This window comes from Somniosus microcephalus, chromosome 3 (assembly GCF_052327205.1).
Source record: "Somniosus microcephalus isolate GS21.2 chromosome 3, FLI_Smic_1.0, whole genome shotgun sequence".
NCBI classification, from domain to species: Eukaryota; Metazoa; Chordata; class Chondrichthyes; order Squaliformes; family Somniosidae; genus Somniosus; species Somniosus microcephalus.
Genome location: NC_140989.1, coordinates 112,001,073 through 112,289,430, shown reverse-complemented (window position 1 = coordinate 112,289,430; position 288,358 = coordinate 112,001,073). Strand labels below are relative to the sequence as shown.

The 288,358-nt window shown below is 44.5% G+C and overlaps 1 protein-coding gene across 4 annotated transcripts; it reads right to left on the bottom strand.

Moving 5' to 3' along the window:
* Nucleotides 1-68,834: 68,834 nt before the first annotated feature.
* scaf8 (SR-related CTD-associated factor 8) lies at nucleotides 68,835-233,279 on the bottom strand. 4 transcript variants are annotated; one of them, XM_085981481.1, is made up of 20 exons: nucleotides 233,012-233,279; nucleotides 183,437-183,520; nucleotides 157,048-157,092; nucleotides 137,020-137,181; nucleotides 130,600-130,756; nucleotides 107,086-107,222; nucleotides 102,870-103,043; nucleotides 95,781-95,860; nucleotides 92,326-92,443; nucleotides 91,002-91,133; nucleotides 89,310-89,428; nucleotides 88,979-89,172; nucleotides 83,145-83,245; nucleotides 81,320-81,433; nucleotides 79,030-79,186; nucleotides 77,155-77,279; nucleotides 75,136-75,286; nucleotides 72,820-72,888; nucleotides 71,973-72,218; nucleotides 68,835-70,582 (listed from the first exon to the last, which is right to left on the bottom strand). In XM_085981481.1, the coding sequence occupies exons 1-20, from the start codon at nucleotides 233,039-233,041 to the stop codon at nucleotides 69,564-69,566; spliced, it is 3,414 nt and encodes a 1,137-aa protein (XP_085837607.1). In that variant the 5' UTR covers nucleotides 233,042-233,279; the 3' UTR covers nucleotides 68,835-69,563. The 4 variants fall into 4 exon arrangements, with proteins under 4 accessions (XP_085837607.1, XP_085837609.1, XP_085837608.1 ...); XM_085981483.1 differs by lacking the exon at nucleotides 137,020-137,181; XM_085981482.1 differs by lacking the exons at nucleotides 183,437-183,520; nucleotides 233,012-233,279 and adding an exon at nucleotides 183,127-183,168.
* Nucleotides 233,280-288,358: the final 55,079 nt, after the last annotated feature.

Genomic DNA, 288,358 nt, shown 5'->3' with positions numbered 1-288,358 from the left:
ACTTGTCTGTCCCTGGCTAACTATCGCACCTGTCTATCCCCGTCTCACTATCGCACCTGTCTGGCCCCGTATCACTATCGCACCTGTCTGTTCCTGTCTCACTATCACACCTGTCTGGCCCCGTATCACTATCGCACCTGTCTGTTCCTGTCTCACTATCGCACCTGTCTGTCCCTGTCTCACTATCACACCTGTCTGTTCCTGTCTCACTATCACACCTGTCTGTCCATCTCTCACTTTCGCACCTGTCTGTCCTTGTCTCACTATCGCACTTGTCTGTCCCTGGCTAACTATCGCACCTGTCTGGCCCCGTATCACTATCGCACGTCAATTTGGCTGTGTACTCAGCAGGCGGCCCAAGGTTGCGTCGCTCGAGTGATGCTGCCTTTCCTTAAAGCTGGGCTGTTAGTTTTCAAGGCAGCCTCTTAAAGGTGAACTGCCGTCTGAAAAAAATACTAAAAATAATTCAAAACTAGGCAGTTTCTAGCCCTTAAGGCTGAATTGTCTTCTGCAAAAAAAAAGTAATTCAAAACTAGGCAGTCTGCAGCTCTTATAGCTGAACTGCCTTCTGTATATAAAAAACGGTAAAAGTGCTTCAGCACAAAGACAAATGGCTCAACAGGCCAGGAAAATGGCACCTAGGGTCTTGGATGCAACACTCAAGCTTTGTGCAGGGGTCAACACTGGAAGAGAGGCCCTCTACCCACAGGGGGCCAGGAGGCCCTCCAGAAGGAAGGTTGTGGGTCCAGATCGCTGAGGCGGTCACTGCCAGCAGTGTCGCCACCACCATCCAGCTCTAGTGCCCAAAGAAGTTTCACGACCACAAATGAGTGGTCAAAGTCAATGAATGCATCTTCAAAAGCCATCTCCTACCAACTGCAGAACTAGCCTCACACACTGCTCAATGCACGAACCCCCCCATCATTCACCTACCAACAATCGCTACCAAACTTTAAGTTTCTTTCAGGCTTAAGCAGAGACAAACAAGCAAGCTCTCCTACTGGAGAGCAGCTATAGTTAGTTAATTAGTTAATTAGCTAGCTAGATTTACAAACAGTATAAAAACAGGTGCCTGTGCGTATAGCTGGCACTGAGTGAGACACTTTGGAGTTTGGTAAGTGTGGGAATTTTGTGAAGTGGGGGAAGGAGGTACTGCTTTGCCTTGCTTTTCCAAACTTCTCCTGCAGATTGGCGGTGGACCTGAGAGGGAGCAGACCGAGGCCCGAGAGCAGGGATAAAAGCAGCAGCAGACCTGCAACAACAAGAGAAAACTACAGTGTGACGTCACAGGTAAGTGATTGGTAGTGAATGTGGGCTAAGTTTTAAGTTAACATATAGCATGTAACTAAATTTTAAAAACTAAACTTCATTTAATAAACTAAATGAGGTACATAATTTGATTAACACTAAACTAATTAATATAAATAAAATAATGGGAGAATAAGAGATGTGTTGCTGCTGCAATATGTGGGAGCTTGTGGACATTTTTGTCCAGGGTGCCTACATCTGTGGTAAGTGTCTGCGGCTTGAGGAACTTTGGCTCCGAGTTGAGGAGCTAGAGTCTGAGCTGCAGACATTGAGACATCAGGGAGGGAGAAAGTTACCTGGACCTTTTTGCTCCGGAGGCAGCCACACCCCTTACATTAAATACTTTAGAATTGACACGTGGTCAGGGACAGGAGGGTGTGACTGTGAGTGAGGCTGGTATGGGGATCCAGGAGGTAGAATTGCAGGAGCCTCAGTCCCTGCACTTGTCCAATAGATTTGAGGTTCTTGCAACCCTTGTGGACAAGTGTGGGGACTGCAGGGAGGATGAGCAAACTGACCATGGGTACAGGAAGCCGTTCAAGTGGGGGGGAGTAAAAAGGAAGGTGGTTGTAGTAGGCAACAGTATAGTTAGGGGGATAGGCACTGTTCTCTGCAGCCAGGAGCATGAGTCCCGAAGGCTATGTTGCCTTCCTGGTGCCAGGGTAAAGGACATCTCCTCCGGGCTGGAGAAGAACTTGGAGGGAGAGGATTCAGTTGTCGTGGTCCACATAGTCCTACCTATGTCGTTGGTACCTAAGAAAAAGGTTCTGCTGAGAGTTTGAGCAGCTAGGGACTAAATTAAAGAGCAAAACCACAAGGGTGATAATCTCTGGATTATTACCTGAGCCAAGAGCAAATTGGCATAGGGTCACTAGGATCAGGGAGATGAATGCGTGGCTCAAAGATTGGTGTGGGAGAAGTGGGTTTTGATTTATGGGGTACTGGGGAAAGAGCTGTTCCATTGGGACAGACTACACCTGAACCATGCTGGGACCAGAGTTCTAGCGAATTGAATAACTAGGGAGGTAGATGGGGCTTTAAACTAAATAAGTTGGGGGGGGAGGATCCCGGTGGAGAGAAATCTAGAATGCTTAAGAGAAAAGACAAGGAAGCAATGCAGGAAAGTGATTGGGGTAAGAATAACCAGATTGCGTCAGGAAGGGACAGAGCGTACAAACAAAAGAGTGCAGTAACAAATAGGGTCCGGGTAAGAAAAATGGTAATAAGGCAAATAGGGCCATTGTACAAAAAAATGTTAAGATGTCTAAAAGTGTTAAAGACAAATCTGAAGGTACTGTATCTGAATGCACAAAGCATTTGTAATAAGGTAGATGAATTAACAGTGCAAATAAATGTAAATGGATACAATATAATTGCAATTATGGAGACCTGGGGCATGATCTTGCCAGCCCTGGGGAGGCAGGTATGGAGGTGGGAATACTGGGGAAATGGCAGAATTTGGGGGTGGGTGCCCAACCTGCCCCCAACCCACCTTGCCAGTAGGTGGGTAGCTGACCCGCGCCGGGTCCTGTCTCCTTGGAGGCGGGAAGGGGATTACAGCCACCTAACTTTAGTTAACAGGTTAACAGGCAGATAAGAGGATTATCCCCATTTTACCCACAAGTGCGGGCTTCCCGAAGGCTCCGAAACCTGCCAGGGTCACCGAGGCGAGTAGTGGGTCTGCGGGGGTCGGAGGGGTGCAAAAGTGTGCTGTGATGGGTGCAAGTGTGGAAAGGTGAGTATGTGAGGTAAGTGGAAAGTGTTAGAAAAAGTTTACTTACCTTTGTTTCTTCCTGTAGGCTTCAAGAGTTGGGGATGCGGAGAGTCTCTCACCTCCACGGCAGAGATGACAGATGGCTGTTGCATTCTCCAATGTAGCAACCATCTAATTTCTGCTAAAGAAAGAGGTTTGATGAGTCTTGAATTCAAGAACTCCTCAAACTACATAGAATGTCAGTGTTTGACAGCTTCACAGAGCTGTCAAACGATGACAATATATCTTTGACAGATGAAATGTGATACGTTGACATTCTCTGTAACCGGCTTTACCTTAATTGGCCTGCTAAGTCCACTAGGCGGGCTTAACAAGGTCAATCAAGGAAAAATAGTGTGAGTTGGCCAGAAGTTGATGGAGGCGGGACTGAAACCTGACAAATGGGAGTCCCACCTCCAAAAGCTCCCTATTGGCAAAATCCAACTCATGGCTACAGGATGACCAAGGCTGGGAGCTGAATATCCAAGGATATTCGATATTTAGGCAGTACAAGCAAAAAGGAAAAGGAGTTGGGGTGACGACGTTAGTAAAGGATGAAATCGGAGCAATAGTGAGAAAGGATATTGGCTCAGAAAATCAAGATGTAGAATCAGTCTGGGTGGAGCTAAGACACCAAGGGGTAAAAAACATTGGTGGAAGTTGTCTATAGGCCTCCAAACAGTAGTGGTAATGTAGGGGATGGCATCAAACAGGAAATTAGAGATGCATGTAACAAGGGTACTACAGTAATCATGGGTGACTTTAATCTACATATAGACTGGCCAAACCAAATTAACAATAATACTGTGGTGGATGAATTCCTGGAGTGTGTACGAGATGGTTTTTTAGACCAGTACGTTGAGGAGCCAACTAGGGAACAGGCTATCTTAGATTGGGTATTGTGTAATGAGAAGGGGTTAATTAATAATCTTGTTGTGTGGGGTCCTTTAGGGAAGAGTGACCATAACATGATAGAATTCCTCATTAAGGTGGAAAGTGAAGTAGTCCAATCTGAAACTAGGGTCCTAAATCTAAACAAAGGAAACTACGAAGGTATGAGGAGTGAGTTGGCTATGATAGATTGGGGAGCTTCATTAAAAGGCATGACGATGGATAGGCAATGGCTAACATTTAAGGAACGAATGCCATGAATTGCAACAGTTATACATTCCTTTTTGGTGCAAAAACACAAAAGGAAAAGCGGCCCAACCTTGGCTAACAAGAAATTATGGATAGTATTAGATCCAAAGAGGAGTCATATAAATTTGCCAGAAAAAGTAGCAAGCCTGAGGATTTGGAACTGTTTAGAATTCAGCAAAAAAGGACCAAGAGATTGATTTAAGAGGGGGAAAAATAGAATGAGAGTAAACTTGCAAGGAACATAAAAGCAGACTGTAAAAGCTTCTACAAGTACGTAAAAAGAAAAAGATTAGTGAAGACAAATGTAGGTCCCTTACAGTAAGAAACGGGAGAATTTATAATGGGAACAAGGAAATGGCAGAACAATTAAACAAATACTTTGGTTCTGTCTTCACGGAAGAGGACACAAATAACTTCCCAGAAATGCTAGCGAACCAAGGGTCCAGTGAGAAGGAGGAATTAAAGGAAATTAGTATTAGTAAAAAAAAATAGTGCTGGAGAAATTAATGGGACTGAAAGCCAATAAATCCCCAGGGCCTGGTAATCTGCATCCCAGAGTACTAAGAGGTAGCCATGGAAATAGTAGATGCATTGCTTGTCATCTTCCAAAATTCTATAGATCATGGAACAGTTCCTGCAGATTGGAGGGTGGCAAATGTAACCCCACTATTTAAAAAAGGAGGGAGAATGAAAACGGGGAACTATAGACCGGTTAGCCTAACATCAATAGTAGGGAAAATGCCAGAGTCTATTATAAGGATGTGATAACAGGACACTTGGAAAATATCAACAGGATTAGACAAAGTCAATATGGATTTATGAAGGGGAAATTGTGTTTGACAAACCTACTGGAGTTTTTTGAGGATGTAACTGGTAAAATAGATAAGGGAGAACCAGTGGATGTGGTGTATTTGGATTTTCAGAAGGCCTTTGATAAAGTCCCACATAATTAGTGTGCAAAATTAAAGCACATGGGATTGGGGGTAATATACTGGCATGGATTGAAAATTGGTTAACAGACATGAAACAGTGAGTAGGAATAAATGGGTCTTTTTCGGGGTGTCAGGAGGTGACTAATGGGATACTGCAGGGATCAGTGCTTGGGCCCCAGCTATTCACTATATATCAATGATTTGGATGAGGGAACTAAATGTAATATTTCCAAGTTTGCTGACGACACGAAACTAGGTGGGATTGTGAGTTGCGAGGAGGATGCAAAGAGGCTTCAAGGCGATTTAGACAAGTTGAGTGAGTGGGCAAATACATGGCAGATGCAGTATAAAGTGGATAAATGGGAAGTTATCCACTTCGGTAGGAAAAACAAAGCTAGAGTATTATTTAAATGGGAAATGTTGATGTACAAAGGGACCTGGGTGTCCTTGTACACGAATCACTGAAAGCAAACATGCAGGTGCAGCAAGCAGTTAGGAAGGCAAATGGTATGTTGGCCTTCTCTGTAATATTGCTGCATGCGTTCTTCCATGTGTGGTTTGGAGAGAGCGGTATCCAGAGCAGCAATGTCCAAAATTGCAGTCGTGCGTCAATTCAGGCGTTGCACACCGATTGACGTCACGATCTGCATATTTACAGGTGGGAGGCAAGCGCAGGCAACGGCAATGACCTCCTTAAAATGGCAGCTGCTCTGTTCCACACTGGAAGCGGGCGAAAGCGAGGCGGTCACCATTTTGTCAGCAAAATAGGCCTTAATGACCGGTGCTACACCTCCGAATTTCGCAGCCCTTAGCTCAAAAAAATGTGTGCAAGTAGTCATGCAGAAATTAAATCTTCATGTAAGATGTTCCTTTGAGGAATATGAAAACCTTTTTAAAAGCTAGATTTTAGCAGCCTACTTGTTATATAGAACTTTATGCATGACTAACACTAGGAGTAGGTAACATCTGATTGCTTCTAACAGCCTTCTGTCCCATCATCCAACCAACTGGTTTAGTTGGTACTGACATCCTCCAAAACCAGTACAAAATCTTATTGTTTTGTAAAATGTTGACCAGCTGGAACATGGGTTAAAACGCTGTGTAGTCTTAAAGGCGAGAGTATATATTTGGGCTCTTTCAATTAAAGACACTCAAGCAACAACAACAACAAAATCTTGTATTCATACAGCGCCTTTAAGTAGTAAAACATTCCGAGGCACTTCACAGTAGCATTATCATTTGACACCGAGCCTCGTGGGAGATATTAGGGCAGGTGGCCAAAAGCTTGATCAGAGGTAGATTTTAAGGAGCGCCTTAAAGGAGGAGAAGTGGGAGGGAATTCCAGAGCTTGGGGCCCAGGCAGTTGAAGGCACGGCCGCCAATGGTGGAGCAAAGAGAAAAGGGATGCGCAAGAGGCCAGAATTGGAGGAGCGCAGAGATATTTGTAGGGCTGGAGGAGGTTTCAGAGATGGGGAGGGGCGAGGCCACGGAGCGATTTGAAAACAAGGATTTGATTGAAAATAAGAAATTCCGCCTGCTCGCCTTCCATTATGATGTCACAGACGGAGGTGGGAATGGCGGGATGCCAGACTGTCGAGTGTAGTACTAAGCTTCCCCAGACTGTCGCGTGTAGTACTAAACTTCCCCAGACTGTCGAGTGTAGTACTAAACTTCCCCAGACTGTCGAGTGTAGTACTAAACTTCCCCAGACTGTCGACTGTAGTACTAAACTTCCCCAGACTGTCGACTGTAGTACTAACTTGCCAGGAACCATCCAAGTACTTTCAGTGAACAGCAGCCAATCTAATGACAATGAGTAAACAATAAAAGCTGCCAGAAAATCCTGTTGCCCACACTGCGTCTATTATTTCCCAGTACACAAAGCTCGACACAATCACTATTTGATGTGGTTCAGAGGTGTAGGCAGCAGCCCTTTTAAGTGCAATCAGTCCCTCAACAGTCTAAATGTTATACAAATCCTTCAGGGAAAGGTGATAAAAATCATTGTTCTGAACCTTATACCAGCGCCTCTTGCTTTATTATGTAAGAGATAAATTTCACACATTTTGTATATTTTAATTTTTTATACGAAATGGCCTTCTGACATATCAGGATATCTGTGTCCATTGTCCTCTTCCCATCCTCACTTTTGGAGCACTAAAGAATTTTAAAAGATGCAGGAAGATTTAGGAGTGCTGGATACTAAGTTCACACTTCCCTGACTTCAGAGCTAAGCTGAACACTGACCTTAAATAACATTTTATTAGAACAATATGTCCTACCATGCTGGCTGTTCATGAGCTGAGAAATACAAGAGCTGTCCCATGGGAAGACACTACATTGGAATTCAAGACAGAGGTCGATAAACTTTTGGGAACGAAGGGAAGTAAGGGATATGGGGATGGTGCGGGCAGGTGGAGTTGAGGTCGAAGATCAGCCATGATCTTGTTGAATGGCAGAGCGACTGCGAGGGACCAAATGGCCGACTCCTGCTCCTATTTCTTATGTTTTTATGTATAATCATTTATTCATTTCAGGTCAGTGTTCAGCTCTGCATTGAACGTATCCAGCACTCCCACATAATTCCAAATCACTTAAAGTGACTGTTCTGAAGTAAATGTGGGAAGACTATATAATCTTATATAATTTGTCGAAGAATTGAAATTTTTTGTCAGCTTTCTCTGGAAAGCTCGTTTAACACCTCCGCATAAAACACTACCTTAAGCTCTTCTCCTGAAGAACTAGGCTCTACGTATAATAAAGTTTCAGACAACTTATTAGATGGTTGCATATTGTCGATATGCATTGTATTATTCTGACAGTTAACCCTAGCATAAAACCTAATGTCATTGACATGAAAGTAAGCCAGGTTTAAAAGTAAATTAAATACATAGCCAAAAGAATGTTTAAAATATCATTCTCGGGATGTGGATGTCGTTGACAAGGCCGACATTTATTGCCCATCCCTAGTTGCCCTGAGAAGGTGGTGGTGAGCGATGTTCCCTTTAATTTTTTTATGGCTGCACGGCCCATTCAAAATACCGCGCTTACGTGTTTTTTCCTATTTAAAAGCCGGTGAGCCGGCTGCCCGGGAGCTGCAGAGCGGAAACATTGGTGGTGGGCCTTCTAGTAGTTTGATACAAGTGAGTCACTTATTAGGCCACTTCAGAGCAGTTGAATCAACCACAATGGTGTGTGACTGGAGTCACATACAGGCCTACCAAGTAAGGATGACAGGTTTCCTTCCCTAAAGGACATTAATGAAACAGTTTGGTTTTTATGATAATCTGGGAGCTTCGTGTTCACTTTTACTGATACCAGCTTTTTAGTTCCAGATTTTTTTAAACTGAGTTCAAATTCTCAAACTGCGGTGGTGGGATTAAAACTTGGATTCTCTGGATTATTAGTTCAGGCCTCTGGAATATTAGTCCAATAACAGAAGGTTGGGAGGAGATTTGATAGAGGTGTTAAAAATCATGAGGCGTCTGGACAGAGTAGATAGATGGAAACTGTTCCCATTGGCGGAAGGGTTGAGAGCCAGAGGACACAGATTTAAGGTGATTGGCAAAAGAACCAAAGGCGACGTAAAAACTTTTTTATGCAGCGAGTGGTTAAGATCTGGAATGCACTGCCTGAAAGGGTGGTGGAGGCAGACTCAATCTTATCTTTCAAAAGGGAGTTGGATAAGTATCTGAAGGAAAAAAATTTGCAGGGCTACAGGGAAAAGGCGGGGGAGTGGGACTAGCTGAGTCGGCACGGGGTTGACGGGCCGAATGGCTTCTTCCTGCTGTAACCATTCTATGATTCTATAACATAACCACTACACAACCATACCATTGATATCAACCTAGAAAGCTAGCAAGGCTGACCAAAACCTGACACCGCCCTGAAAAAACTGGTCACTGAAAAGCAGCGTTGAATCTAGGCCTATAACATATAGGGGGAGAAATTCGGTATCTCCTCGTTTGGGGCGCAATTATCGGCCGGGCGCAAAGTTTAGCACCTGGCACTAATTATCGCCTCCGACTGCAAACTTGGCTTCTATCGCCCCTGGAGGTGATTGGAGCGCTAAATCAGGCACTACACACCTCTCAAGGTGCTAACGCCGAGGAGCAAGGCGCTACCTCGGAGCGCTGTCGAAGCTCATGTGATATCAGTTAGCAATGGAACACGGGCACACTGGCGCCGGCCAGTTCTTAAAGGGGAGGGTTGATCTTGCTCTCCAGCCACACCCTGCTCATTGCAGCCTTGAATCTCGGCCTGGAGAGACCTGAACATCATTTCTGCTGGAAAGAACAATGGAGAGGTCCAGGGAAAGAGCTCAGAGTGCAGCCCCCATAGTCTCGTCAAAATTGATGCAAGGAAGGTCAAATCAAAATGAACCTAAAAAGTGCTGCTCAGTACCCAAAACTCCTTCACACAGCATTGAATCTCTCTCTCTCTCTCTCTCTCTCTCCTCAATGCGTGATGCAAAAATGTCGCCGACAAAAAAAGTCAGGAAGCGGCTGCCTTTAAATAGCGCTCCCCCAGTCCCTTCCTGACTGCAAAACGTTCCCCTCAACCTGTCGCCACTCAATATCCAGTCCAGGGCGCTACTGGGGGATTGCACGCTCGACTGACGTCACGATCTGCGGGCACAGGAGATCGTGGCGGTAGTGTTTAGTGCCGCCGCAAAATGTCTGGTCAATTTCTTAGGGCGCTAATGGGAGGTGCAAAGCAACCGAATTTTTCCCTCATAGTTGTTGCACTTATAGTGTAGTGGGGCACAGTCCTGTAGTAACTCAAGTTGCAGGTCGACCCAACATTCAGCTGCTTGTCCAGGAGGGAGAAAACTGAAGTACATAAAAATGCATTGTGTAGCAATGGTTAAAATGGAAATTCCTGATAGGGGAGAAAGTACTGATGAGTCTGAGCGAGCGGACCTGCGGGAGGAACGGAGTTGGAGACCGGGGATAAAGGCAGCGCGGAGCAGACTACCTGCGAGGGGGACAGTTGACAAGTGACACAACGAAGAAGTGACGTCAGAATTCAAAGGTGTCGCTGGCACAAGGGAGCTGAGAGGTGAGAATAGGGTGAGTATTTGTGGTAAGTTTTTTTGTTTCGGTTTCGGTATATTTCTGCTAGTAGTTCATAGCCTATCTAATAGAGGGAGGTGCTGATTGGTGGGTAGCTGTTGAGTGTTTCTTAAGTTTATTTCTGCTAAATTACCTCCATAGTCTGGTAAACAGGCATGGCAGGGCAGCTCAGTCCCATGATTTGCACATCCTGTGCCATGTGGGATATCCTGGATGCTTCTTGTGGCCTGGACGGCCACGTGTGCAGGAAGTGTCGCCAACTGCAGCAACTCGAGCTCCGGGTTTTGAAGCTTGAGCAGCAGCTGAAGTCACTACACCTGTGAGGCTGAGAAATACTTGGAAAGCTGGCTTCTAGAAGTGGTCACCCCACAGCCTCAATGTGCAGGCAGAGAGGGAATGGGTGACCACCAGACAGAGAAGGAGGACCAGGCAGGTAGGGTAGGAATCCCCAGAGTACAACTCACTCGCTAACCAGTTCACAGTTCTAGAAACTGGTGGGGGTGATGGCTCCTCTGGGGAGAGCAGCCAGAGCCAAGGCCACGGCACCATGGGTGGCTCAGCTGCAAAGGGTGGGGGGGGGAGAAAGAAGAGTGGAAGAGCAATAGTGGTAGGAGATTCATTGGTTAAGGGAACAGATAGGCATTTCTGTGGATGCAGACGTGACTCCAGGATGGTATGTTGCCTCCCTGGTGCCAGGGTCAAGGATGTCACTGAGCGGCTGCAGGACTCTCTGAGGGGGGAGGGTGAACAGCCAGAGGTCATTGTCCCTCTCGGTACCAATGACATAGGCAGAAAGAGGGATGAGGTCCTGCAGGCAGACTATAGGGAGAGCTCGGAAAGAGATGAAAAAGGAGGACATCAAAAGTAGTAATCTCCAGATTACTCCCGGTGCCACGTGCTAGTGAGTACAGGAATAGGAGGATAGAACAGATGATTGTGTGGCTGGAGAGATGGTGCAGGAGGGAGGGCTTTAGATTCATTGGGACCATTTCTGGGGAAGGTGGGACCTGTACAAGCCGGGACCAATATTCTTGCGGGGAGGTTTGCTAGTGCTGGTGGGGGGGGGGGGGGCCAGGTCGCCCAAGTGTCTGTGGAAGAACACTTTGGTACGAGTGATCATCGTATAAGATTTAGATTAGCAATGGAGGGGAGCAAGGAACAATCTGGAGTGGAACTTCTAAACTGGATTAGAGCTAACTTCAGTGGGATGCGAACGGATCTAGCCAGGGTAAAATGGAACCAAAGACTGACAGGAAAAACTGTAATGGAACAATGGGTGATCTTTAAGGAGGAGATATTCCGTACAGGCTAGGTACATTCCAACAAGATGGAAGGGTAAGGGAACCAAAGCAAGGGCTCCTTGGATGACGAGGGAGATTGAGAAGATGATGAAACAAAAAAAAGAGGGTGTATGATGAATGTCAGGTGAATTCTTAATGGAAGAACCAGACCAAATAAAATAAGTTGAGAGGGGAAGTGAAGATGAAAATGAGGTTAGCAAAGAGAGAATATGAGAGTAGAATGGCGGTTAACATAAAAGGGAACCCAAAAATCTTCTACCGGCATGTAAACAGTAAGAGGTGGGGTGGGGCCTATTTGAGACAAAGAAGGTGATATATGCTTGGAGGCATAGGGCAAGACTAGAATACTCAATGTACTTTGTATCAGTGTTTACTAAGGAGGTGGATGCTGACTAAATATCGGTAGAAGGGGTGAAAACTGATAGATGGGATGTACTAGAAAGACTGGGTATGCTTAGTGTATAAGTCGCCTGGTCCAGATGGCTTACATTCTAGGTTGCTAAGGGAATTGGGGGAGGAGATAGTGCAAGGGCTTGCCATAATTTTCCAATCTTCCCTAGATGCGGGGGAGGTGCCTGAAGATTGGAAAGTGGCAAATGTGACACCATTGTTCAAGAAAGGGTGTAAGGATAATCCTAGTAACTACAGGCCGGTCAGTTTAACATTAGTGGTGGGTAAAGTTTTAGAAACAATAATAAAGGAAAACATTAATGGGCACTTGGAGAGGTTTAAGTTAATAATTAAGGAGAGCCAACATGGATTTGTAAAAGGCAGATCGTGTTAGAATAATCTAATTGAATTTTTTGCTGAAGTAACAGGGTTGATGAAGGGAATGCAATGGATGTTGTCTACATGGATTTTAGGAAGGCATTTGACAAAGTACTACATAGAAGGATGGTTAACAAAATTGAGGCTCATGGAATAGATGGGTCAGTGGCAGCTTGGATAAGGAATTGGCTTAGGACAGAAAACAGCGAGTTGTGGTGAATGGCTGTTTTTCAGACTGGAGGATGGCAGACAGTGGTGTTCCCCAAGGGTCAGTGCTGGGGCCACTGCTTTTTTTGATGTATATAAATGACCTGGATATTGGAATAGAGTAGAATTTCAAAATTTGCCAATGACCCCAAACTTGGGGGTGTGGCAAACAGTGAGGATGATACCAATCGACTGCAACAGGACATAGAAAAGCTAGCAGAATAGGCAGACAAGTGGCAGATAGAATTTAATAGAGAAGTGTGAGGTGATGCATTTTGGCAGAAGGAACAGGGAGAGGCAATATACACTTAATGGTACAGTTTTAAAGAGTGTGCAGGGACAGAGGGACCTGGGAGTTAAAGTGCATAGGTCCCTGAAGGTAGCGGGATATATTGAGAGTAGTTAGCAAAGCATATGGGATCTTGGGCTTCATAAATAGAGGTATTGAGTACAAAAGTAGAGGTGTTATGCTGAACCTTTAAAAGCACTGGTTAGGCCACAACTGGAGTATTGCGTCCAGTTCTGGTCACCATACTTTAGGAAGGATGTGAAGGCACTTGAGAGGGTGCAGAGGAGATTTACCAGAATGGTTCCGGGGATGGGGGATCTTGGCTACAAGGACAGGTTGGAGAAACTGGATTTGTTTTCATTAGAGCAAAGGAGGTTGAGGGGTGATTTGACAGAGTTGTACAAGATTATGACTGGTTTGGATAGGCTAGACTGGGTAAGGCTGTTCCCACTAGTTGATGGCACAAGGACTAGGGGACACAGATTTAAGGTTTTGGGCAAGAGATACAGGGGGGATGTGAGGAGTGGTGAGGACCTGGAACTCTTTGCTGACGGAAGTGGTGGAAGCGGAGACACTCAATGTTTTCAAGGGGAGACTGGATAGGCACTTGAGGGAAATAAACTTGCAGGGTCTCGGATAGAGCGGGGGAATGGGACTGACTGGATTGCTCTACAGAGGGCCGGCACGGACTCAATGGGCTGAATGGCCTCCTTTGTACTAGGAGGTCAGACAATTTTGATTTGTGACTTTATTTAGCGCATTTACTGGTATTTTGGCACATAATGTATTCTAATACTGTAATTTAAATACTGTAATTTAAAATGAAGATGCTAAAGACTTGTATTTAATATCCAGAAAGTGCACCACTGCAACACACCCACACACCCATTGAGCTCTGTTTTGAGTGGTGACTCCACCTCTGCAGCCTCCCTCCTTCCTTCCCTCTCTCTCTCTCGAGAGGCAAACTCTCCCTTTGTTGTTAATATTATTGTTTCATTTACCTATTTTTGAGCAGAGGAGAGAAGGGCACCTCTCCCATCCTGACATTACAGGGGGAGGTGGGTTTTATTTTCCTTTTTTTCTAAAATCCATATTGATCTCAGACCTAAAACTTGGGGTGAGTGTAGCCCTGGATTAACAGCAAAGACGACTTCATCTACCCCAATGAAGGGGCAAGCAAGGACATATGTGGGCATGGCAGCTCCAGCCGTTCCTGCTGCCCTGTCACCTTTTATACTTATCACCAAAAAACATGGGGTAAAGAGCTACACTCTCCCCAACATGACCATCGAGGTGTGCGTCAAAGCCATGGCTGGGTTGTCGGCCCGTCAACCATTGTTGCCACCTCAAATGTATGGGAAGGCTGTGTTCTTCCTGAGGTCTCCGCAGCAGGTGCTCCTGGCCCTTAATAACGGTGGGCGGGACCTTCCTGCCGGTGGATCCTCTCGGTCACCATGCACTGAATAGTTTTATCAAATGTCCTGCCTTTATCCCTGGTGGGCTCCTCCTCTTACCACCCCCCCCCCCCCCCCACGCCAACTGGGGAGGTCAGGGCTGGGATAGCGTCGACCCCGCTTGGCTTCAGGGAGGCCAGTCTCCATCATGTCTTCACCTTCCGGCGCCAGCTTTACGTTCAGCGAAGGTTCAGCTAGTGAGGGAGGAGGACACGAAGGGTGGATTCGTGGTTAACCATCGGGGGACTCCCTACTGCAACTTCTGGATGTCGGACGATGTGCGGTGGCATGCATGTAAGGAGGTGGGGCATGTAAGTAACAACTGCCCTGCTTCCAAGGCCGCCAAAACAACTAAGGCGGCCAAGGTTGGCGCCCCCACACCAGTAACTCCAAATGCGCGGTTGACATCTGAGGCCAATGTCATCGCAGCCTCCGGAGGGGGAGAGCATCTGCATGGAAGGAAGGCGCAAGGAAGACTAAACACCTTGGGCTGAGTCCCCCAGAGAGTGCATACGGTCCCATACCCTCGCTCATTTAGGATTCTGATCCCGAGCCCACGATCGTGCCTGCTTCTGCAGAAAACTTGCATCCCGCGGTGAGGCTCGGGATCGGGAGGCAGAAACTGAAGGAGGAGCTGGAGGCCTCTGCCGACATGGAGATCTCCTTCCCTCTGCACCTCTGGGAGGAAGAGTCGAAGGTGCCGTTCCTTGGAAGCGGAGGAAGGCTCATGTACATCCATGGAAGAGGAGATGATGTCTGTCGTGGGTCCTGCGGCCCTCCCCCCCCCCCCCCCCCCCCCCCCCCGCCCCCAACCACCTCGCACAGTCGGTGCGAGTCGCCCATCCCTCAGGAGGGTGAGACAGATCTGTCTGTGCAGCCTGTGCCTCCCAGGGATGGGAAGAAAGCCCTGCCCATGCGGGGGGGGGGGGGGGGGGCAAGGGGGGCCGCGGATCCGTCACTCGTCGCTGGGGTGGATGAGGCTAAGGACATAAGAACCTAAGAAATAGGAGCAGGAGTAGGCCATTTGGCCCTTTGAGCCTGCTCCGCCATTCAATAAGATCATGGCTGATCTTCTACCTCATCTCCACTTTCCCGCCCGATCCCCATATCCCTTGATGCCCTTAATAATCAACTAAGCTCACCCAGCCACACCCTGACATCTCCTAGGAGTTGTTCGACCTGGTTGATTTTAATGGAAACCCCCTGTCCATTGGGTTGGTGGCGGCAGGGAAGGGGAAGTCTCCTCTCTCCATCTCTCTCTTGTGCCAGATGTGTTGAGGGAACTTGGGATGGTTCTTTCCTGGGTCCGCCTGCAGCCTGGTGCCTGAAGAGGAGGAGGGGCCCAGACTGCTGCCACCCTCCGACCCAAGCCTCCCAGAGTCAATCCTGGGGAAGGGTTTGTGACAGAGGTGGGACTAGCTGTTGTGGCCGTGCCGTTCGCTGCACCCTGTGCGGTGCGTGGGTCAGCCACTGGCGGTGACCTCCTGGAGGAGGACGGCAACTCGGTGGAGGGCAGTGAGGACAATTTGGAGTCCATCACCAGTGAGGTGGTGGATGTCCTCATGCCTCCTGCCGAGTCTCCCCTCATCCCCTTTCAGGAGCTCCAGGAATTTCTGGTTGGTTGCCTGGGTCGTCACAATAAAGTCCAGCTGGCCGTCGACAGATGGTCGGAGTTGGTGCTGCTTATCGGTTTCATCCACTCCGCTGCTAAGACCCTGAGCGTGGGCAAGGGCAGAGCCACTGAGCTGTGCCAGCTCAAGACGTTCCTCACTGGGCTGCTGAGGCAGTGGAGGGTAACGAGAGACTCCGCGTCCTCCCCACAGTAGGGTTAAGTAGAGGTTGCACAATATTCCTGTCATGAAGATAACCATAGCCAACCTGAACATCAACGGCAGCAGAGAGGCACGCCGCAGATTTATTAACTTATCGTTCCTTAAGGAAGGGAAGTATGCGGTGCTTCCTGCAGGAATCCCACACTGTTCTGGAAGATGAGGCTACGTGACTCCTGGAATGGCGAGGAAGGGTCTGCATGAGCCACCTCACACCACTTCTTGCGAAGTGGCTATCTTGCTGGCCCCACATTTTCGGCCAGAGATCTTGTGTATCAAGGAGTCTGCGCCAGGCCGCTTGTTCCATCTCACTGTTTGCCTGGGGGATGCGCCGCTCCACCTAGTTAACGAGTACGCTCCCCAGACCAGTGTGCAGCGAGAGTGTTTCTCTGAAGAAGTGTCCGCTCTTTTAGGCTCCATCGACGCCAGTGAATGCATTATCCGCGCGGGGGGGGGTGGTGGAGTGGAGGGGGTGGGATTTCAACAGCACCCTCAAGGCGAGGGACCGCTCTGGTGCCCCATGCAGCATGGTGGCCATGAAGAAGCTGAGGGATCTGGTCAGTTCCTTCGACCTGTTGGACGTCTAGTGAAATCTCCATCTTGACTCCAGCGCCTTCACTCAGATAAAGTCTGGAGGAGGAAGGTTCAGAAACGAGCGCCTTTACATATTCCGGGTGTACGTCTCTTGTGATCCGGCAGTTTCCATGCGGCCAGTTCCATGCACAGACCACCACCTGGTGTGGGTGGAGCTCGCTCCACTCCGCGCACGGGTGGGGTCCGTGTACTGGCATTTTAAAAACCTGCTGCTGGAGGACGAGTGGTTCCAGGATTTGTTCTGTCGATTCTGGGCCAACTAGAGAAGCAAGCAGGGGGGCTTCCCCTTCTTGAGGCTAGGGTTTGACGTGGGCAAGGCTCACGCCCATCTCTTCTGTCAAGAGTATGCAAGGGGGTTGACCAAGAGATGGAAGGCCCGGGTCAGACGGTTGGAGAAGGAAGTACTCGACCTGGAGTCCCGCCTCAGTCAAGTCGTCGAAGACCCAGCCCTGCGGAAGGTGTACGAAGAAAGAAGGGCGTGCTGAGAGACCTGCAGCTCGCGGGTCCTGAGGCACGTACGTGAGGTTGCGGATCCAGTTCCTCCAGGACCTGGACTGTGGCTCCCCTTTTACTCGCTTGGAAAAAAGGCAGGTGGTCTGTAAGCAAGTCTTGTGCCTGTTGGACGACAACAGATTCCTGGTCTTGGATCCGGAGGGCATCAGTGCTGAGGCCTGTGCCTATTATGGGGCTCTGTTCTCTCCAGATCCATTCAGCGAGGATGCTCGCAGAGTTTTGTGGGAGGACCTGCCGAAGGTCAGCCTGGAGGGCGGCGAACAGCTTGATGCTCTGCTAAGCCTGGCAGAGCTGACCAGCATCCTCGGCCAGCTCTCGAGGGGAAAGTCCCCAGGGCTGGATGGGCTGACTGTGTTCCACAGGGCGTTCTGGGATGTCCAGGGGGGCAACTACATGCGGGTCTTGGGGGGGAAAGTCTGGCGACCGGGGAGATGCCCCTCTCTTGGCGTAATGTAGTCATCGTCCTGCTGCCCAAGAGGGGCGATCTCCACCACCTTAAGAACTGGCGCCTGGCCTCCCTCCTCGGCACGGACTACAAGATCTTTGCCAGGGCAATGTCTGCTCGCCTTGGCGCCATGTTGGCCCACATGATCCACCAGTCCTACACGGTCCCGGGCTGGACCATCCGCGATAACATCTATCTTGTCCGGCATCTGGACTACCATTCCCAGAGGGCTGGTCTGTCGGTTGCCTTTCTTTCCCTGGATCAGGAGAAGGCGTTCGACAGGGTGGATCACGAGTATGTCTTCGGGACTCTCCGCGCATTCGGGTTTGGAATGCATTTTGTCGCCCAGATCAGACTTCTGTACGCCGCTGCGGAGTGTCTGATTAAGGTTAACGGGTCTTTGATGGTGCCCTTTTTGCTTCGGGAGAGGGGTGCGTCAGGGATGCCTCATGTTTGGCCAGTTATATGCCATCTGTGTGGAGCCTTTCCTGCGGAAGAGGTTGATGGGACTGGCTCTGCAAGGACTGGGCGTGGAGGTCATCCTCTCGGCTTGCGCCAATGACGTGCTCCTCATGGTCATGGATTCTGTTGACTTGCAGAGGATGCTCGAGTGCCAGCAGGTCTACTCCGCCGCGTCCTCTGCGAGGATCAACGGGGAGAAATATTCCGGACTCCTGGTGGGTCAGGCGCGGGTGGACTCCCTGCCGGAGGAGCTCAGGCCTTTTGCCTGGAGTACCACGCATCTCCTCTACCTGGGAGTCTACCTTAGCCCTGCCGAGGAATCCGGGCCAGCGAACTGGCAAGAGCTGGGTGCCAAAGTCACCGCTCACCTAGATCGCTGGACAGGACTGCTGAGTGCTGTCCTACAGGTGTTGAGCGCTGCTCATCGACTGGTGGCCTCTCTGCTGTGGTACTGGTTGGTCGCTTTGATCCCTCCTCCTCAGTTTGTCGCCAAGATACAGAAGAAACTTGTTGATTTTCTTCTGGCACAAAAGGAAGCATTGGGTCTCTGCCATGGTTCTGAGTCTCTCGCATAGGGAGGGCAGTCAGGCACTGGTGTATGTGTGTACCCAGGCTGCGACTTTCCGACTTCAGACCTTGCAGAGATCCCTGTATGTTGAGGATCCTCCCAGATGGGGTGCGCTGGCGGCGTATTTCTTCTGCCAGCTGCATGGCCTCAATTACAGCACGCAGCTCCTGTTTATAGAACTGAGGGGTAGCCATGCCTCCTTGCAGGAGCTGCCTGTCTTTTACCAGGAACTGATCAGGATCTGGAACACTGTCGCCTCCAGCCAGAGTTCTCCTCCATCAGAAGTGGCGGCTATCCTCCACGAGCCACTGCTCAGGAATCTGCACCTCCACGACCGCGGTTTCGGGTAGCTGACGGTGGGGAGGGCCCTGGCTGGCAATGTGACCAGAGTTGGGGACATACTGGATGGCAGAGGAGCGGGCTGGATGTCACCAGAGGAGCTGGCAAAGCGCATATCCTGGCAAGGCATCCAGTCCACGACCAAAGCCATCGAGACGCTAAAAGAGGCACTCGGCCCTGACTCCACTAGGTGTTGAGGAAGCTCAAGCATGTGGAGCAATCCCGTCTGAGCTGACCCCCGTTTGGACGGAATTGCTTATTGGTGCCAGGCCCCAAAACCTTCCCCGGGAGCCGGCGTCTCACAGCTTGAGCCATCTCTCGGAGTTGCCTTTCCACTCTGCACGGAGGGGTTTCCAGTATGGTCTGCTCTTGCACACTCTCTCCATTTTGTCTTCCTCGTCTCTTCCATTTGGGCACGCCGAACATGCCATCCAGAGGAGGCGGGAGCCCCCAGTGGAGGGCTGTCTACGTGGGAATTCTCCCCTTTTCTATTGAGGACTTGGCGTGGAGGGGTGTTGCATGGAGCAGTCCCGTGCAACAAATTTTTAAGTAGGTTCACGGATTCCCAGGCTGCCTGTAATTTCTGCGGCCTGGAGGAGTCTGTGTTCCATGTATACACAGTGTGAGAGGTTGCAGCCCCTCTTCCAATTTTTGAAGGGGCTGCTCCTCAATTTTTGGTTGCACTTCAGTCCCACGTTCCTGATCCTTGGGCATCCAGTGCGGAGGGGAGCTGGCAGATCTGAGGACCTCCTTGTTGAACTGGGCCTGGCCAAGGTGGCCATTAACAGGTCCAGGCAGTGTATGGTCCAGGGGGTCGTTCGGCCTGACTGCCTGCCTCTCTTCCGCGTCTATGTTTGCGCTCGGGTGTCCTTTGAGATGGAGCAAGCGGTGTCCACCGGCACACTTGAGGCCTTCTGCGACTGGTGGGCATCAGAGGGGCTCCATCACCCCCGAAACAAAATTCTGATTTGATTTAAGTTCCATTTAACTTTGGTTTAATTTACGGTTTATTGGTTGTGGCCCTTTAAAAGGGGGCACTTGCTGCTTTTATTGGTGATGGCACCAGCCATCAATCACTGAAATCAACATAAAAGGAGTAAGCGACTAAAAAGTAGGCTCTAGTATTCTATCGTTCACCACCTGGCTATCTGACTTTTACACTATTTACCTTATCATAACCATACACAATCTTGAAGACTTCTATCAGGTCAGCCCCTGACCTTCTCAACTCTGGCAAATAAATCTGTATCTTCTCAAATCTTTCTTCATAACTGTAACCCACTCATCCCTGGTAATATCCCAGTGAATACACACTGCACCACAATATCATCAACTACAGTACAGCCTAATTAAGATCTGTGACACAATCTTGCTTAAGACGTCTCACAGACAGATAGGCGTCACTGAGTTATGTTTCCAACCTGATTGGCGGAGATGGTGAACATGCTCAGGGCACAGCCTCAAGCTGACTGGGTAAACTGAGCAGGAACAGGAGAGAAAGGTTGGAGATCAAATGGCACGAAGAGGAGAAAGACAACAGCATAGCGAGACCCAACATGGAGGGCATGGAAGGAGATCAAGTGGCATGGGGGGGGGGGGGGGAGGGGGAGAAAAGAGAGATGTGAAGAGTGAGAGCCTGCCTCAGACAGAGCAACTCCCATAATGACCTTCAACAATTTTTACTGCAACAAATCACTTGCATGAGCTGTATGCCACACACAAACTATTAGAAAAATTCAATGATTGCTTTTAGCCGGGCTGAGATACTGTTGTCTTCACGCTGACAGATATTATACCAGTTTACACAACATTTCATCACTCACGAAGGAAGAGGCCAGATGCTATTTTTCTGGATAAATTATTTATTTTACCGTTAAAGTAATGGGCAGCTAACAACAACTAAAGACCTGAGCGAATCAGTTAAAGGGACAGCAAGAAAAAAAATGCAGTGTGGAGAAATGAACCAACAGAGTGATCATAGCATGGTAGAATTTCAAATTCAGTTTGAGGGTGAGAAAGCTAGGTCTCAAACTAGTGTCCTGAACTCAAATACAGGTAATTACAAGGGTATGAAGGCAGACTTGGTTAAAGTGGACTGGGAAAATCTATTACAGGGTAAGACTGTCAAAGCAGTGGCAAACATTTAAGGAGATATTTCATAACTCTCAGCAAAGATAGATTCCAGTGAGAAAGAAAGACTAAGAAGGATGAACCATCTGTGGCTAACTAAGGAAGTAAAGGATGGTATCAAATTGAAAACAAAGGCATACAATGTTGCGAAGAAATTTTTAAAAACCAGCAAAGGACGACTAAACAATGATAGAGAGAGAAGATAGCTTATGAGAATAAGCTAGCAAGAAATATAAAAACAGACAGTAAGAGCTTCTACAGGTATATAAAAAGGAAGAGAGTAGCTAAAGTAAACGTTGGTCCCCTAGAGGATGAGTCTGGGGAATTAATAATAGGAAACAGGGAAATGGCAGAGACTTTGAACAAATATTTTGTATCGGTCTTCACGGTAGAAGACACTAAAAGGGCTATTGGGGTGGGGATGGGGACTTAAAACAATCACTATCACTAGAGAAAAAGTACTAGGCAAACTAATGGGACTAAAGGTGGACAAGTCCCCTGGACCCAATGGCCTGCATCCTAGGGTCTTAAAAGAAGTGGCTGCAGAGATAGTGGATGCATTGGTTGTAATCTACCAAAATTCCCTGGATTCTGGAGAGGTGCCAGCGGACTGGAAAACCGCAAATGTAATGCCCCTATTCAAGAAAGGAGGGAGACAGAAAGCAGGCAACTATAGACCAGTTAGCCTAACCTCTGTCATTGGGAAAATGCTGGAGTCCATCATTAAGGAAGTGGTTGCAGGACATTTAGAAAATCGTAATATAGTCCAGCAGAGTCAGCATGGTTTTATGAAAGGGAAATCATGTTTGACAAATTTGCTGGAGTTCTTTGAGGATGTAACGAGCAGGGTGGATAAAGGGGAACTAGTAGATGGCGTGTATTTGGATTTCCAGAAGGCATTTGATAAGGTGCCACATAAAAGGTTACTGCACAAGGTAAGAGCTCATGGGGTTGGGGGTAATATATTAGTTAGCCAATCCTCTATCCATGCTAACAGAAAACAGAGTCAGGATAAATAGGTCATTTTCAGGTTGGCAAACTGTAACTAGTGGGGTGCCACAGGGATCAGTGCTGGGGCCTCAACTATTTACAATCTATATTAATGACTTGGATGAAGGGACCGAGTGTAATATAGCCAAATTTGCTGATGATACAAAGATAGGTGGGAAAGCAAATTGTGTGGAGGACGCAAAGAATCTCAAGTGATACAGATAGCCTAAGTGAGTGGGCAAAAATCTGGCAGATGGAGTATAATGTGGAAAATGCGAGGTTATCCACTTTGGTAGGAAAAATAAAAAAGCAAATTATTATTTAAATGGGGAGAGATTATAAAATGCTGCAGTACAGAGGGATCTGGGGGCCCTTGTACATGAATCACAAAGTTAGCATGCAGGTACAGCAAGTAATTAGGAAAGCAAATGGAATGTTGGCCTTTATTGCAAAGGTAATGGAGTATAAAAGCAGGAAAGTCCTGTTACAACTGTACAGGGCGTTGATGAGACCACACCTGGAGTACTGCATACAATTTTGGTCTCCTTATTTAAGGAAGGATATACTTGCATTGGAGGCAGTTCAGAGAAGGTTCACGAGGTTGATTCCAGAGATGAAGGACTAGTCTTATGAAGAAAGGTTGGGCCTATACTCATTGGAGTTTAGAAGAATGAGAGGGGATCTTATTGAAACATAAGATTCTGAAGGGGCTTGACAGGGTAGATGCAGAGAGGATGTTTCCCCTAGTGGGGGAATCTAGAACTAGGGGGCATCATTTCAGAATAAGGGGGCACCCATTTAAAATGGAAATGAGGAGGATGGTTGTAAATCTTTGAAATTCTCTTTCCCAGAGAGCTGTGGAGGCTGGGTCATTGAATATATTTAAGGTGGAGATAGACAGATTTTTGAATGATAAGGGAGTCAAGGGTTATGGGGAGTGAGCAGGGAAGTGGAGTTGAGGCCAAGATCAGATCAGCCATGATCTTATTGAATGGTGGAGCTGGCTCGAGGAGCCAAATGGCCTACTCCTGCTCCTATGTCTTATGTTCTTATGTTGTGTAGAATCATCCCGGAAGATCACGCTAAATCTCGTGTATAAAAACAAAACAATGTTATATTACTAAAATTTATGTTTAATTTGCATTTGGTGGATCGCTCACACATTTGCAAAATAGGGCCGTAAAAATTCGTTAACCCCCGAAAATGGGCGCTGGGATTGTGATGCGCTCGCAACCCATGCCCATTCGGAGGACTGCAGGCAGCACACAAACTTCATGCTGCCTGCTCCGCAGGAGGCCCACGTTCGTGCGAGGCAAGCTCCAATTAAAGCTGGCCTGCACTACTTGAAGGTAGTCTGCACCTCTTAAAAGGGGGTGCATTCTGCCTGCAGATCATCATTGAAGTGGCTGGGGAAGAGAGTGGGAAATATCTGTTAATGATGGCACAACAGGGGAGAGAGCGTGCACCTAGGTTCTCCGATGCAGCACTGGAGTTCTTGGTGCAGAAGGTTAATTTGAGCAGAAAGGTCCTCTTTCCACAGGGGGCCTGGAGGTCCTCCAGTCAACAGACAAAAATTCAATGGGAGCAGATAGCCAATATGGTGAATGCCTGCAGTGTTGCCCTGAGGACCTGGACTCAGTGCAGGAACAAGTTGAATGACCTCACACGCGTGGTCAAGGTCAGTGAATTCATCTTCAAATGCCATATCCCACCACCTGCACCACTAGCCTCACACACTTCTCAATGCACCACACTCTCATCACTCACCTACCAACAATCTCTATCGAACAGGACTCATACATATTCATAGCTTCACCTCACCCTCACACACTGACCACTGCTGCAAGACTCAAGTCCACATCTATTCAATCCATGACCGACACATCACACAAGCACATTGCACCACACTCATTGACACACTTCCACCTTTTGCTGCAAGAGAAAGAGCTTACAACCGGCGCCAGCAGAATCTAACCAGTGGGGGACAGGCTCGCCTGCATCACCTAACCCTCTTGGAGGAGATGGTGCTGTCCATTCCTGACAGAAGCATGGCTGAGCCCGTGACCAGCGGTGGGAGTACAAGATGCTGGTATCCTCAGATGTTATACTCCTCCTCACATCCCACGTACCCCCTCATCCCACAATCTCTTCTGATTTACAATCTGCACCTCTTGCTTTCCCCCTCCCCTCACCACAACCCTACCCTTCTGCCTTTCTCATTTCAGATACCCCAAAAATTCAACCTGCCCAGACAGTGGTTGTACAAGAGGGAGAGGAGAGTGATGATGAAGAAGAAACACCATCACTCGGTCTGACATTCGCAGCCACCAGCTCAGATACTGGCACTGCGTGGAGTTTAGAGGGTAGCTTAGAGGCGAGATCTGCATGTGGTGAGTCACCGGGCATGAGTGGGCTGCAGCCAGGGCTGGGGGAAAGGGTAGTGCAGGTGCCAGCTCCCCAGAGGGCAAGGTCGCACACGAGTTCTGCTGCAGAGGTTTCAGATGAGGACTTCGATGGGGCAGCCTACAGAAGAATGCTGATGGGTATGCACAACGAAAAGCTTGGTACATTGGCAGGCCTGTCAGAAAGCCTGAGTGCAAAGTCAAGGAGCATGGAGTCCGGCACCAACCTCGCACAGTGCTTTTGGCAGAGCTTGAAGACCATCCTTTCCAGAGATCCATTAATGCACTTCTGGACCCAACTATCAAGCAGCGTCTAATGGCTGATGCCGCTGTTTCCATGATAGCACAAGCACAAGCCACCCCACATCCGAGTGCTGCAATGGAAGCTCAGACAGACTTCAGGCAAGCTCAGACTGCTGGCATTGTGGCTGGGTTTACCAGTGTGGAAAGGGGCGTGCAGGGTGTCACAGTAGTCCAGCAATCTGTCCTCCAACAGATTACTAGGATTGCAGAGGCGCCGCCCCGGGGGAGTGGCATTGGCTCAGTGGAGCATGAACCAGCTGTCCTCTCAGGATGGCAGCATTTGTCCTCCCACCACTGCCACTCCGCCAGTGCCCTTGCTGTTGTCAGTCAGCCAGCCCAGACTGCTGCCACCCATGCCGAGGTGGTGCAGTCCACAGCCGGGCCTTCTAGGCCCAGAGCTGCTCGAGGTCGTCCTGCAAGGCCATCTGCAATCTCCCCCACAGTCAGCAGCATTCCACCAACCATGCTGCAGCTACTGGGATGGCACTGTGTAGGAGCACTGGGACAGGCAAAGGCACACTGAAGACGGGCACTAAGGCAATGCACAAGGGTGATTAGTTGACTTTGTTAGGTTATATTGGAAGGATTTATGGAAAAAGTTGGATTGGAATGTTTCTTTTGTGTTAGCTATTATTTCAGCATTGTGGCCAGAGGACACTGATAGTCCATAACAGAGGAAAGGGAAGGTGTGGGATGATTGTTGAATGAGGAATTGTGGTTGCATTCACATGTACCGCAGTTGGATGAGTTGGTCACAGACACTTCAGCAGAAAGGGGCTGTCTTGGATGCCTCCTCCTCTTCTGCTTCCTCCTCTTCCTCTTCAGCTGGTCACTGTCTCGTGGCAAGGGCTGGGCCCTCATGATGACAAGGTTGTGGAGCATGTAGCAGGCCACGACAAATCTTGAGATGCGTTCTGGTGAGTACTGCAGGACCCCTCCAGAGTGGTCCAAGTAGCGGGAGCATTGTTTAAGAATGCTAATAGTCTGTTCTATCTGATTCCGTGTAGCAATACAGCTCTCATTGTACGCATGCTGTCCACTTGTGGTTGGGTTGTGGAGTGGAGTCATGAGCCTGGTGGTCAGCGGCTAGCCCTTGTCACCCAGTAGCCAGCCTCTGGTTTGACTTGGCGGCTCAAAGACTGAGGGAACAATGGACTGGCTCAGAATGAAAGCATCATGACTGCTGCCAGGATACCGGGCATTCACCATCATGGTGTGCTGAGTCTGATCACACACCAACTGCACATTCAACGAGTGGTAACCTTTGTGGTTGCGGTACATCTCAGCATTTAGATACGGTGCCCGTAAAGCCACATGAGTGCAGTCAATGGCAACCTGCACCATGGGGAGGTTTGCTAGTGTTGTTGGGGAGGGTTTAAACTAGCTTGGTAGGGGGATGGGCACCAACATATAGGAACAGAAAAGAGGAATAAGGTGCATAAAAGCATGTGTGTTGGATAGTACTAGAGAGGAAAGTAGTACGAGAGGCAGAAGTAGTACCATGTTAGATAGGAGCAGACTAAGAAAAATTCAAAAATGGGTTTAGAATGCATGTATGTAAACGCACAAAGTGCGGTGAATAAGGTTGGTGAAACATAGAAACATAGAAGATAGGAGCAGGAGTAGGCCATTCGGCCCCTCAAGCCTGCACCGCCATTCAATGAGATCATGGCTGATCATCCAAATTCAGTACCCTGTCCCTGCCTTCTCTCCATATCCCTTGATCCCTTTAGTCTTAAGAAATATATTTAACTCCTCCTTGAATATATTTAATGAATTGGCCTCTACTGTGGTAGAGAATTCCACAGGTTCACCACTCTCTGGGTGAAGAAATTCCTCATCTCTGTCCTAAATGGCTTACCCCTTAGACTGTGACCCCTGGTTCTGGACTCCCTGGCCATCGGGAACATCCTTCCTGCATCTAGTCTGTCTAGTCCTGTTAGAATTTTATAAGTTTCAATGAGATCCCTTCTCATTCTTCTAAACTCCAGCGAATATAAGCCCAATCGACCCATACGTCATTCCTGCCATCCCAGGTATCAGCCTGGTGACTCTTTGCTGCACTCCCTCCATGGCAAGAACATCCTTCCTCAGATAAGGTGACCAAAACTGCACACAATACTCAAGGTGTGGTCTCACCAAGGCCCTGTATAACTGCAGCAAGACATCCTTGTTCCTGTACTCGAACCCTCTCGCTACGAAGGCCAACATACCATTTGCCTTCTTAACCGCCTGCTGCACCTGCATGTTTACCTTCAGCGGCTGGTGCACAAGGATACCCAGGTCTCGTTGCACTTCCCCTTCTCCCAATCTATTGCCATTCAGATAATAATCTGCCTTCCCGTTTTTGACACCAAAGTGGATAACCTCACATTTATCCACGTTATATTGCATCTACCATGCTTCTGCCCAATCACCCAACCTGTCCAGATCATCCTGGAGTTTCTCGGCATCCTCCTCACAGCACACACGCCCACCCAGCTTTGTGTCGTCTGCAAACTTGGAGATATTACATCTAGATCCCTCATCTAGATCATTAATATATATTGTGAATAGCTGGGGTCCTAGGACCGATCCCTGCGGTACCCTACTAGTCACTGCCTGCCACTCAGAAAAAGACCTGTTTATTCCAACTCTTTGCTTTCTATCTGCCAACTAGTTCTCTATCCAAGTCAATACCCTGCCCCCGATCCCATGTGCCTTAACTTTACACGCTAATCTCTTATGCGGGACCTTATCGAAAGCCTTTTGAAAGTCCAAATACACCACATCCACTGGTTCTCCCTTATCCATTTTACCAGTTACAGCCTCAAAAAATTCCAGTAGATTAGTCACGCACGATTTACCTTTTGTAAATCCATGTTGACTTTGTCCGATCCTGTCACTGTTTTCCAAGTGCTCTGCTATTACATCTTTTATAATGGACTCTAGCATTTTCCCCACTACTGATGTCAGGCTTACCGGTCTATAATTCCCCATTTTCTTTCTACCACCTTTTTTGAATAGTGGGGTAACATTAGCTACCCTCCAATCCATGGGAACTGTTCCAGAGTCTATCGAATTTTGGAAGATGACCAGCAATGCATCTACTATTTCTAGGGCCACTTCCTTAAGTACCCTAGGATGTAGATTATCAGGCCCTGGGGATTTATCAGCCTGATAATCTACATCCTAGGGCCTGGTGAGCTACAAGCACAATTAGCCGTGTGGCAATATGATGTTGTGGCAATAACGGAAATGTGGCTTAAAAGCGGTGAGACTGGGCACTTAATATTCAAGGGTACAAAGTGTTCAGAAAAGCTAGGGAAGGAAAAAAGGGAGGTAGGGTGGCAGTGCTGATTAAGGAAGACATTGTAGTGTTGGAAAGGGAGGATGTTCTTGGGGGGACAAGGACAGAATCCATTTGGTTAGAGTTGAGGAGCAAAAAGGGTATGATCACGCTATTGGGGGTATTCTACAGGCCTCCAAATAGTGAGCGGGGGGTAGAGGAGCAAATCTGCAGGGAAATTGCAGAGACATGCAAGAGCTATAGAGTGGTGATATTGGGGGACTTTAATTACCCAAATTACGATTGGGATAATGTTCGGGTAAAGGGAAAGGAGGGGGAGGAATTTCTGAAATGTGTTCAGGAGAATTTCCTTGACCAGTATGTTCTTGGCCCAATTAGGAAGGAGGCATTGCTGGATCTGGTGCTGGGGAATGAGGTGGGCCAAGTCGACCAAGTGTCTGTGGGAGAACACTTGGGTATGAGTGATCATCGTATCATGAGATTTAGATTAGCAATGGAGGGTAGCAAGGAACAATCTAGAGTGGAACTTCTAAACTGGAATAGGGCTAACTTCAATGGGATGCAAAAATCTCTAGCCAGAGTAAAATGGAACCAAAGACTAACAGGAAAAACTGTAATGGAACAATGGGAACTCTTTAAGGAGGATCTGTTCCAAGTACAGGCAGGTACATTTCAACAAGAGGGAAGGGTAAAGGAACCAAAGCAAGGGCTCCTTGGATGACGAGGGAGATAGAGAAGATGATGAAACAAAAAAAGAGGGTGTATGATGAATGTCAGGTGATTTCTTCAAGGGAGAACCAGACCAAATACAATAAGTTGAGGGGGGAAGTGAAGATGAAAATAAGATTGGCAAAGAGAGAATGAGAGAGTAGAATGGCAGTTAACATAAAAGGGAACCCAAAAATCCTCTACTGGCAGGTAAACAGTAAGCGGGTAGTGGTAGGGCTTATTAGGGACAAAGATGGTGATATATGCTTAGAGGCGCAAGTTAAGGCTAGAATACTCTGAGTACTTTGTATCGGTGTTTACTAAGGAGGTGGATGCTGACAAAATATCAGTAGAAGTGGAAAAGGTAGAAGTAATGGAAGGTGTGAAAATTGATCGACAGGATGTACTAGAAAGGTTGGGTATGCTTAGTTAAGTCGCCTGGTCCAGATGGCCTGCATCCCAGGTTGCTAAGGGAATTGGGGGGAGAAGATAGTGGAAGGGCTTGCCATAATTTTCCAATCTTCCCTAGATGCGGGGGAGGTGCCTGAGGATTGGAAAGTGGCAAATATGACACCATTGTTCAAGAGGTGTAAGGATAATCCTAGTAACTACAGGCCGGTCAGTTTAACATTAGTGGTAGGTAAAGTTTTAGAAACAATAATAAAGGAAAAAATTAACAGGCACTTGGGAGAGGTTTAAGCTAATTAAGGAGAGCCAACACGGATTTGTAAAAGGCGGATCGTGTTTGACTAATCTAATTGAATTTTTTGATGAAATAACAGGGAGGATTGATGAAGGGAATGCAATGGATGTTGTCTATAGGGTACATGGATTTTCAGAAGGCGTTTGACAAAGTACTACATAGAAGGATGGTTAACAAAATTAAGGCTCATGGAATAGATGGGTCAGTGGCAGCTTGGATAAGGAATTGGCTTAAGGACAGAAAACAGCAAGTTGTGGTAAATGGCTATTTTTCAGACTGGAGGATGGTAATCAGTGGTGTTTCCCAAGGGTCAGTGATGGGGCCACTGCTTTTTTTGATATGTATAAATGACCTGGATATTGGAATACAGAGTAGAATTTCTAAATTTGCCGATGACACCAAACTTGGGGTGTGGCAAACAGTGATGATGATACCAATTGACTGCAACAGGACATAGAAAGGCTAGCAGAATGGGCAGACAAGTGGCAGATGGAATTTAATACAGAGAAGTGTGAGGTGATGCATTTTGGCAGAAGGAACAGGGAGAGGCAATATACACTTAATGGTACAGTTTAAAAGAGTGTGCAGGGACAGAGGGACCTGGGAGTTAATGTGCATAGGTCCCTGAAGGTGGTGGGACATATTGAGAGAATGGTTAGCAAAGCACATGGGATCTTGTTCCTTCATAAATAGAGGTATTAAGTGCAAAATTGAGAAGTTATGCTTAACCTTTATAAAGCGCTGGTTAGGCCACAACTGGAGTATTGCGTCCAGTTCTGGTCACCACACTTTAGAAAGGATGTGAAGGCCCTTGAGAGGGTGCAGAGGAGATTTACCAGAATGGTTCCGGGTATGGGGATCTTAGCTACAAGGACAGGTTGGAGAAACTGGATTTGTTTTCATTAGAGCAAAGGAGGTTGAGGGGTGATTTGACAGAGGTGTACAAGATTATGATGGGTTTGGATAGGCTAGACGGGGAAGGCGATTCCCACTAGTTGATGGCACAAGGACTAGGGGACACAGATTTAAGATTTTGGGCAAGAGATACAGGGGGGATGTGAGGGAGAACTTTTTTACGCAGCGAGTGGTGAGCACCTGGAACTCGCTGCTAACGGAAGTGGTGGAAGCGGAGAGACTCAATGTTTTCAAGGGGAGACTCGATAGGCACGTGAGAGAAATAAACATGCAGGGCTACAAGGATAGAGCGGGGGAATGGGACTGACTTGATTGCTCTACAGAGAGCTGGCACGGACTCGATGGGCCGACTGGCCTTTTTCTGTGCCGTTATGTTATGACTCTATGGGGAAGTCCACTATCCCGGGAAAGCCACGTGCACGCTCCGCCTGCTTCCCTCTGGTCAGAGAGAAGACAATGAAGTCCCCTCTCCTGGCATAAAGAGTATCTGTCACCTCTCTTATGCAGCAGTGGACGGCGAACTGGGAGATGTCACAGATGTCACCCGCTCCAGCCTGGAAGGATCCCGATGCAAAGAATTTCAGGGCCACGGTCACCTTCACAGTCACTGGCAACACTGTCCTTGCCCTGGAGTGAGGCTGCAGGTCTGGTTGCAAGAGGTGGCAGAGTTCTGTGAGCACCTCCTTTGTAAAGTGCAGATGCCTCTCACACTGCTCCTGGCTCAGGCTGAGGTAAGAGAATTGCTCTTGGAAGGCTCTAGGTGGGTAAGGCCTCCTGCTGAGAGCCCGTCTCCTCCTCCCTCCGTGAGCAGCTTGTCCTCTTCTTTGCTGCCTCTGCTCCATCTCCCTGTCATGCTGCAGGCCAAGGGAGATGACAACTAGAGCACCCATGACTGGGAAGTCAGAAGCCAGGCCTTCTTCACTTGCAACACCACTACCCGTCACCTCACCAACTTTAAACGTCTCTGGAAAGCTCCAAACAGTTCCACAAACTTACACAGAACCATTAGAAATGAATCAGCAACTAAGCTGAGATTGGTTGCTGGTCCCTTTAAATAGAACTGGTGGGGGTCCTTGCTGCGGCTCAACGCATGTTCAGCTGTGCAAGGTTAGGAGAAGGCGTTAGCGCCAGCGTTGAGGATATAAATGGCACTGCTGGGGTCACGGTCTGCCCACACAACATACTTCTGGTGCATGCTCCTACCGCCCTCACCAAGATGGCAACTGGCGCGGCCTGCACCAGTAGTGTGCACACTCGGATGCCATTTTCATTACAAATTGGTACTGGTAGTGCTGCAAAATCGGGTGATGTGGAGCCGAATTTCTAGCCCTCTGAATCTTTTCACAGCTCCAATATCATTTTGATAAATGATGCCCAAAACCCTAAGGGGGAAAAATTGGGTTGCTTTCTGCCTCCCATTAGCTCCCCCAGGGGGCGCTAATGGGGCACAAAACCCCTAGCGCCCAGGTGTGCCGCCGCTAACGCCTCCCGTGAAATTCATCACCGTGCGCAGCGCCCCGCTTGCACCCCGGCCGCAAACTTCCCTTGCGCCCCCTGACTTATTGCTGGACGAGGCTGAAGCATTTGCAACGGAGGCGTTTTGGCAGCAGCGATGGTGCAAATTATAGGGCAGGTGCCGGGCGGCCATTTTTCTTTTGGCCAACTGTCAGCACCTGCTCCTTCTTACTTCTGTATGCGGGGTGCCTGCCGCGACCGCTCAGCCTGGCACTCCTCTTGAGTGCCGGGCTGTTTTCCTGGCACCCTGCTCCCCAGTGGTCCAGCAGGGCCCCGGTGTGCGCAGTGCGTGACCCCTCCCTTTTAATCGGGGGATGGGGCATGCAATGACGCGGTGCTACGTGCCAGCACATGTGGCGTGGTTACACGTAGCACCACAAAATTCACTGGTAGTGCCCCAAGAAGGAGGGGGAGCGCTTTCCAGTAGAGCTCCGCCTCCTGCTTGGGGTGCTACTACTGAATTTACAGCACAGGGGCGCTAACTTTTTCGGGGCACTAAAAGTAGCGATGCTAGCTGAATTTTTCCCCCTTAAGTCTTCCGCTCTTAAACCTCAAGCCATCTTTAGATGTGCCTCTTCATAATGTCAATAGCATGTGGTCTATATATGTGGATGGTAATTGACCTATATTTTCTGTCAGAATCCAAGCTTTTTGTCTTTGCGACCAGCTTAGATGTAGTTCATGGAGCCATGTAAAAGCTTAAATTTGCATTCCCATTAATTGGCACATATCTCAAGTTACTGACACTAACAGATTTTGGTGTTTTGATTTAAGATGTATTCGCTAATGGGGCAACAACAACAATTTTTAAAATTCATTCACGGGATGTGGGCGTCGCCGGCAAGGCCAGCATTTATTGCCTATCCCCAATTGCCCTCAAGAAGGTGGTGGTGAGCCGCCGCCTTGAACCGCTGCAGTCTGTGTGGTGAAGGTACTCCCACAGTGCTGTTAGGGAGGGAGTTCCAGGATTTGACCCAGCGAGAGGAAGGATCGGCGATATACTTCTAAGTCAGGATGGTGTGTGACTTGGAGGGGAACTTGGAGATAGTGGTGTTCCCATGCGCCTGCTGCCCTTGTCCTTCGAGGTGATATAGGTTGTGGGTTTGGGAGGTGCTGCCGAAGAGGCCTTGGCAAGTTGCTGCAGTGCATCTTATAGATGGTACATACTGCAGCCAAGGTACGCCGGTGGTGGAGGGAGTGAATGTTTAAGGTGGTGAATGGGGTGCCAATCAAGCGGGCTGCTTTGTCCTGGATGGTGTCGAGTTTCTTGAGTGTTGTTGGGGCTGCACTCATCCAGGCAAGTGGAGAGTATTCCATCATACTCCTTACATGTGCCTTGTAGATGGTCGAAAGGCTTTGGGGGGTCAGGAGGTGAGACACTCGCAGCAGAATACCCAGCCTCTGACCTGCTCTTGTAGCCACAGTATTTACATGGCTGATTCAATTGAGTTTCTGGTCAATGGTGGCCCCCAGGATGTTGATGGTGGGGGATTTTATAATGCCATTGAATGTCAAGGGCCGGTGGTTAGACTCTCTTGTTGGAGATAGTCATTGCCTGGCACTTGTGCGCCACAAATGTTACCTGCCACTTATCAGCCTAAGTCTGAACATTGTCCAGGTGTTGCTGCATGTGGGCATGGACTGCTTCATTACCCGAGGAGTTGTGAACGGAACTGAACACTGCAATCATCAGCGAGCATCCCCATTTCTGACCTTATGATGGAGGGAAGGTCATTGAAGCAGCTGAAGATCGTTGGACCTAGGACACTGTCATGAGGAACACCTGCAGTGATGTCCTGGAGCTGAGATGCTTGGCCTCCAACAACCACAACCATCATTCTTTGTGCTAGGTATGACTCCAGCCAGTGGAGAGTTTTCCCCTGATTCTCATTGACTTCAATGTTACCAGGGCTCCTTGATGCCACACTCAGTCAAATGCTGCCTTGATGTCAAGGGCAGTCACTCTCACCTCACCTCTGAATTCAGCACTTTTGTCCATGTTTGGACCAAGGCTGTAATGAGATCTGGAGCAGAGTGGTCCTGAACTAGCCGCGCCTCTAGCCGAGTGGTTCTGGTGGAACCCAAACTGAGCATCGGTGAGCAGGTTATTGATGAGTAAGTGCTGCTTGGTAGCAGTGTCGATGACACCTTCCATCACTTTACTGATGATTGAGAGGAGGGTGACAGGGCAGTAATTAGCCAATTTTTTGTCCTGCTTTTTTGTGGACAGGATATACCTGGGCAAATTTCTACTTTGTCGGGTAGATGCCAGTGTTTTAGCTGTACTGGAACAGCTTGGCTAGAAGCGCAGCTAGTTCTGGAGCGCAAATCTTCAGCACTGCAGCTGGGATGTTGTCGGCCCATAGCCTTTGCTGTATCCAGTGCGGTGGATATCACGTGGAGTGAATCAAATTGCTGGCTTCTGTGATGGTGGGGACCTCCGGAGAAGGCCGAGATGGATCATCCACTTGGCACTTCTGGCTGATGGTTGCAAATGCTTCAGCCTTGTCTTTTGCACTCTCGTGCAGTGCTCCACCACCATTGAGGATGGGGATGTTCATGGAGCCTCCTCCTTTCATTAGTTATAGTCCACCACCATTCATGATTGGATGTGGCAGGACTGCAGCACTTTGGTCTGATCCGTTGATTGTGGGATCGCTTAGCTCTGTCTACAGCATGCTACTTTCACTGTTTAGCATTTATGTAGTCCTGTGTTGCAGCTTCACCAGGTTGGCACCTCATTTTTAGGTATGCCTTGTGCTGCTTCTGGCATGCTCTCCTACACTCCTCATTGAACCAGGGTTGGTCCCCTGGCTTGATGGTAATGGTAGTGAGGGATATGCCAGGCCATGAGGTTACAGATTGTGGTGGAATACAATTCTGCTGCTGCTGATGGCCCACAGCGCCTCATGGATGCCCAATTTTGAACTGCTAAATCTGTTCTGAATCTATCCCATTTAGCATGGTGGTAGTGCCACACAACACAATAGAGGCTGTCCTCAGTGTGAAGACGGGACTTCATCTCCACAAGGACTGTGTGGTTGTCACTCCTACCAATACTGTCATGGATAGATGCACTTGCAACAGGTAGTGGTGAGAACGAGGTTAAGTAGGCTTTTCCCTCGTGTTGGTTCTCTCCCCACCTGCCACAGGCCCAGGCTGGCAGCTATGTCCTTTAGGGCTCAGTCAGTAGTGATGCTACCGTGCCACTCCTGGTGATGGACACTGAAGTCCCCCACCCAGAGTACATTCTGTGTTCTTGCTGTCCTCAGTGCTTCTTCCAAGTGGTGTTCCAAATGGAGGAGTACTGATTCATCAGCTGAGGGAGGGTGGTAGGTGGTAATTAGCAGGAGGTTTCCTTGCCCATGTTTGATCTGATGCCATGAGACTTCATGGTGTCCAGAGTCAATGTTGAGGACTCCCAAGGCCACTCTCTCCTGACTGTATACACTGTGCCGTCACCTCTGGTGGGTCTGTACTGCTGTTGGGACAGGATGTACCCAGGGATAGTGATGGAGGAGTCTGGGACATTGGTTGAAAGGTAAGATTCTGTGTATGACTGTCAGGCTGTTTCTTGACTAGTCTGGGGGACCCGTCTCTCCCAATTTTGGCACAAGTCCCCAGATGTTAGTGTGGAGGACTTTGCAGGGTCGCCTGGGCTGGGTGTGCTTTTGTCATGGTGGAGAGGTTGAGGGAGGGAATTCCAGAGCTTGGGGCCTAGGCAACTGAAAGCACGGCCGCCAATGGTGGAGCGATTAAAATAGGGGATGTGTAAGAGGCCAGAATTGGAGGAGCGCAGAGATCTCTGAGGGTTGTAGAAGATTACAGAGATAAGGAGGGGCGAGGCCATGGAGGGATTTGAAAACAAGGTTGAGAATTTTAAAATCGAGGCGATTGCAGACCAGGAGCCAATGTAGATCAGCAAGCTCTGGGGTGATTAGTGAACAGTACTTGGTGCTTCCCAAACCGCCAAATATTCAAACAATGAAACCAGCCAATGAGAAATGTTAGCATGGGAAGAACTGGGTTTCGTGTGTTGGCCTGGCAGTGGTTGGAACTGCATGTACCCCATGGACCATGGTTTGGACACCCTTGCTCTAGATCTCTTAAACTGGGTATTTCTTAGATTTTACATCAAATATGGGAAATGATTTGCTGTTCGCTTCCACTCCAACAGATACAGAGAATGAGAGAACGACAGAACACTTTTTCATCACACATACTGACTGTATAAAACCTAAATCATGCTTGTTTTTAACATTTCAGTTTCTCCATTGCAGATTTTGTATTCAATTTACCATCTTTCACTACCAGTGCTAGTTTTCCCTGTTGAAATGATGCCCAAACTTTGTATTAAGTGACAAGTATGCATTGTTTTTAAGTTGTTAGATCAGGATTAGAAAAGTGTCTGCAAACAATAATTAAGAAGAAAGAAGCAGTCTTTTATTAACATACTCCAATACTGTAATACACTTTACTTTACAGATATAACACTCCTGTAGATATTGTGAACATAAATCAGCAATAACAATATAATTTCTAATTGATGATAAATCAAATACATATTCTTATATAGTAATATGGCACTGCTGTGGATTTCAGTGAACGATCATGATGGACATGTGGCTTTGCCATATTATGTCCACTTGTATGGTGAAAAATATCTAGCAGTACAATTATCAATTGTAACGTACTAAACTTGGATTGTGTCTTGGAGAGAGCATTTTGAACTATACAATGCTAGTGTCAAGTACTGCTGGTCACACACCTGTGACTGGTGGTGACAGAAATAACAAGGTGGGCAATTCAGAGTAACATACTGTAGTGTAACATAAAATATCATTAACATAGGTGAGATATTTTAACTGTACTAATATCAATACATTAAGTAAACTCAGTGAAAACTCTGTTAATGATATTACTCAAATTTACATATTAATTGAATTCTAATTTTCTAATTCCAATTGTCATCTGGCCACGTTCAATTTTCAGAAGCCTAATACTGGATCCTGAGAATCAAAATGTTGAAAAATATTTGTAGAGTAAGGATACCCTTCTTCTTTCTGCCTGCCCTGAAACTAGTGAAACTAATTGTGCTGCAACAACTCTTTTTTTTGTTTATCATTTCAACTGCTTTAGGCCATTGCCTCACACCTCTCCATGGCAACCTAGCAGAGTTCTGGAAATTCATTTTTTCAGCTCTCTTCCACCCACTTCCCCCCACCCCAAATTTAGTGCACTGTGGCTGCAATTCTACATCCTACCCGTCCATCACCAAGTACTTGTATTTTAAACACATTGGGCTAGATTTTCAGTATAGACAGTTTTGGGGCGCTAACCTTAGCGCCCGCCCGAAGTTAGCGCCCGCCCCAAAGTAGCGCCCCGTTGCCGGAAATTCAGTGGCTTCGCCCTAAGAGGTTGGTGGAGCGCTAAAAGAGGCGTTCCACTACTATCTTTAGGCGCTAAGCCGGCGGTGCAGAGCGCAGCGCCCGAGCTCGGCGCACGGCAGACACTCTGGTGCCAGTGAGCTCTTAAAGGGGAAGGGTGCATGTGTTTTTGTAGTAGTAGTAGTAGTAGTAGGATGAGGATGAGGAGGAGATAAATACACCGTTCAGAACAACACACTGGATCCTTCCACACAACACATGCAGACTGCCGTTTATAGTGCAGGAGGAGTGCCCTTTAATTTGCGCTCCCCAGGGTGTGTTGCGTTCCATTTTACAAACGCTCTGGACGCCAGCCGCAGAATGGGGCGGTCCGACTGAAGTTTGGATTCGGGGCGGCCAAAGGGCGTTGCACGAGGATGTGACGTCATTTTCTGCGTGCGCATCCGGGCGGCCGCTAAACTTTGCGCCGGCGCTAACGGGCAACTTAATTTGGGGCGGGGCGTAAACTGCGCTGCGCCCGGGCGCTACACGAATAGCGCCCGAAAATCACTTCTCAAGGCGCTAACTGCTGGCGCAAGCAACTGAAAATCTAGCCCATTAACTCCTTTGTTAAAACAGTGGGCAGAGCAATATCATGTAGATGTTAGTGTGGCTCATTTACTAATCTCGCAGTGTGATTTCACTCTGTTAGATCCTTTCTATAGTGCCTAGTTAGAATGATAATCATCCAACAGTGGGTAGTTGGATATGAGTGGAACTGATACTGACCTTCGCTTAGTGTTATTATTGGTGAAATTATTATTTTGAGAAATTAGTTTTGGCAAACTTTCATGCAAACCTCTGCCCAATTTTACCTCCCTGTGAGGAAATGCCAAACCACAACTGCACAGCTGGGATCAGGAATTCAGCAGAACATCCACTCCTCTGTGGTATTGCTTGCTGATTCTCCACTACTCCCGCACCACCATGTCATTTTGGTATTGTTACAATTTGGCTTCTCACCAGACACGCTTTCTCATGGGCAGCACACAGGACTGCTTGCAGGGGCAAATCCTCACTCTCTGTGGACTGGTGCGCAACCTTGCGTGCAAAGTATCTGATAATGTAGTACACTCGGGGTGAACAATAAACCCATGTGCTGGTGATAAATTCACTGGAAACAGTATGACACCTTGTACTCTTCCTGACTGACTTACAAATAAAACTCCAACAGATGTTATCTCTCTGGCTATAAACTAAAAATTAGATTTATTAAAAAGTAAAACTAAACAGAAACAAGATTAAACACAGCAAGTGACATTCGCACCACACAAGTGTCAGGTAATGACCATCTCCAATAAGAGAGAGTCTAGCCACCTCTCGACATTCAACGGGATTACCATCGCTGAATCCCCCAAGATCAACATCCTGGGCTGACCACCATCTTCTCAAGGGCAATTAGGGATGGCCAATAAATGATTGCCTTGCCAGCGGTGCCCACATCCCATGAAAGAAAAGTTGATTACTTGATAGTACTTTAAGATCATTTCCAAAATAGTATATGTCTGGAAATGTTGATAGTTCTCAAAATTCGGAGCACGTGACTGTGAGGAATAGCTTATTATTTGAAATTCAGTATTCATAAAGTGCCTCCGCTAGCTCCAGCTCAGTTAGCTGCCTGATGATGCAGCAATTCACTTAGGCACCCTTTAATCTTCCTTTGTCCCAGTTCAATGTTCCTATCACAATTAAATACAGCTGTTGATTATAGTCGGGTTCAAACGCAACAGGTTGCCTGACAGGATTTCCTGATATTATGGCCCAGACCTCAAAATAACGGTGAGGCTAATGGTACTTGCTATTATTTATGCGCAAATGGTACAGTAACTTCAGGCGAGGAGCAGATGTGTGTTTAAATGCCAATATCCAAAAGTTCATGTCCGAAATGCACTGTTCGCTTCGCGAAAATGGCATTTTGCTGTCTGCCCCAACGTGGAAAGGCATTGAATGGTGTGAAGTTGCTGTATTTGTGTGGTAGATAGGAACTAAGCGTGCTACAAAAAGTTAAGTCTTGTCATAACAAGTGTAAGTACCCTGTTAATAACGTGGTAAGTGTTAATTAATGGTGCTGCACATGCCATGCTCTTCTACACTTCTCATTGATCCAGGGTTGATCATATGGTTTGATGGTGATGGAGGAGTGAGGAATATACCAGGCCATGAAGTTACAGATTGTGGTGGAATACAATTCTGCTGCTGCTGATGGCCCACAGCACCTCATAGATGCCCAGTTTTGAATTGCTGGATCTGTTAATCTATTCCATTTTGCACAGTGGTAGTGCCACATGACACGATGAAGAATGTCCTCAGTGTGAAGACGGGACTTGGTTTCCACAAGGACTGTCGCTCCCACCAATACTGTCATGGACAGGTACATCTGCAACAGATAGATTGGTGAGGACGAGGTCAAGTAGGTAATTCCCATGTGTTGGTTCTCTTGCAGTATATCCCTCAGTCTATTCTGTCCTCTTGGTGCACTCAGGGATTCCTCCAAGTGGTGTTCAACTTGGAGGAGTACTGAATCATCAGCTGAGGGAGGGTGGAAGGTGGTAATCAGCAGGATGTTTCCTTTCCCATGTTTGACCTGAAGCCATGAGACCTCATGGGATCTGGAGTCAATGTTGAGGACTCCAAGGGCCACTCCTTCCCGACTGTATACCACTGTGCCACCACCCCTGGTGGGTCTGTCCTGCTGGTGGGACAGGACATACCCAGGGATGGTGATGGAGGAGTCTGGGATGTTGGCTGATAGGTATGATTCTGTGAGTATGCCAGACTGTTGCTTTAGTAGTCTGTGGGACAGCTCTCTCAACTTTGGCATCAGTCCCCAGATGTTAGTGAGGATTTTGTAAGGTCGACTGGGCTGGGTGTGCTTTCATCGTGTCATGTTGCCTAGGACGCAGCAGTGTGGTCGTTTGATTTTATTCTTAATCTGTTTTGTAGTGGTTTAATACAACTGAGCGGTTTGCTAGGCCATTTCAGAGGGCAGTTAAGAGTCAACCCCGTTGCTTTGGGACTGGAGTCACATAATGGCCAGACTGGGTCAGGACGGCAGGTTTCCTTCCCTAAAGGACATTTCTGAACCAGCTGGGTTTTTACAACAATCCAACAGCTTCATTGTCGTTTTTACTGATAGCAATGTTTTATCTCCAGAGTTTAATTTTTTTTTTAAATGCAGTGATTTGAAATCACATCTCTGGATTACCAGTCCAGTAACATAACTACTTAACTCAAATGTGGAATCTTTTCCTACTCTTGTATGTTCTGGCATTGTGTAAAGAAGCACATATGGATACATGGATTATGACGCTATGAACATGGATGCAATTTATAACCTCTGGGACTTTCAGAAATTCTGCCACTCTGTAAAATTGCACAGCTTTCTCATGCTTCCGTCAGTTGTCCATGGGGAAGGAGATGAAATTGCTTGCTCCTGCAACCAAGGCATCATGCACTTGCTTCATATATCTATGGACAGCTAATTGGCTTAGGCTGATGATTCTCCCCAGTGCTAGCCTGGAATATCACCTGAAGCATAAAACTAAAGCAAGCATGACTTTGACAGAGAAAGCAGTGCACAGCTATGCAAATTAGAGATCAAGACAGACTCAAAAGAATGCAACAACAACAACATCTTGTATTTATATAGCACCTTTAACGTAGTAAAATGTCCCAAGGCGCTTCACAGGAGTGTAAAAAACAAAATTGGACACCGTGCCACATAAGGAGAAATTAGGGCAGATGACCAAAAGCTTGGTCAAAGAGTTAGGTTTTAAGGAGCATCTTAAAGGAGGAAAGAGAGGTAGCGAGGCAGAGTGGTTTAGGCAGGGAATTCCAGAGCTTAGGGCCCAGGCAACAGAAGGCCACCAATGGTTGAGCGATTAAAATCAGGGATGCTCAAGAAGGCAGAATTAGAGAAGCGCAGATATCTTTGGGGGGTTGTGGAGCTGGAGGAGATTAGAGATAGGGAGGGAGGGAGGGGCGAGGCCACGGAGGGATTTGAAAACAAGGATGAGAATTTTTAAATCGAGGCGTTGCTTAACCGGGAGCCAATGTAGGTCAGCGAGCACAGGGGTGATGGGTGAACGGGACTTGGTGCGAGTTAGGACATGGGCAGCCGAGTTTTGGATGACCTCAAGTTTACGTAGGGCAGAACGTGGGAGGCCAGCCAGGAGTGCATTGCAATAGTCAAGCCTAGTCAAGGCATGGATGAGGGTTTCATCAGCAGATGGGCTGAGGCAGGGGCGGAGATGGGTGATGAGACGGAGGTGGAAATAGGCGGACATAATTATGGTGCGGCTATGTGGTTGGAAGCTCATTTCAGGGTCAATTATGACACCAAGGTTGCGAACAGTCTCGTTCAGCCTCAGACAGATGCTAGGGAGAGGGATGGAGTTGGTGGCTAGGGAATGGAGTTTGTGGCAGGGACCGAAGACAATGGCTTCGGTCTTCCCAATACTTAATTGGAGGAAATTTCTGCTTATCCAGTACTGGATGTCGGACAATCAGTCTGACAATTCAGAGACTGCGGAGGGGTCGAGAGAAGTGGTGGTGAGGTGGCTGGGTGTCGTCAGCATACATGTGGAAACTGATGCTGTGTTTTCGGATGATGTCACCAAGGGGCAACATGTAGATGAGAAATAGGAGAGGGCCAAGGATAGATCCTTGGGGGACACTAGAGGTAACGATGCGGGAGTGGGAAGAGAAGCTATTGCAGGTGATTCTCTGGCTACAATTAGATAGATAAGAATGGAACCAGGTGAGTGCAGTCCCACCCAGCTGGACGACGGTGGAGAAGCATTTGAGGAGGATGGAGTGGTCAACCGTGTTAAAGGCTGCAGACAGGTCGAGAAGGACAAGGAAGGATAGTTTACCACCGTCACAGTCACAGAGGATGTCATTTATGACTTTGATAAGAGCTGTTTCGATACTGTAGCAGGAGCAGAAACCTATTTGGACGGATTCAAACATGGCGTTCCAGGAAAGATGGCATAGATTTGGGAGGCGACCACACATTCAAGGACATTGGAGAGGAAAGGGAGGTTGGAGATGGGGCAGCAGTTTGCAAGGACGGAGGAGTCAAGGGTTGGTTTTTTGAGAGGGGTGATGACGACAGATTTGAAGGAGAGGGGGACAGTACCTGAGGAGAGAGAACCGTTAACAATGTCAGCTAACATGGGAGCCAGAAAAGGAAGTTGGGTGGTCAGCAGTTTAGTGGGAATAGGGTTGAGGGAACAGGAAGTGGGTCTCATGGACAAGATGCGTGCAGAGAGGTCATGAGGGGAGATCGGAGAGAAACTGGAGAAAGAAGCGAGTTCAAGGCTAGGGCAGGGGGGGGACCTTAAGTTTGGGCTGGTGGGCTAGAGGAAGGGAGGGAAGTGGCAGAGGTAGCTGATCGGATGGTCTCAATCTTAGAGACAAAGAAGTCCATGAGCTCCTTGTTATTGTTGGAGCTGAGGGTTGATGCAGTCAAAGGTGTCCCTGATTAACTGATTCAGAGGTTGTGAAATATGCAGAGTATATGTGCAAAAGGGACATTTTACACAGTTTCTCCATTATTCAGAGACTCAAACTAAAACATATGTTGCAGAATCTTAACGCACTATTACAGTGCTCCCTGGACATGTCTGGCCTAGGTCTGCCTCCACACTGTGTTACTGGGTGTGGTGGGATAAGAGGAGGCAATGGTCTGCATTCTCAAAAGGTAATGATGGAAGATTAGAGTCCACCCCCAATGTTTGTACCTACTACTCGGTCCAGTTATAAAGTATCTTGGGCAGAAGTCTAAACCGGTTGCTTGGTCACCTTAAGCAAGGAATGATGCAGGAAGACTAAAGGAGTTAAAAATGTTGTTTTATCCAAATACTGTACTGAGCATCCAGCTCCCTTGATGGATAAATGTAACATATGGGGGGAAAAATTTGGTTGCTTTGCACCTCCCGTTAGCGTCCTAAGAGGGCGCTAATGGGGCGCAAAGCAACTAGCGCCTGGTCGCGGTGATGTTTGCACTGCTCGCGAAATTGACCAGACATTTTGCGGCGGCGCTAAACACTACCGCCACGATCTCCTGTGCCCACAGATCATGACGTCAGTCGAGCGTGCAACGCCCTGGACGAATATTGAGTGGCACCCCCTGCCTTTCCACCTGCTGCTAGCAACAACAGGTAGAGGGGAGCGTTTTGCAGTTGAAGGGACTGGCGGAGCGGCCGCTTCCTGCCCTGTTTTGTCAGTGACATTTTTGCACCATACATTCTGAGAGAGAGACACTTCTGGAGAGATTCAATGCTGTGTGAAGGAGTTTTGGGTACTGAGCAGCACTTTGCAGGTTCATTTTGATTTGAGCTTCCTTGCATCGATTTAGAAGAGACTGTGGGGTCTGCACTCTGAGTTCTTTCCCTAGGCCTCTCCATTGTTCTTTCCAGCAGATTTGATGTACAGGTCTCTGCAGGCCGAGATTCAAGGCTGCAATGAGCAGGATGTGGATGGAGAGCAAGATCGACCCTCCCCTTTAAGAACTGGCCGGAGCCAGTGTGTCTGTGTTCCATTGCTAACTGACATCACATGAGCTTCGCCAGCACTGAGGTAGTGCCTTGCTCCTCGGCGTTGGTGCCTTAAGAGAGGTGTGCAGCGCTTGATTTAGCGCTCCAATCACCTCCGGGACGATAGATGCCAAGTTTGCAGTCGGAGCCGATAATTAGCGCCAGGCACTAAACTTTGTGCCCCAAACAGGGCAATACTGAATTTCTCCCCCATGGTGTGGTACCAAGCCTAACAAGATCCTAAATTCACAGGTTTGATTTCTAGTTTGTAAGATTCTGGTCTAAGATGGGGCAGACTGCGAGTGCTTTAAACTGGATTCAGGAACCCTTGGCTTGCCCAGGAGAGGGGGAGAGGTAAACAAACAAAAAAAATCAGCCAGGGTTCTTGTTCCGGTGGCTATCCAGTCACCTGTACGGAAGTGTACAAGTGGATGCTGGATGAGGATTGGGCTTGCCCATGATACCCTCGAGGATCAAATAGTCTACCGACTCTCCTTGGCAAGGCTCACATGAAGAATAGTTACTTGGCTGAGGTTTGGAGAGCTGCTGGTTTCTGTGGAACCAATATAAAGCAGACAAGCGAAAGTGCTACACACAACTGGGAAAATTAGGGTGACAAATATTCCATGAAATAGCTAAGAATGAGGTTGAAAGGAACCTAGGAGTCTTAGTAGTCACCAAAGTTTCCTTTAAGCTGTGAGGCCGTGCAGCGCTCCAGGGGTCCCGGCACAGCCAGCTTTTAAATAGAAAAACCGTGCAAACGCAGTTGGGCCACAAAACCAGTTAAAGGGGCCATGCAGCCGGCCAAAAAATTACAGGTAACATTGGTACTCACGATCCTAAACATGTCCAACCAATGCAGAGTGGCAGCAACAGTACAAACAGAATGCTGAATGTTATATCCAGAAGAGCAGAATAAAAGTCAGAACAGAGGAGGTAGTGGTCAAACTGCACCTTGAGCACTGTGTCCAGTTCTGGTCAGACCGCACCTTGAGCACTGTGTCCAGTTCTGGTCAGACCGCACCTTGAGCACTGTGTCCAGTTCTGGTCAGACTGCACCTTGAGCACTGTGTCCAGTTCTGGTCAGACCGCACCTTGAGCACTGTGTCCAGTTCTGGTCAGACTGCACCTTGAGCACTGTGTCCAGTTCTGGTCAGACCGCACCTTGAGCACTGTGTCCAGTTCTGGTCAGACCGCACCTTGAGCACTGTGTCCAGTTCTGGTCAGACCGCACCTTGAGCACTGTGTCCAGTTCTGGTCAGACTGCACCTTGAGCACTGTGTCCAGTTCTGGTCAGACCGCACCTTGAGCACTGTGTCCAGTTCTGGTCAGACCGCACCTTGAGCACTGTGTCCAGTTCTGGTCAGACCGCACCTTGAGCACTGTGTCCAGTTCTGGTCAGACCGCACCTTGAGCACTGTGTCCAGTTCTGGTCAGACCGCACCTTGAGCACTGTGTCCAGTTCTGGTCAGACCGCACCTTGAGCACTGTGTCCAGTTCTGGTCAGACTGCACCTTGAGCACTGTGTCCAGTTCTGGTCAGACCGCACCTTGAGCACTGTGTCCAGTTCTGGTCAGACTGCACCTTGAGCACTGTGTCCAGTTCTGGTCAGACTGCACCTTGAGCACTGTGTCCAGTTCTGGTCAGACCGCACCTTGAGCACTGTGTCCAGTTCTGGTCAGACTGCACCTTGAGCACTGTGTCCAGTTCTGGTCAGACCGCACCTTGAGCACTGTGTCCAGTTCTGGTCAGACTGCACCTTGAGCACTGTGTCCAGTTCTGGTCAGACCGCACCTTGAGCACTGTGTCCAGTTCTGGTCAGACTGCACCTTGAGCACTGTGTCCAGTTCTGGTCAGACTGCACCTTGAGCACTGTGTCCAGTTCTGGTCAGACTGCACCTTGAGCACTGTGTCCAGTTCTGGTCACTAGGAAACAAGAGAGACACTCTAGTGCTACAGGCAGTGCAGACAAGAGCCATCAAGCTGATCCATAGGTGGTGAATTTCTGCAGAGATTCTCCTGCTCATCCACCATAACGTCAGCGCTATAGCGGACAGGCGGGAGAACCTCCACTTGTCAGGGGTTTGATTTTGAGGAAAGGCTGAAGAGACTCTTGGAAAGGGGGCATCTAAAAGGTGATCTTTTACAGGTGTACAAGATAGTGAAGGGAACGGAAAAGGTAAATTCAGAATATTACTTTAAATTATATTGTGAGTGTAGGAGAAACAGGCACAGGCTCAAACTAGTTAAAGGCAAATTTAGAAATTGATATCAGGAAGTTCTTCACACAAAGAGTGGTCAACACATGGATAGTGTGGTAGGAGCGAGAACTCTGGAATCATTCATAGGAACAGGAACAGGCCATTCAGCCCTTCAAGCCATGCAATTAGATCATGGCTGATCTGTCTCTTAACTCCATTTACCTGCCTTGGTTCTACATACCTTAATACTCTTGCCTAACAAAAATTGGTCAGTCTCAGTTTTGAAATTTTCAATTAGTCGAGCCTCAACAGCTTTTTGGGGGAAGAGTTCCAGATTTCCAGTACCCTTTGTGTGAAGAAGTGTTTCCTGACATCAACCCTGAATGGCCCAGCTCTAATTTTAAGTTTATGCCTCCTTGTTCTGGATTCCCCCACCAGAGGAAATAGTTTTTATCTTAATCACCTCAATTATATCACCCCTTAATATTCTACACTGAAAGGAATACAAGTACAGTCTATGCAATCTGCTCATAATTTAATTATTTTAGTCCCAGTATCAATCTAGTAAATCTGCACTACATCCCCTCCAAGGCCAATACTGTACATCCTTCCTGGGAACTGAATGCAGTACCCCTGATGGGGTCTGACAAAGGCTCTATACAACTGTAGCATAACTTCCACCCCTTTGTATTCCAGCCCCCTTCAGATAAAGGCTAATATTTCATAAACTTTTTGTGGTTTATTTTTGAACCTGTCCACTAGTTTTTAGTGATTTATGTACATGGATATTCAAGAAACAATTAGATGGAACAATGTGCAGGGGTAGAGTTTTCCTGAATTAATGAATTAAAATGGACTGCATCATCTGTAATTATATTCTTATTTTATAATCTAGTACCATACGCCGACTAACTCTACCTTGAGGGGGACAGAGTAGAAAGGTGTGTACCTATTTCAGGTGATAATTGCAGCTGAAGCACAGGAATTAATGCTTCTGGGCCAGACATAGAAACATAGAAGATAGGAGCAGGAGTAGGCCATTCGGCCCTTTGAGCCTGCTCCGCCATTCAATGAGATCATGGCTGATCATCCAAACCCTAGCACCCAGTCCCTACACCGACAGCCATCCCACCCAAGCTCTATCCCCGTAACCCCGTGTATTTAATCCCCCCTAACACTAAGGGCCAATTTTTTTTATCATGGCCAATCAACCTAACCTGCACATCTTTGGACTGTGGGAGGAAACCAGAGCACCATCACTTTTTACATAGTATTGCATAGTATTTACAGCACAGAAACAGGCCATTTGGCCCAACTGGTCCATGCTGGTGTTTATGCTCCACATGAACCTCCTCCCACCCCTCATCTAACCGTATCAATAGATCCTTCAATTCCTTTCACCGTCATGTGGTTATCTAGCTTCCCCTTAAATGCATTTAAGCTATTCGCCTCAACTACTCCTTGTGGTAGTGAGTTCCACATTCTAATCACTCGCTGGGTAAAGAAGTTTCTCCTGAATTCCCTATTGGATTTATTACATCAAATAATTTATCGGGGTTCAGTGTATATATCCCACTTATAATCCTGAAAACTTCACAAGATTTCCCCTGAGCTGCCTTTTCTCACATGCTTGCATTCCTGGCTTCCTTAATCTCTACTCATACCCCAATAGTACAGTGAGCAGAATTATACCAAGTACTCCAGATGGGGCTGGACCAATGCTTTATACAAACTCACTAAGGCTTACGTTCTCTCCCTCTGGCTGTGCACCCTAACAACAGTGAGGTAAGTGACCAGATCATGTTTCACTGGTTTTGGTTGAGGGACAAATATTGACCAGGACATCAGGAGCACTCTCTTACTGTTCAGAATATGCCATGGGATCTTTTACATCCATCTGAGGGAGCAGATTGGGGCCTCGGTTTAACGTCTCATCCGAAGGACGGCACCTCCGACAGGTAGCGCTCTCAGTGTTGCACTGAAGTATCAGCCTGGATTGTGTGCTCAACTCTCTGGAATAGGACTTAAACCCACAACCTTCTCACTCAGAGGCGACAGTGCTACCACTCAGCCACAGCTGACACCTCTATCAGATTGTCAAAAATGACTTGCCACCCTTGTTTGCCCACCTTCGGAAGTCAGAGGGATTTCCCAGAGTTCTTTTTCCTAAATTGGCCAAGGATCTTTTTCGCCTTTTGTTTTGCCTCTCCCAGAAGATTGCATGGCTGGTGGGTTGAAAGAGGATGGGGTTGGATATGAGGGCCATAAGTTATTCCATGACAGGTTCAACAGCTGTTCTTTCTCTGTCCTTCATTTCCACATGTTTGTGTAAAACTATGTTAACTCCCTTATTGGTCCATCTTTCAGGATGCTCTTTAATGTTTTACAATCTACAGATTGGAGGCTGACTGACCTGTAATTCCCAGGGTTTTCTCTGTGTCCCTTTTTAGAAACATGTTACATTTTATTTATGTGTTGCTGGCAAGGCAGGCATTTAGTGCCCATCCCTGTTTGCACCTAAGGTGGTGATGGTGGGCCTTCTTCTTGAACCGCTGCCATCTGGTATTGTAGTGGTTTGATATAACTCAATGGCTTGCGAGGTCACTTCAGCGGGCAGTTAAGAGTCAAGCACCTTGGTGTGGAACTGGAAACCGCGTAAGGGCAGCAGGTTTCCTAAACGACATTAGTGAACCAGTTGGGTTTTTACGACAATCTGACAGCTTCATGGACACTTTTACTGATCCCAGCTTTTTATTTCCAGCTTTTTTAAAACTGAATTCAAATTCTCAAATGCTGGGATTTGAACGTTGTCTGTATCATTAGTCCAGGCCTCTGGATTAGCAGTCTAGTAAATTAACCACTACACTACAGTACCCCCAGGGCAGCATGAGTCAGCGCCTTCAGGAGGAGAAAATTGGAAATATGGCCGCAAAATTCAGCTCCATAGTGCCGGTAGTTTTTAAGAAAAATGGTGTCCGCCTTGCTTCTGCCCACTTCTGGTGCAGCCAGTGTTGAACGTCAGCTTGGTAAGGCAGATAGTGTGGATGGTACGTGCGTGTGCCGGCAGTATGCAGAGTAGACAGATTGTGACGTGAGTCAGCGTGAAACGCGGATTTGATGCACGACCTGCCATTTTCAACCTTGCCGCTCTATTCAATGCTGTCTCCATTCATCTCCTAAACATGCACGAGGGATCGCCCCACCAGTGCTACTTAAAGGGATACATCGAACTTGCAGGTTAGTTGCTTATTGCTATGTACTGGCTCTTGCAGAGTTTGTAGGAGTACTGGGTTGCTGGAAGAAATGTGAAAAGTTGGTAAAGTGTGCAGGGAGTGCTGTTGGACATTGGGAAGGCATTGGCTGTTACAGGAAGGCCATTGAGTACATCACTTGCTCCCAGTCATGGGGGCTTGAGTTGCAGTCCCCCTTGGGCTGCAGCATGACGGAGATGGAGTAGACTAGCTATTCAAAGGAGGAGGTGGGGGAGGAGTAGGCTCTCAGCAGGTTATACCCACTAAAGGTCTTCAGGGAGCACTTCTCCTACCTGCACCTAAGCCAAAATCAGTGTGCTCGGCAGCTCCGCTTCACCAAGGAGGTGGTCACCGAACTCCGCCACCTCTTGGAACCAGACCTGCAGTTCCGAGCAGGGCGATGACGGTACTGCCAGTGGCCTTCAAGGTGACCGTGGCCCAGAATTTTTCACCAGAGAATCCTTCCAGGCTGGAGCAGGTGACATAGCAAGCATCTTACAGTTCACCATCCATCGCTGCATCCGGGAGGTCACAGAAGCTCTGTAGGCTAGTAGAGGGGACTTCATTGTCTTCTCTCTAAACAGAGAGAAACAGGAGGAGCGTGCGCACATGGCTTTGTCAGGATAGCAGGCTTTCCCATGGTGCAGAGTGCCATCGACTGCACACGTGACTTTGCGGGCGCCGCATCGCAATGGTGAGATGTACCATAACCGCAAAGCGTACCACTCACTTAATGTGCAGTTGGTGTGTGACCACAACCAGCACATCATGCTGGTGAATGCCCGCTATCCTGGCAAAACTGATGTGTTCAATATTACAGGAGCAGTGAAATGTAACTATATATTTAAAAATTCCATATTTTAACAATTTTATATAAACAATTTAGATTTCTATAGCTCTCCTCACGTGGAAAGAGTCATCTCAGAGTGGACCTCAAGCAGGATGGGGAAAAGCAAATAGAGGGGAGGCAGAGCAAAAACGTGGTTGAAGGGAGGGTTTTTGGGAGACTTTTAAAGCCAGAGGGAGAGATGACAAGGCGAAGGTGTTAAGGATGGGAGTTCTGAAATCTACAAAAGATATTTAGCACTCAAATGATTGACAGTGCTAATTTAAATGAGTGACTGTATTTAAATACAAAATTTGTCCATGGAGTGGAAATATAAAACTTTTTCACCCAGAGGGTGGTTGGAATCTGGAACTCACTGCCTGAAAGGGTGGTAGAGGCAGGAACCCTCGCAACATTCAAGAAGCATTTAGATGAGCACTTGAAACGCCATAGCATATAAGGCTACGGACCAAGTGCTGGAAAATGGGATTAGATTAGATAGGGCTTGATGGCCAGCGCGGACACGATGGGCCGAAGGGCCTCCTTCTGTGCTGTATAACTATGACTCTAACAGTTCACCACTCTCATTTCAGGGTTAACCAAAATTTAAGTAGAATGTACTCCTTATGTACTCTTGTAAAAATAGTGCAAAAGTTCTGGCATAACATCAGTAGCAACATAAACTCTAGAGTAGTTGAACTGCAGTCTTATTTGATTGCTTGCCCTCTAGTGAGACCCATCCAAGAAGGTACTGAGACTGGAGTAGGCACAGTGCTAGCTCTAATACAACTGCTAGAGCCAGGCAGTCCCCTACAGAATAATGTGTTATCTTGATATGACCGTGTATTGAAATTGTCGTATTACTTACTAGCACAAGTTTGACTGGTCCTCGTGTCAGTAAGTAATCCACTGGTAAGGAGATTTGAGCACGTGTAACTACGCAAAAGAAGAAACTAGTAGGCCCTCGTGCCTCCCAATTAATAATTAAAATTATTAATTGAGCTAGCATCCACTGCTTTTTGTGGGAGAGAGTTTGACACTTCTCCCAGTCTCTGCGCGGTGTTTCCTAACTTCTCTCCTGAATGGCCAGGCTCTGATTCAAGTCTAGCTTATGTAATCTCTCCTCATACTCTAACCCTTGGGGCCCTGGTAATATTCCGGTGAGTCCAAGGCCAATATATCCTTTCTAAGGTGCAGTGCCAGAACTGTACAGTCCTTTAGATGCGGTCTAACGAGGGCTTTGTATAGCCGTAGCAAAACTTCCTCCCCTTTTTATATTTTAGCCTTCTAGTTATAAAGGCTAACATTCCATTAGCTTTTTGGATTATTTTTGTACCTGATGACTACATTATGAGTTACGAGTCCACTGGTGAATTATTCGGGCTGTGCAGCCACACGTCCAAATCTGCAGCAATGTGAGGCCGTGCTGAATGGGGCTGGTTTACATCAATGTTTATTCAGAACTTGTAATTCAGAGATAAGCATTCAAAGCAAGAGGTTAGATTTTGAGATAAATCCAACTTCTGCTCACCAATATATAGTTCATGTACTAATAGCTTCTTGAAGCCCTTATGTTCAATCTTGTGGCCTACATTCATGGTTTAAAGAAAATATTCAAAATAAAATGCATTATTTCTAAACAGACACACTTTTATTCGTTCACAGGATGTGGGCGTTACTGGCAAGGTCGGCATTTATTGCCCATCCCTTATTGCCCTTGAGAAGGTGGTGATGGTGAAGGTTCTCCCACAGTGCTGTTAGGGAGGGAGTTCCAGGATTTTGACCCAGCAATGATGAAGGAACGGTGATATATTTCCAAGTCAGGATGGTGTGAGACTTGAGGGGAAAACTTTCAGGTGGTGGTGTTCCCATGAGCCTGCTGCCCTTGTCCATCTAGGTGGTAGAGGTCGAAGAAGCCTTGGCGAGATGCTGCAGTGCATCTTGTAGATGGTACACACTGCAGCCACGGTGCGCCGGTGATGGGAGGGAGTGAATGTTTAAGGTGGTGGATGGGGTGCCAATCAAGCAGGCTGCTTTGTCCTGGATGGTGTCTAGCTTCTTGAGTGTTGTTGGACCTACACTCATCCAGGCAAGTGGAGAGTATTCCATCACACTCCTGACTTGTGCCTTGTAGATGGTGGAAAGGCTTTGGGAGTCGGGAGGTGAGACACTCGCCGTAGAATACCCAGCCTCTGACCTGTTCTTGTTGCCACAGTATTTATGTGGCTGGTCCAGTTAAGTTTCTGGTAAATAGTGACCGCCCCAGGATGTTGATGTTGGGAGATTCGGCGATGGTAATCCCATTAAATGTCATGGAGGTGGTTAGAATCTCTCTTGTTGATGGTCATTGCCTGGCATTTGTGTGGCACAAATGTTACTTACCACTTATCAGCCCAAGCCTGAATGTCATCCAGGTCTTGGTGCATGCGGGCACGGATTGCTTCATTATCTGAAGTTGCAAATGGAACTGAACACTGTGCAATCATCAGCGAACATCCCCACTTCTGACCCTACGATGGAAGGAAGGTCATTGATGAAGCAGCTGAAGATGGTTGGGCCTAGGACACTGCCCTAAGGAACTCCTGCAGCAATGTCCAGGGGCTGAGGTGTTTGGCCTTCAACAACCACAAACATCTTCCTTTGTGCGAGGTATGACTCCAGCCAGTGGAGAGTACAAGATCTGAATGATCTCAGAGTTCTTGGACAAGACACCAATTGGCAGCAGCCAGTATGTTTGAGCAATAGATCAAGATTTATTAAGCTTATAGTGTAATATACTTAACAGGCGCTAGTTTAACGAGTAGCTCACAGCCCTTGGTCTCTGGAACCCCTCAGACACAGGTGACCGTCTTCAGTCTGTTCCTTTGGTCTGATCTATCTGTGTGAAGTTGTTCTTTGAGTATCGATGTTTTAACCCATTTCTTATCAAAAGTTCGTTTGGCCAGTGTCCATATATGGTCTTTAGAATCAATTTAAAAAGGTGATTTTGTTAATGGTCAAAATACATTTGTCACTCAAATTAAGGGTAGCATCTTGACTCCTGATGGCTCAGTAATTTTCCAACAACTCTACCCCGATTCATCGTTATCTTGTTTATATGTTCTTCACCTCACTGGAATTAAGCTTATCTCTGTCATTTCTAGCTTTCCTGGTACAAGCACTACAAGGCCTTTCTATACCAAGGGCCCAGCCCATGTCAGCGCTGTTTCACTAGTCTTGACAGTGTCCAGACTATCTCACTTTAATCTACCAGATGGATACCTTAACTCTTGTGATCTCTTTCATTTTATGTTCCGTTCCTTATAATTATCTTTTAAATATCTTTACAATTAGTTTTGTTAAGCAAATTCTAATTCCTACTTAGCATTATATGTTATTTAACAATTTGCCCTTCACTCGCAGCCGGTGGCTATTTGTTATCAGAGCTTAGTCAAAACTGCTTTTGACTGTCTTCGCGGCTATATTCGAACAGTCTTTAACATTTCCATACCCACAGGGAATCATGGGTAAAATGAGTTGGTCAATGGCTACACTTGAATTTATACATATGATTCCCATCTACTATATGATCTCTAAATACCAGTCTTTCGTACAAGAGTTTTCCTCCCCCGATTTCTATTGACTTCAATTTTACTAGGGCTCCTTGATGCTATACTCGGTCAAATGCTGCTTTGATGTCAAGGGCAGTCACTCGCACCTCACCTCTGGAATTCAGCTCTTTTGTCCATGTTTGGACCAAGGTTGCAATGAGGTCTGGAGCCAAGTGGTCCTGGCGGAACCCAAACTAAGCATCGGTGAGCAGGTTATTGGTACGTGCCGCTTGATGGCACTGTCGACAACACCTTCCATCACTTTGCTGATGATTGAGAGTAGACTGATGGGGCAGTAATTGGTCGGATTGGATTTGTCCTGCTTTTTGTGGACAGACATACCTGGGCAATTTTCCACTTTGTCTGGTAGATGCCAGTGTTGTAGCTGTACTGGAACAACTTAGCTAAAGGTGCAGCTAGTTCTGGAGCATAATTCTTCAGCATGACAGCCGGGATGTGGTTGGGGCCCATAGCCTTTGCTGTATCCAGTGCGTTCAGCCATTTCTTGATATCACGTGGAGTGAATCGAATTGGCTGAAGACTAGCTTCTGTGATAGTGGGGATCTCAGGAGGAGGCCGAGATGGATCATCTACTCGGCACTTCTGGCTGAAGATGGTTGCGACCGCTTCAGCCTTGTCTTTTGCACTCACATGCTGGGCTCCGCCATCATTGGGGATGTTCACGGACCCTCCTCCTCCAGTTAGTTGTTTAATTGTCCACCACTATTCACGTCTGGATGTGGCAGGACTGCAGAGCTTTGATGTGATCCGTTGGTTGTGGGATCGCTTAGTTCTGTCTACAGCATGCGGTTTCCACTGTTTAGCATGTATGTAGTCCTGTGTTGTGGCTTCATCAGGTTGGCACCTCAATTTTAGGTACTCCTGGTGCTGCTGGGTCATGAGGTTACAGGTTGTGGTGGAATACAATTCTGCTGCTGCTGATGGTCAGAGTGCCTTATGGTTGCCCAGTTTTGAGCTGCTAGATTGGTTCTGAAACAATCCCATTTAGCATGGTGGTAGTGCCACACAACATGATGGAGAGTGCCCTCAGTGTGAAGATAGGACTTCGTCTCCACAAGGACTGAGAGGCGGTCACTCCTACCAATACCGTCATGGACAGATGCATCTGCGACAGCTGGATTGGTGAGAACGAGCTCAAGTAGGTTATTTTCCTCGTGTTGGTATTCTTAGCACCTGCCACAGGACCAAGCTGTCTCCTTCAGGAGTTGGCCAGCTCAGTCAGTAGTGGTGCTACCAAGCCACTCTTGGTGATGGATATTGAAGTTCTCTACCCAGAGTATGTTCTGTGACCTTGTTACCCTCAGTGCCTCTTCCAAGTGGTGTTCAACATAGGGGAGTTGTAGTTGATCAACTGCAGGAGGGCGGTAGGTGGTAATCAGCAGGAGGTTTCCTCGCTCATTTTGACCTGATGCCATGAGACTTTATGGGGTCTGGAGTCAATGTTGAAGATTCCCAGGGCCACTCCCTCCCGAGTGTACCGTGGGACAGGACAAACCCAGGGATGGTGACAGAGGTGTCTGGGACGTTGGCTGCAAGGTATGATTCTGATTTGCAACAATTCTGTACATCCCATTAGAAGGACTAGAACATATTGGTGCTCTAGTAAACTAAAGTTAGAACTTGATTTTCTTCTAACTAGTCCTTTGTTACAAACAAGAGAATTCGGCAGCACGTTAACCTTGACCGTTTGAAGTGGACCGGTACTAATTTGTAAAATGATTAGACTAAGTCTTTAACAGCTAATGCACAGTTTCTGATGCGATCCAGTGCTATTATTTGGGTTCAGTATTCAAACCCGCCCAAAGAAAACGAGTGGAGCTGTCTTTGCTTAGTGACAGGTACCTCTACAGATTGTATAAATTACATTATTATGCATGTACATACGTATCTGTTTGTTTTAATGGGCGTGGGCAGAGTAGAAATAGCAGATGGTAGAAGGGGCAATGGGAGAGAAATATGCTCAGTATGGGGGGGTGGGGGTAAGAATTGGTAGACAATCTACTGCCAGTTCATATTTATTATAGAGCCAGTTTTAAGAGTGACATTTTCCAAGGCTGTGGGTTACTCATCTGATGCATAATTCTTTTAAATAGTAAAAATAAATGGTGGTCCTGGGATAGCAGACATTGAATAACAGATGTTAACTGTGCACCTAAATGGATAATTGCAAGTGTGCATGGAATGCTGAGTGTACACTTTCATTTCCTTTGTGGTTGACAGCAACAGAACAGGCTTCCCAAAGATATAAATGATGATGGTTATTTCGATTTATATTGGCCCAGAATTTGGAAACCCACAAGTTTTTTTTTTGGAAGGGGGCATGGAGTAGGGAAAGTGGGCAGAATATATATATTTGAAAGAACAGATTCAATCTAAAGCATGGCTTTATCAGCCACATTTTGTGAATTCTATAACCTTTAGTCAGCTTAGTAGAGGAAAGCAAAATGGCTGCAGTCGTTCTTGCTTTTGTGGCCTTGCATTCCTACTAATTGAATTTAGTGCAGCAAGGTGGTCATAAAAAGCTGATCTGCAAACCGTTATCTCAATCCTAATGCTCAAAACCTAGTCAAATGTATGGTGAATCCTCCCTGGAAACATCAGGTTTTTTTTTTAACTGCGTTATCCGCGGTTTATTTAATCAGTTGCAGTACAAATCTTGCGCCACCTGGGGGAGATGATGCACTATCTAAACTGCAGAAAGCTCGTTGGCACCATGCAGTGGCAGGAAATCAGTACTGCAAGTACTTCAGGTCCTTCAGTACTTTTCATACTGCCATTTAAGACTGTATAGCATGTTGGTGTAAGCCCAGTGAATTAAAAAAAACAGAAGTTTCAGCTGACACTAGATTGCCTGAGGTGTGGTATAACACATTTCCCCCCCACACCCCATTTCTGATGTATATTGACATTTTGCTGCAGGGAAGATTAAGTGTACAGCAGCAGTTTCCAATTTTTCTCTGTGCACTGGTGGGGGAAGGGAAGTGCCGATAAATATTGACACACTCTTGGAGACCGGACCCCCCCCCCTCAACAAATACAGAAATCTGATGGCCTTCCTTCCCCATGATCCTCTGATGGAATGCAATTTAAAAAATATACCTACAGACAATGCAGCAATGAGTGGTCGGGGCGGTACAGCTAACATTGGAGTACATGGGGAAATGACACTGAAGGAAAATAAACTGCACAAGTAACTTGTAAGAATATTATTTTCAAAATATACAAGGGGATAAAAAGTACCATCTACATAGTGCAACCAAATAAAGCAAGTACTGAGGTGAAAAGTTAAGTGTTTACAGAAGTCAACTGCAGGTGTGGTCTTGAGCGGGGAGTTTTTAAAATGACACTGTTAGGCAGCACAGCAAGTTGTGTGGATGGGAGTAGGAAGTTACAAAAGGACATAGACAAAGTATGTGGGCAAAACTATGGCATATGGAGTTCAATGTGGAAAAGTTACAACTGACAGCCTATGTGACTGTAACCATGGTGCACTATGCCTCCTCATTCTTCTCAACCTATCTGCAGCCTTTGACACAGTTGACTGCTCCATCCTCCAACGCCTTTCCTCTGTTGTGCAGTTGTCCTTGCCTGGTTACACACTCATCTATCAAGTCATAGCCAAAGAATCTCTTGCAATAGCTTCTCTTCCCGCCCCACATCTCGAGTCCCCCCCAACAATCAGGCTGAACTAGACTGCTCGCAACTTCCAACCCCACATCCTCTCCATCACAAAGACTGCCTACTTCCACCTCTAACATTGCCCGTCTCTGCCCCTGCCTCAGATCATCTGCCGCTGAAAGCCTCATTCATGCTTTTGTTATCTCCAGACGACAATTCCAATGCTCTCCCGGACAGCCTCCTAACTCTGCTGCCCGTATCCTAAATCACACCAAGTCCTGTTTTTCCATCACCCGTGCTTGCTGACCTTCATCGGGTCCCCAAACACCTCCATTTCAAAATTTTCATCCTCATGTTCAAATCCATCCATGGCCTTGCCTCTGTCTATCTTCGTAACCTCCAGCAACCTACAATCCTCCCAGAACTCTGCCTCTCGTACCTTCAGCTGTCTAGGCCCCAAGCTCAGATTCCCTCCCTAAACCTCTTCGCCTCCACCTCGTTCTCCTCCTTAAACCTGCCTTTTTGACCAAGCTTTAGGTCACCTGTCCTAATGTCTCCTTTGTATTGGTGCCAATTTTTGTCTGATCTCCTGTGAAGTGCCTTGGGATGTTTTACTATGTTAAAGGCACTATATGAACGCAAGTTGTTGTTGTTGAAATGTGAGGGCATCCACTTTGGATGGGAGAAAGACAAATCAGAATATTCTCTTAATGCCCAGAGACTAGGAACTATGGAAGAGCAATGTTGTTTGGGTGTCCAGGTACACAAATCATTAAAAGTTAGTAAACAGGTACAAAAAGTAATCAAAAAGGCTAATGAAATGTAGGCCTTTATCTCATGGGAGTTGAAATACAAGTGAGGACTTGTGCTTCAATTGTACAGAGCCTTGGTCAGACCCTATCTGGAGTACTGCATTCAGTTTTGGGCAACGAACCTCAGCAGAGATATTTTGGCCTTGGAGGGTGTACAGCACAGGTTCACCAAAATGATACCAGGGTTTAAAGGTTAAATTATGACGACAAGTTGCATAAACTTAGTTTGTAATTCCTCGAGTTTAGAAGGTCGAGAGGTGATCTAATTGAGGTTTTTAAAATACAAAGGGATGCGATAGGGTAACAGAAACTATTTCCTCTGATGGGGGAGTTCAGAACATTGGGGGCATAAGTTTAAAATTGGTGCTAGACCATTTAGGAATGAAGTCAGGAAGCACTTTTTCCACAGAAAGGGTAGTGTAAATCTGGAGATCTCTGCCTCAAAAGGCTGTGGATGCTGGGGCAATTGAAATTGTTTAGAATTAGATCGCTAGAAATTTTTGTTCAGTAAGGGTATCAAGGGCTATGGAACAAAGGCGGGTAAATGGAGTCGAGGTTCAGATCAGCCATGATCTAATTGAATGGCAGAACCAGTTCAAGGGGATGAATGGCCTACTCCTGTCCCGATGTTCTAACGCACAGATGATGTCGAGGACAGGGCAACACTTAAGTTTACTGGAAATCCAATTATACCCTGTGCTGAAAGATACATGGTGTCATATTAGACAGTTCCTGCTGAGGATTTTAAATCTTATGAAGGAAGTCATTCAACAAATTGGGTGAGAGTTCAGTGGGCATTCAGTAGTTCTAGGTCTGAGTAATCACCAGCAGCTCACTTTTAAAATCAACAGTCTGACTGAAGGAATGTTAAGCATCAATTTACTAAGAAAATCCAATGAAAGTACTTTTATATTGCGTTAGCGCTCCTGCAGGGAATATTTATGGCTACCCAGCAAGATGCATGGATAAACCACTGTTTATTTTCAAAAGCACCCATTGGCTGGAGAGGACATCACTGAGAAAAGTCCAATGCAAGCATCAATTGGTGTGTGTAGAGTCGTTCCAACAATCTCTTTTGATAAAAAGGAAACCCAAGGTAGTGAAGCAAGGTCATGTCAAGTCTAGTGAAAATATACCAGCACAATTTTATTACTGGGGGTGAGAAGTAGGTCTTTGCAGACAGCAAAAAGGTTGTAACACAAGCCCCCCAGTTGAAGCAATGAACATACAATAGCATTTATACAATACAAAAACTCAAGCTACCAGTTTAGAGATAACTGTGGAGGCAGTGGGAACTGAAATAGTGGTCAGAACAGATCAGAGTCATAGGCACAATTTTGAATTTGGTAGTTTTTGCTTTGACTGCACAAAGCAGAAACCTTCATGCACCACTGCTGTTAGTCGTCTTGTTTGATTTGGAGGGGAATTAAACTATTATGTATGCAAGTATGAATTGATACCCTCTTGATAAGGTTGCAACTCATTCATTCTGAGATTATTTGAATCCATGTGATGGTGATGACACCAATGGGATCCAGTGGAATGGATTGAAAAGACCAACACCGAAAGCTCAATTGCTACTGTGACCCCACAACAGGCAGTTCGGGGAGCTGCCGCTGTGTTTTCTTGCCTCTCACTCACCCTGGCAACTTTTCAGCCTCCAAAGAATAGCACTACACAGGGGTAGTTAACTTATCTGGCCTTGAGAATGTAGTTGTAAGCAAGCCATTCCTTCTAGGTAAGCTAGGCCAATAGGACAGGTGAACAAGGATGTGAAAGTAAATTTAAATCAGATACATGTCTAGTGCTTCACATGTAGAGTGATGTCTCAGCATTTTACAATGTGAAAGGTAAAAAACAGTAGACATAAAAAGAAAATGGAAGCAAGAGTGAAGAAACAGTAGATGGGGGAGGGAACAAAGACAGCCACACAGAAGAAGCAAGGAACGAGGTAGTAAGAGAGGGATCTAGGGAGGGGTATAGTGACAGCAAGAGTGTCGGTCCTTGGACCCCAGCTATTCACAATATATATTAATGATCTAGACAAGGGAACTAGATGTAATATCTCCAAATTTGCAGACGACACAAAGCTGGGTGGGCGTGTGTGCTGTGAGGAGGATGTCAAGAAACTCCAGGATGATTTGGACATGTTGGGTGTATGGGCAGAAACATGGCAGATGCAATATAACGTTGATAAATGTGAGGTTGTCCACTTTGGTGGCAAAAACAGGAAGGCAGATTATCTAAATGGCAATAGATTGGGAGAAGGGGAAGTGCAACGAGTCCTGGGTGTCCTTGTGCACCAGTTGTTGAAGGTAAGCATGCAGGTGCAGCAGGCGGGTAAGGCGGCAAATGGTATGTTGGCCTTCGTAGCGAGTGGATTCAAGTACAGGAGCAAGGATGTCTTGCTGCAGTTGTACAGGGTCTTGGTGAGACCACATCTTGAGTATTGTGTGCAGTTCTGGTCACCTTATCTGAGGAAGGATGTTCTTGCCATGGAGAGAGTGCAGCGAAGATTCACCAGACTGATACCTGGGATGGCAGGAATGATGTATGAGGAGAGATTGGGTCGATTGGGCTTGTACTCGCTGGAGTTTAGAAGAATGAGAGGGGATCTCATTGAAACTTATAAAATTCTGGCAGGACTGGACAGACTAGATGCAGGGAGGATGTTCCCGATGGTCGGGGAGTCCAGAACCAGGGGTCACAGTCTAAGGATAAGGGGTAGGCCATTTAGGACAGAAATGAGGAATTTCTTCACCCAGAGAGTGGTGAACCTGTGGAATTCTCTACCACAGAAGGCAGTAGAGGCCAATTCATTAAATATATTCAGGAAGGAGTTGGATATATTTCTTAAGGCTAAAGGGATCAAGGGGTATGGGGAGAAAGCAGGGACCGGGTACGGAATTTGGATGATCAGCCATGATCGCATTGAATGGCGGAGCAGGCTCGAGGGGCTGAATGGCCTACTCCTGCTCCTATCTTCTATGTTTCATTTTAACTGTCTGTTTTAGTGATCGGACATCATTTTTATTCGAACATTTCTGTTCTTTGAACCAGATTTTCTTCCTTCCCTCATCTAGGCTTGTATTATCACACCAGTTTTCCCATTAACAACTTTAGTGTGTTCACTACTTGCTCTCAAAACATCATTCCTCACTCTCAGCCCCTTCCATTCAGTACTGTACTTCATGGAGTTCATTGTACAGTAAACCCGGGTTGAATCTCAGTTTCTCCAGCCAGCCCCTTTATCCCTCGTGTCAAAAATTGATCGGTCCTATCAAATTTGCAGCAGCTGTAATTGTAGAAATCCTCACCATTAGCCTGTGGAAGTGTTAAAAGCTGCTTCCTTTGACTGTATTTGCATTGGTCTGTTACTCCTGCACCTACAAATATGTATGCAAGGAAAATAATCCCGGTCCCTTCCAAAATGTCCGGATCAATCCTACAGTTGGTTGGCAGCATAATACTAATTTATTATGCCGCCTGTGTAATTGGTCAAAGTACATAAAAGGGAGTGAAGCACTTTTTTTAAACTTTACATTTTTCAATACCAGTAACCACTACACTTTCGACATTATATTGGATGAATCATCTTCCCCTTCTTATCTGGACAGAGGGTCAACTCAAACATTGAATGTACCACATAAGCTTCATAGATTCTGCCCCTCCCTGTTGGATGAATGCTGGGGAAGACATGGCCAGAGTAGCACGCTTACACAAACCTTCTGGTTTCTGCCCCCGAATCCAACCATTTTGGAACTTGATCTGTAGTGGAACTTGATCAGCAGTGACATTCCAGCAGACCCGGTTCCCTGTCTCTTAAGCCCATCTCGAGTAATATGAGGTCTGTCTGAAATGCACAGTCCAGCACAACTCTCACTGCTAGCGACGAGATGCATCCCCCTCAACTATGGTGGAAACCCTACTGCTCACACTACAAAAATGGATTAAGCACTTGTGAAATATATACAAGTCAGAGCATGTGATGTATGGCTTCTGCCTGGAACTGCGAAAGTATCAAATATTCTGAATGCCATCCTGGAGTCCCCTCTTACGAACTTCACAACACACCCCTGCAGATGGAGGTAGGGATTGATATGTAACCACGCCACCATTTGGTCCACAGCTGTATAGCAAGAGACTGGCCCACACAGAAACCCCCCAGAAAAGCTCTTATCTGCCCTGGACCTAAAGCTGTGAAATTATTATGCAGACATGAACAACTATGTTGCCAATGCTGTGTTGAGAACATACTATATCTATGTAAAAACAAACCATTATGATTTCTCTAATTTTGTAAAAAGAAAATTATATATTGACTGTTAATTACAAAATGCTGGCCACTTTTCCAGTTCTAGCTTGTAATCTGCTTGTTATAATTAGTTTCCTGAAATAAAATTTTGTATTAAAAATCATAGCTGTTGAAAAGCCTTCTCATTCCATTTCTAGGATAGGAGTAATTGCATCTAATTTACACGGACTTTCATCAATAAATCAGGAAATAAATAAGATCTTGAAGTTGGGAATTTAAAAAAATTGTTGCAAATTCAGTGCTGTAAATAAAGCCTTTTGAGGCTTTGTGTGACAACTCATACAAATCAAACCTGCACTGTCCTACATTTCCACTGGTCAGGGTTAAAAACCGAACATATAATGGACGAGTGAGTTGAGCAGATACTGGCCTTTCACCACTGTGACTGGGTTCAAATTCAACCTAGACTGATCAAATGTAAGTATGCTCTGCCTTCTGATATATAAATGGGTTTGAGCAGTTAGCAAGAAGCACAATCTCACGTAGACTACTAGACTGAGTGTGAAACAGAAGTGTCACACTTATGCAATGAGGAGCACCTAATGCTCCTGAAGTTAATTTAAGAATGCTTGAAGCCAATACTGGGGGCTCAAAGGAAATATTCCATTCCCCAGTAATAACAGGTCTCAAAAAAAGTTTAAAAAAATTGAAGACCATTATTGCAAGCAGGTTTAGTTCTACATAAAATGCCAATTTTACTAAACGTATTTAATATACTATTAACACAGCACTGTTAAACACAAAACAACCCGTTTAAATACTAGCAGTACTTTTTGGAAAAGAGTAGGTCCCACAGTCCCACACCCCTCACTTCTCTATGGAGTGAGGAAAGACAGTTAATTATCAAAAGGGTTTACAAATATCACAGACTTCGTACAGTCAGAGACTAACTGCACGTGTATTTTCACTTGTTTAAATGCCTCCAGCAGAACAGTACCAATTTTAAAGCAGAAAAATATTCTCCAAAATCGATCCACAGGTATCATTTATGTGGCTCCTTCCCATCCCATCTATTATTCCCAGGGAGGAAGGTAAAACAGCCCGATAGCAGTAGCTCACATCCTTATCTAGAAATACGACTGGAATTCTGAGAGTTCACTGCTGTTCTCAAGCAATGCAATTTTGAATTAATTTGAGAGAACTAAAAAATTGATTAGTTGATTAACTTGGTTCCTGAGGAAATCTAGCTCAACGTTATTTTAATTTAGTGTTTTTCTCTATATCATCAGTCTGTTCTTGTTTAATGAGTATAAAGACCATATCATTTTAGACAAAATTATGGATAATATTGCTGACTGTACAAACTTACACTTGAGATTCAACTACAAAAGAACAGGAACTTCTAAACGTAGCTGTGCACAGATACAATAGGGCTAGGATCAGTTGTGGGATGGAGAAAACAGATGGATGGTACGTCCCATATCAACTATTTATCTTGGATGGTGATTCATGTGCTTATGAGAAACTAGTGTGTGATAGGACTTGCATCACACCTCTATTATAAATTAGTATGCCCAGCAAAGTACAGGTAGTAGGGATTGTCAGAGATTAATCCTATGAAGGTCTTGGCTCCTCTAGTGTTGGGACCCTGGAAAATATCGGTCATAAAAAGAGGTTTGTATTAAGATTCTCCCAAAAAGTCTAAAACCCGAATTACAAATAGCACTGAATATTCAAAGCTACATTATAAGTGTGGCATATTTACAATACACAAAGGCAAGCAATGATTTACAAAACTGATATCTTGCTCATGGCACACCTTGCAAGAAGTCACAAGGGGTGGCAGCACTGTGGGGTACATAGTCTGACTTCACACCGTGGGCATTTCTGGTAAATCTTGTGACTTACGAGTGTGCATGCTCAATACTGTGTGGTCCATTTTCTGGTACCAAGAACATAAGAAATAGGAGCAGGAGTAGGCCGTACGGCCCCTCGAGCCTGCTCCGCCATTCAATAAAATCATGGCTGATCTTCTACCTCATCTCCACTTTCCTGCACTCTCCCCATACCCGATTCCCATAATATCCAAAAATCTATTGATCTGTCTTGAATATACCCAATGACTGAGCCTCCACAGCCCTCTAGGGTAGAGAATTCCAAAGAACCACGACCTTCTGAGTGAAGAAATTTCTCATCTCAGTCCTAAATGGCCGACCCCTTATTCTGAGACTGTGACCCCTGGTTCTAGACTCCCCAGTCAGGAGAAACATCCTCCCAGCATCTACCCTGTCAAGCCCTGTAAGAACTTTGTCTGTTTCAATGAGATCACTCTCATTCTTCTAAACTCCAGAGAATATAGACCTAGTCTACTCAATCTCTCCTCATAGGACAATCCCCCCATCCCAGGAACCAGTCTGGTGAACCTTCGTTGCACTCCCTCTATGGCAAGTACAGGAAACTTTGTGTTATCCGGAGGCTAAATGTCCGGCAAGCTCGAGCCACCGGCAAAAATCAGGAGCCGTTTCGTTAGTTTTTTTTCTTTTCGTTGCTTTTTTCTCAACAGTCAAGCTCTGCAAGGTCTTGCTGAAGCTGTTGCTAAGCTACAGAGACGCTTGCAAGGTACGGCCGACTGTTTAGAAGCTGTTGCTAAGCAACAGGGTTTGTTGCCAGATACGAAGCTCAAAATCTCTATGTTTCAACATTAGCGCTGGTTTGTCCGGCAGTTTTGATAGGACAGCAACAGCTCGGTCCCGTCGGTGCCGGATAGCACAAAGTTTCTTGTATATCCTTCCTTAGGTAAGGAGACCAAAACTGTACACAATACTCCAGGTGTGGTCTCATCAGGGCCCTATATAATTGTAGTAAGAAGTCTTTACTCTTGTACTCAAATCCTCTTGTAATAAAGGCCAACATACCATTTGTTTTCCCAATTGCTTGCTGTGCTTGCATGTTAACTTTCAGTGATTCGTGTACAAGGACACCCAACATTTCCCAATCTCTCACTATTTAAAAAATACTCTGCTTTTCTATTTTTCCTACCAAAGTGGATAACTTCACATTTCTCCACATTATATTCCATTTGCCATGTTCTTGCCCACTCACTTAGCTTGTCTATATCCCCTTGAAGCCTCTGCATCCTCCTCACAACTTCCATTCCCACTCAGCTTTGTATCAGCAGCAAACTTGGATATATTACATTTGGTCCCCTCATCCAAATCATTTGATATAGATCCACTGGTTCCCCCTTATCCATCCTATTACAGGAAACTTTGTTATATCCGGCACCAACGGGACCGAGCTGTTGCCGATCTATCAAAACTGCCAGACATACAAAGTTAATGTTGAAGCATACGGAGGTTTTCATCTCCGTATCTGACAACAAACACTGTTGCTTAGCAACAGTGTTTGTTAACAGTTGGCCCGTACCTTGGAAGCGTCTCTGTAGCTTAGCAACAGCTTCAGAGAGACTTTCCAGAGCTCGACTGTTGAAAACAAAGCCATGAGAAGAAAAAAAACCTAACAAAACGGCTCCTGATTTCTGCCGGTAGATCGAGGTTTCCAGACATACAACCTCCGGATAAACCAAAGTTTCCTGTAGTTACAACCTTAAAAAACTCTACCAGATTTGTCAAACACGATTTCCCTTTCATAAATCCGTGTTGACTCTGCCCAATCCTATTATTATTTTCTAAGTGCCCTGTTACCACATCCTTAATAATAGATTCTAGCATTTTCCCTACTACTGATGTCAGGCTAACTGGTCTGTAGTTTCCCGTTTTCTCTCGCCCTCCTTTCTTAAATAGTGGGGTTACATTTGCTCCCTTCCAATCCACGGGAACCGTTCTAGAATCTATGGAATTTTGGAAAATGACAATCAATGCATCCACTATCTCTATAGCCACCTCTTTCAAAACCCTCGGGTGTAGACCATCAGGGATTTAGCGGCTTTTAGTCTCATTAATTTCTCCAGTACTATTTTTTTTACTAATTCTAATTTCTCTCATTTCCTTCTCAGTAGACTGTTGGTGTTTTTTTGCGTTTTCTTCCGTGAAGACAGACACAAAGTATTTGTTTAATTTCTCTGCCATTTCATCAGTCCCTATTATAATTACTCCTGTCTCAGCCTGTAAGGGACCCACATTTACTTTCGCTAATCTTTTCCTTTTTACATACCTATAGAAGCTTTCCCTTGATTCTCTGGATGCCCAAAAATTGATCTGAGTCTTGATCCTATTCAAAATATTCAGCCAACATTCAATACCAGTGCCAGTTGTATAGTTCCATAACCTTGAAGTCCTACATCAAAATCAGAAAGTGCTGGAAAGGATAATAGAGATGATGGTGATGTACGTTTTTTTTAAAAAAAGGAAAAATTGCAAATGCTAGAAAACAGTAGTAAAATCACAATTTATTTTCATATGCTGATGAACCTGCTGTGTATTTTTAGCTTTTTCTGCTGTTACTTCATTTTGTAGCATTTGTAGTTTAAAAACAAAATGAATCCTTGTTTCACAATTATTTCTATCATCCTTTCATCTACATCATGCTTCTAATGCCTGTAATGAGTAAATATATAGTTTTGAAAATCTTTACGCTGTAACTAAATGAACAGCATCAGTCGGTGAGTTTAAGGCACTAATTAAATCTTGGGCTTTTGCTCTGTTATTATAAGGATAGCAAGTGAATTATTTGCTGGTCTCTCACCGAGAGGATGCCCTGCTTCCAGGCCCCGCGGGGCACCATTGCTCTTCACTCAGCTGCTAAAAGGTGACAACTTACTTTCTTCCTAGCGTGAAAGCACCTGAGCCTGTGCCCTTCCAGTCCAGGTGTTCCAACATGCTACCCCAAGCTCTTCATTCTTTATTATTTCTTTTAAGCCAATTTCTGCCAACGTGTGAAAACCTGAATCTGCTTTGATTACCAGTTTTGTCTTATTTTATTTTTGTTAAGCACAGTAAACTTCACATTAACTATCCTCAAATTACATTTCAACAAATGTTTCAACTATAGCACTGAATTCCACATGTTTTCAAGTCTGGGTTAGAATTCTAGGTAGGGTACATGCTAACAATTTTTAATACCTCTTTTTGAAATACAGATTAGGCAAACCAGCTCCATGTTCAGATACACCTCAAAAAACCCTCTCTTTAAACTGTCACAGTAGAGCTTACTTACTCGAAAAGAAAACAGTGTGAATTGCTCCTCAAAAAACTGCACTTACTGTCAATACATTGACCAGCTGCACAATTCAAACCTCAAACATTAGTCTATTAATTGGAAAGTACAACTGTGGAAAAGTTCACAAATAGAACTGATTGACAGAACACAGATCTGTACATACAGATCCAAAGCAATAAGTTAAATCAGAAGGGTCTGGCTCCCAAAATGCTATATACATAAATAACTTCATAATACCTCCGAAGGATTACATTTTAGGGTGGAACTGGTATAAAATCTGGCTCTGTCAGTAGCGTTACCAATACACAGCAGTGGGTTGACCATTTAATCTGCATGAATCCCTGTACAATCCTGTGCCATTTATCCATCAAACTGGTTAAGACAGAAGAATCTGTCTTTTAACAAAAGCAACCAAATTCTGAGGGCATCACATCAACCACTACCGTCTAACAGGTTACAAAATTATGATGGCTAAAGCTCACGTGAAACAGACTTGACCAAATTTCACAAAAACTAAATGTACCGTTGCACTGGCATGCAATTACTTTGCCCAGAACACACTAAGCATTATACAATTTGCTTTTTACATTCAACTGTGAAAAATTTTCGTCCTAGCAGCCAATTCACTTTCCTTTCACTCTTTACTAACCATAACTAAATGTTTCAAAGGACAAAATAATGAGATTTTTTTCCCCCACTTCAACAGGTCATGGCTGTGCAGGTCAGCACTTTCCTCCCAACCAGAAGGTCGAAAGTCCAAGTTCAAACACCTGCTTTATTCAAGCTCATTGTGTCAGTTGTCATGTGTTGTCAATTGGACTACTAGATGGAGTGGTTTATGGAAACAAGTGTCTCATCTCAAGGGAAGGGAAATCTGACATCACCCATCTCACCCCTCCTGCTGGATGACCACGGAGTGGCATGGAGACAAGGGAGTTGTCTGGAGCCCAGCCTGTCCCATGCTCTTACTTAGAAGATGCATGGCGGAAAAAAGGGGATGAAAAGGAAAAAGAAAATTTTAAAGAACAAATCTTAGCTCCTATAATACTCCATGGTTCTGAACTCCTGCACCCATTCCTGCTTAGGTATTTTCTTTATGTATCTCCTGATGCCAAATCAAATCTCATATGCATTTTTAATGGCAACTTCCCTTTGCAAAAAAACAGATAAACTGAAGATCACAACAACATTATCAAACAAACGTTTTATTAGCATCTAAAAACAGAATGCACCCAACATTCAAATGATTTTTTTTTTCAGCCATTACTCACTGCAGTACGAGGGACAAATCACAAACATTTATTCTGGGGATTAACAGAGACCAGACTGTGAGAGGATTTTAAAATGTCTTTTTTTTTACAAAACAGAAGGTATTACAATTTTTTTCTACACCTCAGTACTGCACTGCTCACTGTGAATGGGCTAGGCGCTTGCTGTCAACAGGATAAAACATAAAACAATAACTCATTTTCATCAAAGCATTAAATTTAAATACTGTAGCAGCTTCAGAGGATGGAAAAATGCAGATTATGCCCTATTTTTCAAGTATTACTGTAACCACTTGTATTCCATCCCAGCCGTAACAGCTACAAGTTTACCTTTCTTCCATAGGAAGGTCAATTTAAAAATTTTTTTTTTTGGCAAGCTATTATAATATTCCTCAAATTAAAAGAAATGTGGGAGTTCTGGCCTCTAAGCATGAAAAAAAAATGTCGTTACCTACCGTGTTCAACTAAAGAACAACAGTCTGTACAGGTCAGTTGTACACATTAACTTCAGTTATTAGAGTGAAAGATGTACATCGGATTAAATTCTGTCTCGCAGACAACAGTGACTTTTCTCAAGTTCCAGTCAACCATTTTGTCCACTGCAGAGATGACCACCTATACAAAATACCGTCATATTGTATGACGATTATGTCCCCTCAGTATCTGTGTTTTCCGTTACAGGTTGATTTTCTAAGTCATCCTTCTCCTCGCTTTCATCTGATGGAGATGCAAGGCTCACAGACACTTCTGGGTCATTGTTTGCAAGCTCCTTGTTTGGCGGCTGGCTGTCTGTTTCTGAGAAATCACCATTTACCCGAGGCCTATCGTCAGCTTTTTGGTGATCAGTGGTCCCTTGAAAATAGTCAAACCTATGCCGGGGAGGAACCCAGTGATCTTGCTCTCTGTCTCTCCCAAAACGACTACCATTTACATCTCGGCGAAAGCCAAAATCTCGGTCATCACGATCTCTCTGACGTTCCCAAGGCCTGCTGCGGTCATCAAAATCCCTATGTGCTTCCTGGTCAAAACCTCGGTTCCACATTGGACCACTTCTGCCATCAAACCTGAAATTTCTTCCGCCAAACCTTTCATGATCATCGTGAAAACTTTTAGGGCCCCCAAAGGGCACACCACGACGCTCACGTTCATCAAAATCTCTGGAACCCCATCTTTGGTCAGGACCAAATCCAAACTGATCCCGTCTTCCAAGATTGTCTCTATTATCCACCGGTGGGAAGCGATAATCCCGGTCACCTTCTTGTTGCATGCTGTCTCGCTGAAAAGCATTATCATTTCCAGTAGATCTTCTTTCATCTCCTGTACCTTGGCTTGTGTTAGTACTGCTGTCAACACTGGGGACTCCAGATCTTGTAAATGCTCCTTCAAGCCTATTGAAAGGACTTCCTGGTGGGAAGGGAGCTCGGGACCCTGACTGAAGGGGTCCATCAATTGCTATTGAAGGGGGCATGTTCGGCTGAGGTGGCATCAGCAATGGAAACCGCTGCCCTGGTGAGGGTGGCATCATTCCTGGGCGTACATCCAGTGGGAGCACTCCAGGTATCCTTGGTCCAGCCATGCTTGGTGGAGGCAAATTCGGGAGTCCTGGTGCAGGTGTTGAGGGCTGCATCCCTAGAACAGGTCCACTAGATACTGCACTTTGAGTTCCTGCAACAGTAAGAAATCGCAATAAGCAACATGCTCATAGCCAGTTGTATACAATCATATTCGGTAACCACAATAAAGTATATATAAACCTTATTACAGTATTAAATTAGCAGCCCCACACTATTTTCTGTTGTCCACGCTTAAAAACAATAAAACATTCTGTAAGTCCTCTGAGAAATCCTTCAAGACTAATTCAACTTAGCTATAGAAATACATGTTAACAAGGCAAGAAAATATAGCCCTCTTTCACAAAATTTGTTTTCACTTTTGGAAAATACATTATAATACAACCATTGCACACTTTGGGGGAAAAGGGTTTCCATTCATATTCCCTCGTATCATGCATCACCCCCTTGCTGAGTGGGCAAGCAACCTGCGCTCAAATACTTACCAATCCCACTTTGCAATGGGCAACATGGCAGCAGTGCAGACTGACAGTCTTCAAATTTCCCTTCATCGGGGAAAAACTCTGGTTGCTACTTTAGGATTATACGAGATTGGTTAACTTGCAGACGAACGAGCTCGTATTCTTCCACTCCATGACACAGTACATTGATGAACAAATGCACGATACCACCAGATCATAGCTTGCATCAGTCGTGACTCCTTGTCCAAGTGAGATAGGGTCACTGAACTGCGAATCAAACTTTCCTGAGAGACCATTAATTTAAATCGATCACTGAGCTTGTACCCTAACTATTGAAACATGCCTCCCTTAATGTGATGTTCTAATTAACCGACCCCCGAGATGAAATGAAGCAATTACAAGAGGCTACTGTATCCTCTCATGAAAATTGTAGTTTGGATGCGTTATACAGAGAACATTAAACTGCAGACTCCTATGACATAGGTGAGTTAAGAAATTTTGAAACATAATAAAACGATCCCAATGTAGCTCAACTCAATACTACACATTGGCACAGTTGCTAATTACCCACAAGCTGTCAGTCAGCTTACTGAAATACTGAACGTCAGAAACATTAATATCTATGTCTCATTATTTCAACCAAATGTTAGGTTAATAGTTTTATATATTTTGTAATAAAATATTTCAACTCCTCTACACTATTAGAATATTGCAATTAAGCTAAAACATTATGCCTAGGAATCCGAATACAGCAGACAACTACAGTGGAAAACGATAACTAATGTTACAGCTAAGAAATACAGAAATTCCCCATCTCAAAATGAAAGAGAGATTTGCACCTGCAAAGCAAGAATCATGTCCTTTCGTATAACTAACCACCACCACAGCATGCAAACTTCACTAAAATGACAATTATCATTGTGGATGAGGAAAGAAAATGCTGAAAATATTAAATGTATTAACACGAGAAACAGGCTACTCTTACTAAAGCAGTGTATAAACATTCCAACTGGATTTACATACCTGGCCCAGATGTAGATGTTGTTTCGGATGAAGATGTCTGGTTGCCTGTGCGTGATGCTCCTAGGTCATTTGATCCAACTGGACCGGTTGAGAGAGGCTGTGTGCCAATTGGATTAAACATACCCCCTGGTGGAATACTAGGAGCTGGGAGACTGCTGTGGCCAGAGCCTATATGTGAAAGCAGGTTCCCAAACGGGGAGTCCTTTGTACTGTCTTGGGTGTTGGAAAGAGGTGGACAAACTAGAGCTGGAAAATAATTGTTTGCACTATTAGCTAATTTTAGACAACAAACCTAAGAAAAATTTTGAATTAAAAAATCTAATTCATAACTACAGTCCAGACCATTCAGTTGCAGCATATTTTGTTTTCAACAAATAAAACTGCAGTACATCATAATCCAAATCTACCTTGTCTTTCAATTTATCTTTAATCAACATTACATATTCTTAGGCCATGAAAAATGGAAATACAGGAAACTTTGGTTTATCCGGAGGTTGTATGTCCGGAATACTCGATCTAACGGCAAAAATCAGGAGCCGTTTTCTATAAGTTTTTTTAGTTCTCGTTCTTTTTTTTTTCCCCAGTCAGGCACTGCAAGGTCTGTAGCTATAGCAACAGCTTCAGCTAGAGACGCTTGCAGCTGCAGCGGACTCTTTAGAAGCTGTTGCTAAGCAACAGTGTTTGTTGTCAGATACGGAGATGAAAACCTCCGCATGCTTCAACATTAACTTTGTATGTCCGGCAGTTTTGATAGATCGGCAACACGCCGGTCCCGTTGCTGCCGGATATCACAAAGTTTCCTGTATATATAAAGCAACCTTAAATTAAACAATTTAATTATACTCACAGCTCTGTACTGGAGGAATAGAAGGCCCAACAACTGGAGGCGGAACAACTGGGGGTGGTGGTAGGTAACCTGCATGTGGGATTAAAAAGAGCTCTTCAGTTTTGCAAATTATTATAATTTATTTTGCTTCAACTAAAACAAAAGAAGATCTATTAGATTAATTTTACTAAACTAATATTCATATGAACAAATTAGTTAAAAATAATATTGTGCACTAAAGTGCTCAGTGTAAATTCAACCAAATCACTATAATGAACCATTTCGGATTTTGTGTTAGTTTTGTATTATTCATGTGAAGGCAGGCACATACAAATTACCAAACATCTGTTACACTTCCAAATTATTACGCACTACACAATTTGGGAGGGGAGGCAGTCATTCTTAATGACTACTTATATACTCTTTATCTACCTCAGCATCTATTAAAGACGTACTAAAATAAATATTTCTGCACACAAGGAACATTTTTAACACTAGTCTTTAAACCCCTATCCATCATTTGAAAGTTCTTTGTTTGTATGGCAATATTTTTCTGTATGGAAGACTTGCATTTTCTGTGTGGGGAAAAGGGGGGAAGCTTGCATTTGTGTAATCTTCTGATATTGACTAATATTTGGCCTCCAATTCCAATAGTTTGAACATCCCCCCTGCCTTATGCTTTGTGCCATGTAATGAGCGCTAAGAGTCAAGCTGCAATGCTGGACACCAGTTGGCTACAGTCCTTTCCATTGTATAGTTAACAGGAATGACTGTCATGGTTCTTTAGCATAATTTCATGTTTTTGATCAATTTAAAGTGAAATGAGTTCCCCCAACCAATACTACGATTTAAATCATGTAATGAGACTGAATAGTTTCTGTAATGATCAGCCATCAAAACATTTTTTATCACCACAGCATTAACAAATAAGAAAAAATATTTTGTGATCACCATTCTTCAATTCTGATTGTGCCTACCATCAGTGATCTGATCACCTAAACTTTATTGCATTACAACTTGGGTAGGGAGGATCAAAGACAACTACAGTGAAACAGAAAATGCTGCAAATACACATCAGGGCAGTCATTATCTGGAAAGAGAAAGTAACGGTCATGACGTTTCCAATGTGTGCCTTGGAGCAAAAAAAAGGTCAACACCACAAATTTAGACCCTCACCAATGCGGAGGCTCAAGTGTTGATGTGTCTTTTCTCTTCTCAGTACTGGCAGATCCACTGTACTCCAAGTATTTTCTATTATAATTTCAGATCTGCTGCATTTACAGCTTACCTTTCTCTATTCTTCCCCATTTCCTCGCCTTTTTGTTTGGATCTCTCCTGTATCTTTTCACCCTACACTATTTGCACATTTGTCCTTTTATCCATTATCTTTACTTCACTGATGATCTTTTATATCAGCTAATAATTGTCCATTAAGCAGTCTGCAGGTCAATGCACCCCATTTACCCCCCTCTGTGATGGACACATCTGCTGATTTCCCCACCCTCTTCCATGTTTCCCAAACTTACTAAAATGCTTCAGTCTTCCATTCTGATGAAAGGTTACACACCCAAAATATAATTAACCTTTTTTTTCTTCACAGATGCTGATTGAGCAGCTGTGTATTTCATCATTTTATGGTTTTCTTTTAGATTTCCAGCATTTGTAGGTTTTTCCTTTTACTAGATTGACAACTATTATTATTTGCTTCATATGTTGCAAATTGACCAAATAATATAAATGGATGAATATTTTTGCATAATGCACTGCAATATAGAAAACTACATTAACCAGCACATTCACAATCTACTGCAATACTACCAGTGAGTCGAGGAGGAAACAAGAGTATAATCTATTATCAACGGTGCCAATTTTTTTGAAGTCAAAATTAGTTGAATTCTAGCACTGATAAAGGCCACACATTAACATGATCACCAAATACTAAGGCAAAATCTTTGATTTATATACATTATCAAGCTTTAATAAATTTAACATTGCAGCATGGGCTGTAGCGAGTTTATCAGTGAAAAAAGGCCACAATCATTAAAAATTCCCCAAAGATTGTCACACATTATTAAAATATGTTAATAAAGTGGCATGGCAAATTGGACTGCCAACACAAAGTAGCAGCATCGTAGGATGGAGGCTTGCTTCCACAATTCTGCAAATGGTGAACAGTCAATCTCAACCATGCTGCTGCAGGGACATGTGTTGATTATTGATATATTGTTAATATTAAAATGGTGAGGAAACCAAACACAAGCACAACTTAATTTGTATGAGTTTAATATGGGGAACCAACGCTGCACATAATGGAACTAAAAACAGATCATTCTGTACCTGGAGGAGGTTGTGAAGGATTAAAACTATGCCGTAAGAACGGAGGTGGTGGAATGGCTGGGTTGAAGCCTGGTGGAGGTATGGACATTGACACAGGAAAGGCTGGTGGCTGCACCATACCAATTGCTGAAACGGTTGGAGTCACTGGGATCTGAAAACAAATTACAATTCATTGTGCAAAGAATGGAAGTTCTGTTCCTTAAATATGTTTGACTAATTAAAAAAACACTCAAGCTTCACAACTCTAAGGATTACTGGAACTTGGTATTTAAAAATGCAAGGCACACCAAACACATCAACCTCAGAATATATTTTTCCTTTAAGTGCCTTCATCATTTACGGTAGTTGCATCAAACTTTTAACATACAACCTGCTGATGCATTTAAACTTTTACTTGTTGCAAGCACAACCTCTCACAAATTAAATAATGGGATGCCAACGTTTAGGTCATTGTGGGATAAGTTAATAACTTGTGAGTTGAGGCAATGTACACTTAATTAAATGGCACCTTATGGTTATAATTGTGTTCCTTTATTTACACAATCGGGCAAACTGACTGAAATTACGTCCCCACATTTAACTTCAAGCCTGACAGCACAGTACAATTTTATAGCCCAAAGTACACTCCAGTAACAAGACGTTGGTTATGCTGGAACTATAGATGCACATAGTATTCCAAAGCACGAGGTATGAACACAAAAAGTCACTATTAAAGGAGAAACCAAGTGATGGAGAATATATTGTATAAAGTATTTCATGTCTACATCATTTTAAAACTCCCTCCATATATACCTCCTACCCATCAAGCATCACTTTTTTGGCTCATTCTCCTTCCCATTTCAAACCTCCTTTCATACGAAGTTGCTCAACAAGTGTCAGCTGCAGCTCAGTGGTAGCACTCTCGCCTGAGTCGAAAAGTTGTGGGTTCAGGCCCCACTCCAGAGACTTGAGCACACAATCTAGGCTGACACTCCAGTGCAGTACTAAGGGACAATATGTTAGCTCGCTTTTTTTTAATTAAATGTGTGCAGTCCCTTTCACTGGGTGTGCGGGCCCATTCAAATTTTCACACATGCACGGTTTCTTCCCTGTAGAAGCCAGTAAGCGGCCTGTGTGCAATCTCCAGACCACTGCACGGTCGCGCAGCTTAGCAGGAACATTGTCAGTGGTGCCGCCTTTCAGATGAGATGTTAAACAGAGGGCCATGGATGTAAACATCCCATGGCACTATTTTGAAGAGGAGCAGGGGAGTTCTCCCCAGTGTCCTGGGCAATATTTATCCCTCAACCAGCATCACTAAAAAGCAGATTATCTGGTTATTATCGCATTGCTGTTCGTGGGACCTTGGCTGCCGCGTTTTCTACGTTACAACAGCGATTACACTTCAAAAGTACATTGGCTATAAAGCGCTTTGGGTTGTCCTGAGATCATGGAATGCACTATATAAATGCAAATCTTTCTTTCACCTATAATAAATTAGATGCGTCTTGGAGCAGATTCTCAGACAAACCCAGAAGTCAACCCTTTGGACAGCTTGGATGTCATTTTAGAAGTGCCCAAGATGAGAAATACGAGGTAGCTACTGGTCATACTTGGCCAGTACTAAATTTTCTCATTACATGCACTTTCAGATCTGCAATACTAATTTCAGCAATCTGTTGCTCCCAGATGCGAGAGAAAACCTGAGGTAAGAGATTTCCGTGGAGACAAAATGGGTAATAATAATCAATGATAACCCCTACAAGGCAAAAATATAACTGCTTCAAATTTTGAAATTATATACATAAATGGCAGCTCCACATTACACTCTTTACATACTCCACCATTAACAGAATAACAAACAGAAATTAGTTTCCAATTTTAATGAATCAGTGAAGTTACAAGATTTTCTTACTCGTGGAATAAACTTTATATCCTCGATTTGCTTGTGCTACCAAGATAAAATAGCAAATTTTACAAAAAGAATGATAATACAAAACCATGAAAGTGTAATTTCTAAATATTAAATAATGCTGTTACCTGGACAGGCAGCATAGTGACAGGTTGAGTGAATGTCTCTCCTTGTGCTGTTGGTTGAGTGTGATCAGTAGTTACAATTTGGAGCACATTCTCCTTTACAGACTCAGAGCTCCTAGACTCCCACTCTGAAATACAATGTTAAAATATTACTGTTAACAGTAGATTACAGGAGGTCTCACTAATTTAGTGCATTTTTATTTTACACAAATTTTACATTCCTTTCAACTTCCACTATTTATTTGCAAGGTTTTGTTGCTGCTCACCATTTGCTGTCTTAAGAAATTAAGTTGAAAACATAACTTCAAGCATCAATTTACAAGGATAATTATGAACAATAAAAATCTAGAAATGTTAACAGCACTCACAGATATCAGTCTGAATTGTGCTCGCAGCAGTGGAAGCTTAAAAGAGCAAATAACTCAAAAGAGAGATGAACCTTTACAGTGCTGCAGTTAAGGCTCACATGTATGTGCATTGTTACCAAGAACTGCTGGCGAGTATACTGATATGGCAGTCTCTATGGTTTGATGCACTTATGCAGCAAAGCTTAACCCGGTCACAACTATGGCACTCTAAGGCTTTTTTATTGGTTGGAAAACTGATTTTTTTGAACAAGTTCTCCTAGCTTCAAAATGGAGGCTGGGACTCCCAGCCTGGTAGATGAATGAAATCTAGTAAAACGTTTTAAAGTTAGAAAATGTTTCGTGAAGTTATGAGGTTTTCCTCACTCTTATTTACTGTGCATGACAGTGGAAACTACAGTACAGTCTCCTTAACTGGATCAACCCACCCTGTTCTTAAGTATATTTGGTGTTTTCAACAGCTTTAGCAACCTGTTTCTGACAATGGAGCCATTAAAGACTTGGGACGTTTATCCTAACGAACAAACACGTTGAGTTATGCAGTCAAGTAGTTTTCAGTGCCGCTCTATTTTTGTAAAAATTCTAACATGCTGGATTCTCCCCGTATTTCCTGCATCTCATGAGGTGAAGACACCGTTGTAATTAGGTAAAAATCTGGCTCCAAATTTTGAACGGAGAGCATTATAACAAAATCTTCTAACCTACACTTCCAGAGAAGGATTCAAATAGGAGAAACTGTTTAAATAGGTCTTAAATATAAAAGCAGATATATATAATAATTTTTTGCATTTTGCTCTATTGTCTAAACAAAAACAGTGTAATTTGTTATGTATACTAGATCTCCCATGGCACTGCTCAAAGCGAGTTGGAGGATTTGCCTACCTGCCATTTTCACGTCATAGGGAATGTAGTGGTTCTGTGTGTGTTTTTCAGTTTTATCCTTTAGTCTCTTGTCTTTTTGGGTTTACAGTGTGTGGTTTTGTTTTTCATTCCTCATCTCCACTAATCTTTTTGTCTATGTTTGTCTCTTATGCTTCTCTGTCCTGTTTAGATTCTTTCTGCCCATTTCTCTTGGGTGGAGTTGATAGGCCAGCTTTTGGGTGGCAGGTCACAGGTGAGAGATTGGCCATGGCCACAAATCGGCTTCCAAGTGGTGAGTTATAGGTGGCGGAAGTGATCCAGCCAGAGTAGCAGCAGACTGGCATCAGGAGGTCAGGGCCAAAAAGCTATGGTTGGTGTTTTGGAACATGGTGCCAAACTGTTACCTAGCTTGGAGACAGAGTTTGCCTCGGAAGTTATATTTAAACACACCACACATAAAACACAGGTTAAACACACTTGACTTAACATAAAAGTGTCGTTACCGACAGTAACATACAATATATACAAGAGTCCAGATAAAATTGAAAACCCAAAGAAAAGACAATCTACTCAAAAATAAACCATGCAGAAAAAATAAAACATGCATCAAAGGGCTTTGAATAACCACTAAGATACAATGATAACCCCATACCACTATTAACAGTTTCCTGGTCGATCATGCCTCCCTCCGAGAAGCCTTCCAAATCATCCAATTTCAATTTTTCCCATGGAATATATGTGACTCCAAGGTCCACATCCCAGAACTGCTTATATTCAGGTTTCACACCTTTGTTTAAAGCCCAAGCAATCTGCAGAAGAGGGAAGATAAAGCAGATTAGGCAATAACACCAAGACACTCGAGACAAAAGGAACAAAATGTACAAAGTTCATCTCTGCATTTTGTCACTTCTTTCCTTCCTTAATTAAGTACTATTTAAATTTGCATATTTAATCTTATTTTACGAAATATTCCTGGACTACATAAAATATTAGGGCATGATCACAGTAAACATGATTTATTTCTTATTCCCCCCTGCCAAATGATCTTACGCTATTCCCTGACAAGAACTTGTTTCAAGAATTGCCCTAGTTATGGTGCCTAGGTTATTGGGAGATATGTGACAGCAGAGGTGTCAAACCTATGAAGCAGTGAGTAAATCTGTATGCTACAATTAGTAAGTGGCCTGTGCATTACTTAATTGTTTTGGAATCAAAACAGAATTATAATTAAACATCATGGGTAGAGTTTCTGTCAGGTTGTGCTGTTTTTTCCAGCCCAATTCGGCGAAATCGGTCAAACCAGCATAAAAGATCGCGGAATTTCAAGCGCAAGTTTCCACGATCGCTTGCGCTGGTTTAAAAAAGCATCGCACTAGAAGCCGACCTCACCCACAAATCTGGCAACGCCCCAGATCGAATTAATCACCGTGGTGAGCTTCCGCTAATTGTGCCAGCTTGTGGGCCTTTGTCGAGGCTCTTAAAAATTAAGCTTTTTTAAGGTGTAAGGGCACTGATAGACACCTTTTAAAGCTTTTTAAATATTAAAAAATATTTCATTTACTAAGTAACGGACAACTGTACACCAATGGAACTAGTAAATGGTTCTGTATTGTTTATTTAAAGTAATTTTCTGTTATTTAAAATCAAGGTACTCACAGGTGGTGTACTAGACATGCTTATTTTTTTTTTTGAGATAAACCCATTTTCAGCTGTATTAATAAAACAGCACCAGCTATCACACTTAAATATATCAAAGAATACTTTTTAATGCAAGAAAAAAACAATTATGCATCAATTCAAAGGAGATTTAATGTTTGTGATTATGCAAATTAGTTTGAATGGAAACTTGAACCATAAAATCAATTCGGAACACTAGCGCAATTTTGAGCACAACTTCAGCCCAGATTGCCAAAGTGAAAACTCTATCCCCACATCTAACTCCCAATCTATTTTGCACTTCTTGGGAGTTATGGAACTTTGCCATTTCTACATATTGCGCTTCTGCCTGTCTGTCTCTCCTCCTTCATTCTGTTTCTCTCACTTCTTTTCACTTTTCCTATTTTACTCTTGTTTTTAACCTCTCACCAGTTTGTCTGCAACCATGTGAGGAAAGGGACAGCAACAATGGACCTTAGGAGGGTCAGAGGCAGCATGACTTTGGAAAGGTAGGTAAGACCAAGCAGCAGCAGCTACCATATCTGGGACTTGGTGGAAAAGTATGCTGGATGGTAGGTGTAGAATGAGAGGCATCTGATTGCTATTTCTTTATAGTCTGCTGGGGTCAGCAATAAGCTAACACTCAGCCGCAGCCTTTTTAAGGCCTAACTGCAACTCTCTCTCCCACTTTCAGGACAAAGCAATATTTAGTGAGATGAATACTGTTAATGAAAAATATGCATCTCTTCAGAACCTGCTGGCATGGAATGAAACAAACAAATAGTGCTTCCACTGAAGCAGAGGCTCCCCTGGTGAGTGCTCCTGATAAGAGTCGCATCCAGCAAATCCATTCCAGTAGAGCCTTTACCCTCAAATAATCACTGTCCTTCAACAAAATTCTCCTCCCCAATAGTGATCCTGAATCTAAGCAAGAAAACATTACTTTTTCTGAAATAAAATCACGTGGAGTTGATTTACCACCAGAGCACAACGGACAACAGCACTTTTTCTCCTTCACTGGAACCTGCCTCAGGAATCCACGAGTGTTCGCTCTGTGCTTTCCCTTAATCGAATGCACAGAAAATCCAAACCAGCACTGTCATTCATTAATGCAAAAATCTGCCCACACAAATACCACATTTTTAAATGATGGTTATACACAAGCTGATCGTGCTTATTCCAATAAACAAATTGAAGTCTTTCCTTTCGTCACTTTTCAATGTATGGAACCAGCCATTGTAATTTCCTTGTTTAATAGTCTGTAGTTTGTTCAAACTCAATCTCACCTTAATAATTTTGGATCCCATTTTAAATGATCCGGTGCTTAGTTTCTGAAGAGCACGAAAAGCATCTTGCCGATGAACCATGCAAACATATGCACATCCTCGAGGAGGTATCATCTAAAAGAGATATGCAGTAATTAAAATACATAGTACAATAAAAAAAAATCTCCATCTTTAGTCAACCCAGTAGTGTTTCACATTAATGGGATAACCATCCCTGAAGTAGTGGGATTACATCACATTAATGGGATACCAATTTCTGAATTAGTGCGATAAAGTACCACATAATAAATTCATTAGCAAAATTGAAGCCCATGAATTTAAAGGGGCAGTGGCAATGTAGATACAAGGGGTAAGCCATTTAGGACAGAGATGAGGAGGAATTTCTTCACCCAGAGATTGGTGAACCTGTGGAATTCTCTACCAAAGGCGGCAGTTGAGGCCAATTCATTAAATATATTCAAGAAGAAGTTAGATATATTTCTTAAGGCTAAAGGGATCAAGGGATTGGAGAGAAGGCAGGAACAGGGTACTGAATTTGGATGATCAGCCATGATCTCATTGAATGGTGGAGCAGGCTCGAGGGGCCGAATGGCCTACTCCTGCTCCTATCTTCTATGTTTCTATGAGATTGGCTAAGGAACAGAAAGCACAAGAGTAGAGGTGAACAGTAGTTTTTCAGACCTCTATTAGAACCATTGCTCTTTTTGATAGATAATGACCTGGACTTGGGTATACAGGGCATAATTTCAAAGTTTGCAGGTGACCCAAAACTCAGAAATGTAGTAAACAGTGAGGAGCATAGTAACAGACTTCAGGAGGACATAGGCAGACTGGTGAAATGGGTAAACACACGGCAGATAAAATTTAATGCAGAAGTGTGAAGTGATGAGAGGCACTATAAACTAAATGGTACAATTTTAAAGGGGGTGCAGGAACAGATACATCTGGGGGTGTACATACACAAATCTTTGAAGGTAACAGGACAAGTTGAGAAGGCTGTTAAAAAAAAAAGCATAAGGAACTTTGTGTTGATAAACAGAGCAATAGAGCACAAAAGAAACATTACGCTAAACCTATACAAATCACTGGTTAGACTCCAGCTGAAGTACGGTGCCCAATTCTGGGCACCACACTTTAGGAAGGATGTCACGGCCTCAGAGAGGGTGCAGAGGAGATTTACTGGAATGGTACCAGGGATACGTGGAGAGTCGAGAGAAGCTGGGGTTGTTGTCCTTCGAGCAGAGGTGGTTAAGGAGAGATTTACTGGAGGTGTTCAAAATCATGAAGGGTTTTGATAGAGTAAATAAGGAGAAACTGTTTCAAGTGGTGGAACAGTTGGTAACCAGAGGACATAGATTTAAGGCAAAAGAACCAGGAGGTGGGGTAAGGACATTTTTTTTTTCATGCAGCGAGTTATGATGATCTGGAATGCACTGCCTGAAAGGGTGGTGGAAGCAGATATACTAACAACTTTCAAAAGGGAATCAGATAAATACTTGAAGTGGAATAATTTGCAGGGCTTTGGGGAAAGAGCAGCGGAGTGGGACTAATTGGGATAGCTCACAAAAGAGCCAGCACAGGCACGATGGGCTGAATGGCCTCTTTCAGTGCTGTGTCATTCTATGATTCTATGCAGAGCAATACAGACTACACTTCTGAATGGTGCCTCAAGGAACGGACTTTTCCCAATTTATCTTGACTGATGCTTATGTATCATGTTGCTTAAAAAAAAATGTTTGGACTCTGCAGGTACAAAAATCTGTTACAGGAGTTAAAATGTCAAATATTATTTACACACTGTCACAAATAACCAATCAGTACTCACATTTATCGATTCAATCTGGCCGAATTCTTCAAAGAGATTTGTTATATCTTGTTGCGTTGCCTTTTTGTCAACCTGACCAACCCATAGTGTGGTACTGCATACTGAAGTGCAAGTGTGAAATAAACAAAGAATGTAAAAATTACACAATGTACATAAAAAGCTACTGATAACATTACAGCATTCATTTATCGTCATTATAGGAGCATACATAAAATTGGAGGATAAATTTCCATGCAACAAACTGGAACATGACCTAAAGATCTGTGAGTGAGTGTGTGTGTGTGTGTGTGAGTGAGAGAAAAGAAAGACTTATATAGCACCTTTCAGGACCTCAGAAAACGCTTTACAGACAATTAAGTGCTTGCAAAGTGTAGTCACTGTTGTAACGTAGGAACGTGGCAACCAAGGTCCAATAAACAGCAATGCGATAATGGCCAGGTCATCTGTTTTAGTGATGTTGGTTGAGGGATAAATATTGGACAGGACACAGAGGAAAAACTCTCCTGTGTGGCGGAGCCACCAAGAGACACTGGGCAATCAGTAATCATTCCTTTAACTACCATGTAGTGCAGCTATGGACTGCACCTTTAAACTGTATGTAGTTTCTTGCATTTTTGCGTGATGACGTCATGACGCCGATCACGTGACCCCCAGTTGGCGCGGAGAGCGTGATGACGTCATGACGTCAGTTTCCAGTATTTAGTAGCAGTCTCAGAGAGGCTGTGAGTTTGCACAGACCTGTTTACATCTGCTCCTGTAGTTTTACCAGTTAAGTTGTTTGTTTATTAAACTTGGTTATTTTGTTTCACTGCGCCGAACTTCATTATTCGGATAGGAACTTCCGTTCCTACATTGGTGACCCCGATCTCGTTGGACAACTTTCGTCGAGATACTTATAATGAACACGAACGCCGTTGCCCTTAAATTGCCGCAGTTCTGGGAACAGCAACCAGCAGCATGGTTTTTCCAGGCAGAAGCCCAGTTTGCACTCCGGGACATTACAGCGGATTTCGACCCGTTATTACGTGGTTTCCGCTCTCGACAGCGCCACGGCCTCGCGGGTCGTCAGCCTCCTGGTCAATCCACCGGCAGAGGGCAAGTATGAAGCTCTAAAAACTCGTTTACTACAGGTGTTTGGTTTAAATAAGTCGGAGCGTGCACGCAGGCTTATTACTATGCCCGGTCTTGGGGACTCAAAACCATCGGAATTGATGAGCCAAATGCTCACGCTTTTGGGTTCGGAGCCCCAATGTTTTTTGTTTCGAGAACTCTTCCTCTGCCAGCTACCTGAGCCAGTTCAGGCAGCCTTGGCCAGTTCTACAATTACGGACTGTGCCGAGCTTGCTGCAGAGGCAGACAAGACTTTTACGGTCACACAGCAGAGTTGTGCAGCCACGAGGCGCCTTTCCCCTATGCGAGCAAAGTCCAGCCCTCCTCCAGCAGGCTGGTGTGTGTACCACGCCCGTTTTGGCGCCACGGCTCGACGCTGCCGTCCTCCCTGCAGTTTTGCTGCAGCAGGCTCACAAACTTCGACGAGGATGACAGGGTCTGACAAACACACCCAGTTCACCATGGCAGTCGGCTCAGCGGGAAAACTCCTCTACATTACTGATTCCAGGACAGGGCGACGTTTCTTGTGTGACACTGGTTCTCAGTGCAGTATATTGCCAGTTTCAAAGCTAGATCTACAATCCGGCGGTCACGGCCCTTCCCTCGAGGCAGCCAATGGTGCGGCCATTCGCAAGTTCGGTAAACGGACAGTTAATTTAACTCGGAGGTCAACGTTTTGTGTGGGAGTTTATAACGGCTAAAGTATCACAGGCCATCCTGGGGGCTGATTTTTTCTGCGCCTATGGTTTTCTGGTCGACGTCCAACATTGTCGACTCATTAATGCGTCTACTTTTCACGCGGTGCCTTGCCACCGCAGTACCGCTGTCTCCTGGTCGGTTGCCTGTGCGGTTCCATCGCAGGAAGGGTTTAGGCGCCTACTCGGCGAGTTCCCGGGGCTCACCAGGCCTACATTCTCGGCAGCAGTCGCGAGGCACGGTGTGGTGCATTATATCACCACAACGGGATCGCCTGTTTACGCTCGGGCACGAAGATTGGAACCCGGAAAGCTTGTAGCCGCAAAGGCAGAGTTTCAGACCATGGAGCGCCTTGGGATTGTCCGACGCTCCGATAGTCTTTGGTCCTCCCCACTACACATTGTACCTAAACCAGGTAGCGGATGGAGGCCTTGCGGGGATTACAGACGCCTTAACGAAGCCACTATGCCGGATAGGTATCCAATACCGCATAGACAAGATTTTTCGGCTCATTTGGCTGGCAACTCAATATTTTCCAAAGTAGATCTCGTCCGTGGATATCACCAAGTTCCTGTGCACCCTCAAGACGTCCCTAAAACGGCGGTCATCACACCGTTTGGCCTTTTTGAGTTCCTCCGCATGCCGTTTGGATTGAAAAATGCGGCTCAGGCCTTTCAGCGACTCATGGACTCCGTGTTACGGGACCTTCCCTTCATTTTCATTTACTTGGATGACATTCTCATTGCTAGTAAGGATAAGGAGCACATGGCTCATTTACGTACACTCTTTGCCCGTCTCAACCAACATGGCCTCATCATAAATCTAGCCAAATGCCAGTTTGGGTTAACCAGCATTGACTTTCTGGGGCATAGGATCACCTCAGAAGGCGCCGTCCCACTGGCCACTAAGGTAGAGGCAGTTACGGCATTCCCGCAGCCTCATATACTCAAATCTCTTCAGGAGTTCCTGGGGATGGTAAATTTTTATCATCGTTTTGTCCCCAAGGCAGCCCAATTGATGCAGCCACTGTACGAAATACTCAAAGGGAAGTCGGGTAAAGATGTTATCATTTGGACACCACAGATGGACCAGGCGTTCCTGGACACCAAGGCGGCATTGGCAGATGCAACTATGCTTGCACACCCACTCCCGGGCGCGACCATCGCCCTTACTACCGATGCCTCCGATTACACCATCGGGGCGGTTCAGGAACAATGGGTTGACAGGACTTGGCAGCCATTGGCCTTTTTTAGCCGCCAACTGCACAAGAATGAACGAAAATATAGCACTTTCGACAGGGAGTTGCTGGCCTTGTTTTTGGCCATCCGGCATTTCCCTTTTCTCCTAGAAGGGCGCCTGTTCACTGTATTCATGGACCATAAACCGCTCACTTTCGCAATGGCCAAAACGGCGGAGCCGTGGTCAGCCCGGCAACAGCGCCACCTTACATTTATATCTGAATTTACGACGGATTTACGACATGTGTCCGGCAAAGATAATCTCGTGGCTGATTGCCTTTCGCGTGCCCCAGTCCAGGCAATTCACCTGGGAATCGATTTCGTCGGGTTGGCGGAAGATCAACTGGCAGATCCTGAAGTTCAGGCGTATCGGACCATGCCTTCTAGCTTGCAGGTAGCCGATGTTATGTTCCAATCAGCAGGAACCACGCTCTTGTGTGACACATCCATGGGAGTGCCCCGGCCCATTGTGCCAGTCGAATGGCTTAAGATGATTTTTCAGGTTATACATGGTTTATCACACCCGGGGATGCGAACTTCACAACGACTTATGTCCCGCAAATTTGTTTGGAAGGGAATGCATTTAGACGTTCGGGACTGGACAAACAATTGCGTGGACTGTCAAAAATCAAAGGTCCATCGTCATGTTAAGGCTCCAGTGGCCATCTTCCCGGTGCCTGAACGCCGGTTCGATCACGTACACGTGGACTTAGTGGGTTCCCTCCCCACTTCGCGGGGTTTCATGCATCTCCTGACAATAGTGGACCGTACTACCAGGTGGCCAGAGGCAATTCCCTTGGTTGCTACTACTACAGCGGATGTATCCAGGGCGTTTATTTCGTCGTGGGTGGCCCGGTTTGGGGTGCCATCTGATATCTCCTCTGACCGAGGTCCACAATTCACGTCAGAGTTGTGGAATGCAGTTGCACAGGGCTTGGGTACCAAGCTGCACCGTACCACCGCTTACCATCCGCAAGCGAACGGTCTATGCGAGAGGTTTCATCGGTCTCTAAAGGCGTCCCTCCGTGCCAGCTTGCGTGGTCCCAACTGGGTGGACAGACTCCCTTGGGTGATGCTAGGCCTCCGTACAGCCTCCAAGGATGACCTCCAGGCTTCATCGGCTGAGTTAGTCTACGGTCAAGCACTTCGAGTACCAGGGGATTTCCTCCCTCCACATACAGAACCGTGGTCGCCTGCTCAGCAGCTCCTTCAGCATCACGAGGTGGCAAAGAATTTCCTGCCTATTCCAACCTCGCATCACAACCTACAGAGGCCTCATGTTCCGGCAGAACTTATGAGTTCCGATTACGTTTTTATTCGGCAGGATGCTCATAGAGATACACTCAGACCACCTTATGCTGGACCGTTTCGTGTCATCTCAGCGGGAGAGAAATTTTTCACGGTCGAAGTGGGAGGTAGGTCTGATACCATCTCTATCGACCGACTTAAACCAGCCCATCTGGATCGGAGTGAACCAGTTGTTGCTGCTCAGCCACCTCGCCGTGGACGACCACCGTTGGCTGCTAGACCAGTTATGCAGCAGTCTACCATTAAATTGCCTGCTTCAGCCTCATCCTTGTCTACACCTTCTGCTACTGTTTCCTCCACCCCAGATGCACCGCTTCAGACACAGCCAAGCACTGGCTTGTCTCCCAACGTTCCATCGTCTGAAGTTCGTAGTCGTTCGGGCAGAATCATTAAACCTCCTGTTCGTTTGACGCTGTCTGTTAGAGAATTCTGGGGGTGCGCCTGTGGCGGAGCCACCAAGAGACACTGGGCAATCAGTAATCATGCCTTTAACTACCATGTAGTGCAGCTATGGACTGCACCTTTAAATTGTATATAGTTTCTTGCATTTTCGCGTGATGACGCCGATCACGTGACCCCCAGTTGGCACGGAGAGCGTGATGACGTCATGACGTCAGTTTCCAGTATTTAGTAGCAGTCTTAGCGAGGCTGTGAGTCTGCACAGACCTGTTTACATCTGCTCCTGTAGTTTTACCAGTTGTTTGTTTATTAAACTTGGTTATTTTGTTTCACTGCGCCGAACTTCATTATTCAGATCGGAACTTCCGTTCCTACACCTGCTCTTTTTCAAAATAGTGCCATGGGATCTTTTACATCCACCTGAGAGCGCAGATGGGGCCTGGGGTTTAATGGTTTAATGTCTTATCTGAAGGATAGCACCTCCGACAATGCAGCACTGGAGTGTGCGCAAGTCCCTGGAGTGGGACTTGAACCCACAACCTCTGACTCAGAGGTGAGAGGGCTACCACAGAGAGCACCTGTGAGAGCTCTCTGGCATCGACGTGGTGAATCTATGCTGTACACTGTCTATGGCTTTAATGTCCTTTCTATATTGGGGTGCCCAAAGTTGCACATAGTACTCTCAACTGTGGCCTAATCATTGTTTTTTTTAAATAAATACCTGCCTTTATTTACCTGGTCTCTCACTTTCAGGGAATAATGCATTAGAACCGCTGTTCATCTACATGTTTAAGAGTCTTTTCATTGAGTGTATGCTTCTATCCCTTGTTTTTCCTCCCAAAATTGTAACTCTCAATCTCTACAGTAAAATGCTCTGAACCGCAAACATAAATGGAGAAACATAATGCAGTTCAGTATCTCCAGATAAATCTGTCCTGAACACAGATTGTATGCTACATGTGTAGCCTGCTGTATTATAAGTATTCTCTGTCTTAAAGGCGCTAAATAAAAAAAGCAAATCTTTGCAACACAGTCAATCATGTTCAAAAACGTAAGGAAATTAATCCTTTGGTAGTTACATACTGCTAAGTGTCTTAGACCGGACAGGAGGTAGACCCTTTTTCTGACGTTCCTTTTCACGTTCCCTTGCTCTTCTTTCACTGGAGTAAGATCGAGACGACTTCCTTTTTCTCTCTTTTGACCTTGAGCGAGAACGTTTCCGATGCTTGCGTTTACGAGACCCTGACCGGGACCTGGACCTTTTCTTTCGCGGTGATCTAATCAAACATTACACAAAACTCATCAAAAGTTTCTAATATTACATTAAATATCTTATATCTTGCAGCAAATTAGCTATAAAAATACTTCAACATTTGAAATGAACTGCCTCAAATAAGAGTATTAAATACTGCACCTTGAACGAGATCTTGAGCGTGTCCTAGATCTTGAACGTACTAAAGGTTTCTTTTCTTCATGCTGAAAGATTTCTTCTTCAATAAGGTCCTGACCATCAGGTGCATCAATATCCATATCCTTAATGACCCAAGGAAACATTAAAAACAAGCAAAGGTAGCAATTAACTCAAGGGTCAATAAAGTGTGGACCAGTTATAGTTCATCCGATTCTGGACCAAGTGATGAAAATCAATTGCTCTGAAATGTACCATAGAATGGCACCTAATATAGTGATGATGAGCCCAGGTACAATAGCATTCTCCAGTTCCAAACATTGCATGTATTTGCTCGAATAAGCATGCTTGTATATGAATGAGCACATACATCATTTCCCACATTTTCTAAATGGTTAACAAGAACTAGTACAAAAAATGAACTTCTCCCATTGAAAGTTGCCCAACAATGTTTACCCAATAAATCTGCAGGATCCTTCTCGACACCACTTCCTCTCTCCAAAATGGTACAGAATGGCAAAAAGTAGTAAAAATAAATTTTACTTAAAACCAACATGTAGTTACCAAGCAATAAATTTGTGAACGATTCAGGTGACAAAGTTCAAGTGGTGTATGATGTACTTGAGATACTGGGACCATTTCTACTGTAGCAGAGAAGGTATTGTATTTGTGGGTCTTCTTAAACCTTCTTACCAAAGATTATTTTTGGCTCTCATGTCTTAGATCATTCTCATGGGTGAGTCCCAATGATCTAATTCTTCCAGACTACCATACTTGGTCTTGAGATCTACGCAAGGATTCGGTAATGTGCTTGGGTAAACTGGACTAGCATATGCCTGTAAAAGGACCCACTTGCATGCTTTGAAAGCACTATAGTATTACACCAGACCTTATCTTTATGTTTAAAATATGAAACAAATTAATAGCACAAATAAGTAATCGAATAGTGATATTTAATATTTATAGCTTGGACTCTTTTCATGTGAGCTTTGTCAACTAACTGCCTTTCTCTTAAGACCTTCCAATTGTGTTTCTAAAGAGAACGTTCCAATCGTACCCGATTCAAACCAATTTCTTTACGGAGAGAATTTTTGGAGCATGGAATGCTTTGTCATAGGGAGTAGTTGAGACAGAGCTTATTGCATCTTGTAAAGGATGAGTTTATAAACATTTGAAGTAGAGGAAGACACAAGACTGGGGGGAAGGAGAGGGTAGTGGGATTAGCTTTGGATTGCTCTAGCAAAGAGTTGGCACAGACGACAGGGCAAATAGCCTCCTTCTGCACTGTAAACTTTAATAGAGGTGAAACTAATGCACAGAACTCTCTCTGATGTATGGATTTCTTAAACATAGTATGACATTATGTGGCAGTTATATTTAATTTCCACTTCTCTTATTCAGCACTTGTCAAGATAAACATTGACAATCAGGATGTTCAGTTGATGCAAGAGGAGATCCTGAATAATGAACAAATGTGATGTAACCACTCCAAGTTTACTGAGTGACACTAACAGAGCTTGAGTAATTATATACCTATTTAAGTTTACATATTACAGAACAAAATACAAAGATGAACTAGTTTTAATTCCACAGATTCAACAAAAAGTCAAATACATTTTCCTCATCAAAGTACACCCTAAACCTGAGGCCGGTTGCCATACTCAACACATTCTGTAACACCTCCTATTGTCTCTCTACCTGTTGCTGTTGCTCAAGTGGATCCTCCATTCTGATCTCCTGCTCTTGTTGCTGATGGTGAGTGCTGCCCTGGGAAGGGGTCACTGACTGTTCAGATCCAAAAGTTACCTCCTGATTGTCCAAAGTTGCATTCTGCAAAATAAAGCATTTCATAAGTACAAATCTGTACACCAAGGCAGTGATGTGCTCATTTTCTATAGCCTACTAGTCCTGAGATAATCCTTTTGGTTACCAAAATACAGTATGTACAGGTTTTCTTTACTAGAATAAGAGCAAAAGTAGTTTCTTCTAAATTATTTAAAGAACAAATGATACTAGTTTTTTGACACCATTATGTGCATGACTGATAAGAGTCATGTGTGTCCCAAATAATTAAGGACCCCTATACATATCTGCAATTCATCCCACAATTCCCAAATAGTCTATAATGTGAAAAAGGAATTTTCCTTCCTGCTCCATGCAGGCGAGTTAAGGTGAGTTAATTGCAAAACAATGAAACTAATGGTAATGAAAAGCATGTTGTTACAAGCACAAAGAATGGCCAACAGGACTAAAAAAATTACAGAAAATTATGGTGCATGTTCTGACTTAAAAACATTTTTTTTTTTAATGGGCTATAACAAGATAAAGCTAGCTTGTGTATATATACTGTAAAGAAAATACTGAACCATGAATCACTTCTTCATTTTCATAGTCTGAACAAGCATTTTAGAAAGTTCTAATATTGCATTTTAGAAAGTTCTAATATTGAATGGTTCTTTTGAATACAATATTTGTAGTTAAACTGCTGCAGATGTGCCTCAAAAATAAACTCCACTATTACAAGTAGTTGGAAACATGCAAAGCAATATTTGGTTTGAGAATCATATATGAGCTGGCAATAGAAATAGAGAGAAGTGTATCTATGCTTCATAGATTATGAGAAATCATTTGATAGAGTGAAGCATGAATGATTTGCAGTGTTGAATCTGATGGTAGACATGTGGTGTATTTTAAATCTTTATTACATGTAGCAGTTTAAAAGTTTTTTTGATAATATGTCACGTGTTTTATCAAGATTCAAATATATACACACACACACGAAAAAGGAACCTGTAATTCCACATACTAAAATGAAAATACAGGTACAGAAATAAATTGCATCAAAGAAAATATATTAACAGAGACACAAGCCGATTTGCTATCACTTTAAAGGTACAGTATTTCCTCGCTCACTGAGTCTTTGTGAACTGCACAACAGTTTGTTGCTCAAATTTTCTTACCAATCATTGACACATTCTTGCCTATTATATTTTACAATTATCCTTCATGCTTCTGCCTGTACCTGCTGTGGCTGTTGTTGCTCCATCAGCTGCTGACGAAGCTGCTCGAAGTTTTGCTGCTGGAATTGCTCAGCTAGCTGCTGAAAAAGTGATGTGTTCATGGTCTCAGTTACAAGAGGTCTGTAAATCAAAGAGGTAATCATTTACCACGCACGTGCAAACAACAGTACTTCTGCAAGAGGCTGAAAAAACTAATGCTGAACTGGGTAGCATCTTCAGAGCTTTCAAAACAAGACACGGGATATTTGAACAATACCATATTTTGTCAGTATTAGAATCGGACAACCATTTTAAAAAGACATTAGGACAGTACATGCTTACCATCAGAATTATATTGAACCAAGTTATATTCCTCTGTAGATGATGATTATGCAGTTTTTTTTGGCTAAAATCACTTAAACATTAGAAAAGGCCGTTCATATCTGACATTACTACTTAGAATTACCCCCTCCAAATAGGCAATTAAAAAAAAAACTTGCAACTTTCCCTAAGTCTGGTTGGTAAATGCAATATATGGTGTGGTATCAAATAATACCTATCTATTCCCCTCATAATTTTGTACACCTCAATCAGGTCCCCCCTCAGCCTTCTCTGCTCTAAGGAAAACAACCCCAGCCTGTCCCAAATCTATGCTGAGTTAGCTGCGGTGTTAGTGAGTGCACTACAATTGGACCTTAAATGATTTTAAAGGGGAAAAACAAACAAACAATCACCTATGCTACTATTCAGTGACCTATGCTGGAAAGTGTGTATGGTGTTTACATTAACTAGGCACAGTATGCCCCGATGTTCAAACAATACAGCAACACTCACTATTGGTGAAGCACAAGACTGTTCCTGGTACCTGTGGGAACTGTACCCTGGGAAATCACTGCCCTTTGGGAGGAAGGGAGAAAACCAGGATGATTTATTCTAAATATAAACGCTAACTTGCAGATGGGAGGCACAGCTTGCTCCCATACCGCAATGCACCTCAAGCTAACAGCATGTCACTTTGCACCAATTCTTTATGCTGTAACTGTTTTTTCCTGACGTGCATTCAGGAAAGGTATGCAATGGAGGCTTAGAGAAGGAGGAAGAAACATAATGTAGAACCATAATGTTAAAGGAAAAGTTTCATAACTAAAACCTAGATGTTCTAAGGATTACTCACATTTTTTGTTTGTGAAGTATAGCTTAAAAATAAAATGTCAGTTTTACAGAGTTTAAGTAACTTCTGAAGATACGTTAATGTGCTGCCTGCCATTCTGTAAGAAGGTACTGATCACCAGGTGTTCTAATAAGGTGAACCGTTTCCAAACACTGAGTTTTGTTGATCGGCTCTCTTGCTTTAGCTTCTCTCTTCTGTAATACTTAATGACTTCAAAACCAATTATGTTATGACCTTCTAATGCAACAGTGCATGTAATAGGAGCTGTCCTACCACATTTGAGCTATTAGCAGCAGAACTGCTAAAGATTAAATAATGCCTGGCCAAGAGCTTGCCATGCTGCTTTAATTCCAAATTTATTTTCAACAAAAATTTACATGCCAGGAATGCTGACAAAAATCCCTTCCAAACACTATTACTGGTTTGAATAATAAATCTTTTAATTTTATTTGTTGTGCATTCAAAACTTCACAAAAGTAATATAGTTAGAGTCATAGAGTTATACAGCACAGAAAGAGGCCCTTCAGCCCATCGTGTCCGCACCGGCCATCAAGCCCTATCTATTCTAAACCCATTTTCCAGCACTTGGTCCATAGCCTTGTATGCTATGGCGTTTCAAGTGCTCATCTAAATGCTTCTTGAATGTTGTGAGGGTTCCTGCCTCTACCACCCTTTCAGGCAGTGAGTTCCAGATTCCAACCACCCTCTGGGTGAGAAAGCTTTTCCTCAAATCCCCTCTAACCCTCCTGCCCCTTACCTTGAAACTCTGCCACCTGGTTATTGACCCCTCTACTAAAGGGGAAAAGTTCCTTTCTATCTACCCTATCTATTCCCCTCATAATTTTGTACACCTCAATCAGGTCCCCCCCCCCTCAGCCTTCTCTGCTCTAAGGAAAACAACCCCAGCCTGTCCAGTCTCTCTTCATAGCTGAAGCGCTCCAGCCCAGGTAACATCCTGGTGAATCTCCTCTGCACCCTCTCCAATGCAATCACATCCTTCCTATAGTGTGGCGACCAGAACTGCACACAGTATTCCAGCTGTGGCCTAACTAGCGTTTTGTACAGCTCCATCATAACCTCCCTGCTCTTATATTCTATGCCTCGGCTAATGAAGGCAGGTATCCCATATGCCTTTTTAACTACCTTATCTACCTATCCTGCTGCCTTCAGGGATCTATGTACATGCACACCAAAGTCCTTGTTAGTCCTCCCAAAATGCATCATCTCACACTTTTCAGGGTTAAATTCCATTTGCCACTGTTCAGCCCATCTGACCAACCCGTCTATATCATCCTGTAGCCTGAGGCTTCCCTCCTCGCTATTTACCACGCCACCAATTTTCGTGTCATCTGTGAACTTACTGATCATACCTCCTACATTCATATCTAAATCATTAATGTACACTACAAACAGCAAAGGACCCAGCACCGATCCCTGCGGTACACCACTGGACACAGGCTTCCAGTCACAAAAACAACCTTTGACCATCACCCTCTGCCTCCTGCCACTAAGCCAATTTTGGATCCAATGTGCCAAATTGCCCTGGATCCTATGGGCTCTTACCTTCTTGACCAGTCTCCTATGCGGGACTAAGTTAACGAAACACTTACAAGCAGTTTGTCTCGCATCTTAAATCAATCAACAAAAACTGTCTGCATTCCATCTTTGTTTCAAATTACTCTATTTCTAGCAGGGAAACACAAACCACGCTCGCATTTTGAATTTTATATATGGATTCCAATCCCATTGCATTCCAACGATATCAGAACTGATGAATGAGGAGTGCAAGTGACAGAAATAAAAAACATCCAAATCAAGTCAGAACACTTTCCATTTTAAACAAAATTAGTGTATTAACATATTAAGGGCTGTCCTTCTTGTTCCAGGGCATAGCTACAATCCCAACCCACCCCTTCTTCCTTACACCCAGCAAAACTTCCTTACACCCAGCAAAACTTCCTTAAAGATCATAATGGAATTGCTAAGGAATGAGATTACCGAGAATGAGATCCAGGAAGCTATGGAAAATGACTTACTCCAGCTCCTATTTCTTATGTAGGAGGTGGAAAATGCAACACACACAAGAACTTTAAATTTCCAATATCTATTGTTGGGAACATTACATTTTTTCCAATTGTGCTGTGTACATCAATGAAACAAACACTGAAATTCATTCAATCTTACCTCCAGCATATTTACTTATATCACAATAAAATACAGCTACGTTCGGTGCAAAGATTTCAGAAGCAAGAAATGCACTCATTCACAATTCGGGGGAAAAAAGATGTATAAATCAGAATTTCTTACAGCTGGGATGCAGATGTTTCTTTCTTAGTTTCGTCCGAGCGATCATGTTCTTCTTCATACTCAAATCTGTCGAGGAGTTTCTGCAGCAAAACATACAACCCCAAATCAGTATTTCACAGCCAGTTGATTCAATAGCAGTGTTGCCCACCTAGCCCTGTCTATACATACGTCCTGTTTTAATTGTAATTGCTACTTCCTTCAGAATCAGAGATTTCTTCAAAAGCAGAAATGCATTTAGTTTGTTGTATGCCTCCTTTATCCTACAGTCTCCTGCCAGTGGCAGCCTGATTCTGGTGACAGCATTGCAAAGAAAACGAACCAACATTGCTGTTTCTGAAGATGCCATGACCCGTCAACTCTGGAAGCACCAGCACTACCCCTCTCCACTTACTGCAAATATAAATACTTCCGTTAGAGGCAGAGACTCTTAGATATTTTGGCTAAGTGCTACAAGATGCAGTTTACTGATTTCTAGCCAAACTGGAACTTTCCAAAAATTGTAGTTGCACTTGTGCTGTGGAATTACATGATGGATTCTACACATCTGGGATGAATAGAAGACCATTTCTTCTTGAGGCTGTTCTGCAATATGAAGGGGACACAATAAGGTGGCCACTACTACCAGGAATGAGAATCGCTATCATCTTCATTGCCTTCGTCAGCTTGTGTAGTAATAGGCTTTTTGGTGGTCAGGTGAAGGATGCTAGAAATGGAATCATTTTGGTGCTTGGCATCAACATTAAACATTTCTAGTTCAAATATAATGTGGGCTTGATGAAAAGTAAAACTCCCTCTAACCTACCCTAAAATCAGTAAAGCACCACCTAATACACCAGTGTAATTTTTTCCAATTCTAACCTTATCTACCCTTCTAACTGAGGCAATTAATCTGTGGCACAGTTTAAGCAGGGTCATGCCCACTAGACAGAAACAACTTGCATTTCTACAGTGGTTCAATGTAAAAGAAAAATGCGTCCAAGCACTCACCAAGACAGAGAGCGTGAACAGGAAAAAAAAAGGCAAGACAAATTGGATACGTGCTGCAAAAGGCCACAAGGATAGGAAAACAAAGGCTTATTTTGAAAAGTTCTAAAGGCCCAGGAGTTAAGAAGTGATTTTGGGACATAATTCCATAAGATAGGGGGATAGTAACTGAAAGAATGACTTCCGATGGTGAAGCACAGGGAATAATACACAAGTAGTACAGGAAACCTTCGATTTACCGGCACCTAAATAACCGGAAATCTCGGTTAACCGGCAAAATTCAGGAGCAGGTTCAGGTAAGTTTTACTTCATATTACTTGCCTTCCTCGATCTGTTGCTGTGCTATTGGGTGTGGCTGCAGCTGTTGCTAAGCTACAGAGACGCTTGGAACTTGTGGCCATTGTTCTGCACCTGTTGCTAAGCAACAGGGTTTGTTGCTTTATACAGAGCTCTCAGCTCTCCGTATCTTTTACTATAGCTCTCGGTTATCCAGAATTTTTGATGAACCGGCACCACGTCGGTCCCGGATAAAAAAAAGTTTCCTGTAATCTGATGTCATATAGGGTAGGAACATATGGCTGGAGCTAGGCCAAGGAAGGATTTGAAAATAAGTTTCTTGAAGCTGAGATTCAGTTAAAGGGGAAATACTGTTTTCTCAAAGTGCCCCCCCACCAAAATCACCAATTCATAAAATACATGCATAAAATGCAGGTTTGGGTCGGGTGGGAGGTTAAAGTGTTAAAAATCTGAATCCCGCCCACTTCTGGTTTTAACGGAGGTGGGATGGGGGGCAGGCAGCCAACCCACTCCCAGGAGGCGGGTCGGCACTTCAAATATGATAATGAGGCGGAAAGCCTCGGAGTTAACCTGTTTTGCAGGTTTAACTGTGGCCAGCCGGGGTTCCCGGGCCTCAGGAATCCCGGCAGCTGCAGCAAGGACAGCCTTGGGGAGCGCTCCTTGTGGGCTGGGAGGAGCAGGAGTGCCTCACCCCGGCCCCCGAACATCAGCCTCCACCCCCATACAACCTACCTGCCAACAACCTATTAATCAAGCGGACTTCTGGGCGGGGAATCGGTTGGTGATGGTACACGCACACTGTGGAGCTAATTCTCCACAGCACGCGGGGAAACTCAGACTTCCGGGTTTCCCGCGCACTACTGGGCCTCCCGCTCCCAGCACGTTAGAACATTATTAAAGATCCCCCCATATCCTAGCATTTCAACTAGCCAATCAGAATGAGATGTTTGATCAACAGGTGAAATTTAGCTTTTGTAATTAACATTAACTCGGGACATAAAATTAAACCCTTTAAGAGCTTTAGTAATCAGCATGTTCGACTTATTTTGAAATCTCAAACTTTTTACTTCAACAGTTGACAACTCTAATTAGCCTGAAAGCCAAACTAGTATTTGCTATCCTCAAAACGTTATGAAACACACACTGTATAACCCCAGGAATCAAAAATTCCACTGGTCAAAGACCAGAACTTATTTTCCTTTGGTCAAGGCTAGAAGAAAATGGCTATTTAAGTCTATTTCTAGACAACATCATAACACTGCTGCAACACACATTTCTTGCAACTGCATAATACTGAACCACAACAATGAAATTTAAGTACTTCATTCCTGCCAGTGAATTCAGTGTTTAATTTTTGCCAGTGGGTGGTGCCGTGGGGAAAAACACAATATTGCCTGGATAACAGTAATCCAAGGGCAGGCTGTACAACCTGCAGCCTTAAGATCACTTGCGGCTTATAATTCATGGCAATCTGGCCCTTGAAGTCCAGGCAATTGAGCCCTATTTGTGCTTATTGTTTATTTCCTGCTCTTTCCAAATCATATCAATTTAATCTCTTGAGGAAAAGAACAAAGAAAATGAAAATAATAAAAACAAAGGAGAAATTGTGTGTAAGAACACTGTCTGTTCTAGGTGTAATTTATAGTGATGTTACCTGGATTTCAGTAAATCCATGGTGGCCATGTGACATTTCCATACTGCATCCAGTTAAAACTACAAAATACCTACAATTCTAAATATCGCCCTTCCAGTTCAGTTGTGTCTGGAGAAGCTACTTGAACTGTATAACACCAACCTGCATTTGTATAGTGCTGTAACGGAAAAACACCCCCAAAGCACCTCACAAAACAAGAGTCACAAAAATGGATGCCGAGCCAGGAAGGAAGAGATTGACAGGGTGAACGAAAGCTAGGTCAAAGAGATGGATTTTGAAAAAGTTCTCAAAAAGGTAGGTTTAAAGCGAGTGCTCCAGAAAGTAGAAGCAAGGTGACAAAGTTCTGCCGTCAATGGAGGAGCGAAGAGGAAAGGGTGATGAACAGATTATTCAGGAAGACATTCAGAGCTGGAAGAAATTGGGGAAAGGCCACGGAAGGATTTATTACATAACATTTACAGCACAGAAACAGGCCATTTGGCCCAATAGGTCTGTGCCGGTGTTAATGCTCCACATGAGCCTTCTCTCACCCTTCTTCATCTAACCCCATCAACATATCCTTCCATTCCTTTCTCCCTCATGTGTTTATCTAGCTTCCCCTTAAATGCATCTATGCTATTCGCCTCAACTACTTCTTGTGGTAGCGAGTTTCACATTCTAACCACTCTCTGGGTAAAGAAGATTCTCCTAATAGGGATAATCTCTCAGTTCTGGTATCATCCGAGTAAATCTTTTTTGCACCTTCCTCAGGGCCTTGATATCCTTTTTATAATATGGAGACGCAAACTCTTCACAGTACTCCAAGTGTGGTATAACCAAGGTTCTATGCAAATTTAACATAACTTCTCTGCTTTACAATTCTATCCCTCTAGAAATGATCCCCAGTACTTTGTTTGCTCTGTTATGGCCTTATTAACCTGCGTCGCTACTTTTAGTGATTTGTGTATCTGTACCCCCAGATCCCTCTGCTCCTGCTTCAGCAGGCCATACAGACTGTTGAAATGGGCAGACAAAGATTTTGAATTGAATGTATTGAGTGGTGGGGAGATTGTGTAGTCAGCGAGCACTTTAGATGATGGCCAAACAGTGACAATTTTGAATTGATGACCCATGATTACCAAGTCTCCATCCAGAGGAAACAGCCTTTCCCTATTAAATCGATCAAATTCCTTCAAGATTTTAAAAACTTCTATTAAACCTTCTCTGCTCCAGTGGAAATAAAAGACTTGCATTTATATAGCGCCTTTCACGACCACCGGACGTCTCAAAGCACTTTACAGCCAGTGAAGTAATTTTGAAGTGTAGTCACTGTTGTAATGTAGAAAACGCAGCAGCCAATTTGTGCACAACAAGCTCCCACAAACAGCAATGTGATAATGACCGGATAATCTGTTTTTATGATGTTGATTGAGGGATAAATATTGGCCAGGACACCAGGGATAACGCCCCTGCTCTTCTTCAAAATAGTGCCATGGGATCTTTTATGTACACCTGAGAGAGCAGACAGGGCCTCGGTTTAAGGTCTCATCCAAAAGACGACACCATCCGACAGTGCAGCACTCCCTCAGCACTGCGCTGGCGTGTCAGCTCAGATTTTTGTGCTCAAGTCTCTAGAGTGGGACTTGAACCCACAGCCTTCTGACTCAGAGGAGAGAGTGCTACCCACTGAGTCACTTGCTGACAAATAGTCCCTGTATATCAACTCTCTCCTCATAATTATAGTTTCCAATTTCTGGCATCATAATACTGTACACGCTGTGGTTTTAATAATAATGGGGTGCCCAAAAGAACACAGTGCTCTAACTGTGGTGTAACCAATATTATGTCCAAATTGATCATTAGGCCTTTATTCTTATACTTTATGTCCACAAAATGCTGCTTTGATTGCTGGTCTGCTGATTGATGACTGGGGTAGCCTCAAGTTTGTGCCACTCTGACATGAGCAAGTGAAATGGGGACATAAGTGGACCAGGTGAATTCTGCTCTGGAACTGTTGGTGGGAGCAATTCAACGTGAATTACCAAATGGATTTCCTGTACTGTACTGATGCTTTTGGTAAAATTACCAGCATGTATATTAATGACCTGGACTTGTGTACGGAGGCAACATTTCAACATTTGTGGATGAAACAATGAGGATAGTAACAGCCTTCAGGAGGACATACAGACTGGCAAAATGGGCAGAGATATGACAGATGAAATTTAATGGAGAGAAGTGTGAAATGATGCATTTTTGGAAGGAAAAATTACAAGGCGCATATAAACTAGTTGGTAAAATTTTAAGGGGGAGTGAAGCAACAGACACCTGGGGGTTGACATACACAAATCTTTGAAGGTGACAAGACAAGTTGATAAAGCTGTTTAAAAAAAAAAAAGCATACGGGATCCTTGGCTTTATAAATAGAGCCACGAGTACAAAAAAGCAAGGAAGTTATGCTAAATCTTTATAAATCACCTGGTTAGACCTCAGCTAGGGTATTGGATCTAATTCTGGACACCACGCTTTAGAAAGCATATCAAGGCCTTGGAGAGGGTGCAAAGGAGATTTACCAGAACGGTACCAGAGATGCAGAAACTCAGTTTTGCAGAGAGACTAGAGGAGCTGGGATTATTCTCCTTAGAGCAAAGAACATTAAGGGGAAATTTAACAGAGGTGTTCAAAATTATGAGGTGTCTTGCAAGAGTAACTGGGGAGAAACTGTTTCCTCTGGTAGGTGGGTCAGTAACCAGAGGACACAGATTTAAGATAATTGGTTAAAAAAAAGCCAGGGGGGAGAGGAGTAGAATGTTTTTTTTAAACTCAGCGAGTTATGATCTGGAATGCATTGCCCAAAAGGGTGGTGGAAGCAAATTCAATAGTAACTCACATAAGGGAATTAGATGCTTAAAAAGGAAAAATTTGCAGAGCTATGGGGGAAACAGCAGGGGAGTGGGACTAATTTGTAGCTCTTTCAGAGAACCAGCACAGGCATGATGGACTGAATGGCCTCCTGTGTGTGATTCTATGTAGAATTTATCCCCTTGATATTCAATGAAAATCTTGAAGCAAAAAGCATCAACTAGATGCTGAAGATAAAGAGTTGCTTGGAATGAATCGGTGGAGAGCAGAGTGTGTGAACAGTGGTAGGTTCAGCCCAAAAGAGGTTTGTTGCAAACTTGCAAAAATGTCTCTGCCATATATTACTTGCGAATAACTAGAGATGGTAATAATGGAGAGTATCTAAAAAAAAAACAATAACCAGGATTGGTACTAACAATGGGGGAAAAAAAACTGAAGATGCTGTCAGAATTCAGTCCTGTGGAAAGTGTCACCAGGGGCACATGGTATAAACATAGAAGATAGGCGCAGGAGTAGGCCATTCGGCCCTTCGAGCCTGCTCCGCCATTCAATGAGATCATGGCTGATCATCCAAGTTCAGTACCCTGTCCCTGCCTTCTCCCCATATCCCTTGATCCCTTTAGCCTTAAGAAATATATCCAACTCTTTCTTGAATATATTTAATGAACTGGCCTCCACCGCCCTCTGTGGCAGAGAATTCCACAGGTTCACCACTCTCTGGGTGAAGAAATTCCTCCTCATTTCAGTCCTAAATGGCTTACCCCTTATCCTTAGACTATGACCCTTGGTTCTGGACTCCCCGGCCATCAGAAACATCCTTTCTGCATTCTTAAAGGAGCAGATTTATCTTCTGTGAAGATGTTGATGCCCATGTCACTCCTGCTTCCTCTGTCTTTATTTGTTAGTGCATTGACAAATGACGAATGAAAAGTTAAAAATATGTAATGAAGGAGGTGGGGAATTAATTGTTCAGATAGCTACCACAGAGAAAAAAAAAAATCAGTGCTTCTCTTGAGGTAGGACTATTGGCTATCAGCACACACTTGTCTTGGACTGGAACCTGGAGAAATATTTTTTTTTACCCTCTTTTGAAGTACCAGTGAAGAAAATGATTAATGCATATTGAAAGAATATTAAAGCCATTATTGTGGCAACACTAAAGCATAGTGAAGTAGCATGGATATTTCACTTTACACTTTATTCACTTACTGAACATTTTTAAATGCAGCACTCCTTCAGTGCAGTGTACAATGATCAGAGTTGTGCTCGGTCTTATGCTTTATATTAGCTCTAACATAATTGCATCCATCACATACCTTATTAAAATTGAGCCGCTGTTCCAGTGGATTGAGTGTATTAGCTGTTGCAGCTGCTGTTAGCTGAGCTGTAAGGGCCTGTAGTTGGACCACAAGCCCAGCATCAAGAGCCTGAAGCAGAGAAGGTTGAGGTTTTTGCTGCTGCATCTGAAGACTCTGCACCAACTGCTGGAGCTAGAGACAAAGAGGAAATGACAATGCAACAGTTTTACATATAGAATTCACACCACAAATAATCCTCTCTTCTGTAACATCTGCACAAATGTATATGATAATGGGAATGAAGTCAAATAAATTGATAGCAAGCTTTTGCTACAAAATCTGTGAAGTGTGGGAATTATTAAAACCTCAGGCCTAGAAATTCGGTATAGCCGCGTTTGGGGCGCTAGTCCTGGCGATGCGCAAAGTTTAGCGCCAGGCGCAATTTAGCGCGATATTGGGTTGCAGCGCCCCTAAAGGTGATTGCGGCGCTAAATCAGGCGCTGCACACTACTCTTAAGGCGCTAACCCGGCGGCGCAACCCAATTTCGCGGCGGCAGGGCGCAGCGAGGGTGTTGTCAATAATCACTTTCCGAGAGACAGTGGCGCCGGCCAGCTCTTAAAGGGGCAGGTCAATTGGCATCACCAGACACTCAGTGCCTTGTAGGCCTTCAAAGCGGTGGGAGCCTACCTGTGGCGCACCAGCCTAGCAAGACATGGAAAGGGTGAGGCAGAGGGCGGAACGCCTCACTGATGGGGCATTGGATGCTTTGGTTGGCGCAGTGGAATCAAGGCCTTAGAAGATGGTCGGAATGTGATTTATGTTTTGGACAGTCTCCCGGGTGTGAGAGGCAGTTGTGTGTCAGTGTATTCATTTTGCTTTCTGTTGCCATAGCTTTCTCATGTTTGAAGGAACCACATTTTGTGTAATGAAACACTTTCTTCATTTACAATGGCCATGCCTGCTATTTACATGCATCTTGCCCTTTACAGGCTTGGGGGTATCAGACCGGTTCCATTCCTGTTCTTGGAATGGCAGCAAGCATTCCGTGAGAGGGGCCTAGAAGCTACTTCTGATCAGCCTCTGACGCTCAGCCTGAGAAGAGCCGCTCGCGTAGAAGTTCAGGCGAGCAGCCATCTTCTCAGCCGCCGACAGAGATGTGCTGTACCTTATCGGAGGCTGCAGATCTGGCTGAAGCAGCTGGCACTGCTCAGTCACCACCTCCTTTCTAAATCGCAGCCTTCTGACACACTGCTCCTCCGGCATGTTCATGTAGGAAAACTGCTGTCGGATAACCCTGCCAGCGTAAGGTCTGTTGGCCCTCCTCCGTCTGGCCATGCCCGCCCCCCTCTCCCTGCGTCTCAGTGCCCTTTCCAGATGATTCAGCAGCAGGACGTTCCCCTCCAATGCAGCCCCCATAATAAGTGCCCACAGGAAGGTTCCCCATTGTCAAGGCTCACCAACAGCAAGGTGATGGTCAGAAGGCTGAAGATCGTCTACCTGCACTGGCTCAGTGGTCAAATGGCTCTCAGTGTGCAGCTCAGCAACTCTTTGCAGCTCTCGAGGAAGTTGTGATCCAAAAATGGCTGCCGCTTTTAAACCACACCAGTCCCCTTTAAATAACGCTCCTCCAGCCCGAGAGCGACTTGGTAAGGCCCAGGTAAGCTGTCACTATTAGCGCCAGGCGCTACGGAGGAGGGCGCCACTGAATTTCCGGTCCGGGGCACCCAAAAGGCGTTGCACACTCAAACGACGTCATAATCAGCCTGCGCCCATGAGTGGGCGCTAAGATTTAGCGCCGGCGCTAAATGCATGCTCAATATGGGGCGAGGCGCCTTGCGCCCGCCCAGAAATTGGCTAGCGCCCCACTTCTCGGCCTCTTTAGGTGTTAATCGGTGGCGCTATCAACCGAATTTTCATGACATAGATTTAAAACTAAATGGCCGGGTGGGCACATATATTTCAACTAATAACACACTATTAAACAGAATGGTCAGACACAGGTAAATACCTAGGACTTTCCAGACTGTGAATTCTTGTATCTTAGCTGGTCACTGTGTGGAGGCACTAAATATTCTTCCTAGAGGAAGAGCTGGAAAATTAGAGGGAAAGTCACTCTAAATCACATTTGTGCACTAACAGCTCCTTATTAAGCAACACTGGTAGAGGTCTGGAAGCAGGGCACCTGTGAGTGTCTCAAGCAAGGGACAGTATATGTAAGGAGACCAGAAGTGGAGAAACTAATATCCTAATTAATGGCCCAGAAATTCCATTCGCAGCCCTCCCGCAGGCGGAGGGCTGCGATTTGGAAAAATCTGCACCTGGACCGGAGGGCTCCCGGGAGGCACAGAATTCCATTGCTGTGCCTCTTCAAACTGATGCGCAGAGCACACATATCCCAGGGGCACATGTAGTTGACAGGAAGATCTGTCAAATCTATGAATAGAGATCAGCCCCAAAACATAAGTAAAACTTCAAATACATTTTTTAAAAACATATTTTTGAAATGACTATAAATTACATAAATTAACTATTTTAAACAAAAATTTAAATTTTGGGGGAAAAAAATTAAAGTTTTTAACGGGGCTAAAATACTTACCTTTCTTTAAAGTATTTTAAAATGATAAATCAGTGGAAAAAATGTTTTATTTTTTACTCTCTTCAACTGTTAACCTGGTAAAAGCAGGCCTTGCCTGAGAACTAAGAAACAAAAACTAAGATGGTGAATTTTGAAGGTCTTCACGCAAAATGTTGACGTCCACAGATCCTGCCTGATCTGCATTTTCTGCTTTTGTTTCAGATTTCCAGCATCTGCAGTATTTTGCTTTCTGTTTTCAAAACAGTTAATCAAGGTTTACCTGCTAGGACAGTATAATACTTTAAACATTTACTTTGTTTCAATTTGAGCCATCCTGACAATTATACACATAAAGACCTTCTCTCCAAGTAGAAAAAAAATCAGCATAAACTGTTCAACTGAAGTATAACTACACTTAGTAACTGCAAACTCAGCATAATCTGTTGCTTGGATCGTTCCATCTGTACAATCTCCACACATGCAAAGTAGTTTCAGTATTGGGGACGGAGTGTAAACTAGGTGTAGTTGTAATAACTTTTACACCACTCAACTCCTCCCCCAAACACACACATGGCAGTGTTTATTTGCACCACCAGTAGGTTGGATCAGATTTCTGATTCGTCCCCTTGGAGGATAAGATGCACCCAACAGTTTGTCTAGATTGTGTAATTTGATCCTGCCTGTTGCAGAGCAGTCTGCAATGTGTAATTTGATCCAGTCTTGTCACGCAGCCTACAGAAAGTGGACGTGCAGTTAAGCTTTGCGAACATCCTCCGTTATCCTGTTATCTAGTGTTCTGAAATTGTAATTATAGTTGTCCTTGGCTGGTAAAATAAGACTCTAATGAGTGGGTTAGTTAATTATTTGGTGTTTTATGTTTTTTTCCCCCTTCTGGAAGTGATAAAAATTCTAAAATTCATAATGAAGGGACAATGTGTGCATAGGGTGCATGTGTGCATCCAACCTTCTGACACACCAGCGAGTTCACACTGGGGAGAGGCCGTTCACCTGCTCCGTGTGAGAGAAGGGATTCACTAATTCATCTGGTTGGAAGAACGGGATTCATGTCTAACAGCCGGGGGAGGGGGTGAAGAGGCGTAATCAGTCTTCCCATCTGGACCACGTTCTCGCTCTCATTGTCACCCACTCCCGCTTTAGACCTGGATCACGTTCTTCCCCCAGGCTCAAACCCTCGCCCCACCAAAGCTCCTGAACCTTTCACCCGCCATGCCAAGTTCTTGATCTCTCTCTTCTCCCCTACCCCCCACCCCCAGTTTCTGACCTCTTCCCCCTCCGAGAGTTCCTGTCCTCTCCTCCACCCCACAAGTTCCTGACCTCCTTGCCCCCACCCACGAGTTCCTGACCTCCTTCCCCACCCACAAGTTCCTGACCACTTCCCCCTCGCCGAGTTCCAGACCACCGACCCCCCTCCCCCAGTTCCTGACCTCCTCCCCCCCCCGCCACCCATATGGTGCACATGCACAGAAGTCCATGTGCAAATAATCACAGTGCAACATTTGTACTTCAATGCACGTATTAGGGACATAGACATGAAGCGCTCCACACAAAAAGAACATGCTCCAAATGCAAGTAAACTATTTTTAGTGCGTCAAAAAGATCTGTATTATCAATACATACAAAATTGGCAGATGTCATACCTGTTGCCCCTGGGGACTCTGGAGAAGCTGTGCAACAGCAGCAATTGTATCGGTGTTAGACAGCTGAGAGATGGAGGCCCATGCATCAGGTAAATTCTGCACCACATTAGCTGGAGTAGCAGGCGTGGCTGGAGTTCCTGGAAAATAAAATATTTGCGACCATACAAATTGGTATTGTTTGTAGAATTGATTTCCTGCATTGAATGAACCACCTGTATACACAAATAATGAATCAGCATACTTTGGCAATATAGTCTCACCTGTAATAGAGCGAATGCACTGTTTCAGTTCCACTAGGTCAGAATTCTGATTTTTAAGTGAACATAAGAACACAACATAAGAATTAGGAGCAGGAGTAGGCCATACGACCCCCTTGAGCCTGCTCCGCCATTCAATAAGAACTTCGGCCTCAACTCCACCTTCCCGCCCCATCACCATAGCCCCAGATTCCAAACATCTATCTCAGCCTTGAATATACTCAACAATTCAGCATCCACAGCCCTTTGGGGTAGAGAATTCCAAAGATTCACAACCCTCGGTGAAGAAATTACTCCTCATCTCAGTCTTAAATGGCTGACCCCTTATCCTGAGACTATGGCCCCGAGTCCAGAGCTCTCCAGCCAGGGGAAAAAACCTCTTAAGCATCTACCTTGTCAATACCCCTCAGAATCTTATATGTTTCAATGAGATCACCTCTCATTCTTCTAAACTCCAGAGAGTATAGGCCCAATCTACTCAATCTCTCCTCATAGGACAAGCCTTTCTTCCCAGGGATCAATTGACTGAATCTTTGTTGCACGACAGCTAAGGCAAGTATCCTTCCTCAGATAAGGGGACCAAAACTGTGTACTGTACTCCAGGTGTGGTCTCACCAAAGCGCTTACTCTTATACTCCAACCCCCTTGCAATAAAAACCAAAATGCCATTTGCCTTCCTTATTGCTTGCTGTACCTGTATGCTAACTTTGTGTTTCCTGTACGAGGACACCTAAATCTCTCTGAACAACAACATTTAATAGTTTCTCACCATTTAAAAAATATTCTGTTTTTCTATTCTTCCTACCTCATTTCCCCACATTATACTCCATCTGCCACTTTATTGCCCACTCACTTAACCGGTCGATATCCCTTTGCAGGCTCTTTGTGTCCTTCTCGCAGCTTACTTTCCCAGTTAGCTTTGTATTGTCAGCAAACTTACACTCGGTCCCTTCATCCAAGTCATTAATATAGATTGTACAGGAAACTTTGTGTTATCCGGAGGCGAACCGTCCGGCAAGCTGGAGCCACCGGCAAAAATCAGGAGCCGTTTTTTATTCTTTTCGTTTCTTTTCTTTGCTTTTTTTTTTGAACAGTCAAGCTCTGCAAGGTCTGTAGCTAAGCAACAGCTTCAGCTAGAGACGCTACAGAGACGCTTGCCGACTGTTTAGAGGCTGTTGCTAAGCAACAGGGTTTGTTGATTCATACGGAGATGTTTGAACATTAGCTCTGGAGTGTCCGGCAGTAGCTCGGTCCCGTCGGTGCCAGATAGCACAAAGTTTCCTGTAAATAGCTGAGGCCGAAGTACTGATCCCTGCGGCTCCCCACTAGTTATAGCCTGCCAACTGGAAAATGACCCGTTTACCCTACACTGTTTTCTGGCCGTTAACCAATCCTCTATCCATGCTAATATATTACCCCCAACCCCATGAGTCCTAATCTTACTTAGCAACCTTTTACGTGGCACCTTATCGAATGCCTTTTGGAAATCCAAATATACTACATCCACTGGTTCCCCTTTATCTACCCTGCTAGTTACATCCTCAAAAAAAAAAATTCACAATTTTCCTTTCATAAAACCATGTTGACTCTGCCTAATCATATTATGCTTTTTTAAGTGCCTTGTTACCAATTACTTAATAATGGATTCTAGCATAATGGATTCTAGAATTTTCCCGATGACTGACGTCAGGCTAACTGGCCTGTAGTTCCCTGTTTTATCTCTCCCTCCTTTCCCACTCCGTTCTTGAATAGCAGGGTTACATTTGCTATCTTCCAATCCATGGGACTGTTCCTGAATCCAGGGAATTTTGGAAGATCACAACCAATGCATCCACTATCTCTGCAGCCACCTCTTTCAGAACCCTAGGACGTAGGCGATCAGGTCCAGGGGATTTGTCGGCTTTTAGTCCCATTAGTTTCTCAAGTACTTTTTCTCTACCGATATTAATTACTTTAAGTTCCTCATTAGCCCCCTCACTATTTTTGGTAAGCTTTTTGTATCTTTTACTGTGAAGACAGATACAAGTGGGGTCTGTGTTCAGTGTGGGGTCTGTGTTCAGAGGGGGGGGCCGCGCTCAGAGGGGGCCCTCGGTTCAGAGTGGGGTCCGTGTTCAGAAGTCGGTCATTTCCTTGTTCCCCGTTATAATTGCTCCTGTAAGAACATAAGAAATAGGTGCTGGAGTCGGCCATTTGGCCCTTCAAGCCGGCTCCGCCATTCAACAAGATCATGGCTGATCTTCTACCTCAGCTCCACTTTTCTGCACTATCCCCATATCCCTTAATTCCCTTCGCTCCCAAAAATTTATCGATCTCTGTCTTGAATATACTCAACGACTGAGCATCCACAGCTCTCTAGGGTAGAGAATTCCAAAGATTCACATCACTTTGAGTGAAGAAATTTCTCCTTGTCTCAGTCCTAAATGGCCTACCCCTTATTCTGTGACTGTGACCCCGTGTTCTAGATTCCCCATCCAAGGGAAACATTTTCCCAGCATTAACCCAGTCAAGCCCCTTAAGAATTTTATATGTTACAATGAGACCACCTCTTATTCTTCTAAACTCTAAGGAATATAGGCCTAGTCTACTCAATCTCTCCTCATAAGGCAATCCCCTCATCCCAGGAACCAGTCTAGTGAACCTTTGCTGCACTCCATCTAAGGCAAGTATGTTTTTCCTTAGGTAAGGAGACCAGAACTGTACACAGTACTTCAGGTGTGGACTCACCAATGCTCTGTATAATTGGAGTATGACTTCTTTACTCTTGTACTCTAATCCCTTTGTAACAAAAGCTAACAGACCATTTGCTTTCCTAATTGCTTGCTGTACCTTCATGTTAAGTTTCTGTGAGTCATGTACAAGGACAGCCAGGTCCCTCTGAGTGCAAACATTTTCCAGTCTCTCACCACTCAAAAAATATTCTTTTTTTTGTTTTTCCTACCAAAGTAGATAACTTCACACTTCCCCACATTGTATTCCATTTGCCATGTTCTTGCCCAGTCAACCTGTCTATATCTCTCTGCAGCCTCTTCGATTCCTCCTCACAGCTTACTTTCCCATCTAACTTTATCATCAGCAAATTTGGATATGTTACACTCAGTCCCTTCATCTAAGTCATTAATATAGATTGTAAATAGCTGAGGCCCAAGCACTGATCCTTGCGGTACCCAGCTCATTACAGCCCGCCAACCTGCAAAAGTTTCGTTCATTCCTACCCTGTTTTCTGTCCATTAACCAATCCATGCTAATATATTACCCCCCAATACCATGAGTCCTAATTTTGTGTAAAACCTCTTGTGTGGCACCTTATCGAATACTTTGAAAATCCAAATACGTTACATCCACTGGTTCCCCCTTATCCATTCTACTAGTTACATCTTCAAAAAACTCAACATATTTGTGAAACACGATTTCCCTTTCATAAAACGATGCTGACTCTGCCTAATCATATGATGGTTTTTTAAGTGCCCTGTTACCACGTCCCTAATAATAGATTCTAGCATTTTACCTACCACTGTCTCAGCCTCTAAGGGACCAACGCTTACTTTTGCTACTCTTCCTTTTCACATACTTACAGAACTCCTACAAACTGTTTTTATATTTCTTGCTAGTTTACTTATATTCTATTTTCTCCCTTTTTATTAGTTTTTTGGTCATTCTTTGCTGGCTTCTAAAGCTCTTGCAATCCTCAAACTTACTACTATTCTTTTTAACATTATAAGCCTCTTTTAATCTAATACTATCCTCAACTTCTTTAGCTGGCCACGGATGGATCACTTTTCCCGTGGAGTTTTTAAATTCTCAATGGAATGTATGTTTGTTGAGAATTTTGGAATATTTCTTTAAATGATCTGTCTCCTAACTCCATCCATCTGTCTTGGCTCCATATCCCTTAATACCACTGGTTAGCAAGAAATCTAACGATCTCAGATTTAAAATTATTAACTGAGCTAGCACCCACTGCTTTTTGTGGGAGAGTTCCAAACTTCTACCACCCTTTGCGTGAAGAAGTGTTTCCTAACATCTCTTCTGAATAGCCTGGCTCTGATTTTAAGGTTTCTCCTAGACTCCCCCCACCAGTGGAAAAAGTTGCTCTCTAACTACCCTATCAATTCCTTTCAGATTGCTAAAAGCCTCGATCAAATCACCCCTTGATCGTCTATGTTCCAGGGAATACAAACCTAGTTTATGTAAATCTCTCTTCATAATCTAACCCTTAGAGCTCTGGTCACATTCTGGTGAATCTACGCTACACGCCTTCTGAGGCCAATATATCCTAAGGTGCGATACCTAGAACGTACAGAGTACTCCAGATGTGGTCTAACCAGGGCTTTGTATAGCTGTAGCAAAACAGCTATACAAATGTAGTACCTGGCAACTACATTTTAATGATCTGTGTACATACACCAAAATCTATTTCGACCTCCATATTCCTAGCTTTTCACCATTTGAAAAGTACTCGGATCTATCCTTTTTTGGTCTGAAATGGATGACCTCACTTACCTGCGTTGAAATCCATCTACCACAGTTTTATCCACTCACTCAAACTATCACTGTCTTTGTAATTTTATGCTTCCGTCTACACTACTTACTATGCCACCAATCTTTGTGTCATCGGCAAACTTGGGTATATGGCTCTCTATTGTTTTATCTAAGTCATTAATAAATAGTGAATACTTGAGGTCCTAGCACAGATCCTTGTAGGACACCACTAGTCACTTCCTTCCAATTAGAGTACATACCCATTATCCCTACACTCTGTTCTACCACCTAACCAATCTTTTTTTTTATTCGTTTGTGGCATGTGAGCGTCGCTGGCAAGGCCAGCGTTTATTGCCTGTCATAAATCGCAACTTCTACAAGTAGTAACTCAGGAAGTACTACTGGACGGCCAGCTGAGGGCGCCGTCAGAGTATAAATACTCGGGCGTGGGCCCAACTTGGCCAGAGACAATCTGGAAACAGGAAGCTAGTGACTACTAACTAGACCGCCATGTTCTGTTACAAGTCAATTAAAGCCTTGCTTTATGTTCAACCAAGTGCGTAGTGAGTCTTTATTACGTCAATTTAATCGACTTGTTATCGTCTCCACGCTTTGGGTGATTCGGAACAACCAGCTGCAACTCGAACCGCAGAAAGGATCTTGGGCAAGAAACTGATCCATCATGGAAAAGCTCCTTAGACCCGCTCGTCTCGACCTGGACCCGAATGCACCTGCGGCAGCGAAGGTATGGAAGCATTGGTTTCGTACCGTTTGCAACTTTCTTGAAGAATGTGGGGCGGATGCCCCATATAAGTTACGAATGCTTATTAACTACGTATCCCCTCACGTGTATGATTATATTGAGGACTGTATAGACTACGATGCTGCTATCTACATTTTACAGCAGCTATATGTCAAGTCCCCGAATGAAATCTTTGCTCGACACCTACTGGCCACAACTCGGCAACAGCCTGGGGAATCCTCCAAAAACTTCGCAGGCTCAGCAAAGATTGTAACCTTAAAGCGGTTACAGCTGAACAGTATCAAGAGGAACTAATTGGCGATTCTTTTATCAATGGGATTGCGTCCCCTTTTATAAGTCAGCGCCTGCTGGAAAATAAAACCCTCAATTTACGGGCTGCTTATGACCAGGCGTGTTCCCTGGACTTGGCCAAGAAGAATGCAGACACTTATCTCCCACCACGTGCACGGGCAGCGGCAATCACCTTTAATGAGTCTTTCGATAGGTCTCGGGTGGATGCCCCCGCTGATGATGACTCTACGCTAACGGGCGACGACCCTACCCTAGAGGCCTTCGCTGAGGACGACCCCGCCCTAGCAGCATCCTGGCAATCAGGAAGAAAGTGTTTCTTTTGTGGAGGTACGTTCCATTACAGAAAATTTTGCCCGGCTCGTAATGTGACCTGCAATCATTGCAGCAAGAAAGGACACTTTTCCAAGGTATGCCAGTCACGGGACTCTGCTAACAAGAAAGGCCGCTCCTCTAAAGTATACCGGTCGCGAGCTCCTGTTAGCTTCACAGCTGCTCCTTCCCCCAAGAACCACTGCTAAGGCTACAGCTGCCGAAGGAAAAATTGCCCCTCCTCCCATCACAGCTGTTTTTCCCCAAAGTTTGTCCCATGCAGCCATGAAGGTTTCAGTAAATGTGCACACTCTAAGCGCGCTAATCGACTCCTGCAGCTCTGACAGCTTCATTAGTAAGCGGGCTGTCAGCAGGTTAAAACTGCGCACTTATCCCTCGGACAGGGAGATTGCAATGGCTCTGACGACTCTGACCACCAATTCTTCTGGCTTCTGTCTTGTCAACCTCATCCTCAATGGTCGCACTTATCTCTCCACCCGGCTCGGAGTACTCGAAAACTTATGCAGCGATGTGCTTCTGGGACAGGACTTCCAGAAGCAGCATAAAAGACTCACTTTTGAGTTTGGAGGGTCGCAGCCGGAGCTTACAATTTCTAAGGTGCCATTTTGTGCGCTCTCGGCGGCCTGACTCGGTGAGCCCTCCCTGTTTGCCAATCTCTCCCCCCCGCTGTAAACCCATAGCCACCAAATCGCGGCGCTTTAGCCAAGACGACCAAGCATTTATCGAGGCAGAAATCTCTCGCCTTTTAGCTGACGGTATTATCGAGCCATGTTCATCTCCCTGGCGGGCTCAAGTTGTCGTTGTGAAAAACTCTTTAAAACATAAGAAACGTCTGTGTATTGATTATTCGCAGACTATTAATCAATATACCGATCTGGATGCCTACCCGCTACCACGCATAGATGACATGGTCAACAACCTTGCCAAATACAAGGTATTTTCAACCTTCGATTTAAAGAGCGCGTACCATCTGGTACCGCTGAATGACTCTGACAAAAAGTATATGGCCTTTGAGGCCAATGGTCGGCTTTATCAGTTTCGTCGCCTTCCATTTGGGGTCACCAATGGGGTAACCGTCTTCCAACGGGCAATGGATGGCCTAATCCGGCAAGAAAACTTTACGGATACCTTTCCGTATTTAGACAATATTACTATTGCCGGCCATGATCAAAAGGAGCATGATGCCAATCTTCAGAGATTTTTTGACGTTCTCCGTCGTCGCCACTTAACGTTAAACGAATCCAAATCTGTGAAATCGGTGCCATCAGTGAACATTCTTGGCTACTGGGCGGGCAACGGTTTTACTAAACCGGACCCAGAGCGACTTTGTCCACTACAGGAGCTCCCTCCCCCTACAAATCTCAGCTCTCTTCGTCGGGCACTTGGCATGTTTGCTTATTACGCAAAGTGGATACCTCACTTCTCCGATAAAATACAGCCCCTGCTTCATGCGAAGTCTTTTCCATTGGAAGCAACGGCTATTTCTGCCTTCAACCTCCTCAAACGACAGCTGGAGAAAGCCACGCTTCACTCCATTGACGAAAACCTTCCTTCTGTGGTCGAATGCGATGCATCGGAGGTGGCGATCTCGGCTACCTTGAATCAAGGTGGTCGACCCGTGGCATTCCTACCCAGAACCTTGCAGGGTAGCGAGCTCCATTACTCCCCCGTCGAGAAGAAGGCTACAGCCATCATCGAGGCTGTACGCCAATGGAGTCATTTTCTTGCTTGGCGTCATTTCACGCTCATAACTGACCAGCGCTCCGTGGCCTTCATGTTGGATAACCAGAAGCGCACGAAAATCAAAAATAATAAAATTCAAATCTGGAGGATGGAGCTGGCCGCCTTTGGATATACTATCAGTTACCGACCCGGCAAACAGAAGGTGGCCCCAGATACCTTCACACGGGCATTTTGCTCTTCAATGTCAACATCGACTCCGACGGATCTGCATATGGAGTTATGCCATCCTGGCGTTACCCGTATGTTGCACTTTGTGCGCTCCAAAAATCTACCATTCTCAACGGAGGACGTAAAGAAAACATTCTCCTCCTGTAGGATTTGTGCAGAATTGAAACCACAATTCTTCCGCCCATCAGATGGTTTACTCATACATGCAATGCAGCCTATGCAGAGGCTCAGCATATACTTTAAAGGGCCATTGCCTTCATCGACGCGGAACACCTACCTACTTACAATGGTAGACGAGTATTCACGCTTTCTCTTTGCCTGCCCCTGTCCTAATATGCTTACCTCTACGGTAATTAAATGCCTCGATCAGGTCTTTTCCCTTTGCAGGACGGCCAATTTTATCCACACGGATCGGGGTCCCTCCTTTATGTCGCGTGAACTTAAAAGGTTATCTCTCCCAACGGGGAATCGCCTCGAGTAAGACGACACCATATCACCCAATCGGCAACGGACAGGCTGAACGATACAATGCCATCATCTGGAACGCTGTCCGTCTGGCACTGAGGTCACGCAACCTACCAGACCGGCAGTGGGAAACTGTGCGCCCCGATGTGTTACACACTCTCCGGTCTCTTCTCTCCACATCCACTAATGTCACGCCTCATGAGCGATTCTTCAAGTTCCGGCGTCGCTCTACACATGGGACATCTCTACCGTCATAGTTGGTGGCTCCAGGCCCTGTGCTACTCTGGAGGTTCGTCCGGTCTGCCAAGAACGACCCTCTCGTCGACGAGGTGGAGTTAATGGAGGTAAACCCCACGTATGCGCACGTGCGGTACCCTGATGGCCGGGAGTCCACCGTCTCGCTCAGAGATCTGGCTCCCTGCCCAGCCAGTCACATGGGCCCGAATGATGAAGGATCCCACGACGATGATGTCAACACTCCACACCCCTGTGAAGATGACGCCCTACCTGGGACATCGAGGGATCTGCTGGCAGTGCTACCGGATCAACTCAGGGAGCCGAACGCTCCCCGTAGGATGGCCACCAGAAACCAGGACGCCGGACAATCTCCGGCTACGACCCAGAATGAAGCCAGCTCTGCGCCTGTGGGGACCCGCACCCGGAGTCATGATATTCCCAGTCCTCCACAGGATGATCAAGATGACGCGGACTCTACCGACTTACCGGTACGGGCCAAGCGACCCAGGGGCCAGGACACGGTCCGGGGAGACGTGCCTTCCGGTCACAAGCAGAAAGCTAAACGACTACGGCTATTTTTGGTCCGCCTAGTCCGTTAAAGGAAGACTGGACTTCCAAACCGTTTCGGGAGGAAGAATGTCATAAATCGCAACTTCTACAACAAGTAACTCGAAGTACTACTGGACGGCCAGCTGAGGGCGCCATCCGAGGAGTATAAATACTCGGGCATGGGCCCAACTTGGCCAGAGACAATCTGGAAACAGGAAGCTAGTGACTACTAACTAGACCTCCATGTTCTGTTACAAGTCGATTAAAGCCTTACTTTATGTTCAACCAAATGCGTATCGAGTCTTTATTACGTCATTGCCCATCCCTAATTACCCTCTAGAAGGTGGTAGTGAGCCGCCTTCTTAAACCGCTGCAGTCCGTGTGATGAAGGTACTCCCAACAGTGCTGTTAGGTAAGGAGTGCCAGGATTTTGACCCAGCGACGATGAAGGATCGGCAATATACTTCCAAGTCAGGATGGTGTGTGACTTGGAGGGGAACGTCAAGGTGGTGATGTTCCCATGCGCCTGCTGCCCTTGTCCTTCTAGGTGCAAGAGGTCGTGGGTTTGGGAGGTGCTGCCGAAGAAGCCTTGGCCAGTTGCTGCAGTGCATCTTGTAGATGGTACACACTGCAGCCACAGTATGCCGGTGGTGGAGGGAGTGAATGTTTAAGGTGGTGGATGGGGTGCCAATCAAGCGGGCTGCTTTGTCCTGGATGGTGTTGAGCTTGAGTGTTGTTGGAGCTGCACTCATCCAGGCAAGTGGAGAGTATTCCATCACACTCCTTACTTGTGCCTTGTAGATGGTGGAAAGGCTTTGGGGAGTCAGGAGGTGAGACCCTCGCCACAGAATACCTACCCTCTGACCGGCTCTTGTTGCCACAGTATTTATGTGGCTGGTCCAGTTAAGTTTCTGGTCAATGGTGACCCCCCCAGGATGTTGATGGTGGGGGATTCGGCAATGGTAATGCCGTTGAACGTAAAGGGGAGGTGGTTAGACTCTCGCTTGTTGGAGATGGTCATTGCCTTGCACTTGTGTGGCGCGAATGTTACCTGCCACTTATCAGCCCAAGCCTGAATGTCATCCAGGTCTTGTTGCATGCGGGCATGGACTGCTTCATTATCCGAGGAGTTGTAAATGGTGCTGAACACCGTGCAGTCATCAGCGAACATCCCCATTTCTAACCTTATGTTGGAGGGAAGATCATTTATGAATCAGCTGAAGATGGTTGGGCCTAGGATACTGCTCTGAGGAACTTCTGCAGCGATGTCCTGGGGCTGTGATGATTGACCTTCAACCACCACAACCATCTTCCTTTGTGCTAGGTATGACTCAAGCCAGTGGAGCATTCACCCCCCCTTCCGATTCCCACTGACTTCTGTTTTACTCGGGCTCTTTGATGCCACACTCAGTCAAATGCTACCTTGATGTCAAGGGCAGTCACTCTCACCTCACCTCTGGAATTCAGCTCCTTTGTCCATGTTTGGACCAAGGCTGTAATGAGGTCGGGAACCGAGTGGTCTTGGCGGAATTCAAACTGGGCATCAGTGAGCAGGTTTTTGATGAGTAAGTGCCACTTGATAGCACTGTCGATGACACCTTCCATCACTTTGCTAATGATTGAGAGTATAGACTGATGGGATGGTAATTGGCGGGGTTGGATTTGTCCTGCCTTTTGTGGACAGGACATACCTGGGCAGTTTTCCACATTGTCGGATAGATGCCAATAGCTGTACTGGAACAGCTTGGCTAGAGGCGGGGCTAGTTCTGGAGCACAGTTCTTCAGCACGACAGCCGGGATGTTGTCGGGGCCCATAGCCTTTGCTATATCCAGTGCGCTCAGCCATTTCTTGATATCATGTGGAGTGAATCGAATTAGCTGAAGACTGGCTTCTGTGATGGTGGGGACCTCAGGAGGAGGCCGATATGGATCATCCATTCGGCACTTCTGGCTGAAGATGGTTGCAAACGCTTCAGCCTTGTCTTTTGCACTCACATGCTGGGCTCCACCATCATTGAGAATGGTGATATTCATGGAGGCTCCTCCCCATTAATTGTTTAATGGTCCACCACCATTCACGACTGGATGTGGTAGGACTGCAGAGTTTTGATCTGATCCATTGCTTGTGGGATCGCTTAGCCCGGTCTATAGCATGCTGCTTCTGCTTTTTAGCATGCATGTAGTCCTGTGTTGCAGCTTCCCCAGGTTGGTACCTCATTTTTAGGTGCACCTGGTGTTGCTCCTGGCATGCTCTTCTACACTCCTTATTGAACCAGGGTTGGTCCCCTGGCTTGATGGTAATGGTAGAGTGAGGGATATGCTGGGCTATGAGGTTACTGATTGTGGTGGAATACAATTCTGCTGCTGCTGTTGGCCCACAGCGCCTCATGGATGCCCAGTTTTGAGCTGCTAGATCTGATCTGAATCTATCCCATTTAGCATGGCGGTAGTGCCACACAGCACAATGGAGGGTGTTCTCAGTGTGAAGACGGGACTTCGTCTCCATAATGACTGTGTGATGGTTACTGCTCCCAATACGGTCATGGACAGATGCATCTGCGACAGGTAGATTGGTGAGGACGAGGTCAAGTAGGTTTTTCCCCTCGTGTTGGTCCTCTCACCACCTGTGCAAGCCCAGATTGGCAGTTATGTCCTTCAGGACTCAGCCAGCTCGGTCAGTTGTGGTGCTACCGAGCCACTCTTGGTGATGGACATTGAAGTCCCCCACCCAGAGTACATTCTGTGCCCTTGCTACTCAGTGCTTCTTCCAAGTGGTGTTCAACTGATTCATCAGCTGAGGGAGGGTGGTAGGTGGTAATCAACAGGAGGTTTCCTTGCCCATGCTTGACCTGAAGCCATAAGACCTCATTGGGTCCGGTGTCAAGGGCCACTCCTTCCTGACTGTATACCACTGTGCCACCTCCCCTGGTCAGTCTGTCTTGCCGGTGGGACAGGGATGGTGATGGAGGCGTTTGGGGCATTGGCTGAAAGCTATGATTCTGTGAGTAATAAGAACATAAGAACATAAGAAATAGGAGCAGGAGTAGGCCAATCAGCCCCTCGAGCCTGCTCCGCCATTCAATAAGATCATGGCTGATCTGATCCTAACCGCCAATCTACTATCACAGAACCATCTCCTGAATCAAACAGAATTAGACACACGAAATAGGAGCAGGATCAGGCTACACAGCCCCTGGGCCCGCTCCGCTGCCCACAGGGCCATGACCGATCCGAACCTAGACTCATGTCCAAATTCCTGCCCGCTCCCCGTAACCCTTAATTCCCTTTACTTCTAGGAAACTATCTATTTCTGTTTTAAATTTATGTAATGATGTAGCTTCTACAGCTTTTTGGGGCAGCATATTCCATGGACCTACCACCCTCTGAGTGAAGTAGTTCCTCCTCATCTCAGTTTTGAAAGAGCAGTCCCTTATTCTAAGACTATGCCCCCTAGTTCTAGTTTCACCCAACATCGGGAACATCCTCCCCGCACCCACCCGATCCAACCCCTTCACAATCTTATATGTTTCAATAAGATCGCCTCTCATTCTTCTGAACTCCAATGAGTAGAGTCCCAATCTACTCAACCTCTCCTCATATGTCCATCCCCTCATCCCCAGGGTTAACCGAGTGAATCTTCTTTGTACTGACTCGAGAGCAAGTATGTCCTTTCTTAAGTATGGACACCAAAACTGTACACAGTATTCCAGGTTCGGTCTCACCAATACCTTGTACAACTGAAGCAATACCTCCCTATTTTTATATTCTATCCCCCTAGCAATGAAAGCCAACATTCCATTGGCCTTCTTAATCACTTGCTGCACCTGCATACTAACCTTTTGAGTTTCGTGCACCAGGACCCCCAGATCCCTTTGTACTTCAGTACTTTCCAGTTTCTTGCCATTAAGATAATAACTTGCTCTACGATTTTTCCTGCCAAAGTGCATCACCTCACACTTTCCAGTATTGTATTCCATCTGCCAAATCTCTGCCCACTTACTTAGCCTGTCTATGTCCCCTGACTGTGTCAGGCTGTTGCTTGACTAGTCTGTGGGACAGCTCTACCAATTTTGTCCCCAGATGTTGGTGAGGAGGGCTTTGCAGGGTCGACTGGGCTGGTTGTGCTGTAGCCAGTGCAGAGGTCGATGCCAGGTGGTCCGTCCGGTTTCATTATTATGTTTCATAGCTGTTAGTTACAACGGAGTGACTTGCTAGGCCATTTCAGAGGCAGCCACATTGCTGTGGGTCTGCATATATGTGGTCACATATAGGCCAGACCAGGTAAGGACGGCAGGATTTCCTTCCCTCAAGGACATTAGTGAACCTGGTGGGTTTTTACGACAATCCGATAGTTTCATGGTTACCATTACTGATACTAGTAATTATTCCAGATTTACTTAATTAACTGAATTTAAATCCCCCTGCTGCCGTGGTGGGATTTGAACTCATGTCTCTGGATCATTAGTCAAGGCCTCTGGATTACTAGCCCAGTGACATTACCACTACGCTACTGTTCCCATCTCCTAATGAGGTCAATAATTTGCCTTCAATTCCATGCACTTTAATTTTACCCAACAGACTCTTACATGGAACCTTACTGATGCCTTCTGGAAGTCCATATAGACTACATCTATACACATTTCCTTGTTTACTTCCTGAAAAATTCAATTAGGTTCATTAGACATGACCTACTGTTACAAATCTATGTTGGTGCTCTAATCAGCTCAAATTTCTCTAAGTGTTCAGTCACTCTATCCTTAATTATAGATTCCAATAATTACCACGCAACAGATGTTTGACTAACAGGTCTATAATTTCCTGGTTTCTCTCTCTCATCTTTCTTAAATAATGGAGTTACATTTGCAATTTTCCAATCTAAAGGGACAATTCCTGAAATCGAGTGCACTTTGGAAGATTATGGCTAAAGCATCTGCAATTTCCTCACCTACTTCCTTTAAAACCCTGGGGTGGAAACCATCAGCACTGTTGCCTCACAGCGCCAGGGACCCGGGTTCGAATCCGGCCTACTGTCTGTGTGGAGTTTGCACATTCTCCCCGTGTTTGCGTGGGTTTTCTCCGGGTGCTCCGGTTTCCTCCCACAGTCCAAAGATGTGCGGGTTAGGTTGATTGGCTATGATAAATTGACCCTTAGTGTTAGGGGGATTAAATACATGGGGTTACGGGGATAGGGTGGGCTATGTGTTGGTGTCGGGGTTACGGGGATCGGGTGGGATATGTGTCGGTGCAGGCTCGATGGGCCGAAATGGCCTCTATCTGCACTGTGGGGTTTCTGTGATTCTGTGAAATGCCATATTTTTTCCAAATACTGTTTTCTTGCTTACATTAACTTTAACATGTTCCAGTCCTTCATTCATTATTACTGGATAATATTACCTGGAATAACAGATGTCAGCTCATTTAACCTATCTTGATAACCAAGATACTTTAAACTGTAATTAATCTAGTCGCCCCCCCCTCTGCACCCTTTTCAAAGTCTCAATATCACCCATCAAATGAGACGACTGAAACTGGACACAGTATTTTAACAGAGGCCTGATCAAGGTCTTGCACATTTACAGCACAGGAGTTCTCTGCAATACTGAGGTGCTACAGCACTAGCGGGAGGGTGTAATTACAGCAGGACAAGTCTATAAAGCCAGGTTTCATTATAAATGTGGACACAAAGGCTGTGCAGACACAATTTTTTAAATAGAAATCATAGAAATTTACGGCACAGGAGGTCATTCAGCCCATTGCGTCTGTGCCGGCCGAAAAAGAGCTATCCAGCCTAATCCCACTTTCCAGCTCTTGGTCCATAACCTTATAGGTTACAGCACTTCAAGTGCATATCCAAGTACTTTTTACATGTGATGAGGGTTTCTGCCTCTACCACCCTCTCAGGCAGTGAGTTCCAGACCCCTACCAGGCTCTGGGTAAAAAAGTACTCAACTCCCCTCGAATCCTTCGACCAATTGCATTAAATCTATGCCCTCTGGTTATTGACTTCTCCACTAAGGGAAATAGGTCCTTCCTATCCACTCTATCTAGGCCCCTCAATTTTTTACACCTCAAATCAAGTCTCCCCACAGCCTCCTCTGTTCCAAAGAAAACAACACCAGCCTAGCCAATCTTTCCTCATAGTTAAAATTCTCCAGTCCTGGCAACATCCTCGTAAATCTCCTCTGTACCCAATCTAGTCAATCACATCTTTCATCGCAACCAGCTTCTTTTGTGCTAGGCATGACTTCGGCCAGTGGAGCGTTTTCCCCAATTCCTACTGACTTCAATTTTACTAGGGCTCCTTGATGCCACACTGTTAAATGCTGCCATGATGTCAAGGGCAGTAACTCTCACCTTACCTCTGGAATTCAGCTCTTTTGTCCATGTTTGGACCAAGGCTGTAATGAGGTCTGGAGCCTAGTGGTCCTGGCGGAACCCAAACTGAGCATCGGTGAGCAGGTTATTGGTAGGTGCCGCTTGATAGTAGTGTCAATGACACCTTCCATCACTTTGCTGATGATTGAGAGTAGACTGATGGGGCAGTAATTGGCCAGATTGGATTTGTCCTGCTTTTTGTGGACAGGACATACATTGGCAATCTTCCACTTTGTCGGGTAGATACCAGTAGCTGTACTGGAACATCTTAGCTAAAGGCGCGGCTTGTTCTGGAGCTCAAGTCTTCAGCACTACAGCCAGGATGTTGTTGGGGCCCATAGCCTTTGCTGTATCCAGTGCGCACAGCCGTTTCTTGATATCACGTGGAGTGAATCGAACTGGCTTAAGACTGGCTTCTCTGATGGTGGGAACTTCAGGAGGAGGTGGAGATGGATCATCCACTCAGCACTTCTGGCTGAAGATGGCTGTAAAAACTTCAGCCTTGTTTTTTGCACACACATGCTGGGCTCCACCATCATTGAGGATGGGGATATTCATGGAGCCTCATCCTCTTGTTAGTTGTTTAATTGTTCGCCACCATTCACAACTGGATGTGGCAGGACTGTAAAGCTTGGATCTGATTCATTGGCTGTGAGATCGCTTAGCTTTGTCTATAGCATGCTGCTTCCGATGTTTAGCATGCACAAAGCCATGTTGTAACTTCACCAGGTTGGCACCTCATTTTTAGGTATGCCTGGTGCTGCTCCTGGCATTGAACCAGGTTTGGTGCCCTGGCTTGATGGTAAAGGCAGAGTGAGGAACATTGCAGGCCATGAGGTTACAGAATGTGGTGAAATACAATTCTGCTGCTGCTGATGGCCCAGTTTTGAGCTGCTAGATCTGTTCTGATAAACTGATAGTCGATCTCCGGTGATGCGGTTTATGATGGGTCAGAGAATTTGCTATTTTAGAACAGGAGTCTGTATATACCATGTAGGACCACTGATTTACAGTGAGTCAAATTCTATTCAACTAAGTGGTATTTTGGGATTTTTACTGGTGCTTTGGCAACTGATTTTTAAAACACTGTTCATTACTCTGTAAAAAGTATAAATAGTATTTATATGATATATAATCCTTTACATATATGCATTTAATTTTTATCCCATAACATTTTTTAAAGCTGAAAATACACAGCAAGATTCATTTGGAATATAGGAACAGGAGTAGGCCAATCAGCCCCTCGAGCCTGTTCCGCTATTCTAAGCCTCTCTACCTCTCTCTCCTCTTCTAAGATGCTCCTTAAAACCTACTTTTTTGACGAAGCTTTTGGTTACCTGTCCTAATATCACCTTATGTGGCTCGGTGTAAAATTTTGTTTGATAACGCTTTGGGAAGCGTCTTGGGATGTTTTACTATGTTAAAGGTGCTATATAAATGCATGTTGTTGATGTTTTTGTCTATTAGATCATGGCTGATCTGTAGCTCATCTCAATTTACCCACTTTTGATCCATATCCCTTGATGCCCTTACTTAACAAAAATCTATCAATGGCCAGTCTTGGAAGTTTCAATTGATCCAACATTCACGCCTTTCGGAGGAGAGTGTTCCAGATTTACACTACCCTTTGTGTGAGAACGTGTTTTCTGATTTTACTCTTAAATGGCCTAGCTCTAATTTTAAGATTATTCCCCATTGTTCTGGATCTACCCTATCGAATCCCTTTTAAACACAATTTTAAACACCTCGATTAGATCACCAGTCAACCTTTTAAACTCAAGGGAATACAAGCCAAGATTATGTAACCAGCTCTCAATTTAACCTTTTAATCTCCGACATCATCCTGGTGAATCTGTGCTGTACCCCATCCAAAGTCAATATATCAAGTGGAGGGAGTAAAAAGAAATGTTGTAGTGGTAGGGGATAGTATCATTAGGGGGATAGATAGGGTTCTCTGCAGTCAAGAACGGGAGTCCCGAAGGCTGTGTTGCCTGCCTGGTGCCAGGGTTAAGGACATCTCTTCTGGGCTGGAAAGAAACTTGCAGTGGGAGGGGGAGGATCCAGTTGTCGTGGTCCATGTTGGTACAAACGACGTAGATAGGACAAGGAAGACGGTTCTGTTAAAGGAGTATGAGCAGCTAGGGGTCAAATTAAAAAACAGAACCTCAAGGGTAATAATCTCTGGGTTATTACCTGAGCCACGAGCGAATTTGGCGAGGATAAATAAAATTAAAGAGTTAAATGCGTGGCTCAAAGACTGGTGTGGGAGAAATGGGTTTTGCTTCTTGGGACACTGGCACCAGTACTGGGACAGGAGGGAGCTGTTCTGTTGGGACGGACTCCACTTGGCCAGTGCTGGGACTAGAGTCCTGGCGAATCATATAACTAGGGCTGTAGAGAGGGCTTTAAACTAATTAGTGGGGGGGAGGTTTCTAGAGAGCAAATAATAGAAATGACAACAGAGAAGGTCATAGACTTAGGTAGCAGTGGGGGAATTAAAAAACAGAATGTGTCAGGAAGGGACAGAAGGTATGGAGTAAAAAGTAAAGTACTAAAAAGGGAAAAAACAGGAACTAAGTGTTACAAAACATATTTGAAAGTTCTTTATCTGAATGCACGTAGCATTCGTAACAAAATTAATGAGTTAACGGCACAAATAATGACATATGGGTATGATCTTGTGGCCATTACAGAAACATGGCTGCAGGGTGACCATGACTGGGAATTAAACATACCAGGTTATTTAACAATCAGGAAGGACAGGCAGGAAGGGAGAGGAGGTGGGGTGGCTATGTTAATAAAGGAAGGAATCACTATAATACAGAGAAATGATATTGGGTCAAAGGAGCAGGATAGTGAAACAGTTTGGGTGGAGGTAAGGAATAATAAGGGGAAAAAAACACTAGTGGGTGTAGTCTATAGGCCTCCGAACAGTTGCAACTCTGTTGGACGGAGTATTAATCAGGAAATAGTTGAGGCTTGTAATAAGGGAACAGCTATAATTAGGGGGGATTTTAATTATCATATTAACTGGACAAATCAAATTGGGCAGAGCAGCCTTGAGGAAGAGTTCATTGAGTGTATTAGGGATGGGTTTCTTGAGCAGTATGTAACTGAACCGACCAGGGGGCAAGCAACCTTAGATTTGGTCCTGTGTAATGAGACAGGATTAATTAAAAATGTCCTAGTAAAGGATCCCCTTGGAATGAGTGACCATAACATGGTTGAGTTCCATATTCAATTAGAGGGTGAGAAGGTTGGATCTCAAACAAGCGTGCTGAGCTTGAATAAAGGAGACTATGAAGGTATGAGAGCGGAATTAATTAGAGTGGACTGGGAAAATAGATTAAAGGGTAAGACGGTACATGACCAGTGGTGTACATTTAAGGAGTTATTTTACAACTTCCAAAAAAAATATATTCCACTGAGGAAAAAAGGGTGTAAAAGAAAAGATAGCCATCCGTGGCTAAGTAAAGTAATTAAGGATAGTATCCGACTAAAAACAAGGGCATATAAGGTAGCCAAATCTAGTGGGAGGATGGAAGATTGGGAAGTCTTTAAAAGACAGCAAAAAATAACAAAAAGATTGATTAAGAAAGGGAAGATAGATTATGAAAGTAAATTAGCAAAAAATATAAAAACAGATAGTAAGAGTTTTTATAGTTATATAAAAAGAAAAAGGGTGGCTGAAGTAAATGTTGGTCCCTTAGAGGATGAGACCGGGAAATTAATGGTGGGAAATATGGAGATGGCAAAAACACTGAACAATTATTTTGTATCAGTCTTTACAGTAGAGGACACTAAGAATATCCCAACACTGGACAAACAGGGGGCTCTAGGGGGGGGGGGGGGGAGGAACTAAATACAATTAAAATCACTAAGGAAGTGGTACTTGGTAAAATAATGGGACTCAAGGCGGATAAATCCCCTGGACCTGATGGCTTGCATCCCAGGGTCTTGAGGGAAGTAGCGGTAGGGATTGTGGATGCATTGGTAATAATTTTCCAAAACTCACTGGACTCAGCAAAGGTCCCGGCAGATTGGAAAACTGCTAATGTAACACCCTTATTTAAAAAGGGTAGTAGGCAGAAGGCTGGAAACTATAGACCTGTTAGCCTAACATCTGTGGTTGGTAAAATGTTAGAGTCCATTATTAAGGAGACAGTAACGGGACATTTGGATAAACATAATTTAATAGGGCAAACTCAGCATGGTTTCATGAAGGGGAAGTCATGTTTAACAAATTTGCTTGAGTTTTTTGAGGAAGTAACATACAGGGTGGATAAAGGGGAACCAGTGGACGTAGTGTATTTAGACTTCCAAAAGGCATTTGACAAGGTGCCACACAAGATTATTGCTCAAGATAAAAAATCACGGGATTGGGGGTAATATTCTGGTGTGGGTGGAGGATTGGCTCTCTAACAGAAAGCAGAGAGTTGGGATAAATGGTTCGTTCTCAGATTGGCAACCAGTAACTAGTGGTGTTCCGCAGGGGTCAGTGCTGGGTCCCCAACTCTTTACAATCTATATTAACGATTTGGAGGAGGGGACCGAGTGTAACATATCAAAGTTTGCAGATGATACAAAGATGGGACGGAAAGTAGTGAGTGAGGACATAAAAAACCTACAAAGGGACATAGACAGGCTAAGTAAGTGGGCAGAGATTTGGCAGATGGAATACAATACTGGAAAGTGTGAGGTTATGCACTTTGGCAGGAAAAATCATAGAGCAAGTTATTATCTTAATGGCAAGAAACTGGAAAGTACTGTAGTACAAAGGGATCTGGGGGTCCTGGTGCACGAAACTCAAAAAGTTAGTATGCAGGTGCAGCAAGTGATTAAGAAGGCCAATGGAATGTTGGCTTTTATTGCTAGGGGGTTGGAATATAAAAACAGGGAGGTATTGCTGCAGTTGTACAAGGTATTGGTGCGGCCGCACCTGGAATACTGCATACAGTTTTGGTGTCCATACTTAAGAAAAGACATACTTGCTCTCGAGTCAGTACAAAGAAGGTTCACTCGGTTAATCCCGGGGATGAGGGGGTGGTCATATGAGGAGAGGTTGAGTAGATTGGGACTCTACTCATTGGAGTTCAGAAGAATGAGAGGCGATCTTATTGAAACATATAAGATTGTGAAGGGGCTTGATCGGGTGGATGCGGTGAGGATGTTCCCAATGATGGGTGAAACTAGAACTAGGGGGCATAATCTTAAAATAAGGGGCTGCTCATTCAAAACTGAGATGAGGAGAAACTTCTTCACTCAGAGGGTGGTAGGTTTGTGGAATTTGCTGCCCCAGAAAGCTCTGGAAGCTACATCATTAAATAAATTTAAAACAGAAATAGATAGTTTCCTAGAAGTAAAGGGAATTAAGGGTTACGGGGAGCAGGCAGGAAATTGGACATGAGTCTGGGTTCGGAATGGTCATGGCCCTGTGGGTAGTGGAGCGGGCCCAGGGGCCGTGTAGCCTTGTTCTGCTCCTACTGTGTTCTAATTCTGTTAGATTTCAGGAGATGGTTTTATTCCTGTTCCTGGCTGGGGTGGAGATCGCCTTTACAGAAGGTAAGTACTGTAGAAAATATAGGGACAGAGTGATCTCCTGGAAGAATTTCGATCGCCTAGATGGGTCGGAGAGGAATTTCCCAGATTTTTTTCTCCCAAATTGGCCATTGGGTCTTTATCTGGTTTTTCGCCTCTCCCGGGAGATCACATGGGTTCGGGTGGATGCAGAGTGATAGAAGATTTGAGGTTAGGATCAGATCAGCCATGATCTTATTGAATGGTGGAGCAGGCTCGAGGGGCCGATTGGCCTACTCCTGCTCCTATTTCTTATGTTCTTATCTTTCCTGAGGTGCAGTGCCCAGAAGGCTCTGTACAACTCAAGCATCACTTCCTCAGTTTTGTATTCCAATCCCCGTAAGATAGAGGCCAGCATTCCATTAATCTTTTCGATTACTTATGTACCTGTGCACTAGCTTTTAGTGATATGTGTATATGGACATCTAAATCCCTCTGGGCCCCCTCCACAGCTCCTACTCTCTCACCATTAAGAAAATATTCCAATTGTATTTCTCAGATCCGAAGTAGAGGACCTCACACTTCCCCACATTTTAGGTAGGTATTGGTTATTCAGCAGGGGTTTAGCTGCATCTGAAAGCAGTCCTGTGCTTTTACAGCAATGGAGAATGATCCTGAGCTTTGGTAGCATTAGGGAATGGTCCTGGAATTTGGTAGAAGTGGGGTTAGAGCCCTGGAGTTAGACAATCTGAGGCCTCTGCCCCTGCTGCCTAACCATTGTGGCTTCAGCTGCATTTTCAAAATGCTAAGCTGCTGCCCCTGGTCCCTGCTGGATAATCTTTGTGGCTTCAGTTGGTGGTTTTCAAAATTAATGTCATGGGAGCTGGAGGCTGTGGCCCAGCATTTCAAAAGTAAACTATGGCTAAACTTGCGAACGAGTGCCTTTGGCAAAAGCTTTCAGTTGCCATGATGCTTGGGAAAGGGTTCAGCGGCAGAAGGGATTTAAAAAAAAATTGTTTATGGGATGTGGGCGTCGCTGACAAAGCCAGCATTTATTGCCCATCCCTAATTGCCCTCGAGAAGGTGGTGGTGAGCCGCCTTCTTGAGCCGCTGCAGTCCATCATCAATTCACATGGGTAATCAGGTATTAAAGCGGAATGGGCTTCCCCCAAAGTCAAGTCTCTTCCGCGCGCGCGCACCCCCCCAGCAGAACTGTCAGATCCCCAGCCCCAGAAAATACTCCCATACCTCAGACCTGCTTTGAGTGCTACCCCCTCAGTGTTGTCTTATAAGGACAAGAGTATACCATGTAATGAACAACATATTATTCTGCGGGCGAGATGGAATTGTGTCTCCTTGAGGCCACAAAGCTTAATTATTGATAAGTAAACGGGGGACTTAGGACAGATTTGTTTGGTGAGGAAACTACCAACTGGAAAATGCTTGCAAGTTTCTGGCTCCAGGTCAATGGAACCATCATCAAATGATTGGCATTTTAATCATGACCCCAACGCATCTTTGAGGTTCTTTTTTGATTATAAAAAGGAAAAAATAATTGAAACTGCGCTATGATTTCATTCCAGATTAGTCATATGGTTGCCAGGCAGCAGCGGTTACAATGAACCCACGAAAGAGGACATTTTTCAGTCACACTTTTCCCAAAAACATTCACAGTGCTCAAAACCAATGAGCAGTTATAATAGAAATAGTTACATGCTCAACAATTACTGCATAAATAGAATCCTACCAAATCCCTACCCATCCACTTGGCTTGCCTTTACTAGCACCAGTGTTAATTAGATTGGTCATATGATTAGCTACTACCAGTGAGTTTACAAGAAAGTGACAATGGAATGGTCACTACTGGCCAATGAGATTGCTCAAAGGCGGCATACCATTTTTTGAAATAACAGGTAGGTGAATACAAGAGGAACCATGGGATGAGAGACATACGCCAGAGATTCCCTTCATGTATTTTATCACACGTTAAGCATATATTAAATACATGTTCAGGTCAGTATTAATTTGAAGTAGAAATACTGATAGACACAGATTTACAGCATGGTTCCAGTGATTCCACTGTGAACCATGTTTTCTTATTGTCTGTTCTGCATTATCTCCTGGAAGTACACGAAATTTCATGGGGACGACTATCACACATACATATACTGGTCAGTCAGCCTGTCAAGTTTACATAGTCATAAGGAAGTGAATGAAAAAAATTACAGGAAGTGCATGCAAATGCAAAAAAGGGAAATCCTATTAGAGTCATAGATTCAAACCCCAAATTATTTTCATATTCCATTAAAAACATATTCTTTTAAGCTGCAAGACTGCTACCTGGTGTGTTGCTGCTCACAGTCGCTGCAGTACTGGCAATAGCAGGGGTAACAGAAGGCGGTGGAATCCCTGCTGCCAGATCCAGAAGTGGCTGTATGACCTCACTTTTGAACACTCCATTCTTCTGCCATAAATTCAGTACCCGCACCACTTTGCTCTGTAAAACACACATGGATCAGCTTTTAGACTGTATTAATAACCATCAGCAGCTTAGCTATGTCACAGACTGAAATATTAGCAAAATTCCTTAAAAGAAAATGAACAGAAAGCAATGACTTAGTTTTGCAACTTCATCTTAAAGAAACCGGTCTGTTGTAAACCGCAGTGAAAATTGTTTACCTATAATAGGCATGTTCTTCCCAAGGCTTAATCTCCCCACATAAATAGGAATTGCCATTTTTTGGGGGGTGGGGGAAGAGGGGGTTGGAGAAACTACACCGCAGCATCAAGTGAAGAGTCTCTGAGTTGTCAGATCAAGAAAGTAATGTTTTGCAGGAGCATACAAATCGCTCCAGGCAGACGCTAGATCAAATCACAAGATAAAGCCTCTGAACATTGGCTACTCTGCCATTTTTCCGAGCCAGACTGCTCCAAACTTGACAAAGTCTTGACAAAGGGGTTTTCACCCAAAACGTTGACTCTATTTTCTCTCCACGGATGTTGCCTGGCCTGCTGAGTTTTTCCAGCATTTTCTGTTGCTCTAAACTAAATATGTATCCCAGGAGCTAATATGGGCTATACGGTTAGGACCATACTCAGTGTCCAGGCTGCTCTAGGTGGGCACCTCAATCTCAAACAGAGGCATTTGTCACAAGGGCAAGAGATAAACACGGGGATGGAGAGGAGTGTAGCCACAATTCTGCAGCAAAGTTTGACTCTGGACACTCTAAGGTGTTGGTGGCTAAGTTGATGGTGACTGGAAAAAAAATTCTGATCACTGCACAAGAAAATCCAACTGCAAAGGTCTCAAAGAGCTTTGTATCTGGGCTACAAATAAGATTGCTGCCAGTAAACTATGATCTACTGGATAAAAGCACCATCTGGTGTTCTACTGAGCCATACACAACAGAAAGTCCCAGGTTCGATTCCAATGTGTACAGAGTTAGCTGATCTCACTATGCAAGAAGACACTGAAATTTGGATGACAGCAAGGGGAAAATCAATCACATAACTTACTCATCATTGCTATCAACAACAACTGCTGGAGATTGCATGTATGAAAGACAGAATGGGATTAAGCTCATCTTTGATGCTCACCATGACTGGAGAAAGTGCAGATAAGATTTACATGGATGTTGCCAGATTTGAAAGGATGGAACATTGATAGAAAGATTGAGCAGGCAGGGGCTCTTTGTAAAAGGAGACTTAAAAGATCTTTAAAATCATGAAGGGGCTCGACAGAGTGGATGTGGAGAAACTGTTTCCACTTGTGGGTGATTCCAGAACATGGGAGCATAAATATAAAATAGCCACCAACAGATCACAAAAGAATTTAGGAGGAATTTCTTTACACAATGAGTGGTGAGAATGTGGAACTAGCTGCCACGTGGAGTGATTAAAGGAGATAGCAGTTACACATTTAAGGGAAGAGAACAGGGGCAGGGTGGGGAGAGGCATTTAGAGTGGAAGGAGGCTCATGGAGTATAAATACCAGCATAGCCCAGCAGGGTCAAATGGCCCGTTTCTGTGCTGTAGATTCTGTGTACATAATTCAAATGGCCACTTGGGAAAGGTACTGGCACCTGCTAAACCAGCCCAAGCGCCGTCAGTAAAATAGGAGGTGTCAAATGGAGAGAAAATTGGCCTAAAAATACGAAGTAATGCTGCACTGGAATCCTGGAACCCCCGCTGAAAGGTCAGGGGAAGCAGGGAAAGCCTGTTTTCTGAGTGACTGAAAACCTTTCTAGTGACAGCAGTATTACAATTGACATGGTCTGAAAATGACCTCCTGAAGGGATAGATCTTGCATGAGCTGTAGCTGAAATTTCTCGCCATCTAAAATGAAGCCTAGTCTCTTTCAAGTGGTTGAGGATGTGACTCCTAAAGTGGGGCACTCATCAGCAGTTGCACAGATAGCGTTAGCAGTGCACATGCTCCAACCAAGGATTGTTTTTATCACTAACTGATATGGGGGAAATATTCTGGATATTGATGATGGCAGGTTTAAGGATCAAATCTTATCTCACCCAAAAGTTGCAAACCAGGTGTGTCAAACATATGGCCAGCAGAACAGTTCCATCCGGCCCACGATGCGCTGTGTTAAGTCTCCCGGGCACTGCATCTAACAGCCCAGGATATCAGTACACATTAATTATCACACTGCAGCAGCGGGGAGCTGCACACCCTGATTTTACATCACAAGCTCTAATACATGGAGGAGTGAGATGCAGGAAGGCTGACGACAGGCCGGCAGTGGTCCACAGTAGTGCTGTGGAGCTGCAAGGAACACTCCTGCTCTCCAGGCTCCACAGAAGAGGAAGTGATAAACCTTTCCCCCACCATTTCTTCAAAGGAGCCGCTGGGTCTGCTGAAGACTGCTATGGGACTGGAAAAACTAGTTGGAGCTAGCATGGTGCATATTCCACCTAGTTTTTCCACACATTTTACAGAATGGTTCTGAAACAGGCACTGGCCTCATCTTTGTATCTTTAAATTGATTCAACGCTGATTTCAGGCAAGTCGGCAGGTATGCCCAAGAACAGTGAAGACCTATATGCTTTTGTACAAATGGGATTTAATAGGCCGCTGCCAAGATTAAGTGCTGAACTTCGCACTCAGAAATCGGTATACAGTGCATCTGTTTTTCACTCCAAAAACAAGCAAAATGCATACTAATTTCTACCCCAATGTGTCCAAATAACTTCTGGTGAATGTGTCCTACGCCAAGTGCCAGGCTGCTGGATCAGGCCCACCATGTTAATCGAGTTCGACACCCATGCTCTAAACTTTAACCCCCCCTCCCCCAGGATTTACCTTCAGGCCACTGTCTATGGGCCCTAGATTCCCAGCAGGGAAGTAATGCTGGCATTGCAGACATCAAAGGAGGTGTTTAGCATGGGTGAGAGGGAATGCAGAATTCAGGAGCATTGCTCTAAAGGTTCCATTTTCGGTGCCTAAAGAAGCCTACTAGAAGGCGTATTTCTCCTCTCTTGCTCATCTTGTTTCAGTAAATGAAATGCATCCACTGGCCTCAGGTGATGAGATTTTATAACTTGTATAATTGTAATTTAAGAGTGTACATATTAAGCTTGATCAGGGCAGACTCAAGAGTTTTATTTAATTAAGTGGTCCATTTACTTAATACATTTTTCCTTATGCCCTTCACTCAGGATATTGGCTTAGGTGTTTTTCTGTGATCCAATAGAGTGGTAGAAATCATGGGGGAAGAGAGAAGAGTGAAATGTGCATTTGATTTGTCCCCACAGATGAAATTATTTGGGGAGCCTCAAGTCTTGTGCAGGAACATATACTGAACGCAAAGGAAGGATCACAAAATTCTGAGCCTAAGCCACCTGTGGCTGGGGATACAGACTGCAGCTATTGCTAACATGGGATTCAGACTGCAACCCTAGTGATCTAAGAGGCACTTTGCAGTCTTTCACTCCAGCTGTCCATTTACATTAAACACCAGTCTCACCATGACAAACTTGCCACATGCAAGATATGCTTCCACACAAGCAAAACAACTATAAAATGTTTATGTCCATAATTTTAAACTGTAGGAAATATCCTGCTGAGTTTCCTGATGAGAAAGGAAATAAGATCATAAAACAGAACTACGCTGAACATTTCTGCAGTCTTCCCTTGATCAAGTTAATATGCACACATTTTTAATCTTTAGAATTTTTTACACCTGTGTTACTGCATCTAAATCGCACTTCCTAGTGGACATTCTGTTACGAAGGTGTTGCCTTAACTTATGATAAAGATCATATATTCTCCATCTACTCTTTCTAAAGTGATTTTTATTATACAGAAAAGGCCCCACTACAGAGATACTACTTTTCTACACTGTTCAACCGGCAATGCAGTGAAAGGTTGGACTTTGGGTGAGTATTGGGGCAGAAGTAAATTTCTCTATATCCCAAGAGATCAGCTATTTTGTTGGCTTTGCAGTCTTGAGCACCTTTGCTACTTTTTTCAGCGGTGCTGTGTAATGTCATGTTATGCCAATTAAAATGGAACAGTTGCAGATTATGTGTTACTCTAATAGTTTAGTCTGGTGCACTCCTACAACATGCACATAGCAGTACCTTCCCAAGACCCAGTGAGTAGAACATTCATGTTTAGGCTGATGCTTTCAAGTTGTCAGCCCTTCTTTTACTGATTAAAGCACTAATTTGCCATGATTGCACTATAAATGGCTTCAAAAACTGGGGACTTCTTTTACAGGAACAGAGAAGGTTAAATGGGAAATCTAATAGAAATTTTCAAAATTGTGAAAGGTTTTGAGAGGGACAGTGGAAGATTTGTTCTCGAATCAGTAACAAGGGGACACAGACTGAGGATTACCACAAGAAGAATGCAGAGAAAAGTTAGAAGAATATTTCCACCCCCCCCCCCCCCCCAACCAAAGAGGATTATTAGAACATGGAGTGCTTCACCACAAGTGGCTATCGAGGCAGAGATTGTAACATTTAAAATGGAACTGGAAAGGTATTCGAAAAGAAACCATACAAAAAGGATAGCAGAAAGAGCATGTAAATAGGATTAGAGTAGATAGGCAGCACCTGGAATCGATGAAAGGTCATCAACCTGAAACGTTAACTCTGTTTCTCTCTCCACAGATGCTGCCAGGCCTGCTGAGCATTGCCAGCATTTTCTGGTTTTATTTCTGATTTCCAGCATCTGTGGTATTTGGCTTTTGTTTTAGAGTAGAGTAGTGATGGAGGCTTGAGAGAAGATTGTGTGTTTCTTAGTAAGGAAACTAAGTAACTTTGTCGTCTTCCCTCCCCTCAACAGTCACCATTCCAAATAATACTAAAGGTACTTCTGGGAAATTGATTATATTTAGAACTTATCCAGTGTCTCCATAGATAAATGCACCACCGGATGCAGTAATAAGTCGCAGATCGGGAAGAGCCCAGGTTTGATCATAAAAAAGTACAAAGTTTATTAGATTTATCCTATAGAAAAACTTCAGTAAATACCTAAAATAATTGTGTAAACACATACACTAAATTAAGGGATTATTATCTTGGCAGCACATTGCATTCGATCATGGACTGTTAGTATGTGGATCACAAGCATGAACCCACATCCTGTCAAGTTGCCAATCACAACTGTAGTGTTGTGAAGTAGCAGCAACTGGAAGTTAAAAGCTTCCCCACAGTAAGGAGAAATCAGGAGTACCATCCCCAGACTCTAGCTCATCTTACCACCAGCTCAGAGTTGCACTGGCAGAGGTCTAGCAGCAGGCTGGTCACTTTCCTTCAAAGGTTCCATAATAAACATGAAAGAAGAGAAAAAACAAATCGTGCCCATACTAAAAGTATAATAAAAAATGTATAAATAGCATGTGCCACTTTTTTGGAGTTGTTTTTTTTTTTGGGGGGGGGGGGGGGGGGGGCGGAAAAAGAGAGAATTAGCACTATAGCCCAGCTCCAGAAACACTGCTGTACTGAGAACCATTTTTCATTAATTAAAAAGGGTAAACAATTAGCCTCTATCCTGAAGGAAATCGATGTCATATTTTAACTAAGTTACTATGTATGGAAAGATAAAAATTACACTGGATTTTAGACCACAGTGTACAGTAAATTATTGAAAGTTGTTCTGTTGATGCACTTCAGACTTCTTGTCCAGCAGGCTATTACTGAGCCATATCCATTTTCTCAATGTTTATCTTGATAATACGCATGAAAAAGCACCACTGTGCACTGTTATACTTTACATATTTTACTACAAAACAAACTATTTTCTCTCATCTGCTACTTCCGATTTTAAAAAAAATATAAAAGTATTATACAGTTGTTTTCTGCCATCTTTCCCACCTTTAAATTATTGAAATTTGCCTAGAGGTCAGCATCTTTATCAGTACCATTCTGTGATCATCTGGTCAGAGCTCCACAGTTTTTGTCACTGCTAGTTCTCCACTTTTTGTATTCATCTTTCCCCAAGTTGATGTGCTCTAATCAGAAACCCCAGTTGACAACTAGTAAAATTCAATCAAATTATTAATTCAAAGATTAATCATAACTTAGATTCAAATTCCAAATTATCCAGGCTACAGCTACTGGGCTGTATTTGATAAATAAATGGATCAGCTGGTGTGGGCCAGTTAAAAAAAAAATCAATACTAGTCAAGCTGGATTCATTACATTCAGAAGCTAATAATCTGCCCTCTTTAAAAAGGATCAAACTATTGTTACAGTAAATTGAATCAGCATACATTAAACAGACTGGAGGGAAACCACATACCTTGTCATCAGCAGGACATTTGTACAAGTTCTGGAAAGTTGTATTGATGTTCTTGCAAAATCTGGGAGCAAACACATCCTTTTCTGGACCAAACTGATGACGAGACTGACGCACAATTGAGTCGATAACATACAGCCCTGGGACTTTGTATTCTGGTTTACACTGTGAATATATATTTAAATACAAATAAAGTACTTCAATAAGATGATGTCCAATTTACTTTGGAACTTTACAGTTATCTGCAACACTGATTTGTATACTAGAAAAGTGTCAGGAGTAAGTTTAAGCCCATGATTCCCCACATGGCATGTTATCAATCTTGCTTGTGCCACCCAGATTAGCCGCTAGCTTAGATCAAGTACTTTCCTATACGGAGCAAAAATCAGAAAGCAAATCACTGCAATCCAATTGCATAGATTCCCATAGGCAGTTAAAAGTAGAAGACCTTTCAAAACAAATCACCTCTGTCCTCTTGGCTGGAGAATTTTAAAATGAACGAAAAAAAATTGTTATTTAAACCAAAGGCAGTTCTTTAAAATAAAATAGTAGCACTTCCAATAGCAAATTAATAGAACAAAGTAGATTAAATTGAAAAAGTTTTTTTAAGAGTCTTTCAGGCTTCTGCATTGAAGACCAGAAATATTCCACATAGTTAGTGCTGCTGGTGATTACATCATTTTGTTCTTGTGTATGGAAATTTTTCCTGTACCAAAAAAAAATATTCTCAGTGATTTGATGTCATTCCGGAGTAACAAAATTCTGATGCAGTAACTGTTTAAAAATGTTATGCTCGCATCTCAAATCATGAAAAGTGATCGGAGTCTCTGATGAAAAACCTACCACTACCTAACATTCTGATTTGCAGAACACAGTGATGAATAGTCAAGTGACAACAGGTTGTTGCAGAACAGAAAAGTTAGTGGAGAAAAACTGGGTGTATATCTTAGGTTACTAATATGGAAAAAAAAAAATTTAAATTCTGGTCCTCCAACAGAGGAACAGATTTTGACAAATTTTGCCAGGTTTGTAAAGTATTTATACACTAGAACATTTTTAAGTTTGACTGCAATGGGACATTACAGTTTTAAATTAATTTATTCTATTATATAATTGTAGATAGCCCATGGCATTGCTCATGGGTAGTCCAATTCTCATCATTATATCTGTGTCTCTCTGAATTTGTATGCTACATACATTTTCAATTTCAGTGCTCACCACCTATCATTTTTTTCCCTTGCCTGCTCTTACCCTATTTTTTCCTCTTTTTCATCTCACTATCCCTTTCTGTCATCTTGGTGCTTACCATTTACATTTGCGTTCGTTTCTTGCATCTACATTTATTAAACAATAGTAATTGATTGAGCCCAATTGTAAACTGGGTAAGAAAAGAAACTTCTCAAAGAAATAAGTTAAATGAAAAAGCCTCATCACAACAGAGGGCAAACGAAGACTAAAAATGCAAAATAGAGGCACTATAGATCAAGGTAATCAAGAATCTGCATAGATTAGATGCCATGGTTGCACATCCGTGTTGACAGAAAGGTAAGGAAAATAAATGAAGTTGCAAGCTAGAAGAAAATATGAGTCCAAGGCCTCCAAGACAAAGAAAGGCTCCTGGAAACAAACATTAAGCTGGTTATAAAAGAAAGACTTGCATTTATGTAGCACCTTTCACAACCTCAGGACGTCCCAAAGTGCTTTACAGCCAATTAAGTACTTTTGAAGTGTAGTCACTGTTGTAATGTTGGAAACGTGGCAGCCAATTTGCGCACAGGAAGTTCTCAAACAGCAATGTCATGATGACCAAATAATCTGCTTTACTGATGTTGGTTGAGGGATTAATATTGGCCAGGACACCAGGAAGAACACGCCTGCTCTTCTTCAAAATAGTGTTGTGATTCTTTTACGTCCACCTGAGGGGGCCTTAGTTTAACGACTCATCTGGAAGACAGCTCCTCCGATAGTGCACCATTCCCTCAGTACTCCACTGGAGTGTCAGCCAAGATTTTGTGCTCAAACCTCTGGAGTGGGGTTCGAACTCTTAATCTTCTGACTCGGAGGAGAGAGTGCTACCACTCCTAAAAATTGTCTGAGAATTTTTGTTCTCTAATTTTCTTTGTTAAATATAAATTATATATATTTAACAAGATACTTTTTTGGAGTTGGGTTTTTTTTGGGGGGGGGGGGGGGGGGGGGGGGGAAAGAGAGAGAATTAGCACTATAGCCCAGCTCCAGAAACACTGCTGTACTGAGAACCATTTTTCATTAATTAAAAAGGGTAAACAATTAGCCTCTATCCTGAAGGAAATCGATGTCATATTTTAACTAAGTTACTATGTATGGAAAGATAAAAATTACACTGGATTTTAGACCACAGTGTACAGTAAATTATTGAAAGTTGTTCTGTTGATGCACTTCAGACTTCTTGTCCAGCAGGCTATTACTGAGCCATATCCAAAATATATTTAACTTTAAATGTAAGAAGTTATTTATAGGGCTATATTTATTTAGCCAGTCAGAATAACAAGCAATCTGACTGGCCAAAATTGCATGTTCCAAACTGCTCCCTTTCTGAGGAATCCTTATATTGTAACAAATTGGTACGATTAAAAGTTACATATTTGAGCCAAAAAAGTGTGACATTTAATTTGTTTCTATCCGTGACATCGGAAGTAAAGGACTGAGAACTACATTTTGAGTCATTCACACTTCAAACATTGAAAATAGAAAAAAATGCTACATTTTTCGATTCAGATTGTTTCAAGTATACATAATGTACGGTGGCTCTGCTCACAGGGTGTCGCAAGATATACTGTTGCAAGGGGACAGAATTCACATCGTCAGTGAAAGAGATCTCCCCAAGGACAGTCAAGTAAATTTTTTGATTGGTTCCTGAAAGGTAAGTATTTTCCTTACCAACTCCAGCGGAGCGGATAAATACATACCAGCGTTACATAAATATCTCTGTGCTATGGGGGAGCAGTTTATATCTTCACTTTCTATTCTTGTATAATACATTTTTAAAATTCTTATTTGCCCCTTCCCTTCCTTACCAAACAGTGTTGCAGCAGTACTCAGTGTATAACATTTTAAATTCAACAATATCACTCCAAAATTGATTATACAGATCTTCCACAAGTTGCTACAGGGTATGTTCAGAACTCAAAATACTACTATTCATATAAACATAACTAAGACGCAAATTCTGTAACAATTTAGAATGCACACCCATATATTAAAAATCTTACTTCTTTCTGTACATACTTCCTGTGCCAACTTTTCTATTATAAATTCCTATATCAATATTCAAAATGGAAATTGCACAGGTAAATGTGTCATGTTGTAATTACAACTATATGTCAGTTGTAGCATTGTAGCACCTCAGTTTTGTGTCTCCCATCTCCTCAGCTGTACTGCAGAGAAACTCCCATTCTGCAATTACTCTACTCTCTGTTTTCCAAACTGCTGTACACTTTGTCAAAATATAAAGATGGAATGTATGACTTTAAACTGGAAACCAAGTTTAGTTTGCGTACCCTGGTCAAATTATCCACCGACCTATAACCCGGTCATCAAAATGCTACTCTTGGTCTTGACTCCCCGTGTGAGAGATCGACGAATACAAAGTAAAAAGACCTGCTCCAATTTATTCTCGCTTGTCAGTTTTTCCTATAGCTGTATAGATGTATGGTGCTTTCACTATACAGTACTTGCTGACTGTGATCAGCTAGCATATACTGTACAGAGTTTTGCTTTCCCAAGTTTCCCAAGAAAAAGTTGTTTTGCACTATGAACACACATTGTGGTTACTCCTAAAAATTGTCTGAGAATTTTTGTTCTCTATAATTTTCTATTTGAGGGGGCAGGACTGCCAATACACTATTGGCATGCCCTGAACGTGCTGTTAATCATAAAAATCTCTAGAGGTTGTAGGCAATGTGGCAGATTGTGAGCTACAGTCTGCTAGCCAGAGTCTCTTCAGACAACTTTGCCCTTATCTAACAGGTACGAGGTTCTTGCTGCCTGTGTGGATGAGGGCAAAGTCTGCAGGGCGGATGAACAAACTGACCATGGCACAGTGGTACAAGAGACCATTCAAGTTGGCGGGCGGAGTGGGGGAGTGAAAAGGAATGTTATAGCGGTAGGGGACAGTACAATCAGGGGGATAGATACTGTTCTCTGCAGCTGGGACCAGGAGTTCCAAAGGTTATGTTGCCTGCCCAGTGCCGAGTTAAGGACATCTCCTCATGGCTGGAGAAGAACTTGGTGTGGGAGGGGGAGGATCCAGTTATCGTGGTCCACATAGGGACCAACAAAATAGGTAGGAAGTTCTGCTGAGATAGTTTGAGGAACTAGGATCCAAACTAAACCACAGAATCTCACAGGCAAGAGTCATAGAGGCACAGAAGGAGGCCATTCGGCCCATCGATTCCATGCTGGCTCTCTGTGGAGTGATCCAGTCAGTCCCATTCCCCCGCAGCCCAGCAAGTTTATTTCCCTCAAGTGCCTATCCAGTCTCCCCTTGAAAACATTGAGTGTGTCCGCTTCCACCACTTATGTTGGCAGCAAGTTCCAGGTCCTCACCACTTGCGGCATAAAAAAGTTTTCCTCACATCCCCCATATCTCTTGCCCAAAATCTTAAATCTGTATCCCCTAGTCCTTGTACCATCAACTAGTGGGAACATCCTTTCCTCGTCGAGCCTATCCACAGCCGTCACAATCTTGTACACCTCTGTCAAATCACCCCTCAACCTCCTTTGCTCTAATGAAAACAAATCCAGCTTCTCCAACCTGTCCTTGTAGCTAGGATCCCCCATCCCCGGAATCATTCTGGTAAATCTCCTCTGCGCCCTCTCTGGATTGTTAACTGAGCCACGAACAAATTGGCATATCGACAAACAGAGGTTTAAATGCGTGGCTGAAAGAGTGGTGTGGGAGGCAGGGGGGGTTTCAGTTCATGGGGCACTGGCACCAGGTCGGGGGAATGAGGGAGCTGCTCCGTTAGGACGGGCTCCACTTAAACCGGGCTGGGACCAGTGTCTTGGCGAATTAAATAACTAGGGCAGTAGATAGGGCTTTAAACTAAGGGGGAATGGGGTGGGAGGATTCAGGAAAGGGTCATTTCAAAAGCAGTAAGAGTAGTGATTTGGGTAAAAATAAGCAGAGTGAGTCAGGAAGGGACAGAGAGCTTAACAAAGGTAATAGGGCATCAGTGGCTAAGGTGACTTCAGGGAAAAATAGAAAAAGGTTGTAAAGACGCTATATCTATATATATAAATCGGTACATCTGTCTGTCTGTCTTCGCGTGTGCGTTGCGGGTATGCACTCGAAAGTTACAGGGCGTACCTATGCGCGCGTTACCTCCAAAGAAAGCTTACGCTTCCGAGACGGTTTTAAGCATATTTACGTTTCGGCCGGGCTAAAATTGCGCCCGCGGTATCCCAAAAACCTTCAACATTCCGCTCATTAGCATCTCATTATCCGCTCATTAGCGACAGAGTGACCTCAAGCTCGACCAATCGTACGCCGGGTTGCTGGCGTGTGCCGCCGGGCCAATCGGTGCGCGTGTGGCCGGGCTTTATCGTTCTGAACCGAGGTGAGTCGCCGCCATCTTGATTCCAAACTTTTCCTTTCTTTTTCCCGCTTTCTGCGTCTTAAAAAAAAACGTTGCTTTTAAAACACATATTGTTTTAAAAAAAAATGATTTAGAAAGTAATTAACTTATCTAATCTCATTAATTTTCCTACCTTTCCCCGTTTTTCCAGGTAGGCCTAGAAGCCTCGGCGTCTCCTCCACACCCACGCCCGAGCAAGGCACCTCCCGGCCCCACTCGAAGGCTGGAGGGCCGAGCCTCAGCCCAGCGCCGCTAGGGTGCGCGCGCAGCAGGAGCGGAGACGTCTCTCTCTGCCGGGGCTTGCTGAGCGTCCAGCGTTACCCTGGCAACGGGCGCAATCGGCGGTCTTCACCTCGGGGGGAGGGGGGGGCGGCCGCGACCGCAGCAGGAGCAGCTGAGACGCGGCGTCTCTCTCTCTGGCTTGGTCAGCGTCACGGTTGCCCTGGCAACCGGGCCCGCCGGCCGAGAGAGACGCCGCGTCTCAGCTCCTGCTGCGCGCGCAATCGGCGGTCTTCACCTCCGGGGGGGGGGGGGGGGGGGGGGCGCCCGCCGCCCTCCCTCCCCTCCGCCCTCCATCCCTCCCCTCCCCCGCCCTCCCCCCCTCCCCTCCCCCTCCCCCCCGCCCTCCCCCTCCCTCCCTTCCCCTCCGCCTCCCTCCCTTCCCCTCTCTTCCCCCCACCCCTCCCCTCCCCCTCCCTCTCTTCCCCCCACCCCTCCCCTCCCTCTCTTCCCCCCAGTCACACTCTCTCTTCCCCCCAGTCGCTCTCTCTCTCTCTTCCAACAACAACATTCCCTCGAAAAAGCCTCGGCACCGCCGGGCACTTCAGCTAGTCTAAATATACATGAAGCATTCACAATAAAATAGATGAATTAATAGCACAGATAGAAATAAATGAGTTTGATCTAATAGCCATTACACAGATGTGTTTGCAGAGGCACCAAAGTTGGGAACTAAATATTCCAGGGTTCTTGACTTTTAGAAGAGATAGGCATAATGGAAAAGTTGGGGGTGAGGGTAGCCCTGATAAGAAAGGATGGGATAAAGACAAAGGGAAAGGATATTAGCTTGGAAATAAAGATGTAGAATCATTTAGGTGGAGCTAAGAAACAACAAGGGGCAGAAAACACTGGTGAGTTGTTTATCGGTCCCCTAACAGTAGTTGTAGTGTCAGGCTGAGTATAAATTAGGAAATTAGAGGTGCATGTAACAAGGGTAATACAGTAATCATGGGGGACTTTAATCTTCATAGTCTGGGCAAACCAAATTTGCAGTAATAGTGTGGAGGACAATTTCATGGATTGCATTCAAGGTAGTTTTCTAGATCAGTATGTTGAAGAGCCAACTAGGGAACAGACTACTTTAGATGTAATATTGTGCAATGAGTCAGGGTTAATTAATAACCTTGTAGTAAAAGGAGTCTCTGGAGAAGTGATGATAATAATAACATTTTATGATTTAGTTAAGTCTGAAACTTGGGTCTTAAATCTGAACAAAGCAAACTAGGTAGGGCGAGTTGGCTAAGGTAGATTGAAAAACTAGATTAAAAGATTATGACTGTAGATGAGCAATGGCAAACATTTAAAGAAATAATTCATAATTCGCAATAAATATATATTCCCTTAAGGCATAAAATCCCCATGGGAAAAGTGGTCCAACTGTGGCTAACAAGAGAAGTTAAAGATAGTATTAGATTAAAGGAAGAGGCTTATTATGTTGCCAAAAAAGTAGTAAGCATGAGGATTGGGAGGATTTTAGAAAACAGCAAAGGATGACCAAAAAATTGAGAGAAAAAACAGAATGAGAGTAAACTAGCAAGAGACACAAAAACAGATAGTAAAAGCTGCTATATGTATGTAAAAAAAGGAAGAGATTAGCAAAAATAAATGTGGCTCCCTTACAGGTGGAGACAAGTGAAATTATAATGGAGAATAAGGAAATGGCAGAGACAATTAACAAAGTTTGTATCAGTCTATCTGGTAGAAGACACAAAAAACATTCTGGAAATAGTGTGGAATCTAGTGAGAATGAGGAACTTAAAAAAATTAGTATCAGTAAAGAAATAGTACTAGAGAAATTAATGGGACCAAAATCCAACAAACCTCCTGGACCTGATGGCCTACATCCTGGGGTTTTAAAAGATGGCTCGAGAGTGGATGCAGGAAAGTGGAGTTGAGGTAGAAGATCAGCCATGATCTTATTGAATGGCAGAGCAGGCTCGAAGGGCCTACTGCTGCTCCTATTTCTTATGTTCTTATAACCAGAGATGGGTCTAAGCACTTGTAAGACCTTGAGGCTCAGGATTGTAACACTTGCATTCTTACAGCCATTTCGAACACAGAAAATCTTATTCTGTAAGAAAATGTAATAATTTCCTTGTAACTTTTGTAATTTTCTGGCATTATAAACCTTACCATTATGAAACCTATTCCCATTAGTTAGTGTTTGGTCTATGTTGGTGGCCTAAAGGATTTTAGTTATGGGGGGGGGGCAGGGATTTGATTGGCACACTTTTTTTGTTGTTGCTCACTGCTGATTTAATTCATAGGCCTAAAGATTCGATGATAACATGCCTGCTTTATATGCAAACGGGCACCAAAGTGTCCAATATTGTGGTCGGCATGCAAGCACACATTATGAAGCAGATGTACGCTGCGCAGCATATTGCTTTAGACATCAAGAAGCGTTCAAGCTTATTTACTTACGCAAACAGCCTAACTGGTTGGTCTTGACGCAGCTTCATTCAGGAAAACCAGGTTGACTGCGGTCATAGGAACAAAGGCAGGAGAAGGCCAATCAGCCCCTCGAGCCTGTTCCGCCAATCAATTAGATCACGGCTGATCTGTTTCTTAACTTCATCTACCTGAATTGGTTCTGTAACCTTTAATACCCTTGCCAAACAAAAATCTATCAATCGCAGTTTTGAAATTTTCAATTGACTTAGCCTCAGCAGCTTTTTGGGTGAGTGTTCCAGATTTCCACTGCACTTTGTGGAAGAAGTGCTTTCTGGCAACACCCCTGAACGGCCTAGCTCTAAATTTTAAGGTTATGCCCCTTGTTCTGGACTTCCCCACCAGAGGAAATAGTTTCTTTCAACCCCATCAATTCCTTTAATCATCTTGAACACCTCAATTAGATCAGCTCATAATGATCTATACTCAAGGAAATACAAGCCCAGTCTATGCACAATTTAACCCTTTTAGCCAGTGTATCATTCTGCTGAATCTGTGCTGTACCCCCTCTAAGGCCAATACAGGAAACTTTGAGATATCTGGCACCGACGGGACCGAGCTGTTGCCGATCTATCAAAACTGCCGGACATACAAAGTTAATGTTGAAGCATACGGAGGTTTTCATCTCCGTATCTGACAACAAACACTGTTGCTTAGCAACAGCTTCTAAACAGTCAGCTGCAAGCGTCTCTAGCTGAAGCTGTTGCTATAGCTACAGACATTGCAGTGCCTGACTGGGGGGAAAAAAAGCAACGAGAACTAAAAAAACTTATAGAAAACGGCTCCTGATTTTTGCCATTGGATCGAGTATTCCGGACATATAGCCTCCGGATAAACCAAAGTTTCCTGTATATCCTTCCTGAGGTACGGTGCCCAGAACTGAACACAGTGCTCAAAATTATGTCTAACCAGAGCTTTATATAACTAACATAACTTCTACCAATGTTCCCTGTACGCTCTCACTCCAGGGACCCCACACAAGTGACTTTTCAATGAGATAAACCAAACGTGCAGTATTTTGAATGGCCTGCTCGGCCCCTTAAAGGGGCTGCGCAGCCCCGAACAAAATTACAGGGAACATCGACTTCCTCCCGTTTGTATTCCAGCCCCCTTGAGATAAAGGCCAACATTCCATTAGTCTTTTTAATTATATTTTTTTTAACCTGTCCACTATCATTTAGTGACTTCAGTACTTGGACCCCTAAATCTCTCTGCTCCTCCAGTTCCTAGCGTTTCACTATTTAGAAAATACTCTGATCTGTCTTTCTTAGGTCCTAAGTAGTTGACCTCACACTTCCCCACATTGAACTCCATCTGCCAGTTTTACCCACTCACTTAATCTATCAATGTCCCTTTGCAACTTTCTGCTTCCATCTACACCATTTACTGTGCCACCTAACTTGGTGTCATCAGCAAACTTGGATATATGGCTCTCTATTTCTTCATCCAAGTTATTAATAAATATAGTGAAAAGATGAGGCCCAGCACAGATCCCTAGGGGACACCACTGGTCACATCCTGCCAATTTGAGTAGCCATTAACCATATTCTCTGTCCCCTACCTCCAAACCAATTCTCTAGCCATGTTAATAGGGTGCCTCTAATTCCATGCACTGCCATTTTTGTTAATTTCTTGTGTGGAACCGTATCAAATGTCTTCTGGAAGTCCATATAAATAACATTCAGACACTCCCTTACCTACCTCAAAAAATTCTATTAGGTTTGTTGGACATGATTTATCCATTGCAAATCTATGCTGGCTCTCTCAGCAGTCCCTCTGTTCCTAATAACAGATTCTAGTCATTTCCCTACAACAAACGTAAGGCTAATAGGCCTATAATTTCCTAGTTTATCTTAAATAATGCAGTGACATCAACAATTTTCCAATCCAGAGACATTTCCTGAATCAAGAGAATTTTCAGAGATCATGACTAGAGCATCTACAATTTCCTCACCTACTGCTTTTAATAACCTGGGGTGGAAATCACCAGGATCTGGTAATTTGTTTATCTTTAGTCTCATTTTCTTGAATACCATTTTATTGCTTATATTAAGTCGAGTAAGTAACCCCCCCCCCTTGATTTATTTTAGTTTTTCTCGTATCTCTGGTACTTTATCCTCATCTCTACTGTAAAGAGACAAAGTAAGCATTTAGCAAGTCTGCCAATTCCTGATTTTCAGTTACAATATCACCTGCCTCTGTCTAAGGCGTCCACATTACTCTTGGCCACCCTCTTTCTCTTTATACTTGTAATAACCTTTAGTCTTCTCCTTGATATCCTTAAGTTTTTTCTCGTATTCCTATTTTGCAGCTCTTACTTTCTTTGTATCCCTTTGTAGTTCTTCATATCTCTCCCAATCCAGGGGTCTCTGCAGTTCTTTGCATTCATACAAGCCTTTTCTTTTTAGTTTTATACTATGCAGGCCACCACCAAAAAGGTACGTTAAAAACAAATACTTAACAGAATTACCACATTAAAGCCACAGGTCATTGGCAGCCACCACTCAAACCCCTCCTGATTGCTACCTCGACCCCCCCCCCCGGCCCAATATTGGGTGGGTTTTGGGTCGACCAATTCCAGCACATGGATCACTCCCTGTGCCCAGTTTGTGCCGGCCTGCCATAGTTCTTCCGACTTTATGATGGTTGGTTCTCATTCCTGGTTGCTACTTGCTAATTGTATATTTTCTCTACCTATTCAGGTATGATTTGTTGCTAATTTAGGACACATATAAACAGATGTGATGCTCAAAATGAAATTCACAAAATGCACACTAGGCAATGATTTTATGTTGCTTCACACAGGAATTGATTGCATGTGATTACATAACATTCATCTAAGCGTGACAAAATTTACTGCATTAACTAGAATTTTGTATTAACTAAAACAAAAGAAACATTTTCAGATCTCCTATCCTGCAATGGCTTATTGCATCATCGTTTGATTTTCACTGTAAAGCAACACGTGCAAATATTTAAAGTACATCAAAATACTTACAACAGATGTGTACCCACAATGTATTGAAGATGGAAGAGTTTGTGCCCAACAAAAATTTATTGATACACACGATGCGTGTAGATACGTGTGCGCGGACGCGTAGATATATAGGCAAACGTGTGTCTATGTATTCACGCGCGGATTTTGAAATATATACACATACACTTTTTTTGACCTGCAAGGTGCTGGAAATGCGAGCTAATAATGGCGTGGCTATCTTCTTAACCAATGAGATTTGAGGATTGTGAGACAGGAACGACGGAGAAGGAAATAGGGTCAATTAGAGTAAAATCAGGTACAGAAAGAAAAATAAAGAGGGAAAGAAAGATTGGATTGCAAGAGAAAGAGAATAAAAGAGACAGAAAGGAAAAAGAAGAAAACATTTTTTAAATCGCCAAGAACAATTTACTACCACTAGGAATGAAACTTCACTCTTTCAATTGTTCCCTTTCTGGGCTGGAGAGGTTGAGTGGTATTGTCGGAACATAAATCTCGTCATTAAAATGGTACTTATGCTAGCCCTAACTTCCTGTGGCAAGTTTAACTGGCAATTAATGTGCAAATGCAGCAACTCACGAGGAGGTTGTGGGCCAGCTGCCATTTTTTGCGAGGCTAACGGCAGAGGGGCGCACATCATCCAGCAACTTGCGGCATGTGTATTAAACTCGCCATTATTCTGGCAGCAAAATCTGGGTCATTATGTTGCACTGCATAGAGGAGAGGAGACAAAGCAATAGCTGAAAACAAGCTATGGTTTGCCATAACATGGGATCAGTAGTCAAGGACGGGGTGGAATCTAGAATATACCAAGAATGCCGCAAGTAAGATTTTTCTGTCTATCTGAAAAATGCACTCAATTCATTTGAATAAGGTGAACCCCACTTACGCAAACACTTTGAAGAGATTGCTGTTACAAAGTCTACTGCGGCTGGATTTGGTTTTATTCCAACATCTTTGGTAATTAATTTTAGGCAAGAAATTTCAAATAACATTGTTGTTCAAGATCAGATTTACAGAATACACAAATTTCTAAATATTTTCACAAAAGACTACAGCTCTTGCACCATATTCCTGATTCTTTGAATGAATAATTCATACACGTACCAATGGTATTTCATTTAGTATCCTCCCATCTATATATATAAATCGGTACTTCTGTCTGTCTGTCTGTCATCGCGTGTGCGTTGCGGGTATGCACTCGAAAGTTACAGGGCGTACCTATGCGTGCGTTACCTCCAAAGAAAGCTTACGCTTCCGAGACGGTTTTAAGCATATTTACGTTTCGGCCGGGCTAAAATTGCGCCCGCGGTATCCCAAAAACCTTCAACATTCCGCTCATTAGCATCTCATTATCCGCTCATTAGCGACAGAGTGACCTCGAGCTCGACCAATCGTACGCCGGGTTGCTGGCGTGTGCCGCCGGGCCAATCGGTGCGCGTGTGGCCGGGCTTTATCGTTCTGAACCGAGGTGAGTCGCCGCCATCTTGATTCCAAACTTTTCCTTTCTTTTTCCCGCTTTCTGCGTCTTAAAAAAAAACGTTGCTTTTAAAACACATAGTTTTAAAAAAAAATGATTTAGAAAGTAATTAACTTATCTAATCTCATTAATTTTCCTACCTTTCCCCGTTTTTCCAGGTAGGCCTAGAAGCCTCGGCGTCTACTCCGCACCCACGCCCGAGCTAGGCACCTCCCGGCCCCACTCGAAGGCTGGAGGGCCGAGCCTCAGCCCAGCGCCGCTAGGGTGCGCGCGCAGCAGGAGCTGAGACGTCTCTCTCTGCCGGGGCTTGCTGAGCGTCCAGCGTTACCCTGGCAACGGGCGCAATCGGCGGTCTTCACCTCGGGGGGAGGGGGGGCGGCCGCGACCCTCGGGGGGGGGGGGCCGCGACCGCAGCAGGAGCAGCTGAGACGCGGCGTCTCTCTCTCTGGCTTGGTCAGCGTCACGGTTGCCCTGGCAACCGGGCCCGCCGGCCGAGAGAGACGCCGCGTCTCAGCTCCTGCTGCGCGCGCAATCGGCGGTCTTCACCTCCGGGGGGGGGGGGGGGGGGGGCGCGACCCTCGGGGGGAGGGCGCCCGCCGCCCTCCCTCCCCTCCGCCCTCCATCCCCCCTCCCCTCCCTCCCGCCCTCCCTTCCCCTCCGCCCTCCCTTCCTTCCCCTGCCCTCCCTTCCTTCCCCCCCTCCCCTCCCCCCGCCCTCCCTTCCCCGCCCTCCCCCCTCCCCTCCCTCCCCCCCTCCCTCTCTTCCTTCCCCCCCTCCCCCTCCCCTCCCCCCGCCCTCCCCTCCCGCCCTCCCTTCCCCGCCCTCCCCTCCCGCCCTCCCTTCCCCGCCCTCCCCCCTCCCCTCCCCCCTCTCTTCCCCCCAGTCGCTCTCTCTCTTCCCCCCAGTCGCTCTCTCTTCCCACAACATTCCCTCGAAAAAGCCTCGGCACCGCCGGGCACTTCAGCTAGTACTAAATATATGTCAAGTGGGTTACTACTGTTGATATGTGGAGGACACCTCAATGAAGAAAAAAACACCAGGTTACCAATCTTTAATATGGCCTCATTTGTAGCTTGGAGTTTATCCTCCATGTCAGGTAAACTGAATAGGTGGAATCAAAGCAACGCGTATTGAAAAAAAAAAAAATCATATTGCAGTAGCCAGAGATAGAAATAGAAACAGGAGGCCATTCAGCCCATTAAGCCTGCTCTGCCATTTTGTTAGCCATAGCAGTTGTATTCCCAGTCTTCTTTCCCTATCTCTTCACTTCCCAAGTTTCTATCACCCTTGATCTACACAATTATTTTCTGTTCTTACAAATCTACAACTACAGCACATGCAGAAGATGCTCTATTTCTTTTCAAAAAAGGGAGACCCAAGCACCCAAACAGTGCAGAAGGTAAACTTCATAAAATATACCAGACCAAAAGGTCGGCAATATAATTTCCTTCCACACACATTTGTCCTGTATGTATACTAAAATAACACCAGTGCCAAAAATTACAAGTCTATTTATAATTTGATGAAAGGTTTGTCTTAAGGATTGATCCATCAAAGAATGTTATTTGAAAAGTTGAATAAATCTAAACAATGCTTAGCAAAGCTGTGAGGATTCCTTCACATGAATGTCTAACTGACTGATTCCAAGACAACTCTTTCCACACTGGCTCTTTAAGTAGCCATGATTCAGTTGCAATGGGTTCAGACTTTCTTTGCCAGTTGATTATGTACAGCGCACAAGCTATTTGGCAAAATGTTGTTTAGAAATGTATTTATCTCAGGTTTATCAAAAGAAGTGTCAAAACACTTGACTAGTTATGTGGCTCTCCAAGTCCCATAAATGCAAAACTTGCAATGCAAATCCAGAAAAATGGCCTGACCTAACTTCAGAAGACAGCAAGACTCCCCAGATGTGGAGCTTAAATTCAGTGTGTTAACAAAGCTGGTTAAGCAGTCCACTGGACCTCCTAGGAACAATGTAAATCTATCTTACTTCATATTAAACGTTGCAAGTGCAGAGATTGTCACCTCCCTGATTTCTAAACATTTAAATTTCTAACTGCTGAAAGACAAGATGCCTGTATCCAGACATGGGCAGAGCTCTCTCCTAAACAGGACAGTTAAGAGTTTCAACCAGGCAGGAGACGATCAATGTAAACAGGGTCCTGGCTGGAACTAGAATAGCAGCTACTGAACCTAGACTGTGACTGTACCCTTAGAAGCATGCCAAAAAAACAAATGGGGAACAGTTACAAATATGACCAATTGTGATTTTTAAATGTGATGCTCACATCAATCCAAGCTCCCACTGTTGGTGTGCAACAATAATCCTGCATTCTGATGTCTTAAACTGAATCCTCCTGAAATGATCTAGGACCAGAGATTTTACTCAGCTGGCTGAAACCCAATTCCAAGAAAAGAGGTTGTACAAAAGGCTCTTGCTGGGAATTTTCTCAATTAAATAAGACATTTTGGCTGGCCGAATAAACACAATACTTTCCAGAATGTGTGTGGCCTATTGGGACTTTGGGCAACAGATGTAAAAGATCGTAAGAATCCAATGATTTAAAAAAGAAAAGCTTTACCTCAACCATGATGTGGAGATGCCGGTGTTGGACTGGGGTGGACAAATGTAAGAAGTCACACAACACCAGGTTATAGTCCAACAGCTTTATTTGAAATCACAAGCTTTCGGAGCGCTGCTCCTTCGTCTTTGAAGAGTTGCATATAAGCACAGCATATATAGTCAGAGAGTACTGCCAGATGATTACAGGTAATCTTTCTAACTGCCCTTTATCACACCTCGGCAGAGAAATAATCACAGCAATCACAGGTGTGAATGGTGTCCAAACAGGTCAGTCAGGAAAACATTACATCAAAGAACAATGAGGTGGGGTCACAAGGGGTCAAATGTTGCAGATGCTGGGGTCTGTATGAAAAACAAAAAAAACTATTTTGTTGCTGGAAATCACAACAGGTCCGGCCGCATCTTTGTAGAGAGAACAAGCCAACGACGACTCTAGTCTGGATGACTACGTCAGGTGGGGTTACATGTCACGCTACATGTAACCCCACCTGACGTAGAATCATCCAGACTCGAGTCGTCCTTGGCTTGTTCTCGCTACACAGATGTGGCCGGACCTGTGATTTCCAGCAACAAAATAGTTTTTTGTTTTTCATACAGACCCCAGCATCTGCAACATTTGACCCCTTGTGACCCCACCTCATTGTTCTTTGATGTAATGTTTTCCTGACTGACCTGTTTGGACACCATTCACACCTGTGATTGCCGTGATTATCTCTCTGCCGAGGTGTGATAAAGGGCAGTTAGAAAGATTACCTGTAATCATCTGGCAGTACTCTCTGACTATATATGCTGTGCTTATATGCAACTCTTCACCTGACGAAGGAGCAGCGCTCCAAAAGCTTGTGATTTCAAATAAAGCTGTTGGACTATAACCTGGTGTTGTGTGACTTCTTACATTTACCTCAACCAGACAGTACTTTAAAGATAAGGTAGCACCCCACTGAAGGAGGTATACTTTTAGCCTGACTCAAAACAAGCCAAAAATGCTCCTGGGAAAACAGTTGCAGCTACAGAAAGAACCGACAACCAATTCAAAATAAGAATCTGGAGAACGTTACCTATCGTAAAAACTACTGTTGATGGGAAGAACCGAGTGAACTGGTAACTGCGGTACAATACTGTGTTATTTTATGGATCTTTGCTCTCGACCAGGAATGTCACGTATACGACCCGCGGAACAGTTCCATCCAACTCACAGTGTGCTATGCCAATTCTCCCAAGCACCGCTTCTTAAAGCCCTGGACATCTGTGGTGTTAAATTTTGTGCTGCAGGAGCACTCTTCCCTGCTCCATAGCATTAGTGCCCCCCCTCCTGCCGGCACAGGGATCCAGCCCTCCCATTCATGAGTGACCAGAAACCGGAGCGGTTTGTGGAGAGGAACGGAGTAGGGATGGGTTAGGTGAACAGGGACTAAGGTATGAGATTGGAGGCCCGGAGATTGGGAATGGCAAGACTCAGGAGGTGATGGGGAAGAGGTTGGCGAGATTGGGACTTGAGGGGGGGGGGGGGCGGTTTGGTACTCAGAGGCCGGCAATAGGACAGGGGGGGATAGAAGGAGGGTAACGGGGACTGGAGGGCGGGGTAGAAGGACTCGGGGGGGGGGGACACTGGAGAATAGGGTTGGGATTGGGTGGGGAGATGAGAAGAGGACTGGGGAATGTAGTGGGCTTGACTCCTTTCATTTCATGCAGAGCTGGGAGCACCAGCAACATGGTGAATGGGAGCACTGCAGAGAGGAGCAGCCAGTAAAGGGGAAAGTGAAACCTGGGGACTTTACAGTGGGTAAAGTGAAAAATGGTTTGGGCAAATGGAGAACTGGGGACAGAGACCAAGGATTCTAACTGTGCCCAAGGAATTGCATGCCCTGATTTTACATCGCATGCTTCAATCGCCATCGTTGACATCGGGCTGAGAGCAGCATATGGCACGGTCGCAAGTTGCAGCCCCGCTCCCTCGACTCCTCTCAAGGCATCAAACCTCACAATCACCCCCGGGCTTGACGACCCCGTCAAATCTTGCTCCTCGCTCAGGATCTGAAGCTGCACTGAAGCAAATGCAGGTGGGTCGATCAGAGGCCGGCAGTAGTGCTTTAGAGCTGGGGGAGACACTTTCCCCCTACCATTTCTTCAGCAGCCTTCAGTGACCCTTTTAAGGACCACCGTAGAACTGGAAAACCGATGTTGGGAGCTTACACGGTGCATGCGCCACCTAGTTTTTCATGTATTTTGCAGAAAGGTCCCAAAACAGGCACAGGACCCGTCTTTGCATACTTCAATTAATCCAACGCTAATTTCAGGCAGCCACCAGGAACCCCTAAAAGCAGTGAGGGCCAATATGACAGTGGCCATGCCACCGGGGCAGATCAGGTGCTTCCTAAACTCCAGAAAGCAGTAGGACAAACATTTCACTAGATAATGGCCTGCGCTAAAAACTGGCACACAGAATTAAACAGTAAATCGATGAGTAAGCAGAAACAATGACAGACAGCATAACTACAGTACATGCAGGCTCAACGATCCTCCTCTTAAGACTGAAAATAGACAGTCATGTCCACTATGTTAAACCAATGTAAACTGAAAAAGATATAGTGCCCTGGACTATTAATCTTTATGCCAGGCGGGGGTACATTGGAGTACTGTACCAGTTTTGATCCCTCCACATGGTGAGTGATATTGTGGCCTTGGAAAAGGTCCAGAGAAGAGCTATAAGAATTATTTCTAGCTTAAAGAACCTCAGCTACTCCTATAGGCTCAAGGACCTTGGTCTATTTACTTTACAGCAGCATAGACTTAGAAGGGAGGGAGAGAGAAACAGAGGGAAGAGGAGAGAGAGAGAGAGAGAGAGAGAGAGAGAGAGAGAGAGCGTGCGCGCGGGGAGTCGAGAACAGAGGGAGGGAGCAAGAGATAGGAACAGAGTGAGGGAGGTGGTGACCTGATCGAGGGCTATAAAATAATTAGAGGGCTAGGTGGCATGCCTATTGATAGATTATTCCAGTTTGATAGATTGGGGAGGACCAGAGGACACAAGTTTAAACTATGTAGGAGTAGGAATAGGAACAAACTCATTGTTAGGCAGTTCTTCTTTTCCCAGATTGCAGTGAGCCTCAGGAATACATTGGCAGCTGGTATGGTGGGTGCTGACACTCTCTGCCTTCAAGAGGGAGCTGGACTGGTTCTTAACTGGGGCAGCGATCGCAACATAGACGTTAAGTGTCCTTATAAATAACACTTGGTCCATGTGATCTCAACTGGTTTTGATCACCTGAAGGGATCATAATGGAATTTCCAGAGCATTTTCCCCTTATTGGCCCTGGGTTTTTTGCCTCTCCCGAAGATACTTGGCTGCAAGGTGGTGGGGGAGAAGTGTCTAGTCATGATGCTCCAGCCATCATGAGTGTGGCAGCAGGCTTGATGGACGAGCTAGTCTTTTCCTGCCCGTCAATTTCGTATGTTCGTAAACACTACGGCCACCAAGCAGCGAGTGATGCTTGAGCTTAGAGCGAGAGTATTTGTGGGATCTCTCAATGTTCTCACCGGAGGTCCATACACCGGTTCTTTGTAGTGGGAGCACTGCACAGGCCCGGTAACGATCTCATGGTGTCTGGCAGCTGAGGTCCCATCCACCGCCAGTTTGAAGAGCACAGGCATTTGGACCAGAGAGAAAGATTTGGCATGAGGAGTGAGATAAATGGGCATCTGGTGATGAGGAGCATCCTCAGTGGGAAGGAAGCGAAAGCTGTTCTGGGAGTGTAGTGGTGAATGAACCAGTTGATGAGGATTCAAAGCCAGAAGAGAAAGAGATTTGAAAGGAGAGACAATGAACAATATCAAACAATAACTGGATAAATTCAAAGATCATTATTAATTAATCACAGTCAATCCTTCATCGATTTGTAGCATTTATTCTCAAAGCTTATTTATTGAATCAGTCAACTATTGAGTAAACACCTGTTTCTGCCCAAAATACCCGACGTACTTAGCTGTAATTGGCTATGATGGAAATGGAAAATGGTTAGCATTTTTTGGTGATTGCCCGATTTAAATGTAGGCATCTTAAGTGACTGATACACACACATACTCTTGTATATTTAGTCTATCAGCATTATAAGACAACATGCAACAGTCAAACACAGTTTTTGTGAATCATGGTTCCATACTCAGATGAAAATTGTTCTGGAACCAAAAACTTTTATTGATTATTAAGTGATATAAGGCAGGTAAGTACAAGAGGCAAGTCCAGGTGCACCATGCTGGTATAGTTGGTACACCAAACGTGAAGCTTGCAATATTCCTGCATGATGTCCCAAACTGAATATACTCAGCAATTTGGAATAACAAATGTGAGTAATGTGAGAAAGAGCCCACCTCGATGAGGGGTTTGGAAAACTGATAGTGATGGGATCAAAAAAGGATATTAAAACAAGCAAGACAAACAAAGGCCAAAAGAATTTGCAAACAGGATCTAGGGACTCTCAAAGTTGCCTCAGAAATTGATTAAGATATATTGTATGATCAAAGTTTCACTTATTGTAAAAGAAGCTACCAATACACAAATATACCAAACAACTGATTAAGCACTGAAGGTTTGTACATCAATCATAAACCAAATACAAATTCTTACCCTTTGAATAAACTTTTCCACACTCTGTACCACATGTTTGTAGAACTGCAATGTAAAAGAAAAAATATTATATCTTTGAAAGGTGGCAGGACAGGTTAACAAAGCAGTTAATAAACCATATGGGGTCCTGGGCTTTATAAATAGAAGCATAGAGTACAAAAGCTAGGAAATTATGCTAAACATATATAAAACACTAGTTCAGCTCCAGCCGGAGTACCGTGTCCAATTCTGGGCACCACACTTTTAGGAAGGACATGAAGGGTTTGGAGAGGGTGCAGAAGAGATTTACTAGAGTGGTTCCAGGGATGAGGGATTATAGTTATGTGGATAGACTGGAGAAGCTGGGGCTGTTCTCCTTAGATTAGGGAAGAACAAGAAGCAATTTGATAGATGTGTTTAAAATCATGAAGGTTAGAGTAAATAAAGAGAATGGTTAGGATTTGGAATGCAATACCCAATAGGGTGGTGGAAATAGATTCAATAGTAGCTTTCAAAAGGGAATTGGATAAATAATTGAAGGAGAAAAAATTGCAGGGTTATGGGGAAAGAGCCAGGAAGTGGGAGTAACTGAATTGCTATTCAAAAGGGCCAGTGCAGACTCAACAGGCCAAATGGCTTCCTTCTGTGCTGTACTATACTATTCTATGATAAGAAAGAAACAGACAAACAAGTAACAACGATTCAAACTCAGGAAAATAGAAGGCTGCAGCCTATCAGGCACCTGCACTAAGAAATTCCAGGCAGCTGCTGGTGTTCCCATGGGAACAAGCTGGCTGAGCCCAGGAATTTGAAGCTGAAGCAACTGAAGAATTGGCCAGGACAACACAACTATTTCATCAATTCCATGTCCGTTTTAACAATACCATCTTTTAAAATCAGAAATGATCAAATATTACTTTAAAAAAAATAAAGAAATGGTTAAACTGTAATTTACTAAACTGAATAGCTACATTACATTTGATTTCCATGGGCTGGATTTTCAGTGTGCCGTGAGGCGGGCTTTTAGGCATGCGGGGGGGCAAAAACCCCAAATTCGGGGGTCCCGACACCATCCCGCCCAAAACCCGCCTCCACATAAGTTTCAAAGGAGGCGGGTACCCGCCCCGTACTGGGACCCGCCGACCCGAGGCGGGAAGGGATTAGTGCCAGTTAACTGGTAGTTAACAGGCAGTTTTTAGCCTAATCCCTATTTTGAAGGGAGTCGTGAGGGATTCCCGACGGCTCCAAACCACGCCAGGTTAGAGCAGGCGGACCGTCGGGTTGAAGGGGTCGAGATGTCAGTGTTCAGGTGAGTGATGGGTACATGAGTGCAAATGTAAGCGTGTTTGGTGTGTCTAAAGTGTGTAAAGAAGTTTAAATTACCTGTGCTTACCTTTTAAGCCTTCCTTCCTCTAGGCTTCGGGAGTCCATCATTCAGCTGGCACAGAAAGCAGAATGGCCGCGAGCTGTCAACAGTGACAGCCTTCAGCTTTCAGTGCCGGCGTCATTTCTAACTGAGTCTGCGTAGAAGGACTCAGGTTAGAAGTAAGGCTGTCAGTGTTTGACAGCTTCAAACAGCTGTGAAACACTGATATTTCTGCTGGGCGGGCTCAACAAGGTCAATCAAGGGAAAATTGCGTGGATTGGCCGCATCTCGATGGAGGCGGAACTAATACCCGAAAGTTGTAGTCCCGCCTCCTTCCCGACTGCTGAATGAAAATCCAGCCCCATATTGCTGTTCAGCGGGAACTGCAAGTCTGTTGTGTCTCTCAATTAAAAGTGAATTAAAATCTTTGTTTAAATCCCTGTACAGAACATATAATCCAGAGTACACTTTTCAATATTAGTATCAGTTATTTATGAATGATATACATATTTTTACCCTATTTGACCTAGGAGGGATTTCAACAATAACTTGCATTTATATAGCTCCTTTAACGTAGTGCTTCACAGGGGCGTAATCAGACAAAAGCTGACACCAAGCCACATAAGGAAATATTAGAATAGGTGACTTAAAGCTTGTTCAGAGGTAGGTTTTAAGGAGCATCTTAAAAAGGAGGTAAGGCAGAGAGGAAATTTCAGTGTTTAGGGCCTAATTTATATTAAGATAGTTATTTTGCAGTGCACAAGAGCTTAACTTCCTACAATATGTAAGCTTTCCAAGAATGTGGATTAGATTCAGTATCTGGGGTCAGCCAGTGGCTAACAGAATTGTGATTCTTACAAGGTTGAGGCAATGGGGTTCACTTGCTAGAGATAAACTGGATGTTAGAACGGCTTCCCTGTACTGAATTCAGCAGGAATCCTAATTGGCCAAAATGTATTGCCATCACCCTCACACGAGTTAGGGGTGAATCACGTAGCGCATTGAGCCAATCTTCAAAGCAGAGATGAGGGAGAAGGTCAGAGGTCAAGTCTTCGGCTTCCCATCTGGCTGGAACACAAGAGTATCCAATAAATACATTAAGTCGTCTTATTGTTATGGCCAGATATTGGGCAGTAAAGGTAAACTTTTGATCGTATGAGGCGTGGAGCCTCTTTACAGGAGTGACTAGTGACGCGGAATCTGACAGAATATCTAGCATAGATCCAAAATTTGTAAAACAATAATGCTGTACTAAGACAAGAATGAACTTGAGTTTGTGATACTTCAATTCAAGTAGGTACATAATCAGAATGCTGAACAAAAGTAAACATTCTACACAATTTGTACTCTATGAAAGCTCTAGGGTCATCTCTGTCTTGTCAGTGAATATTTTATTGTAAGCAGAGATGGATCAAATGGCAATATAATTTTCAATCCAGTTCTATGTTTTCCTGTGCCAGGCCTCACTGGTGGCCAACCTTCATCACAACCACTGGCTGCGAAGCACATCTATTTCTGTTAAACTGCTTTATACAAGGGGCTCTTTTTATGTTGAGTGTTCAAAACTTGAAGGGAGACCAATGTGGCATACAGTGCCAGCTGCTACTGAAGCAGTGGCACCCAACTGGGACAGCACAGGGCCGATAGAAAATGCAAGAACAAGGGGAAAGATGATCAACCTGCGAGTTGATCATTTGGGACATACCGTGGAAGGTGCAGGCCAAGACCCCCAAGCAGATATAACATGGACAGAGGTCATGGTTAACAGACACTCCGGAGATTTCTCAGCTCTGTTAGCTACTGTTAAGATTTCACTGCAAGTGTTTAAAGTCTTAGGTCTGGCTGGAAGTTAACTTAATGCTGGTAAAACGCTCGATACCAAATAATGTGGAGTGACGGTCGAGTGTGATTTTTTTCTAAGCATCAGGTAATCCCAACTGAGATGAAGCACTGACTGAAACAAAAATTAACTAAGATTAACACAGAAATTTTGAAAAACCTTCAAAACCAGTAATGATACAACAAAATCTACAGTTACACAATGAAATTAGTAACATTAGAACTATGTACATTGTGGAAGAAATAAACCAAGCAAACTATGAAAGTGAGGAACTGACTCATGAAATAGCAAACATGAACTAAAAACACAATTTCCGAGCTACCTGCTGCCTCAGTGCATCTGCAGGGCTTTTATACCACAAAGGAGTACTATGTAGGTCAGTGTCACACAGGTTACTCAATGCCAGCATACATCAATACAGGAATGTCAAATGGGCATCGGCATTCAATTGGTTCCTCCAGGACATAGAAAATTATGTTAAAATACAGGCGGCCATTTAGCTCACGTGCCTTGGTTGGGAGTAGCTCTTGAAATGGAGTTATCTAATCTAATTTACCTACCCTTGCCCTGTATCCATTTGTTTTCAAATAATTATTTAAATAGTATCTATACCCGAGAAGACACTTGGGGTTTTCTTTCTTCAAATTACTCTGTGGATAAATTTCTCTTTTGTTCTTCTAGTGATAACCCTAAGTTTATACCTACTTGTTACTGATTTGCCGATAAATGGAAACAATCTTTCCACTGTTTACCCTTTCAAAACCTTTAATAATTTTGTATGAATTTATTAAATCCCCTGAATCTTCTGTGACTAAAGCACCAATTTTTCATAACTATAACCTTAAAATACTAGGTGGTATTCGAGTGAATCTTTCATATAACCATTTCATAGCTTTAATATTCTTTCTGTAATGGATGCACAAAATTGCATTCCTAATCTCCTGTACAAATTCAATGTGAACCGGGCCAGATTTAATAGAAATATCTTCTTCTTAGGCAGTCCTTCGGAACCGAGGATGATTGCTTCCACATTAAAAATGAGTTCGCAGGTGACTGATGAGTCCAATGCAGGACCTACCGTCTCTGTCACAGGTGGGGCAGACGGCGGGTGGGTGGGGTGCTTGGGTTGACGTGCGCTCCTTGCGCTTGGCTTCCGCTTGCTCTTGGCGAAGAGAATAGAAATCTGGTTCATAGCTCTTCAACATTCTTGACCACTAAATTGATCAGCATATTTCGCCTCATTCTTCCTTTTTAGGCCTTCTTGATATATATTTTCTTGATGTATATTAATGATTTGGACTTGGGTGTACAGGGCACCATTTCAAAATTTACAGATGACGCAAAACTTGGAAGTATAGTGAACAGTGAGGAGGATAGGGATAGACTTCAAGAAGACATAGACAGGCTGGTGGAATGAGTGGACAAGTGGCAGATGAAGTTTAACACAGAAAATGCGAAGTGATACATTTTGGTCGGAAGAATGAGTGGCGGCAATATAACCTAAAAGGTACAATTCTAAAGTGGGTGCAGGAACAGAGAGACCTGGAGGTATATGTGCACAAATCGTTGAAGGTGGCAGGGCAGGTTGAGAAAGTAGTTAAAAAAGCATATGGGCTTTATAAAGAGAGGCACAGAGTACAAAAGCAAGGAAGTTATGATGAACCTTTATAAAACACTGGTTCAGCCACAACTGGAGTACTGTGTCCAATTCTGGGCACCGCACTTTAGGAAGGATGTGAAGGCTTTAGAGAGGGTGCAGAAAAGATTTACAAGAATGGTTCCAAGGATGAGGGACTTCAGTTACGTGGATAGACTGGAGAAGCTGGGGTTGTTCTCCTTGCAGCAGAGAAGATTGAGAGGAGATTTGATAGAGATGTTCAAAATCATGAGGGTTCTAGACAGAGTAGATAGAGAAACTGTTCCGATTGGCGGAAGGGTCGAGAACCAGAGGACACAGATTTAAGGTGACTGACAGAAGATCCAAAGGCGACATGAGGGAAAACTTTATGCAGCGAGTGGTTAGGATCTGGAATGCACTGCCTGAAAGGGTGGTGGAAGCAGATTCAATCGTGGCTTTCAAAAGGGAATTAGGTAAGTACTTGAAGGAAAAAAATTTGCAGGGCTATGGAGAAAGGGCGGGGGAGTGGGACTAGCTGAAGTGCTCTTGCAGAGAGCTGGCACGGGCTCGACAGGTCTCCTGCTGTGCTGTAACGATTCTATGATTCTCTGGGCAATCCCCAGTTTGAGTGTAATCAAGTGACCTGCTTTCAATCCACTGTAAATACCACACTTGAGCCACAGATAGACCAGAAACTTAATATATTTCCAACTCATGGCTACTAAGCCAATACAATTTGGTACAATTCTATGGGGCTTGTTTTCATTACCAATCAACTAGAATATTAGGGAAACCAACAAAATTCTAGTGTTCTATCAATAATGTTTGTTACACAGGAACATATGCGTATCAGAAGGTAAGTTTTTTAAAATTTAAATCTCCCATGGCATTGTTACGGGTAGTTAGAGCATAGTTGTAATGTGTAGCTGTAAACTTGATCTGTCTCCTTTAAGGTCACTACTCAACTACTGCTTATAGCAATCCAGTAACTGTTGGTGTTTATAAATTCCTCAGGTCAATAAGAAATCTTCCTCAGGTCAATTAGAAATCAGTAACCTGCTTGTAGAAGCTATGCTACAAAATGAAATGCCTGTCATTCATTCTTTAATTTTTTTTAAAAACATCTACAATAAAATGAGACACCTGGACTGTGATGAAGAAAATGCTAAGTCGCAAGACATTTATAGAGGCTTGGAGCCTCCCATGCCGATGCTCACAGTAAATCAGATGATATACTGTTTGAGAGTAGTGTTACACCGTTTAATTATCCGTATAATGTACAATGTATTATTGTGCTAAAGTGATCCTTTAAGGCCACAAACTCTAATTGATAAGTGAACAGAGGATCATGTCATTCCAGATGTAACTGCTGTCTAGTCAAAGAACTTTGTAGGCTAAAATGTGCTCGCCAGTTTCATGCTGGAAGGTTAGAAGTGCAGTTCAGAAGTATTCAGAATTTTAAGAGTCGTTTACATCTGTAACAAAAGTGAGACAGGTCTCCGAATACACACTGCCCTTCTCTATTGTTTTTGTGACATGGGGGCACCCGGGAGTGTGTTCCTTCCCTTCTGGTTTTTCTTGTATTTTTGTCCCCCTTATTTGGTTTTCTGTTTGTATGCTCTTCTGCTTCTCTCTCTATCCTGCCTGTTTTTTTTGTCTCTCCTCCTCCTCATTTGCTTCTCACCGCCTGTGTCATATTCTGCTTCTCTTCAGTTATGTCGATAGACTGGAGAAGCTGGGGTTTTTCTCCTTAGAGCAGAGAAGGTTGAGAAGAGATTTGATAGAGATGTTCAAAATCATGAGGGGTCCAGATAGAGAGAAACTGTTCCCATTGGCGGAAGGGTTGAGAACCAGAGGACACAGATTTAAAGGCGATTGGCAGAAGAACCAAAAGCGACATGAGGAAAAACTTTTTTACGCAGCGAGTGGTTATGATCTGGAATGCACTGCCTGAAAGGGTGGTGGAGGCAGATTCAATCACGGCTTTCAAAAGGGAATTGGATTAAGTGCCCAAGGGAAATAAATTTGCGGAGCTACGGGGAAAGGGCGGGAGAGTGGGACTAGCTGAAGTGCTCTCGCAGAGAGCCGGCATGGGCTTCTTCTGTGCTGTAACCATTCTATCTTTTTCTTGTCTTCGTCTGACACTCCCTCTTCTCTTCATCTTGTGTGTGTCTGTTCCTCTCCTCTCCTGTGCTTTCGGGTGGTGTGTGTGTGTGTGTGCGCATGTGTGTGTGTTGCGGGGGGGGGGGGGGGGGGGGGAAAAGAGAAAGAGGGAGGGAGAGATGGAATCTAGCCAAGACCAGGCTTTTGGGTTGCAGTTTAGGAGCGTTATCTGGCCAGCAGTGCAGGTCAACTTTTGGTTGGCAGGTCCAAAGGGATTCAACCAAGACCAAGAGCTAACTTGCTGGTCATACGTGACGGAGGGACTCGGACAAGGCCACTGGCTGGTTTTCAAGTCACGAATTGGAATTAGGCTGGGCCACAGTCCAGCATTGAGAAACAGAGGGGATCCAACCAGGCTAAAATACTAGTCAGGCAGGTGGTGCTGTGGCAAATGCGCCACCTACTTCAGACATAAATCAGAAACTGGAAGCTGAAAGGTAAAAATATAAGCTTGTGGCGGTACCACTGGTTGTCCCTTACATTGAGACACATAATTCCCTTTAACTTACCTTACTGTATGTTTAACTTACCTTTTGGGGCCGTTGCCCTTTTAACTTACCTGTTGGGGCCATTGCCCCTTTAAGACGCGCCCTAGCGCGCTGACGTCACGTACAACGTGATGTGCGTGCGCCGGCACAGCCCGGCCTAGCGTCTTCGGCCTCAACGGCCAGCCGACGGGAGCGACGCGATCTTCCGCTCCCGTGGCAAGCACCGGCCTCCCGACTTCGGCCTGAACGGCCAGCGACGCGCATCATGTGACGCCCTAAGCGCAGGAAACTCGATGACGTCATCACGCTCCCCACAGGACTGCGAACTCGGTCCTCGTGGCGTCCCCGCTGGGACAAGACCTATACCACAGTGCTCCTACAGTCAGCCATCTTACCTGCCATCTTACCTGATGTAATTAGCCTGTTCCTGTAAATAAACAACTTATTTATAGTTCGTCGAAGTCAAACCCTCTTATTTAGTGGCGATCTACACGAACCGCTACATTGGTGACCCTACGACGTGAGTACGGGAGCTCATCAATTCCTACGCTACAATTGGTGAACCCGTATCCGTGAACGATTTTCACGGTAGCAACGCGCAGCCTGACCCTCGTCTTCCCACAAGACGACCAACGCACAACCGACGAACAACCACGGAACAGCAACCGCCTAACACCGGTTCCACCAAAAGCGACCCCGTCTTTGCGGACGTATTCACAATGGAAGCACAGCTTGGAGGTGAGCCCGTTTTTCACGAACGATTTCAGAGGTAGAGCACGACCAACGGCAACCATCATCCACCAGCGCTACAATTGGTGGGTTTCTGAACATCTTTCACAAATGCAGCACGCTATGGAAGCATCAGCCGTTCTGCTGTCGCTACCGCAATCCAGGGAGCCACGGTCTCCCTCGTGCTTTATGAAGGAAGAAGCCCTGTTCGCCGAGAACATCGATGCGGCACAGACCACGCACGTGCTCACAGTCTCCGTATTCGACTCTTCTATCGCCACACGGATCGTCCGCCTCTACGCCCAAAGCAACAGCAAGTATACATCTCTCCAAGCGCGGGGTACAGCATGTTCGGGCCCACAAGATCGGAGCGCGCCCTGCGGGGATACGACGAGGACTCACTCCCGCAAAACACGAGGACGCACTCCTTGCGCACGAGGACACATCCCTCGTGAACACAGACGACGACTCCTCCGCCGACGACGCACCAGCCCTTCAGCTTGCTAGTTGTGTTACCTACTACACGAGTCGGCGTGAACAAAAGGCGTGCCGCCCTCCCGGCTGTTTTCTCCTAAATCTACAACTGTTACAAGTGTTGCCGCCCTCCAGGCAGAGTTAACCCCTCCTGAAAGCAACAACAACCTGGACCGTTGCCGCCCTTTCTCCAGTTTCCCCTTTAACAAACGCAAACGTCTACTGAAGCTGCACACATCAAGGACGGGTCCAACGGGCATCCTGCGGCCGCCGCGATCAGCCACGTGAAAGTTGCTAGCCTCACCGATCACTAATCAACGCAGCAACTCTTCACCCTCCGTTGTGTTATCATCGTAGCACTATGGCACGCACCGTTCCGTGCGTTCCAGCCTCCCGAAGGTTTCGCTCACCTGTCAGCGAGTTCACCAACCTCACCAGTCAAGTCCTCCTGGATCGCCCATCGGCGTTCCTGCAGATTTCGTCGGAACAAGGACTTGTTTCAACATCAACGAAGACATCGCCCGCGTCCGCCCAACCTGCCCATCACTCTGACAAGGCCTGCTGTTTTGCGCGTCTCCACGGTCCTTCGCCTGACGGATACGTTTTATTCGCCACGACGCGCCTAAGGATCCGCTCACGAGCAGCATCTTCATACTTCGCCTACCAAGTCGAGACAGCACGACCGCCGTGACCACCAGCTCGTCAGACCATCTCATCCTTGGACTTTCGTTAAAGCGAATTCTGGGGGGGGCCTATGTGGCGGTACCACTGGTTGTTCCTTACATTGAGACACATAATTCCCTTTAACTTACCTTTTGGGGCCGTTGCCCTTTTAACTTACCTGTTGGGGCCATTGCCCCTTTAAGACGCGCCCTAGCGCGCTGACGTCACGTCACGTACAACGTGATGTGCACAGCCCGGCCTAGCGTCTTCGGCCTCAACGGCCAGCCGACGGGAGCGACGCGATCTTCCGCTCCCGCGGCAAGCACCGGCACAGCCCGGCCTCCCGACTTCGGCCTCAACGGCCAGCGGCGCGCATCACGTGACGCCCTAAGCGCAGGAAACGCGATGACGTCATCACGCTCCCCACAGGACTGCGAACTCGGTCCTCGTGGAGTCCCCGCTGGGACAAGACCTATACCACGGTGCTCCTACAGTCAGCCATCTTACCTGCCATCTTACCTGATGTAATTAGCCTGTTCCTGTAAATAAACAACTTATTTATTGTTCGTCGAAGTCAAACTCTCTTATTTAGTGGCGATCTACACGAACCGCTACAAGCTATAATTTGTGACAGCCAGATGTATGTGTTAATTACAAGACTTTTAATATATTACTGTACCAGGAAATATTGGCTTAGTTTAGTGATCTCACTCTCACACCCAAGTCAGAAGATCGAGTTCAATCCCCACTCAAGGATTTGAGCACATAATCTAGGTTAATATTCCAAAATTAAAATGTTACAACAATTGCACGTCAGTGTGACATGAGCTCGATACAGCAAGTATGACAAACAGGAAATGCAACAAACAGGAAGTAGAGACAGTCACAAGATGTTTAATATATTATTAGATCTCCCATGGCGTTGCTCATGCTGAATCACAGGTCTGCCATTTTATAAATAGGGGGGTTTATGCCATGAAGGGCATAAGATCAAGGTCACTGACTTACATTAACTAAGTAAGTTAAATTTGATTTTTATTAAATGGTACTCTGGGATTTCTTATTTTGCCGTGGGATTGAATTCCACAACTCTCCATTATTCTATAAAAATTGTAAAGGACGGGCATCTATTATATATATATTTCTTTACACGCAGATATATTTCAATTTTAATCCTTACAATTTTTAAGGCTGGTAATAAACAGCAAGATGGCATACAAAATGCACCAGATAAAGGCTGATATCTAAATTTAGCAGTATAGGAGAGGTAGAGTGTAATTTAGCTGTACTTAGAGGCAGTGCTGAAGAATGGTCCTGGGCTTCGATAGCACTGGGGAAAGGTCCTGGCCCTGGAATTGGGGGCCTGGTTCTGCCTGGGGTTGCTAGAGTTTGGCAACATGAATGGATTTAGCAGCATTGTGGAAAATGAACCAATTAGTGATGGAATGAGAGTTTTGGTTCACTGGTAGATTTCTGCTGTCTGTCAGTAGTGAAGGGAAGTGGAGGGCATGGGTCCAACAGTATTGGGCGTGGGGAATCTATGTTTGGCAGCATTGTTTGCAACTTTCTCTGCATATACTGAATTTCAAGTTTTGTGGGTTTCTGTATGGGTATCTCTATTGCTCTCTCACCATTACTCTCTGCCTGTCTTGCAACAGTAACTACCAACAAAATGTTAATGATGGTTAGAATTTTTCAGTTTGTTTTCAACTCATTTGTTTATTTGAAAAAAGTTAAATTAAGATGAGGAAGGACACTTCAACCGTTAGTAATCTTTCTCTCTCCCTCACTTGCTTTTTTAAACATGTAATTAGAAGATAATTTTTTTTTCTCTCTGCTAAACAAACTTTCTGAAGTTTATATAACACAAAGTTACACATCAGGTGTGTAATCAATTGTACCCCCTTCCCCCATGCCCAACAAACCAAATCTTCCCTAGGTTCCCTGCCCTAGCTCTGAACGCCAGTGTTTCTGTAGCTTCTCTTCCATCACCCTCCCCTCCCTATGCCCTCTCTAAGCTCATCTTTACAATGAGACCCACCTCCTATTCCTTGACCCTAGTCCCAATAAACTACTGACCACTCAAAATCTCTTCCTGGCCCCAATATTAACTGACATTGTAAATGGAACACTCAAGCAATGTCCCCATCCCGTTTCAAAACCACCGCCATCACATCTCTCCTTAAAAAAACACCCTCAACCTGTGTCCTTGTAAATTACACAACACCAGGTTATAGTCCAACAGCTTTATTTGAAATCACAAGCTTTCGGAGCGCTGCTCCTTCTTCAGGTGAAGTGGAGAAATGCATAAAGACACAGCTTATATAGTCAGAGAATCATGTCAGATGTTTACAGGTAACCTTTCCAACTGCCATTTATCGCACCTCGGCAGAGAGATAATCACAGCAGTCAAAGGTGTGAATGGTGTCCAAACAGGTCAGTCAGGGAAACATTACATCAAAGAACAGCACCCACAGACCAGTTGAACCAGGAACACTCCTCGCCACGATGGACGTCTCGGCACTCTACACCAGTATCCCCCACGATGACGGCATCGCTGCGACAGCCTCAGTACTCAACACCAACAACAGCCAATCTCCAGATGCCATCCTACAACTCATCCGCTTCATCCTTGACCACAATGTCTTCACCTTCGACAACCAGTTCTTTACCCAAACACACGGAACAGCCATGGGGACCAAATTCGCACCCCAATACGCAAACATCTTCATGCACAAGTTCGAGCAAGACTTCTTCGCTGCACAGGATCTCCAACCAATGCTATACACCAGATACATCGACGACATTTTCTTCCTATGGACCCACGGCGAAGAATCACTGAAAAGACTACACGATAACATCAACAAGTTCCATCCCACCATCAAACTCACCATGGACTACTCCTCAGAATCAGTCTCATTCCTGGACACACGAATCTCCATCAAAGACGCACACCTCAGCACTTCACTCTACCGCAAGCCCACAGACAACCTCATGATGCTTCACTTCTCCAGCTTCCACCCTAACCACGTTAAAGAAGCCATCCCCTATGGACAAGCCCTGCGAATACACAGGATCTGCTCAGACGAGGAGGAACGCGATGGACACCTACAGACACTGAAAGACGCCCTTGTAAGAACGGGATATGACGCTCGACTCGTCGATCGACAGTTCCGACGGGCCACAGCGAAAAATCGCATAGACCTCCTCAGAAGACAAACACGGGACACAACCAACAGAGTACCCTTCGTCGTCCAGTACTTCCCCGGAGCGGAGAAACTACGCCATGTTCTTCGCAGCCTTCAACATGTCATCGATGACGACGAACACCTCGCTAAGGCCATCCCCACGCCTCCACTACTCGCTTTCAAACAGCCGCCTAACCTCAAACAGACCATCGTTCGCAGCAAATTACCCAGCTTCCAGGAGAACAGCGACCACGACACCACACAACCCTGCCACAGCAACCTCTGCAAGACATGCCAGATCATCAACACAGATACCATCATCACACGTGAGGACACCACCCACCAGGTACATGGTACATACTCATGTGACTCGGCCAATGTTGTCTACCTCATACGTTGCAGGAAAGGATGCCCCGGAGCATGGTACATCGGCGAGACCATGCAGACATTGCGACAACGGATGAACGGACACCGCGCAACAATCACCAGGCAGGAGTGTTCCCTCCCAGTCGGGGAACACTTCAGCAGTCAAGGACATTCAGCCTCCGATCTTCGGGTAAGCATTCTCCAAGGTGGCCTTCGAGACACACGACAACGCAAAATCGTCGAGCAGAAACTGATAGCCAAGTTCCGCACCCATGAGGACGGCCTTAACCGAGATCTTGGGTTCATGTCACGCTACATGTAACCCCACCTGATGCAGGGTCATCCAGACTCGAGTCGACATTGGCTTGTTCTCTCTACACAGATGCGGCTGGACCTGCTGTGATTTCCAGCCAAAAAAAATGTTTTTTGTCTGTTTTTTTGTTTTTCATACAGACCCGAGCATCTGCAATATTTGACCCCTTGTGACCCCACCTCATTGTTCTTTGATGTAATGTTTCCCTGACTGACCTGTTTGGACACCATTCACACCTTTGACTGCTGTGATTATCTCTCTGCCGAGGTGCGATAAATGGCAGTTGGAAAGGTTACCTGTAAACATCTGACATGATTCTCTGACTATATAAGCTGTGTCTTTATGCATTTCTCCACTTCACCTGAAGGAGCAGCGCTCCGAAAGCTTGTGATTTCAAATAAAGCTGTTGGACTATAACCTGGTGTTGTGTGATTTCTTGCATTTGTCCACCCCAGTCCAACTCCGGCATCTCCACACCTTGTAAATTACCACCCATTTCCAACCTCCCTTCACTCTCCACTTGAACTTGTCATCTCCCCTGCTACACCCGATTTCAATCCCTCCAATCAGGTTTCTATTCCTCCCACAGGGAACCGAAAGTCAAACAATATTCCCCATGACTGTGCTGCAGCATCCCTCCTCATCCTCTCTGCATCTTCAACAGTCAACCACACCATCCTCCTTCAACACTTCTCAGCTGTGCAGCTCAATGAGATAGCCCTTGCTTCGTTCCATTCTTACCTATCTGGGTGAAGCATGAGCATTTCTCACAATGGCCTTTCTTTCTGCCCTGTCATTTCGGTCGCCCCCCATAGATCCATCTTTCTTCCCCTCATCTTCCTCATCTGCATCCTTCTTCTTCGGCAGTCCCTCGGAACCGAGGATGACTTGCTTCCACACTAAAAATGAGTTCTCAGGCGACGGATGAGTCCAATGCGGGGCCTACAGTCTCTGTTACAGGTGGGGCAGACGGTGGTTGAAGGGGCGGGCGAGTGGGGTTCTTGGGTTGACGTGCGCTCCTTCCACTATTTGCGCTTGGCTTCCACTTGCTCTCGGCGAAGTGACTCTCGGTGTTTGGCTCCTTCCCAGATGCTTCTCCTCCACTTTGTGCAGTCTTGGGCCAGGGATTCCCAGGTGTCGGTGGGGATGTTGCACTTTTTCCAAGGAGGCTTTGAGGGTGTCCTTGAAGCGTTTCCTCTGCCCATCCTGGGCTCTCTTGCCGTATCTGAGCTCCGAGTAGAGCGCTTGCGTTGGGAGTCTCGTATCGGGCATGCAGATGATGTGGCCCGTCCATCGGAGCTGATTGAGCGTAGTCAAAGCTTCGATGCTGGGGATATTGGCCTGAGCGAGAACACTGACATTGGTGCGCCTATCCTGCCAATGGATTTGCAGGATCTTGCGGTGGCAGCGTTGGTGGTACCTCTCCAGTGATTTGAGATGCCTGCTGTACATGGTCCATGTCTCTGAAACATACAGGAGGGCGGCTATCACTACTGCTCTGTAGACCATGAGCTTGGTGCTGGGTTTGAGATCCTGGTCTTCAAACACACCCTTCCTCAGGCGACTGAAGGCTGCACTGGCACACTGAAGGCGGTGTTGGACTTAGTCATTGACGTCTGCCCTTGTTGACAGTAGGCTCCCAAGGTATGGAAAGTGGTCCACTCTGTCCAAGGCCTCGTCATGGATTTTGATAATCGGGGAGCAGTACAGTGCAACGGGGGCAGGTTGGTAGAGGACCTTTGTCTTACGGATATTTAGTGTAAGGCCCATGCTGTCGCATGCTTCGGTGAAGGTGTTGACGATGGCTTGGAGTTCGACCTCCGAGTGTGCGCAGACACGAGCGTCGTCTGCACACTGTAATTCGACGAGAGGATGGGACGACCTTGGATCTGGACTGGAGGCGACGGAGGTCGAACAGTTTCCCGTTTGTTCTGTAGATTAGCTCCACTCCAGCGGGGAGCTTATTGTGGGCGAGACGGAGCATTGCAGCAAGGAAGATCGAGAAGAGCGTTGGTCCGATGACACAGCCTTGTTTGACCCCGGTCTGTACGTGAATTGGGTCTGTGGTGGATCCGTTGGTCAGGATCACGGCTTGCATGTCGTCGTGAAGCAGGCGGAGGATGGTGACAAACTTTTGATGGCAGCCGAATTTGAGGAGGACACTCCATAATCCTTCACGGTTGACAGTGTCGAAGGCTTTTGTGAGGTCAAATGCAGCCATGTACAGTGGTTGGTGCTGTTCCCTGCATTTCTCTTGTAATTGACGCGCAGTGAAGATCATGTCCATCGTGCCCCTTATTGGGCAGAATCCGCATTGCGACTCTGGGAGGAGCTCTTCAGCCACTGGGAGAAGGCAATTGAGGAGGATTCTTGCGATGACTTTCCCTGTGGCAGACAGCAGGGAAACGCCTCTGTATTCACTATTTGCACATTAAAGAGGGAGATAGTTCTCTGCAACTTACCGGCTTTGCTATATTGGAATGTAACCTGCAATTCTTATACTGGTTATATTAAGCCAAGAACTATTCTGAAATTACTGAAATATGGGCTTCTTAGGAAAAACTGATCATCTGATACATAATAATTTGTAGAATATTTTGGAATATCAATTATTTAGATATACCAAACCACCATAAAAACAATGTCACTTCCCAACTAATGTGTATTTAATGTCTTTGGGACTGGGGAAAAAAAAGCTTTATGACCATATCTGTCCATGGCCCAGCTGGATCAAAAGAATCACTCTACTGAGTCCCTTTACAAGAGCCTGTTACTTGTGACTAGATTACAGTTTCAACATCATTTCAATTTGCACTTCAGATCCAAGTCCATTAATTATTGTTTTCTCCAGCTCTACACTCAGAATTTAAGGAGGTAGGAATAAAGACCTTAAACCAACAGAATTTTACACAATATCTTAATCACCATGTTGAAAAATCTGTTCAGATTGCGCTTTGTGCCAGTATCAAGGTCAGTTATCCAACTAACAACTCAAAAACACACTATAAATTAGTGTTTTGTACCAATGCACAATACCTGACAGAAGGAGTTCAGTTACAAATTTCTCACGTCAGTGAGTAATACAGACAAACCCACTTAACTGCAACCGCTCGGGAAAATCTCATTGATCGCAATAAAATTTCTATAAAAATGGGAAGCTTGTTCTGGTGCATAACACCCCAGATTTGCCTAAATTTCATACATCATAAAAAGGTGGATGCAGAATAGCATCCTAAAAAGTAAAGAAAATGCTCACAGTGAGTTTTTTTATGTTGCGAAGAATTTAAATTTTTCTGTGGTGGTGATCAGAAATCATCAAACTCCAACTTTCCCTTCCAGCGCATAAAATTCATCAAACATTTCATTGCCTTTTATCATTGTCCAGTTTTTCACTGCACAGCTTTTTGTAAACAAGGTTGTGCTTCACTTACCAGTGGCAGAGGAATCCATCAGCCTTCGCTTTCAGTAGACAATTAAGAGAGTTGCAAATAAATGGATACAGCTGTAATTTTAATTCTTAGAGCATCAGCAGCTCCAATGAATTCTGTTGCTCTAGGCTGGCCATTTAAAAAAATAATTTGTAACACTGAGAAATCCCATAGAAATTTGCAGTACAGAAGGAGTCGGTCGATGCATCATATGTCAGCTCTTTGTTGGATCAATCCAAAACAAATCCCCTGTCCTGGTCTCTCCTCATAGTCCTACATGTTTCTCTGCTTCAAATATCTATTCAATTTTCCTTTAAAAAGATACAATGGTCTCTGACTCAACCACTCCCTACAGCAAATCAACCCATGCTCAACAACCCTCTGCAGAAATACATTTATCCTAGCTCCCCTTACTCTCAGTGACAATTTTAAATTGATGATCCCTTGTCATTGACTCACCAACCAGAGGAAATAGTCTTTCACTATTCACTATCAAAACATTTCTTAATTTTAAAAACCTCTATTAAACCTCCTTTTGGCCTTCTCTGCTCCCGTAGTAATAGTCGTAGCATCTCAAGTCTCTCCTCACAACTATAGTTTCCCATCCTTGGCATAATTCTGGTAAATCTATGCTGTATGCTCTCCACAGCTTTAATGTCCTTTCTACAATAAGACAGCCAAAACTTCACACAGTATTTTAACTGTGACATAACCATTGCCTGGTACAAATGTATCATTACTTCTTTACTCTTGTATTATGATACCTCCTTTTAAAAAAAATATAAAATTCAAAATGCTACGGTCATTTTTAGGGCTTTAGAATTACATAGAATATACAGAACAGAAACAGGCCATTCAGCCCAACTAGTCTGTGCTGGGGTTTATACTCCACACAAGTCTCCTCCAATTCTATCTACCTCATCTCAGCCTTTCCATTTCGTTTTCTCTCATGTACTCAGCGGTTTCCTTTTGAAAGCATCCAAGCTATTTGCCTCAACCACTTCCACTCCGAGTGAAGAAATTTCTCATTTCCCTATTGGATTTATTAGTAACTATCTTGTATTTACGGCACCTAGTTTTGAACTCTCCCACAAGTGGAAACATTCCACATCTACCCTGTCCAACCCATTCATAATTTTAAAGACCCAAGTCTTCTCTTTTCTAAAGAAAAAAACCACAACCTGTGCACCTCTAAGGAATTATGCAATTTTTCCCAGGGATTATGTTTTAGAAATAAGGCTTTTCAGATGAACAGTGATTTATTGTTACAGTAATATTATTTAGATGTTAGTAGTTTAATTAGTGTAATAAGGTATACAACATCCTTTCCTGAATGCACTGAAATATGGTGGGATACTATGTTATGGAACTACCCAAATAGCTTCAACACTATGACATTTTCATAAGGCATGTACATACATGCACTTTGCAGCGAGGGTGACATGATGATGCTCATGATCAGTAGCAGTAATGCTGGCTGATTATTTTCCTCCTAATCTCAGGGCACAGTGGTGAGTAGCACCACCTACTTAAATCAGCTAACTCATTCAGAGACAAGAAATTGATCCCGAGGGTTTCTGGTCAAAAATGGCTCAGTAGTACATGAGAGTACCTTTGCTCACTGGGCCATCAGAACAAGGCATTAATTTCCAACATTATACTTCTGCATCACCTCATCTCTTTTCTTCCTATTCTATCCTACCTATTCCAACAATAATTTCCACAATCCTAACTTCTGCTTTATGCTATTTCTTGCTTACATATGTACTTCAACTCTGTGACATAACTACTTGAATCAGTCGTCAGCTATTGATCAACTGTAAAACCAGCAAGCATTCAGCCAATAGGGATTAAATCTTAAAGAGTGGACTCCAAAGGACCCATGAACACAGTTAAATATAACATTTAAAAGTTAAAGAATTAGAATTGGGAATATTAATTAGAAATTAGGAAAAAGTTGAAACAATAAAAACAGGAGAATCAGGAAAAAATTAAACAGGATGACCACAAGTGTTTATTTTTAAACCAAGTTTTTACTGGTGAGTGTGTATTTTAGTTATGCAAGGATAATATTATAGAAAATAAACTACTACTGGCATCTGAGAGTTTTATTACTGTGATATGAGAATTTAATTCAGCAAAAGTGTATAAATTGCAAATTTAAAACACTGGCCAGCCAAACATTTATGCTCATTTTATGTTTCTCTAATGTATTTTACTGTTTAATGATAAAACTTATCTTTTCACCTTTACGGACTGATATTCTATTCTGCAGCTATAATTAAATCTCCTTGGGCTTGGACCCAAATGACTGGAAGCTGTTTTTAGGCCTGGTTTGCAGTAGATCAGCAGGCTGAACTTTAAAGTTTGACTGTGTCATTCCACTGAAGCAACTGTGTCAAACATTTGATTTTTATTAAAACTATTCAGTATTCAAAGCACTTGGCCAGTTATCTTGTTGGTCATGCCCTAAGAGCAAAATTGAGAGAGAAAAGATGAAGAAATATTGCTTACGAATGTCATCCAAACACCATGATTATGTTTCCTTTTCTTACCCTATTTTTTTCCAGCCCAAGATTTATCAGAATTTTCTTTTCAGTTACAGCTAGTAATTTTGTTACCACAAGATTATAGCCAGTACTTATAACAGGTTTTATACGAATTTCGAGAAGCAACAACCGTATTCCACAACTAGAGCTGCTACTTTCCATAAATAAATCTTTCTTGTTAAATACAGGCTAATTTCATGCAAAGCATTTTGATTAAAGCTGGGAAAAATTGTTGGAAACAATTACAAGAGAAAAAGACAGGTTAACATTTAAGATGTCAGAACCCAGTTCTGATAAAATGTCTATACCTGAAATTTTAACCTGTGAATCTCCAGTATTTTTTGTTTTTAATTTCCTACATTTGTAGTGCTTGTTTCAATCTCAATTAAAGTGAAATGTTTGTCAGATGAACTAACGTTTTGCTCCAACTTTTCTCTAGGGTTCCACCACACTCCCACCATAACCTATAGGGGAAAAAAAGGAACCTGGTTATGCCAGATGCCAGCTCCCTCCAGCAGTTTCTGGTCAAACTTGCAAGGGTGAAACCTCTGCCTGCCCCTTGCAAAGTTAATGGCGCAAAGCAGGTGGAGCCAGAGATCTGATACCAGTAATTTAATTCAGAGAACTGTGATGTGATGCATTGTGGCAGAAGGAACAAGGAGAGGCAACATACACTTAATGGCACAGTTTTAAAGAGTGTAAAGGGACAGAGGGACCTGGGAATTAATGTGCATAGGTCCCTGAAGGTGGCAGAACATATTGAGAGAGTGGTTAGCAAAGCATATGGGATCTTGGGCTTCATAAATAGAGGTACTGAGTACAAAAGTAGAGAAGTTAGGCTGAACCTTTATAAAGTGCTGGTTCGGCCACAACTGGAGTATTGCGTCCAGTTCTGTTCACCATACTTTAGTGAAAGCACTTGAGAGGGTGCAGAGGAGATTTACCAGAATGGTTCTGGGGATGGGGGATCTTAGCTACAAGGACAGGTTGGAGAAACTGGATGTGTTTTCATTAGAGCAAAGGAGGTTGAGGGGTGATTTGACAGAGGTGTACAAGATTATAATAGGTTTGGATAGGCTAGACGGGGAAAGGCTGTTCCCACTAGTTGATAGTGCAAGGACTAGGGGACACATTTAATGTTTTGGGCAAGAGATACGGGGGGGGGGGGGGGGGGGGGGATGCAAGGAAAAACTTTTTTATGCAGCGAGTGGCGAGGACCTGGCGCTCGCTGCCAACGGAAGTAGCGGAAGCAGAGACACTCAATATTTTCAAGGGGAGACTGGATAGGCACTTGAGGGAAATACATTTGCAGGGCTACAGGGATAGAGCGGGGGAATGGGGCTGACTGGATTGTTCTAGAGCCGGCACAGACTCGATTGTCCGAATGGCCTCCTTCTGTGGCGTTACGACTCTGAGTACCTGTCCTGAACTGAAGGGACCCGACCTAACAAAGGATGCCAGTACAAGTAGAAATGAAAAGAAGAACTTGCATTTATATAGTGCCTTTCATGACATCCCAAAGTGCTTTACAACAAATTAAGTCAATTTTAACTGTAATCACTGTTGTAATTTACGGTTACAGGCCTCCAGATAAAAGCAATGTGTCCCACCAGGGGAGTCAAGGCTAGGAAAATGACCTGGAACCTCGTGTAAGAATTGGATCAGCCCCCTTTCACAGTTGATTCCCTGCTGATGCTGCAAACTTATCATTCTGGCCCACAAATTTCACTGTGATTAATTGCACGGGGTCTTCTGCGTCCTTCTGTGCATGTGCACCATATGGGGGTGGAGCCCCTGCTGGAACCACACAGGGCTGCACGGCCTCAACCACACTTTCCTCAAGTCCCTGTGGAGGTGGTCAGGGGGATCAGGGGAGCGCGGGGGAGGGGGGGAGAAGGAGGAGGGGGGGGGGGAGATTGGGAAGAGGGGAGGGCGGGGGCTCGGGTAATAGTCACAAACTCGGAGGAGGGGGGGGTTAGAGCACGGAGAGAACAGTGGGAAAGGGAGAACAACATGATCTGGTCAAAAGGCCGGGGGGAGGAGAGCGAAAACATGACCCAAATGGGAAGATGATTCACGTTCTTCCCACCCTTTGTTAAACATGAATCACGTTCTTCCAACTGGATGAATTAGTGAATCCCTTCTCTCACACGGAGGTGAGCAGTCACTCTCCAGTGTAAACTCGCTGGAGTGTCAGAAGGTTGGATACACACATGGACTCCACATTCTGAATTGAAGAATTATCACTTCCAGAAGGAATAAAAACAAAGCTCCAAAGTAACTAACCCACTAATTAGAGTATAAAGTCTTCTATTTTACCAGCCAACGACAACTATAATTACAATTGCAGAGCACTAAATAGCAGGGCATCTTCACAAAACTACACTTCCACTTTCTGTAGGCTACGTGACAAGACTGGATCAAATTACGCACTGCAGACTGCTCTACAGCAGGCAGGATCAAATTACACATTCCACACAAATTGGTTGTGTGTGTCTTGTTCGCCAAGGGGACCAATCAGAAATCTAGTCCAACCTACTGGTGTTGCCAATAAACACAGACCACAAATTTTATTTACACAGTAGCTTTAACACTCAAACATAAGAACATAAGAAATAGGAGCAGGAGTAGGCCAATCGGCCCCTCGAGCCTGCTCCACCATTCAATAAGATCATGGCTGATCTGATCCTAACCTCAAATCTTCTATCACTTTCCATCCCACCCGAACCCATGCGATCTCCCGGGAGAGGCGAAAAACCAGATAAAAAACCCAATAGCCAATTTGGGAGAAAAAAATCTGGGAAATTCCTCTCCGACCCATCTAGGCGATCGAAACTCTTCCAGGAGATCACTCTGTCCCTATATTTTCTACAGTACTTACCTTCTGTAAAGGCAATCTCCACCCCAGCCAGGAACAGGAATAAAACCATCTCCTGAAATCTAACAGAATTAGAACACAAGAAGTAGGAGCAGAACCAGGCTACACGTCCCCTGGGCCCGCTCCACTACCCACAGGGCCATGACCATTCCGAACCTAGACTCATGTCCAATTTCCTGCCCGCTCCCCGTAACCCTTAATTCCCTTTACTTCTAGGAAACTATCTATTTCTGTTTTAAATTTATTTAATGATGTAGCTTCCAGAGCTTTCTGGGGCAGCAAATTCCACAAACCTACCACCCTTTGAGTGAAGAAGTTTCTCCTCATCTCAGTTTTGAAAGAGCAGCCCCTTATTTTAAGATTATGCCCCCTAGTTCTAGTTTCACCCATCATTGGAAACATCCTCACCGCATCCACCCGATCAAGCCCCTTCACAATCTTATATGTTTCAATAAGATCGCCTCTCGTTCTTCTGAACTCCAATGAGTAGAGTCCCAATCTACTCAACCTCTCCTCATATGACCACCCCCTCATCCCCGGGATTAACCGAGTGAACCTTCTTTGTACTGACTCGAGAGCAAGTATGTCTTTTCTTAAGTATGGACACCAAAACTGTATGCAGTATTCCAGGTGCGGTCTCACCAATACCTTGTATAACTGCAGCAATACCTCCCTGTTTTTATATTCTATCCCCCTAGCAATAAAAGCCAACATTCCATTGGCCTTCTTGATCACTTGCTGCACCTGCATACTAACTTTTTGAGTTTCGTGCACCAGGACCCCCAGATCCCTTTGAACTACAGTACTTTCCAGTTTCTTGCCATTAAGATAATAACTTGCTCTACGATTTTTCCTGCCAAAGTGCATAACCTCACACTTTCCAGTATTGTATTCCATCTGCCAAATCTCTGCCCACTTACTTAGCCTGTCTATGTCACTTTGCAGGTTTTTTATGTCCTCCTCACTCACTACTTTCCCTCCCATCTTTGTATCATCTGCAAACTTTGATATGTTACACTCGGTCCCCTCCTCCAAATCATTAATATAGATTGTAAAGAGTTGGGGACCCAGCACTGACCCCTGCGGAACACCACTAGTTACTGATTGCCAGTCTGAGAATGAACCATTTATCCCAACTCTCCGCTTTGTTAGAGAGCCAATTCTCCACCCACGCCAGAATATTACCCCCAATCCTGTGATTTTTTATCTTGAGCAATAATCTTTTGTGTGGCACCTTGTCAAATGCCTTTTGGAAGTCTAAATACACTACGTCCACTGGTTCTCCTTTATCCACCCTGTATGTTACTTCCTCAAAGAACTCAAGCAAATTTGTCAAACATGACTTCCCCTTCATGAAACCATGCTGAGTTTGTCCTATTAAATTATGTTTATCCAAATGTCCCGTTACTGTCTCCTTAATAATGGACTCTACATTTTACCAACCACAGATGTTAGGCTAACAGGTCTATAGTTTCCAGCCTTCTGCCTACTACCCTTTTTAAATAAGGGTGTTACATTAGCAGTTTTCCAATCTGCCGGGACCTTTGCCGAGTCCAGGGAGTTTTGGAAAATTATTACCAATGCATCCACAATCCCTACCGCCACTTCCCTCAAGACCCTAGGATGTAAGCCATCAGGTCCAGGGGATTTATCCAGCTTAAGTCCCATTATTTTACCAAGTGCCACTTCCTTAGTGATTTTAATCGTATTTAGCTCCTCTCCCCCTAGAGCCCCCTGTTTGTCCAGTGTTGGGATATTCTTAGTGTCCTCTACTGTAAAGACTGATACAAAATATTTGTTCAGCGTTTTTGCCATCTCCATGTTTCCCACCATTAATTTCCCAGTCTCATCCTCTAAGGGACCAACATTTACTTTAGCCACCCTTTTTCTTTTTATATAACTATATAGAAACTTTTGCTATCCGTTTTTATATTTTTTGCTAATTTACTTTCATAATCTATCTTCCCTTTCTTAATCAATCTTTTTGTTATTTTTTGCTGTCTTTTAAAGACTTCCCAATTTTCTATCCTCCCACTAGATTTGGCTACCTTATATGCCCTTGTTTTTAGTCGGATACTATCCTTAATTACTTGACTTAGCCACGGATGGCTATCTTTTCTTTTACACCCTTTTTTCCCTCAGTGGAATATATATTTTTTGGAAGTTGTAAAATAACTCCTTAAATGTACACCACTGATCATGTACCGTCTTACCCTTTAATCTATTTTCCCAGTCCACTCTACTCAATTCCGCTCTCATACCTTTATAGTCTCCTTTATTCAAGCTCAGCACGCTTGTTTGAGATCCAACCTTCTCACCCTCTACTTGAATATGGAATTCAACCATGTTATGGTCACTCACTCCAAGGGGATCCTTTACTAGGACATTTTTAATTAATGCTGTCTCGTTACACAGGACCAGATCTAAGGTTGCTTGCCCCCCTGGTCGGTTCAGTTACATACTGCTCAAGAAACCCATCCCTAATACACTCAATGAACTCATCCAAACTGTACACCATACTTAACCAAATTTAAGGGGGGGGGGGGGGGATTAAAAGACTTGCATTTATATAACAACTTTTTACTGAGAAACCTCAACTATCTGAATACATCCTTGAGGTCCATAATCATTCTACTTAATTCTACTGCTTAGTTATCTGAAGTTACATTATCATTTTCAACTTTTTTCTTCAGACTGAAATGTTCCAAGATTTTCAAGCCAAACATTGGCCAGAAACTTCCTGGAGTTATAAACTAGCCATAGAACCCCAATTTTGCTATCCTCTCTACACAGTGCACATGCTTCAAGGGTCAAAAGTTCCTTGATAACAGCACTCTCCAACTGTCTCAGAAAATCATTCCACTGAATTTCAGAGGCTTCCATGGGAAACAAAACAAGCAAGTTTCCCTGCTAATTTCCTTCCGAATGTAACAATGCAAAATCCCACATCTGAAAATGTATGATTCCCTATCCTAGTTATTACTAGGGCACAGGAGAAATGTACAATGGGAAGAGTATTTCAATTACCGTTGAAACAATGTTCCTTGTGAAGGAGAATGCATTGATCCTGATGCTTTAGTCACCTAAACAATTATTGTTCCAGTGCAAATTGACACCAGAATAACTGCAGAAGTGTTGGTACTCATGTGGTTTAAGTAGAAGCTATATGAGCTAAAAAAAAAGGACCCCTAATGACCCCCACCGGTCCCTTGAATAAACAAGAAAGTTGCCAACCACTGTTGTGGTCTTGGGCCATTCTGCAAAGCTGCCTAGGCTAATTCATTTTGGTGTCTGATCTAGAATTTGGAGCTCAAACTATGCCCCTTCAATGAGTTAGAACTTAAGGCTCCAAAGCGAAGAGGATCAAACTTGACATCCTCAAAGTACTTAGTTATAAGTTTGGCACTGGCTATGCAGTGTTGGAAATTATGGGTTGTCAATACACATTGGAAGCATTGCCTGCAGGTAAGAACATAAGGAGGAGCAGGAGTAGGCCATTTGGCCCCTCGAGCCTGTTCCGCCATTTAATAAAGTCATGGCTGATCTGATCTTGGCCTCAACTCCACTTTTCTGCCTGTTCCCCATAACCCTCGACTCCCTGTAGCTCAAAAATCTGTCTATCTCAGCCTTGAATAAACAGATTTTTGAACTACAGGGGAAATCAAGGGTTTGGAAGGAACTGTATCGTGTATATTTGAAACTCAGCCTTATAACTGACAGTGGTGTCTAAGCTTTTTGCTGTTGAATCCCTTAGACGCATGAGCCACATATAAAGTTTAAAGCACGGCTCCTATTAATTTGCATATCTCAAGCTATATCTCACTAATAGATTGAGGTTCTTCAATTTAGGATTTATCTACCAAGTGCTGAAAACAGCCCTTTCCAAACCTCCAAGCCCAAAGATCAGTGCTAAAAACAATCCTTTCCATAACCTCCAGGTCTGCAGAATATAAAAAAGACAAAACAGCAACTAAGAAATTAAAGTACAAATAGAACCAAGTTTCCTAGACTTTACGAGCCCGATTCATTGAACTCACAGGGTGCACAGACCGCAATTTGAACATCACAGGACTGAAGAAACACAAGCCTGGAGAGACAAATTTAGATGTTGAAAAGAATGTGAGTGCAAGTCAATACTGAAGACTTTGTCAAGTTAGAAAACTCAGCAAGACCTAAAAATCTGACTTTAAATTTATTGTGGCACTTAAAAAGTCACAGCTATAGCTAACCATTAACTTAACAGAAGATGTGCACATCAAATTATATTGCAACATATCACACAGTATTGTTTCTATCAAAGATTATATCAGTTTTAAAGCAACAGGATGACTCCATTTTAAAATTTACCTTAATCGACTTGATAGCCGCCTTAGTCACCTGGTTCATTTTAGCCCTGGAAATAGGTGGTTTATACTCATTTAATGAGTACAACTGAAAAGAAAGAGAACAAACTGAGAATTGGGAAATGAATGAACATTCTTCATCAAATAAACTTAAACGCCTTGATATTCCTGTGGTTTACAACTTACTTCATGGTTCCCATACTTTTAAGAATGCTTGTATTGTGTGTAAATAACCAATATACAGAAACAGGAAGAAAAATAAGAAAAGCTGGTAACCTGCAAGGAACTGAGACAATTACATGATATACTCCAGTGGGCCATTAACAGGTCGAGTGATTGTAAACCTGAGACATGGCAGATCACATGAAACTGAACAGACAGGATTTGTGATGTAACCAAGCCAACTGACAATGCATGGGGGGTGGGGCTGTTGCAGGAGTCACACTTAGATTAATGAAGTATGCTTGGGTAAAGCAGTACAACTGTTGAATTTCTGTGCCACTGAACCAAATGCTTATCAAATATCATTGTTTTCATACTTTTCTTTGTGTTTCTACCTTTCGTAGGTTCAAGCCAAATCACAGAAAAAACAGCATGAAAATTCAGAAACAAATTGTATAATACCCATAGAATACATGAACACAATCTGGCATCACTGCTTACTTTTTTCCTGCCTCCCCATTCCACCACCAAACAATGAGTTTTGAAAATGTTCTTTAGTCACTAAAGATTGGTGTACAAGATCAAACATCTCAATTTTCTCTGCAAAGAAAGCACTTTTGATAGCCAACTTTCCAATTGGAAGCAGAGATATTGGCTAAATTCAGTTAGCAATCAGGCATTCAAATAGAAAGAGAGACAACTGCCACAGTTGTAAAGATAATATATAAATCTCTATAGGGCACAGATTTCTTTTTAAAATTAGCTTTATGTGCTCCAATGCAAAGCACCATTCTCCATTCAAGGTGGTGAGCAGGTGACCTGGTCTCAGGCCTCTGTCAATCCCACGCTGTCACCAGTTGCAGATATATGCAAGGAAAAATCTGTGCCTTATTATAGCGTTCCCTTGCAATGATCGGGTGTGAGCCAACATCCTACCGCTCCCTTGTGCAGCATTTCACAAGTTAATTTTAAGCAAAAAAAAATTATGCCATGTGCAAACTAAACAATTTTTTTTTCATTTTGCACATTCCACTTTTTGCTGCTGGTTTTCTTTACACAAGTCAAGGAACACAGATTACATTAGTATTATATTGTATTATGCTTCTTACACTTATACTGATATATATTTTTAAATATTAATACATGTAGTTATATTTAAATGTTGGTAAAGTATTTAACAGAAGTTTACCTCTTTATATGTCATTTTCATTTACTGTTCGTATTTCTGATTCAAATTCACACTTGTTGAGAAACTGCACTACAATCACAGGAACCATGAGTTATTTACACTAATTTGGGAGAACGCTCACCTTTCTCCACATCATTTTCAAGGCAAGAGATTCACATCAAACTACAGGAAACTTTGTGCTATCCGGAGGTTGTATGTCCGGCAACTTCGAGCTAACGGCAGAAATCAGCAGCCGTTTTTGTTAGGTCTTTTTTCTTCCCCTAGCATTTTTTTTTATAACAGCCAGGCTCTGTAAAGCATCTCTGTAGCTTAGCAACAGCTTCAGAGACGCTTCCAAGGTACGGGCCGAGTGTTGACAAGCTGTTGCTAAGCAACAGTCTTTGTTGTCAGATACGGAGCTGAAAAGCTCCGTATCTGATAACATTGACGCTGGTCTATCCGGAAGTTTTGAGGGAGCGGCAGCAGCTTGGTCCCGTCGGTGCCGGATAGCACAAAGTTTCCTGTAGTAGAAATTGATGTTAGCAATCTCCTTTAGATTGAATCAACACTCACCATGTGCATTGGGCAAGTAATTTAGTAATAGATACAGCTACCTGGGAAAGCCTTCTACATAACAATGCTGATCAGCAAATATACAGAACACAAATTTAATAAAAGTTTTTTTACGTAAATATATACACATACTAAAACAGGAGACTGCCATGCTGAAGAATGTTAAATTATAAATCCATATTCAGTATCCAGCAATCCGAGGTCAGATAGGTATGGCCTGGATGTAGATTAGAAATCCTTGAATGTTACTCCCACCCTAACCTGAAGTGAAGCATCCTCTACATGACCATTGCAGAGATCCCAACTTGCTGCATTAAATACAAGGATCAAGATTTTCATTAAAATCTTGCTTTCCAAATTTAAATGCCTCCTCTAGTTTCTAAACCTATTTAGGGTTTGAAAAACTAGTGAAACAGTGAGAAAATTCAGGTAGCCAGATTTTACAAAAAAATTGTTTCTGTATTCAATAGCATTTGTGGCATGTCATTTTCAACACCGGCCGTCCCGTGGTCTGTGATGCTACAGTATAAGCGATTTTGTGCTGTGGATTCCTGCCCATTAGAAACTGCCCAAACTCATTTCTCATTTGGCCGTTACAACTGAAAGAAAGAAGAAGTTTTCATCTCATCAGTCTGAGCTGGTTTTAAAGCCAGATCTCAGAGGTAAATAGTGTTCTACCTAATGTGTCATCGAGTCCCTCTCAGAACAGTGCTCTTTCTAAACCTGTGGGACCACATTCAGGTCATTCTGACAAAAGGTTTAAACTAAGACTGCAGACCTCAGACTGGTGTAGACCTACTAAAGTTGTTATGGGTACGGATGTGAACGTAGTATTTTACTGAAAGAAACCTTGTGTATTTACAAATCGCCTTATCACAGTTCTTAGAAATGTCTTAAAGCTCTTTATGTAAGGAATTAATAACATTACATTAAACCCTTATAATTACAAATCAATAATTTAAAGACTATCTATAGTAAAAATCAGTTCTAACAGTATCTTAATGATTATTTGTTGATCTTACCTTAGACTAATCAGGAATCAATCTAAAGGTGGGCAATATGAACAGCTTTCACTAACTACTGAATATCAAAAACTGATGGTTTTTCAATTGTTGTGAAATATTTCAGTCATTGTCTAACCCACTTTACTTCTTTACAAGAAATACTTGAGTAAAACTAAGTGGTGAAAATTACAAATATTGGTGTAACCGTGAAATGACCACAGCAAACTGAAAATCCAGTAGTGCCAAATTGTTATCAAAGACGTTAGTGCAGCATCAACATCTTATGTGGGAAAGATAAATTAATAAAAGGATCAATTAATATAATTACCTTTATAAAGTTAACTTGATTACAGATGTTAAGTCAGTTCATCTCAGGAAATCATTATCTTTCCTACTGAACCAGGTTGCTTTAACATTAACAGCACTGTTCCAAGAAAGCAGAGAGGGAAAAAACAGGGAATTATAGGCCAGTTAGCCTGACATCAGTAGGGAAAATGCTAGAATCTATTATTAAGGACATGGTAACAGGGCACTTGAAAATCACAATATGATTAGGCAGAGTCAACACGGTTTTATGAAAGGGAAATCGTGTTTGATAAAACAATATATTAAGATTTTTTTGAACTTGTAACTAGCAGGGTAGGTAAAGGGGAACCAGCAGATGAAGCGTATTTGGATTTTCAGGAGGCATTCGATAAGGTGCCCCACAAGATTAGGGCTCATGGGATTGGGGGGTAATATTTTAGCATGGATTGAAGGTTGGTTAACGGAAAGAAAGCAGAGAGTAGAAATAAACTGGTCATTTTCAGGATGGCAGGGTGCAACTAGTGGAGTGCCACAAGGATCAGTGCTTGGGCCTCAGCTATTTACAATCTATATCAAAGACTTAGATGAGGGGACAGAGTGTAATATATCCAAGTTTGCTGACGATACAAAGCTAGATGGGAAAGTAAGCTGTGAGGAGGCTGCAAAGGGATATAGTGATTGGACAAGAATGTGGTAGATGGGAGTATAATGTGGGGAAGTGTGAAGTTATCCACTCTGGTAGAAAGAATGGAAAAGCAAAATATTTTATAAAAAGTGAGACACTAATAAATGTTGGTATGCAGAGGGATTTGGAGGTCCTTTTACACAAATCACAGAAAGTTAACATGCAGGTACAGCAAGCAATTAGCAAGGCAAATGGTAGGTTAGCCTTTATTGCAAGGGGGTTGGACAATAAGAGTAAAGAATTCTTGCTGCAATTATATAGAGCTTTGGTGAGACCACACCTGGAGTACCTTCTTACCTAAGGAAGGATATACTTGCCTTAGATGAGGTGCAGCGAGGGTTCGCTAGATTAATTCCTGGGATGAAAGGGCTGTCCTACGAGGAGAGATTGAGTAAAATGGGCCTATATTCTCTGCAGTTTAGAAGGAGATGCGATCTCATTGAAACGTATAAAAGTCTTAAGAGGGCTTGACAGGGTAGAACCGTGGCAACTCCAAGAAGTGTACTGTGACTTGCATGCTGCACCTACTTCAATTTTTACATATTAAGTACAGGAAACTTTCGTTTAACCGGAGGTTAAATGTCTGGAAAGCTCTACCAGCAAAATTCAGGAGCCGTTTCCTATAAGTTTTTTTTACTTCTCGTTGCTTTTTTTTTCCAGTCAGGCTCTGCAAGGTCTAGCTGAAGTTGTTGCTTAGCTACAGACACTTTTAAGCTGCGGCCGACTGTTTTGAAGCTGTACAGGGTTTGTTGATTCACACGGAGCTCAAAAGCTCCGTATGTTTTAACATTAGCGCTGGTTTCTACGGCAGTTTTGATGGTATGGCACCAGCTCGGTCCCATCAGTGCCAGATACCAGAAAGTTTCCTGTACCAGGGAGCTCCCAAACGGCTCGAGTATCCAGTGCAAATAGACCTGTTGGAAGTGTCTCCAGTTGTTTTCCTTTAAGTTCATTGTGAGCTTCAGCAAGTCATATTGTCCAAGTGGTCACCCCAGAAACAGACAGAGGTAGTGGATAAGGAATGGAAACAGGTGAACATCCATTGAGGTGGGAAAAGCAGAAAGGAAGTGCAGGGATACCCTGGTGGCATTGCCTGAGCAATAAGTTTTCAATACTGAATACTCATGGGAGTGGGAGATTCAGCAGTAAAAAGTCCTAAATGGTGTATTGCTTCACATGCAATGTTCCCTTTAAGCTGTGTGGCGCTCTGCAGCTCCCGCACAGTTGGCTCACCGGCTTTTAAATAGGAAAAACCATGCATCCACAGTATTTTGAATAGGCCGCGCACCAAAAAAAACCTAAAGGGAACATTGCTCACAGGTGCCAGGTAAGGAGCATATAAATCAGGTGAACAGACAAGAGAAATCAGCTGGAAGTTGCGATTCATGTTGACCACAAAGTAAGGAATAGGATTCAGATCCTGTAAGAGTGTTCCAGAAGTTAGGAAGTCAATTAAGAAGCGGGATATTAATCTCAGGAATAATATCAGTGTGCTAGCCAGGACAGGAACAGCCAGATGAAGATGACAAATGTATAGTTAGAGGCATGGTATAGGAGGAAAGTTTAGAATGTTTGAGCATTAGAATCAATCTGGGCAGCAGTGAGCTGCACCAAAGGAATGACCTACACCTGAACAAAACATGGAATGTGGGTGTTGCTGACAAGCCCAGCATTTATTGCCCATACCTAACTGCCCTTGAGAAGGTGGTGGTGAGCTGCCTCCTTAAACCGCTGCAGTCCGTGTGGTGAAGGTACTCACACAGTGCAGTTAGGTAGGGAGTTCCAGGATTTTGACCCACGGACAATGAAAGAACGGCGATATATTTCCAAGTCACGATGGTGCGTGACTTGGAGGGGAACTTGGTGGCAGCGGTGTTCCCAGGCACCTGCTTCTAGGTGGTAGAGTTGGCGGGCTTGGGAGGTGCTGTTGAAAAAGCCTTGCTGAGTTGCTGCAGTGTATCTTGTAGATGGTACGCACTGCAGACACTGTGCAGGGGTGGAGGGAATGAATGCTTAAGGTGGTGGATGGGGATCCAATCAAGTGTGCTGCTTTGTCCTGGATGGTGTCAAGCTTCTTGCGTGCTGTTGGAGCTGCACTCATCCAGCCAAGTGGAGGGTATTCAATCACACTGACTTATGCCTTGTAGATGGTGGAAAGGTTTTTTGAAGTCAGGAGGCGAGTCACTTGCCGCAGAATACCCAGCCTCTGAATTGCTCTTGTAGCCACAGTATTTATGCGGCTGGTCCAGTTAAGTTTCTGACCCCCAGAATGTTGATGGTGGGGGATTCAACAATCGTAATGCCACTGAATGTCATGGGGAGGTGGCCAGACTCTCTCTCGTTGGAGACAGTCATTGCCTGGCACGAATGTTACTTACCACTTATCAGCCCAAGCCTGAATGTTGTCCAGGTCTTGCTGCATTCGGGCATGGACTGCTTCATTATCTGAGGAGTTGTGAATGGAGCTGAACACTGCAATCAGCAGTGAACATCTCCACTTCTGACTTTATGATGGAGAGAAGGTCATTGATGAAGCAGCTGAAGATGGTTGGGCCTGGGACACTGCCCTGAGGAACTCCTGCTGCGATATCCTGGGCAGAGATGATTGGCCTCCAACAACCATCTTCTTTTGGGCTAGGTATGACTCCAGCCAGTGGAGAGCTTTCCCCAACTCCCATTGACTTCAGTTTTACTAGGGCTCCTTGATGGCACACTCTGTTAAATGCTGCCTTGACGTTAAGGGAAGTCACTCTCACCTCTGGAATTCAGCTCTTTTGTCCACATTTGGACCAAGGCTGTAATGAGGTCTGGAGCCGAGTAGTCCTGGTGGAACCCAAACTGAGCATCGGTGAGCAATTCTGGAATTAGCAGTAAGTCAAATTCTGAAACCAGCAATAAGTCAAACAACTGTAGCTGGGTCAGGATTGGCAATTAAATATTCTGGGTTCTGAAATTTGTGGGTGAGATTGGGAAGGAAGAAAGGAAATAAGACAATATCATGGCACTAGGATTTAAATACAGAAGTGGTTCAAACAGAATCCCTTTGGATTGAGAAGAGGAACAGCAAATAACTAGTCACATTACTGGGAGTATATTATATAATGCAAAACTGTGGAAAGAAAATTAGGGATCAAATTTGTAGTCAAATTATATTAGGATCGGGAAAATGTTTGTGGTTACAAAGGAGCGATGTGTTTTTATTATGCATTGTTTTCTTGGGTCATTATGCTGCTGTTCCAACAAGGAAGGAAACACTATTCAATATGGTTATGGGTAATGAAGCCGAGCAAGTAGATGGCCTAAAGCTCGGAGAACACTTGGGAAATAGAAACCACAATATAAGGAGGGCCAGTGAAAGAATAAAATTGGAACTAGTCAAAGACAAAGGTACTTTAATGAAAAAGGAAATTATAGCAAGAAAAAAAATTATCCTTACCCAGATTAAATGTGAGGAAAAATTCTCTCTCCACAGATGCTGCCTGACCTGCTGAGTATTTCCAGCATTTTACTGTTTTTATTTCAAGTATACTCTAGTACAGCTGGTGTTCAATTAATGAATAGGAAAATAAGATCAAGTTTGAAACTAAAAGAGCACTTAGACCATATGGATAGAGAGCAGAAAGTGAAGTGTAGGGGTAAACGAAAGTCTGTGACTGTAAAGATGTAGTGATTGGTATTCCACAGAGGTCTGTCTTGGGGCTGCTCTTATTGACTAAATACATAAAAGGATCTCGATTTGGGAATTGAGAGAACAATATTGAATTTTGTTGATAACAGCAAATTGGGGAAATTGCAAATTGTGAAAGACTCCAGGAGGACATAGATAGGTTAGCAGAATAGATAAGATGACAGGTGCAATTCAAATGTAGAAAAATGTTATGCAATACCTTTTGGCAACAATAGGCAAAAGGAAACACACCTTAAATGGCAAGATTTCAGTGTGCACACACATAGGTCATTAAAAGTGGTGGTGCAAGTAGATAAGGCCATAAAAAAGGCAAACAGCATCTTTAGTTTTGTATCGAGAAGCAATGAATACAAAAGCAAGGAAGAAATGTTAAATTTTTACAAGGCCTTGGTTAACCCACGGCTGGAGTACTGTGTGCAGTTTTGGGCACCCCATTATAGGAAGGATATAAAATAGAAAAAACAGTATAGATTCACTAATGTTACCAGGGATGAATTTATTCTGCAATCTGTTGATAAACTTAATTGAACCTTATTCTGGATTGGACCTTCACTAAACAACAGAGTGAATCAATTCTAAAGATAAATCCATGGTACTTTTTTAAACTTTACTAGGGTATGTCATACTTGGTAGCAATGCCAACATGAAGACACATGTTGCAATACTTGAGAACTGTTAAAAGCAGCTGTTTAAGACAACATTTTGCAATCTTTAGTTCTAAAGCACTTCACAGAATAGTGCTTGCTTAAAGCAAGATAAATATTTCAGCTTCCATTTCCCTTTACTAAAATGTTAAATTTATTTTATTTGTTTACCACTTTTAACTATTGATTAAATAAATATGCACGACTAGGGATTACCAGCTGCAGTCCAAGAGCAGCTTGTTGTTGCAGTCACACTCAAGTCAGACTGGTGCTCCAAAACAGGTACAACAGAAAATAACACTATTGTATGTCAGTAATTAGTAACCTGGAGGTGTTTTAAAGTTAGGGTTATTTGAGAATGTCCTTTCCAATTAAAGAAAGCTGCGAGCAATTGAATTTTTAAAGTTGTTTCTGCACATTAAACTTCGTAGAGCATGAAATACATTTTTGCAGTTCTACCCAAACTATTTTCTTTGTAGTTATTGCAACAATATCCAATTAACAAAATTTAGTGCCTTGCCTCAAACCCCAACCAACTTCACAACTCTCAAAGCAAAGTACAGTATTAACACAGTTGTACAGGAATCTCTGATGTAATGGATACTTGTACTACAGGGAACCTCGAATGATACAGCACATAATGAGGCCATTCGGCCCATCGTGCCTGTGCTGGCTCTTTCAAAGAGCTCTCCAATTAATCCCTCTTCATGTAGCCCTGCAAATTTTCCCCCTTTAAGTATTTATTCTGTGAATCATTTAATTGCAAATAAATCTGGTCATCAGCTTAGCCTATGTGAAACATTGGGCCAGAATTTACTGTAAAAATAACGGTGAAACCAATGATGTTCACCGTTATTTATGCACAAATCGGACAGCAACAGGCAAGCGCAGATGCGCAGTTAAACATGAAAATCCGTAAATTGCTGTCCAACCTGTGCGAAAACGGCATCTCGCTGTCTGGCTCCCCATTCAAATACTGTACATTGAACGGCGTGAAGATCCTGTACTTGCCCTGTAGATCACCACAGAAAGTTAAGGCTTGTCCATTTCAGTCTAAGTACCCTTTTTAACCTACTGCTCTGTCACTGTTAGGAAGCCAAGCCAATGTGGAGAAAACTAACTTGCTTTCTAAATTCCCCTCCCTTTTAACAGTTTCCTGAAACAGTGAAATTGCAAGCAAAATCCCATGACCTCGCACTCTGGTGTAATAATTTAGTATGCCAATATATTATGTCATTATAAAAGAAGTTGCTGAGTTACAAGCTGGACCTTAAAAACCGGAATTGCTGCACAGGGCAGTTGAGGGAATTTTCAAAATATTTGCAATCATCTACATAATTAAAAGTCTTGCTTCAATTTGCATCTGTTGTATCTGGGAACTGTGCGCATCATTTGAAAGCATCACACAAAGTGCATGTCATACATGTATGTGGCTTGTTCCTGTTTTCATCCATCTATCCAATCTAATCTTCAATTTTGGCGTGGTTTCTGCCTCAACCACGAAGTGAATTCCGCATCCCCACAACTTTGTGTAAAGAAGTTTATCCTGCCTTGTTGTAAATCTCTTACATTTCATCTTGTATCTATGGCCCCTCATTCTCGGCTCAACTACTGAAAACATTCTGCTTCTATCTACCCTACCCCATCCTTTTATAATTATATAAATACTTCAATCATATTGCCCCGCAATCTGTGATGTCCTAATGCAAAAGACCCATTTTTTTCAAGTCTTTCTTCATATTTGCATTTTCTCATATACCCTCAAATGCCTCAATATCCTTCCTATAGTGTAGAGCTCAATACTACACACGTTTGCACAACATAAAGTAAACATATTTTGGCCCCTCCAAAACAACCCAACAATTCATTACTGTTTCACCTTCAAACAAACTGGCCATAGACCTTTGAGTTCTGTCTGATGAACATTGTTCATCCTGCACCCAGCTCGCACCCCTTCCTGAAGAAAGGAGGCCCGCAGTTTTCCATTTGGTGAAGTTGCTTACACGGTCAATAGTGACTGGGAAATTCCTCGATCTGCTCCTACTTCGCTGGTGTTACTTCGTCGGAGGTTTGGTGCTTATGCTCTGCACGTCCGGTGAAGTACTGCCAGTGGAGTAGAAGCAGATCAGAGGAATTTTCCAACCAGTGAGCTCTCAAAATATGATTAGACCTTATATTAAAACCCATAAAAGTGTGTAAAGAGAGCAGAATTAAAACAGCTTAAGTGACAAATTTGCTTAAGTGTTCTGGGCTACCAGCAATATCTACACTAACATTAATTATGGAAAAATACTGCTCTTAGAAAGAGGGGGGACATAAATCTCCGTAGGGCTCAACTAAAAAAAGTTTGGGCAACTCTGATCTGGCTTAATGGAAATGTAACCGCACTGCAACAGCAGGAGGCTTGTCCCAAGACCATAAGAACCCACTAGACACTGAAAGCCCAAAGTGCACATTAGGAAATTCAGCATAGGTTATTGAAATCTACTGGATAATTTGCCACACGCTTAACTGTGTTTTCATATCAATCAAATAGATATACTAGATCTTGTCAATAAGATATGGAAGCATTAAATACTAGCTTGATGTAGTGAAGGAGAACTTGTAAGAATTTTGGGATGGGACCAACACAATTTTTCACTACAATTACTTTATTCTGTTACACTCTTACAAGTTTTCCCAACAACTTCACAGGTGTACTGAGGTCCAATGTTTCCTTTAAGCTGCGAGGCCGCGCAGTGCTCCAGGGGTCCCGGCACAGCCAGCTTTTAAACAGAAAACTCGCGCATACGCAGTATTCTGAATGGGCCGTGCAGCCCCAAAAATATTTACAGGGAGCATTGCCGAGGTCGCTTTAAACTTTATGAACGATCACATTTATATAATGTGTTTCCACGTGGTGAGACCAGAACTAGGGGCCATAAATATTATACAGTCACTAATAAATCCAATAGGGAATTCAGGAGAAACTTCTTTATCCAGAGTGGTTAGAATGTGGAACTTACTATCACAAGAAGTAGTTGAGACAAATAGCTTAGGTGCATTCAAGGAGAAGCTAGATAAGCACGAGGGAGAAAGGAATACAAAGATATAATGATGGGATTAGAAAAAGGGTGGGAGGAGGCTAGTCTGGAGCATAAACACCGGCATGGACCTGTTGGGTCGAATGACCGGTTTCTGTTCTGTAAATACTTTGTAATAATTCAGTGGGGCGGCTGGATATTTAAAATTTTACCTTTTTACTTATCTTGCTCAATGCCTGTAAAATAACTTAATATGTTATTATTGACCCAAATGGTTAACTGCCATTTTGTGAATACTTTGTGTAGCAAGCTAATGTGGGCAACACAGGTTGGTCACAGCACCTGCAGCATATAACTGAAATAACATTGAGGTTTAAAAAAAACCACTACTATACTATTTGCAAATAACCACTCAATGGCCATCATGGCACCTTATTCACATAACTTTGAAACATTCAACACAACTTTATCTTTTAACTTAATTTAGTATTTGCATGGCAATCTAGAGACAAAAATCGTATCAGCTCACATATAGGTCACACTTTTTAAAGTAAAACAAAAATCAGTTTCAACTGGGTTGCAGCCTAGATTTGTGAGGCAACTCCCCTCTCCAATGGGAATGGCTTAAATTTGGAATGCAGCCTACATTCATCCACACTTCCACCGATCCTGCTCAACACTTCAAAGTGAACGTTAAAACATCTTCCAGCGCTCAATAGCAAAGCAAGATACATTTCTGAAGAGATAAGAATTGAAAGTCACAAAGGTTTCACATCTGTACTTTAAGTGTATAATGAGCATCTGAAACTTTGTCTGCCCACAGTTCTTACGATCAGAATAGACTGATGTGTTTCCTGGATACCAAGCACACAACAGACATTTTCAGAGAAATTATTTGGCAATTTGTTGAATTGAAACATTTTTGTTAGAATTATGGTGACTTCCTGTATGTGTCAGTCTGCCTTGGATGGCAACCCTCAACTTTTTTAAATGGCCTCCATACTTTCTTTTAAAATTCACTAAGAGTTGGTATTTGGCACTTAAATTAGGCTACATTAAGACTGAGAGGAGTTTTGTATGCATCTACAGGCAGGTCAATCTTTTAAACACATTTTTCCTACTATTGGGACTTAAAAACAGCCATAACCCCTTATTTTACTACTGCTTACAGAGACTACTTTAAGACCAAAGAAAGACAATCTAATGTGAATGCAATCTCCCAGAATTTATCTGGAGGTCTCGATTTACTTTGTCCTTCCAATGCCCCTCTCCTTCCCTTTCCTGTGGTAATACTACTGCTTGACCAATACAGTTTTTGATTCCTGCTGGATCTGTTCTTTTTCAGCCCTACTGAAGAAGTCAAAACACAGGAAACTTTTCAACAGTCTTAAGTCAGTAAATCCACATAATTTATATCTAACCACATTGTCAAATTTAACTACAGATTCACAATATGAATTTGCAGTTTTGGTATATAAGCAGTTTAAAAGACATTAAAAAGTTTTTTTTTTTTAATTTCCTGTATTAATCTCCATGGAAGCAGTTCTTGTTAAGTGAAAGATTTGTTAGTTTTGAAATTTACACCATCTGTTCTAAATGCTGATCAATTGTTAATCTATGTGCTAAATGCTAACCAACACAAATATACTCAAATATCCCATTTAGACACAAACTTTAGTAAATAACACCCGGTGTTAATGCCTAAATAACACCTGAAGCATCATTACCAAAATCCACCATCAGAGAGCAATGATTCCCAGTCCTCTGGAACTTGAAACAGTTTGAAGGTACTGAAGTCGGTTTTTGCACAAAGGTGGACGGAGCAAGCGAGAGCCTTGTGGGTCAGATCAAAGAAGCGGGCTGTATGCGAGTCCCAACAAAATGCTCCACAGAATAGCAGGATGAGTACACTCATTATTTCCAAGTGAGCTCCAAATCTCAACTATACTCTTGCGGAAAAGTTTGACGCTCCCAAAAGGGAGGGACAAACCAAAGTTTGGACGGCCAGTCACCCAGCAACTCATTGGAGTCAACTTAATAGTAGCATTGTCAACTTGGCCAAAATAGATAATATAGGAAAGGAAAAAAGAAAGCCAATTATAATATTGGAACTCTAGACACAAAAGGCATCAAGGGGTATGGGAGAGAGCGGGAATAAGGTACTGAGTTAGAGGATCAGCCATGATCATATTGAATGGCGAAGCAGGCTCGAAGGACCAAATAACCTACTCCTGCTCCTATTTTCTATGTTCTATGTTTCTAAAGACATGGAAACACTTCAGACACAGCATAATATTTCACCAAATGTTATTATTTTGACCCATTTCTCTTTTTTCTTGTCCCAAAAGCAGAATTATGAATCCATGTGTACTGGCACCCTTTCACCCAAGTGGCCATCTATTATGTGTGGGCCTAAAGAGTGTAGACAGGCTACTTGACCAGAGGGGGCATTACAGTTGAGCTCAATCTGCTCACACATGCATACTTTCTACTGTCGTAGGAATCAGTGGTTAGCAAGCAGGAAAGAAATTCCAGAATGATTTTTCTCCTCCCTGGACCTGATGCATTAAGGCCAATAGAAACCTCACAGCTGCCGACCTGGCTGAGACAAGTTTGATCACCTCAGTTTGAGGATTGAAACGTGTGCCTTTCTGGACAATATGGCTTGCTACTATACCACACAGTGCATTTATCTACAAAGCCACAGGGGGACAAGCTATTCATCTATCTACGGCATAACTTACAAAACTAAAAGGAGATACGAAACAAATGAGTTTGAAATACCCATTATCAATGCACAGCCACACCAAAGAATGTCCGTTCTGGTCAGTGTTGAGCAGCTGGCCTTGGAAGGTGCAGCTGCTACAATTAGCACCACAGCTCAATGGTTATGGCAGGACAAACCAGCCAGAGTTTCTGCTCCTAATCACTGTCCAGTAACCCAGATGAAGGTCTGTGCATGTGGACGTTGGGCAAAGTCAGGCTGTGATGCCTCCCCGAGTCAAATAGACTGTCAAACATCCACTATTAAAGTTCACACATTAATAGTAGTCACGAGTAAAATACCAGAAGTTGCCCTCCAACCAGCAAGGAGCTGCCGTTACTGGCTTCAGAATTGGAGGGAAAGGCATAACATTGGCAGAGAAAAAACAACACAAAATCCTCACCTACACCATTCTTCAAGAACGAATAGCAGCTATAAACTGTGCCAAAATCCACTGTGTGTGCATACCAGTCACTATTTTTGTACTGTCCCGTTTACATCTGGTTGCAGTACACCTCAAACTGACTTCAGTTCTGGATGGTACACCCTATCAAACAATGGCAAAGTACCATTGCTGAATACATGCTGGTTTGCTAGGTAACAGTAAGTGGACCAGAATTTCCAAAATTTGCTTTTGTCGATTAGGAACGAAGGAATGCAACAAGCCTAGAACTGAAATCCAAGACTCAATATAACCTGACTATAAAAGTCTGTGGTCAACAGTCGGCCAGTGAAAGTGCAGATCACCTTTTTACAGGATTAATACTTCTGTCATTAGGTGACTTTAAAAAAACCTGAAAACAGAGCTAAAATTATTTGGTATGGTTGTGCATCAGTACATCTGAAGGTAGAATAGAAAAATGGGGGGGGGGGGTGCAAATCTGATAATATAATCGGCCAAATTTTGCTGGAGCGGGGCATCTCAGCGTGTGCCGTTAGTTAGACATTTTTCTTCAACTCAAAAAAAATATTTGCACCGTAACTTGCCGGAAGTGCGAGCTGGTAACTGGGCATCTGGGACCTTAGCGAACAATGAGACCAACACTGTATCTCCTTAATCAGTAAGATTTAAGGACTGACAAAGAAACAGAGGAAAAAGGGAGGAGGGTGAGTTAGAGTCAAATCAGGAAAAGAAAGCAAAATAAGAGAGGGAAAGATTGGATTAAGAGAGAAAAAAAATTGAATACAAATCGTGGCCCATAATGGAAACAATGACATAGGTAGAAAAAGGGTTGAGGTCCTTCAGGCAGAGTTTCAGGAACTAGGAAAAAGATTTTAATAAAGGACCTCAAAAGGTAGTAATCTCCAGATTACTCCCAGTGCCACATGTTTGTGAGTATAGAAACATGATGATAGTGCAGGTAAATGCGTGGCTGGAGAAGTGGTGCAGGAGGGAGGGTTTCAGATTTTCCAGGCTTTGGGACCGGTTCTGGGGGTAGGGGCACCTGTACAAGATGGAGGGGTTGCACCTGAATAAAGCCAGGACCAATGTTCTGGCAGAAGGGGTTAACTAGTACTGTTGGGAGGTTTCAAACTAATTGGGGGAGGGGAGCCAGAAAATAGAGGAGCAGAAATGAGATCAGAGGATAGAGATATATAAACAAGCAGTAAAATTAGAAATATCCCAAAATGTAAAACATAATGGGGTAGCGTTTCCGCTTGTTTACGCTAGTAATATCAGCACAATCTGGGCGGAATCAGCCAAACCAGCTCAAAAGTCGGAGAATTTTAAATGTAAGTGAGTTACGCCCAAAACCAATTATGTTCATGTTCTCTACGATCTTTTATGCTGGATCAAGATTCAATTTGCCCACATTAGGTCCTGCCCACAAAACTGGCAACACCCCAGTTCGAAATTGCGAGATTCCGCTGCTTCGGGAAGGCTCTTCAAAGTGCGTTCATTTTATTGGGCACACAGGCGCGTTAGTAGGCATGTTATAAAAGATTTTCGTATCAAAAAATATTTAATTTACGAAGATGCTGACTCGTGTACAGCAATGAAATGGTTCAGTATAGTTTTTTTTAGTCATTTTTAGTGATTTTAAATCAGGTTACTCACACGTGGAGGACTGGCCACATCCTTATTAAAATGCTTATTTTTGCTGACAGACCCATTTTCAGCTGTATTAATAAAGCTGCACCAGGTTACCACTCAAATAAATCAAGCAATACATTTTAATGGGGGAAAAAAAACAATTATGTTCCATTATGCTGCCCGATTGCACTGGTTCATGGAAGTTTTTATGTTTATAATTATGAATTTTAGGTGAAACGTGAACTGCAACCTAACCAGTATAATTATAAGAGCATTTTAGGCGTAATTTGCTGATTCCGTTCAAAGCGGAAATTCTACCCAATGTATTATGTTTCTGCTAAAATCTAAGTGTGTCCCTTTAAGGCTACAAAATACTCGAGAAGTAAACACTGGGAGAATTTATTCAGAAGTTAATTGCTATTCAGGCTTGAGATCAATTGCACAGGCTTTGCGGTAAGTTCAATTAAAAGTCTGAGATATTGTGGCATTGGAACTTTTCTGGACATAGCAAATGACCACCTTTGTTTCTGTATACTTTTTTTTTTAAATGTGACAGAAATTTGCATCACAAATTTGAAGTGTGACAGAAGAGTGCATGCAAAGAATTACATACATACTCAAAATCCACAATAGCATATTGAATTGTTTTTCAATGTACCATATCTGAAAGCAAATGTCAAGGTACCAAACATCCTGGGCACTGCTGCAACCTATCATCAGTAATTTGACATTTTTACAAGCCAGTATTGAAACTGCCAGTGATGAGGAGCTTGGAATATTACGTGAAATATTATGTACATTTATTAAATTGCTTCAAGATCAGCTGCAAGTGAGAAAAAAATGTAAATATTTTGTCTTCAAAGACAAAGCTTGTCTCAGTGTTAAGAGCTTTGTGTAACTTACTATAAATATGACACTGATCTGGTATAATAATGGCAAACTCAAAAGCTAGAATTAAAAAAAAAAGACTAAGAGACTACGTCAAAATTATTTTAAAAATGTATACGTCTCTTTCTCCAGAAAGGCATCTCAGTTAAAAAAATCTGATTAGCTTATGTTAAAATTGATAATGTGGAACGCTCCACAGTAAAAATATTCGGAGCATAAAGACCTCCACCACACAATCTAGAATTGCATATTGCCTGATATACAGCATATGGGTTGTAGTGGTAAATGAGCGCTGAGGCATAAGCAAAAAATAATGTTTTTATTTTGCACAAGACCTTCATCTCCATTTTGCACTATAAACATTAGCAAATTTGAAGCATTTAGAATAAACAAAACCTGACTTTTTGGCATATTTTGAACTAAATGCAGAGTCCCCACCACTACTAGCTGAGATCCAAACATAAATGGAATTTGTTTTTCTTAACTGAATTCAACAGGACAAACAATGACACTTCTGGCAGCCTGTTTCAAGAGTGGTCATGCTCCTACCCAAAGTGCACCACCTCTGCTGGCCATTTTAAAATTAGGCTAAAGGTGGAAAATGTATTTTTTAAAACCCACCTTCATATCAAAACTGCATGAGCAATGTATTCCTGTATATGCTGATTTTTAAAAATAATCCCAACACTGTTTACTTTAACATAACCCTAAGAGGTCAATTTTAGAGAGATTAAAATTATTACGCAGGAGGAAGACACCATTATAGGAAGAAAGCATGGCCTTTTTTTCCACCATGTCAACTCCAATGATAAAATGGGTTGGTTCCACTAACAGAACTGGTCATCTCTAAATACAAGTCTCAAGCATAATCAAGGAATGAGGAGGAAGAAACTGCGTGTACCCCCTTTCTATATTTATCTGAAATAAAAGCAGAAAATGCTGGAGATACTCAGCAGGTCAGGCAGCATCTGTGAAGAGAGAAACAGAGTTAACGTTTCAGGTCGATGACCAATCGTCAGAACTGGAAAAAAAGCAGGAAATGGAACAGATTTTTAAGCAAGTGTAGGGGCTGGGAAATGGGGGAGGGGTGAAAGAACAAAAGGGAAGGTCTGTGATAGGATAGAAGGCAGGAGAAGTTAAGAGACATTAAGAGATATTCAAGGCAAAAGATGATGGTAATGGGACAGGTTAAGAAACAACGATGGCTCTGGATGAAGTGTAAATTGTGCTGGCAGAATGAAAGACAGCTGCCATGTGGGAGAGAAGAACAGAAGGCACAAACAAAAAGTGTGGATAAAAAATATATATATGATCGGGAATAAAAACAGAAAATGCTGGAGATACTCAGGTCAGGCAGCATCTGTGAAATATGATAGGGGCCAGGTTATGATCTGAAATTGTTGAACTCTTTGTCGAGTCCAGAAGGCTGTAAAGTTCCAAATCAAAAGATGAGGTGCTGTTCCTCGAGCTTACGCTGAGCTCCCGTGGAACAGTGCAAGAGGCCGAGGACGGTGAGGTCCGAGTGGGAGTGGGGAGGTGAATTAAAGTGACAGGCGGCCGGAAGCCCGGGGTCCCCCTTATGGACTGAACGGAGGTGTTCCACAAAGCGGTCACCCAATCTGCGTTTGGTCTCCCCAATGTAGAGGAGACCACATCGTGAGCAGCGAATACAGTATACTAGATTGCAAGAAGTACAAGTAAATCGCTGTTTCACCTGGAAGGGATGTTTGGGGCCCTGGACAATGGGAAGGGCGGAGGTATAAGGGCATGTGTTGCATCTCCTGCGCTTGCACGGGAAGGTGCCGGGCGAAGGGGAAGGTGTGTTGGGGGTGATAGAGGAGTGGACTAGTGTGTCGCGGAGGGAGCGGTCCCTACGGAATGCTGAAAGGGGAGGTGAGGGGAAGATGCGTTTGGTGGTGGGATCACGCTGGAGGTGGCGGAAATGATCCGTTGAATGTGGAGGTTGGTGGGGTGAAAGGTGAGGACAAGGGGAACGCTGTCGTGGTTCTGGGAGGGAGGGGCAGGGGTGAGGGCAGAAGTGCAGGAGATAGAATGGTCGCGGTCAAGGGCCATGTCAACCACTGTAGAGGGGAATCCTCGGTTGAGGAAAAAGGAAGACATGTCGGAAGCACTGGTATGGAAGGTGGCATCGTCAGATGCGGCGGAGACGGAGAAACTGGGAGAATGGAATAGAGTCCTTACAGGAGGCGGGGTGGGAGGAAGTGTAGTCCAGGTAGCTGTGGGAGTCAGTGGGCTTGTAGTGAATGTTTGTCAATAACCTATCCCCAGAGATGGAGACGGAGAAGTCGAGGAATAGAAGGGAAGAGTCGGAGATGGACCATGTGATGGTGAGGGAAGGGTGGAAATTGGAAGCAAAGTGAATGAAATTATCTAGTTCAGGGCGAGAGCAGGAAACGGCACCAATACAGTCATCAGTGTACCGGAAGAGGTGAGGGAGGGGACTCGAGTAGGACTGGAACAAAGAGTGTTCCACATATCCCACGAAAAGGCAGGCATAGCTAGGACCTATGCAGGTTCCCATAGCAACACCTTTGATTTGGAGGAAGTGAGTGGAGTCAAAGGAGAAGTTGTTCAATGTGAGAACAAGTTCAGCCAGGCGGAGGGGGGTGGTGCTGGTGGATGGGGACTGGTTGGGCCTCTGTTCAAGGAAGAAGCGGAGCGCCCTCAAGCCATCCTGGTGGGGGATGGAGGTGTAGAGGGATTGTACGTCCAGTGAAAAGGAGGCGGTTGGGGCCAGGAAACTGGAAACTGTTAAAGTGGGGGAGGGCGTCGGAAGAGTCGTGGATGTAGGTGGGAAGAGACTACATACTCCAGTACATCTGTGCTAATGGAATGGACAAATGAATGAGAACCTCGAGGAAACCTTGATTTCTTTGCTTTTAAATAAATTGTTTTTTTTTTTAAATCTTTCAATAACTGTGCTGCAGATGTGTTACATCAGTAATTCCAGGATTCGAGTACAGGAGCAAGGATGTCTTACTGCAGTTGTACAGGGTCTTGGTGAGACCACACCTTGAGTATTGTGTGCAGTTTTGGTCACTTTTTCCAAGGAAGGATGTTCTTGCCATGGAAGGAGTGCAGCGAAGATTCACCAGGCTGATACCTGGGATGGCAGGAATGACGTATGAAGAGAGATTGGGTCGATTAGGCTTATATTCGCTAGAGTTTGGAAGAATGAGAGGGGATCTCATTGAAACTTATAAAATTCTAACAGGACTAGACAGACTAGATGCAGGAAGGATGTTCCTGATGGCGGGGAAATCCAGAACCAGGGGTCACAGGCTAAGGATAAGGGGCAAGCCAGTTAGGACAGCGATGAGGAAGAATTTCTTCACCCAGAGAGTGGTGAACCTGTGGAATTCTCTACCACAGAAGGCAGTTGAGGCCAATTCATTAAATATATTCAAGAAGGAGTTTGATATATTTCTTAAGGCTAAAGGGATCAAGGGATATGGGGAGAAGGCAGGGACAGGATACTGAATTTGGATGATCAGCCATGATCTCATTAAATGGCAGAGCAGGCTCGAGGGGCCGAATAGCCTACTCCTGCTCCTATCTTCTATGTTTCTATGTAATGGGGTATGGGACACTTTTCCTATTTTAGATGCCCAGTGTCAGCATCAAGCTCTCCTGGGTCAAATATAGCACAAATCGATGCACGGTAAAGCTTCCTTCTATTCTGCCCCTACCTAGAAACGAAGCTCAGATGCCTACTCTCATTACACCAGTGAGATTTTTTTCCCCCAACTTCCCACACCAGCTATCCTTATGTCTTTTTTAGCAAAATTACCAATTAGGAACATAGGAACAGGAGTCGGCCATGTAGCTCTTCAAGCCTGTTCCACCATTCAATGAGATCATGGCTGATCCGTGACCTAACTCCATATACCCACCTTTGCCGCATATCCCTTAATACCTTTGGTTAACAAAAATCTATCAATCTTCTGTTTAAAATTAATAATTGACCTAGCATTAATTGCCATTTGCAGGAGTTCCAAACTTCTACCACCCTTTGCGCGTAGACGTGTTTCCCTTTGCGTGTAGACGTGTTCCCTAACTTCACTCCTGAAAGGTTTGGCTCTAATTTTTAGGCTATGTGCTCTAGTCCTAGACTCACCAAATAGTAGAAATAGATTCCATCAGTTCCTCTTAATATCTTTAAAACTTTGATCAAGTCACCCCTTAATCTTCTACACCCAGTTTGTGTAATCTTTCCTCGTAATTTAGCCCTTCGACTCCAGGTATCATTCTGGTAAACCTGCATTGCACTCCCTCCAAGGCCAATATATCCTTCCTAAGGTGTGGTGCCCAAAACTGAACACAGTACTCCAGGTGTGGTCTAACCAGGGCTTTGTATAGCTGTAGCACGACTTCCACCCCCTTGTATTTTAGTTTTCTAGATATAAAGGCCAGCATTCCATTCGTCTTTTTGATTATTTTTTGTACCTGTCCATGACATTTTAATGATTATGTAAATGGACCTCCAGGTCTCTTTGGAATTCCACTGTTTCTAGCTTTTCATCATTTAGAAAGTACTATGATCTGTGCTTTTTTGGTCCAAAGTGGATGACCTCACATTTGCCTACATTGAAATCTATTTGCCACAGTTTTGCCCATTCACTTCATCTATAAATATCTTTGTAATGTTATGCTTCCATCTACACTGTTTACAATTCCACCTATCTTTGTGTCATCAGCAAACTTGGATATATGGCTCTCAATCCTGTCATCTAATTTGTTAATGAATATGGTGAATAGTTGAGGCCCCAACACAGATACCTCTGGCACACCACTAGTCACATCCTTCCAATTTGAGTACCTGCCCATTATCCTTGCTCTCCATCTTCTGCCGCTCAAACAATTTCCTAACCAGGTCAATAATTTGCCTTCAATTCCATGAGCTTCAACTTTAGCTAACTGTCTCATGAGGGACTTTATCAAATGCCTTCTGGAAGTTCATATAAATAACATCCATAGACATTCCCATCCACTACTTTCATCACCACTTCAAAAAATGCAATCAGGTTCATCAGGTATGACCCAACCTTGACAAATCCACGCTGGCGCTCTCTGATCAGCTGCAGATTTTGATGGTGTTCAGTCACTCTATCCTTAATTATAGACTCTAGTAATTTCCCGACAACAGATGTTAGGCTAACTGCTCTATAATTCCCTGGTTTCCCCTGCTCACTTTTTTTAAATAGCGGAGTGACATGCAATTTTCCAATCTAAAGGAATGGTTCTTGAATCGAGAAAACTTTGGAAGATTATAGTTAGGGTATCTGCAATGTTCTCACCTACTTCCTTTAAAACCGAGATGGAAACCATCTGGTCCTGTGGATTTGTCACTCTTTAGTGGCATTATTTTCTTCATTACTATTAATTTGCTTACATTAATTATGGCGAGTCCCCATCCCTGATTCAAAATTGGTTTTCTTGGGGTGTCCGGCATACTATCCTCTTCCTCTACTGGAAATACTGACGCAAAGTAATTATTTAACATGACCGCCATTTCTTTATTTTCATTACCATTATCAGTTTTTAAAGGGGCCCACAATTTATGCTTAATTGTGGGTAGTCTTGTGGCATGCGAAAATTTGGCACTCTTTCCTCCCCCCCCAAAAAGGCTGTGGACGTTAGGGCAATTGAAATTTTCAAGATTGAGATTGACAGATTTTTATTAGGTAAGGGTATGAAGCGTTATGGAGGAAAAAGTAGGTAGAGTTGAGCTACAGATCAGCTGTGATCTACTTGAATGATGGAACAGGCTTGAGGGACTGATTTGCCTATTGCTGTTCCTATGGGCTTGCAACCTTCAGTCAAGTGCTTTTTACTTAAAACCCTGACAACCATGAGGAGTTTCACTCAGAGGCTTTGGTTTGGTTTCAGTTCAGACCAAATCCAATCCAAAGCCTCAGAAATGAAACAACAAAATTCAAACCCACTGCTTCACTCAGTCCCTCTCTCCAGGGTAGCAAGTAACATTCCTGTTATTGACCAACACTAAAGCTCCCTTTTAGGGGAAAGCAATTTGACCTCAAGTCTGAAGTAAAAGTTTTTATGCTGCTTTAAAGTATAATAAAGCAAATTTGAAATACTTCATATTTGGAAAATACATAGTGACTTAATTTTACTTTTGTAACGGAAGGGTCAGAAATCATGTATTCCTGGTAAACAAGCTTCAGCTTGCATTCTTACCCCCTCTATTAAGGAATATTTTATTCATACTCTAGATATGGGCATTTTAGCAAGGAAGCATTTATTACCCATCCCTAGTTGCCCTTGAGAAGGTGGTAGTGAGCCCTTTTCTTGAACTGCTGCTGTCTGTGTGGTGAAGATACTCCAACAGTGCTGTTGGGGTAGGGAGTTTCAGGATTTTAGAATCAGAAAATTTACGACAGAAGGAGGCCATTCGGCCCATCGTGTCCATGCCGGTCGGAAAAGAGCAACTCAGCCTAATCCCACCTTCCAGCACTAGGTCTGTAGCCCTGTAGATTACGGTTTTTCAAGTACACATCCAACTACTTTTTAAATCTGATGAGGGTTTCTGCCTCTACCACCCTTTCAGGCAGTGAGTTCCAGACCCCCACCACCCTCTGGGTGAAAACATTTTTCCTCATCTCCCCTCTAATCCTTCTACCAATTACTTTAAATCTATGACCCTGGTTCTTGACCCCTCTGCTAAGGGAAATAGGTCCTTCCGATCCACTCTATCTAGGCCCCTCATAATTTTATACATCTCAATCAAATCTCCTCTCTTCCAAGGAAAACCCCAGCCTATCCAATCTTTCCTCATAGCTAAAAGGTTTCCAGCCCTGGCAACACCCTCGTAAATCTCCTCTGCACCCTCTCCAGTGCAATCACATCCTTCCTGTAACACGGTGGCCAGAACTGCACGCAGTACTCAAACTGTGGCCTAACCAGTGTTGTATAGTTCTAGCATAACCTCCCTGCTCTTATATTCTATGCCTCGGCTAATAAAGGAAAGCATCCCGTATGCCTTTTTAACTACTTTATCGACCTGTCCTGCTACCTTTGAGAATCTGTGGACATACACTCCAAGGTCCCTCTGTTCCTCCACACCTCTCAGTATCCTCCCATTAACTGTGTATTCCCTTGCCTTGTTGCCCCTCCCCAAATGCATTACCTCACATTTATCCGGATTGAATTCCATTTGCCACTTTTCTGCCCAACTGACCAGTTGATTGATATCTTCCTGCAGTCTAAAGCTTTCCTCCTCACTGTCATCCACATGGCCAATTTTTGTATCATCTGCAAATTTCTTTATATTCCCTACATTTAAGTCTAAAATCATTTATACTACAAAAAGTAAGGGACCGAGTACTGAGCCCTATGGAACCCCACTGGAAACAGCCTTCTAGTCGCAAAAACTCCCCTCAACCATTACCCTTTGCTTCCTGCCACTGAGCCAATTTTGGATCCCATTTGCCACTTTCCCTTGGATCCCATGGGTTTTTACTTTTTTGATCAGCCTGCCATGTGGGACCTAGTCAAAAGCATTGCTAAAAATCCATGTACAGGAAACTCTTATCCAGCACCGACATGGTGCCGGTTTATCAAAAAGTCCGGATTACAGAGAGGTATAGTTAAAAGGTACGAGCTCCGTACACAACAAATCCAGGCTTCCCTGTTACTTAGCAACATGTGCAGGAACTCCAACCACAGATCAAGCATCCCTGTTGTTTAGCAACAAGTGTAGGAGCCCCAGATCCAGGAACTGCCACTAATATGAAGTAAAACTTACTTGAACCTACTCCTGAATTTTGCCGGTTAACAGAGATTTCTGGTTATTTCAGGTGCCGGTAAATCGAGAATTTCCTGTAGACTACATCAAACGCACTGCCCTCATCAACCCTCCTTGTTACCTCCTCAAAGAATTCAATCAAGTTAGTCAGACACGAGCTTCCCTCAACAAAACTATGCTGACTGTCCTTGATTAATCGGAGTCTTTCTAAATGAAGGTTTATACTGTCCCTCAGAATTGATTCCAGTAAATTGCCCACCACCAAGGTTAAACTAACTGGCCTGTAATTGCTCGGTTTATCTCTTCCTCCCTTTTTAAACAATGGTACAACGTTAGCAGCTCTCCAATCCTCTGGCACCACGCCTGTAGCCAGGGAGGATTGGAAAATGATGGTCATTTTGACCCAGCGATGATGAAAGAATGATGATATATGTCCAAGTCGGAATGGTGTGTGACTTGCAGGGGAACCTGGAGGTAATGGTATTCCCATGCCCTTTTCTCACTAGGTGGTGGAGATCACAGGTTTTTTTTGGGGGGCGGGGGGGGGGGGGGGGGGCTGCTGTCCAAGAAGCCATGGCGACTTCCTGCAGTGCATCCTGTGGATAGCACACTGTAGCCACAGTGCGCCAGCGGTGGAGCGAGTGGATGTTTCAGGTGGTGTCTGGAGTGCCGATCAAGAAGAGTGCTGCCCTGGATGGTCTTGAGCTTCTTGGGTATTATTGGGGCAGAAATTCCTCCCCAAACGCGAGAGTACGGAAGGGGTACTCACGCGTCTGACTGGAGGAAATGCCGGTTTTCAGCATGCACAGCGCATGCGCTGAAAACCAGCATTTCCTCTCCTCTCACCCAAGAGTTGAAGAGGCTAGCGCGTGCGCTGTAGGGGGCAGCGCGTGCGTCTTGGATTTCCTCTGTTTTGGGGGATTTGCGCATGTGTAAAGGCCTCCAGTCTTTACGCTTATAAAAAGCACACGTAAGTATTTACTTTTACAGGTAAGTGGTGTTTTAGTGTAATTTAGAATTTTTTTTCCACAGGTTTATTATTTTAAAGAATCTACAATAAGGTAAGTTTAGTTTTAGACCCTTTTTATTAAAAATTTATTTTTTTCAAAAAAATTGTTTAAATTATTTTTTTTTAAACTTATTTATACTTAATTTAATGATTGGGATGTTTTTTAAATTTTTATTTAAAGTTTAAAGTGTGTTTTGGGCCCCCGTAGTTTTCATGAGTTTGACAGTTCTTACTCTCAAACTCATGAATGAACCTTCCCCTCCCGATTGGTTGTACAGTGCTCACCTGATCCCAGCCGGCACATCGCACTAACTACGCCGCTGGATCAGGTAAGCACTGCGCGCTGACATCTGAACCGGGCCGGTCACAGGAAATGCAAGCAGGCCCGGGCTTCAGATGTCAGCGCGCAGGGCGAGTGCAGATCGGGGGCTTGCCCCCGACCCGAATTTTTGGCCCATTGTATTGTTGCAGCTGCACCCATCCAGGAGTATACCATCTGCCACCCTTATTGCCCACTCACTTAACCTGTCTATCTCCCTTTGCAGGCTCTTTGTGTCCTCCTCTCAGTTTACTTCCCCACCTAGCTTTGTATCGTCAGCAAACTTGGATACTTTTTTTTTAAATTCATTTATGGGATGTGGGTGTCGCTGGCAAGGGCAGCATTTATTGCCCATTCCTAATTGCCCTCGAGGAGGTGGTGGTGAGCCGCCTTCTTGAACTACTGCAGTCCGTGTGGTGAAGGTACTCCCACAGTGCTATTAGGGAGGGAGGTCCAGGATTTTGACCCAGCAACGATGAAGGATCGGCGATATACTTCTAAGTCAGCATGGTGTGTGACTTGGAGGTGGTGGTGTTCCCATGCACCTGCTGCCCTTGTCCTTCTAGGTGAAAGAGGTCGCGGGTTTGGGAGGTGCTGCCAAAGAAGCCTTGGCGAGTTGCTGCAGTGCATCTTGTACACACTGCAGCCACGGTACGCCGGTGGTGGAGGGAGTGAATGTTTAAGGTGGTGGATGGGGTGCCAATCAAGCGGGTTGCTTTGTCCTGGATGGTGTCAAGCATCTTGTTGGAGCTGCACTCATCCAGGCAAGTGGAGAATATTCCATTACACTCCTGACTTGTGCCTTGTAGATGGTGGAAAGGCTTTGGGGAGTCAGGAGGTGAGACACTCACCACAGAATACCTAGCCTCTGACCTGCTCTTGTTGCTACAGTATTTATGTGGATGGTCCAGTTAAGTTTCTGGTCAATGGTGACCCCCAGGATGTTGATGATGATGGGGGATACGGCGATGGTAATGCCGTTGAATGTCAAGGGCGATGGTTAGACACTCACTTGTTGGAGATAGGCATTGCCTGGCACTTCTGTGGCGCGAATGTTACCTGCCACTTATCAGCCCAAGCCTGAACGTCGTCCAGGTCTTGTTGCATACGGGCGTGGACTGCTTCATTACCTGAGGAATTGTGAATGGCACTGAACACTGTGCAGTCCTCAGCGAACATCCCCATTTCTGACCTATGTTGGAGGGAAGGTCATTATGAAGCAGCTGAAGATGGTTGGGCCTAGGACTCTGCCCTGAGGAACTCCTGCAGCGATGTCCTGTGGCTGTGATGATTGACCTTCAACCACCGCAACCGTCTTCCTTTGTGCTAGGTATGACTCCAGCCAGTGCAGAGTTTTACCGATTCCCATTGACTTCAGTTTTACTAGGGCTCCTTGATGCCACACTCGGTCAAATGCTGCGTTGATGTCAAGGGCACTCACTCTTAGCTCACCTCAAATTTAGCTCCTTTGTCCATGTTTGACCAAGGCTGTAATGAGGTTGGGAGCCGAGTCACCTTGGCGGAACCCAAACTGGGCATGTGAGTAAGTGCAGCTTGACAGCACTGTCGATGACAACTTCCAGCACTTTGCTGACGATTGAGAGTAGACTGATGGGGTGGTAATTACACTCAGTCCCTTCATCCAAGTCATTAATATAGATTGTGAACAGCTGAGGCCCAAGCACTGATCCTTGTGGCACTCCACCCCGTTTATCCCTACTGTTTTCTGTCTGTTAACCAATCCACTATCCATGCTAATACATTATCCCTAACCCTATGAACCCTTATTTTGCATAACCACCTTTTATGTGGTACCTTATCGAATGCCTTCTGGAAATCCAAATATACTACATCCATTGGTTCCCCCCTTTTAACTACCCTGCTAGTTATAGCCTCAAAAAACTCTAATTTGTCAAACACGACTTACCTTTCATAAAACCATGCTGACCCTGCCTAATCTTATGATTTTCTAAGTGCCCTGTTACCACTTCCTTAATAATGGATTCCTGCATTTTACAACAACTGATGTCAAGCTAACTGGCTGTAGTTCCCGGTTTTCTCTCTCCCTCTGCTACCTTCCAATCTGCTGGGACCACTGCAGAATCTAGGGAATTTTGAAAGATCACAACCAATACATCCACCATCTCTGCAGCCACCTCTTTTAGAACCCTAGGACATAGGCCATCAGGTCCTGGGGAATTGTCAGCTTTTAGTCCCATTACTTTCTCAAGTACTTTTTCTCTACGGATATTAATTACTTTAAGTTCCTCACTCAGGTTCCCCAATATTTTTGATTTTGTTTGTGTCTTCTATTGTAAACAGATATAAATTATTTGTTAAGTCTCTGCCACTTCCCCAATATAACTTCTCCTGTCTCAGCCTCTAAGGGACCAACTCTTACAGTTGCTACGCTCTTCCTTTTTATATACTTGTAGAAGCTCTTACAATCTGTTTTTATGTTTCTTGCTAATTTACTCTCATATTCTATTTTCTCCCTTATCACCAATTTTTTGGTCATCCTTTGTTGGTTTCTAAAGCTTGCCCGATCCTCAGGCTTACTACTATTCTTCACAACATTATAAGCCTCTTCTTAACTTCTTTAGTTAACCACGGTTGGATCGCTTTTCCCGTGGATTTTTTATTTCTCTCAATGGAATGTATATTCGTTGAGAATTTTGGAATATTTCTTTAAATGTTTGCCACTGCAACCTAATTTCTCAATCTACCTTCGCTAACTCGCCCCTCATACCTATGTAATTGGCTTTATTTAATAAGAGTCTAGTTTCGAACTTAAGAACGTCACTCTCAAACTCAATGCGAAATTCTATATTATGATCACTCTTCCCTAGAGGATTCTTTATTATGAGATAACTAATTAACTCTGCCTCATTACACAAAACAAGATCTAAAATAGCCTGTTCCCTGGTTGTTTCCATGACGTATTGTTCTAGGAAACTGTCTTGAATGCATTCCATGAACTCGTCCTCCAGACTCTCCTTACCAATTTGATTTTCTCAGTCTATATGAAGATTAAAGACCCCCCACGATTATTGCATTACCTTTGTTGCAAGCTCCTATTATTTCTTGATTAATACTCTGTCCAACAGTATAGCTACTGTTTGGGCGCCTATAAACTACTCCCACCACGGTTTTCTGCCGCTTGTTATTTCTTATCTCCACCTATACTGGTTCTATACTTCCTGATCGTCCGAGCGAAGATCCTTTCTCACTAATGTCCTTAGGTCATCCTTTAACAGGGCTACCCCCCTCCCTTTCCAGTCTGCCTGTCTTTTCCAAACCTCAAGTACCCTAGAATATTTAGCTCCCAACCTTGGGTCACCTTGCAACCACATCTCTGTCATGGCTATTAGATGATACCCATTTATCTCTATTTGTGCCACTAATTTGTCTATCTTGCTACAAATGCTTCATGCATTCATGTAAAGAGCCTTTAGCTTTAACCCTTTACCATTATTCCCTGCTTTCACCTTATAAGCTGATGCACTATTACTTTTAAACTTTCTGTTCCTTCCCGTCACACACTGCTTATCTTTACCTACACTGCTTCACTAATTCACTACACTGCTCTTTTGCCTTGACTTTTCTCTTTAGATTACTAAATTTCCCCTCACCTGCGCCTCCCCCCCCCCACCCCCTTTTAGTTTAAAGCCCTATCTACAGCCCTAGTTATGCGATTTGCCAGGACACTGGTCCCAGCCTGGTATAAGTGGAGCTCGTCCCAATGGAGCAGCTCCCTCTTTCCCCAGTATTGGTGCCAGTGCCCCATGAATCAAAACCCGTTCCTTCCACACCACTCTGAGCCACGCATTTAACTCTCTGATCTGCTTGTCCCTATGCCAACTTGCATGTGGCTCAGGTAGTAATCTAGAGGTTAATTAATCAGCAGAACCTCAAAGATAATAATGAAATGCCCTTTTATAAAGACATCTGGAACTATATTAAGGTGGTGTTTAAGTACAGACTGCATAAGCAGACAATACAAACATAGCCTGTATACTTATGGTCTTCTAATTGCATAAGGGACAAGGAGGAATAGTGACGATCCAAGGTAGTTTGAAACCAACATCCCTATTAAAAAGTTATCAAAAAAGTTTTTTTTTTTTTTTTTTTTAATTGCCAGCCAAGTATGTCTTGAAACGTCATTCAAAAACAAGGCTACGCATTATTACTCCATAGTTAAAAGAGATGTGTTCTGATAGCAGAATCGCTATGTTGCAATTCCAGTATCAATAATGTACAAGTATTAAAATTTATAATTACTCATTTAAAATATTACAAGAAGTTCACCTGAGGGTTCAGCGAATTTATCTGGCAACAGTAAGCCATATGTCCACTATTCAATCTTGTTTGCGCTCCAGTCAGAACAGTAGAAGAGGTGCTACAATACTCCTGGGGGGAGAAATTGGGTGAGTAGCGCCACCTGTTAGCGCCTAAAGAGGCAGGCAGTGGCTGTAGCGCCACTGGCTGCGCCTCCCGCGATATTCAGGAGGGGTGCTAATGGTGGCGTTGACGTCATCGGTGTGCGCAGCGCCCCATTCGCGATATTTGGCAGCGAACGCCGCAGTTGCGCCGTTCTCTACCCGCGCCCGGTTCACGGGGCCTTACTGTGCCGGCAGCAGCGCAAGTTAAGGTGGAGGTGCGGGGCGGCTGCTTTTTCGGCAGCCGCCTGCCAGCACCTCCGTCCCCGGCCTCCTAACCCCCCCCCCGTGGCATTGCCGGCTGTTTCCCGAGAGCCCGGCACTTCTCCTTGGTGCCGGGCTCATTTGCCGGCACTCGCGAGCGGGGATCGCGCTGTTGCAGGCACCTCCCCCTTAACAGTGGGAGGAAGGCCTGCAGTACCGCAGCGTGTGGCGCTGCGGCACGTTGCGCTGCGATAATCAGTTACAGCGCCCTAAGAGGGACACGGAGCGCCTCGAGCCTCGCCTCGTGTCCCTAGAGGTGCACTGAAACTGAATTTCTGGCGATCGGTATTACTCCGATCGCTGAGCTAAATCCTGCGCTCAGGCGACTTTTGCACCCCAATCCAATTTCTAGGCCCTAGTCACCAGGCTAGGGATGGGAAAATCAGTCGCAGTGCCTGCTTCTAATCGCTGTCCAGTAACTCCTGGTGGGTGCGCGCGTGTTGTGTATACAATTATTGACAACCTCCAGCCTTACAATTCGGCCGAGGTTCAAAGATGAATGATTGTCAATTGACCGAGTTGCTGGAGGGTGACTAGCACCCTTTGAATCATGCACTAGCTAGGAATGAATGGCTTAAGAAGTGGGGAGAATATTGGCAAGAGAAAAAGAAACAAAAAACAGAAGTAGACCATTACCTGTCCCTACACAAGACTTAGTGTCATGGAACTGAGTCATGGAGTCAGCTGTATAACCCTTGTTCACACCCAGCTTCTCTGGTAATATGTACAGGGCCTGACAATCTCCAACATCACATATGAGCACAAAACCGGTGTACGCGCCTGGATTGGGAAAAATTAAGCAGTTAATGGTCTGCTTCAAGTGTTATTTTATATATAAAAGAATGCATCCTCTTCCCTCCACTCCCAATTTCCCTTTGCTAACCTCTAATGGGGCACGCAATTCCGGTGTCCAAAAAGGATAGTTACGTGGCCTCCTCCCACCTCATCCCCAATCCTATTTCGGATTAAAAACAAAGTATCTCCTTGAACTGATATTTTGCACCACTCTAGGCTAAGGTTTCTCCCTCAGTTAGTATTCGCCAATATATATATATCTTCAACTTGGAAGTCCAGTAATGTTCCAACATATTCAGTTTATTTCAGTTAGAGTTGACTCGGTTGGTTGCACCCTTGCCAGAGTCAGAAACTTCTGGCTTTAAGCAGGATTTGAGTGAATAATCTAAACCAACACTCCAGGACATGCATAATCTAGATTGACATTCCAGTGTAGAGTTGAGCCTATTACCATCTCGTCTAGCTTCTAACACCTTTTATTGTCTTTTTTACTTATTTTGTTTCTTTTATTCTTTTGTCCGATCGCAGCCCTGCCTCCGATCTATCTTTTCTTTCCAGTTTTGAAGAAGGGTTCGACCCGAAACATCAACTCAAATTTCTGTCCACGGATGTTGCCTGACCTGCTGAGTTTTTCCAGCATTTTCTGTTGTTATTTCGGATTTCCAACATCCGCAGTATTTTGCTATCGTACGAGTGCTGCATTGTTGAAGGTACCATCCTTCAAATGAGACGCGAATTCAAAGCCCCACCTGCCATGGCGGATGTTTACAGATCCTATGGTACTATTCAGAGAACAGTTCTTGTGTCCTAGCCAGAATTCCTTTCTCAACTACCACCACTACAACAAATTAACTGATTACTCATATCATTTGTAGGATTGTGTAAAATGGCTGTTGCACTTGCCTATATAAAGTCACTATACAGGAAACTCTGTTATCTGGAGGCTAAATGTTCGGCAAGCTCGAGCCACCGGCAAAAATCAGGAGCCTTTTTTTTCTTTTCGTTGCTTTTTTCTCAACAGTCAAGCTCTGCAAGGTCTGTAGCTAAGCAACAGCTTCAGCTAGAGACGCTTGCTGACTGTTTAGAAGCTGTTGCTAAGCAACAGGGTTTGTTGATTCACACGGAGCTGAAAATCTCCGTATGTTTCAACATTAGCGCTGGAGTATCCGGCAGTTTTGAGGGAACGGCAACAGCTCGGTCCAGTCGGTGCCGGATGGCACAAAGTTTCCTTTACTTCAAAGTGCCTTGAGATGCTTCAGAAATGTGATACGGTGCAAGCTTTTTTCCCTTTTTTGGCATGTTATTTTAAAACACAGTAATGGTTACATTTTGATACATTTTCTCACTTGCATCTTTGAATTCCAACAGTTTAATTTCAGATTATACGTAGGACTAAAATATTTTGGGTGTGATCTTGCCAGCCCTGTGGAGGCCGGACTGCCGGGAAAAATGGCAAAATCTGGAGGTGGGTACCCATCCCGCCTCCGTTCCATCTTCCCGGGAGGCGGGTAGCCGACCTGTGCCGGGTCCAGTTTCCTGGAGGCAGGAAGGGGATTACAGCCGCTTAGCTGCCTGTTAACAGGTAGTTACTAAGAGGACTATCCCCATTTTACCCACACAAGTGCGGGCTCCCCGAAGGTTGCGAACTCTGCCAGGGTCAGCGAGGTGAGCAGTGGGTCTGCGGGGTCCAAAAGTGTGCTGTGGAAGTAAGTGATGGGTGCAAGTGTGGAGAGGTAAGTATGTGAGGTGAGTGGAAAGTGATAGAAAATGTTTACTTACCTTTGTTTCTTCCTGCAGGCTTCAAACGTTGGGGATGCGGAGAGTCTCGCATCTCACCGGCAGAGATGACAAACGGCTGCTGCATTCTCCGATGCAATGGCTATCTGATTTCTGCTCACAAGAGGTTTGATGAGTTTTGAATACAAGGAATCATCAAACAACAGAGAATGTCAGTGTTTGACAGCTTCACAGAGCTATCAAACGATGACAAGTCATCCGTCAAAAGTTTGACAGATGAAACGTCATACGCTGACATTCTCTGTAACCGGCTTCCCCTTAATTGGCCTAAGCCCGCTGAGCAGGCTTAACAAGGTCAATCAAGGGAAAATAGCATGGGTTGGCCAGAAGTCGATGGAGGCGGGACTGAAACCTGACAAGTGGGAGTCCCGCCTCCAAAAGCTCCCCTTTGTGTCTGAGTGCAAATATGTTTGTCAGCATCAAGAAGTCAACTTCCACAAAAATTGAATAGTGATCACTAAATGGACAATATTACATTCAAATCAATTTAGAATGACTAAAAAAGCAGCCTGGTGACACAATAAGGTGCTATCTCTGAATGCCCCTAAACAGACTGAACCTATGACTTCCTTAGAAGGAACAGGGAAATTGGAAATGGCTTTGTTCTGCGCGGCCTGTTTCTTTTAGCGTGTGGTCCCTTCAAATTTCCGTGCATGCGCGATATTTACAATGGAGAAGCCGGGAAGTGGCTGGCACGGGACCTTTCCCATTACTCAGCAGCCACAAGGGAACATTGGTAGTAGCAATCCTGACATGAGACACTATTACAGCATTAGAAAGAGAGGATACCAGTAGGTCGAGCAGGCAGTAAAAACACTATGGGTACAACTGAGGAATAGAAAAGAATGCAAGACATTGGTGGGAGTTGTTTATAGACCAGCAGATAGCAGTGATAAAGTATCAGGATACATAAACGTGGAGATCAGAGAAGCTTGTTGCAAAAACATAGTAGTCATAATGGGAAACTTTAATTTTCACATAGACAGGGCAGGGAAAAAAAGAACAGTTCAAGGCTCAAAAGGCAGCGAATTTCTTGTGTATTCGGGACAATTTTCTGGAACAATATGTTCTTGAACCAACAAGAAAACAGGCCATATTAGACTTAGTGATGTGTAATGACCCAGAATGAGTCAATAATCTAGCAGTAAGGGTACACCTAGCAAACAGTGACCATAATATGACAGAATTTGATGTTAGGTTTAAGAGGGAGATGGGTGAGTCACAAACAAATGTTTTAAATTTAAGTAAGGCTGGTTTTGGAGGGTTGAGGCAAGAACTGACCACAGTAGACTGGGCAGAACTAGTATTAACAGATAAAACTAGATCAACAGTGGGAGGTCCAAAAAGTATTTGGTAGAATACAAGATCTGGTCCGGATGGATTGCATTTGCGCATATTAAAAGTTAGGGAATTGAGAGGCACTATTACATATATATAAAAAATTAATTAGAAAAGGGAATAGTGCCAGCGGACTGGCGGACAGCTAATGCGATTCCTGTAGTCAAAAAGGGAAATAGAACAAGTTCATGGAACTATAGACCTATAGCTTAACATCAGTGGTAGGAAAGATATGGAATCTTTACTCAAAGATGTAATTGAAAAACATCTAGAAACAGAAAATATGAAAGAATAGTCAGCACTGTTTTCAAAAGGCAAGGTCATGCTTGACCAACCTTATAGAACTCTTTGAAGTAACAGAAAGCATAGACAAGGGTAATGTAGTAGCCGCGCAGAACAAAGCCATTTCCAATTTCCCTGTTCCTTCTAAGGAAGTCATAGGTTCAGTCTGTTTCGGGGCATTCAGAGATAGCACCTTATTGTGTCACCAGGCTGCTTTTTTAGTCATTCTAAATTGATGTGGATTTTCAAAAGGCCTTCGATAAGGTCATAGTAAATACATAGTAGACTTATGACTACAGTCAGACCATGTGGAGTCAGGGGACAGGTAACAGAATGGATAGCAAGCTGGCTACAAAACAGAAAGCAGAGTGTAGTGGTTAAGGGTAGCTACTCAGACTGGCAAAAGGTGGGAAGTGATGTCCCAGAGACATTGGTGCTGGGGCCACTGTTCATAATTTGCATTAACATTTTGGACTGGGGAGTTGAAAGTACAATTTCAAAATTTGCAGATGACACCAAATTGGGGGGTATAGCTCACACAAAGAATGCGACAAAATACAAGATGACGTTAATAAACTTGAAGAATGGATGTATAATTGGCAAATGAATTTCAATATAGGTAAGTGTGAGGTGGTGCATTTTGGTAGGAAGAATTAAGAGGCCACATATTGCTTAGATAATAAGAGTCTAAATGGGGTAAAGGAGCAAAGGGGTACACATTCACAAGTCACTAAAAGTAGCGACACAGATTAATAATGCCATTAAAAAAAAGCAAACCAAGTAAGGGAGTTCATTTCTAGAGGGATAGAATGGAAAAGCAGAGAAGTTATATTAAACTTATATCGAACCATGGTTAGACCACACTTGGAAGTACTGGGCACAGTTCTGGTCTCCATATTAGAAAAAGGATATAGAAGCACTGAAGGTGCAAAAAAGATTCACAAGGATGATACCAGAATTGAGAGGATATACTTGAGGAAAGGCTGAACAGGCTGGGGTTCTTTTCTCTAGAAAAGAGAAGGCTGAGGGATGACTTGATAGAGCTCTTGAAGATCATGAAAGGGTTTGATAGGGTAGACGTAAAGAAAATGTTTCCACTTGTGGAGGGGGTGGAGGGAGACCAAAACTAGAGGTCATAAATATATGAGTCACTAATAAATCCAATAGGGAATTCAGGAGAAACTTCTTTACCCAAAGAGTGCTAAGAATGTGGAACGTGCTACCACAAGGAGTATTTGAGGCAAATAGCATAGATGCATTTAAGGGGAAGCAAGATAAGCACTTGAGAGAGAAAGGAATAGAAAGATATGCTGATAGGGTTAGATGAAAAGGGGTGGGAGGTGTAGTGTATGTACTTTGAAGAAGGAACAATATTCTGCAGCCCCTGTATACTGCAGTACCAGTAGTGATCACCCCGGTATATAAGCCTGTGTAGTAACTTTGTATAGTAGTTCCAGTTTTGTCTCCATTCAGTAAACACCTGTTATAACCAACTCCTGCAGTCCGTGTCTCAATTACACACGGACGTTACACTGGCGACGAACAGATCCGAACTTACCTGCAGTTCTGCACCACCTCACAGGGATCCATCCCTGAAGCGAAGTTGTTACAGGTCGAGGCCAGAAGGAAGAAATCCAAAAAGAAATAACAAACAGAAGAAACGGGCGTCGACCGTGGGCAACCGCCCTCTGATTCATCGAATTTGAAGATTTGCAGGAGAGGCTGTCGAGAGCTGGGCTTGGTTATCCAGTCTATGGTGTTCCAGCTAATCGGGCTGGTGGCAGGTAGTACACTGATCCTTCCTGGGCTGCGGCGGGCTAGAGCTCGATCGGGTGGCTTTTCAACGGGGCCGAGCAGCGTTGTCAGGAAGAGGAGAGGGTGGAGCACACAGGGCGCGGCCGGTGCTACGAAGCTGGGCAGCATACAGACCCGAGAAGAGGGAGAAAAGTGTCCCATAGGGTCTGCTCTGACGACGGGAACAGTAATTAAAATAAAAGAAATTAGAAGCGCAGAAAGCCGCGAGGAGCTGCAGTTTGCCACGGGGACCGCGGAGAGCGGCGTTGGCAGCAGCGCGGGAGGCGCCATCTTAGATCTCCAAGATGCCGAAGGCTGGCAATATCACTGCCTTCGATAATGCAATAGAAGGCTGGACCACGTATGTGGAAAGAGTCGAAGTATATTGCGAGGCAAATGAAGTAGCTGATGAGAAAAAGGCATCGGTACTACTAAACTTAATGGGCGCAAGAACGTACGGCCTATTGCGGAACCTGATCACTCCAGTCAAACCTATGGCGAAGAGTTTTAACGAAATTGTTGATATCCTACAGGAACACCTAAATCCGACACGGCTGCTGATAGCAGAAAGATTTAAATTCCACAAGAGAAATCAGCATAAAGATGAGAGCAATGCTGATTACCTTACGGAACTACGCAAGCTATCAAAGCACTGCCAGTTCGGAGCAGGACTGGCAGATACCCTACGGGACAAATTTGTCTGTGGACTCCTGAGTGAAGGAACCCAGAAGAGGTTACTCTCAGAGAAAGAGCTGACGCTAGATAAGGCTTTCAGCGTGGCAGTATCGTACGAAGCAGCAGCAAGGGGAGCTGCAGAAATACAGCAAAAGCCACAGGAATACGGCACCCATGAAATGACACGGGGATATGAAAAATGTTATCGCTGCGGCAGAACAACCCATGACCAGAAGGACTGCTGGTCCAAGGACAAAATATGCAGGCAATGCGGAAAGATGGGACACATTGCACGAGTTTGCAGGTCCGGGAAGAAGACGAACGACAACAAAAAGACTAAGGAAAAGTACAGGAAAGTACAAAAGATGACGGACAGTAGTTCCAAAGACCAGAAGAACGATAGTGAATCCGGGAACAAGAGACTAAGCTGTCTCAAACTACACAACGTAATCGCAAAAGAGGATCACCGAACCATTTGGGTCACCCTCACGATAGCAGGGTCCCAAGTCAAAATGGAATTGGATACAGGATCAGCCCTGACCGTCATGAATCGACGAGACTACGAGCGACTATTCTCACACATACCCTTGAAAGACACATCCATTGTCTTGAAGACATATACGGGGCAGAAAGTATACCCCAGAGGGAAAATAAGGGTGCCTGTCGAATACAACGGCAAGGAAATACAGAAATTGTATCTGTACATACTGCAAGATGGTGGACCACCGTTATTGGGACGTGAATGGATCAGAAAGATAAGTTTAGACTGGCACTCCATTCAGGCACTGACGGTGGCTGGTAAAAAGTATGACGACGTCACACCTGGACGATTGTCAAAAATCTTGGCTAACGCTAAAGAGGTATTTCAACAAGAACTGGGAACTCTTAAAGGCGTAACCGCCTCGATAAAAATAGAAGAGAATGCAATTCCCAAGTTTTTCAAAGCAAGACCGGTACCGTATGCAATTCGCCCAGCCGTCGAGGCAGAGCTGGAGAATGCAGGCGTGCTAACTAAGGTAGACTGGAGCGAGTGGGCGACACCCATCGTTCCTGTCATGAAGAAAACGTTAAACAATAAGTCTGAGGAGCCAAGGAAAGTTCGCATCTGTGGGGACTTCAAGGTGACTGTGAACCCAGTCCTTCACACAGTACAGTATCCTCTTCCGAGGATAGAAGATATTTTCGCCCCTCTATCTGTTGGGAAACGTTTTATAAAAATTGACCTAGCGCAAGCATATTTGCAGATGGAGGTTGAAGAATCCTCTAGGAAATATCTCACGATAAACACTCACAAAGGTCTTTACCAGTATAATCGGCTGGTATTCGGAGTTGCATCAGCTCCGGTTATATGGCAAAGAGCGATGGAACAAGTCCTGCAAGGGATTCCGGGGACTGTGTTACTTGGACGACATCCTAGTGACAGGTGAAAATGACAGTGAGCACCTTGCCAACCTAGAGCAGGTGCTCACTAGACTAAGAGAACATGGGCTACGAGCCAATCGCCCCAAGTGCGAGTTTTTTCAGAAACAAATATCGTATTGTGGCCACGTGATTGATGAAGAGGGGTTACATAAGTCCCCTGACAAAATTGAAGCGGTAGTTAAGGCTCCAGCGCCTGAAAATGTGTCGCAACTGAGGTCATTCCTCGGATTGGTGAATTACTACCATAAGTTTTTGCCGAATTTGTCCACAATTCTGCACCCACTGAACGCCCTGCTACAAACTGGAGTAGCATGGAAATGGAGCGATGAATGTAAGCGGGCCTTTCAGAAGTGTAAAGGCCTGATCACTTCAAGAGAAACATAGAAACATAGAAGATAGGAGCAGGAGTAGGCCATTCGGCCCTTCAAGCCTGCTCCGCCATTTCAACGAGATCATGGCTGATCATCCAAACCCTAGCACCCGGTCCCTACACCGACAGCCATCGCACCCAAGCCCTATCCCCGTAACCCCACATATTTAATCCCCCCTAACACTAAGGGTCAATTTTTATCATGGTCAATCAACCTAACCCGCACATCTTTGGACTGTGGGAGGAAACCGGAGCACCCGGAGAAAACCCACGCAAACACGGGGAGAATGTGCAAACTCCACACAGACAGTCACCCGAGGCCGGATTTGAACCCGGGTCTCTGGCGCTGTGAGGCAACAGTGCTAACCACTATGCCACCGTGGTATTGGCTCACTACAACCCATCACTACCGATAAGACTGGCGTGTGATGCGTCTCCCTACGGCGTTGGAGCGGTACTGTCACATAAATCCCTTGATGGTTCAGAGAGGCCGATAGCTTTTGAGTCACGCTCGTTAGCTGCAGCCGAGCGTAACTACGCCCAGATTGACAGAGAGGCCCTCAGCCTGGTGTGGGGGGTGAAGAAGTTCAATCACTACCTGCACGGACAGAAATTTACTCTACTAACTGATCATCAACCTCGTCTCCATTTTCAACCCTAAGAAGGGCGTCCCGATAATGACAGCACAACAGCTACAGAGGTGGTCCCTTTTCCTAGGGGCACACCAATATGACATCGAGTACAAAGGAACTAAACAGCATGGGAATGCTGATGGATTGTCGCGCCTACTGTTGCAGACGGTGGAAGCAGCACCTGCAATGAATCCTGTGGAGATATTCCACTCGACCATAGTCGAATGTCTACCTGTGACGAATGCAAACATAGAAAAGGAAACACGAAATGACCCGACACTCTCCAGGGTCTATGATTTAACGGTGAAGGGATGGCCAGCACATGGCGAACCACTGTTGCCAGCATTCTCGCTGAGAAGAGAACAACTGTCAGTGTGCCGAGGAACCTTGATGTGTGGATCCAGAGTAGTAATTCCACCCAAATTGAAGGATAGAGTGCTCAATGAGCTTCATGAGGGTCATCTGGGAGGGGTAAAAATGAAGAACTTAGCCAGAGCGTTTGTGTGGTGGCCGGGAATCGATAGAGAAATCGAAGAGATGACCAAGTGCTGTACAGGATGCCAGAAGGTCCAAAACGCCCCACCACAAGCCCCTCTACATCCATGGGAGTGGCCCTCATCTCCATGGCAAAGGGTACACATTGATTTTGCTGGTCCATTTATGGACTCGATGTTTTTAATTGTGGTGGATGCACAAAGTGGCCAGAGGTAATAAAAATGTCCTCAACCACCACAGAAAAAACCATCACAGTCTTACGAACCATATTCGCCAGAAATGGGCTGCCTGAACAGATTTGCTCCGACAATGGACCACAGTTTGTGTCTGAAGAGTTCCGGAGGTTCTTAAAGAACAATGGTGTTAAGCATTACACATCCGCCCCATATCATCCAGCCACGAATGGATTGGCTGGGAGGTTCGTTCAAACATTCAAGAAGGCTATCAAGGCAATGTGTAATGAAGACATACCCCTACAACACAAGGTGGATAACTTGTTTGCCTACCGGAATGCGACACATGCGGTTACCAACCAAACTCCAGCCATGATGTTCTTCAATCGAAGACTAAGATGCCGCTTGGATTTGGTTAAGCCAAACATCAGAAGAGATGTGGAGAACAGGCAGTTTCAGAATATGAATGAAAGGCCGACCAGGAGTTTTAAGATAGGTCAACCAGTTTTGGCCCGGGACTACCGCACAGAGAAATGGCAGCCAGGAACGATCTGCACACGGCAAGGACCTCTAATGTATACCGTGGATGTTGGAGAGAGCATTGTAAGACGCCATGCTGACCAGATTCTAGAGTCACTGGAAAATGTCAAATCTACACCACGATCCTATACACCTGGTGATGAAACCGAAGTACCAATTGCATCTACCTCAGAATCGGTGATATTGGAAGCAGACGAACCAAACAACGACGTTGATCCCGAATCAACTTTGCCAGAAGAACCTGATACCCCAAAGAGGCGTTATCCGGACAGAATCAGGAAGCCTCCTCAAAGACTGAATTTATAATTGCTTAACTTCAGCTAATGTATATAGCAACCGTAATTGTAAATATGTTATTTAATTATTAATCGAATGTTATGTACTGTTTAGCTAAAAAGGGGAGGAATTGTAGTGTATGTACTTTGAAGGAGGAACTATATTCTGCAGCCCCTGTATACTGCAGTACCAGTAGTGACCACCCCGGTATATATGCCTGTGTAGTAACTTTGTATAGTAGTTCCAGTTTTGTCTCCATTCAGTAAACACCTGTTATAACCAACTCCTGCAGTCTGTGTCTCAATTACACACGGACGTTACAGGAGGACGCTCGTGTGGAGCATAATCGCCAGCATAGACAAGTTGAGCCCGTTTCTGTGCTGTAGACGTGATGTAACTCAATGTACCTATCTCTAAAAGGGCAAGTGCTCCACACGTGTAATTAAACAACCTTGGTCAACAAGGAGAGAGAGAGATAGTATCAAACTAAAAGAAAAGGCTTATACGAAAGTAAAGAACGGTACAGATCCCGCAGACTGGAGAGATAAAGACAGCAAAGGGATACCAAGAAAGTGGCAAGAGTTGCAAAAAAAATACAAGAAAAAGCTTGCAAGGTATATCAAGGATAACACTAAAGGTTTTTTACAAATATATTAAGAGATAAGGGGTGGCTAAAGGTAATGCGAACCCCTTAATGACAGGCGCAGGTGATACCGTAATTGGAAATCAGGAAATGGCAGACATACTAAATAATGACTTTGCACCAGTCTTCATAATATAGGATGAGGATAAAGTAGCAGAGATACAAGGAAAACTAAAAATAAATCAAGGGGAGGAACTAACTAGATTAAAGATAAAAAAAATTTAAATGGTAAAGAGAAACCAGCAAGATTAAAGATAGACAAATCTCCAGGACCTAATGGTTTCCACCAACGTTCCTTGGTAAGGTGCGCAGACGCACGGCCGCGCACCGATCAGGAGATCCCACGCAGGCCACTCACCAGCCGTTCCACTGGAAAAGATACCGCGCATGTGCGGCTGCTGTGCAAATTTAAAGGGACCGTGCACCAAAAATAAAAATTAGAGGGAACATTTGTTTCCACCCCATAGTTTTAAAAGGTGAGGGAATTGTCCCCCTGGATTGGAAAAATGCCAAATTCAATCCATTATTTAAGAAGGGTAGAGGAGATCAACTAGGAAACTGTAGGCTTATTAGTCTAATAATGTCAGTTGTGGGGAAGTTACTAGAATCTGTTATTAGGGACAGTGACTGAGCATTTGGACAAATATGAGCTGATCAAAGAGAGCCAGCATGGATTTGTAATGGTTATGTCATGTCTAACAAACCCAGATGAATTTTTTGAGGTCACAAACGCAATAGGTGGGGAGTATCTTGGTATTCGACAAGGTTCCACATAAGAGACTGTTAATAAAAATGAGAGTACATGGACTAGAAGGAAACCTATTGGTTTGGATAGGGAATTGGTTAAGAGGTAGGAGACAGAGAGTAGGAATAATGGGTATGTACTCAAATTGGCAGGATGTGACTGATGGTGTCCCCCAGGGATCTGTCCTGAGGCCTCAGCTTTTCACTATTTATAAATGACTTGGATGAAGGAATATATCTAAGTTTGCTGACGACACTAAGTTAGGTGGCACAGTAAATAGTGTAGATGGGAGCAGAAAGTTGCAAAGGGACACTGATAGATTAAGTGAGTGGGCAACACTGACAGATGGAAGTGGATGACTTCATCCACTCTGAACCCAAGAAAGATGGATCAGAGTATTTTCTAAATAGCAAGAAACTAGGACTTGTGGAGGAGCAGAGATTAGGGGTCCAAGTACAGAAATCAATAAAAGCTAGTGGACAGGTACAAAAAAATCATTTAAAAGGCTAATGGAATGTTGGCCTTTATCTTGAGAGCGCGCAAATATAAAGGCGTAGAAATTTTGTTAGAGCTCTGGTTAGATCCCATCTGGAGAACTGCATTCAGTTCTGGGCACCGCACCTCAGGAAAGATATATTGGCCTTGAAGAGGGTGCAGTGCAGATTCACCAGAGTGATACCAGGCCTAAAAAGCTGAAATTATGAGGATAGGTTGCATAGACCCATATTCCCTTGAATATAGAAGATAAGATAAAGGGGTGATCTAATTGAGGTGCTTATGATCAAAAGAGTTGATAGGGTAGAGAGAGAGAAACTATTTCCTTTGGTAGTGGAGTCCAGAACAATGGGACTTAACCTTAATATTCGAGCTAGGTCAGGGGTAAGTCAGGAAGCACTCCTGCAGACAAAGTAGTGGAAATCCAGAAATCTCTCCCCAAAACACTGTTGAGGCTAGGTCAATTGAAATTTTAAAAACTGAGATTGATAGCTTATTATGCAAGGATACCATGGCAGATAGATGGAGTTAAGATACAGATCAGCTATGATCTAACTGAATGGCAGAAGAGGCTTGAGGGGCTGAATAGCCTGCCCCTGTTCCCATGTTCCCAGTCTCAAGACTGACAACACGTGGAAGTCGCTTCCTGGGAGAAGGGAAAAAAATAATTGAAAGTCAGCTCACCAAAACCAATCTCATGCAGCTCCCAAAGGTCAGTTTGGAGTAGTACAGGAGCAAGTTACCTGCCTTGATCAAGGCAAGGCACACAACACCTTCAATTTTCTAGTTTGGGTATTTGTAGATGTTTATGGGCCCAAATAATTATCCAAGCTGGATATACATATGTGGAGAAAAACACCAAGGCACACTTTATTGCCCGAATGACCTGTTTCAATGTTGTAGCATTCTATGATTCAATATTCTCAGTATGAAAGTTAGAATTGGAAGTCACAGGGTGGGCATTCCCATTGAGTATTTAAAGAACATCTTTACTTTTGTGCTTCTGATGTATCTTTCTGGCTGCCTCTACACACTACTGTGCCAATTTTAATCTCCTTTTTCAAATCTTACAAAAATAAACAATTTGTAGTGACTGCAGTGACCTGTTTATATCACAGCACCTGGACAGATCTCATTTAGCATCCAAGAGGGTTATCTGTACAGAAAGTGATCAGTTTAAACGAAATGTCATCCAGTTTCAGTTCACATGGTAAGTGAAATTAAACTGTCTGACCAACATAAGCAGTAAGCGCTAAAATTTCCTTTCCTGCAGAAGTAAACTCAAGATTTGTATCAACCTTTTGTACCACTTATCCAAGCTCCTGCTTCCCAGAGTAGGCCAGCTACAATGCCAAAGGGGCAGATGTGATGTGCTGCTCCAAAATTTGTAGCAGCAAAACAAATTTCCAAATTATATAACTGGTAGTAATGCATTTAAATGTTTCATAGTTATCTGTAAACTTGTGTGAATTTGCACATATACAAAGTGCTTTCTTCAGCACACAAAGGCCAACTCTAGCTGTCGGCAAAGGATTTTTAAGTCAGATGTCTGACACATGCAGAAGCCCATGACCATGTTTAAATCATCAAATCAAACTGCTGAGAAAGCCACACGTGTAGAATTTGTTTGTCCAACACAGAGGAGATACCTTCTCCCCAGAAGGACAGATGCCATTCAACTAACCCAGAAGGCTTAGGCAGGTTGGCAAAACAAGGCTTAGGGATCCCTATGTATGCAGAGGTACTGCCCCCAGTGGAGGGAAGTGGGAAGAATCTCTGCCTCTCCAGATTTCATTAATGAACCAGGCTGACCCCAAATCAACCATCAGCAGTGTCCTCGAGTATGGAAGATCCGGTTCAGGTATTCGATTACTAAGTCTGCCAGAGGTTCCTTCGCCACATGTATCATTTTAGAGATATCTTATCTCCAAGGAAGATCGCTGTGTGCGGATGCCTCCGATCTGGAAAAAAATCTACGCCTTTGCCCGAGGGCTCCCGAGGAGAGACTCTTCCGCTCCTGGGCCTCTTGTTCTATGAAATGCGCAGGGCCCAGGTATCCAGGGGCGCATGCAGTTCGCAAGCGTCCCTGGGATCACGTGGGCCATGGGGAACCAATGAGAGAAGGGAATCCCCCTTCATATTTTTGACAGGTAGACCTGTCAAAAGTAAGAATGGGGATCACTGAAAAAAATCAAAACATTAAATAATTTTTTGAAAAATCAGGTTTTTAAAATTAGTTAAAATTACATTAAATTAAATATCTTAAACAACGTTTTTTGAAAAAATTAAAAATTTTTACGGGGCTAAAAATAAACAACTTTTTCAAAAAGTATTTTTACATTATAAATATAAGTGGGAATTTTTTTTTTTTTCAACTTTCTTTAAACTCTTATGCTGGTAAAAGCAAGCCATACTCCTGCTTTTACCAGGCGTAAGATTTAAAAGGGATTTCAGCGGGCGGAGGTTGTGCAGAAAGCGGAACTCTCCACCCGCAGAGGCCCTTCACCAGGGCAGGCTTGCAATCTGTCAAGAGGATTCTTGACAGATCGGAAGTGCCGGTTTTCAGCGCATGCGCTTCGCATTCCTGAAACCGACACTTGTGAGGTCCCTACAGGTGTGAACAGAGCCCGTACACACCCGTAGGCATCGGAAAATACGGGCCATTCGTTTTCATTAGACAAATGGCAAGTGAGTATTTCACCAGGTGGGTAGCAAATAGCAGGAGCTCAAGAGTGGCATTTTGAGCAGCATAGATAACTATGAAACATTTAAATGCATTACAGGAAACTTTGGTTTATCCGGAGGTTATATGTCCGGAATACTCGATCTAACGGCAAAAATCAGGAGCCGTTTTCTATAAGTTTTTTTAGTTCTCGTTGCTTTTTTTCCCCCCAGTCAGGCACTGCAAGGTCTGTAGCCATAGCAACAGCTTCAGCTACAGACACTTGCAGCTGCAGCCGATTGTTTTGAAGCTGTTGCTAAGCAACAGGGTTTGTTGATTCACATGGAGCTTTTCAGTTCCGTATGTTTCAACATTAACGCTGGTATGTCTGGCACTTTTGATGGTACGGCACCAGCTTGGTCCCATCAGTGCCGGATATCAGAAAGTTTCCTGTACTACCATTTGCCTGGTCACAACATGGGAACACAGCATACCCTATAAGACAAGAAAGTTCCATCAGTTGGAAGTGCAAAGCTTCAACAGGAGCTACTTGCTACACTGCAAGCCAATCATGTCAGGCATTGAGCGCTGGATACATCAGCCCATGTCCTCATACCTGGCCTACAGGCAACTGTTCCAAGTCTCAACGTTTCCTCATCAGTTATATGTGGACATCTGCCTTCAGCTTGTGCTGTGTCAGCCACTTTGGCATTCCAGACATTAGGTCCAGTACCACGTACCATACTTACGCATTGACAACTGCTTAAAGCAGATCACCATGTGAGGGGCTCTCACAAGGTTCTCCTAGGACTTCTGAATCAGGGAGGACCACCGTTTGGACAATTCATATATGCACAAGCTAAACCTGCACTGTAACCTTGCTAGCATTTAGGAAAGATAAGAAAAGCAATAAATGCCCTTCACCCCTTCTCAGTGCTGTTCCAAAGAACTTTATTCGAGCTGAAATTGGCATCCACCAGGGCCCAGTCCAAAATGCATCAACAATTGGAGCAGATGCGCTCCGTATCTACTAAACAATGCATCCCCTCCTACAATGTGCAGAAAATACAAGAAACAACCCCCACCCTACCCCACTAGTTAGCCCATTGCTCAAGATTGTGTAGAATGCAATGGGCCCCCATGACTGCCAGTAATGTAGTGTCTGCAAAAAGTGCTGCAATATCACAGAAACCCCACAGTGCAGATAGAGGCCATTTCGGCCCATCGAGCCTGCACCAACACATATCCCACCCGATCCCCGTAACCCCTACACCAACACATATCCCACCCTATCCCCGTAACCCCACGTATTTAATCCCCCTAACACTAAGGGTCAATTTATCATAGCCAATCAACCTAACCCGCACATCTTTGGACTGTGGGAGGAAACCGGAGCAAACCCACGCAAACATAGGGAGAATGTGCAAACTCCACACAGACAGTCGCCCGAGGCCGGATTCAAACCCGGGTCCCTGGCGCTGTGAGGCAACAGTGCTAACCACTATGCCACCGTGCTGCCTACTTACTTACCTACTTTCACAAGTCCCTGTACACTCTGGAGGAACATTCCGAGAGCCCATTCCACTGGCGAGGTCTCATACTTATACAATCACAGGTCCACTGCATACAATTTTCTGCCCATTAATGTTAATGGTCACAAAATCACCAGCAAAGCACCCACGATTTGCCAATGCCGTCTTCTGCATGCAGGGCCTTGGAAAGTTCCCCCCCCCCCCCAAGTCCATCGATTATAACGCCATTCGATACTTCATTGATGACGACACAAGATGAGCAACAGTGAACACTACTGCCTCGTGTCTGGTTTGAGTGATAGATTAAATGATGCTATTAAGTCTTTTATCCAACCGTACAAAAATCTAGCACGTCACAGATAAAATCCAAAACTCGACCATGTACTCTCCAATAGCTTCCAGCTTCCGTGAGGACAACATCAGGCACTAGATCCAAAGCCTTACAAAAAAAATAAAAACAATGCAAGTAGGTACTTTAAAGCCTGACGAGATAATCTGCAATCTTGAATAAAGCCACAGTTCCTATGCATTGCTCAGGAGAGCACAATCCAGCTTGTTCCTTTCTGATTATTCTGCAGGCATTCAAAGTGTGCTGCAGCAAGCCAAAGGACCAGCTTAAGAGCCACTGTCAGTGAGATTTCTCTATTGTGCTCACTAGAATCCCCCTTTCTGTGGCTAGAAACCACAACTGAGGGTAAGCAAGTAAAAACAAATAGAATCCTATTCATCATCCTCAGAAAGGCTGCTCCAAGGCAAGTCAACAGTTCCTGGCACAGATCACCAAGATCCATTACAGGTGAGTAACTTTTAGGAATCCCTGAATACCATTCATGCCTGCTGCCCTATCATTAGCTAGGTAGCACAGTGCAGAATTCACTTTCTCCCATCATACTGGTTCATTAAGGTTGTCTATTTGAGCAGCATACTCCACCAGTTTTTCCAGCCTCCATGCAAATGTGTCCCTGCTATGGCCTATTGGATCAGATACGAACTCAGTGTCCTTCCAGAGCACGAGGGTGCTCACATGGACACCCACATGGGCAAGCTTGGACTTAGTTGTGGAACCCTGTTGATCACAATTGGCAAGGCTTGTGTAAAAATAAGCAATTTCCTTGATTTAATAGGGAAAAGTCTGATAAGTTTAGATTTCCTTTTAAGATGAACTTTTGAAATATCCTCAACATAGTACTATTAGTTATTTTATCCCAACATTATTCATACTTCAATAAACAATACTGATTCCAAGTGCATATACAATACTTCTAAATGTTATCACAAACTTCCAAGTTTAATTTTATCTAATTTAGTCAGAAACTTATCAAGAGCCAACTTTGGCGATAAGAACGCAATAACCCCTCTTCCTCGAACAAAACTGATTGATTGGGTTTTTTTTAATATAAAAGCAGCGCCTCAAGCTGGTGAAAAAATGGAAAAGAAACGAGAAAGCGCTTTAAAGGCAAGTGAAAAACTTGGATGCATGGCTCACTACAGCAGTGGCATGGATCTTACAACATCCCCGGTGTGGCTTCAACTGAAGAGCGCAGGAAATGCATTCCCCGGGCGAACTCCATCCCCCGCGGGCAGGCGTGGAATCAGAGAGCGGGGCCCGGCCCGGCCTAGCGCCGCACTTAACATGAATGCGCAGCCCAGGCCCTGTGGAAGAGGGCCCACCAACGCCATCCCTTCCGGAGAGGTCACTTATAGCCCGGTTCGGCCCCGGGCCTGGGACACGCTGATCAATCCTCGCCCTCCCCCCAGGACCGGCTGCCGTTTGTGTGTGTGTGTGTGTGTGTGTAACAGGCCCCAGGCTCAGCCGCTGGTTGCCGGGGTTTCCGTTACCCGGGGGGCTGAGGCCCGGATTCTCCCCCTCAACACGGAGTGACTCCCCCTGGGGGCGGTTACTGAGGATAGCCGCTCGTCTCCCCAGCCGGTGGGGCAGCATTCACCCTGACGCGAGGCCGCGGTTCGCGGGCCTGGTTGCCCTGGTTATCGTTTGGTGCAGTGAACACGCTCGAGAGGCCTGCTGCTGCTGTTGGAGGCCCCGCTCTCCCTCCGCCCGTTACTCTCCCGCCGCCGCCAACCGCCTGCGGCGGCGCCGCCGCCGATCAGCCCTCCACTCCCCTCCCCCTTCGCAAACAGCTGCGGCTCATACCGACCTCGTTATTGAAGGCTTTGACGGCCTCCATGGCTCGGCGCTTTCGCTCGTTTCTTTCGGATGTCGAAGTGATGGTGGGTGAGGGAGGAGGAGGGCCGTCGCAGCTGACTGGACTCGAGTCGATGGAGCCGGGGCTCGGCACTGAGTCAGGCGCGGCGGCAGTGGCCGCGCTTCACTCGCATGTTACCGCGGTGCAGGAGGCAGCCAATATGGCGGCTGCGGCTGGAGCGGACAATCGCACCGTCTCTGCAGAGGGAGGGAGGGACCCAGCGACCCAGCCCGCACACAGCCAGAGACACCTACCGTCCAAAGCGCGCAACAACAGCACAGCGCGCACCAACCCGCCTGCAAGGGGCCAGCGCCGCGCGGCACCAAATCAATCTTCATCTACTGTGTGAGTGTTGGAGAAATCATAAATCTACTCAAAACAAAGCTTCCCTTCCCACACATTCTATTCCACACGAAAAATACGTCAGAAGACCTAGTCAGTGGCTGCAATTGACAGCAAAATAGTGTACAGTAACACATCTGGAAGGAGCCAGCAAAAAGAAAAAAAGGAGTCGCATTTATATTGCGCCTTTCACAACCATTGGACGTCCCAAAGCGCTTTACAGCCAACAAGGTACTTTTTGAAGTGTAGTCACTGTTGTAATGTAGGAAACACAGCAGCCAATCTGCGCACAGCAAACTCCCAAAAACAGCAATGTGATAATGACCAGATAATCTTTTTTTAGTGATGTTGATTGAGGAATAAATATTGGCCAGGCCACGGAGATAACTCCTCTGCTCTTCTTCAAAATAGTGCCATAGGATCTTTTACGTCCACCTCAGAGGGCAGACGGGGCCTCGGTTTAACATCTCATCCAAAGGACAAAGCACAGCATCTATCCACTCTTGTATCAACAATGGGGAAATGTTAGGGGTCAAGATTTATATAAGATAAAATAAAGGAGTGAGATACATCCTAACTCCATTTAAAGCACAGATTCCACGTCCCCTCCCCGCCCGCCATGAGAGGCATCAAAAGAAAACCCCAAAAACAAGTTTGTATAGGTCTGTAATTTGCTAGCATCAGGGTGGTTAGATCAACTAAAAACACACAGTGCTGATCTGTAACTACCATTGGAGTGGCACTCACGCCTCTGGTTTAATATCATTACCAGTTAGCGTATCAGTTTTAAAGTTGGCAAAATTCTACGGGGTTGAATTTCCTCAGGGGTTTTCCATAACTTTGGTGGAAAATCTGTGGATAACAGAGAGTGAACTTCCATAGGGATTCTCCTGCTTTTCTACTATAACTTTAGCAGAAGAGCTGCGGACACCCCGGAAAAACAAACAGTGTCTACACAGCTCTTCCATCTAAGTTACCGTGAACGAATGGGAGAAACCCTCGGAAATTCACTCCCAATTTTACGCCGTTCCCATGGACCTTCCCCTGAAATTATGGTGGACAATCAGGAGAACCACCGCAGAAATTCACCCCCTATATTGCTCTTACTAATCGGTATGGCTACTCATAGCACTTTTCCCTTATAGACATCATAGCATCATGGGGGGAATTTTTCGGGAGGGTCAGCCCATTAAAAAAGTATTTTGAGCTCACCTTACCATTTTACGAGGTCCACGCTGCTAGGAGAGCACGTCAGGTAAGGAGGTCGGGAGTTGTATGACCATGGAATCATCTCATTACTTGATAGCTGAAAATGTGCTAAAAAAGTTCCCATCTCACAGCTATTCACTTTCCAAGTTCAGAAGCTGTTGCTTACTGAATTTGGAAGACAGATTGAGCTTTATGCAGGTTGTAAGTGTTTGGAGCAAAATCTCTATCCCGTGTCACCTCATTGAAACAACCTCTCTCACCATTGACAGATCACTTCTGTCATCTCAAGTTCACCTGCCATCTATTACATCAAAAATAACAACAGAAAATGCTGGAAAAACTCAGCAGGCCAGGCAACATCCGTGGAGAGAAAATAGAGTCAACGTTTCGGATCAAACCCTTTGTCAAGACTGAAGGCCAGGCTGGGAGAGAACAAAAGAGAAGTGAAGAGACATTAAGAGGTATTCAAAACGAGACAAGATGGTTATAGGACTAGTGGAGACAAAAGACGGCTCTAGATTAGGTGTGAAATGCGCTGGCAGAATGGGAGACAGCTGCCATGTGGGAGAGAAAAAAAAAGGGGGGGGACATCTCCGTTCAGTCCGTAAGGATGACCCTGAGCTTCTGGTCGCCTGTCATTTTAATTCACCGCCCTATTCCCACTCAGACCTCACTGTACTCGGACTCTTGCATTGTTCCAGGAAAGCTCAGCGTAAGCTCGAGGAACAGCACCTCCTCTTTCGATTAGGCACTTTACAGCCTTCCGGACTCAATATCGAGTTCAACAATTTCTGATCATAACCTCGGCCCCCATTACATTTTTACTTATTTTTTATCCACACCTTTGTTTTGGCCTTTCCCCCCCCCCCTTTTTTTCTCTCCCACATGGCAGCTGTCTCCCATTCTGCCAGTGCATTTCACACCTAATCTAGAGCCATCTTTTGTCTCCACTAGTCCTATCACCATCTCGTCTCATTTTGAATACCTCTTAATGTCTCTTCACTTCTCTTTTGTTCTCTCCCAGCCTGGCCTTCAGTCTTGACAAAGGGTTTGACCCGAAACGTTGACTCTATTTTCTCTCCACAGATGTTGCCTGGCCTGCTGAGTTTTTCCAGCATTTTCTGTTGTTATTTCGGATTTCCAGCATCTGCAGTATTTTGCTATCGATCTATTACATCAACATTGGTACCCTTGAAACTATCTCACCTTGGTCCTCAGAATACCACCACGATCAGCCCCAACACTAATGGCACCAGGCACACCAGCAGCACCAACAACAACCCAACCTTCTCCGCAATCAACTAATGCTGCACAGGACAGAGAGCATCAGCACCCAACCATATTGTTGCCAGCAATGGCCTCACCATGACCAGATTTACTTCACTTGACGCTACACTCTGGCTGCCGCATGATGTGCCAGGTTGGCACCACACCAACACCATAAAGCATCCCTACAATGCCCAAGCCATTCCTTTCACACTCATCACCATTGCGGAGAGTACCGTTATGTCTCACCAGCCACTGCGACCCACTAAGCCACTTCCAAAGGTGCACACAGATCTGTCCAAGAAAGCAAAGTGTTGAAAATAAAGGTTTCAATGTTTGACACAACATTAACAGAAACTTTACATGAACATTGGCTAAAACACCCAAGTGCCTACCCTTGTGTGTTGTTAGTTGTTATGATTGCACTAGGATGAGGGTGAGTGTGAGATGTGGCTAGTGAGATGGGGAAGTGATAATGTAGATAGAGAGGGATGGGTGGACATGCAAGGTAAGTTGGCGTGAGTAAGGATATGCAGAAGTAGGGTAGGGAAGACAGAGTGATGGGGATGTGATGAGTGACACAGCAGGATGAGGTTGAGTGTGGCTTTGCAGTAACATTTCGTGATCTACTGAGATCATTGAAAGGTTTGCGCCACTGCAGCCTGGTCCTCCTGACAACATCCCTGCTTGTGTCCTCCTATGCAATGTGCAATCAGATTGCGTTGGTCTCCTGGGGAGGTCTCTTCCGCCCATTGGAAGGGAAGAGTACCTCCCTGCATGCTGTGACTCCCTCCATAAGCATATGGAGGGAATCATGGGAGAGCCTGGGTGCAGCTGTGCACCTCTGTGCAGTGCTTGTCATTGTTTGCAGCACCTCAATGATGTAGAACACGGAAAACACAAATGTCAAAATAAATTTGCGCATGGTCCCTTTAAGGAAACCGGCTGATGACGCGTCATCAAATGATGTCATCAGACCTGCTTCCTTCAATTGGCCAGCAAGCACACTGGGTGGGCTTAACAAGCCCAATCAATGTAAAATCATTCTACAGAGCAGGATGGACCAGCAGCGGGGTCAGGACCTGCCACCGACGTCGCCCGCCCTGGACCCGCCGAGGTAGGGGAAATCGCGGCCATAGAAACTTACAGCACAGAAATGGCCATTGGGCCCATCGTGTCTGTGTTGGCTCTTTAAAAGAGCTACCTAATTAGACCCACTCCCCTGCTTTTTCCCTGAAGCCCTGCAAATTTTTCCTTGTTATGTATATATCCAGTTCTCTTTGAAAGTTACTATTGCATTTGCTTCCAACACCCTTTCAGGCAATGCATTCCAGATAATCACAACTCACTGAGTAAAAACATTTTCTCCCTATCTACTCTATCAAAACCCTTTATAATTTTGAACACCTCTATTAAATCTCCCCTTAACCTTCTTTGCTCTAAGGAGAACAATCCCAGATTCTCTAGTCTCTGCACATAACTGAATTCCCTCATTCCTGGTGCCATTCTGGTAAATCTCCTCTGCACCCTCTCCAAGGCCTTGACATCCTTTCTAAGGTGTCCAGAATAGGATACAATACTCCAGCTGAGGTCTAACTATCTAACATCACTGAGTGCAAACTTGCCGAGTGCAACTCAATGATTACAAACTCATTTTAGTTTAAAAAAGCTATTTATTTTGTTATATGTCACCTTTTCAAAATAAATGTGAGTGTGTGTGTATATATATATATATTTAAATTAATTTACAGTTAACGTGACTTCTACTGACCATAAACGTTACTCACAATATTTTCTCACATTGACAGCTCAGGGCAAAAGAGATGACAAAAGTATCAGAATTTCTGCAGCACAAACAGATAAAATCAGAGATTATAATAATAAAAACACCAACCGAAACAGTCTGTGTTCCCAATGCTGATTAAGTGTTGATAATGTCCTCATTCTATGTGGCCTTGCTGAGTTATAGCAACTTAGAAATATTGTTATATTGGCCCAGATTTGCTGCCAAAACAATGACGAGTTTAACGTGTACGCCGCTATTAATGTGTAAATCATCCAGCAACTTGTGACAAGGAAGAGATACCCCGTGAATTGTGAATCGGCATTTGTTGCTGGATATTTGCCGCTCCTATATTAGCCTCACAAAAAGGGCAGCTCACCCTCAATCTCCCCGTCAGTTTCAAGAAATTGCTGCATTTGCACATTAATTGCCAGTTAAACAGTAAGTAGCTTTATAATGCCAACCAACCTCTCCAGCTCAGAAAGGGAACAATTTAAACAGTGGAATCTCATTCCTACAAGTAGTAAATTGTTGTTAGAGATTTTTAATTTTTTTTAAAAATGTAAATGTTATTATTTTTTCTTACTTTTCCTTTCTATTTCTTTTTTCTCTCTCAATCCAATCTTTATTTCCCTCTCTTTATATCTCTTACTGTTGCCTATATTACACCCTATTTCCTCCTTCATCATTCAGCTGTTTCTTTCTCAATCCTTAAATCTCATTGGTTTAGGAGATACACTGTTAGTCCCATCATTCACCAAGGTCCCACATGTCTCGCTGCCCCGTTATCAGTTCGCACTTCCAGCAACTTCCAGGGCAAAATATTTTTGAGCTGAAGGGTGAAGGAAAAAGTCTAACATGGGATGCTCCAGCAAAATCTGGGCCATTTTAATTTACAATATAAAATATTGTTATAACTTTCTAAATATTGATACAATATAGGAACAGGAGTAGGCCATTCAGCCCCTCAAGCCTGTTCCGCCATTCAATTAGATCATGACTGATCTGCACCTCAACTCCATTTACCTATCTTCGCTCGATATCCCTTGATACCCTTACTTAATAAAAATCTGTTGCTCTCAGTCTTGAAAATTTCAATTGACCCAGCATTCACAGCTCTTTGGGGAGAGAGTTCGAGATTCCCACTATCCTTCGGGTGAATAGGCCAGCTCTAATTTTAAGATTGTGCCCCCTTGTTCTGGATTCCACCACCAGAGGAAATAGTTTCTCTGTATCTGCCCTATCAAATCCTTTTATCGTATTAAACCTCAATTGGATCACCCCTGAACCATCTAAACTCAAATGAATAAAAGTCAAGTTTATACAACCTATCCTCATATTTTTCTGGTGAATCAGTACCCTCTTCAAGGCCAATATATCCTTTCTGAGATGCAGTATCCAAAACTGAATACAGTAGTCCTGAGGGGCTCTGACCAGGAGTTCAGTATAACTGAAGCAGAACTTCTTCCCATTTGTATTCCAGCCCCATGAGATAAAGGTCAACATTCCATTAGCAATATGTAGCTGAAATGTGAGAATTCAAAGGTGCACATGGAGAAGAAGGGAATCAAGGGATATGGGGATAAGGCAGGAAAGTGGAGTTGAGGCAGAAGATCAGCCATGATCTTATTGAATGGCGGAGCAGGCTCGAGGGGCTTTATGGCCTACTCCTGCTCTTTTTTTTTATGTTCTTGCCATTGTCTTCGATCCCCACCACAAACTCTGTTCCCTAGTCACCGACTCCATCCCACTCCCTGGCAACTATCTGAGGCTGAACCAGACTGTCTGCAACCTTGGTGTCATATTTGACACTGAAATGAGCTTCCAACCACATATCCATGCCATCACTAAGACTGCCTATTTCCACCTCCGTAACATTGCCCGTCTCCGTCCTTGCCTCATCTGCTGCTGAAACCCTAATCCATGCCTTTGTTACCTCTAGACTTGACTATTCCAACACGCTCCTGGCCGGCCTCCCACGCTCTACCTTCCGTAAACTTGAGGTCATCCAAAACTCTACTCCCCGTGTCCTAACTCGCACCAAGTCCTGATTACCCGTCACCCCTGTGCTCGCTGACCTACATTGGCTGCCGTTTAAGCAATGCCTCGATTTTAAAATTCTCATCCTTGTTTTCAAATCCCTCCATGACCTTGCCCTTCCCTATCACTGTAATCTCCTCCAACCCCACAACCCCCTGAGATATCTGCACTCCTCTAATTCTGGCCTCTTTCCATCCCCGATTTTAATTGCTCCACCATTGGTGGCCGTGCCTTCAGCTATCAAGGCCCCAACCTCTGGAATTCCGTCCCTAAACCTCTTTGCCTCTCTACATCTCTTTCCTTCTTTAAGGTACTCCTTAAAACCTACCTCTTTCACCAAGTTTTTGGTTATCTGCACCAACATCTCCTTATGTGGCTCAGTGTCAATTTTTTTGACTTTTAATACTCCTGTGAAGTGCCTTGGAACGTTTTATTACATTAAATGCGCTATATAAATAAAGGTTGTTGTTATGTTCTAAGGGATTATAGAAAATAAATGAATGTCATCATGTTGGGTAATTGAGTTGTGCTGATCACGCTGCATACGGTTTAATTTCTATAATGTACTCATAACTTAATGTGTGTTTTATTTATTTCAAATTGCAATATTTCATTTCAAATAGTGTTTTAGTGGTTGGCCTTTTATACTTTATTTGTGTATCCTATGTTGCGAGAAGGTGATAATATGGTTGGAGTGTTGTACTGTTGGTGCTAAGGTTAGTCAGAGGTTAGTGTAACTAAGAGATAGATCTACAGTTATGGGTATCTTTATTGACATTGGGAAGCTCCATGGAATGAAAATGGAACAAGAAGCAGCAAAGAGGAAACCAAAGTGAGAGAGCGACAGATCTGAATAAAAACAATGAGGAGAAAACTTCTGTTTTGGCCGGTACTAAAATGGCAATGGTCTAAACATGGTCCATTGGTTTTGGCCATTAGCTGTGCCCTTTCCTCTCCAATGTGATTGCTGCTGTAACCCACTGGTAGCATCTTCTCCCCCACACCATGTGTACATGCAGTCACATTCAGGCTCATACTGAAATGACATCCAGTGGCTGCACACTCAGAAATATACTACAGAGACTGTTCATGGAAATTAGACTAGAGAAACTTTGTGATGTAGAATGTATCAAGGAGTGATATGCAGAAGGGATTGATGAAAAATACACTGGACAGAATAATGCAAATTGTACAGTCAGGGTGATTATAAGAACATAAGAAATAGGAGCAGGAGTAGGCCATAGAAACATAGAAGATAGGAGCAGGAGTAGGTCATTCGGCCCTTTGAGCCTGCTCCGCCATTCAATGAGATCATGGCTGATCATCCAAATTCAGTAGCCTGTCCCTGCCTTCTCCCCATATCCCTTGATCCCTTTAGCCTTAAGAAATATATCCAACTCTTTCTTGAATATATTTAATGAATTGGCCTCCACCGCCCTCTGTGGCAGAGAATTCCACAGGTTCACCACTCTCTGGGTGAAGAAATTCCTCCTCATTTTGGTCCTAAATGGCTTACCCCTTATCCTTAGACTGTGACCCCTGGTTCTGGACACCCCGGCCATCAGAAACATCCTTCCTGCATCTAGTCTGTCCAGGCCTGACAGAATTTTATAGGTTTCGATGAGATCCCCTCTCAATCTTCTAAACTCCAGTGAGTATAAGCCCAATCGACACAATCTCTCCTCATACATCATTCCTGCCATCCCAGGTATCAGCCTGGTGAATCTTCGCAGCACTCCTTCCATGGCAAGAACGTCCTTCCTCAGGTAAGGCGACCAAAACTGCACACAGTACTCAAGGTGCAGTCTCACCAAGGCCCTGTACAACTATAGCAAGACAACCTTGTTCCTGTACTCGAACCCTCTTGCTAAGAAGGCCAACATACCATTTGCCTTCTTAACCGCCTGCTGCACCTGCATGCTTACCTTCAGCGACTGGTGCACAAGAACACCCAGGTCTCTTTGCACTTCCCCTTCTCCCAATCTATTGCCATTCAAATAATAATCTGCCTTCCTGTTTTTGCCACCAAAGTAGATAATCTCACATTTATACACATTATAGTGCATTTGCCATTTTTCTGCCCAATCACCCAACCTGTCCAAATCGTACTGGAGTTTCACGACATCCTCCTCACAGCTTACCCTCCCACCCAGCTTTGTGTCGTCTGCAAATTTGGAGATATTACATCCAATTCCCTCGTCCAGATCATTAATATATATTGTGAACAGCTGGGGTCCTAGGACCGATCCTTGCGGTACCCCACTAGTCACTGCCTGTCACTCGGAAAATGACCCATTTATTCCAACTCTTTGCTCTCTGTCCGCCAACCAGTTCTCTATCCAAGTCAATACCTTGCCCCCAATCCCATGTGCCTTAATTTTGCATGCTAATCTCTTATGTGGGACCTTATCGAAAGCCTTCTGAAAGTCCAAATACACCACATCCACTGGTTCTCCCTTATCTATTTTACCAGTTACATCCTCAAAAAATTTCAGTAGATTAGTCAAGCATGAGTTACCTTTTGTAAATCCATGTTGACTTTGTCCGATCCTGTCACTGCTTTCCAAGTGCTCTGCTATTACATCTTTTATAATAGACTCTAGCATTTTCCCCACTACCGATGTCAGGCTTACCGGTCTATAATTCCCTGCTTTTTCTCTACCACCTTTTTTGAATAGTGGGGTAACATTAGCTACCCTCCAATCCATGGGTACTGTTCCAGAGTCTATCGAGTTCTGGAAGATGACCAGCAATGCATCTACTATTTCTAGGGCCACTTCCTTAAGTACCCTGGGATGTAGATTATCAGGCCCTGGGGATTTATCGGCCTTCAGTCCCATCAATTTTCCTAACACCATTTCCCTACAAATACTGATTTCTTTCAGTTCCACCCTTTCATCAGACCCCATGTTCCCCGGCATCTCTGGGAGGTTATTTGTGTCCTCCTTTGTGAAGACAGAACCAAAGTATGAATTTAGTTGGTCTGCCATTTCTTTGTTTCCCATTATAAATTCCCCTGATTCTGACTGCAAGGGACCTACGCTTGACTTCACCAATCTTTTTCTCTTCACATATCTATAAAAGCTTTTACAGTCAGTTTTTATGTTTCCTGCTAGCTTACTCTCATATTCTATTTTCCCTTTCTTAATTATTCCCTTTGTCCTCCTTTGTTGAATCCTAAACTGCTCCCAATCCTCAGGATTATTGCTTTTTCTGGCCAATTTATATGTCGTCTCCTTGGATCTTATGCTATCCCTAATTTCCCTTGTTAGCCACGGTTGAGTCACCTTTTTTGTTTTATTTTTATGCCAAACTGGGATGAACAAATTCTGTAGTTCATCCATTCGGTCTTTGAATGTTTGCCATTGCCTATCCACCGTCAACCCTTTGAGTGCCATTCCCCAATCAATCCTACCCAACTCGCTCCTCAGACCATCGTAGTTTCCTTTATTTAAATTGAGGACCCTAGTCTCTGAGTCAACTACTTCATTCTCCATCTTAATGAAGAATTCGATCATATTATGATCGCTCCGACCCAAGGGCCCCTCGAGCCTGCTCCGCCATTTAATAAGATCATGGCTGATCATTGACCTCAACTCCACCTTCCCGCCCGATCTCCATATCCCTTGATTCCCCTAGAGTCCAAAAATCTATCTAGCTCAGCCTTAAATATACTCAAAGGCTCAGCATTCATAGCCCTCTGGGGCAGAGAATTCCAAAAAATTCACAACCCTCTGAGTGAAGAAATTCCTCCTCATCTCAGTCTTAAATGGCCTACCCCTTATCCAGAGACTATGCCCCCCAGTTCTAGACTCTCCAGCCAGGGGAAACAACCTCTCAGCATCTACCCTGTCAATCCCCTTCAGAATCTTGTGTGTTTCAATGAGATCACCTCTCATTCTTCGATACTCCAGAGAGTATAGGCCCAAATGATATATACAACTAACTGTCAACGTTTGACTAAGGCTCTAGATGGGTAGGGTGGAATGGTAATAGTCTTGGAGAACAGTTTGAGGAACCATTGATTTGTCTCAAAGCTACCTCTTCTAAGGCTGGTGAACAGGATTCTAATATCCAAGAATGTTATTGTGGTTTCTAGCCACAAGAAGTGAATCCCTAAAAACTACCAATAACTCTTGATGATATTAATGGTTCTTTAGGTTGTTGTGCTGTACATATTCGATATTTTGCTGGCCTGCAGAGTAGTCAGAAAGGATCAGACTGGATTTTGCTCTCATGAGGAACACATAGAGCAGGTTGTGTTTTTTTAATGACATTACAGAGCACCGTGTGGCTCAGGAAAACCCGAACTTGAATGTTTTTCATCAATTGTAACAAGGTTTTCAATCTCTGTTTCATGCAATCCTCTTGAAGGAGTTGGAAGCAATGGGATTACATTATCAAATACTGGATTTTATTTGGGATGTGTACTTCAGCTCCAAGTTCAGTCTGATAAAGGGAGCACACCCGAAATTTCAAATCTGTATTTTCTCTTTTTTTTTAATTTGTTCCTGAGATATGGGTGTCACTGGCAAGGACAGCATTTTTGCCCATCCCTAATTGCCCTTGAAAAGGTGGTGATGAGGCACCTTCTTGAACGCTGCAGTCCGTGTGGTGAAGCTGCTGTTAGGGAGGGAGTTCCAGGATTTTGACCCAGCGACAATGAAGGAACGGCAACATATTTCCAAGTCAGGATGGTGTGTGACTTGGAGGGGAACTTGGAGGTGGTGGTGTTCCCAGGTCCCAGCTGCCCTTGTCCTTCTAGGCGGTAGAGGTCGCGGGTTTGGGAGGTGCTGTCGAAGACATTTACAGATGCTAACTGATCTGCAGTGTATTTCCAGCATTTTCTGTTTTTATTTTACATTTCCTGTAATTGCAGCTTTTCTATTTTATTATTCTGTATTAGAATAGTTCAAGACTTGGTGAACCCATCTCTCTCAAAAGAGGAATGTGGCAATATTTTCCAGTCACACATCCTATTTGGTATCTTCATCAATAATATGTTGGATGGCACAGTAAGAGATGGCTTTGGAATGTCTGTTCTAGACATTTATGAAAGAATTATGGTACTCCTTCTTGCAGATGACATTGTGTTGTTGGGCATCTACTTTTTATCTTCAACACTGGGATAACCAATGGGATATGGTGGTGGGTATCGCCAAGTATGACAACAATTTGCATTTATATAATGCCTTTAATATAGACAAAATTATCTCAAGGTGCTTCAGAGAGGTGTAAGGAAAATAGACTCTGAGGTAAAGAGGGAAATATTAGGTGGTCAAGAGGTGGGTTTTAAGGAGGACCTCAAATATGAAGAGGAGGTGGAGAGGTGGAGGCTTTACTATTAGAGAATTCCAGAGCATGTGGTCTAGGCGTCTGAATTCATGACCACCAATGGTGGTGAGAAGGGAAGGATGAAAATGAGACCAGAGTCAGAGGAATGGAGCGATGTGGAGAGGTTGTTTCCACAGCTCAAGGGGGATTTCAAAAGTTTTGATTGGAAGATACAAAAACCATCTGTCCCAGTTGTTGATTCATATCAGTGCCTTTGGGTATTGGTGATTGCCAACTTCAGCCTTCAGAATAAAACTCAGAGGGTTGAAGAACATTTTGGTCTACCTTATCTTTTTTTCAATGACAGGAAAGTCCTAGTACAGATTAAGTTTGTGGCATAAAAGATGTATTCAAACACTTCTCCTTCAAGGTTCCAACTCTCAGCAATGCAATGGAAGGGCTTCTTCCAACCTATATACAACATTCAAGACTTCTTACCAATTATATTATTACATCATTCTGCTATGGTGCTTATATTACATTAGTCCTGCTCTATTGTGTTTATTGCCTTCTGATGGTACATTATACGTTCTAGGGTAAAAATTCTGTATCGACCATTTTGGGGCGCTATCATCGCCTAGGCGCTAACTTTAGCGCCTGGCGATAATTAGCGCCAGCGACCGCAAAATTGAGTTTTAGCGCCACAAGAGGGAAGTGGAGCGCTAAATCAAGTGGGGCGGAGACTTCAGCAATGCTGAACACTGGGCACAGACCTGCTGTTATACTCTATGGCCACAATTTGGCTCAGTAGCGCCCGTTGTTTGGGCACTATGTGTGCTGTTTAGGTTCCAAATTGGCCTCCGCGGTGTGCGCACACTTCTGGTGCAAGCCACGCCGGATGCCATCTTGGTGAGGGTGTTAGCACATGCACCGGAAGTATGCAGAGTAGGCAGATCATGACATCAATCAGCATGTAACGCTGATTTGCTGCCAGCACTGCCATTTTGGAGCTCAACGCTCCAGCTAGTGCCCTCTCTTAAACACGCACAGCTGAACCTCAGCAAGGAACAGTGCGTCAGATGTCTGCACTTCAGTAAGGACGTCCTCACTGAAATCTGCCACCTGCTGCAGCCACAACTGCAACCTCAGAGCAGGGAAAAGACCACTTTGCCAGTGGCTGTGAAGGTCACGGTTACCATGAACTTTTATGCATCAGGCTTCTTCCAGGTTGGAGCAGGAGATATTTGCTACATCACCCAGTTTGCCATCTATTGTTGCATAAGGGAGGTAACTGAAGCTCTCTATTCAAAGGGAGCTGAATACATTTCAGTCTCTTTGGCCAGAGAGCAGCAGGCAGAGCAAGCACGCGGCTTCGCGAGGATTGCAGGCTTCCCCACGAAACAGGGTGCCATTGACTGCACGCACGTCATTTTGCGGGTGCCACATGTCAACTCTGAGATGTATCGCAACCAAAGGGATTCCACTCCCTCAACGTCCAGCTGGTATGCGACCATATGCAGCGCATCATGCAGGTCAATGCCCGGTATCCTGGTAGCTGTCATGATGCCTTCATTCTGTGGCAGTCCGCTGTGCCATCTGCATTTGAGCCACCAAGACAAACCAGAGGGTGGCTACTGGATGACATGGCTCATGACTCCAGTGCACAACCCACGCACAAGTGGGCAGCATTCATACAATGAAAGCCATGCTGCCACATGAAATGCTGAAACAACGCTTCCGCTGCCTGGACCGCTCTGGAGGAGCACTCCTGCAGTTCTCGGCAGAGCACGTGACAAAACTCGTGGCGGTCTGCTGCATGCTGCACAACCTCGCCATCATGACGGCACAGCCCTTCCCACCAGCTATACGATGGCCAGCTGAGGAGCAGGAAGAGGAAGTGGAGGAGATGGAAGGGAGGAGACAACCTAACCAGCCCCTTTCTGGGTGGGCTGTGCATGAACGACTCATCCGACTGCGATACCAGTAAACGCAACCCCAATTCCCCATTCACCAACAGTCCCACGCCTTACATTCCCTCTGTTACTGACCATCACAGTGTCTGCTTGGCCACAATGCAAAAATAAAAGCCACCACAAAACAAATCTTCCAAACCAATTTTATGAATCAAAACATTACAATATTTCATTCAAAAGTCAACCAATCACCTTTGTGCATTCCTTTAGTGCCTGTCTTCCATGTGCCTTTGCCTGTCTTAGTGCTCCTACAAGGTGCTACCCCAGTGGCTGCAGCATGGCTGGTGGAAGGCTGCTGACTTTCACTGGGGGAGACTGCAGATGGCCTTGGAGGATGACCTCGAGCAGCTCTGGGCCTAGAAGGCCCGGTTTCGGACTACACTATTCGCCAGTCTGGGCTGGCTGGCTGAATAGCAACAACAAGGACCCTGGTGGAGTGGCAAGGGAGGGAGAATGAATGCTATCATCCTGGGAGAGGACATCAGGCTCATGCTCCACAGAGCCACTGCCACTCCCCCAGGGTGGCACCTCAGCAATCCTAGTGATCTGTTGGAAGACAGATTGCTGGACTGCTGTGACACCCTGCAAGCCCCTTTGAACACTGGTATCTGCAGCCATGATGGCAGCAGTCTGAGCTTGCATGTCAGCAAACTGACCTTGCATGACAGAAGTCTGAGCTTCCACTGCAGCACCCAGACATTGGGTGGGTTCTGCTTGTGCTGCAATGGAAGCTGAGGCATTGGCCATCACAGCTACATCATGGTTGGGTCTGCAAGTGTGCTAATGGAGCTGGCCACCACTTCCATGCTGGAAAGGATGGGCTCCAAGCTCTGTGCAAAGCCCTGTGCCAAATTGGTGCTGGACTCCTCCATGCTCCTTGACATTGCATGCAGGCTTTCGTGCATACCCATCATCCTTCTTCTGTAGCCCGCCCCATCGAAGTGCTCATCTGAGTCCTCTGCAGCAGAACTCCTGTGCGGCCTTGCCCTCCAGCAAGCTGGCACTTCTGCTACCCTTGCCCCCTGTCCTGGCTGCAGGTCACTCGTGCCCGGTGTCTCACCACATGCAGATCCCGCCTCTAAGCTATCCTCTAAATTACGCGCAATGTCAGTATCTGAGATGGTGGCTGCGAGTGTGAAATCGAGCGATGGTGCTGTGTCTTCTTCATCACTGTCTTCCTGCTCTTCCACCTGTTGCTCTTCCACCACTGCCTGGCCAGGTTGCAGTTCTTGGGTATCTGAAAGGAGAAAGGCACAAGAGTATGGTTGTGGTGAGAGGAATGGGGGGAAAGCAAGAGGTGCATGCTTACACTACCTGCAGCTTCTAAATCAGAAGAGATTGTGGGATGAAGGGGAAATGGGATGTGAGAATGAGGATTAGGTATGAGAATACCATCACCTTTGATGGTTTCAGCCCCACCGCTGGCCACGGTCTCGGCGATGGCCGCCTCCTCCATGGAGGTAAGGACATACAGCCGTACCTGTCCCCCCCGCCGGTTAGCTCCTGTTGCCTCTGGTTATGCGCCAGTTGTCCTGCAAGAGAGAGGGAAGTGTGTCAGTGAGTATGGTGCAATCTGTTTGAGTGATGTGTCTATCATGGTTGAATAGCTGGCAGTGTGTGCAAGCTGTGAGATGTGGGTGTGAGGCCTGCAGCAGTGTTAAGTGTGTGAGGGTGAGGTGAGGCTGTCAATATGAGGTATGAGTTGTGATTGTTAGAGATTGTTGATAGGTGAGTGATGGGGTGTGATGCACTGAGCAGTGTGTGAGGCTAGTGGTGTAGTTGGTGGGATATGGCATTTGGAGATGCATTCACTCACCTTGACCACTTGTGTGAGGTCATTAAACCTCTTGTGGGACTGCATCCAGGTCCTTGGGGCTTAACTCCTGGCATTGAGCGCCGTGCTATCTGCTCTCACTGCCTTTGCAGAGTTTGTCTGGAGGGCCTATTAGCCCCCTGTAGGATAGAGAACATCTCTCTTCCTGTCCACCTCCTCCACCAAGACCTCCAGTACAGCTTCAGAGACCCTTGGAACACATTCTCTCTCCTGTTGCACCATAATTCACTCTTTTTCCTGCTCATAATCTCTTATACAAACAGTTCCAGCACCTGCTCCAGCCAGAATTATGCCTTCCTTTAAGAGGTGCAGGCTAGCTTTAAGTGTTGCTAGCCTCGCACAATCTATGCCCCCCTGCCGAGGCATGCAGCCACTCAACAGTGTGGTGAGCAGTGGTTCCACACAGCAATCATGAAAGTTAGCAGGCGGCACAAAGTTGGCATGCTGCCTGCATCGGAAGCAATGGGTGCGGATTAATCGCACATCGCGATTTCCGCGCCCTCTTTTGGGGGCTATCAAATTTTTCCCCCATTGTGTTTATTACCTTCTGATTTTACATGTAGTCCTGCTGTGTTACACTTCCCATATACGGATGGCACAAGTAGTCCTGCTCCCTTATACTCGCTGTGCTTATTACCATCTGATGGTACAAAAATCAAGTTGATTTGTAACAACTGCTTTATTTTAATATTAAAATATTCGTAATCTTGCATAATAAATTTGTGATATCCGAGTGGTAAGGTCCGAAACTGAGATAAGCGAGATATAAGGAAGAAAACCCAACTGTTTATTACACGGTGTAGCAGAGAGACATAGCTCTTACAGGCTGCAAGCAAAACACAGTATTTCTAACTGCACGATGCAAGATGGAGGATTCACCTCTGAGTCATACCCATAATGCAATGCCACATTATCATACTAACTGGTGTACCAGGACATTACCTTAAACACTGGTGAATATGATCCCTTAATCTTTGGCTCCATCTGGTGGATAACTTAAACATTACATTCCAGATTACTATAAAATTATTTCTGAGTTCCAAGGGAGAGATCCAAAAATGCTGAATAATGCACCAAAAAGTGTTAAAACAAATCAAAATTCCCTGTGATGGCAAGCCCTAATATCTTCAAAGGAAATAACTCCTGCATCTTCAGTAGGCATTTCCCCCCTCAAATTTTATTTTCCTATGATGCTGATATTTTGTTTTACCTGCAGCTTATGACAAGATAATGTCCAACTGCTCTCTCAATGTAACTACTCGTTTTCACATGTCAAAGGTAAGGCCATTGGGTTTTGGTTTTCAAAGAAAACAAATTGAATTTGCAAAATGTAAAAGGTAAAAATTTTGGAATCCCACGTAATAATTTTTTTTTAAACTTATTCAGCCACTTTAAAACAGTGGCCTTGGTCATAGGCCTACATTCAGGACTGTTTTTTAGGTTTTTTTTTTAGTTGTTAGCTTTTTGGAGGCGGTTAGCTTTTGCAAGTTTTTTTAGTATGTCTGAAGATGGGTCCTTCAGGCATTTTAAGCCCAATCTCTGGAACACACTAAAACAGTTTACCTTGGTATCTCTCTCCTTACCTTCAAAAAAACAATCTGTTTAACCGTGACTTCAGTCTTCTCCAAAAAATGTCTTTACCTCCTGCTGAGTGAACACCCATTCCTCCTGTAAGGTTCTTTGGGATTTTCATTATTGTGAGAAACACTATAAATGCAAGTTATTGTTGTACTGCTCCTGGACTACTGACAGGCGTGCTGGACAGAATGTGCTTTGCCAAAGCTTTCAATACATGGTCTCCTCCTTTATTAAAGTGCCAAGTCCACAGTATTCAGGATTTTCTAACCTTCCCTATTCTTTAAAAAGGACAGGGAAATTGGGAATGGAGGAGGATTAGCAATACTGATAAAAGACACAATTACAGGAGCGGAAAGGAAGGACATCAGTAAAAGAAAGCATGAAAGACTTGCATTTATATAGCCCCTTTCACGACCACCAGATGTCTCAAAGCGCTTTACAGCCAATTAAGTACTTCTTGAAGTGTAGTCACTTTTGTAATGTAGGAAATGTGGCAGCCAATTTGCGCACAGCAAGCTCCCACAAACAGCAATGTGAAAATGACCAGATAATCTGTTTTTGTTATATTGGTTGAGGGAGAAATATTGGCCAGGACACCGGGGATAACTCCCCTACTCTTCTTCGAAATAGTGCCATGGGATCTTTTACGTCCACATATGAAAGCAGACGGGGCCTCGGTTTAACGTCTCATCTGAAAGACGGCATCTCCAACAGTGCAGCACTCAGTACTGCGCTGGAGTGTCAGCCTAACTTTATGTGCTCAAGTCCCTGCAGTGGAAACCAGTATGGGTAGAACTAAGGCACAGTAAAGGATGCAGGACTCTGCTGTGAGTTATCTACAGACCTCCTGACAGTAGTGATGTAGTGAGGAGATCAGGGAAACATGTAGCAGAAACAATGTAGCTGAAACAATGTAGCTATAATGGGAGATTTTAATTTTCACAGACTGGGAGAAGCAGAATAGTTCTAACAAGGAGGTGGCTTGCTGAACTCCCCCCTCAATCTCCCAGCAGAATCAGCATTCTAAAAATGAACACCTCTATCAAATGGTCTTTGCTGATCTAGACAGACATATCGATAGATTTGTTTCAAAGCGGAAAGAGGACCAGATTTAGCATTGAAGAACACTTCAGTTACCCAAACAGAATGGTTCACCTTTGCCAATTGCTATCATCACTGTTGGGGGACACAAGCTCAAAGAATGGAATTATGAGCAAACACCCCATCAGATTATCCCTGAGTGAGTCCCCAGATGCGGCCTCCTGCCGCTGGCTTTCCCACCTGACAATCTGGCCGGCTGCCGGGCAGGAAACGGAAGAAGAAAATGATTATGATGTCCTGCCGTTAATTTCGGCAGGACCTCTTGGTCCCTGGGTTCCCCAACCCCCACTACTGCACTTCTCTGCTCTCTCCCCGCCTCCCCATAAATATCAGGGCCAATGAGTGTTTAGCATCTCTTGCACAGATTGGTCCATTTTATACCTAAGTGGCATAGAAGTTAACTTATTGCACAGCATAGCACACAGGTCGTGCCAGCAGCCACCAATTTTTTGCCATGTTAGCATCACTACTGGCAACAGCACCAGGGTGGAGGAATTAGCTCCAGGTAATGTGGATATATGTGCATACTTTCCAGAAAAAAAACTTTGCAGCATTGCTCACAACAGGTGCCAGGGCAGTTCTTACCAGATTGTAGCAAGGAATATAGAAATTATTATTTAAAAGGAAACATGTGTCTCTTTTTCTTAAATATAGGTGGGTGGAAAAAATAAAGACAGAGACCATACTGAGAGAAAGTATATGAAAGACATACAAAGAGAGACTGAGTAAAAGACATAGATACAGGGAGTGAGAGATCAACAGAGAAATGACGACATCACAAATAAGAGTGGAACTGGTTGCATTCGTTTTCCTAATGAAGGTTTTCAACAAGTGCTCATTTGTGAAGACCTCATGGCCTGCCATATTCCTCACTCTGCCATTACCATAAAGCCAGGGGACCAACCCTGCTTCAATGAGGTGTGTAGAAGAGCATGCCAGGAGCAGCACCAGGTGTATCTAAAAATGAGGTGCCAACCTGGTGAAGCTACAACACAGGACTACAAGAATGCTAAACAGCAGAAGCAGCATGCTATAGACAGAGCTAAGCAATCCCACAACCAAGAGATCAGATCAAAGCTCTGCAGTCCTGCCACATCTAGTCATAAATGGTGGTGGACAATTAAACTCCAAGGAGGCTCCATGAACATCCCTATCCTCAATGATGGCAGAGCCAAGCACATGAGTGCAAAAGACAAGGCTGCAGCGTTTACAACCATCTTCAGCCAGAAGTGCCGAGTGGATGATCCATATGGGCCTACTCCTGAGGCCCCCACCATCACAGAAGCCAGTCTTCAGCCAATTCAATTCACTCCATGTGATATCACGAAACGGCTCAGCAGAGAGAGAGAGCCTGAGGGGAAACCGTGCGAGAGTCAGTGAGAGCAGAGAGAGCCTGAGGGGAAACAGTGCGAGAGTCAGTGAGAGCGGAGAGAGCCTGAGGGGAAACAGTGCGAGAGTCAGTGCGAGCAGAGAGAGCCTGAGGGGAAACAGTGCGAGAGTCAGTGAGAGCGGAGAGAGCCTGAGGGGAAACAGTGCGAGAGCCAGTGAGAGCGGAGAGAGCCTGAGGGGAAACAGTGCGAGAGTCAGTGCGAGCAGAGAGAGCCTGAGGGGAAACAGTGCGAGAGTCAGTGAGAGCGGAGAGAGCCTGAGGGGAAACAGTGCGAGAGCCAGTGAGAGCGGAGAGAGCCTGAGGGGAAACAGTGCGAGAGTCAGTGAGAGCAGAGAGAGCCTGAGGGGAAACATAGAAACATAGAAGATAGGAGCAGGAGTAGGCCATTCGGCCCCTCGAGCCTGCTCTGCCATTCAATGAGATCATGGCTGATCATCCAAACTCAGTACCCTGTCCCTGCCTTCTCCCCATATCCCTTGATCCCTTTAGCCTTAAGAAATATATCTAACTCCTTCTTGAATATATTTAATGAATTGGCCTCAACTGCCTTCTGTGGTAGAGAATTCCACAGGTTCAGCACGCTCTGGGTGAAGAAATTCCTCCTCATCTCAGTCCTAAATGGCCTACCCCTTATCCTTAGACTGTGACCCCTGGTTCTGGACTCCCCCGCCATCGGGAACATCCTTCCTGCATCTAGTCTGTCTAGTCCTGTTAGAATTTTATAAGTTTCAATTAGATCCCCTCTCATTCTTCTAAACTCCAGCGAGTATATCGACCCAATCTCTCCTCACACATCATTCCTGCCATCCCAGGTATCAGTCTGGTGAATCTTCGCTGCACTCCCTCCATGGCAAGAACATCCTTCCTCAGATAAGGCGACCAAAACTGCACACAATACTCAAGGTGTAGTCTCACCAAGGCCCTGTACAACTGCAGCAAGACATCCTTGTTCCTGTACTCGAACCCTCTCACTACGAAGGCCAACGTACCATTTGCCTTCTTAACTGCCTGCTGCACCTGCATGCTTACCTTCAGCGACTGGTGCACAAGGACACCCAGGTCTCGTTGCACTTCCCCTTCTCCCAATCTATTGCCGTTCAGATAATAATCTGCCTTCCTGTTTTTGCCACTAAAGTGGATAACCTCGCATTTATCCACATTATCATGCATCTGCCCAATCACCCAACCTGTCCAAATCATATGGAAACAGTGCGAGAGTCAGTGAGAATGGAAAGAGAGAGCCTATGGAGAAACAGTGCAAGAGTCAGTGAGAGCGGAGAGAGTGGAAATAAGTCAGAGTCAGAGCTCGAGCTGAACGCGGAAATCTGAAAAAGAAATTCAAAAGTAACATTACTGCCGCGGAGCGAGCAGATTGGTGGGTAACAGGCAAGCGTTAGTTTGTTCGTTTGTTTTATTAAATTGTTCATTTTTCACTGTTGAAATTAACTTGATGGTAGTTTCCATTGTGTTTCAGATTGCTAGATATAATTTCCAATGTATTTAGTTAACTTTTTATTATCTTAGTGTCTCAGTTGTTCAGTGGTCAGTTTCTCAGTGTCTTAGACGTCAGTTTCTTATTTTTTTTGAGTTCAGTGTCAAGTGTTTTAGTTGTCAGGGCCTCAGTAATGTAGAGGTCAGTGGATTGACTACCATGGCAGGCCAGCGGCAACCCGTTGGATGCGCATCCTGTTCAATGTGGGAACTCCAGGACACTTCATGCGCCCTGGATAACCATGTGTGCAGGAAGTGCCGCCAAACTTGAGCTCAAGCTCAAGCTCAAGTACATTTCAGGATGTGCGCACACCACAGCTACAGAAGGTGCAGGAGGTGAGGGAATGGGTGACCACCAGACAGGGTAGGAGGAAGACACAGGTAGTGCTGGAATTCACCAAGTCAGCGGCACTTGCTAACCGGTTTTCAGTTTTGAATACCGGGGAGGGTGACGACTCCTTGGAGGAATGCAGTAAGAATCAAACCCCCAGCACCATGGGAGGTTTGACTGCACACAGGGGAGAAAGAAAGAGTAGAAATGTAGTAGTCGTAGGGGATTCTATAGTTAGGGACATAGACAGGCGTTTCTGTAACCGCAAAAGTGATTTCCTGAATGAGGTTGCCTCCCTGGTGCCAGGGAAAAGGATATCACCAAGCGGGAGCGAGATATTCTGCAAGGGGAAGGGGAACAGCTAGAAGTCATGGTCCATATTGAAACCAATGACATAGGTAGAAAAAGTGCTGTGGTCCTTCAGGCAGAGTTTCAGGAGTTAGGAAAAAGATTAAAAAACAGGACCTCAAAGGTAGTAATGTCAGGCTTACTCCCAGTGCCATGAGCTATTGAATATAGAAACAGTATGATAGTGCAGGTAAATGCATGGTTGGAGAAATGGTGCAGGAGGGAGGGTTTCAGTTTCTTGGGGCATTGGGACCGGTTCTGGGGGAAGGGGCACCTGCACAAGATGGAAGGGTTGCACCTGAACAAAGCCGGGACAAATGTTTTTACTGAGAGGTTAACTTGTACTGTTGGGGAGGGTTTAAACTAATTTGGCAGGGGGAGGGGAACCAGAAAATAGCAGAGAGGAGCATAAATGAGGTCAGAGGATAGAGATATAAACAGCAGTAAATATCCCAAAACTTGCTGGGACCAGATTGAGGAAAATAGCAAAAGTGACAAAGGAAGTATTAAATTGTATTTACGTCAATGTCCATAGTGTAACTAAAGGTTGGTGAGCTGCAGTCACAAATTGCTACATGGGAATAGGATTTGGTTGCATTAACAGAGACATGGCTCAAACAAGGCCAGGAATGGACTCTTAGGGGGAAAGATTGAGTCGCTCCCCCTTTTAGCGCCCCGAAAAAATTAGCATCCCCGCAGCCGAAATTCATCGGTAGTGCCCCAAGAGGGAAGCGGGCGCTACTCTTGGGGCACTGTGAGGAAATATCGCGCGCTACGTGCTGCAGCGCCATGCGGTACTTCCTCCCCTTCTTAAAGGGGAGGGGCCTTGCGCAGCGCAACCCAGGGCCCAGCTGGGCCACCAGGGATCAGAGTGCCGGCAAAAGAGCCCGGCACTCAAGAGAAGTGCCGGGCTCACGGAGTGCAGCTGGCACTCCACGGGGGGGCTGGTCAGGAGGCCGGGGACGGCAACGGGGGCAGGTGCTGGCAGGCAGCCAGCAACAAAAATGGCCGCCCGGCACCTCGCCTTTGATGAGCGCCGCCCCGGCCGCAGGTAGGCCCCCTGACCCCGTCGGACATGGCGTCCAGCAGTAAGTCAGGGGGCGCTACTGAAGATCGTGGCCGGGGCGCTGCGCACGGCGATGACGTCATTGCCGTGGGGCGCTAATGGTTATTGCCGCCGCTAACCTCCCGCTAAATTTCGTGGGAGGCGCTGGTGGTGCCGCGCCCGGGCGCTAGTTGCTTTGCGCCCCGTTAGCGGGCGCTAACGAGGTGCAAAACAACCAAATTTTTAGCCCTTAATATTCCTGGTTACTAAGGATTCAGGAATGATAGAGAAGGAAAAAGAGGAGGGGGCATGACAGTATTGATTAAGGATGATGTAACAGTTCTAAATAGAAAGGATTTACTTGGTAGTTCTAGGACTTAATCTATTTGGCTTTAGTTGAAGAACACAGGGGGAGCTGTTACATTGTTGGGAGTTTTTTTTATAGAGCTCCAAACAGTGAGAAGGGACTAGGTGAGCAAATTTGTCGGCAAATTTCAAAGGCAGTAGTAATATTAGGAGACTTTAATTACCCTTTTATAGACTGGGAAAAACATAGTACTAACAGTAGGGAAGGAGAAGAATGTCTGCTATGTGCACCAGAGAATTTTCTTGATCAATATGTCTCCAGTCCAACAAGGAAGGAATCAGTGTTGGATTTGGTTCTGGGAAATGAATTAGGACAAGTGAAGTGTGTTGCAGTAGGAGATCATCTAGCTAACAGTGACCACAACATAATTCGGTTTAAAGTAATTATGGAAAGAGACCAGAAAATATTAAAGGTAAAAATGCTCAACTGGGGAAGAGCTAATTTCAGTGAGTTAAGAAGGGACTAGCACATAGAGATTGGAAAAGGCGAGTGCAGGGTAAAGCAGTAATGGAGCAATGGAGGGCTTTCAGGGAAGAGATAGTTCAGGTACAAACTAGACATATTCCTTTGAAGGGAAAAGTTAGAGCATCCAAAGCTCATGCGCCCTGGAGGACAAAGAAAATAAAAGTTAAAATAAAAGAGTAAAAGGAGGCTTATGACAAATGTCAAGAGCAAGATTCAATTAATAACCAAGAAGATTATGAAAAGTACAGGAGGGAAATGAGAAAGTTATTACGGCTGGCAAAGAAAGGTTATGAAAAAAGATTAGCAGGCAGCATTAAATTGAACCCTAAGACATTTTATCAACATATAAAGTGCAAGTGGTTTGCAAGGGAAATATTTGGGCCTATTAAGGACCCAAAGGGAAATCTTCCCGTAGAGGCAGAGGACATGGCAAAAGTATTAAATGAGTACTTTGCATCTGTCTTCACAAAGGAAGGTTACACTAAAAGAGGAGAGGGAAGTAATGGACAGGATAATAATAGATAGAGCAGACGTACTAAAAAGATTAGCATTACTGAAAGTTGGTAAGTCACCTGGTCCAGATGGATGCATCCGAGGTTGCTGAAAGAAGCAAAGGTAGAAATAGCAGAGACATTGGTCACAATCTTTCAATCCTCATTGGATACAGGATTAGCGCCGGAGGATTGGAGGGTTGCTAATGTTATACCACTATTCAAGAAAGGGTAGAAGGATAAATCCGGAAACTACAGGCCAGTCAGCTTAACATCGGTAATGGGGAAGTTATTAGAAACCATTATCAGGGACAAAATAAACTTTCATTTGGAAATGCATGGGTTAATCAAGGAGAGCCTGTATGGATTTGTTAAAAGTAAATCATGTTTGACTAACTTGATTGAATTCTTTGATGAGGTAACAGAGAATGTTGATCAAGGTAGTGCAGTAGATAGTGTTGTATATATGGACTTTTGGAAGGCATTCGACAAAATACCATACAGGCTTATTAAGAAGATGGAAGCCCATGGAATTAAGGGGAAAGTGGTGGTATGGATTCAAAATTGGCTCAGTGATGGGAAGCAAAGGGTGGTGGTGGATGGATGTTTTTCAGACTGGGAGGTGGTTTGCAGTGGTGTTTCCCAAGAGTCAGTTTTGAGTCCATTATTCTTTGCAATTTTTATAAATGACATAGGCTAAGGCATGGGAGCAGCATTATCAAGTTTGCAGATGATACAAGACTTGGCAAAGTAGATCATGATGAGGATAGTTCTAGGCTTCAGGATGACGTAGACAGGATGGTGGAATGGGCAGAAGCATGACAGATATTCAATGCGGAGAAGTGTGAAGTAATGCACTTTGGGAAGATTAATATGGAAAGACAGTATATTATAAATGGCACGATTTTGAAATGAGTAGTTGAGCAGATGTGTATTTGTCCATATACACAAATCCTTAAAGGTGGCAGGGCAAGTTGATAAGGAACATCTGGGTTACTTGGGTTTATAAGTAGAGGAATAGAATATAAAAGCACATAGACTATGCTATGATCGCTTTATAAATCATTGGTTAGGCCTCAGCTGGATTAGTGTGGACAATTCTGGACACCACACTTCAGGAAAGATGTAAAGGCCTTAGAAAGGCTACAGAGGAGGTTTACCAGGGTGTTACTAGGGATGAGGGACTTCAGTGATGAGAGGTTGGAAAAGTTAGGACAGTTCTCCTTGGAACAGGGAAGAGGGGGAGGTGTTGGGGTGTTGGGTGAGGGTGTGGGTGGGGGGGAAGGGGAAAAGGGGGGTGGGGTTTCACCACATGTAATGTGTGTCTAAGTGAATAAAGGCTTGTGAGCAGAGAGGCGCACCACAGATTTCTTTCTTTCTTGCTCCTTAAGGAAGGGAAGTATACGGTGTGCTTCCTGCAGGAAACCCACACCGTTCCGGGAGACGAGGTTACGTGGCTAGGTTTTGATAGAGTCAATAGGGAAACAATTACTAGAGGGTCATAGGTTCAAAATCATTGGAAAAAGATCTCGGGGAATTTTCTTCACTCCAGAGAGTTGTCGGGATCTAGAACTCTCTACCTGAAAAGGTGGTGGAAGCTGATTCCATAAATAATTTTAGAAAAGAGTTGGACAGGCACTTGAGGATGAGGAACTTACTGGGTTATGGACAAGAAGCGGGGATGTGGAACGAAGCACGACTGCTCTTGTAAAGAGCCAGCACAGACATGACGGGCCGAATGGCCTCCTTCTGTGATGTAAGTTTCTATGATTTTGTGATATGAAATAATCCAGGACCAACTGCGATTGAAAACTGGTTTCACATGCTTTCCTGAAGTAGGTTTTCAACAAATGTTACTTTATGAAGACAAAGATATGTGTACATTTAATTAAGACACAAGAATATCATGACATTCATCAGATTTTTGCAGCCCGGAAAGATCCCTATTTCCATAGAACTTTAAAAGCAGCAATACTGGGAAGATTTTGCCAGGTGTTACCTCTCTCACCATCCAATATCCTTTACATCATGTGGTACTATGGATACAGTAACAAGCGGAGGGGGAATTAAGTGAAGAGATGTGATTATTTGAAATAACTGAAATATTTGGATATAAAATTACAAAAGGAAAGTACAATCAAAAAATAGAATTTGTTCACCTCCTGAGATTGCGCAAACAGTTGATGAGGGCTGATGGAGATAACGTAGGATCAGACAACCAATCCTACTCTGACACAAGCACGAATCTTTAATCCCTGCATCATGATTTTTTAAAACTCGTTTATGGGATGTGGGCGTCGCTGGCAAGGCCAGCATTTCTTGCCCATCCCTAATTGCCTTTGAGAAGAAAACTACAGTACCACTACCTCTAGGCTTTCTTCTTTGAAAAGAACAGTTCTCACAGTTCCTGCAGATATTTCCTATAGGACAGCAGCCAGTCTCCAGTCAAAATGATATATTAGTCCTTTAAGTGCAGCAGCCCTTTAAGAGCTGCTGTACTCCCCATTCCCTGCCTACCAGTTGCCATTAGCATTCTCTGCACACCAAGGACAACAGAAAAAAAACATATTCAAAATATTTAAATGAAGTGACCCACTTTAGCTGGTGAGGTCGAGGGACTACTCCAATTGCACGTGGTTACACGGGAGTGCATGGAACATGGCCAGTTTTTCATAATCAGGGAATAGGCCCTTATGTTGCATACACTTAGCTTATATTCTCTTGAGTATTGGAGATTGAGGGGTGATCTGATCGAGGTGTTTAAAATGTTAAAAGGATTTGACAGGGTAGATACTGAGAAATGTTTCCTCTGGTGGAGGAAACAAGAACAAGGGAATATAATCTTAAAATGAGAGCTAGGCTATTCAGGAGCAAATTCAGGAAACACCTTTTCACACAAAGGGTAGTAGAAATCTGGAACTCTATCCCCCAAAAGGCTGTGGATGCTAGGGCAATTGGAGCTTTCAAGGCTGAGATAGATAGATAGATTTCTGTTAGGTAAGGATACCAATGGATGTCGAGCAAAAGCAGGTAAATGAAGTTGAGGTACAGATCAGCTGTGATCTAATTGAATGGTGGAGCAGGCTTGACGGGTTGAATGACCTGCTCCTATGTTCCTATGAGTAAAGAGACCATGTGAGGTAGCAGCTAGATAAAATAACAGACAGTATCAAATTAAATTGTTGCTTTGTGCTGTGTTAGTTGAATTCAGCCTGGGCAGTACAGGAAACTCTTTGGCATCCGGCACTAACGGGACCGGGATGGTGCCGATTGATTAAAAATTCCGGATGACAGAGAGGGTTATTTACCGAGGCTATTTTTAACAAACAAAAATCAAGAAATGTGCAGTATACAGTAATTGGGTACTCACCTACAGAATGTTGTGTTAAATGGATGGTGGAAGATGCTTGATTAAATACAGTACTGCCAGTTGAGGGTAATCCATAACTCTTTAATTACTTAACAGTGAAACAAAACTTATACAGTAAACGACTGTATACAGTACTGTAGTTGACTGTACACTTATTCCAAGAGACTACAGGCAGCACGGGAGACACACAGAAAAATGGTGGATCGGAAGAGACTACCAGCTGCGCAGGAGAGTCAGACTCCTGTTATTGAGGTGTTCGGACTGCCAACAGCGCCAAGAAGCCGAGTAGTGGCAGTTTGGCGAACTACCCCCACTGACTAACTCGGCCACCGCGGGAGACTCGGACTCGACAACATTTCCGGTTATTGAGGTGTTGTTTTCGGAGTATGAATTTTGCCGGTTAATAGAGAATTCCGGATATTTAGGTGCCGTTTAAACGAGAGTTTCCTGTATTTGAGAGTGCCTTGATGTTTCTGCTGCTGATCATGAAGGGAGTGTGAAGATTGAATCTTCTCCAATCCTTTTTTGTTCTATTTTGGGGCTTGTGTTAGGTTCTGTGTAAACTCATCTATTCTGCCATTGAGCTCCTCCAAGTTTAAGTTATTGTTATGAAAAATCACAATTTCTCAAGTGTTGTTTAAATTCATTGAGTCAGAAAAGTGCAGGCACATTTTCTTGATAAGCCTGATACAGCATGATCATTGCAATATTTTTAGACTTCACCCAAAGCTTCAGTCTGTGAAGATCTCTCAATTCCATTCCCAGTAGGGGGCGTTTATAAATGTGTTAACTAGCTTCAGTATGTGTCAAATTCTTATGACATTAACATTTTAATATTTCTGAGAGGATTGACAACAAACTTTCTGTGATGATTACTAACTATTTCCTCTCTGACATCTTCTACATGTTCATGTTCTTTGGCTTTACTGCCCAATCTAAAGCTTTTTTTGGTATCCTTAGCTACAACATCACATGTCATACCTTGACCCAATCATTGCTGCTCTGTTTACTGTGGCTGAACTGTTTCCATAGCCACTACAGTGGCAGATCAACAACTTAATGCTACTGTGGTTGATGTTTGACATCATCATGATGCTGGATCTCATTGTGAGGCATGTAATGTGATACAGTCTCGCCCTGTGGCATGTGAGATAATACTGGATCAAACCATGAATAGGAACTGATTCAGCATTTTTATAAGGGATATTTTCAACAAGTGTTCCTTTGTATAAAGTTATGCTTAAATCTAATTAAGCCACCAGTATAATACAACATTTATCAGATTGGCTATTAAGATCCCTGCTTCTAAACAGTTACAAGTACTGGATATGGTTTGCCAGGTGTTACTGCTCTTGCGGTCCAATGTGTCACATCCTTTATATCACAGTAGCATATTAAGTATGTGGTATCACGGATACAGTAACAAGCTGAGAGGGAGGTTGATGAGAAAAGAGAGGCTGTAATTAATTGTTGTGGTCGTTTGAAGTAGTTTAAATATTTGGATATTAAATGACGACAGGAAAGTACAATAAAAAATATAAGTTGTTCACTTCTACAGAAGAGGCAAAAAGACCGACAGATAATGAAGGAGATGGTGTAGGTTTGGACAGGCGATCTCACACAGTGCCACAAGCAATCAGGAGAGGGCAAATTTTCTGTTCCACATGGTTGATAGAGCCAGCATAGAACCGACTAACAGGCCAAAAAATTGGGAGACAATCCATATTACTGGATCCCTTGAAAGATCATTGACCTGAAACATTGGGGGGGAATTTTAACCCCCCAAAATGGGCAGGTTTCAGTTGGGTGGGAAGCAAAAATGTAAAAAATCTCAAACCTGAACCCAACCCGCCTCGAACCCGCCCACTTTCGGTTTTAACGGATGCGGGACAGGCCATTGACCAACCTACTCCCAGGAGGTGGGTCACCCGTAATATTTTAATGAAGCTGCGTGCCTCAGATTTTCTCTCTCTTCCAGCTTTAACCCAGGCCGGCTGGGTTTCCCGGGCCTCGGGACACCTGTGGCCTCTAAAGGGAGGTGAGGACTGCTGCATGGAACAGGTAAGTGCTTTTCCAGCATTGCTTGTGGGCCAGGAAGAAAAGGAGTGCTCCCCCTGGCCTCCCAAGCAAACCTGTTAACCTCCCCAGCGATTGGACCCCCCCCCCCCCGCAACCCTGCGATCCAATGCCCTTCCGATGTCCTCCATGGCCCATGATCTCCTCCCCGCTACCATGTCCTCCATGGGCTCCCCGCGATCTCCTCCCCATCTCCCCCAATCTCTCCAGCCCTCCCATCGATGTTCCCTCCATCCCCTTATTTCTCCGGCCCTCCTTACTGATGGTCATAGTATTTTATTTGACAACTGATTGTGGTAAACCACTTTTATCGTTCACTATCGTTACACTATGGTTATCACTGTTTATATCGTTACACTATGGCTATCACTGTTTACACTGTTGTATCGCTACACAAGGTCACCTCTTGTCACGCTGTTATACCTGGGCTGACCACAGCTGACTCCGCCCCATGGCTCCGCCTGCTTGCCCAGGTATAAAGGTGGTCGACTGGCTGGTATTCCTCCTTGTTGGATCCGATCACCCACGAGGGTGGGCTCTGTTATTTAGCCAATAAAAACCTATAGTTACTAACTTAACTCGTCGCTTTTCATGAACTGAATTGATAGGTATATCAATTTTATTGGCTAAATTTTGAAATGTCTTCAACGGAGCAGCCAAACGACCAGTCAGACGTACAGCCTCAGCCAAACGGCCATCTACAACAGCCCCAGCAGCCGGCCTGGCTGCGAGCCCTCCGACCGCCGTACCTGGATCTAAACCCACAGGCAGCGAACTCAGCCCTCGACTTCGAACACTGGCTGAGCTGTTTCTAATCCTACCTGGGAGAATCCGGCGTGCCTCCGGGATCCAAACTAAGAGTTCTGACCGCCCAGGTGAGCCCTAAAGTATTTGCATTCATCCGGGACCTTGCTACATACGAGGACGCCCTCAACCTGCTGAAAGAGCAGTACCGGAGCCCTGTAAATTCTATGTATGCCAGACATCTCCTAAGATCCCGCTCGCAACAGCCAGGAGAGTCTGTAGATGAATTTTTACGGGCGCTACAAACACTCGGCAGGGACTGTGACTTTAAAGCTGTAACGGCTGCAGAAAATACTGAAGGAAATATCCACGATGCCTTCGTGAAAGGCCTTCGGTCCGACTACTCACGGCAAAGACTGCTCGAATCAAAGGACCTCAACTTGAATACAACTGCAGCCCTCGCTCGCTCTCTGGAAGTGGCCCATCGGGACCTCGAGGCGTACTCCAGGTACTGTGCTGCGCGACCCTGGGACTCGGGCCCGACCCCGGCCGCAATACCCCTCGCACCGCCGCCTCTGGGACCTACCACAGCGTCGGCGTCCCGGAACCGATCGGGACCGCCACCCCCGGTACCGGCTGCGACATCGGAGCCCCGCGATCGGGCCACCGGCTGCTTCTGCTGTGGCCAGGCGAAACACCCGAGGGCGCGCTGCCCTGCAAGAAACGCGACCTGCTCCGACTGCCACAAGAAAGGCCACTTCGCGAAGGCCTGCAGGGGGAAAGCCACAGACGCCAGCAGTGCCTCATGTGAGTTGTGGGGGCGGCCATCTTTCATCAAGGCCACAGATGCCAGTATCCCCTCGTGTGAGTCGTGGGGGCGGCCATCTTTGATCAAGGCCACCGACGCCGGCAGTGCCTCATGTGAGTTGTGGGGGCGGCCATCTTCTCCGCCATTTTATTCAACGTCGTGGGCACCGCCATTTTGTTCACCACACTCGACCGCCACCTTGTCTCCAGACCCGACCACCGCCTCACCCGCAGACTACAGCAGCTCGCTCAGCCATACACTAGCCTCCGTCACACTTGACCAAGCTCGCCCGCATCACCTGTCCAAGTCCATGATGGACATCAAAGTAAACGGCCACGCCACGACCTGCCTGTTCGACAGCGGAAGCACGGAGAGTTTCATCCATCCAGACACGGTGAGCCACTACTCCCTCACTGTCCGGCCAACGCGCAACCGGATCTCGATGGCGTCGAGGTCCCATTCTACAGACATCAGCGGCTACTGTGTTGTGACCCTGTCGGTTAGGGGCACGGAGTATAAAAATTTTAAACTTCTCGTCCTGCCCCAGCTCTGCGCTGCCGTCCTACTAGGGCTGGACTTCCAAACCCACATTCAAAGTGTCACTTTGGCATACGGTGGACCCCTCCCCCCACTCACAGTCGACAACCAGCAGCTTTTAAACCGCCCACCGCGTACCACCTGCGGCCTATCCACCCTCAAGGTCCCGCCCCCCTCCCTGTTCGCTAACCTCACCCGCGACTGTAAACCCGTCGCTACCAAGAGCAGGCGGTACAGCGCCGGGGACAGAGCTTTTATTAGCTCTGAGGTGCAGCGCCTCCTGAAGGAGGGCATCATCGAGAGGAGCAACAGCCCCTGGCGTGCCCAGGTCGTAGTCGTTAAGACCGGCGATAAAAACCACCTGGTCATCGACTACAGCCAAACCATAAACCGGTACACCCAGCTGGACGCATACCCTCTTCTCCGCATATCTGATATGGTCAATCAGATTGCACAGTACCGGGTATTCTCTACCATCGACCTTAAGTCGGCCTACCACCAACTCCCTATCCGCCCTGAGGACTGCCAGTATACCGCCTTCGAGGCGAATGGCCGCCTCTACCACTCCCTTAGGGTCCCCTTCGGCGTCACCAACGGGGTTTCGGTCTTCCAAAGGGAGATGGACCGGATGGTTGACCAGAACCAGATAGGTATATCACTGATTCACCCTCATCAGCTCCTGAAGCTACTACAATGGGGACAGTTGCATGTGAGTAGGGATTTGTCATGGGACTCAGTTCTAAAACAGTATGTGGAAGAAACTACAAGGGAGAGTACCATATTGTTACTAACTAACGAGACGGGGTGATAAAACTAAATAGTAGTACAGGAACACTTGGAACTAGTGACTATAATGTTATGACTTTCAGGGTAGAGATGAGGATGGAACACCAAAGGAACTCTATTAAGAAGATACGTTTTTGACAATTGGTTTTGAGGTATGGTGGAATGCATGAAAACATTAAAATGGGAGGAAATATTTATAGGAAAGGATGTGGAATAAAAATGTGAACATTTTAAAGGGATAATTTTTAAGATGCAAAAACAATTTATCCCTGAAATAAGTCGAGGGTGAAATAAAAGAGCAAAACCAGTGTGGATAACAAGGAAACTTATGGAAGTCATTAGGAAGGAGAAAAGATATACAATTTTAAAATATTCAGAGAAGGAACAGGATAGAGAATTATAAAAACAGGCCAAAAACAAAGAAAAGAAAACATGAGCAAAATCTAGCTGCCAACATAAAGGAGAGCAGCAAGGCGTTCTTTAAATATGTCAGAAGAAAGCAAAGGATATAGAGCGATGTTGGACACTAAGAAATGACAATATGGAGGTCGTGACTGAAGGCAGGGAAGTTACTAAAATACTAAATCACTACTTTACAACAGTGCTCACAAATTAATTGGAAGGAGATATGCCAAAAATAAAGATACAGTTTAATGGTGAGTGTAGGCCAAAAACCTTTAAAATCACAACAGAGGATTTACTGAGAAGTTTAAAGTAGATAAGGCCCTGGGTTCTGACAGCTTTAATGTTTAGTCTGATGGTCGACATCATTCTGATGCTGGATATTGTTGTGTATGTACCTTTAAGGGAATAACTGGTCTCAGACTGCAGTACCGGCAGTGACCACCCCTGTATAAACGGCCCTAGCAGGCTTCTGTAGTTTCAGTTTCCAGGTTGTCTCCATTCAGTAAAGACTTGTTATAATCAACTCCTGCAGTCCGTGTCTCAATTATACACGGACATAATACTGGCGACGAGTAAGAAACGAACTTACCTGCAACTCGGCAGCACCTCAGACGACGTTATTGAAGGTCAAAGCCAGAAGAAAGAAAAAAAATAATCCAAAGAAACTCGAGAAACGGGCGTCGACCGTGGGCAACCGCCCTCCAAATCATCAAATTGAAAAGTGCAGGAGAGACTGTCGAGCGCCAGGCTTGGTTCTCCAGTCTGTGGTTTCCCAGATAATCGGGCTGGTGGCAGGTAGTGCACTGATCCTTCCTGGGCTGGGGCAGGCTAGAGCTCGATCGGGTGGCTCTGCAACGGGGCCGGGCAGCGAGTCAGGAAGCAAAGAGAGAGAGAGAGGGTGGAGCAAACGGGGCGCGGCCGGTGCTTCGAAGCCGGGCAGCGTTCGGACCTAAGAAGAGGGAGGGAAGTGTCCCAGAGGGTCCGCTCCACGACGGGAACGGTTCTTCAATTAACGGAGCAAATATTGAAGCGCGACAGAAAAATAAAAATACCGCGGAGAGTGGCGTTGGCAGCAGCGATCGGGGAGGCGCGAAGACCACAGGGCGTCGCCATTACAGGATAGTAAAATAAATATAATCACCAGCAACAGTGTTGGCAGCGGCGGGAAAGCGCGGGAAGTGCCATCTTAACTCAGCGGGGAAGAAGGAAAAGCGCGGGAGGTGCCATTTTGATCCATCGGGGATGAAGGCAAAGCGCGGGAGGCGCCATCTTAGATTTTCAAGATGCCAAAGACTGGCGATATCACTGCCTTCGATAATGCAATAGAAGACTGGACCACGTATGTGGAAAGAGTCGAGGTATATTGCAAGGCAAACGAAATAGCCGATGAGAAAAAGGCATCGGTATTGCTAAATTTAATGGGCGCAAGAACGTACGGCCTATTGCGGGACCTGATTACTCCAGCCAAACCAAAGGCGAAGAGTTTTAACGAAATTGTTGCTATCCTACAGGAACACCTAAATCCTACACCGCTGCTGATAGCAGAAAGATTTAAATTCCACAGGAGAAATCAGCATAAAAATGAGAGCAATGCTGATTACCTTACGGAACTACGCAAGCTATCAAAGCACTGCCAGTTCGGAGCAGGACTGGCAGATACCTTACGGGACAAATTTGTCTGTGGACTCCTGAGTGAAGGAACCCAGAAGAGGTTACTCTCAGAGAAAGAGCTGATGCTAGATAAGGCTTTCAGCGTGGCAGTATCGTACGAAGCAGCAGCAAGGGGAGCTGCGGAAATACAACAAAAGCCACAGGAATACGGCACCCACGAAATGACACGGGGATTTGCAAAATGTTATCGCTGCGGCAGAACAAACCATGACCAGAAGGACTGCTGGTCCAAGGACAAAATATGCAGGCAATGCGGAAAGATGGGATACATTGCACGAGTTTGCAGGTCTGGGAAGAAGACCAACGACAACAAAAAGGCTACTAAGGAACCGTACAGGAAAGTACAAAAGATGACGGACAGTAGTTCCGAAGACCAGATGAGCGATAGTGAATCCGGGAACAAGAGACTAAGTTGTCTCAAACTTCACAACGTAATCGCAAAAGAGGATCACCAAACCATTTGGGTCACCCTCACGATAGTAGGGTCCCAAGTCAAAATGGAATTGGATACAGGATCAGCTCTAACCGTCATGAATTGACGAGACTACGAGCGGCTATTCTCGCACATACCCTTGAGAGAGACATCCATTGTCTTAAGGACGTATATGGGGCAAAAAGTATACCCCAGAGGAAAAATAAGGGTGCCTGTCGAATACAACGGCAAGAAAATACGGAAATTGTATCTCTACATTCTGCAAGATGGTGGACCACCGTTATTGGGATGTGAATGGATCAGAAAGATAAGTTTAGACTGGCACTCCATTCAGACACTGACGGTGGCTGGTAAAAAGGATGACGACGTCACTCCTGGACGATTGTCAACAATCTTAGCTGACACCAAAGAGGTATTTCAACAAGAACTGGGCACTCTTAAAGGCGTAACCGCCTTGATAAAAATAGAGGAGAATGCAATTCCCAAGTTTTTCAAAGCAAGACCGGTACCATATGCAATTCGCCCAGCCGTCGAGGCAGAGCTGGAGAATCTGGAGAATGCAGGCGTGTTATCTAAGGTAGACTGGAGCGAGTGGGCGACACCCATCGTTCCTGTCATGAAGAAAACGTTAAACAATAAGTCTGAGGAGCCAAGGAAGGTTCGCATCTGTGGGGACTTCAAGGTGACGGTGAACCCAGTCCTTCACACAGTACAATATCCTCTTCCAAGGATAGAAGATATCTTCACCTCACTATCTGGAGGGAAGCGTTTTACAAAAATTGACCTAGCACAAGCATATTTGCAGATGGAGGTTGAAGAATCCTCTAGGAAGTATCTCACGATAAACACTCACAAAGGTCTTTACCAGTATAATCGACTGGTATTCGGAGTAGCATCAGCTCCGGCGATATGGCAAAGAGCAATGGAACAAATCCTGCAAGGGATTCCGGGGACTCAGTGTTACTTGGACGACATCCTAGTGACAGGTGAAGATGACAGTGAACACCTTCCCAACCTAGAGCAGGTGCTCACTAGACTACGTGAACATGGGCTACGAGCCAATCGCCCCAAGTGCGAGTTTTTTAAGAAACAGATATCGTATTGTGGCCACGTGATTGATGAAGAGGGGTTGCATAAGTCCCCTGACAAAATTGAAGCGGTAGTTAAGGCTCCAGCGCCTGAAAATGTGTCGCAACTGAGGTCATTCCTCGGATTGGTGAATTACTACCATAAGTTTTTGCCGAATTTGTCCACAATTCTGCATCCACTGAACGCCCTACTATGAACGGGAGTAGCTTGGAAATGGAGCGATGAATGTAAGCGGGCCTTTCAGAAGAGTAAGGACCTAATCACTTCAAGAGAAGTATTGGCTCACTACAACCCATCACTACCGATAAGACTGGCGTGCGATGCGTCTCCCTATGGCATTGGGGCGGTACTGTCACATAAATTCCTTGATGGTTCAGAGAGGCCGATAGCTTTTGCGTCACGCTCGTTAACTTCAGCCGAGCGTAACTACGCCCAGATTGACAGAGAGGCCCTCAGCCTGGTGTGGGGGGTGAAGAAGTTCAATCACTACCTGCACGGTCAGAAATTTACTCTACTAACTGATCATCAACCTCTCGTCTCCATTTTCAACCCTCAGAAGGGCGTACCGATAATGACGGCACAACGGCTACAGAGGTGGTCCCTTTTCCTAGGGGCACACCAATATGACATCGAGTACAAAGGAACTAAACAGCATGGGAATGCTGATGGATTGTCGCGCCTACCGTTGCCGACGGTGGAAGAAGAACTGGCAGTGGATCCAGTGGAGTTATTCCACTCGACTATAGTCGAATGTCTCCCTGTGACGAATGCAAATATAGAAAAGGAAACACGAAATGACCCAACACTCTCCTGGGTCTATGATTTAACGGTGAAGGGATGGCCAGCACATGGCGAACCACTGCTGCCAGCATTCTCGCCGAGAAGAGAACAGCTGTCAGTGTGCAGAGGAACCTTGATGTGTGGATCCAGAGTAGTAATTCCACCCAAATTGAAGGATAGAGTGCTCAATGAGCTTCATGAGGGTCATCTGGGAGGGGAAAAATGAAGAACTTAGCCAGAGCATTTGTGTGGTGGCCGGGAATCGATAGAGAAATTGAAGAGATGACCAAGAGCTGTACAGGATGCCAGAAGGTCCAAAACGCCCCACCACAAGCCCCTCTACATCCATGGGAGTGGCCCTCATCTCCATGGCAAAGGGTGCACATTGATTTTGCTGGTCCCTTTATGGACTCGATGTTTCTAATTGCGGTGGATGCACATTCAAAGTGGCCAGAGGTAATAAAAATGTCCTCAACCACCACAGAAAAAAACTATCACAGTCTTACGAACCATATTCGCCAGGAATGGGCTGCCTGAACAGATTTGCTCTGACAATGGACCACAGTTTGTGTCTGAAGAGTTCCAGAGGTTCTTAAAGAACAATGGTGTTAAGCATTACACACCCGCCCCATATCATCCAGCCACTAATGGATTGGCCGAGAGGTTTGTTCAAACATTCAAGAAGGCTATCAAGGCAATATGTAATGAAGATATACCCCTACAACACAAGGTGGATAACTTCTTGTTTGCCTACCGGAATCCGACACATGCGGTTACCAACCAAACTCCAGCCATGATGTTCTTCAATCGAAGACTACGATGCCGCTTGGATTTGGTTAAGCCAAACGTCAGAAGAGATGTGGAGAACAGGCAGTTTCAGAACATGAATGAAAGGCCGACCAGGAGTTTTAAGATAGGTCAACCAGTTTTGGCCCGGGACTACCGCACAGAGAAATGGCAGCCAGGAACAATCTGTACACGGCAAGGACCTCTAATGTATACTGTGGATGTTGGAGAGAGCATTGTAAGACGCCATGCTGACCAGATTCTAGAGTCACTGGAAAACGTCAACTCCACACCACGATCTGATACACCTGGCGATGAAACCGAAGTACCAATTGCATCTACCGCAGAATCAGTGATATTGGAAGCAGACGAACCAAACAACGACATTGATCCCGATGCAACCTTGCCAGAAGAACCTGATATCCCAAAGAGGCGTTATCCAGACAGAATCAGGAAGCCTCCTCAAAGACTGAACTTATTATTGCTTAACTTCAACCAATGTATCTAGCAACCGTAATTGTAATTAGTTATTATTTAGTTGTTAAATGAATGTTATGTACTGTTTATCTAAAAGGGGAGGAATTGTTGTGTATGTACCTGTAAGGGAATAACTGGTCTCAGACTGCAGTACCGGCAGTGACCACCCCTGTATAAAAGGCCCTAGCAGGCTTCTGTAGTTTCAGTTTCCAGGTTGTCTCCATTCAGTAAAGACTTGTTCTAATCAACTCCTGCAGTCCGTGTCTCAATTATACACGGACATAATAGATATCATTATGATGCTTCTAACTGGTATAGCAACAGTTTTGCACCACTGCTGGATATCACTGTGACGCTGGTAATATAACATAGTCTCACCCTGTGAAATATGAGATAAACAAAAGAAATCAATCTGACTGGTTTCACTTTGCTGACAGATGTTTTCAACAAGTGTTACTTTGTTAAGATAAAGATATGCATCAAACTGATTAAGACACCAGTGTATTTAACAATATTTAAATGGAACTGGCCAAAAATGGGTAATTCCAACTCAAACTTTGTACTGCCTTTTTCTCTCTTGCGTACTCACAACAAGCATACACACGCACATGCACACCTCTCCATCTCTCTCATCTTCCCCACCTTTCATCCTACCCCCAAATCAATCTCTATCCAGATCTTCGACTACCACAACTCTCTACACCTTTCTCCCGCACTATTTTGTCCAACATCTTTCTCCCCATCTTCACATCTTATTCTGCTGTTGCGTTCTCTGCCTCCACCATCTCACTGCATCATATTTCTGCCCAATCTCTTTCTATCTCTTCCTTTTTTTCTCCTCCCTTCTGTTTCCTTCTTCACCATTCTGGTCTGCGTTACTTCCCCTTATTTCTGTTCCTTCGCAAATTCATTTTCAAATTTATCCCTCTCACCCTCTTTTTTCTGTCTCCCTTGCAGTACTTCACCCATTATTCCCTTCCCTCACCATCATTCTGTATCAGTATTTACCCTTGCAGCCTTAAACATAGCAGCTTCTCACTCATTCATTGGAGCTCTTTCTTTGATCTTTTAATCTCACCTACTATCCTGAACCCCATTTTGATACAGGGACACAGACAAAAGCAACCCACATGTTTGTCTTACTGCACATGTGGGTTGCCTTTGTCTGTGTCCCTGTATCAGTTACAGGAAATGGGTAATTGCAATGCAGATGCTTGCAGACTTTGCACCATTTGTAACCAGGATTACTGGGACTGCAGCCTGCTGTACTCAGCCTGGAATGGATTTCAAAGAAATTGCAGCCCAGCAAAAAGTGACCTCTGCACTCGGAGATCTCCATTCCCTTTACAGATGAACACATGCTGTACTGCAGACAGCTAAAATCAGTTATGTTTAAGAGCCAGAACAGTACTTACCCTTACTAGAGAGATCCCAGTTCCCAATCATTTGCTAGATCTCAAAAATCAGTAATGCGGAATACAGGTTGCCAACTGTTAACCTCCCTTGCTGTCCAATGTCCATCTTCCAGTATGATATCACACTATCCCATCGGGTGTGTGGTATCATGGATAGACTAACATTTCTTGGGTAAGATTATGTGCTTTCAGAGACACTGTAATGGCCGAGTAAGTAATAAAACTATCAGCTATCGCGGATACAGTGATATTGGCCTATTGAGTAAAGAGACTATCTGGCATCATGGATACAGTAACAGCTTATTGAGTAGGAGCAGTCATAGAGATCAGAAGATCCCAGATTGAATTCCTGACTTGTGCTAAGTTAGTTGACCAAGGCAGCAATTAGGGTACTGCAACTGACCTCAGTACTTATGTATAGGGAGAGGGAAAATGAGACAAGGTTCCTTCCTCCGTGCGTTCCCAACATCTTTCTCCTTGTATACTAGACTTATATAGAATTACATAGAAATTACAACCTGGAAACAGGATATTTGGCTCAACTCGTCCGTGTTGGTGTTTATCCTCCACACGAGCAGTAGTCCTAATCTCATGTACTTACCCTGTTTCTTTATCTCCCTTTTCTCCAACTACCTATCTAACCTCCAAAAGCAGACTGAATTTCTTATGAACTTAAATCTGCTTCTTTCTGTTCTACCACATGTCTTATTGTTGCCCAGGTTATTGAATCCCGAATTGCTGTAAAACACTTGCTGAAGAATACGTCAGATGTCCACTATGCTCTCCCGTCACCTCAGAAGATGGGAAAATATTGCACTATTAGACCATACCATGTAGATTAAAACTACTTGTCCAGATTTATTTAGAGAAAGAATTATATACAGAAGCAGAAAGATCAGCAAGATGTTATACTGTATGATGCTTAGAGAGAAATTACAGCCAGTCCTCGAGAGGTTATGTACCCTTTTACAGAAAGCCTCATCTTACAGTCCCTTGGTAGGCAACTGTTCCTTCCAGTCATGTTTTCATTTTTGTAGCTTTTCAGGATAAAATACATGAGCTCCAAACACCAAAATAATTTGTTGATACTTATATCAGAACTAAAGACAAGCAGTCAGCAATGAGAGGTATCTATATGGGAGATGAATAAAGGAATAATGGATTGAAGTGCTGCCTTCCTTTACATATTTCTCGCAGGCTAGTCTACACACTTGATCACCGCTAGAAAATACTACTTTGTCAAACCCATACATTAGAATTTCAAATGTTGTCCCAGCCGTCAAAGTAACTTCATCTTAATTTCTGAACAAAAGGCAATTCCCAATTGTAGTCTACGTTGTGCATTTTGAAACTTAGTGAAGGAACAGCCATCATCTTACATAGAAGTATGTACAAATGACACCATTGAAACAGATCATTTGGCCCAAGCAATCTGTGTTGGTGTTTATCCACCACACAAGCAGCCGTTCTAATCCCATGTACCCACCCTGTTCTTTTATCTCCCTTTCCTTCAACCATCTATCTAACCTATTCTTAAATGTTGACATATTGGGGTCGATATTATCGTCCTCCACGATGGTGGGGGGGAGAGGGTTAAAAATAAAAAAAATTTAATTGCAAAATGTGACCCCAACCCACTACATACGTGCCATTTTTATGGCAGTGAGTTTTATGGCGTCTGAGTGACCAACCATGGAGTGGCGACACACTTCATTATAATATTTATAATCAGGCTCCCCGCTGCATTTGGGAGCCTGATTTAAATTTAACGGCTGCGGGCTGGGTTTCCCAGGGCTCAGGAAACCCAGCAGCTAAATGGAGACATGAGCAGCTGGATCAAAACATAGAAACATAGAAGATAGGAGCAGGAGTAGGCCATTCGGCCCCTCGAGCCTGCTCCGCCATTCAATGAGATCATGGCTGATCATCCAAATTCAGTACCCTGTCCCTGCCTTCTCCCCATATCCCTTGATCCCTTTAGCCTTAAGAAATATATCCAACTCCTTCTTGAATATATTTAATGAACTGGCCTCCACCGCCCTCTATGGCAGAGAATTCCACAGGTTCACCACTCTCTGGGTGAAGAAATTCCTCCTCATTTCAGTCCTAAATGGCTTACCCCTTATCCTTAGACTATGACCCCTGGTTCTGGACTCCCCGGCCATCAGAAACATCCTTCCTGCATCTAGTCTATCCAGGCCTGACAGAATTTTATAGGTTTCGATGAGATCCCCTCTCAATCTTCTAAACTCCAGTGAGTATAAGCCCAATCGACAAAATCTCTCCTCATACGTCATTCCTACCATCCCAGGTATCAACCTGGTGAATCTTCGCTGCACTCCCTCCATGGCAAGAACATCCTTCCTCAGATAAGGCGACCAAAACTGCACACAATATTCAAGGTGTAGTCTCACCAAGGCCCTGTACAACTGCAGTAAGACATCCTTGTTCCTGTACTCGAACCCTCTTGCTATGAAGGCCAACATACCATTTGCCTTCTTAACCGCCTGCTGCACCTGCATGCTTACCTTCAGCGACTGGTGCACAAGAACACCCAGGTCTCTTTGCACTTCCCCTTCTCCCAATCTATTGCCATTCAAAAAATAATCTACCTTCCTGTTTTTGCCACCAAAGTGGATAACTTCACATTTATCCACATTATAGTGCATTTCCCATGTTTCTGCCCAATCACCCAACCTGTCCAAATCGTACTGGAGTTTCACGACATCCTCCTCACAGCATACCCTCCCACTCAGCTTTGTGTCGTCTGCAAATTTGGAGATATTACATCCAATTCCCTCGTCCAGATCATTAATATATATTGAGAGCAGCTGGGGTCCTAGGACCGATCCTTGCGGTACCCCACTAGTCACTGCCTGCCACTCGGAAATGACTCGTTTATTCCAACTCTTTGCTTTCTGTCTGCCAACCAGTACTCTATTCAAGTCAATACCTTGCCCCAATCCCATGTGCCTTAATTTGCACGCTAATCTCTTATGCGGGACCTTATCGAAAGCCTTCTGAAAGTCCAAATACACCACATCCACTGGTTCTCCCTTATCTATTTTACCAGTTACATCCTCAAAAAATTCCAGTAGATTAGTCAAGCATGGTTTACCTTTTGGAAATCCATGTTGACTTTGTCCGATCCTGTCACTGCTTTCCAAGTGCTCTGCTATTACATCTTTTATAATGGACTCTAGCATTTTCCCCACTACCGATGTCAGGCTTACCGGTCTATAATTCCCCGCTTTTTCTCTACCACCTTTTTTGAATAGTGGGGTAACATTAGCTACCCTCCAATCCATGGGTACTGTTCCAGAGTCTATCGAGTTCTGGAAAATGACCAGCAATGCATCTACTATTTCTAGGGCCACTTCCTTAAGTACCCTAGCATGTAAATTATCAGGCCCTGGGGATTTATCGGCCTTCAGTCCCATCAATTTTCCTAACACCATTTCCCTACAAATACTGATTTCTTTCAGTTCCACCCTTTCATCAGACCCGATGTTCCCCAGCATCTCTGGGAGGTTATTTGTGTCCTCCTTTGTGAAGACAGAACCAAAATATGTATTTAGTTGGTCTGCTATTTCTTTGTTCCCCATTATAAATTCCCCTGATTCTGACTGCAAGGGACCTACGCTTGACTTCACCAATCTTTTTCTCTTCACATATCTATAAAAGCTTTTACAGTCAGTTTTTATGTTCTCTGCAAGCTTACTCTCATATTCTATTTTCCCTTTCTTAATTAATCCCTTTGTCCTCCTTTGTTGAATCCTAAACTGCTCCCAATCCTCAGGATTATTGCTTTTTCTGGCCAATTTATATGTCCTCTCCTTGGATCTTATGCTATCCCTAATTTCCCTTGTTAGCCATGGTTGAGTCACCTTTTTTGTTTTATTTTTATGCCAAACTGGGATGAACAAATTCTGTAGCTCTTCCATTCGGTCTTTGAATGTTTGCCATTGCCTATCCACCGTCAACCCTTTGAGTGACATTCCCCAATCAATCCTACCCAACTCACTCCTCAGACCATTGTAGTTTCCTTTATTTAAATTGAGGACCCTAGTCTCTGAATCAACTATTTCATTCTCCATCTTAATGAAGAATTCGATCATATTATGATCGCTCTGACCCAAGGGGCCCCGTACAACAAGATTGCTAATTAATCCTTTCTCGTTACATAATACCCAGTCTAAGATGGCCTGATCTCTGGTTGGTTCCTCGACATATTGGTCCAGGAAACCATCCCGTAAACACACCAGGAATTCCTCCTCCACAGCATTGTTACTAATTTGGTTAGCCCAATCTATATGTAGATTAAAGTCACCCATGATGACTCCTGTGCCCTTATTGCACGCTTCTTTAATTTCCCTTTTAATGCCATCCCCAACCTCCACCTTACTGTTTGGAGGTCTATATACCACTCCCACTAACGTTTTCTTCCCCTTAGTATTTCTCAATTCTACCCATACAGATTCCACATCGTCAGAGCTAATATCCTTCATTACAATTGTGTTAATCCCTTCTTTAACCAGTAATGCTACCCCACCTCCCTTTCCTTTTTGCCTATCTTTCCTGAATATCAAATACCCCTGGATGTTGAGTTCCCTGCCTTGGCCATCCTTGAGCCACGTTTCCGTAATCCCAACCAAATCATATTCGTTTACCTCTATTTGCGCAGCCAATTCATCCACCTTATTACGAATGCTCCTCGCATTAAGACACAAAGCCTTCAGGCTTGTTTTTTAACACTCTTAGACCTATTAGAATTATTATTTACTGTGGCCATTTTTGATTTAAACCGCTGATTTCTCTGACTGCCACTTTTGTTTTTCTCCTTCCTTTCTTTTGCTTTTATCCTGGTTTCCCTTTCCTCTGTCTCCCTGCTCAGGTTCCCAACCCCCTGCCATTTTAGTTTAAACCCTCCCCCAGAGCACTAGCAAATACTCCCCCCTAGGACATCGGTTCCAGCCCTGCCCAGGTGCAGACCGCCCAGTTTGAACTGGTCCCACCTCCCCCAGAACCGGTTCCAATGTCCTAGGAACTTGAATCCCTCCCCCTTGCACCATTCCTCTAGCCACTTATTCATCTGAAATATCCTTCTATTTCTACTCTGACTAGCATGTGGCACTGGTAGAAATCCTGAGATTACTACCTTTTGAGGTCCTATTTTTTAATTTACCTCCTAACTCCCTATATTCCGCTTTTAGGGCCTCATCCTGCTTTTTACCTATATCATTGGTGCCTATATGCACCACGACAGCTGGCTGTTCACCCTCCCCTTCCAAGATGTTCTGCAGCCGCTCTGCGACATCCTTTGACCCTTGTACCAGGGAGGCAACACACCATCCTGGAGTCTCGTTTGCGGCTGCAGAAACACCTATCTATTCCCCTTACAATAGAATCCCCTATTACTATAGCTCTCCCACTCTTTTTCCTCCCGTGCTGTGCAGCAGAGCCACCCCTGGTGCCAGGAAGTTGGCTGCTGCTGCTTTCCTCTGATAAGCCATCCCCCCCAACAGCACTCAAAGTGGTGTATCTGTTTGAGAGGGGGATGTCTGCAGGTGACCCCTGCACTACCTGCCTGCGCCTAGTACTTCGCCTGTTGGTCACCCATTCCCTTTCTTCCTGTGCAACCTGTACCTGCGGTGTGTCCAACTCTGTAAACGTGCTATTCACGATGTCCTGGGCATCGCGAACGCGCCAGTATGCATCCAATCGCAGCTCCCGTGCCGCAATGCGGTCTGTCAGTAGCTGCAGCTGGATGCACTTCCTGCACATGTAGTCCTCAGGGACACAGGAAGTGTCCCTGAGTTCCCACATATCGCAGGAGGAGCATATCATGTGGCCGGGCTGCCCTGCCATGACTTACCCTTTAATTAATTGAATTTAAATTAAATCAATCAATCCCACTAATTACACTACAGTTAAATGGTTTACAAACAGTCCCCGCTACACCAGAGAGACCTTAGTAACTACAACCCACAGAGTTAAAGTTTAAAAAAGAGAGAAATACTCACCAACCATACTCACCAACCAATCACTTACCTGCTTCCTGGTGACGTCACACTTAGATTACTTTTTACCTCTCTCCCCCGCTGCTGAATTGGTAAGCCTTGTTCGCTGCCGCCACTTTTATACTGCCGCCGCGCTCCTCACTGCACTCCCAGGTCCAGCCGCTGTGATCGGGCCTCGCCTCGCTGCTCCTTTTATCCTCCGCCTCGCCTCGTTCCACGCACAGGTCCGCTCTGGTCGGCCCTCGCCTCGCTGCTCCTTTTATCCTCCGCCTCGCCTCGTTCCACACACAGGTCCGCAAGCAGTTTAGTGCTTTTTATAGCCCTGCTTGTGAGCCAGGAGGAGCAGGAGTGCTCTCCCCGGCCCCGCAAATGAACCTTCTGCCGATCGCAGCCTATCCTCGCTGCTGCGATCGGCCAACCACCCACCACCCACCATGCCGTGATCTTTGCCTCCCTCCCTACCGATTGCCATGCTGAGGCAACCTCCCCGCCCCCCCCCCCCGCCCCGGCCCACCACCCCACCCCACCATGCCCTGATTTTTCCAGATTGCCAGGAACCGTCCCCAATTGCAGCCTTCTACCGTTGGCTTTAGCAGAAATGTGTTTAATCATACTTGTTTTCTTCAAATCTAGAATTTAGATCTTTGGCATTACTTATAGCTAGGAGGGTAACATGAATTTCTATGCTGCAAGTTGGCTAAGTTGGATTGGGAAACTAGATTAAAAGATATGATGGTAGATATGCAATGGCAACATTTAATGAAATAATTCATAATTCACAACAAATATACATTCCCTTAAGGAATAAAAACCCCAGGGGAAAAGTGGTCCAACCGTGGCTAACAAGAGAAGTTAAGGATAGTATTAGATTAAAGGAAGAGGCTCATTGTGTTGCCAAAAAGAGTAGTAAGCCTGAGGATTGGGAGGATTTTATAAATCAGCAAAGGATGACCTTGAAATTGATCAAGAGAGAGAAAATAGGAGAGTAAATTAGCGAGAGACATTAAAAGAGATTGTAAGAGTTTCTATAGGTATGTAAATAGGAAGAGAATAGCAAAAGTAAACGTGGATCCCTTACAGGCAGAGAGGGGAGAAATTATAATGGGAATAAGGAAATGGCAGAGACATTAAACGAATACTTTTGTATCTGTTTTCATGGTAGAAGACACAAAAAACATTCCGGAAATAATGGGGAACCAAGCATCTAGTGAGAATGAGGAATTTAAAGAAATTAGTATTAGTAAAGAAATAGTACTGGAGAAATTAATGGGATTAAAAGCCAACAAATCCCCTGAACCTGATGGCCTACATCCTAGGGTGCTAAAAGATGGCTACAGAGATCGTGGATGCCTTGGTTTTGATCTTCCAGAATTCCCTAGATTTTAGAATGGTCCCCGTGGATTGGAAGGTAGCAAACGTAACCCCGCTTTTCAAAAAAGGAGGGAGAGAGAAAACGGGGAACTATAGGCCATTTAGCCTGATATCAGCAGTAGGGAAAATGCTAGAATCTATTATTAGGGACGTGGTATTCGGGCACTTAGAAAATCATAATATGATTGGCAGAGTCAACACGGATTAATGAAAGGGAAATCATATTTGACAAATCTGTTAAGAGTTTTTTGAGGTTGTAACTAGCAAAGTAGATGAGGGGAAACCAGTGGATGTAGTTTATTTTCATTTTCATAAAAAATTCGATAAGGTGCCACACAAGAGGTTATTACACAAATTAGGGCTCATGGGATTGAGGGTAATATATTAGCATGGATTGAGGATTAGTTAACGGACAGAAAATACAGAGTGGGAATAAATGGGTCATTTTCAGGTTGGCAAGGTATAATTATTGGGGTACCGCAAGGATCAGTGCTTGGGCCTCAGCTATTTATAATTGATATAAATGACTTAGACGAGGGGACTGAGTGTATCCAAGTTAGCTAATGATACAAAACTAGGTGGGAATGTAAGCTGTAAGGAGGACACAAAGGGGGAAAAATTCGGTATCACCCCATATGGGGCGCCATTATTGGCGGAGCGCAAAGTTTAGCGCCTGGCGCTAATTATCGCCTCCGACAGCAAACTTGGCTTTTATCGCCCCTGGAGGTGATTGGAGCGCTAAATCAGGTGCTACACACCTCTCTTAAGGCACTAAGGCCGAGGAGTGAGGCGCTACCTCAGAGGGCGGGCGCAGCGCAGGTGCTGTCAGTTAGCGATTGAACACAAACACACTGGCGCCGGTCAGTTCTTAAAGGGGAGGGTTGATCTTGCTCTGCAGCCACACCCTGCTCATTGGAGCCTTGAATCTCGGCCTGGGCAGACCTGTGGCTAAATCTTGCAGCCAAGGACTATGGAGAGGGCCAGGGAGCGAGCACAGCGCTTCTGCGAGCGGGCCTTGGAGGCTCTGGTTGGCGTGGTGGAGCGCAGAAGATCTATTCTGTACCCAAAGAGTGGCAGGAGGCCTTTGCCACGCGATTTCAGAAGAGTGTGGAGGGAGGTGGCTCAGAGAGTCTCCTCAAGCAGCATGGTGCCTAGGACCCATATCCAATGTAGGAAAAAGTTCAACAACCTCACTCGGGTCGTCAGGGTGCGTGCCTTTTTTTCAAAACCTCTCCATCCTTCCATCTCAACCTCACTTTTATGGCCAGAGGGTCTTAACAGCCCCAATGCCCAACACTCATCCAACACCTATGGCCCTTTCATCAAACACACACGCATATTCCACACTTTGCATACAGTAAGGGCTATTCAACTATGGCAGGCATTTCAGGCAAGACCATGGCTGCATACAGTAAGGGCTATTCAACTATGGGAGGCATTTCAGGCAAGACCATGGCTGTATATTTACTCAGACGCCGTCCTTTTTCTTGCAGGCCAAGCTGTCTCATAATAGGAGACAGCAGCAATGGACCGGTGGAGGGCGGCATCAGTTGCAACCCCTCAGCGATCTTGAGGAGCGCATCCACAGGATTATGGCAAGCCGGGTGATTGGTCCCGTCGCCACTGGAGAAGTTGACCCTGTTCTGGACAGCAATGGTAAGGTCATCATCTTTTTGTCCTCTCTCCTTCCACTTGTTCCTCACAACATCAGCCTTTGACACTTTCAATCCAAATCACTAAATTGCTGCACTCATGCCTCCCTTGCTGCCACCTTGTCCTCACGCTAAGTCACTCTTGTACCTCCCTGCTTTCAGATGGTGATTCACCAGGTGAGGAGACGGGCCCTCAAGCTGCCAGTGGGAGTGAAGCTGAAGGCGAGGAGGAAGAGGAAGCCAGAGCATCAGCGCCACCCTCTCCCGAGGAAGCCCGTGCCCACACTGGGAACACGCCTTCCCTGGAGGGGAGCAGGGGGGAATGGTCTGATGAGGGTGAAGCTCCAGGACCAAGCGGGCTGCAACAACGCGATGGGGGTAGGGAAGCCCGGGGGCCTTCTCCCCAGAGGGAGGGTATGCCATTGAGTCCTGCTGCACTGGACGCAGAGGAGGAGCGGGTCCTCGCTGAAATGAGCGCCCAGGCGGAGCACAGGCACAGGCAAACTGAGCTCATGGCTGCAGTGGCAAGGGTGCCCGAATCCACTGAATCACTGGCAAGGAGTGTGGAGCATTAGCACAGGCGGCTGCCACGCAAATGCTTAGTGCTGCAATGCAGTCAGTGGCTGGTCTCATGCAGACATAGATTGAGGCCACGCGAGCACTGACTGCTGCCACCCTCGCTGGATCGGGCACATTTCCCCGAGGCTCTCACCGCACCACAGCAGGCCAGCAATCTGTGCTCCATCAGATTGCTCCGGATGCTGAAGTGCTGCCCCGTGGGAGTGCCAGTCAAGCAGGGAGTTGCTGTCCTCTTTCAAGATGACAGCATTCCTGCTGCCACCACTGGCACTTCTCCACTGCAGTTGCCACCACCTGTTGGACAGACTGCTGCTGCCCATGCAGAGTTGGTGCAGTCAGCAGCCAGGCCCTCCGGGCCCAGAGCTGGTCCAGGCCGTCCTTCAAGGGCATCTGCAGTCTCAGGTTGTGACAATCAGCAGCCCTCCCCCAGCTTTGCTCCAGCCACTGGGGTCCCATTACAGAGGAGCTGCAGGGTGGGGAGGGGGGAATTTCGCAAGGGAAGGAGATCACCCTCGAAGGGCAAAAAGTAGGAGGTGTGACAAAATGTTTTTCATTGTTTTATTAAAGGCTGTGGTTCATGGTCAAATTTTTGTAACTGTTTTGGACATTGTCTCCAGGTTGTGAGAGCCAGTTATGTTAATGAGAGACAGAGTTTGTCAAATAAAGAAGTGTCTGTATTCAAAATGTACATGTTTGGTCTTTGCAATCGTTGTTGCCTTGACCGGCTTAGGGGTTGCGGGATGGTTTCATTCAGGTTGTTTGAATGGCAGAAGCCATTTCCTCAGAGGAGGCCTAGAAGCGACTTGCTATGAGCCTTTGATGGATGGCCCTTCCACTTTGTACATTGTGTGCCTCCCTCCCGCCTTGATGCTGCTGATGATCATCCTCCTCATCTTCCTCCTCCTCTTCCTCCTCCTCTGCTGGTGCTCCAATGCCTGGTGGCATTGGCTGGGTCCTAAGGATTGCAAGGTTATGCAGCATGCAGCACACAACAACGAAGTTGGAGACTCGCTCAGGCGAGTACTGAAGGGCTCCTCCAGAATGGTCCAGACAGCGGATCCGTTGCTTGAGCACGCCGATTGTGTGCTCAACGGTGTTCCTGGTAGCTTGATGGCTCCCGTTGTATCGCAGCTCAGCAGGGGTGTTGGGCGTACGGAGCGGTGTCATCAGCCAGGTGCACAGAGGATATCCCTTGTCCCCGCAAAGCCAACCTCCTGGGTGATGCAGTGCCTGGAAAAGGTCTGCCACAGAAGTCTGGCGCAGGATGAAGGCATCGTGGCTGCTGCCAGGAAAGTGGGCATTGACAGCGAGTATCAGCTGTCTGTGGTCACAGACCAACTGAACGTTTAAGGAATGGAAGCCCTTTTGGTTGCGGAAATCCTTGGCATTCTCTTGCAGCGCCCGCAAAGCCGCATGTGTGCAGTCAATGGTGCCCTGCACCATGGGAAAGCCCGCTATCATCGCAAAGCCCATTGCGCGTTCTTGCTGCTTGTCCGGGGTCATGGGGAAAGAGATGTACTCTCGTCTCCTTTTATAGCAGGCATTTGTGACCTGACGGATGCAGCAATGCACCACGAACTGGGAGATATTGGCGATGTCCCCAGTAGCTGATTGAAATGAGCTGGTGACATAAAAGTTAAGAGCCACTGTTATCTTCACTGCCACCGACAGAGGCGTCCTGCTCCTCAGTTGAGGCTGCAGATCTGGCTGAAGCAGGTGGCAGAGCTCAGTGACCACCTCCTTGCTAAAGCGCAGCCTTCACAAACACTGCTCCTCAGACATATTAATGTATGAGAACTGTTGGCGAAAAACCCTGGGAGGGTAAGGTCTCCTGTACAGAGGCCTGTTGGCCCTCCTCCATCTGGCCATGATTGCCACTCTCTCTCTGCATCTCTGTGCCCTCTGAATGTGATGGAGAAGGACGACGTTCCCATCCATTACAGCCCCCATAGTATCTAGGCAATCAAAGTTATGAAGGTCAAAAACCAAAGTACCTGCAAAGTTATGGTCAGAAGCCAAAACTACCTCAGACAGCGTTGACTCAATGCAGAAGTCTCTCTTTCTCTCTTTGTCTCTCTCAAAATCTCTCTCTCAGAACGAGTGGTGCAGAATGGCTACCACACAAAAGCCAGGAAGAGGCCCTCTTTAAATAGTGCCCCCCCAGCCCCACAGCGACTGGGAAGCGTTCCAGTCAACCTGTCGTTGGTTGCGCCAGGCGGAAAGGAGGGGGGCGCCACTCAATTTCCATTGAGGGGCGTCACAAGGGCGTTGCACTCTCGAATGATGTCAAGATCTGCGTGCGCAGGAGATCGGGCGGTATTGTTTAGCACCGCCGCAAAATGTCCGGTCAATTTCGCGAGAGGCGCAGATATCGCCGCGCCCGGGCGTTAGTTGCTTTGCACCCCACTTGGCGCCCTCTTAAGGCGCTAACGGGAGGCGCAATCAACTGAATTTTCCCCCCAAAGAATCATAGAAGTTTACAGCACAGAAGGAGGCCATTCGGCCTATTGTGTTGATGCTGGACGAAAAAGTGTCATCCAGCCTAATCCCCCAGCTGCAAAGGGATATAGACAGGTTAAGTGAGTGGGCAAGAACATGGTAGATGGAATATAATGTGGAAAATTGTGAAGTTATCCACTTTGGTAGGAAAAATAGAAAAACAGAATATTTTTTAAATGGTGAGATACTGGGAAAGGTTGGTATTGAGAGGGACCTGGGTGTCCTTGTACACGAATCACTGAAAGTTAACATGCAGATACAGCAAGTAATCAGGAAAGCAAATGGTATGTTAGTCTTTATTACAAAAGGATTAGAAAATAAGAGTAAAGAAATTTTACTGCAATTATATAGGGTCTTGGTGAAACCACACCTGGAGTACTGTGTACAGTTTTGGTCTCCTTACCTAGAGGAAGAGCAATGAAGGTTCACTAGACTGATTCCTGAGATGAGGGAATTATCTTATGAGGACAGATTGAGTAGACTAGGCCTATATTCCCTCGAGTTTAGAAGAATGAGAGGTGATCTCATTGAAACATACAAAATTCTTACAGGGCTTGACAGGGTAGATGCTGGGAGGATGTTTTCCCTGGCAGGGGAGGCTAGAACCAGGGGTCACAGTCATAGAATAAGGGGTCGGCCATTTAGGACTGAGATGAGGAGAAATTTCTTCACTCAGAGGGTGGTGAATCTTTGGAATTCTCTACCCCAGAGGGCTGTGGAGGCTCAGTCGTTGAGTATATTCAAGACGGAGATCGATAGATTTTTGGATACTAAGGAAATCAAGGGATATGGGGATAGTGCAGGAAAGTGGAGATGAGGTAGAAGATCAGCCATGATCTTATTGAATGGTGGAGCAGGCTCAAAGGGCTGAATGGCTTATTCCTATTTCTTATGTTCTAGGCACCAAGAAATAATGGGACAGCTATTCCTTAGCACGGGATGTCTGATTACTTCCAGGAGGTCACAGACACACTTTATCTACTTGTCTAAATGCCTAAAAAAAGGAACAACAAATTGCCAAGCAGCAGGGTTTCCATGGTCTCTGGGTATACTAAATGTTCCCATTTAGTTGCGCTGCCACATGGCTGTCTGAAGCTCCCGCGCAGGTTGCTTGTTGGTTTCTCAATCAAAAAACTGCGCCTGCATGGAAGTTAGAATGGGCCACGCACCCAAAAAAAATTACAGGAAACATTGGGTGTACTCATGGAAATTTCTGCAGCATTGTGCAACAGCCACGTCACATTTAAATCACATAAAGACAATCATTGGATGAACATGGAAATTGAATGTAATATCCAAAATATGATATTGTATGCAAGTGCCAACTTCTTGGAATGAACCTAAAATTACTTTTCAGCCGATGAACACAGTTATCTGTCATTTTGACCAGCTCCTACGTGACCACAGTTGTATCCTAACTCATAATGCACCAAATCCATTAGCGCTTTGGTAGAATGAGACATGTATATGCACAAATGCTACTATAAAAATAATATTCTGGAACTTGGGCAGATTGGGAGATGGGTTGCAGTATATACCGCAATAAGGTATTGAGTATATTTGTGATATGATGTTCATTATACAGTACGGTAGAGGGGGGCATAAAATTACAAAGAGACGTTGATAGATTAAGTGAGTGGGCGAAACTGTGGCAGATGGATTTCAACGCCGGTGAGTGTGAGGCCATCCACTTTGGACCAAAAAAGGATAGATCTAACTATTATTTAAGTGGCAAAAAGCTAGGAACAGTGGAATCCAAAGAGATTTAGGGGTCCATGTACACAGATCACTAAAATGTAGTGGTCAGGTACAAAAATAATCATAAAGGCTAATGGAGATAACCTTTATAACTAAAGGGCTAGCATATAAAGGGGAGGAAGTTTTGCTACAGCTATACAAAGCCCTGGTTAGACCACATCTGGTTACTGTGTACAGTTCTGGGCTCCGCACCTTAGAAAAGATATATTGGCCTTGGAAGGAGTGCAGCGCAGATTCAGCAGAATGTTAACAGGGTTAGATTATGAGGAGAGATTACATAAACTAGGCTTGTATTCCCTGGAATATAGAAGGTTAAGGGGTGATTTGATTGATATTTTTAGAATTTTGAAAGGAATTGATAGGGTAGAAACATAGAAAAATAGGAGCAGGAGTAGGCCATTCAGTCCTTCGAGCCTGCTCCGCCATTCAATATGATCATGGCTGATCCTCTATCTCAATACCATATTCCCGCTCTCTCCCCATACCCCTGGATGTGTCTAGAAATTCCTCTATCTCTTTCTTAAATATATTCAGTGACTTGGCCTCCACAGCCTTCTGTGGTAGAGAATTCCACAGGTTCACCACTCTGAGTGAAGAAATTTCTCCTCATCTCAGGATAGAGTAGATAGAGAGAAACTTTTTCTGCTGGTGGGGGACATCTAGGACAGGGGACACAACCTTAAAATCAGAGCCAGGCCAATCAGGAGAGAAGTTAGGAAACATTTCTTCATGCAAAGGGTGGTAGAAGTGTGGAACTCTCTCCCACAAAAAGTAATACATGCTCGCTCAATTAATGGCCCAGAAATTCGGGTCGGAGGCTTCCCGCGGGTGCAAGCCCCCTACCTGCACTTATCTTGCGCGCTGGCCGTTGAGCTGTGGGCCCGCGTGGTATTCCGATCCTGGGCCTCCTCCAACTGCCGGCGCGCAGTGCTTGCGTATCCCAGGGGCGCAGTTAGTTCGAAGTGTCCCCTGGGATCACGTGGACCATGGAGAGCCAATGGTAGCAGGGAATGCTTCATTCATAAATTTGACAGGAAGAGCTGTCAAACCTATAAATACTATAAGCCCCAAAACATAACTAAAACTTCAAATACATTTTTTTTAAATCACATTTTTAAAATAACTATAAATTACATGAAATAACTATTTTAAACAATAATTTAAATTTTTGAAAAAATTAATTACATTTTCTAACGGGGCTAAAAATAAACTTACCTTTCTTTAAAGTATTTAAAAATAATAAACCTGTGGAAAAAATGTTTTAATTTTAATTAATTCACCACTTACTTTGTTAAAAGCAGGCCTTGTGCCTGCTTTTTAAAAGTGTAACTGTTGGAGACTTACCCTCCCGGAGAACCCTGCAAAAAAAACGTAAGTTCGATGCGCACGTGCTGCCTCTCCAGCAGACGCGTTCCACCTGTCACCCCCTTCTTTCAAGGGAACGGAAGTTCCGGTTTCCCACGCATGTGCAGTGCATGCACGAAACCGGCACTTTTGTTGGGCTTACGCGTGAGTACCCAGTGTGTACTCACGCGTGGGGACCCGAATTTCTGGGCAATAATTTTAAATCTGAGATCAATAGATTTTTTTCCAGACCAGGGTATAAAAGGATATGGAGCCAAGGCAGGTGAATGAAGTTAGGATACAGATCAGTCATGATCTCACTGAATGGCGGACAGGCTCAAGGAGTTGATTGGCTTATTCCAGTTCCTATG

What these genes read in the sequence shown, in the direction of transcription:
- scaf8 (XM_085981481.1), bottom strand. Translation starts at nt 233,041, where the DNA reads ATGGAGGCCGTCAAAGCCTTCAATAACGAG. An exon ending in CGGCTATCAAGTCGATTAAG is followed by an intron (nt 157,093 to 183,436) that starts GTAAATTTTAAA and finishes TTTACATTGCAG; the next exon opens with TTCTACAAACATGTGGTACA. An exon ending in AGAGTCCCCAGGGGCAACAG is followed by an intron (nt 103,044 to 107,085) that starts GTATGACATCTG and finishes CTTTGTCTCTAG; the next exon opens with CTCCAGCAGTTGGTGCAGAG.